This window comes from Lytechinus variegatus, chromosome 15 (genome assembly GCF_018143015.1).
Source record: "Lytechinus variegatus isolate NC3 chromosome 15, Lvar_3.0, whole genome shotgun sequence".
In the NCBI taxonomy this organism is placed as follows: domain Eukaryota; kingdom Metazoa; phylum Echinodermata; class Echinoidea; order Temnopleuroida; family Toxopneustidae; genus Lytechinus; species Lytechinus variegatus.
Genome location: NC_054754.1, coordinates 5,836,920 through 6,070,845, shown reverse-complemented (window position 1 = coordinate 6,070,845; position 233,926 = coordinate 5,836,920). Strand labels below are relative to the sequence as shown.

The 233,926-nt window shown below is 36.3% G+C and overlaps 4 protein-coding genes across 8 annotated transcripts; all 4 read left to right on the top strand.

Annotated features, from left to right (window-relative positions):
• The first annotated feature begins 14,682 nt into the window (after nucleotides 1-14,682).
• On the top strand, nucleotides 14,683-16,975 carry LOC121428839 (UDP-glucuronosyltransferase 2A1-like). The gene has a single exon (XM_041625705.1). It carries the CDS (start codon nucleotides 14,749-14,751, stop codon nucleotides 16,351-16,353), a length of 1,605 nt encoding a protein of 534 aa, XP_041481639.1. The 5' UTR covers nucleotides 14,683-14,748; the 3' UTR covers nucleotides 16,354-16,975.
• A 39,942-nt stretch (nucleotides 16,976-56,917) lies between these two features.
• On the top strand, nucleotides 56,918-81,895 carry LOC121428572. The gene is made up of 14 exons (XM_041625285.1): nucleotides 56,918-57,105; nucleotides 58,907-59,177; nucleotides 66,237-66,338; nucleotides 69,017-69,154; nucleotides 70,463-70,558; nucleotides 70,928-71,161; nucleotides 73,144-73,292; nucleotides 74,334-74,432; nucleotides 75,429-75,498; nucleotides 77,494-77,623; nucleotides 78,809-78,930; nucleotides 80,166-80,213; nucleotides 80,763-80,956; nucleotides 81,388-81,895. Exons 2-14 carry the CDS (start codon nucleotides 59,055-59,057, stop codon nucleotides 81,734-81,736), a joined length of 1,854 nt encoding a protein of 617 aa, XP_041481219.1. The 5' UTR covers nucleotides 56,918-57,105; nucleotides 58,907-59,054; the 3' UTR covers nucleotides 81,737-81,895.
• Nucleotides 81,896-91,127: 9,232 nt separating this feature from the next.
• On the top strand, nucleotides 91,128-205,989 carry LOC121429143 (neogenin-like). Of its 5 annotated transcripts, none has more exons than XM_041626068.1 (32): nucleotides 91,129-91,382; nucleotides 100,417-100,623; nucleotides 114,742-115,203; nucleotides 115,603-115,899; nucleotides 131,721-131,863; nucleotides 132,859-133,042; nucleotides 136,017-136,304; nucleotides 137,491-137,652; nucleotides 154,551-154,673; nucleotides 159,737-159,890; nucleotides 162,510-162,625; nucleotides 164,491-164,766; nucleotides 165,480-165,746; nucleotides 166,968-167,165; nucleotides 176,475-176,543; nucleotides 177,912-178,035; nucleotides 178,733-178,908; nucleotides 179,415-179,549; nucleotides 180,613-180,786; nucleotides 181,548-181,618; nucleotides 182,066-182,294; nucleotides 182,801-182,871; nucleotides 183,919-184,042; nucleotides 184,889-185,002; nucleotides 187,191-187,412; nucleotides 188,232-188,426; nucleotides 188,986-189,100; nucleotides 190,226-190,359; nucleotides 192,955-193,039; nucleotides 193,849-194,123; nucleotides 203,078-203,157; nucleotides 204,258-205,989. In XM_041626068.1, exons 3-32 carry the CDS (start codon nucleotides 115,125-115,127, stop codon nucleotides 204,411-204,413), a joined length of 4,836 nt encoding a protein of 1,611 aa, XP_041482002.1. In that variant the 5' UTR covers nucleotides 91,129-91,382; nucleotides 100,417-100,623; nucleotides 114,742-115,124; the 3' UTR covers nucleotides 204,414-205,989. The 5 variants fall into 5 exon arrangements, with proteins under 5 accessions (XP_041482004.1, XP_041482002.1, XP_041482003.1 ...); XM_041626069.1 differs by having other exon boundaries at nucleotides 91,129-91,387; XM_041626070.1 differs by lacking the exon at nucleotides 100,417-100,623 and having other exon boundaries at nucleotides 91,128-91,382; nucleotides 192,985-193,039.
• Nucleotides 205,990-213,760: 7,771 nt separating this feature from the next.
• On the top strand, nucleotides 213,761-231,100 carry LOC121428837. The gene is made up of 13 exons (XM_041625704.1): nucleotides 213,761-213,896; nucleotides 215,237-215,429; nucleotides 217,490-217,797; nucleotides 218,341-218,484; nucleotides 219,322-219,536; nucleotides 220,511-220,900; nucleotides 221,525-221,696; nucleotides 222,586-222,705; nucleotides 223,002-223,469; nucleotides 224,579-226,303; nucleotides 227,526-227,713; nucleotides 228,160-228,340; nucleotides 229,815-231,100. Exons 1-13 carry the CDS (start codon nucleotides 213,761-213,763, stop codon nucleotides 230,066-230,068), a joined length of 4,494 nt encoding a protein of 1,497 aa, XP_041481638.1. The 3' UTR covers nucleotides 230,069-231,100.
• Nucleotides 231,101-233,926: the final 2,826 nt, after the last annotated feature.

Here is a 233,926-nt window from a genome sequence, read left to right as displayed (position 1 = left end):
GATTGACTTTGTACACAACGAGCGCACACACACTGACACGCACGAGAAGAGAGGTGACTTATTTCAGTATAAGGCCTATAATAATATGCAGCAAAAGAATTCTCATGGATAAGATTTTAGATAAATTTCCCAAACAAGCGACACTTTTTATAAAATAGTTGCAAATATTGTAACGCTGCCATTATGGTAACTACCAGGAAACCTTGATTGCGATTCGCTGCTGGGCCCTGTTACCATAGTAGCCATAATGGCAAACTGCTTTTTTATTTATTTTCAGGGGTGCTGCCTATGGTGGATAACACGGAGCATCTTTGGGGTGCTTCAGCACCCCCTTTCTGAAGGGCCATGGATTAACGGTTTCCATGACATTTGCTCCGGCGACAATTTGCTCCGCTATATATTCAACACAAATAGAATGGCGAACTTCATCCTTGGATTTTATTTAGCTGTAATTGTTTGGTATTCAGACCTATTAATTTTTTTTTAAACTAAACTGACCCCCCGAAAGGGACACTTTTTATAAAGGAATTAGGCCTCAGAAAATTATGAGAAAATTTGGTAAAGTGAACTTGATAGGCCTTCATTTCTAATTAATCAAATATTGCGAGCGCGAAGCGCAAGCCATATTTTTATATCCAGACCCGAAAGGGACATTCTACGGACTTATTGTAGGAATTCATGAAGAACATATGAATTTCACTATTCATTTTTTTTATTAAGATCAGAAAAATTGACATGTATGGACTGTCTTAATGAACTCTGGAAGAGCATACATATTCCACCAGTCCACTAATGCGAAATGCAGACTGAACATGTTATATCGATCGATAGTAAATCTATGTTGTCATTAACTCATTGGGTGGTATTCTGATTATGAAACCTGGGATTATCCTTAGTCTAGACTAGAATTTCAAACCACACTTATATGGAACACTGGGCTTCATAATATTTCTTCCATAATCGTGACGATCATAATGTATCAATTCATTCATTAAAATTCATAACATTTTTGTAGTTTCATATTCGTTCCAATTCCGACTCAATTAATTTTTTATAACTTTTTGCAGCACGCGATAAGAATAGTTTTTAATTGGTGAATGACTTTACAATAAGCACTCCGTAATAGTGTTGTCTAGTTAACACAGGTTAATCTTAACCTTGGATATTAGAATACCACCCATTATTCAACGTGATATATAGGCCTATATTTGGTAGAAAATTATGTCAGTTCCGCCAGGTGTGACTTATAGTCCAGGATAGAAGAGGCGTAACCTTGTTTTTGTTACATATACAATATTTTTTAATGGTTTCTTGTCAATTCGAGGGTGCTGATTACGAATCTGAATGATGCCACTGGTGTAACCTTGAGCATTTTCCGCCAATTGGCAAAATCCAATATGGCCGCCAAAATATGCAAATTACCCATAAAAATCCTAAAATTGTCCGCACATTTGCTACGAAATGCATGAAATTGTGTGGTAGGAGTGAGATACTCTCTGAAAAATTAATTTTTGACAAAATACTTATTTTCCTGATATTCAAAATGGCCGCCAAAGTCCATTGTATACTCTATTATGTGCAATATAAAGAGGGAAAACTAGCTTCCGCAAAACTGAGCACTAAACTGCAAAAAAAATCGCGATGTATGAACGAAGTGATATATGCAAATCATTATTACTAACGAGATACATCATTCATTATGTCATAAATGGGAAGATTTCTGTATTTTGATATCTAAAATGGCCGCCACTGGCCCAAACAGTATTGCGTACAATGGCAATGGGGGCCAAAAAATTCACAAGAGTGATCACTAAAATGCATATTATTAAGATTACACGAGTGGAATACTGACTATTATAAAACATAACTGTTAACGAAATATATCATTAATATGCCATGTATGTGATGAATGTTGTATTTTGATTATCAAAATGGCTGCCAAAGGCCCTAAACTACTATGCACAATGAGAAAGAGGGGCAAAGAAATCACAAGAGTGATCACTAAAATGCATATATATGTGATAAATTAATGGGATACTGTTTAAAAACATATTTTCTAACGAAATATATCATTCAGGTTTAAAGTTTGTGTAAAAAACTGTAGTTTTACTTTCAAAATGGCCGCCATAGACATTAACAGTATCATGCACAATGCAAAGTGGGAAACCAATATGAGCACCATAAATGCAAGTATTAGTGATCTATGAGTAGAATATTGTCCGAAAGCATAATTTATATTAAGAGATATCATTCATTCTGCCAGTTAGGTGATGAATACTGTTATGGAAAGTCAAAATGGCCGGTACAGGCCCTTATGATATTATGCACAATGTGAATGGGAACAAATTATTTTAACAGAATTTGGCTTTGCTTGGCCAAATGGTGATGTATGAGTGAAATATCGTCTGAAAACACGATTTATAACAAAATATATCATCTCTTATGTAATTTAGGTGGTAAATACTTTATTTCAACATTCAAAATGGCTGCCATATGCCCTTTTTGTGAACATTATTTGTCTACACTCAAATTGTATATTATACGATAAGGGCTTATGGTGGCCATTTTCAATTTAAAAATGCAGTGTTTATCACCTTAAATACACGACATTATGATATATATTGTTAGAAACCATGGTTTTAGACAACATTTCACCCTTGCATCAGAATTCACAATTTTAGGCAATATTTAGAGTCAAATGTCCAATGTTACAATGTACATAATACTTTTAGGACCTATGGCAGCCATTTTGGATTTCAAAGTACAGCATTTATTACCTCCACAACCAATATGTGATGTATTTAGTTAGAAATCATGTTTAAGACAATATTTCTACTCGTATTTCACAGTCATTTGCATTTTATGATTCTCACTCTTGTGAAAATTAGTTTCTCCATTCGCATTGTACATAATAAATATAGGGATTATGGCCGCCATTTTGAATGTCAAAATACAGCATTTATCACATAAATGGCATATTAACAATGATGTTTTAAGTCAGTATGCATTTTAGTGCTCACTCTTGTCACCTTTTTTGCCCCGGCCATTGCCCTGGTCGCCATTTTGAATGTTGAAATACAGTATTTATCACCTAAATTTATGTAGATAATATATATTTTGTTATAAATCATGTTTTCAGACGATATTTTACTCATACATCACCATCTGGCCGGCCCGGTGTAAAAATGGCAGAGGTAATAATGGCATAGGTAAAAATGGCAGAGGTAATAATGGCAGAGGTAAAAATGGCAGAGGTAAAAATGGCAGAGGTAAAAATGGCAGAGATAAAAATGGCAGAGGTAATAATGGCAGAGGTAAAATTGGCAGAGGTAAAAATGGCAGAGGTAATAATGGCAGAGGTAAAATGGCAGAGGTCATAATGGGAGAGGTAAAAATGACAGTTATAGGTAAAATATGGCCAGCCTCAAACCCCGATGCAATGAATTGTCGAAAAGCCCCCGCATGTACATAGATTAAATGAAAAGTGCATGTCACGGTTAGGCATTTCATCATATCATTATGTCTTTATCGGCCTAACAATGCTATTTACGAATTCGTTGGAGGTGTACCGTGAAGGCTTTTTAAAAAGAAATCAAACGACAAATATTTTTTTCATTCAAATCTTTAGGAGCAAAATGAAACTGCACTATTCTCATTCATCATTTTATAACATTACTTTTTGTCTAGCTGTTTTTTTATATCTAAAGTTTTGCCAGGTTTACCGTTACAAAAAGGAGGAAGAGTAGACATAAGAGAGGTGGAGAGACAGAGAGGGTTAGAGGTGGGAAAAGAACATAGCAGGAAAAGCTTAGACCTTGAAATTGTCACGAATGATTGTGGTTGAATATTATGTCCTATATAATTTGTAATGTCGTCTGTACTATTCTTGTTAAGTATTTGAATGACAATAAGCATGCATTCCCAGGTTTGGCACTGAATATGTAACTGATTATGAAAATCAATAATAATCTTGACTGGTAAACCAATTTGGGGTCGATCGAGGGGTACCGTCTGGTTCAGATTCTTTGCATAAAAGAAGACCCTGAACCTTCTTTACTATTGCATCCAATATGATATAGACGGCTTGATGGTCATAACCCTTGGAAGCGGAAGTGCTGTTGGGTATTTTGTACACCATAAGCACCCTCTTGGTAATTAGCTACTGCACTGTGTAATCCTACATGCATGCATTTGTATAAACTTACAGAAAATTGGTATTTTGTGCATGTACCGATACAAATTTATTGTAATAAAATTGTTTTCCCCTTTTTAAAAACATATCTGTTCTGTAAAATTGTAGAAAAATTGTGGAAAACCCTCCTGTTATTATAATCTTCAAAATTATTTGTTTTTTTTCTGTAAAACCTGTTTTTTTTATTTTTCTTCTGTAGAATCTACTGTTTTTTCTAATAGTGTACCTCGGCCACTTTTACCTCTGCTATTGTCACGTCTTCCATTTTTACCTCTTGTCATTTATACCTCTGCTCTTTTTATCTGCTGTTCTTACCTCTGCCATTTTTACCTCTGCCATTATTACCTCTGCCATTTTTACCTCTGCCATTTTTACCTCTGCCATTTTTTACCTATGCCATTATTACCTCTGCCATTTTTACTTCTGCCATTTTTACCTCAGTATCTGCCATTTTTACCTCTGCCATTATTACCTCTGCCATTTTTACCTGGCACCATCTGGCCAAGAAAAGCCAAAATCTGCTAAAATAATTTGTTCCCATTCATATTGTGCATAATATTGTAAGGGCCTGTAGCGGCCATTTTGACTTTCCAATAACAGTATTTATAAAACGGGTTCAAGGATGTAGCCAATGGTGAGTGCGTATTCAAGTCACGTGTTCATGCTTTAATTATGCGCAACCTTCCAGTCGTGCATTTTTCGTGCAGCACTGTGCATTATTTTTGCAGCACTATTATATTCAATTTTTAGTAGACCGGCCAAACCTCAAAAAGTGCTCTAGATAAGGATTCGACGGCAAAATTTGTTAATGCTTGGCATCCCAGCTAATAGTCTTGCAAAAATACCCAGGAATAGCGTACGGCCGGATGCCAAGCGCAATTTTGCGTGAAAGTGTCATTTTTAGCGTAAAATCCGAAAGACTGTCGAAAATCACGCATTTTGATATTTTGACGGATTATCGTCATATTTTTGATTATCTTTGATATGAAATTATTTTTATTCAGAGTTTCAAATTATAAGTCTACTAAATATGCATTTCAAATTTGAATATTACACACACACATATGGCACAGGGAAACATAAAACCGCGATTTCCTCAAAATAAAAGTTTGTGAAAACTATCAATAGTTTGAAGTTTTTTTACGCAATATTAATTCTTCGATTTAAATGCGTTTATCCATCGAATGTATAGTCAATGTCCTAGTGCCACAAATATTAAAAGAATTTCAAGTAAGATGGTAGATATCTCATTTTATGTTATCCGAAAGGAGACAAGTGCATTTTACCAGGTGCGCATTTTGAAAGCAAAATTGAAAATACCGTACATTATGTACATAATTACATGTATAAGTACATTCTAAAGCGAGTTTTTATTTATATGTATAAGTCCATAATAAAGCGAGTTTTTAATTGGATAGCACAATTTGTCAATTCCTTGCATCCCAACTAAAAGTCTTGCAGAAATACTGAGGAATAGCGTACGGGCGGATGCCAAGTGCACTTTTGCGTGAAAGTATCATTTTTTAGCGTAAAATCTGAAAGACTGTCGAAAATCACGCATTTTAATATTTTGACGGATTATCATCATGTTTTTTATTATCTTTGATATGGAATTGTTTTTATTCAGAGTTTCAAATTATAAGTCTACTAAATATGCATTTCAAATTGGAATATTACACACACATATATGGCTATATGAAATATAAAATCGTGATTTACTCAAAATAAAGGTTTGTAAAAACTATTAATGGTATAATGTTTGTGTTCCGCATCTCAATTTAGTCAAGATATACTGCTAACCGAATAAATACTTAATAATTATTGTCATGTCACATATAGTGAAAAAAATATTGAAATAAGATGCAAGATATATATCATTTTATGTTATATATGCAAAATATAACAATGCTCATTATTTTATCAGATGCGCATTTCTGATAAAAATAAAATAAACAGCGCACAATATTACATCGATATTGCACATAGCTTATATCAGTGCGATACTCGTCATGATATTACATAGGATTATGTTTGCTTTTGTAGAGTTCGATCTTCTTGCTATTTCTGCGAATGAATTGGTGCTGAACTTAAATCTACCTGTGGCGATATTCATAAATAGGTCTGATATTTAGTTTGCCGTTACCATGATAGCATTAATTTCATAGGAATATCTATATCCAAAATCATAGAAAACATACATGTATGTATAAAGCGATTGAATTAGCATTTTTAAACCACTCTGTCAATCTACATTTTATTTCAGTTATTTGATTATCAAAGTATATTTAAGAAATGGCCGTTGCCACGGCAGTACCTATGTTTTGTCTCGCCGGCATAGCAGAGCAGGACTAAAGGAGCCACTTCTCCTGTGGAGGTGACGGTAGTTTTGATATAACAGCGTCATATCAAACCTTAAAATCTTAACAAAAGTTACATTTTTCGAAATTTCATTATAACTTTGAACGTATAAATAAAAAATTAATGACACTTATATGAGTATTCATTTTGGACATATGGGGGTATTTTTTTAAATGTCATCATAACTTTGAATTTTATTGATCCAGTTAAAGATTAAACTTGAACATAAGGGTATTTAAGTATCATCGATCATTTTGCACCAATTTCAGTTCACATACGTTATTTAGATTCGATGAGCTATGGATGGCGCTTTTGTGAATAATTATTAATTTCAGTTGTTTCCAATGTTCTACTACTATTATTATGTGAAAATATGAATAATAAATGTTATTTGGTCTTTTGCATTGCAAATTATAATTTTCATTCAATTAATTTTACTTCATCACAGTTTTTGCATTTGCTATTTATCACAGGTCTATGTTGTTATATATCGTAGTCTAAGACGGGGGCCGGACAGCCCGACCCTGGGCAGCCCTGGACATACCAATGCCCTTTTGGGAAATGCAGTTGTACGACCATCTATATATTACAGTATCTGCACTGGACGCTGGTCATTAGCCTTTAGATCTGTTTGTCATAATGGTCGTGCGGCTGCATTTCCCAAAATGGCAATACACTGTGATGAAATGAGCTTTTAGAATTAAAATGTGAACTTTAAAAAACAAGTCCACCCCAACAGAAAGTTGATTTGATTGAAAAGAGAAAAATCCAAGAAGCATTACACTGAAAATTTCATCAAAATCGGATGTAAAATAAGAAAGTTATGACATTTTAAAGTTTTGCTTAATTTCACAAAACAGATATATGCACATCCTGGCTGGTAAGCAAATGAGGAGACTATGACGTCATCCATTCACTATTTTTTGTATTATGATATATGAAATATGAATTATTCTAAGTTTCTCCTCATTGTCAAGTGATACAACGATTAATTCCTCCCTGAACTTGTGGAATTAGCATTGTTTTATATTCAGGCGCGCCGGAACACTTTCAATTTTTTTTTGGGGGGGGGGCAAAATCCCGAAGGGGGCACGATATTTTTGACAGCGTGAGATACCGAAGCGATTGAGCGGGAGAGGCTATGGGACCCCCCCCCCCCCCACGGTAGGGATTTTGTGCAAAAATGGAGTATAAAAGTTGCGTTTCTAAATGCATTTAAAAATAAATTTCTTGAGAATTAAACATTCTTGGAGTTCTTTTTTGCTCCTTCTGTTTCCTCCCTTCTGACCCAGCCTGGTGTTTCTTCATGACCAGGGTCGCAGTTCCAGCAAATTACGAGCCTTATTGCAAACGAAATTGTTTCAAACAAATGTAATATAGGCCTTTTAAAGACTTTAAGATGACAAACGTGACCGTACGCAGCCGGGGGCCGCCGATCGAGAGGGCACAATTCACAAAATTCACCAAAAGTGTGCACGAAATCCTTCAATTTTATTCTAGAAAATGCAAAAGCTCCCCCATCACAAATCCCCTCGCTCTTACGTTTCTTCGAAAATTTAGGTCTTGCAGCCCCACCCACTCCCGGGTTGTTGTTTTTTTTTTGCAAACGTCCATGAATAACAAAAGCTGGGATGAACCAGAGAACAAAGCTGCCATCTCGATCTGATTAGTAACAGGTAATGGGAAGAAGTTTTGGAATCTAAAATATATAAGTGCTATATCATATGAGTTGAAATAGTATCAGACAAAACGCCTTCCAATCATGCCAATGAAAAGGAATAGAGGAAAATACGGGGCTGTGAAAATTGAAGATTTTTTTTTTATAGTAGAGCAGTACTGTAACGCTTATTTTTTTCTTTTATATTCTTTACATTTTTATTCATATCTCGGATAATATGAGTCCGGTCAAGAAGACACTTTCACAGATGATTTTATTTTTTTCATGTCTAAACATTATCTCTAAGTTTCTTTCGAGTGGGATTCACTATTTTTACAAATTATAAATTATAATCCTCTACACATGATTATTCTGAGTGTAATTTTCTGATAACATGTCTATATTGAGTTGAAATTACCTTGGTATTTTCTTTAGGGCACTGAATTATTATTATTTGTTTGGCGTCATCTGTGCCTTGGAGGCGAAAAGCGAAATGAATCACTATAGATCCACAGGTCTCTCCTCCCGATATAACTTATTGGGGGGGGGGGGTGCAGGTGGACCTCGACACAGGGGTTTCCCCCTACTCTTACACGAATAGTGCAGCGGGTTCTTAACGTGCAAAGGTGGTGACTTCCCTCTACACGGGGCCTCCATTTAACAGCCTATCCGGGGACGAAGTGTTTTCCATTGTATAGCCTGCATCTATGAAACATGGGAGAGACGTTTACACACAAAGCACTGACTTCAGTCATCCGCCCAGGGTGGACTCGAACCTACGATCTTTGGTTCGACTTCGACGGGCAGACGCATTACCGACTGAGCCAACACCGCTCTCTTCTTATCACTGTATTAACTCAATTTATATTTAGTTGAAAATGAAATAATTGAAACAAGTTTCTCGAGATATCTTGCTCGAGTAACTAATGTTCACGCGCGTTAGTGATATCGGGTCCGGTCTGAGCGTTTCTGGGCGACTGCGCGTTTGTTAGACGACACAGCCAGCATCATAGAATTATAAACCTAATCATTGGTGGACCACTATCAATTTGCCATTTGCTTTTTAGTCTGAAATGTATTCATTAAAAGGTTAAACGTTATCACACTGTAATAAGATGGAAAAGGGGCTTATCAAAGCTATGTGTCACAGAGGAACTGTTCATTAAAAGACGCAAGGCTTACTATGATAATGTATTTGCCCCGTCAGGGGCAAAATTTTTTCATTTATTGACAATGGAAATGACAATTTTCAGGCAGAAAAGTGCCTTCATTTACTTTTGTCCGTAAATAATTTATCATTTTTCATCTTTCAGGGGGGCACGTTGGGGGGGCAAAATCTCGTTTTGCCCCCCAAAAATTTTATTTGGGGGGGGGGGGGGCAAGTGCCCCCCCTGCCCCCCCCCCCCCGCTTCCGGCGCTCTTGTTTATATTGTATGGTTCAGTCAAGTTGATCCTAATTGTCATATAGATAAAAATGTAATATTGTATAATTCGTAACTTTCTTATTATACATCCAATTTTGATGAAATTTTCAGCACTATGCTAGTTCGATTTTTCTCTATTTATTCAAGTCAGCATATCCTGGGGTGGACTTTACTTTCAAGAAACTAATCTTTTGGTATTTCAAACATTCTCCACAGATGAAAACTCTTAGCTCATGCAAATGGTTATTGGCCGATCTATTTTAATTTCTGGTCTTATGAATTGTTTATTTAACTGATTAAACAGACCGCAGTTGCATGAAACAATGCCTTCTACATTCTATAATTGTGGAAATGATCTACGGACACTGACATAAGCCTTTTGATAGAGGATGCATGGAAGTGATGGGAGGGGGAAACTTGCCCCCCCCCCCAAAAAAAAAAAATCATAGAAAAGGCATAAACAACAGAAGCGAAATTATCGAAAGCTTGTTGGGAGGGGGTCATTTACTTATTTATTTATATATCAATATATATTCATTTATTCATTATTGCCTCAATTGAATGTAATTATTGTAATTTCAAACATTTTTTTTCTTAATAAACACAAATTCTTCCCTTGTTTAAAACAATTGGTCAGTCAGCTGCACTCACCAGAAGCGTAGCTAGGATTTTATCAGCAGAGAAGTACGGGGGCGGGGCTAGGTATTTTTCAGGGGGTACCAAAATAGATCTCACAAATTAAATCGTCAAATCATGAAGAGTGATCAGTATTTAATTATAGCATTTGATGCGAGCGCGAAGCGTGAACTGAAAATTTCGAATTGAGTGAATGATTTTGAACATGTTTTTAATGTGGAAAAAGACGAATATCTCACTACACAAAACCGTTAGCGCAAAAGTGGGATACTTTCAGCTCCATGACTGTAATCCTTTCGGACACTATACATGACCTTAAACAGTGGGGGAGGGAGGGGGCAGAGGCAGTTGCGGCCAGAAATTGTGTAAATCGTTTTAAATGTACTTATTCATGTAATTATGTTTATAATTTACAGTATCTTCAATTTAACACTCAAAATGCCCCCCCTCCCCGATAAATTTTGCATGTCCCGTTTCGAAAAATATCTCTTCCACCTTTCTTAAAAATTATTTTAATATTTGTGACATTAGAAACGATCGATATTCCATAGATGAACCAATTTAAATCGAAGATTTAGAGTTGTAAAAAAGCAAGAGCTATTGATAGTGTTCACAAACTTTATTTCGAGTAAATCACGACTTTATATTTCATATTGCCATATATGTGTGTGTAATATTCCAATTTGAAATGCATATTTAGTAGACTTATAATATGAAACTCTGAATAAAAACAATTCCATATCAAAGATAATAAAAAACATGATGATAATCCGTCAAAATATTAAAATGCGTGATTTTCGACAGTCTTTCAGATTTTACGCTAAAAATGATACTTTCACGCAAAAGTGCACTTGGCATCTGCCCGTACGCTATTCCTCAGTATTTCCGCAAGACTTTTAATTGGGATGCAAGGAAATGACAAATTGTGCTATCCAATTAAAAACTCGCTTTATTATGGACTTATACATATAAATAAAAACTCGCTTTAGAATGTACTTATACATGTAATTATGTACATAATGTACGGTATTTTCAATTTTGCTTTCAAAATGCGCACCTGGTAAAATGCACTTGTCTCCTTTCGGATAACATAAAATGAGATATCTACCATCTTACTTGAAATTCTTTTGATATTTGTGGCACTAGGACATTGACTATACATTCGATGGATAAACGCATTTAAATCGAAGAATTAATATTGCGTAAAAAAACTTCAAACTATTGATAGTTTTCACAAACTTTTATTTTGAGGAAATCGCGGTTTTATGTTTCCCTGTGCCATATGTGTGTGTGTAATATTCAAATTTGAAATGCATATTTAGTAGACTTATAATTTGAAACTCTGAATAAAAATAATTTCATATCAAAGATAATCAAAAATATGACGATAATCCGTCAAAATATCAAAATGCGTGATTTTCGACAGTCTTTCGGATTTTACGCTAAAAATGACACTTTCACGCAAAATTGCGCTTGGCATCCGGCCATACGCTATTCCTGGGTATTTTTGCAAGACTTTTAGCTGGGATGCCAAGCATTAGCAAGCATTAACAAATTTTGCCGTCCAAAGTATAAAAAATCGTTTTGGCCGGTCTACTATTATGTGCAGCATTAGTTCCGTTCCAATAGCACGTAAAAACTGATACGCGTTCAGTAAAAGAGGCTGGCTAGGATTTTGATGCGCTTACTTAGGCGCGCATAGTAGATACGCCTGTGATGTCATAATAGTCTTGTGATCTCTTCGTCTGTGCGATCGTACACAAGTTGGAGGGATTTGAACAAGATTTCCATGAAAAATTCTTTTTGCCGACCCGTTTTATAAAACAATTAATGCACATTTTAAGATTCGTGATGTTAGTGACAATGCGAGCAACTCTCGGGCATTCACAATATTATGCAAAAGCACTCGGCGCAAGCGCCTCTTGCTTTCGCATAATTGTAAATACCCTCGAGTGTGCTGCATCGTCATAACACACTCATAAATGTGCATTAATTTTATATTATCACCAAACTGGCAGAATAAATGATATCTCTTAACTGCTTAATAGAAATGATGCTTTCAGACAATATTTTACTCATAGATCACTAATACCTGCATTTATGGTGCTCACTCCTGTGAATATTGGTTTGCCACTTTGCATTGTGCATAATACTGTTAATATCTCTGGCGGCCATTTCGAAAGTAAAACTATAGTATTTAACACACACTTTAAACCCGAATGATATATTTCGTTAGAAAATATGTTTTTAACAGTATCTCATTAATTTATCACATATATATGCATTTTAGTGATTACTCTTGTGATTTCTTTGCCCACTTTCTCATTGTGGATAATACTTTTAGGGCCTTTGGCAGCCATTTTGAATATCAAAATACAACATTCATCACATACATGACATATTAATAATATATTTTGTTAACAATTATGTTTTTAGTCAATATTTCACTCGTTTAATCTTAATAATATGCATTTCTGTGATCACTCTTGTGAAGTTTTTCGGCCCCCATTGCCATTGTACGCAATACTGTTTGGGCCAGTGGCTGCCATTTTAGATATCAAAATACAGAAATGTTCCCATTTATGCCATAATAAATGATATATCTCTTTAGTAATGATGATTTGCATATATTACTTCGTTCATACATCGCAATTTTTTGCGGTTTAGTGCTCATTTTTGTGAAAATTGGTTTTCCCTATTTATATTGTACATAATAGAGTTTACAATGGACTATGGCGGCCATTTTGAATATCAGGAAAATAAATATTTTGTCAACAATTATTTTTTCAGAGTGTATTTTACTCCTGCCACACGCTTTCATGCATTCCATAGCCAATGTTCGGACAATTTTAGGATTTTCATGGGTAATTTGCATATTTTGGCGGCCATATTGGATTTTGCCAATTTGCGGAAATTGCTCAAGGTTACACGAGTGGCATCATCCAGATTCGTAATCAGCACCCTCGAATTGACAAGAAACCATCAAAAAATATTGTATATATAAAAAAAAACAAGGTTTGGTCAAGTTTCTATGGGGCCTATCCTGGACTATTAAGCGCTACCTGGGGCCCGTAACGCAAAGCTTAGCAATGATCTACAATTGATTACAATGTACAGTTTTTCCAATTCGTCTAATGCCAATTCATCCAATTGTCAACTCGTCTACTATCATTTGGTCTACCATCAGTTCATCTGACTATCCACATGATCTACTTGCCAATTCGTCTACTCACCATTTCGCCTAATAACCAGTTGATCTACCAGCCATTTGGTATTTGGTCTAATTGGACTAATTTGACTAATTGTTTATTGTGCGAAATGAATGAAAACGAAATGGATATTAGACATATAATTAGTATACATCTCTGTGATATTAGACCAACTCACTGGTTACGAGACAAATTGGTCATACGAAATGGTGATTAGAAGAAGTGACGATTGTACCATATGTTCAGGGGCGGAAATCTCTCCCAAAAGGTAGGGGGGACAAGGGCCTGGAAAATTTGACAGGCAAAAAAAAGGTTATCACCCTAAATTTAAGTTCATTTCGATAAAATTAAATTTGACAAGCAAAAAAAAAATTTAAGGTCATCCCAAAAGTAAGGTCATCTCGTCCTAAAATATGTTTGATTACGACTTTGAATGATGTATTTCTTACCATTATAAAAGACCACAAATAGTAGGGGGACATTTGATATCGTGTCCCCCTACTATTTTGAGTAGGGGGGACACGTCCCCCTTGGGATTTCCGCCCATGCAAATGTTTATTTCACCAAATGGTTGTCAGACAAAATGTTGATGGACGGAATGGCATATTAGACTGAAAATAGACCATGTGGTGAGTGGACGATCGAGTTGGCAGTAGACGAATTGGCAATTTACCCAATGTACAATCAATCGTGAAAATCAGGTGTACGATTATTGGCTCACCTTTGTGATTCCAGACGAATCTACCGCGTATGACTGCAGTCACACCAACGAGATCAGTAGACTAAAACCGACCGATATAGTGTGATCCTGGGATGTCAGAAACCATGATAACGTAACAGCTTCGTCGGTGTGATCGGAAGCCTAAGCAGTTTTTTTTTAAGGGGTAAAGGTCATATTTTGTCAACGGAAATTTCCCGGCCCTTTGTTGACTCGACTTGTAAATGCGACGTTTACCAGACCAAGGTCCAAATGCAAATGTGGAGAAGGGGAGGGAGACGTATAAAAAAAAAGAAAACAGAGGAAGGAAAGGGAAGAAAACATCGTATGTAAAGATAAATCAGGAACGTACGTGTCACTATATATACCCTATAACTATTCAATTGGGGAAAAAATGACGTCACATTTTGGGGTTGTATCCCCATCCCCATCAAAATACCATGGTGCCGCCATTGTAGATCTATTATCTTCTTCTGGGTACTATTATACATACATCTGAGTCTGGTATTTTCATACTATGTGGAAAGTTGGCCTATATACATGTTGTGTTAGACATGAAAAACATGGCTCCCTTTTCGCCTTGTGGGTCGGTGCTCCAAGCTCTTGCTGTTTTCGGTCTTTTGATACTCTCACCAGAGCTGGCCTCTGGAGGCAAAGTGCTTATGAATGCCCTTCTAGGCGAAGGTAGTCACTTCTACTGCATGGCGGCGATCGGGGAAAGTCTGGTCCGGCGGAACCACAGTGTCACCATGTTGATTAGTAATGCTTTCGAGCACCGGGCCAAGGATGAAAAATATTCACAACTCTTCGCCTTTGAGGTATTCAACCACACCATGCCTGTTGAGGACGTCCATGATCAGTTTAACGCTTTCAACCGGAGAGCCTTCTCTTCGGCCACTTTGCAGATGAGAACATTACTGGAGATCATGAAAGATGGACGAGCGATTGATTGTGACACCATATTGGGGGACCAACGTTTCATGAATCGCCTCAGGGACAGTTCTTATGACATTCTGGTTTATGACTTGGTTTGGTTCTGTGGTCCGTTGATTGCTAAGAGTATTGGGATTCCGTATCTCACCTCGGTTTCTTTTCCCTCACCCTGTACATACAGTGACATATACCTCTGGGATGGATCAATGAACCCATCCTATGTTCCTGAAGTATTCACGGGTTTTACCAACAAAATGACATTTGGACAGCGTATCCTGAATGTTTTACAAACTTTTCTTGTCATGGGAGTAGTCTATGATCTCAAGAAGCCCTATGAAGCGTTGATCGATAAATATAACATCACGAAAGGCAGTATTGCAGACGTAATGGCGCAGAACGAGCTTTTCTTGATAAGTACGGACTTCGCTCACGAATTTCCCTGCCCACTGCATCCAAAATTAAAACCCGTTGGAGGACTTACGACCCGGCCCTCGGCCCCGTTGTCACCAGAGCTCGAGACATTCATGGAAAGTTCTGGGGAACACGGCGTCATAGTCTGCACAACCGGAACCTACTTCACGGATGTCCCCATCAGCATCGTCAAAGCGTTCTCGGAGGCATTTGCGCAACTTCCTCAAAAGGTCATTTGGCAGTTGACAGTAGAACTAGATGACATTCCCAACAACGTCAAGGTCTTACCTTGGATACCTCAGAACGATATTCTAGGTCATCCAAAGACCAAGGTGTTGCTTTACCAGGGTGGTAACAACGGGTTCTTTGAGGCCATCTATCACGCTGTGCCCCTCGTCACCTTCCCTATCCACGCGGACCAATATGATGTCGGTGCTCGCGTGGTGGCTCGAGGCATAGGACGCAACATCGACAAAAGGACGATCACCGCCGATGTCCTCCTGGAAGCCCTCCATGATGTCATCAGCAATATCTCCTACCGACAAGCGATGACTCGAGTCTCGGCCATCTTCCACGATCGACCTCAGCGACCTGCAGATAGGGCTGCCTTTTGGGTCGACCACGCTATGAAACACGGTGGAGGTTATATGGATTCCACATCTTATGGGCTGAATTACTTTCAAAGAAATCTTATTGATGTGTATCTGTTTATTGGTTCATTTTTGTGCGCAGTTTGCTGGCTCTTGTATCGGATACTAAAAGCATTCATCAGTTTTTGTTTCTTCAAGGTTTCGCGACATAGAAAGTCTGAATGAATTATATTTTGTTTCTAACCGTTTTCATAATCTCAGAAAAAAATTCCGATCGATAAGTGCAAGAGGCTTTAGGCTCTATGCTGATTGCAATATTTGGGCCTTGTTAATTTATCCAAACATTTTTGCAAAATAAAAATGGCTATATGTTTGCAATATCAAAATTCAAATAACAATGCAAAGAAACTAAGCTCAAATAATATGCAAATAAAGAACTGATATCAGTTAATAACATGAACCCTCACCCACTTCCTAACTTTGAAAACTTGTAAAAATGGCTAGTATTTCAGCTACAAGTTCACACACAAATTTAAACACAAAATGATAAGCAATCACAGGTTTAAGTTAACCGCCCCTGGCATTTCAGAAGTTGATTTTTGTAATATTGTGTATCGTCAATTTGTTTTCTTATTTGTGATAGACAAGACCAATATTGGGAGAATTTGAATTCAAGGAGCATTTTGGGGTAAAAGTTGGGAACCGGTCTATTTCACCTAATTTGAATGTGCTAAATCTGATAAGACCGGTTCCCAAGCCAATTTTTAATGTCTTGACCACCTAATTTGCATAAACAAAATGGCTGCCAAATTGACCATTTAAAATCTTATTTCTACAATATTCTTTTATAATACTCGCTTTCATCGACATGGATACTGCAAAATCCTGCATACATAACTTGTACCATTCGGGAAAATTTGTTATTTCTGTTTTCGGCTGATTAATTATGCAAATTTATGCATATTTTGCAATATTATGCTATAATTTGATAATTACTCCTAAAAAGTTTATCATTTTGGGTACAAATAGCATTTGTATCATTATGATAATTGTTTGGCCCTGAAATATAATATTTAGGTCAATTTTTCTATATATTTTATCGTTCTTTGATTTTTCTTTATGTTCCTGTATTTTCTGCCATTTGCTTTAGATTTGTTCGATATGAGATCTTTAAAAAAACAATATCAATGGCAGACAAATATTAAGCTTCAATGATTGAATCATTTGATAAACTTCTTTTGCCACAAATGTTAATTGTACTCAGGAACAAATACACACACATGCTCCCACACCCACACCTGTATATAGAAATTATACTTGCAAGGTATATTTGACATGCCCAATATAAAAACACTTTGATGTCTATCCTATAATCATGCCAATTACCAATTCAATGAACCCGTACGAAAAGAACAGTTTAGGAGTTGGAAAACCTGTAATCATGCTGAAATTCAATTTCTTGAAAAAGAAATATAATGTTTTATAACAGATCTGATAATCAAATGAATGTATGACTTAAGCAGTGTAGTTTATCAATCTGATATAAGTATCAGTACATTGTTGACATCCTTGTAGCAAAATTATATCATTTTGATTCAGCTCCATCAGAACTACAATCATAGCAGTTAACCAAAGAACAATTTGTGAAAATGCAAAGGGTCTGTATTTAATACTGGATCACTTACTAATTTTTTGATCATTACCGATTTATCCATTTATTTGGCAACGATACATTTTCCCCAAGTCAACCATCAAAGTGATAACTGAAAACCACAGCTTCTATCCGATCCTTGCCTTGGAAGATTCTTTGACAAACAATACTGAATACAGAAGAGAAAATGATAAAAACATGGGGCTAAACACAGATTAGCTCCATGGTAAAAAAAAATGGGCGAAACGAGGAGGCTTCCAGCCCAGTCACTGTCCAATGTAGAACAAATTTTCACACTGCGTCCTATGGTTAAAAAGTGCTCGGGATGCCTGATGAAGGTAAACCAGCGTGTAGACAGTTGCAGAAGTCCAGTCTAGAGGTTATCCGGTCATGCATGATGTCTTCTGCACCACCTCATGTAAGACAATGTCTGGTCTCAGCAATATTGTGGAGCTGGTAATATGCGGATTGGCAGACATCTGATGTGCATTTCTTCATGCTCATTGTTCTATCAAAGACTACGCCAAGAGATCTAGCCTTGCATACTGGAGATATATAGCTTCCTCAACTATTAAGACTGGAGTTGTAGTCATAATAATTACGCATATATGGAGATGACAGAACAAGATACTTCGCTTTTATCGTAAAGCTCCAGGAAGTAGGCCTTCATCCAAAATCGAATCCTCAATGGCAGCACCGACAACAGCAGCTGCACGAACCTCTGTATCTTTAACTTTTTGATCAAAAGTGAGGTATACAGCTGGATGACATCAGCATAGAAGTGTATACCAAGGCCATGAAGCCACATTATAGAGCCAAGAGGAGTGTACAGTTTGAAGAGTATGGGACCAAGGACAGACTCCCAAGGAACTCCATAGCAAATGGTAGTCACAGGATACTGTGCACGCCATGTACAGCTTCATACAGCACTGTTGGCAAGGTAAGAGGAAAGCCATTGGAGTGCAGAATCATCAATTCCAAAACAGACTGTCAGTCTTCCAAAAAGAATACCATGTTCAGTGTTATCAAAACCAGTTGTCAAATTAAAAATAACTTAGGCAACTGTTTTCCTCATAGAAACAAATATCCTGGCTCTACAATCGAAGAAAATTCTCGACCTAGACTTTGATGGTGAAATATCAGACTCGCATGCCTATCAGAGCTTTGTAAGCTATTGGATTCTGTTGAGTTTAATACCGATCAAAAGAAGTGGATTAATAATAACCTACAGGAACGCCAAACATGTCAGGTACCCACCATCCTCTGAAAGATATCTTCGTTATCAATTAGAAATAGTCTATCTTATGAAGATATGAAGATGTGTGAATATTAGAAGTTTGATAAATGGCCAAAGGGACATTACATGATTCACTGCGGTATTAAAAAGGTGCACTCCGAGCATTTTAACACCTGAAACAATTAATTAAGATCTGTTTAGACAGCAGATTCTCTCTCAAGACAAAAGTTTATGTTTTTCTATGGATCTGTGACATGAGAATCGGACATATCTCAAGAACACAAACACGATGACTTCGATACGAACTGCCTCCGCAGAATACTTGTACTAAATTGGTTTGATTTCAACAATTAGAGATGACTTTTATAATATGAGGCTGCCCTATCAATGAAATATGGAACACCAAATCGAGCTGACATTGATCATTCAACACCACGAAGGTGTATATCAAGCTGGGGGAAGCTGGATGCCTCTATGTTGGATGAAGCGACAAACCGTGAAAGGACAGGTGCAGTACTGCATTGGAAAAGACATATTATGGAGATGCAGAAGTAATCCGTTAATGAAGTCCAATGATCAAAATTTGTTATTGAAAGGATATGCAGTGACTTTTTTGTTGTGGAACTTTAGGAAATACAGTCTGGCTTTTAAAGCATGGAAAACGGTCTAATTGATAGGTAAAATGAGATATTAGATGGTTTATATGCGGGTTCAGTTCTGAGAATTTTTTTTTTCAAAATTGGGACTATTTGACAAGCAGACTGTTTTCACTTCATTTTGCTAAAGAAAAACACACTAAATATATATACATATATGTGTGATCAGATTCTGTTGGTACAGGGGAACATAACTACTCCAAAGGATATTAAATGCAACTGATTGACTATTAGGAGTTGAGAATTACAGTACTGTCATAATTCAAATTTAAAAATTCATCATCTAAAATTGTAAATTTGAATAAATTGATTGATATCATAATTCAAGATACCATTTTATAATAAAAATTTAAGCAATTGATAGTGACAATCGCTTGAATACTAATCGGTTCCTGAAATTCGTTGGATTTCCATCAGTGTGCTTTTAAACGGGAAGGCACTCCCTGCACGAATTTACCTTTGCAGATGTGGGTGCATCTGTTTATGCCGATGGATACATACGAATAAAAAATGTAAAAAAGTGAATACATAATTAAGTCATTGAAGCTGATTATTTTCTTCCAGTGATAATCAATACCTTGACAGATCCCATAACAAACATGTACAAAAAAGGTACAAAATACAAAGAATTACAAGAGAAATTACAAGAGAAAACAATAAAATACATTATTATTCACTGTTATATAATATTCTAAGGGTCGTAGAATTATTTGTAACGATGCAAATGCTATTTGTACCAAAAATATAAAAATTTGAGCTGAAATTATCAAATTATAGCATAATGATAGAAAATATGCATAAATTTGCATAATCAATTAGCCGCAAGCAGAAATAACAAAATTTCCAGAAAGGTACACGTATGTATGCAGGATTTTGCAGTATTTATGTCTGTGAAAGCAAATATAATTAGAGAACATTGTCGAAATAATAGCTGAATTGTCAATTTGGCAGCCATTTTCTTTATGCAAATTAGTTGGTCAAAACATGAGAAATCAGTTTGGGAACCGATCTCATCAGATTCAGAATATTTGAATTGTGTGAAATAGTCCGGCTCCAAACTTTTACCCAAAAATTCTTCTTAAAGTTTATAATAGGCCTCTTTTTCCAGAATGGCTCTAGTCTATGCATAAATTTGCATAATTAATTAGCCGCAAACCGAAATAGCCAATTTTCCCAAATGGTACATGTTATGTATGCAAGATTTTGCAGTATCCATGTCTGTGAAAGCGAATATAATTAGAGAACATTGTAAAAATAATATTCTGAATGGCCAGATTGGTAGCCATTTTGTTTATGCAAATTAGGTGGTCAAAACATGAGAAATCAGCTTGGGAACCGATCTTATCAGATTCAGCATATTTGAATTGTGTTAAAAAGTCCGGTTCCCAACTTTTACCCCAAAATGCTTCTTAAAGTTTATATAGGCCTCTTTTTCCAGAATGTTTCTAGTTTGTGATATTTTATCTTCATTCAACGAATGAAATGAAAATAAAGATAAGACTTTAACCAGTCCTTCTTCTTATAATTATAAAATAAAGCTACCGATATTTACTCAAAAGGTCTTCATCACTTTTTTGCCCGCTTAAAATTCTCAAGTTGTTGGTTTGTTTTGATATTCCTGCAGTTGTCTCTTTTTCGACCAAGATTTTATAATATAATTTGATTCAAATTTCATTCCACCATGTTCTACTTCGAAACATTTTTTTCAGTCAGTTCAGCAACCTCCATATGCATGATTTTTGTTGTTTTTCTTTTGAGTTATAGATGAATCCGACGTGAAAGCTTTATATATTTGACAGCCATAACTTGGGTGTCCAAAGGAGAATAAAAGCACGTTCAATAGGTCCCAATGAGCAAAGTGTGTGGCTATGTCAGTACATACATTGTATTTTGTTTGACAAACGTGAACCCCCCCCCCCCCCTATTAGAAATGTCCATAGAAACAGCATCCAACCAGCCAACGAAATTGATATACAGCACCTGTAAATCTTCGTCGGAAATAGCAATTTATTTTTCTATGCGGAATTAATATCAAACAAGATATCCTTTTTTTTATAAATATTATAAATATTTCCATCTGTCGCCTGAGCGCATAAAAACCATTAAAGATAATAGTTTAAAGCTAATTTGTTTAACCTGTTTACAATTTGGTAAGCGGATGTAAACTATGCAACGATTTTTTGTATACTATTTATGTCCAAATGAATAAAGACCTATTTGAGATTAAATATGAATTTATGTGTAGTTACTTGTTTAGAAATAAAGAAATATTTCATGTGCTTCGGTATCAGGGGACATTCGTTATAGCCTGTAGAGTTATTTCATTTCTGTGACGATGACAATAGCTTTACCCAGGGGCAGATTTAGCTATCGCCAATAATGGGGGAGGGGGTGGCGGAAAAAGTTTTTTCATAAATATACTTTTAAAAGCTGCATACATTGTATGCGGGCATGCAAGGATCCGATGACTGGGGTAATAATATATCTGTAAAGCGCTTAGAGACGTCGTTCCGTTGTGTTAAGCGCTATATAAATGCGGAATATTATTATTATTATTAAAGCTATTTTTGGTTGTTGTTTCAGGGGGAATCCTGACTAAACGTTAACGGGCTTATCTTAATGGGGGTGTATTTTATGCATTTAAATCTGAAGATTTAACATTCAGAGCAGTTTTTGTAAGCATGAGCAGGATGGGTATCTCATTAAACAATAATATTGATGCAAGCTCGAGTTGAACATTTTTTATACTTTGTCATTCTATAGATAAGCACTGTTTGTAATCATTAAATAAATGTGTATCTAAACCAAACAACTTATTTGATATTGCAAGTACAAAGCGGGAGATGGAAACATTTGACATTGACCTAAAAAACGGGATTTTCCAAGAACTTTTTGATAGAATTCAGCTGAAAATCTTTTCCACACACCATGAACTGTATGTACACTGTAAAAAAAATGAAGTGCTAAGTTAGCACTAACAGTGCTTGTATAGTGACTGCACTTAAAGTACTGATTTTCTAGTTCAAATTTATCTAGAAAATCAGCACTCGTAGTGCAGTCAGTATACAAGCACTATCAGTGCTAAATTAGTACTTAATTTTTACAGTGTATCACTCGCTAAAACACAATAATGAAAACTGGAATTCTGAGAAGAAGAAATTGTGTATATTGACTCCAAAACGGAATATTTTGAGCCATTTTTGAGGCCCATGTTTTTGATAGGTTATTATTTCCCTCAACCGGCAATGCTCCGCGCGAGCAAAAATAATTATCTTTATAATTAGGATGACCTGAAAGTTTGTCAATTCTCCATTTTTTCACCTTCCCTCATTTCATTCACTTATCAATATCCCTCCTTTTTGTTCCCCTTCTAGGCTTCTCCCTCCTGTTCCCCCCCCCCCCTTGCGCCGCCAATAAGCCAGTTCGTAGTTCCTTTCTGCGCATGATCGAAAGATTCTACGCATGATCAGAAGGTCATTTGTACTAAAGTGACATGGCGCTTTAAAATCTAATGAGATAAGCACCAACTTTGATGTCTTGATTATTCATATATTCTTTTGAATTGTCGTTTTCATTTACATCCACAAAAAACAACAATACTTCCACGAACGACTGGTATTTCACAGTTTGCAAAGTACATTGTGCAACATGCTAAGATATGCATTCAAAGAAGGGATGCAACAAATGCCTTCATTAAGTGTTCATTTGTGTGCTATTCTAGTCACCAGGAGCCTGTTGCATAAAACTTTTTACCTGAGAAAACTCTGGTAAAAACTGAAAACTAAGGTTAGTCTGATTATGCCATTGACTTTAACACAGGGCAAAAACTTCGGTAAAAACAACCTGAGTTTTCTCAGGTAAAATGTTTGATGCAACGGGCCCCTGGTCTATTCAATTTCTTCATCCTGCTATGTAAGGCAAGCTTACGTAATATTTTGCTTTGAAATCTGCCTATCATGATGAAAGAAATGAAAGGTCATTTGACCAAAATTGTCCATGAAGTAACTACGAACTGGTCTATAGGAGGGGGCTGCCTCTTGGGACCCCATCTGGACCTGGCCACGGAGGAGTATCCGAGTGCTGTGACAATGCTCAGCACCCCAGTAACAATAATCCTCGCGTGGTCAATGCCCTACCTGGATCCGCCTCTGTAAATCCCAGAACAGCCTGCTGCACTGTCCACATAGTTGGACGACGTCTGGATACAGCATCGGAAGATCAGTAAACTAACTTTTTGCTGTTTCTTGTTTAGAATATTGTTATAAAAGACGTTTGTCGCTATGATTTTCATCATCTGCATGTTTTGAAATTTAGATCTAGTCCGCGTATGTATTGGCATTAGAAACGGATAAATTCAGGGACAGAACTTGAACTTTCTAGATAATGCATAGTTGTCATTTCAAATTTATTTTCATTCTTTTAGGATCTTTCTTTTCTCGTGGATATAGGGGCTGTGCACTAGTGTACCCCCCCTGACGAGTCACAACCCATGTAAAGGACGTATCCCTGCCCCCCCTGACGAGCTTGAAAACCTTTTTGCCTCCCCCTGACGAGCTTGAATACCTATTTTGCCCCCCCCTGACGAGCTTGAATACCTATTTTGCCCCCCCCCCCCTGACGAGCTTGAATACCTATTTTGCCCCCTCCCCCTGACGAGCTTGAATACCTATTTTGTCCCCCCCCCCTGACGACCTTGACGACCAGAAATTTGTTTCTGGTACAATTGAAGACCCTTTTTTTTGCTTGTCAATTTTTTCCTGGTACGAAATCCTTTATTTGTGATTGAAGACCTTATTTTTTTTCTTTTCAAATTTTTCGGGGGACGGTTCTCCCCCCCCCCTCCCCCTGTGTAACATCCTAGGTACGCTACTGGGGCTGTGCCAGTGTAGTTTTACACGTAAGAAAGGGGACCAAACGTCATGTTTTTCTCAACTAATTTTATAGGGTATTTTATAATAACCTAGCCTTGATATCTTCTTCTTATTCATTCTTTCCTCCTTCTTTCATTCCCTCTTTTTTCACCTTCTTTTCCTTTTTCTTCATTACTCAAAAAAAAAATCATTGGGGTCATCGCCTCTGCTTCCCCTATGGTGGTGCCACTCCTGGGTCTCCTTCCATAAATTTGTCACAATAACAAATTGAAAATAACAGTTAAAAGCTACTGAAATCCTCCGATCTGATTGGCTGATAGTAAATTTGTTATCCTTCTTCCATTATTTCCTATTATAACAAGTCTTTGTGAAACGGGACCCTGTATGTCTACTATATAATGGCAACAAAATGACGATGGACCATTATTCCCGCAGGCATAACAGAACGAAGACCGCCACCACTTGGTCAATGTGATTATAACTTACCAACTTGATTTAGAATGCGAGAAATAAAAAAGTGAAATCAAACTTCCTTTACTTTTATATAGAGCCTTCCCAGAGACAGACAAGAAGGACAAACAAATGAATATTTTTGTATGCATCCTCAAACCATGATCTAAAATCATTGTTTCAGACTTCATGTCCTTCACTGTGAAGTCATCTGAAAATGCTCTATTTTGCCCAATGCTAAAATATCATGGAGTATCTGAATAAAAAACGGCCCAATTCCAATTTTCGGCGAAATTGAGTTAAAATTATATGGAAAGTTGTTCCTCATACAATGACTCATCTTGTGTATAAATTATAAATCTGGAATCATCTCAGAAATGCCTTAAACAAAGAAGGAAAATCTGGTATGAATGTAAGAAAAGCCCAAGTCAATGACTTGGGCTTTTCTTACATTCATATCATTGCGCCCTCTCTCATTCTACTACTTACTACAGAAGTCTACCATATTATAATAAGAATGTAAGAATGACCCGATGATTCTAAAAACGACCCAAGTCCACCAGACAAAAGGCCAAATATATGGTCTCTCGAATCAAGATAATATTGAAGAACACTGAAAACGTGCAAGTGATGATGAGTTCTGATTGGACGAAAGTTTACCATGGGCAGCGACAGATGGCGCCTCTCCGATGTGATCACAGAATGAATAAATCCGGCTCTGCGACCGTGTCCGCGATGCTGTTCCCCGTAGGAATATATCTAGGACCTCGGTGTAGGACAGTTCGTTGTAACGGTCTTAGATAATTCATCATTTTATCACTAAATATACATCACAGGAAAGAATTAAAGATATTAATATATAAAGAAAGAAAGAAATTTAACTGGGCGTTGTGGCCTGTGGCGTGCGCCCGTAATCCAAGCTATTATAAGTGACGAAGTTAGGCCCTTCTTTTTTTTAAAGCCTGTGTACGTGTATTTGAGTTTTGTCAGACGAGAATCAATCAAATACGATTATTTACGTCTGCCAGGATTGTAAAACTTACAATCTCCACTTTCATCTAAAATTACTTAGATTATTCCCAATTTACGCATGAATGAGCAAAAACAGTATGAAGAAAGGATACCAAAGACTCTTTTGGCAGGGGGTAACTGAATTTCAAAAAGAAAATGACATGCCTATAAAGTTCAATATCTGCTCTTGATACAAAGAAAATGGTCAAGAGGTAAAAAAAAGTTCTGTTTACTCGAGACAATGCTTGGCATGTATTTCCATGATTTCATCAAACGTGTTTTCACTGGTTTCCTACAGAAACTATCGCACGGTTAACAAAGACTTTAAATCGTGCATGGCTTGAACGCTAGCCTGTAAAACCTCTTCATTCTATGAAATTATTGAAATTAAAGCCTTATTTCAAATAAGCAGAACTTTGTTATTTCTCGACCGTTTTCTGTAATTTAGGTATCAAAGAGCAGATGTTAAACTTTAAATGTGGTTTTCTTTTGAAACCCAGAAACAGCCCGCCAAGTAACTTTTTGGTATCATTTCTTCAAATTTGTTTTTGCACACTCATGTGTGAATGAGGAACAATCGAAGTTATTTCAGATGAAAGAGGAGATTCTAAGCTTTACAATGGTAGATCATTAATAGATAATCGTTGAAGGCTCCTGGAAAATATTGAAGAGAGAGACTATACACTGTAAAAATTCTCTTGAACTTGAACTTAAAATTTTAAGCATGTTGTACGTTTAAGCCCATCACTCTAACAACTGTTTAAAGTTTAAAACAAATTGTTTAAAAAGTTTCAACAATTTTTTGTGCGAATGACAGCCTTAAACAATTTGCTATTTTATTATCCTTTTTTTTTTTTTTTACTGTGTACAGACCTTTTCAAACATGGGGAGGTAGTGCGTGTGTGGGGGGTGGGGGGTTGCGCTGCCTGCTCACGTTATCTTCTTCCTCTTCTCCTTCCTCTCCTTTCTCTTTGGTCTCTTCTTCTTCTCCTTTCTGTTGTACTTCTTCCTCCCCTCGAATTCTCCTTCTTCTTCGATCTTCTTTTTCTCCATCTTTCTCCTCCTCCTCGACGCGCCTGGTATAACAAATGACGTCATATTTAAATGATTAAGGTTGTCTCAACTACTCAAGCTGTACCGATCGTCGAAAACCTGTTTGTAGTGTCCAACTTCTGATTTTGAATGTTATTGTTGGAAATTGTAAGTCTCTTAAGTTATAAAGTCTATCACTGGTTTATATATTTTAGAATTACATGACGCATTTCCATTGTATTTCTTCCTCCGCTCAAATTCTAATTCTTTCTGTTGTACTTCGGGCTTCTTCCTCCCCTTTTTCTTCTTCTTCTTCTTCTCCTCTTCCAAGCTTCTTCTTCTTCTTTTTTCTTCTTCTCCTCTTCCAAGCTTCTTCTTCTTCCAAGCTTCTTCTTCTTGTTTTCCTCTTCCAAGCTTCTACTCCTCCTCCAAGCTTCTTCTCTTCTCCATCTTTCTCCCTCTCCATCGATGCGCCCGGTATATAAATGACGTCATAATGATTAAGGTTGTCTCAACTACTCAAGCTGCACTGATCGTCGAAAACCTGTTTGTAGTGTCCAACTTCTGGTTTTGAATGTTATTGTTGGAAAATTGTAAGTCTCTTATACATTCTATCACTGGTTTATATATTTTAAAATTACATGACGCATTTCCATCGATAAAATTGTTGTAATAGGCATGACATTGGTTAATGATGAAGAACATTTTTGCCCGAATGTTATTTCGTGGGCGACAGCGGACTAGGCTCTCATTTTCCCGGGTTCCTGACGGCTTGGGTTTATCATCGACCACCCCTCTCCACAAAAACAAACGGGCCCGGCGTGCAGGAGTCTTAATTTGAGTTATTCTGAAGCCGAAACCTGTTCTATAGATTCACTATAGTATTGGATAACTTGGACAGGCCTAATATAGATGCCGCTACTAGTAGTTCTAGTGTCTTAGACCAAAGTCTCTGAGTCTGAGTCTGATTGGTTGTTCCGCCGAACTCCATTCCGTTTCCCATTTTTGTGTTTATAGGCCTACTGTTAGCTCCACTCAATGGCCTAACGTTATTAAGTTAGGCCTACCAGTTGTGCCATATATATGGCAGTGAGTCCAAGCTTTGCGTGTGTCCATACTTTGTGGACGTTTATTATCTATATCTAGTAAAAAACTATCCAATATCTTTAAATTTGACATCATCAACGTAAAAAGCGACCAAAATGCCTTTGGTGTGGTCAGTTCCCCCACGTTTGTGGTCTCCCAAGTCTGCGCACCCACGTATCTGCGCAATTCTAGTAAAAGAAGATAAGCAATGAGCACGACCTTTACAAATGCAATACATACATGTAGACGGGTATTCATAAAAAATCTGACTCAAAAATGATGGAAAAATATTGAATTCAGGGTTGCGGCCTTTCTCAACAAAATCCCCAAATCGTGTGCAAAATGAATGAGTGCGCGGACATGGGGTACCATTTTTTTTTCAATCTGAAAATGACAGCCTGAGGTTTTTTCAAGAAAATCCTATATTTTCTTTCATTTATTAATGAGAAATTTGGTACACTTACTCATAAAAATATAAAGAACATTATTAACTGAAAGATTTTGTGAAATAAGAAGAAATTCATGTTAAATCTTAACTCAAATTGTTAGGTGCGCAGACTTGGGGCCCACCATCATATTAGTTTCTTTAGGATGAGTGCAGTAGAATTAGATCTATTCATGAAAATATTGACAAAAGATCGGCAAATTAGCGCCTGTTCCAAAGAAATCTGAAAGTACATGTATCAACAAGCATCACGATATCGTCTTGCTAGCAGATATCATAAAACGTGAGTTTAATGTGGTACTGACTGATTCTAGCGCATTTTGCCGTGAATCTTATATAAATATCTCACCTTTTGACTTTGGCCGTTATTCTGAAGTCAGGTTTAACTTAAACTCAAGTTTAAAGTTGTGGTTTAAGTATGAACAGGGACAGGACAGCCAATTGTTACATAAATCACTAACAGTAGAGATATCATACTTCAGCTCATTCGGCTCTCAAATCATTCATAATTGTGTAGGAAGTATGAATAGATGATTGTCTTCACCATCGATGAATCAGGAAAGAGCAAAGTAAACATAAGAAACATACAACCTAATAAAAATTTTGATACTTATGGCTTCCCATACTTAAACAACTTTAAACCTGAGTTTAAGTTAAACTAATGTTGTAACCCGCAAGTGAAAACCCGAACCGTCCCGTATAATCCAAAAATTTCCAAGCGGGACCCGCTGACCCGTCAGGTTTTAACCCGCAAGTCAATTTATCTTTGAAAAATGAAAAATATTTCTGCAATCCCCACACTATACAGGCTCAAATCTGGAAAATATATGTCAACTTCTACCTAGCCTAGAGTGAATTTACCGTAAGTAACGGTGTATTAACCGCACCCGTGTATTAACCGCACCCCCAACTTTGGACTAAAAAAAAAAAAAAAAAAAAAAAAATCTAAGATTTTAAGATTTCAAAGTATCCAAAGAGATTACCGGTATGCGGAAATCTGCTGTTCTTTATCAATTCATCTACAAATGTTAGAAAGAAAGAACAATCCCGACAATATTGGCAACTTACACACTCACCTCACAGTCACAGTGTACACGCACACACACAGCACTGCTATTACATTGCAAACTACGATACAGTACCAGTCATGCCAGTACATCAAATTATGATGTGTCTTTCCCAGCGTAGGAGGAAGAAACATTCACATTTCTTGCATCACAACCTCACTACCATTTTCAGAAATTTAATGTCTTAGCATGAATTTTGGATATGGGAATACAGGAAGGTTCAAGAAACAAAGAAATTGACATTTTTTCCAGTTGTTTTTTACGGCTTCATGCCGTCTCCCTCGTGCGTGGTTTACATGGTATCTTATGAAAAGCAAACAGGAAGGGAAAAAAAAGCTGGCGCGAAACGGGACTTTGAATAGCGCCAGCTTAAGTCGCACTATAACCACATTACAACGCAATCTCTAAGCTCACTCAACTCTCGCTCATCGGTGACAAAATATTACCGAGTATGCTTGGTGTCTCTTTTAAATTAGCCAGGGAACTTCACTACTTTGAATCGAGAATAAAGTCAAAATTAGTGTCATGAAGGTGGGTGCGTTTGTTATGGACAACATTTAATTAAGATCGTAATAATCGCTTCCCATTACCCGCGGCTCATACCCCTCTAAACGACATTGCCTGGGCGGCTACGCCCGGCCACTCGATGTGTTGTGAACTGGCAGACATCGTACATGTACGGGAAGGGTTACGGCGGGCCGGCTCAGACCCGTCACCGTGTATAAACCGCACCCCCGACTTTTGCTTCTATCCCGCCGAGAAAAAGGTGCGGTTAATACACCGTTACTTACGGTACTTACAATTTGCAAATTAGCCTTTTACTCCGGAGAGAAAATGTTTTTTGGGGGGTGACTTAAGTACTTCGTACCACGAAATGGATGCGCTATGATCTCGGAATTGAAAGCATTACGCAATTACCTCCTCAGATCGGAGCTAGCGAGCCGCAGCTCAGCGCGCTAACGTATAACTAGCGATAGCCCAGGCTGCCCAGCAAGGATCGGCAATGTTGTTTTTCAGTCCAGGTCGGTCGACACGGCGACTCACAACAATCATAATTACAATATTCAATTCTATGGGACCTTGTCTATAAAGTAATTAAAATTGCAATGAATACGTGGATAATGATACAGTCATTTTTTTTCTTCTCGTTTACCCCCATATTATTTCCTTCTGTTTTTGTATTTCATTCGATATGGCCGCTAAAACTCGATGTTCAGTTTCCCGTCGCCCGCGTTATGAAATTTGGCCCGCGTTTGAAAATCAAACTCTAAAAATAATTCATTGTTTTACTATTTTGATATAGATCTAGATGCAAAACTGATATAAAACATAGCTTTTCAGTCACATAATTATTTGTATGTCTTGTAAATACCTGTAAATCCTTTCTTTTTCTTGTGAATGGAATGACACTGCATGCTCAACCATACCTCGAGGGATGTTCGTGCAGGGAGCCCGCACGAACATCGCTCGAGTTATGGTTGAGCTACCTCAATAAATCCCAGAGTCTAGTAACCTCGCGTTGGTGAGTTATCATACGGCCTAGTAACATCCAAAATAACTGATCTTATTTGCTAATTATAACTTATACCAGGGGATGAGGTAAATATCAGACAAAAAATCATTAAACAAAGCTTAATCTGTTTTACAGGGCCGACGTGAGGCTCACGCACGTACGCATTGGCGCTTGTGCTAGCTAGCCAGTCTGAGCTCTGTCTCTCTGCCAGAGCTCTGGGGGACAATTCGCTCTGTAAAGGCCTCAATGATGGCGATTTTCTGTTTCAGACAGAGTTTATATTTCGGGTATATTATTCAAAACTGCCAATAAAGTTTGATGATTTCTTCATTGTCATGTATATTTAATTTATTAATGAGTTAATTCTCACCAAATTTAGACTCCCCCAAGACCCCCATAGAGAAATGCAATTTTCGTGGAGATCTGCGTTTTCAAAGAACTTCAGGAAAAGAAAGGGTATGTGGGCCTTCATTACATGGCCAATTAGTACTGGAATTAGATGGAGTAAGAAATTCATTTATATCCAAGTTCAACTCACAGTCTCACCCACACAAACACACCCACACCCAAGATTTTAAGCATGAAAAAAACTTTAAAAATCCTACAATATTAAACAACAAGTAATAATTAATTTAATAAGTGAACAGATATTCTTCAAAATACAAAAAAGTAGTATTTGAAAAGAGCCCCTGAAATATTACCAAAAAAAAATGGAGCCCCCGAAAAAAAAGATTAATTTTTCCCTGGCTTCAAGTTCCACAGAATACAGTGCGTTAAAAGGTTACAAAAGGTCAAACTTTCATCTTCTGAAAAACAATAATGAAATCGGTTCCTCATTATGAGCTGGAAAAAATGGGACGGGAAACTCAACATCGAGTTTCATTGGCCCATGCGGTTGCTTTTGACTGCGCTGCATGCACTGGCGCTGGCATTTGAAAGAGCAACTCGATGTATTTTATTATGTTGAACTGTCTCAGACTCTGTCCTGTTCACTGTTCACAAGACAAAAAAATATGCCGGCATTTTTTAAAAGGAAATATCTACGTCTCTAAAAGAATCTGCCACGTAAGAAGCACATGATCTCAACTCAAATTTCATTGTGAATGTTTTTATTATGCGTCGTTACTTCTCCCTTTTTTTCGCATGACGGTCTGCGGGTTTGAGAATGAACTCGGCCCTGCCCGCAACCCGCGATCGGAGGCATACCGGCAGGTTAACCTGTACCGCAACGGGTGTGGGTTACAACATTAAGTTAAACCCGACTTCAGAATACGGGCCTTTGAGCCTAAGTTTTTGTTTAAATCTCCACAAAAACTTTGGTCTGCTAAGTTAGGTGACACTTTTTAGAACAGATTTCCAGTGCACAGGGCGCATTCGTCGATCGGATTAGAATTTTGAGATCACGATACCGGCGAAACCCCTGACCTATTTCGCACTTTCGTCAATAATTATATATAGTTTACAATCTTCCCGTCAATATTATAACTATTTTGTGAATTGGATTTTGATTGAAATGTGAATATTTTTTTAACAAATTTTAGCATGATCAATATTTTTTTTAATGTCTGCGAAGTTTGGAAACCCTATCATACAGAGACCGAATTTCTAACTTGATCTGTACAGGGACTCATGGCCATATGTTTTATGTATTAAGTTCGGATAAACCAGGGAAGTGGGAGTTGCGTGACAGCCGAAGTAAGTCACTGTTTTTTTATCCTTTTAAGTTTTTTTTCCGTTTTGGTCCATTTCAGGCCAAAGCGGAGTGGTCCGGCTCCGCGGCATCCCCTCCGTCAATAGACCGATGACGGCCATTGGGCTCGTAATGGAGCAAACAACCACCGCTTAACTACAGCATCTATGGAGAAAGGGTGTGCTTTTGCATCCTTGATTACTCCTAAATTAATAAAGATAAATTTACATCAAATAGAATCAGCTTTAACACCATTCCCAAAAATATGCTGGAAAAATGCAAATTTTGATGACAAACAGATCAGGATCAGCCAGGTTCTTCTTCGATTGCTCGAAAGCCATCAGCGCAGCTGCAACTGAGCGTACGAACGTGCCAGTGGCGCAGATTGGCTTATGTTCAGCTGTAGCTGATGGTAATCAAAGAAGCACCTGGCTGATCCCGATCTGTTTGTCATCAAAATTCTCTATTTTCCAGCATATTTTTCAAGGCACACTTGCAAGGCTCATTTATAGCAGAAATGGAAATTATTAAATTTGTGAAGGGCACATTAAAGAACAAATGTCGAACTATCTGTATCGTTTAGTCAGCATAATACGAGGATTGGCACATCATGCAGTTAACTAAAGTTCAATGAGAGGGGAATTCAGGGCCATCAAAAGGACATCAAAAGCCATTAATGCTGTTCTGTCGATATATCAGTAAAAATATCTCTCCGATATTGACAACTATCGAAAAAACATTTGATTATTAGGTGACAATTCGGTTTATAGAACAGGGATGTCATTGGCAAATGGCTCCAGGGCCTGAAATTTTTTTTCCAAGGAAAATTACACGTGCATTGACCATGAGAAGAGCCTGAAACACCAGCTCAAAGTCCCATCGGATTGGGTCCTTTGAAAAGTGTGAGCTCTCAATGCTCTCTGTCACAATCTTGGCATATCTGAGGGGTCTTTCCTCCTCAAATTCAATCATATTTTATTGGTAAATCTGCCATAAAGCAAGTTTCAAGTCCAATTTTGCTAAAAAGTCAGACAAGGTAGAAAATAGTAGTAATATACTACATGTATGATTGTCATTATTGTTAAATATTTTTTTTTTTTCTCATTTTGTCTTATAGTAGACCGGCCAAACCTCAAAAAGTGCTCTAGATAAGAATTCGACGGCAAAATTTGTTAATGCTTGGCATCCCAGCTAATAGTCTTGCAAAAATTCCCAGGAATAGCGTACGGCCGGATGCCAAGCGCAATTTTGCGTGAAAATATCATTTTTAGCGTAAAATCTGAAAGACTGTCGAAAATCACGCATTTTGATATTTTGACGGATTATCATCATATTTTTGATTATCTTTGATATGAAACTATTTTTATTCAGAGTTTCAAATTATAAGTCTACTAAATATGCATTTCAAATTTGAATATTACACACACTCATATGGCACAGGGAAATATAAAACCGCGATTTCCTCGAAATAAAAGTTTGTGAAAACTATCAATAGTTTGAAGTTTTTTTTACGTAACATAAATTCTTCGATTTAAATGCGTTTATCCATCGAATGTATAGTAAATGTTCTAGTGCCACAAATATTAAAAGAATTTTCAAGTAAGATGGTAGATATCTCATTTTATGTTATCTGAAAGGAGACAATGTGCATTTTACCAGGTGCGCATTTTGAAAGAAAAATTGAAAATACCGTACATTATGTACGTAATTACATGTATAAGTACATACTAAAGCGAGTTTTTATTTACATGTATAAGTCCATAATAAAGCGAGTTTTTAATTGGATAGCACAATTTGTCGATTCCTTGCATCCCAGCTAAAAGTCTTGCGAAAATACTGAGGAATAGCGTACGGGCGGATGCCAAGTGCACTTTTGCGTGAAAGTATCATTTTTAGCGTAAAATCTGAAAGACTGTCGAAAATCACGCATTTTGATATTTTGACGGATTATCATCATATTTTTGATTATCTTTGATATGGAATTGTTTTTATTTAGAGTTTCAAATTATAAGTCTACTAAATATGGATTTCAATTTGGAATATTACACACACATATATGGCAATATGACACAAAAAATCGTGATTTACTCGAAATAAAAGTTTGTGAACACTATCAATAGCTCTTAGTTGTTTACAACTCAAATTCTTCGATTTAAATTGGTTCATCTATTGAATATCGATCGTTTCTAATGTCACAAATATCAAAATAATTTTTAAGTAAGGTGGAAGAGATAATTTCCGAAATGGGACATGCAAAATTTATCCGGGAGGGGGGGGGGGATTTGAGTGTAAATTTGAAGATACTGTAAATTATAAACATAATTACATGAATAAGTACTTAAAAACGAATTACAAAATTTCTGGCCGCAACTGCCTCTGCCCCTCCCTCCCCGCTGTCTAAGGTCATGTATAGTGTCCGAAAGGATTACATGGAGCTGAAAGTATCCCGCTTTTGCGCTAACGGTTTTGTTTAGTAAGATATTCATCTTTTTCCACATTGAAAACATGTTCAAAATCATTCATTCAATTCGAAATTTTCAGTTCACGCTTCGCGCTCGCATCAAATGCTATAATTTAATACTGATCACTGTTCATGATTTGACGATTTTTATTTTACCTCATTTGCTAAGAAAGCGTGAATGCTTCTAAGCTAGCAACTAGAGGAGCGATAGCTTAAGGTACTCTCCGAGGGATCTATAATGAGGATTAAAATGCCTTACTACCATTACTAGTATAAGGCATTTAAATGCTTTACTTGGCACTAGCGCACTAAGTGGGAATCGAACCCAGGCCACCGGAATTCGAAACCCCCTCACTACCGATTGAGCTATCGCGCCTTAGAATGTTTCGTTTCTAATAAAAAAAAACGACTCGGCTTGTACTGGATTCTTTTTAAACAGATTATAATATTGTTTATTTCAAAACTTTATCAAAATGTCCAGTTCACGAATTGGAATATAAATATCAGATTGCGTTTCGCGCTCACATCAAAAGCCTATAGATTTTTTTTTAAAGCTTGTGTATAGTTTTGGTAAATCCACCAAAATGCACCTATCACTATTCCAATTCATTGCTAGCTAATATGAATGGATATGCCCTATAACAGTTATGATGTGGAGGATATGAAATGAAAATATGTTTTACAGGATAAATTTTGCGATTTTACATGGAAATTTAACTTGATCGGGTCACCCGATCAAATTAAAATATCTGTGTGATTTTGTCTTTCAATTAAATCCTATTCCAAATCATGAAATGGGCTGAAACTTTCAAGATATGTTCTTTGTCTGTAACTTTTGGATATCTAATCACTAAATTTATAAGATAAGTGCTTGAATGCCCATTTTTTATTTAAAACAAGCATCGCCGAGAGAGGGCGCTATATATCCAAGATTTGAATATTTGAAATTTTCTCAGAGAAGTGCAGTTGGAAAAATATCTAACGGTCTCTACGCTTCAGTAAGACTGTCATATTAGATGATATTCGATTATCAATCACATTATTGACCCTTTACCAAAGCTATACACAGGCTTTAATGTATTAAATGCTCCGTTTTAATGTCAGAATAAAAAAAATAACATTTCAATTGAATGTGAATCATGTTCATGATTACACTTACGAATTGTGTAACTTTCTAACTTTCAGCTATTAATTTCATGGCATGTTAAAAAAATGCTCGCATTATTCAAATAGGACTTGTCAGATACTTAATTGTGCTTGTGAGAATCTATTTTGGTACCCCCTGCAAAATACCAAGCCCCGCCCCCGTACTTCTCTGTTGATAAAATCCTAGCTATGCTGCTGGTAAGTGCAGCTGACTGACCAATCGTTTTAAACAAGGGAAGAATTTGTGTTTATTAAGAAAAAAAATGTTTGAAATTACAATAATTACATTCAATTGAGGCAGTAATGAATAAATAAATATATGTTGATGTATAAATAACAGATAAAAATTAATGAATAAGTAAATGACCCCCTCCCCAACAAGCTTTCGATTATTTTGCTTCAATTGTTTATGCCTTTTCTTGATTTTTTTTGTTTGGGGGAGGGGGGCAAGTTTCTCCCATCACCTCCATGCATCCTCTATCAAAAGGCTTATGTCAGTCCGTAGCTCATTTCCCCAATTTTAGAATGTAGAAGGCATTATTTCATGCAACTGAGGTCTCTTTAATCAGTTAAATGAACAATTCATAAGACCAGAAATCAAAATAGATCGGCCAATAACCATTTGCATGAGCTAAGAGTTTTCATTTGTGGGGAATGATGTTTGAAATACGAAAAGAGTAGTTTCTTAAAGGTCAAGTCCACCCCAGGAAAATGCTGACTTGAATAAATAGAGAAAAATCAAACTAGCATAGTGCTGAAAATTTCATCAAAATCGGATGTATAATATAAGAAAGTTACGACATTTTAAAGTTTTGCTTATATTTTTAACAAAACAGTGATATGCACAACTAGGTGAGTCAGTCGATGATGTCCATCACTCACTATTTCTTTTGTTTTTGTATTGTTTGAATTATACAATATTTCATTTTTTTTATCTATATGGCAATTAGGACCAACCTGACTGAACCATATATTATAAAACTATGCTAATTCCACAAGCTCAGGGAGGAATTAATCGTTGTATCACTTGACAATGAGGAGAAACTTAGAATAATTCATATATTAAAATACAAAAAATAGTGAGTGGATGACGTCATAGTCCCCTCATTTGCTTACCAGCCAGGATGTGTATATATCTGTTTTGTGAAATTAAGCAAAACTTAAAAATGTCATAACTTTCTTATTTTACATCCGATTTTGATGAAATTGTCAGTGTAATGCTTATTGGATTTTTTTTTCTCTTTTCAATCAAATCAATTTATGTTGGGGTGGACTTGTCCTTTAAAGTTCACATTTCAATTCTTAAAATCATTTCATCACAGTGTATTGCCATTTTGGGAAATGCCATCGCAAGACCATTATGACAAACAAATCTAAAGGCTAATGACCAGCGTCCAGCGCATATATTGTATGGTCGTACAATTGCATTTCCCAATGTCAAGGGCTGCATGGTCGGGCTGTCCGGCCCCCGATGTATAACAACATGGACCTGATAATAGCAAATGCAAAAACTTTGATGAAGTAAAATTAATTGAACGATGTATAACAACATGGACCTGATAATAGCAAATGCAAAAACTTTGATGAAGTAAAATTAATTGAATGAAAATTATAATTTGCAATGCAAAAGACCAAATAACATTTATTATTCATATTTTAACGTAATAATTATAGCAGCAGGACATTGGAAACAACTGAAATTAATAATTATTCACAAAAACGCCATCCATAGCTCATCGAACCTAAATAACGTATGACCTTGATCATGTGAACTAAATTTGTACAAAATAATCGATGATACTTAATACCCTTATGTTCAAGTGTAATCTTTAACTGGATCAATAAAAATAATAAGTAATGATGACATTAAAAAAAATACCCCAGGGCCCATATGGCCTAAGTTCAGTGATGTCATTAATTTTTTTTCTATACGTTCAAAGTTATAATGAAATTTTGACAAATGTAACTTTGCTTAAGATTTCAAGGTTGATATGACGCTGTTATATCAAAACTACCGTCACCTCCACCGGAGAAGTGGCTCCTTTAGTCCTGCTCTGCTAGCATGCCGGCGAGACAAAAAATAGGTACTGCCGTGCAACGGCCATTTTTTAATATACTTTGATAATCAAATAACTGAAGTAAAATGTAGATTGACAGAGTGGTTTAAAAATGCTAATTCTATCGCTTTATTCATACATGTATGTTTTCTATGATTTTGGATATAGATATTTCTGTAAAATTAATGCTACCATGGTAACGGCAAATTAAATATCAGACCTATTTCTGAATATCGCCACAGGTAGATTTAAGTTCAGCACCAATTCATTCGCGGAAATAGCAAGAAGATCAAACTCTACAAAAGCAAACATAATCCTATATAATATCATGACGAGTATCGCACTGATATAAGCTATGTGCAATATCGATATAATATTGTGCGCTGTTTATTTTTATCAGAAATGTGCATCTGATAAAATAATGTGCATTGTTGTATTTCGCATATATAACATAAAATGATATATATCTTGCATCTTATTTCAATATTTGTTTTCACTATATGTGTCATGACAACAATTATTAGGTATTTATTCGGTTAGCACTAAATCTTGACGAAATTGAGATGCGGAACACAAACATTATACCATTAATAGTTTTTACAAACCTTTATTTTGAGTAAATCACGATTTTATATTTCATATTGCCATATATGTGTGTGTAATATTCAAATTTGAAATGCATATTTAGTAGACTTATAATTTGAAACTCTGAATAAAAACAATTTCATATCAAAGATAATCAAAAATATGATGATAATCCGTCAAAATATCAAAATGCGTGATTTTCGACAGTCTTTCAGATTTTACGCTAAAAATGATACTTTCACGCAAAAGTGCACTTGGCATCCGCCCGTACGCTATTCCTCAGTATTTCCGCAAGACTTTTAGCTGGGATGCAAGAAATTGACAAATTGTGCTATCCAATTAAAAACTCGCTTTATTATGGACTTATACATTTAAATAAAAACTCGCTTTGGTATGTACTTATAGATGTAATCATGTACATAATGTACGGTATTTTCAATTTTTCTTTCAAAATGCGCACCTGGTAAACTGCACATTGTCTCCTTTCGGATAAAATAAAATGAGATATCTTCCATCTTACTTGAAAATTCTTTTAATATTTGTGGCACTAGAACATTTACTATACATTCGATGGATAAACGCATTTAAATCGAAGAATTTATGTTGCGTAAAAAACTTCAAACTATTGATAGTTTTCACAAACTTTTATTTCGAGGAAATCGCGGTTTTATGTTTCCCTGTGCCATATGTGTGTGTGTAATATTCAAATTTGAAATGCATATTTAGTAGACTTATAATTTGAAACTCTGAATAAAAATAGTTTCATATCAAAGATAATCAAAAATATGATGATAATCCGTCAAAATATCAAAATGCGTGATTTTCGACAGTCTTTCAGATTTTACGCTAAAAATGACATTTTCACGCAAAATTGCGCTTGGCATCCGGCCATACGCTATTCCTGGGTATTTTTGCAAAACTTTTAGCTGGGATGCCAAGCATTAGCAAGCATTAACAAATTTTGCCGTCCAAAGTATAAAAAATCGTTTTGGCCGGTCTACTATTACGTGCATAACAGAAGCGAGACATTGGTGCTGGTGGCGGCGTAAATTTCAGGTTATTGGTTCAAGGTCAAAGGTTATATTAGATTATAAACACAGATGGGAATGGATGTTTTGTTTATTATTTTAAAAATACTTGATCAAATTATTGTGAAACTGATATATGAGATTGTTATTTGATCACAAAAGATATGTAATGAATAACAAGTTTCTCAGTATCTTGGGGGGGGGCAGTCACGAGACATGACATTATTCATGGCATCCGAGCGCAACAAGGCACTTGTCGCAAATTGTGCCAAATGACAGAGTTTGAGAAATGTTAAGTACAGTCACAAAGCAATGTTACACCAAATATGATTGGTCCAACAGGGCTTCATTAGTCTCTTTATAGTGTTCTATCAACAGCTTAAGATGGAAGGAAGGTACATGTTAATAGGCGAGCGGCAAGATGCCAAAATTTGGGACGTTAATCCCCCCGACTGGATCAAAGCAAAAACATGCTTCATTTTGAAGGAAATTTTCTGAATTTTTCAGAACTGAGAGTTAAAAGTGTCCCAGAGTGTAGCTTCACCATGGAAACCAGCCTTGAATAGGCCATGCCCATTTTTGTGATAAATGCAAAGCAGCAACTTATTATTTAGATTTGTTAATTAGTTATACTAATTTATATATAAATATAGAATTTACAAGGATAAAATCACTACAGATTGAATGATATGATAATGCCTAGCAACCAAATACATATTTCATACATATTTGATTTCAAAATCGTTGCCTAGCAACATTATTTTCCCTGGTAACCATATTCACTTTTCAATATTCTTTAATTATTTTACCAGATTAATTCATTTTATAATTTTTGTCTCACCTGCGAAGCAAAGTGAGACTATAGGCGCCGCTTTTCCGACGGCGACGGCGGCGGCGTCAACATCAAATCTTAACCTGAGGTTAAGTTTTTGAAATGACGTCATAACTTAGAAAGTATATGGACCTAGTTAATAAAACTTGGCCATAAGGTTAATCAAGTATTACTGAACATCCTATTAGAGTTTCATGTCACATGACCAAGGTCAAAGGTCATTTAGGGTCAATGAACTTAGACCATGTTGGAGGAATCAACATCAAAATCTTAACCTGAGGTTAAGTTTTTGAAATGTCATCATAACTTAGAAAATATATGGACCTAGTTCATGAAACTTGGACATAAGGTTAATCAAGTATCACTGAACATCCTGCATGAGTTTCACGTCACACGACCAAGGTCAAAGGTCATTTAGGGTCAATGAACTTTGGCCGAATTGGGGATATCTGTTGAATTCCCATCATAACTTTGAAAGTTTATGGATCTGATTCATGAAACTTAGATATAATAGTAATCAAGCATCACTGAAAATGTTGTGCAAGTTTCAGGTCTCATGATTAAGGTCAAAGGTCATTTAGGGTCAATGAACTTTGGCCGAATCGGGGGTATCTGTTGAATTACCATCATAACTTTGAAAGTTTATTGGTCTAGTTCATTAAACTTGGACATTAGAGTAATCAAGTATCACTGAACATCCTGTGCGCATTTCAGGTCACATGACCAAGGTCAAAGGTCAATGAACTTTGGCCGAATTGGGTGTATCTGTTGAATTACCATTATAACTTTGAAAGTTTATGGATCTGATTCATGAAACTTGTACATAAGAGTAATCAAGTATCACTGAACATCCTGTTCGAGTTTCAGGTCACATGATCAAGGTCAAAGGTCATGTAAGGTCAATGAACTTTGGCCATGTTGGGGTTTTTTGTTGAATAACCATCATATCTCTGTAAGTTTATTGGTCTAGTTCATAAAAAGTGGACATAAGAGTAACCATGTATCACTGAACATCTTGTGCGAGTTAGAGTAGTATTCAAAGTCAGCACTGCTGCTGTCTTGAACCGCGTGATGCAGGTGAGACGGCCAGAGGCATTCCACTTGTTTAAAGATTTTAAATTGTAAAAGCTAATAAAAAAGGTAAATTTTGATGAAAAAGTGATAAAAGATGAAGACTAGGAAGTATAATGCATTATGATCATGAAAAGTTACATTATTGCTGTGTTTGATTAACCCCTGTATGTGACGGATATCACTAAATATATATATTTTTTTTTTCAATTTGTTTCCCCTCCACAGGGATTTTATTATTATTCAAACATAACAAGATATCTTTTCAATGACAAATCAAATTAATAACAACAAAATACAGTACAACAGTAATTGCAACAAATATATAAATTGAACTGTCAGGTTCACATAATAGTAAACAATTTAAGAAACAAGCGAGGAGTAAATGAACAATAATATTCATATGTATAATTGTACATGGAAAGGGAACTGAACAGATCACCTCATGTAAACATGGCACGTAATTGAAACCATTTCTTTGTAAACTTTACCATTTTACAATTTGACTCTGCGATATATTTTTCATTCTTGAAATAGTTCTGAAGTGCAAATTTGATATTATCAAAAACAGGTAATTGATGTTTTACTCTGGAAGTGTAAATCATTTGCCGTATCACTATCAATAAACAATTTAATGCATGATTACTTGAACCTCTTAAGCCAAATAATTTTTCTGTATTAGAGAAAAATATTCTATTTCCAGTTTTAAGAAATATCCATTGTTCAAAATTGTCCCATATATGTTTAATACATGTACATTCACAAAGTAGATGAGTGACTGTTTCACGGTGTACATTACAAAAAGTACATTCTTTTTGTTGAGCTAAATTAATTTTAAACAATATTTCATTTGTATATAAAATGCGTTGCATTATTTTGAACTGAAACCAACGTAAATTCACATCGGTAGTACAACTGAATCCAATAGAGCAATACGACTGCCATTGCTTATCATTCATATCGAATATACACTTCCACTTAAGAAAACTTTTACACTCCACTTTTCTTTTCTTTTTAAGAATCTTATAGATGTGTGAACAACCTTTATCATATTTCATAACAAGTGCTATTGTATCAGGGATAATAGGTTCTTGGAACTTGCTAAAGTGTGTGCCATTGCTAAAACCGTCTCTTATACCATCACATAATCCACGGTAAAAAAGAAAATTTATTTGAACATTGTATTTTTCCTGAAGGTCATTCAAAGAGAGGAAATTGCCATGTACATCTAAAATATCATTAACAAAACGAACACCCCTATTATTTAGAGATCTACTGTGAATTGAGCTAGTACCTATTTTGATAAAATCATTGTTCTATAAGGGTTGGCAAGGTATATCATTACAGTGCATAGATAACAGTGTGCTATACGCTAAGAACATTTCTTTCCAAAAAGTATTTTTAATTTCGTGTGCCAGTCTAAAAAAATAGCTATTTCCCATATAAAGATCCAAGTTTTTAGTTTTATGCAAAAAAGAGTGGAGAAGACAAATAATATTACCGTCAATGGAACCGTTTATCATTTTTTTCATCCAAGAAATTTTCAATGACTGGCAATGCAGATTTATGTCTATCATTTTTACTCCACCTATATATATATATATGTTTGTGTGTATTTACGACTATATGCATCATTGAATGGATATTGTAATATTGTTATAAATCAAATAGATACCCTACTGTGTCATGTTATCTGCTCTAATCTAAATATTTGAGTATTCACAGATTTTTCTTTTACCTATGGAAACCATTTTTTGTTGCCTAGCAACAGTATTTTCCCTAGCAACCATCACTTTTTTGGCGATATTTCAAGCCTGTAACCTCCCCTAAATTCCTCATTTTGGTCCTCAAAATGCATCTTATACTATTCTAAGCATTTATTGTGGCGATGACAATTAATTTCAGCCATCTGGCCAGGCAGTCAGCATATTGAGAGAGGGCATGGCTGTATACAGAAAACTTTTCCTTGGGGGTGGCAAGAAAGTCTCCAAGAAAAGCGAGGAAGCAAAGCGACTGAGTTTGGCAAGGGATGCTTTTTCATAGTAAATGGAAGGATATCATGCATACTTTTGGTGAAGTTTGTGAAAATTTTCAGTTAGATACCCTGTGTCAAGTTATCTGTTCTAATCTAAATAATTCAGTATTCATAGAATTTTCTGTTACCTATGGAAACCATTACGTTGCCTAGCAACAGCATTTTAACTAGCAACCATCACTTTTTGGCGATATTTCAAGCCTGCAACCTCCCCAAATTCCTTTTTTGGTCCTCAAAATGCATCTTATACTATTCTGAGCATTTATTGTGGTGATGACAATTAATTTCAGCCATCTGGCCAGGCAGTCGGCATATTGAGAGAGGGCATGGGTGTCATTACAGAAAACTTTTCTTTGGAGTGGCAAGCCGACTAAAAGTCTCTAATAAACTAGCAACCATCACTTTTTGGCGATATTTCAAGCCTGTAACCTCCCAAAATTCCTGATTTTGGTCCTCAAAATGCATCTTATATACTATTCTAAGCATTTATTGTGGCGATGACAATTAATTTCAGCCATCTGGCCAGGCAGTCAGCATATTGAGAGAGGGCATGGCTGTATACAGAAAACTTTTCCTTGGGGGTGGCAAGAAAGTCTCCAAGAAAAGCGAGGAAGCAAAGCGACCGAGTTTGGCAATGGACGCTTATTCATAGTAAATGGAAGGATATAATGCACACTTTGGTGAATTTTGTGAAAATTTTGAGTTTAAAAATGTATCTTTTCGCTTTTCACGGCCATGGTAGAGTAATGGGTATTATTATCAATATCATTTAGTTTGTTATTTGGAACATTTTATTATACATTTTAGGAAAAGTAATATATATCCAACACCAACCAATAAATCTTAAAGTGTATCCAAGACCAGCCAATAAGTCTTAGAGTGCCTGCCATGGGAAAACGGAATTATTTATTTTATGGAAAATATAATTCCTATACTGTAGTGATTGTGAACTCTAGAGCTACATGTAAGTACTTTATGAGGTTCCTACTAAAACATTTAAATCACAATGATCTATCAAAGTTTCTATCTGCAATTCTGGCAACTCTGACATTGTGAAATCAAAACTAATTACTTTATGAGGTTCCAATTAAAATATGTAAATCACAATGAACTATCAAACTTTCTATCTGCAATTCTGGCAATTTTCCAGTGTTGTTGGAAGGTTTTTTTTTCTTTGTTGTTGCTGTTATTATACCAATGGATGGGCATTGGGCAATAGGGCAGTTAACGCAGTAGTATACTTGCAGACCTTCAAACAGGATTGCTGGTTTATCTGCACAACTCGATGAAAAAACCTTTTCAATGATCACCTGCCATGATTTAAACACAGATCAAGAGATCCTCAGTATGTCGTATATACCAACCAGACAACAAAAATTACTCTAATCTGTGCCTGTTGCTCACTAGAACCGATTAGTCTCTGTACATTAGTGTGCATTACATTACTGATTCCAGCAGTTAATTAGCAGGTCAAATATCTGTTTAAGTGGAATTAATTAGGAGTGGGCCCTGTTGTCTCATCAAGATAAATGGCAAAGTCCTAACCATTGAAGTTATGAGCATTCCCATTTAAGATCTTTCTATAAACCTCATCACCAATCTCTCCCTTCCTCGAGAAGCCACCTACGATCGAGAAAATGTAATTATTGGGGATTTCAACAGTCACAGCATTATCTGGGGGTATGGAGAAACCAACGAGATAGAGAACTTGTGGAGAACTGGTCAGATGCAAATCAGATTGCATCACCCAACAAATTGTGACAAGGTTGTGCTTGACCCTCTCCCGCACACTCAACATCAACCTATTGGGCTGAAGGTGAATGCAGCCATCACTCAACGCACAGTTCCCTTTCACAGATGTTTCACCTGAAGAAAGCAATCTGGGAGCAGTTTGTCATAGATCCGGATAACTATCCACAGGATCTTCCAGCTCTCCCTACTCATTACGACACATTTGGAAAGCTGTTGAAGAAATCATCTCAGAAGAATATTCCACGAGGATGCTGTACAAACTATTCTCCGGGCTTGACGAATGATGAAGCTGCTGTACAGTAAATATTTCAGGAGCTTTGAGAATGACCCCTTTGGTGCCCATACACTTGAATGTGGGGGAAAATGACAACTGCCATTATGGATAATAAAAAAGAAAGTGACAGTGATTTAATAAATCAATGGACATGACTCACAACAGCAGAAAAGCCGGGGAAAACGATTTGGATCCTTGAAAAACTATTCAAACTATACCCCTAGTGACCACCGACCAAGTGGCCCACTATCTTCTTGTGTACAATCAAGGTAACCCTATTTATTGCCCACGAAGGGCCAACCTCCTTAAATAAAAGTGCAGTGACAGTCTCCCAACTAAGAGTCATTTAAATACACAAGAGAATTCAGCCTGAACGTCTTGTCTGCTTGTGCTAGGCTATCAAAGGGAATAATAAAGACCAACAAGGCACCTGGATTAGATGATGTCCTCTGTGAGCAGATCACCCTTCTTGGACCACTGGCTGCTGACATGTTAAACCGCTGTTTGCATGAAGAAAAAAAAATGGGAAGAGGAAATTAAGGGTAGTTGCCAAAGTCGAGCCAGGCAAAGACCCAATCAGAGTTACAGCAAAATCTCTCTACTCTGTCACACATACAAGCCCTTTGAAAAGCTTCTGCTTAACCGCATTGTTCCCTTTGTGACTGAGTTCTTCATTCCAGTAGGCAAGATTCAGGCCAGGGAAGTCCTTTACTTATCAAGTACTGAATCTGACTCGGTACATCAGATGGTTTGAGGAAGGTCTGAAAGCTAGAGCAGCATTTGTTAACTTAACTGCAGCTTATGAAACAGTTAATCATGGGGTAGGCCTACTTGCGAGGAAAGTCATGGTGATGACAAAGGAAGTCAAGTTGACAAGGCTAATTAAAAAAATGCTGAAACCGGTTGTGAATCTCAGTGGTTCCAGCAGCAAATGGTGGAGGCAGAAAAATGGTCTCCCACAAAGAAGCGTCCTTGCCCAACTCCTCTTTAACATCTACACAGACGACCAAGTAATCCGTCTGTCTGCTACCATAAAGAGTAGATGATCTTTACCTTTTGTGTGGCACAATTCCCCAGATATAGAGGTATCAGCACGGGTTGAAAAAAGAGCAAAAAAGATGTCCTTCTTCCACTCTTTAACTATGAACCTGACACAAAGAGACTGGAATCAAGACAATTTCCTTCACTTGACTGAATCCCTTGATAGCTATGCACACAGTCAAAGGATCGCCATATGGACAAACCACCTCCAGTCTGTGACGCAAACGCTTTCCATGTGACCTAGCGAATCATGCCCCAGGTTCAAATGACGATTGGCCATCCTGGCTATGTCTTACATGTAATCACCTATGGTCTGGAACAAAAAGGTGCAAAGTCCTTAATATGCAGTTCGGGGCTACAGCAGGGATGTAGACACTATCTACGACTGAGGAGAGGATCAGACAGTGCATCATCTTTTGGTCTGCCCTCCCCCCCCCTCCTACCAGAGCCGTGCGCTGCCAAAGATCTGGAGTCACTCAACCCAAAAGCCAGATCTTGCTTGAACCCTCTACTACAAAGGACTTGTGTAGTTACCCGAGAAGATGGGCACAGAGCAAATATTGCCCTTTAAAATCATTCAGTATACTATGACCAAATGAGAGCTTAGGTGTGCAGGAGTTTGTCTCTCCAAAAGGTGGCTTTTTAAGGGGGTATGTAGATATTGGGTAAGATTGTTAGCATCGAATATCGTTGCTCTTTCACTGACAAATTGTAAATTTCACCTTAAAACACTAACAATCAGAATATAGGCACCGTTTTCAGCAAAGTTTTAGCCTCACAATGGACCTAGGTCCATGGCCTAACCGACAACCCCATCAGGAACCAATTAAGTCCCTGTCCCCTCCCCCATCCAACAACCCATGACCAAATAATCATTTTTTCCCCAAATGTCAGATTACCATAAATTGGTGTCTTCTACCAGTCAGATAATTAATGACACACTTCTTCTTAGCTCATTATAGATGTCATGTCCTGATAATGGTACAAGATCTACATGTAGCTTTCCTGTGAAAAGAATCGAGTGCAGTGGCAAAGGCAGTGGCAGTTCAAAGCTCTGGTAGGGGGTATGCCAAAAAGTGTTGTATCCTATGATCATCCTTACAGTTGCAGGAAGTTTCTTCATTCCTATTGTAGCCCCATACATAGGCGGTTCAAACAAGATCAGGTAGGCCATTCTTCCCTCGGACCTGGAGAGTGATGTATTGTGCATCACAGACTGGAGATTGTGAGACCAGTGGGTGACGGTTTTTTGCGAGCAGAGTCATCAAGGGATTCTATTGAGCAGAGAAAACTGTGTCTAGATTTGAATCTCGTTGCAGGCTCATGATTGACGAGTGGAATACTATGTTCTTAATAGTTTTTTTCTTTCATTTGTGCTGATGACTTCTCTTCTGACGTACGGTGGGGTAATAATACATAGTAGGTAAAGATTACCCACTTCTTTTAGTCACAGTCAGTCAGTGAAGGCTCTGCAAGCTCCATTCAAGATTTGGGGTCAATATTTAGAGCTGTGGTACAGAGAGATTTGGCATCTATCGATTCCCCATATGTTTCCCAGCTTGTTCAGAATGATATGCCTTTGCTCCAAATTTTGCATTTGTTTTGGCAGCATGTTCTTTGTATGAAAAAAGAACGGTCTACAATGACACCAAGGTAGGTTGGCTTGTTACCACCTGACCCTCAGTTTTTGATCTGCTCTCTGTTCTTAAGGTGAAATACACTAAGTTTGAGTCTTTCTGGATCAGAACAGAGATGATTTATAGCACAGTAAGGAGTTAAACTTGCAAGATCATCACTGAGTTTTGGCACACTGAGGAGTGATTATTACTTTAGAGATTATTGTTCAATTCAATGTTTTTCTACTCCATTCAAGTAGTGATACAAAATTATGGCTGTGATTTAAATGTTCCAGCCTTATTATTTGAACAAATCATCATTACAAATGCAGATGCATTTGTATTATTATTATCAGCATGTTTTTACTAATACTGTAGGGGTATCATCCCAATTACATCAGTTTCAGATACTTTCTCAGAAATATTTCTTATACCATGGATGTGTTTGAAGATTTACATTGACCTAAATATCCATGGAACGAACAGTAGCGTTAGTTTAAGCCCAACAATCATGACAATAGAGGCATGTGTACCTGTTTTCTGAAGCTTTACCCATGTCAACGTCCTTTACATATGTATGCATGTTGAGAGGAATCCTTTTCTTTTCTTTCAGACATCTTTTTTAAACTGAGTAGTAAAGGCATCAGTTTTAACCATCAGAGTCACTGACACTATCGCTGTAGCAGAAAATACCCGAAGGACAACATCAAAGACTACATAAGCTGATATGCCTCCTCTCTATATTCTGGGACTTTTGTTGTATGCCCCACCCTGGTTGTCTCTATTCAGCAGATGTGTGCAAACCTCATGACATATTACATAATGACACTTAGACATAGAAAACATCTCCCACTTTAGTAAGCCTTTCTATCCTTAATGGTTTTCTTGTCCTTTTCTTGGCTTGATCAGGAATGATAGCTCAGTCAATAGAGCGGGGGTTTCGGATTCCGGTGACCTGGATTTGATTCCCACTTGGTGCATTAGTGCTCTTTTTTAAGGCGCATCCTCATTATATCCACATTACCAGGTCTTGGAGAGGACATTAAGCCGTCGGTCCTCTGGTTGTTTGCTTACAAGCATTCATGCTTTCTTAGCAATCGGGTAAAAAACACCATATTAAGGCTTCAGATCCAAAGTTTCCATACTTTCATCCTTCTGATTTCTTGACAATTATCAGATTGAAAGTGACATAATAAATTCCCTGTGATTAAACTTCTGGCACCTATTAATAGTATTAAAGTTTCAACAGAAACTATTAATAGTATTAAAGTTTCAACAGAAACTTTATCATTCTATTTTTATCTGCAAAAACATTTAAATTTCTCTTTGAAGCTGCTCTTTTTTAAATTATAAAGTTTAAATACCATGCTCATGTTTAGAATAGTTAGACAAGCAATATACATACAAGGATATATATATTTTTTTTTAGAAATAACAGAAATGAAGCGGTGTCCTTCAATTTAACATTGCCAGTATGCACGTAGGTATATTATTGTACAATTGGTACTGTACACTAAAAAGTGGATTATTTTCCCCCAAATTGGTTAGGGGGAAACATAGTGTTGCTAGGCAATGAAATTGTGTCAGTACATAATGGTAAACTCTGGAATATTGTTTGCCTATCGATAACAAACTATGATATGTTAATTCTCTCAATATTTTTACTCTAATGCACAACTTTGTCAACACATTTAGCTGAGATGAAGAGTGGTAACATAGCCGTTGCTAGGGAATATTGTTTCAGGGCAACACATTTGACTCCATGGAAGCTATAAAATAGTCAGGTTGTTGAATGATTACTGAAAACGAGTTTGTAGACATCTATAATGATAATTGTGTCAGTATTATTGCTCATAATGGACTATTTTCCACAGATTTGTCCAGGGAAAAGTGTTAACATAGTCGTTGCTATGGAAAAAAGTCGTTGCTAGGCAACATATTGGTATCCATGGATAATGTGAAATGGTCATTTTGTTGTTGTTCTATTGAAGACAAGATAATTGATCAGGAATTATTCACTCAATCAACTTTTTCACCACAAAATAGTATAAAGTATGTGACTTGTACGTACATGTATGTGTATCAATGTAGTCAAAATGAACAATAAAATGGCGATTTGTACGATGTGAAGGGGTGTGTCAGGTATAGCATAGCAAATTAATTTGAGGTTTTCAATAGCTTAAATGGGGGTTTTCAGTTCTTTTTATTATTTTTGAATAATAATTTATATAATTTCATTGGTGTAACTTATTTGGTTTAATTCAACCTAGTTAAAAAGTTAAAAGTTAGGTTTGAAATGGAAAAATAAGTGGTTAACTGAAGGAGCTAAATGGTTGCTATGAAAAGTTATGTTGCTAGGCAACAATTTCTGAGAAAATGTTCATAAAATTCATGCTAAGTTGTTTTTCAGTAATTCTTCTTACAATATATAGAAGATCTATCCTTTGAAAATAAGAAAAAATATCTGATAATCTAAATTAATAAGTAAAAATCAATATTCGTGATAAATATTCAATAAGTATCTAAAATGGGCGTGGCTTGTTCAAGGCTGGTTTCCATAGTGATGCTACACATTACGGCATTTTTAATGCCCAATTCCGAAAAATTCAGGAAATTTCCTTTAATTTGATGTATGATTTTGCTTTGATCCAGCCGGGGGGATTAAAGTCAAGAAATAAGGCACTTTTTGGCTTCTGGCCGCTCATCTATAAAGGTCAAGTCCACACAAGAAAAATATTGATTTGAATCGATGTTAGAAAATCAAACGAGCAGCATACATTGTAACCCTGAAATTTAATTAAAATCGGATGTTGAATAAGAAAGTTACACTGTATGACATTTTAAAGTTTCGCTTTAATATATTTCATAACACACTTTAAGTGTATGCACATCTCAATGATACACAAATGAGAAAGTGAGTGATGTCCTTCACTATGTCCTTTGTATTTCATTGTTTGAATTATGAAATATTTCAATTTTTACAGATATGACAATAAGGACCAACTTGACTGTTAACCTTTATTTTGTATATATCTCCAGGGAGGATTAGAACATTTCTCACATGACAATGACAATGACGAAAAAATACATTCATTTTTATAATAAAATACAAAAAAAATAGTGAGGGGGTGATGTCTTCAGTCTCCTCATTTGCATACAGAGCAGGAAGTGCATATAACTGTTTTGTAAAATTAGAGTGAAACTTTGAAATGTCATAACTTTTTTCATTTTACATCCGATTTTGATGAAAATTTCAGTGTAAATATACAATGTACATATATGCAGAACTATGCTTGTTAGATTTTTCTCATTTTATTCAAATCAAGTTTATATTTTTTTTCTTTAAGCTCTCAACATTCACAGAAAGTTCATGTTGGATATAATAAGCTTCATTACATGTTGGATATAAGAAGATGTACATTATGTTCTTATATAATACATACACTGTGAAAAAAAAGAGTAAATTTACGTTGGTCATTTTTTTGTTGGGTAATATATACGTTGGTTATTGTTTTGTTGGGCATTATGTGCCCAATACTTAGGCAAATTTTTACTCTGCCGCTGCCAAAATACAGATGTCCAATTGTTGGGCTAGTAATTGCCCTGCTGAGTGGTAAATGTTGCGAAACTTTACGATCACGAGTTGCGCTTGCAGCATGCTACACACGGTCGATAAGATATGGAGGAGCTTCTAGATGACTGGGGGCTGGGGAGCCTCGCTGAATCTTTCATAGATGAGTTGCTTAAACGTTTTTTTAATTTTTTTATTTTGGACTTTACGTTAAGCATAATTTGTAAGGAATTTGTCAGAATAGGCCTACATACATGACATATATCTGACGCTGTTTTGTTTTTGCTTCACTCACTTGAGATATGCACTTGCACTTGTATGCAGCGTTATTGTGCATGCAAAGCACTTTCGGATAAGGTCTCCGGATCGACATCAAAACCCCAGTCAAGTAATGACCATTTGTTGTGTAAAGCAAATGAAAAATGCCCAACAAATAGTATTATTGATTGCAGGGAGGGATCATAATAACTCAACAACTTAGTAAAATTATGCCATTTTTCTTGGTGATTATTAAAGGCCTTGCCCAGATGTTGGGTTAATAACTTTATTAAAAAGTTGGGCAAATTAATGTCCCCCAAAATGTAGTTCAAAATATTACCCAACAGTTGGGCACATTAATGCCCCAACAACGTTGGGTAAAATATTGCCCAGTAGTTGGTAGGGTTGACTATCGGCCCAACGTTGGGCAAAATATTGGGTAAAATATTGCCCAATTTTTTCACAGTGTACACTTGTAAAGTATACTGGATGTACTTATTTATAGTACAGATTGTGAGTTTGATGAATATCATGTACCCTAAGCATTCAAATATTGAAAAAAATAAAATGATATTTGAGGATACTAATAATGACTTCATAATTAAAAATATAATTGACCAGATTGTGTGAAAAAAGAAAATACCTAAAAATTTCCCAAATTTCTGGCAGTTGGAAGTTCCCCAAAATCTCCAAGGACATTTTCCAAAATTTCTTGGGAGTTTTCAGCCCTTTTCAACACATAAAACAAATTTAGCATACAGTATATTGAAGGTTGCATCGCCTAATCACAACTGGCAGGCAAAAGATTTCATTCAAGCCAACCCATTGCTCAATTTTTAAATTTGATATTGCTGATTGACAAAAATGAATGAATATGACTGACAATCTAACACTGATTCTAGGGAGGGTACCTACTGAACTTCCTTTTTTCCAAATTGGAAAGATATATCACCAGTATTATGGAACTCTACTTTTACTGGCGGAAGAATTAGGGCCATTTTACTGTCTTACTGTAAGTGATAAATTTGATCTTGTCAGGTGTAGTCTTCATGAATGCTGATTTATTTTTAAAATGAGCCGGTTGACGTACCCTTTTCTGGTAAGATATGGAATGTCAGACATTTTATCCTATCCACTGGTAGTAAACATTCAACCCTCAAATTTCCTTATTTTTTATGAATTCTTTTTAAGTGCAACTTTAACACACAAGTCTATGGGAAATGAATTAGGCCTGTGATCCCTGAAGCAATGATATCCCATACTACATGTACATGTAGTATTTAACTAAATTTAGTTGAGACATCGGCTTGGGTTGTTCTCTAATATTCAGTTACTGAATCGTGAATTACATATCTATGTTCAGAATATTTCTCTGTTGTAATAGGGTCAGAGTCCAGCCTCCTTGATATCTTATCTAGTTTAATGATTAATGGTCCATATAAACTGATAAAGTCTCTGGCAGATGTACACAAAACTCTATGCCAGGTAATTTGAAAGTTTGTTAACCTCATACATCAGTGTAGTTGCAAAAGTTTGTTCACCTTTTATCTAACTGCGTTACACCTGTGCATTTTACAACCTGACATTAGAAAAAGAAAGAAAAGTTTGGTGACCTTTGTTATTTTCTCTGAGATGACTAATGTTTTCAAATTTTAAAGTATTTTTTTTTACTCTGAAAGCATTATTATTAAAATCTTGGTGTCATTTGTATCGATGCCAGGAGTAGAGTCTCAAACAAGTTTTGAATTAAAAACTATTCGGGGGAAGAAACTTAAGCTTGAGATAGAGCTCAAATACTTTGTATACAATTTCTCAGTTCTCTGTATAAGAACTGATTGTACCTGTGTAGTTCATTCACATTTTCAAATATGATTAGTAAAATTAAAAATATAAAAAAGCAAATTTGTACATGTACATGTAAGTGCTACTCAACCTTTTTTTTACAACTGAAGAAAAGGAACTCTGTTTTTTTTTATTCATCTTAAAAATGAATGATAATGTGTCTCACTGTTTGATATCAATTACAGTAGTCATTCATAAAAAAATAGATATGGAGGGAGAATATATTTTTTTAATTGCCAAAATATTACACTAATACATATTATGCAAACTGAACATTTCACCCCTTTTTGTGTTTTAATCTTGAGTGGAATTTTTCTCCTTACTTATGAATGACCAAGCGATCATAGTGAACTTCTTGTCTGTCAGCCTTGTTCATGAAACTTTCTGCAAAGCCCTTGGAAAATTTAATTAATTCCAAAAAAAATTTGTAAAAAAGGGGAAAAGGCTGATTTATGCCCATTCTATTCCATTTGAAATTTATTCAATAATTTAGGCTTGATTTTCGATTGTAATATTGCTATCAAAAACATTTTGCAATTCGACTCTGGTATGCAAAACATTCTAGATATTGTTCTGAAATTTAGTAAATCTGGTACAAATAACTGACACTTAACTTTAGAAGTGTATGTGTAGTAAATATGCATATCCGTGTATTCTTAATTTCTTTTATAATTTCCTAAAAAGCGCCTTGAGCACTCTACAGAGTGGATTTGGTGCGATATAAGTTTAATTATTATTATTATTACTTGACTTGTTAATTATATTTAGTGCCCAATCTCATGTTCATACCCTGTACGTTTCTTTGTTTGAATGGCAATATGCCATATTGATATCATGTGCTAGTCATAAAAGTGTTTATATTGACTGCTAGAGATTGGCAATAAATCACGGAGCCAAATTACTGATTAGTATCTCATCAAAATGCTCTGATAAAAGATAGAGTATTCTATGTTGATTTTGAGAGGGCATTTGTCATTTTAGAGAAATAAACTGTTTTACATTTGTTGAAAGAGACAATTATCCTCATATTTTACCACAGTATTTTGAAAGTTATGAGAGTAGAAAAAGTTATTGTGGCTCGGTGGATAGGTCTCCAGACTTTGAACCACAAGGTCCGGGGTTCGAATCCCACTGCGGCCTTTGGCAAGTCATTACATGCATTTAAATATGCCACTCTCAACCCAGGTGTAGTAAATGGGTACCCGGTAGGAAGGGATTCCTTGAATGATCGAGAGTCTGATCAGGGTAGCCATGCTAAAGTCAGGATAATAATATGCAGCATTTAAACATATGTTGCATATTTTATTAGAAGTACTAAAAGAAAATTTACATAGGTATTTTTCTTTGTACATAGATTTATTTCAGAGGTGATTACGCCTTTTTTTATGGAGATTTTGCAGATTCAAGTTTACTGTTTAAAAGATCCCCCCAAGATGAACCCAACCATAGGTTAAAGGGGAAGTTCACCCTGAAGAAAACTTTCTTGTAAAAATAGCAGAAAAAATAGTAAAAAATATTGGTGAAGGTTTGAGGAAAATCCGTTAAAGAGTAAGAAAGTTATTAGAGTTCAAAGTTTTGAATTTGTGACGTCATAAACGAGCAGCTGTCCCATGTGTTATGTAATATAAAATGCATGAATTTCAAATTTTGTATGGTTCCTGATGACTTAATTTTGTTTTCTTTTCATGATCGGGTATGAAACGATTTGTCTATTGATATACAAAAGGTACAGTGAAAACCATTTTCAATTTTCTGAGAAAATGACATTTCATTGATTTTTTACCATTCGCTATGTAGGAATGCTGCTCGCATATGACGTCACAAATCAAATAATTGAAATTCTAATAACTTTTTAATTATTTGATGAATTTTTCTCAAACCTTCGGCAATATTTTTCATAAATTTTTCTGCTATTTTTACAATAAACTTTTTGTCAGGGTGAACTTCCCCTTTAAATGAAACAGCTTTGAGAACCTTGCAGATAGCTAAATGTAGAATCCCAGGCTCCCCCCCCCTCACAAAATAAGTAGATGAAAACCTGTAAAGTGCTGAAAATGAAAATTTAATGGGATAAAAGTAAAATTGCAGCCTCTAGCTGTTTGAGCTACATTAATCTTTACACTTCCAACGAAATCTCTCCTTGAACTTTTTAGTAAATGTACTATTGTACATACATCCTTCCTGTGAACTTGATTTCACATTTCATTGATCATGAGCTTACTGACAATATACCATTGTGGAGGAAGCAACTTATTCTCTTGTGTCTGACATTTTGAAGAAAAAAAAGAAAAATACACGTAGCCAACAAAAAAACTGACCACGAGTTCAAGGAAAATTGGATGAGCTCCAATTGAGAGCAGAGCCAACATTTTATTACCCATGATGCAAGTGTGTAAATATAGCACAAACGTGAGATGGTGATTGGGTACACAATTCAGGCATGTGATCATCACTGAAAATACATTTATTGTGGTTATTAGAGAAAAGAAATGCAACAGGAATTGGTTTTAGGGCAGTACATTTTGATCAGTGTGTGTGAAGTTTTGATCCACTTTGTATAATTTTAAGATGAATTAGATTTTTTGGAGAATCTTATGCCTGTTTTTAAGAGGTACATTTTGATCAGTGTGTATGAAGTTCTACAAATAATTTTAAGATGAATTAGATTCTCTGGAGCATCCAACGCCTGGTTTTAAGAGGTACATTTTGATCAGTGTGTGTGAAGTTTTGATCCACTTATATAATTTTAAGATGAGTTACATCCTTGGAGCATCTTATGCCTGTTTTTAAGAGGTACATTTTGATCAGTGTGTGTGAAATTCCACCTAATTTTATTAGATGAATTAGATTCTTTGGAGCATCTAACGCCTGTTTTTTAGAGGTACATTTTGGTCAGTGTAAATTTGTGAACTACATGTAATTGTGCATTTCTTCTCCTGCATGATTGATAATTTGAATTTGGACTCTTGGAGCATTAAACCAATTTTTAAGTGTTGAGAGAAAAAGAAATGCAGCAGGAGTTTGTTTTATGCATGTTTATAACGTATATTTTTGCATACATGTGCATTCCTTCTCTTTTTGATAATTTGTATAATTTTAGGATGAATTTGGAATTGTTTGGACTGGAGCATCATGCCAGTGTTTTTTTATGAGTTGGCTGAGATTTTACACCGGGAACTACAATTTCCCACCCCACATTTGTTCTTCTCATTCATTCTTTGAGCAGTTTAGATTGATTTTGTTACAGTTTCCATTTTACAAATCTGTGTCTAATAGTTGTCATTATAATTACTGGGTGTTGTTTCTTCCTCTATGTACAGTACATCTTTCTCATCTTAATATTTTTTCTTCTCATTTTCTTCAATGTATCTTCTCTGACTTTTTTTCACCAAATACTCTTTTCATTCATCTTTCTTTCTTCTTTTTCCTCATCTTCTCCTTCATATCTTCATCATCATCACCACCACCATTTATCAGTGCCTTTACAGAGTACTTGTATGTATCTTCCTCCTCCTCCTCCTCTTCTTCTTCATCATCTTTTTCCTTCACGATCCTCCTCACCTCATGCATGCATGCAGCGCCGTGTGCCCGATAATGACAAGTGACATTATAATTATTAAGGTTGTCTCAAGCTGTACCAATCATCAAAATACTGTTTGTACTTGTAGTGTCCAACTTCTGATTTTCTTCTTTCTTCTTCTTGATCATCTCTTCTTGGTATTCTTAAACTTTTTTTATTCTCAATATCGTCCTTTTTGTCTTCATGCTTTTTTTTTCCTATGATTTTTTGTTCTTCATGTAGACCTATAAAATAATCACTTCCCCTTTCTAATTTTGAAGTGGAATTTTTTCACTCCATTTTGTTAGTTTTTACTATATTTTTTCTTTAAAAATTGCATGTCTTTATTACATTTTTCTTTTACCCACTACATTTATTTTAAGTGCTCAACTTTCTAGATATATTCTGCCCCCCCTTAAAAATGTATAACAGTTTATGTAAAAATAGCGAATAGGCATAAGACAGTGCGATGGTACAAGAATACATGAAAAGGAATGTTCATTAAAAATTTGTATTGTACAATGGCCTAAAATTGAAGAATATCAGAATTTTCTTTCATGCAGTAATCCATGAAATTGAGGAATGAATTCTATAAAAGTAAACGTATTGCTAGTTGCAGCATAACTAGCGAGTGGTGATTCAAGCTAGCATTCATCATATGCAGCAGCAATACAACAAGCTTATAGTGTACTATTGAAACCTGGTGAGTGTTTCATAAAGCTGTTCGTGAGATACAAATGACTTTACGAACAACTGGTGATCCTTTCTTGTGCTCTGCGTTATCCCTATGTAATTGAGTTATGACCTAAGAACATGTTCCAGTCGTGCGTAAAGTCGTCCGTAACTTTGTGGACAGCTTTATGAAACACCCATCTGCACTCCCATTTCAATCTATTGCCAATTTGTAGTTTCATTTACCTTATTTTCTTTCCTGTACACAGGCAGAATGAAGAGTTTTTACCTGTATTAACAATCACATCATCCACAACCACTCCTCAGCATGTATAGGAATACCATCGTCGCAGAGAAATCCCGCAAGAAACTCCTGGGGCATCGAATCAACGACCAATCCCCGAGGTCCGTTGCACCATGTGGAACGTTACCGTAGCAAGCATCATGGCCACACTGAATATCATCAACCCCAAAGACTATACCTGCCCTGCAAACTGTTCCGGTCACGGAGCATGCCTAAATGGATCATGCATATGTGTGGTAAAGTGCTCCCGATACATACTTGTCGTCATTTCACCTAACATACAATTGCTATTCTGAAGCCATTTTTCAGATAAAGCTTTATTTCGTAGTTTAAATGTAATATATATTTGTCATTTCACGCAATGGACAAATGCTATTCTGGAGCAATTTTTTAGATAAAGCCAATTTTGGTACTTAAGGACGTTCCACAGTTAAAGTGAAATCCATGTCATTTTCACCAAACTTTGCATATACTTTAGAACCTTAATATTCGAAATATGCAAAAATTAACATAGGTCCATGTGCTTGATTTTTTGCTATAGAGCTTCAAAGTTCATCAAAATTGATGTTCTTAAGAATTGCCCATTCAAAGAATTTGGCATTTTTAGACCTCCTAAGATTACTACAATGAGTTTAAACCTCTAACACTCAGTCAAAATACATGAAAAAGGTCATCAAATTTCGCGAGGGAGTTAATAATTGTATCGTTAGAATGGAGAATCTATTTATAGTGCTAATTGTTTGCAATTTTAAGTTAAACAGCCCTGTTAGTTCTTAAAAATGGCATTAAAGATAACACAATCCCAATCTAAAAAATGTTAAATTTCAGTAACAAACTACAAACGTACAATAAATGCTGCACTTTATTCAAAATCCATGTCATTTTCACCAAAATTTGCAGAGTTGTAGAGGAAGGTATACCTAAGAGGTACAAACATTAGGGGTTCATGTGCTTGCTTTTAAACTATCAACATTTTTAATTAGAGCAAATCTGCTTTTTAAAACACCCAAAATGCGCCGAATGCTTTGTATCTATGTGAAGAAAAAATCAAAACCACTGTACCATATATAGTCAGGGGCCTTAGGCCTTAAATTTGAAGTTTTGGGGACAGAGTTTACAAAAGCACCAAACTTTCCCTATGTCACTATTAGGTCAATAGCTTCATTTTTTCCCACAGAACATGGTGTTGAAAATTGCATCTTCATGCAAAAATATGCTAATTTATGCAAATTAGCCATAATTTATGCATGAAGCCATATGCCATTAGGAATTAATTAATAAAAGTTTTTTAAAAAAGATACCAAACTTTAGGAAAGTCTCTATCAGGTCAATAGTTTTAATTTTTCCCACAGAACATGGTGTTGAAAATTGCATCTTCATGCAAAAATATGCTAATTTATGTAAATTAGCAGTAATTTATGCATGAAGCCATATGCCAATGGGAATTAATTAATAAAGGTTAATAAAAAAGATACCAAACTTTAGGAAAGTCTCTATCAGGTCAATAGCTTTAATTTTTCCCACAGAACATGGTGTTGAAAATTGCAACTTTATGCAAAAATATGCTAATTTATGTAAATTAGCAGTAATTATGCATGAATCCATATGCCAAAAGGAATTAATTAATAAAAGTAAATAAAGAGATACCAAACTTTAAGAAAGTCTCTTTAAGGTCAATAGCTTTAAATTTCCTTATCAAACATGATATTGAAAATCATGTCTTTATGCAAAAATATATTAATTTATGTAAATTAGCAGTTAATTTATGCATGAATAGTAAAACTTAGTAAAAAGAAATAAAAAGAAACCAAACTTAAAGAAAATCTCTATCAGATCGTTAGATTGAAAAATCCCGTCTTCATGCAAAATATGCTAATTTATTAGCAATTATTTTATATGTATAAATTAGTCCCATTCCAGTAAGTATTAACAGTGGAAAAGGGGCCAAACTTTTGAAGTACCTCTATCACTCAGTTTTAAAGCTTCAATTGTACCAGCAAAAGATGCTATTGAAAATCCTGTTTCCATGCAAAAGTGTGTTATATTATGTAAATTAACAATAATTTATGTATGAAGCTGTATTCCATTGACTAATCATATATTACATAAGGCATAAAGCCGTATGCCAACCAGAACAGTGGCAAAAATCGAGCCAGAGCGGCCAGAATCGAGTCGAATTTAGCCCGAATCCTCCGATTATTGCCAAATGACGACCTGAATAATGACCCGAATCGAACGATTATGCCCGAATTTGCAGAGTACGCCACAGAATTTCCCGAAAATGTGCCAGATTCTTTCGAAATGGGCTATAATTTACCGATTCGGCAGCTTTTTGGATGCCATTTTGTCTCACTCGTCTATATTCTTCTTTGTATTCGAGTAATGATTCGTACGATATGGGGGGGGGGGGCCTGGGGCAAGAGTCGGACCTTTAATTACTCTACGACTGATACGAATAGGTTTTAATCTTCCCAAAATGCCTCCCAAAATCCAACCGAATTCCATCGGAATAATTCCCGAATGTGGCCCGAATGGAATTTTTTGTGGTCACATTCGGGAATCGGCTGGTTTGAACATTTTAAAATGGGTTGAATTTTTCAGCGAATGTTCCCAAATTTTCTTGCATTTACAAAGGCAAAACAAAATATTCCTGAAACCACCAGAATATGTGTATATGGATGGATTCGCAGCTGATTCGGTTCCGTTCTAACCCTAGCTTTAAGCAAATGGTTACACCAAAACCAAATTCTCCCGAACAAATTCGGATCAATTCTGCCCAAAATGGCCTGGATTCGATACTTATTCATCTCGGATTCGGGAAGCTCCCAGAATCGATTCGGAATGATGCGGAACTATTCTGTTCTCCCTCCCCAACGGAAACATTCGTGGAGAGATTCTGCTTGTCTTGAAAATTTTAAAAACAGCCGAATATCCTCCAAAATACTCCAGAATGTGGCCAAGACACATTTTTTCGAGCCACATTTGGGATGTATTCGGATGGAATTCAGTTGAATTAATTTTGGGGAGGCATTTGGACAATTATTTTGGGAAGTTGATAGCTCTGATTCGGGACCTATTCCAGACAGATTCGACTCTGATTCGGCCTAAAATTGATTGGGAGAATTTGGTCTTGGTGTTACCTTAGTTTTAGAGATAGAGATCAATTCATAAGCCAATAAAGAAAAATCACTGAAATTATTCAGGTCACCTTCAATTAAGGTCTCTTTGCTCAAATCTTATGTGTCCCTGTCACTGGCGTAAATCCCGGGGGGAGGGGGGGATGGCCTGTACAAACATCCCCCCACTTTTTACGAAAGAAATGAAAAAAAAATCACAAGAGATAGTTGCTTTATTGGTAAAAATTCTTCCTAAAATACCGCTTAACAAATAAAACAATATTATTGAATCATATAAAATGCAAATAAAGAGCCAGTTCACCATTTCCAAACGAAATACGTATGTCCTTATTATAACATTGAAGAGAAACCCTCGTTTCTTCCAATTCATCAATGTTGGGGTCTGTGGGAAGGGATTAAGATGGAAAGTCATTTTTTTTTAATGTAATCTCTAATAAAACCATTGAACCATCATGGGGTAAGAAAAATAATAATATTGGAGGGGTATCTGCCATATGGACATACAGTGGCGTAACTACGGGGGCACATACCCCCCCCCCCCCCCCTCTCCATCGGCTCACCCCCAAAAAAGGGGAAAGGAGAAAAGAGGGAGAAAGGAAGAAAAACGTAGTGGGAAAGAAGAAAATATTATTCATTATAATGTTATATACATGTATTATAACTATGTTATGTTATATTACATAAGAAACATTTTTATCATAACTTTATGAAACATAATTTGCCCAGGGCCTACGTCTTCATTGTTCCTGGTGCTCGCATTGTCTGTTTAACGAGATATATAATCCTGAAGTACTAAAACATCCCGTTTTCAAGTCAATATAAACCAAATATATTTCCTAGCACTTGAGTTATCATTGTTTTATGTAGTGACATATGCTTCTTTTACATGACTCAAAAAGTGATTGCCCCATGTTAAGGTCTTCGTATATATGAAACATTTCCTGTCCGTGATTACGTTCGCATTAGTGGATTGGTGAGATATGTCTGCTCTTCATGAATTCCTAAAATCAGTCCTTAAAATGTCCCTTCTTCTGATCTGAATATCAAAAATTTTCAGCTCGCGCTTCGCGCTCGCATCATTTGACTAATGAAATACGTATGGTCCCAGTTACTTCCTACAAAGAAACCTTAGAATGCCCCACTTCAGGTCTAAATTTTCAGCTCGCGCTTCGCGCTCGCAATATTTGATTAGTGAGATGCGTATGATAATCATGATTGCAATGACTACAAAAAGTGTTTCATGTGTTCAGATGTAATTCTAATAAAATCAGCAAGCGCTTGGCACTCGCATTAGATGACTATGGTGAGATATGCATACTCTTAATGGATTCCTAAAATATATTCCTTAAAATCTCGCTGTTTGGGGTCAAAATATGCGAAAATTTCAGCTCGCGCTTCGCGCTCGCTTTATTTAGCAAGACAGGTACCTATCGTGATTACACAAATTTGATTATAATGTCCCTTTTTAGGTGTGAATATAAAAAATTCAGCTCGCGCTTCGCGCTCGCATTATTTGATCAGTGAGATACATATCCGTTTAATGACATTGTCCTTAAAATTTCTCAATTAGGTCAGTATAACTGTCAAATGAGCGCCCTTCGCGCGCTCACTCAGTGATTCAAAAATTTTGCTGGTGCCCCCACAATGCCGTGACCCACGGTACACCACTGTGGACATATCAATGACAATTCCTTGCATATCTAAATACATGATTGCAAAAAAAATGCCAAAATATTTCAGTCATCCCCCCCACCCATCAACACGGATTTACGCCAGTGGTCCCCGTTCTAAATAAAATGTACATAGTTGTCAGAGGGGCAGACATGGACAGCTTTTTCTGACATGAGAACCATTCATGTACCCTCCTCTTTCTGACAGGGGAAAACTCTACTTGGGAAAGAAATCTGACCTCTTGAATTGCTTTGAAAAGAAAGATGAATACTGTTTATCTTTTCCATATGATTTCGTTTTTTTTTTAAATTGTGAAAGGGGTATGCACAGGATTTATAATTTGCATAAATTTGAATTTTTAAACATGATGCTCTCCTCTGGTCGCATGGAAAGTCACCATAATGAATGAATTGTTAACAGTGTCTCATATGCATAGTGTTGTGCTTGTCCCTCGGTTTTAAACCTCAAAATAGAATAGTTGATGAGTTTTACACATATTTGCATAAATTTTGCATAAATTTGCATTAATTAACATTGAAAGTTGATTCTTATTCAGGAACTGTACAGAAATTAATCTAGATTTGATGCCCCGTCAAAATAAATCCCAAATACCCCCTCCCCCCAAAAAAAAAAGAAATAGGCTTCTATAGAAAAGTCTAGGTCTGTGTCTATACATATACAGTAATTTACGGTGAATAGTGTGATTTTGCATAATTTTGCATAAATTAGCACTATGAAAAAGAATTCCAGTCATTGATATCGAGGCATCCTATCAAGAATTAATGCTTTTGCTACCAGTGACACCTGTAGAAAAAAATTGTGATTTTGACAATTCTATATGTCGATATATGATAATACATGTCTTTTTACATGTGATTTGCATATAATTTGCATAAATTAACCTTAAAAATTGATTCATACTCACCAATTTTATAAAAATCGACCTGCAGTTAAATGTTTAGCAAAATAAGACCCAAATACACAAAAAATTGGGCATTTGAAAATTATTTTTAGTGAGATATGGTATATTATGAGTTTTTTTGCATAAAATTTGCATAAATTAGCATTTTAAAATAGGGTGCCCTTCACCGATTTCGGGGCACCCTATCTAGAATTAATGCTTTTGATACCAGGGACCCACATGCAAAAAATGGCGCTTTTGTAAATCCTGTCCCCAAAATTTTGCTAAGGCCCCTGACTGATATTCAAAGTCGGGGTAATATTCGTAATTCTTGGCAGCACTGCAGAGTAAATTATTTTGAAATTGTAGAGATTTTTTTTTTAATGGTCCATGGAATAATTCAATGTTTTAGTTTCATGAAATAACGCATCGGATCTGCAGTTAAAGTGCAGAAGATGAGGAAAATTAGCCCATACTCGCAGCTAATTAATCACCTGTTCATCTACCGTGACGTCAGCGCGCAGAGTGTAAACTATGCGCAGATCATAATGCGCACAAACATAACTGTGGAACGTCCTTAAAAGTCATATGATCCTGGAGCTTAAAAATATCAATCTGAAAGACTTATTGTATATGTACAGCACCCATTCACCTCACCTGGGTCGAGTGTAAAACATACATGTAGTGGGTAAATTTCTTGCTGAAGGAAAGCACGCGATTCCTGGGATTCGAACCCATGTCCCTCTGATTGAAAGAAAAGAGTTTTAACCACTAGACCAAGATACCCCACAATATGCAGTAACTGCACAATATTGATAGAATGTAGTAGTAGTAGTAGTAGTAGTGGTAGTAGTGGTAGTAGTACTAGTGATAGTGGTAGTACATGTAGTGGTAGTGGTAGTAGTAGTAGTAGTAGTACATTGTAGTAGTAGTAGTAGTAGTAGTAGTAGTAGTAGTAGTAGTAGTAGTAGTGGCAGTGGTAGTAGTAGTAGTAGTAGTAGTAGTAGTAGTAGTAGTAGTAGTAGTAGTAGTAGTAGTAGTAGTAGTAGTAGTAGTAGTAGTAGTAACGGTAGTGGTAGTAGTATTGGTAGTAGTAGTAGCAGTAGTCAGTTCTTGTATAGCGCATAACACATACATGTACGTCTCTATGCGCGTCCAAGGGACTTGGATATTATTACCCTGACTGTAGCTCAAGCAGCTTTTACGCGCTCGGCATTTCAAGGAATAAATTCCTGACAGGTACCCATTCACCTCACCTGGGTTGAGTGCAGGACAATGTGGATTAATTTCTTGCTGAAGGAAACTACGCCATGGCTGGGATTCGAACCCATGACCCTCTTTTTCAAAGTCTGGAGACTAATTCACTGGGCCACAGTGCTCCAGAGTAGTAGTAGTAGTAGTGAGAACGACATGGCTCTGACCATAATTGATACAATATCTTATTTGTGATTTTTACCTTTCATTATGATCACTTCAAAAATATGGACATACATTTGTGTGATAAAAGTCAATGCAGAATAAACAGTAAATATTGTATTCACTACAAATTTGATGAAAATTTCAATTTCCTTCAAAATATCATCCAGGTCCAGTTTCAAGGAGGAGATTGTGACGAGTACAACAACACTTACTTCATTGCATTTGGATCAGTCTTTTATCTCCTAGGCTGTGTTGCTATTATCCAATTGGTGAGTAATGTCTATTAATTGCTTTATTTTTCTTTAATATAATGAGGTTTTTATTTTTGTAGGTACACTATAGGTGGTTTTAAAGCGCCTCGGTCACGAGAATCCATGTTCAATTACAAGAACTTTTTCAGGCAAGTAAACACCTGTTAATCCCACGTTCATACCGACCCGAAACATACTCTTCGGGATAAGTTCCTGAAGTTACGAGCATGCGCAGTAACGGTCTGATAAGCAAGAAAGGCGCGAGATTCAAAATTGCCAGCTCAGCAGCCACCCACGGCGACCACGCCTTATACTACACGCAGTGCTAAAAGTTCCCGTAATTTGCTTTCACAAACCCTGCGAAAGTTCTCGTGATTTTGACAAGTAAAGTTATTTTAGAGCGGGTATTTTCTTTTGGGGACATAACGCATAATTTGCTTTCACATTTACAAAATACCTGGAACTGACGAACTTAGAGGCAGTCTGAAACCACCTTATTAGATTTTACCTTGAGAACTATTAAAGGAGAATGAAACCATTGGAACAAGATAGCTTGTGTGAAAACAGATAAATCAAAGAAACAGATCAACGAAAGTTTGAGAAAAATCAGACAAATACCGGTAGTGAGAAAGTTATGAGCATTTGAATATTGCGATCACTAATGCTATGGAGATAGCAAATTGGCAATGCGACAAAGATGTGTGATGTCACTTGTGAACAACTCTCCCCATTACTTTAGTATATATTTCACTAGAATTGCCTCTTTTATCACATCTATCCATAAATCATGTGTTCTGTCTACATGAGGGCATGTAATACATATTTTTTAAGAATACATCACGGATAAAGAGTTTGTTTCATCACAAGAAAAAGCAAAAAGAGACATTTTGAGGGTATTTTACAGTCCACCAAAGGGAAAGTTGTTCATCAGTGACATCACACATCCTTGTCGCATTGCCAATGTGAGGATCTCCATAGCATTAGTGATTGCAATATTCAAATGCTCATAACTTTCTCACTATCTGTACGATTTTTCTGTTTCTACACAAGCCTATTTGTTCCAAAGGTTTCATTCCCCTTAGATTGTTGTAAACATCAAACAATTATCACTTCTGTGCTCCTTCTGTTTCGGCTTTTGAATGATAGAGAATTTATATATTTTTGTTTGTTTGAAAGGAAAATTTAAAGTAAAATAAAAAAGGTGGATCTGAACATGTATGCAGGCCACAATATAGGGAATGCAAGCCTAGGATAATATTAATTTCATTGAAAAGATGGGGTAATGAGATTGATAAAAATCCAAAATGTTCCATCAAAGTCCACTGCAATTGGATGTGTTTCACAAAAAAATTACGTCTGACAAAAAGTCTGGATACTTGAATTCCTTGCGGTATGTAGTGGCTCATTTCATTGTCCTGATCACGCTGATGGGACGTGCAACTGCCCCTGATTAATCAATGAGATAACGTGTCAGATACATGTACATGTATATGTGCAGGACCACTTTACATGTACATGTTAGAATGACTTTTAGTCAGACACGTAACTATTTGTGAAACACCCCCCAGATCAGCCACTTTGTGCAAATGTTGACTTTGTATTCCTCTTATCTTTTGAATCCATTAATCACAGTATGAAGTAGGCTATATATTCTAGATCTGTGTACACATGTACATGAATAGACTTACATGTACGGGTACAAGATATATTGGGAAATTCATATTAATTATGATTATAATTTCCATGTTTGTTCTGCCATCTAGACTTAACATCACATCACTCGTGATTATTTACGTTAGATTGTAATTCAGATGCGGAGTGCACAGACTGAGTGATCTGTGTATTAGGTCCATCTTTCCAGTTGCTGACTTTTTGTGATGCTCTATACATGTACATATTTTAGCCTGTGTTTAATTTTAATCAGCAGGGAAAAATTACGGGGGGGGGGGCACTCAGGGCAAGTAAGCCACCAAAATGATTGAAAGAGCCCTGGGAAATCTTTGAAAAAAAGGAACCCTTGAAGTCTACACTCATTGCAATGTATCTAATGTTGATGATGTAGACAGAACTTGTGAAAAGTAGCCACCCCTCCCCCCAAAAAAATCGAAAAAGGCATTTAAAAAATGCCTGAACATCAGCTAGGTGAGGTTCACCAAGGTTCTACACAGATTTCTAAAAGAAATTTTGACCAAAAAATTTATTTTCTCATTTATGCGAAATTTATTCAAAAATCACAAAAAATGCTTCCTCTAAATGTGTATATCATCATGATCATTTACATCAATTTCAATTCTATATCCTCAATTTATGTCACCAATATAATCCACTACAGTGTCAACTGGGCTGAAATAAAACAATTTTGTTAAATTTTGTTGCAAGATGACGGATGAGCTCCATCATAGAAGTCATCATAGAAGTGCTAGTTTATTATTCCAATGACCTGCTTTTATGTGAGCACTGCTAACTATTGATCAATCGATAGAACTATCTTCATATTGCATTTTTGATTTTAGCACAGTCAAACCTAAAAATTTGATTTCCTTAAATTGATGATAATAATAACGTTTTTATTTACCCAGGGTAGCCACTTCAGTTAGGAAACTGCTCTACCAGCGGGCCCTGCATAACATTATATGTTTGCTTCTGTCATGTACATTTAATTTAGAATTTTGTATTATTTTGTCATGTACATGTAGATTTTGTGCATGAGATCAGAATTCCAGCGGGCCAAGACGCATTCCCTATCCGCAGCATGTCGTATCTCAACTCAAAAGACTCTTTATATCATGGTAATTCTGGCTACCTTCAGCAGAGGACTCTACTTTACACTATTGGTAAGAGTAATAATACTACTTATTACTCTCTTGTACAGTGTATATACATGTAGCGCTTTTCCTATTTAAGGACCAAAGCGCTTACAATGAAAATAATTGAAAATTACATAATGCTCAAACTATAAAACTATGTAACAGACAGGGTTTTAATACCTTTCTGAAAATATATAAATATGTATATAGGATTCCTCAGGGAACGATTTGAAAAATCTAAGGCCAGTGAAGCAGGCATTGAGGGCAATCAATAGGCCCTATAAACCATCCTCATTGTTGTAAATGAGCAATGTGTGTTTGTCATTTACATAGGCATATAATGCAAAGCATATTTTCTTCAATATCTTTCCATGGAACGATTATATCTTCCCCAAATTTTGCCTGAACGTGCAACATACAAAGGGTGTTTCAGAAGCAACTACATCTCAGATTTGACCAATGTTTCACTTTTTTCCTTTTGCCAAAGTTGGGCCGCCTAGGCCATCCTAGACTATGTCTTTGGACTGACTTGGATTAAGTCAAACCCTGTTTGCACTAATTGTTATAAAAAGTTTTTTAAAAATCCATTGCATGCAAAGAATCTCCCATAAAATGATTTGTGTGTACTGTAGTCCCAGATCATGGGCCCTTCTTACAAAGAGTTGCAAGGATCCGATCAATCGCAACTATGGAAAGCAAGCAAAGTCCACATATAAAATGCATGTTTGTTAAAAAATTTTTTAGATATGAATGTATATCCATAAATTCATTGATTTCTTGACAATTTGGTGTGTTCTCCTTTGTTTCCAAAAGACATTTGCAAATTTCCTTATTATGACACTGATCAATTTTCATAGAGTTACGACTGATTGGATCAATCGTATCTCTTTTTAAGACGGGGCCCATGTATTTGTTTGCCTAGTCAGGTGACTCTCAGCAAAACTTGACATCGTTGTCGATTCCAGTATCCTTGCAAAAAACACTAGTTGTTAGAAACAATATTTCCCATTCAAGGGATGTTGCAAGAAAATATATGTATATGCAATCAAATGATTCAAATCCAAATTTCAGTTGCAAATAACAAGTTATACACCACTTTTAGCTGAAATAAATCAATTTATTGAAACAAAAAGCAGGCACGTAAGCAATTGCAATACTTGTGAATCATTTTGGGACCTGCAATTGACCTGCAATCAATTGCAAGTGTCCTGCAACAATCCATTTATTGGAGACAATCTTTCTACTATTCAAGGGTACATGTGTTACACAAATAAAGTTTTGAATAAAAGACTGCAGTAATACCAATTTTCAATATTTCTTATTTTTTTCTACCAGAAATACATTCCCAATCACTGGGCGGCAAATATCTTGAGTATGTACTATCCATTCCTCCTGTCAAGCTGTTCGCTCTGTGTCTGCTTCTGGGCTGAGGTACGTGGCCATGTTTCATAAAACATGAAAATGTTATAAGCTACTGAAATCATTCAATTTGATTGGCTGAGAGCTATTTTTTCATATTATCCTAGCAGTTATTGTTACCAATATCAATAAAACAGATTTTCTATTTTACAAGGATAGATTGAAAATATAGTAGTAAAACCATGCTTTACATTTGGTTTGAAATATTTTCATTTGAAATTTAACTCCTTTAGAGTCCTAAAACATAATATGATAATTAATGATAAATTTCTCATGGTGATGATGATGATGATTATTCTTATAGTAATCACAACAATATTAACAAACCAATTATAGCTCTAAAAGTAAAATATAATTCACCTAAACCGTCTCCAAACCCAGGCATTTCACATCTCCGACAAAAGCTACGAACGTCCGGGGTCTCTGTCCAAATCCCTGGTCTACTTCCTTGTCTTCAACGTGTTCCTGTATGCTGCCCTCATTGCCCAGTTTGTTGCGTCGGAGATGGTACCGGAGCCGACCTACCTGCTCAAGGTGGTCCAGGGCTTCTTTGGGAGTCTAATCTTCATCGAAGTCATCCTGTTCCTAGCCTATGGAGTGGAAGTATATTTCAAGGTAAGTGCTAGATCATCATTAAAGGGGAAGTTCACCCTGACCCTGAAAAAAAGTTTAGTGTAAGAATAGCAGAAAATAATAATGAAAAATTTTGGTGAAGGTTTGAGGAAAATCCATCCATCCAAAAAAATTATTATATACAAATGTGTTATATGCGAATGTTGTGATTGCAGAAGAAAACAATAAATCAAATCAAATATAAAAGAAGGGTACTATTGGTCACAGATTTGAGCATATGATGATTTTAACTTTGCAGACTAATGGCACAGTGTGCAATTCCCTTTAAGATCACCTTGTTCTAGAATCAGGCATGATATTCTCCCGACTAAAATCGGTTAATAATTTTTTTTCACGTGAAATTCTTTGCTCATAAACATTCTCATGCTGTTTTTTACTGTTTTTTAAAGTCAAATGATAAAACTATCATGCAGACTCACCTTGAAAAAGTACTTTCGATTTCTTTACTATGTAATACGATGCAAGAGCTTGTAACCCCAACCGGGGCGCCTCCGACTTTGTCAGTGACTTAGCGACCCTTGGCTTTTTTTCAGATTTTTTTTCAGAGGGGAATATCATGCCTGTAATATTAAGTTATACAGAAGCATGATGGTTCCGAGCACTGCAGTGGGGTTTCGATATTTGCTTCGTTATCAGAGGTTTGGGTGTTCTAATCCCGGCCAGTGCTGCATAGCATCCTTTGACAGGGTGTCTTCCATACTTTGCCACTCTCCACCCAGGTGTTAAATGGGTGCCCAGTAGGATGCGAAAGCCTATGTAGTATGCCTAGCATGTGGGTTGGAAAAGCCTTGTTGGAATGCTCCCCAGGAAGTGGAAAAAGTATGTATACATGTATGTATTGTACACGGGCAGACCAGCATCTAATGGCTGGGGTAATATGATAATGTACAGTTGTGCTCAAAAGTTAGTGAACCCCTCCACAAAATGCACCTCATCATGCTAAAAGTGTTGAATGTTGACAACAATCCTATTGGCCCAAAGTCACAAAGGTGGTTTTGAAAATCCATGTTTGAATCCAAGCAGATTTCCTGTAAAAATTACGCTTAATTTAGCGTGCATTGGGCGCGTTTATAAAAAAATGTCCAATGCTGATGCGCGCTTAGTCACAGTGCGCCAAATTGATGCCTGTTGCCGTGGTTATCCACGCTATTTTATTCATGAGTCCACGCTTCAAACAATGGACTCATGAATAAAATAGCGTATCTAACCATGGAAATAGGCGTCAATTTGGCGCACTGTGACAAAAGCACGCATCAGCATTGGACATGTTTTAATATACGTGGTAAAATAAGCGTAATTTACATGTATACAGCAAATCTGCATAAACCATGGACTCAACCGTGGGTTTTCAAAACCACTTTTGTAAATTTCGGCCATAATGTTTGGCAAGCCCAGAGAAACAAACTTTTATTGAATTTAATTACCACCTGACTTCACAATGAAATATCTAAAACATGTCAGAACTTGAACACTTAAAATATATTCATTTTCTGTTGTGGTTCACTAAACTATTGAGCACCACGTAATTTGTAAGACTAATTATTTTTATGTTTTGAGCACTACATCAAAGCAGACTGTTATTATTACACAACATTTAAACTTGTACTTATTTGTGAATACATTTTTTTCACTAGGTAAAAGGGGCCTTTGCAAATGCCAGCACCTCTTTAGACCCGCGAACCTTACACCTCTCCCGATTTGGTTCCACAATATGTGAACTTTATTTTGTAATGCATTTTTTTCCACTAGGTAAAAGGGGCCTTTGCAAATGCCAGCACCCCTTTAGACTTGCAAACCTTACACCTCTCCCGGTTTGGTTCCACAATATGTGAACTTTATTTTGTAATGCATTTTTGGGGCCTTTGCAAATGCCAGCACCCCTTTAGACTTGCGAACCTTACACCTCTCACGATTTGGTTGCACAATATGTGAACTTTATTTTGTAATGCATTTTTTTCCACTAGGTAAAAGGGGCCTTTGCAAATGCCAGCACCTCTTTAGACCCGCGAACCTTACACCTCTCCCGATTTGGACTCCTCTTCCAAGGAATACTTCAGATCATCACAGCGTTCTTCCTGATGATGAGTGTAACAGAAGCCAAGTGGAACGAGAGGTAAGTGACTGGTGTGAAGTCTACCCTTGCTATTTGCTATGCTAGTTCTTTCACACCATGAATGTCTTTACCTCATATAATATGCTGTGTTCATCTTTACACTTGTGCTCAATGTTCATCTATTCATTTCAACCTGATAATTGGATAATTTGACAGTAGTATGAACTTGGCCACCAACCACTTCCAAGTGATTCTGTTTCCATGTGTCATTCCCAATCTGATTTCATGACATAAAATACATATAAAATGCAGATAGTGTTTCTAATTATCATTATTATTGAACAGTGAATAAAAGAAAGCAATATTCCAGGGGATCGATACTACAATAATATACTGTATACTGCTGAAATAGTTGAAGTAATATTTAGTGGGATCTTTCACAGCGCCCTCAATGCCTGATTTTCCTGGAGATCCACAATTATTGACCTGGGTTTAGTGTATTAGCTGCCAAAAGCAGACCTGCCAACCAGTACGTTTTTTGGCGTATTTAGTACGTTTTTTGTAACCAAAATATGGCAGTAGGTTTTTTTCTTTAAAAGGTTTTTTTGTTAAAAAAAAAAAATTTAATTATTTTTTTTTTTACAAAATTGTAATTTATTGAGAAAAATCAACTCTATATGTCTTTATTTCATAAAACTTACACAAATATGGTTATTAGATCAATGTAATTTCAGGTATTTTTTTTCATCTGCAAGAGCAGTGCGCAGTTTAGCTTACATGCAGCTTAGCTTACATGCAGCTTGAGCACCGCGATGAGCAAGTGCGCCACACATTTTATTATGAAATACACTTTTGGGGGGAAAATACACTTTTCTTTTATCACAGAATACAATTTATCATTCCCAGAGGTTGGCAGGTCTGTTAAAGGGCATGTTAGCATTGACTATTCAAAGTGTAATCTGTTTATTTTTCTCATTGAACCTCTAGGTTTCCTGGTGATAAACAATTATTAACCTGCCTTGAGCTTTCTTCCAATAAGGCGCTCGAGCATTGATTTTAAAAAATAATCAGTTTATCTTTCTTTTTTTGAAAAACCTCCAGCATTCCTCTCCTGCAACGTAACTCCTATGTGATTGTCTTCCGTATTGTGGAACTAGCCATGGTGATGTGGTTCCCGTGCGTCCTCTGGAACTGTAGAAGGTATTACAGCTTTCTTCAGGTCGAGATATCTACTGCTGCTCATCAAATTGGCAACAATCATTAAATTTCTTTTCATGAAAAAAAGAATATGGATGCAACATATATAAATGTACAATGTACATGTATTAAGCAGCATTTTCTTTAAAGAGTTGCCAATTTTCATTTTTTTTTCAAGTGATTTTTTATTGCATTGCCAAGTTAGACCTAATTGGGTCAGCTTGAAATTAGAAAAAAAGAAATGGTTGTGACAATTAGACCAGATGGTTTCTAGACAAGTTGGGTGAAGATAAATTTGGATTAGACCAAGGCCCTGTTTTTTAAAAAGTTTGTTTTTTGCATTGCCAATTTGGAGCATGTGATGATTGTCTGATAGGGTAGGCTGGGAATTAGAAAACAAATAAAATGGTTTTGACAATTAGACCAGACGGTTTCTAGACAGGTTGGTTGAAGACAAATTATGATTAGATCAAGGTCTGATCCGATCAACCTCAACTGTATGGAAATCCATCCAAGTCAACACATTTTTTTTTTGCAGGAAATTTACACAATGTACTTTGCAAACAAAGAGAAGCACACTGAATTTAAAAAAAAGATGAACATATGAATATACAGCAGATCTAGAAATATTATGAACATATTTACATTTTAGATGTTGACTTTGCTGGCTTTCCATAGGTGTGCTTGATTGGATCAACTGCAACTCTTTGTAAGACGAGGCCCTTGTGGGAGACCATCTGGGATTGGACCAAACAGATAGTAGGCAAAGTGGGTGTAGACCAAGTGGCAATTTACCAATTATAAGACAAAATTCCGATGACCTGGGGCCCATTGCAGAAAGAGTTGCGATCAAACGCAACGCAAAAAATCTTGCGCAACTTGATTTTCAGCCAAGGAAACACCGGTATTCGGGACTTGCGCTTGATGTTTCGACTTGCGTTTAAACGGTTAATTTTCAGTCTTTATCTTGATTTTCTTTTCTCCATTATTTTCCTATAGTCCTGAAAAGCTGTGGATTCTAAACCCGAAAACAATCTTGAGAGAAAACAACGATGAAGAACGAGTGGCGGTAAGCATTATATTACTTCTACTTGTATTAATCTCCATACGTGTGACCTGCTGCCACCCCAAAACCACCAAAAAGTCGCCCAAAATGAATTTTGAGACCTTTAGCTATAAAAAAGGACTTATACTTAGCTTTGAAATTATATACATGTATAACTTGTCAAAATAAACCCACATAAAACCTTTGATTGAATGTAGAAGAAATACAGTGAGCTTAAAAAAAAGGGGGCGTTGGAAAGCATAGTTTGAAGTTAGGCGTTCACCCAAGCATGAGATGTGCACACTATGCAATCTCAGTGAAACTTCCAATCAGTCTGGACATGATTGGGTGGAAGAAGCTACACTAGCTCCTGTATCTTCTCTTTAATTTTCAAATTTCTTAACCTTGCAACTTCAATTTTGGGCAGTACAAAATTAGAAGAATTATTCTTCAGATGAGTTGAATTTTTTTATTTTTTGCTTTTTGAAGACTAAATTGCTATTTTGGCTATACATGGAGAACTTTCCTTGTGACTTATTGTTGTTTATGGGGTGGCTGGTCACTTATACATGTAGTTCAGTATTAAGGTTTTGGAATCCTTCATATTGCATTTGTGTTTAATATACATGTAGGTACATGTATTGGGGGACCTGGTTGGTTTCCACAAAGCTGTTTCTAAAAAGTATGTTCATATTCTAGACTCAACTGTTGACTTGTCATAGATTCTCAATTATTTTGAATGCCATGAACTGGTAGGTGTTTCTTTAAAGGATAAGTCCACCCCAACAAAAACTTGATTTGAATAAAAAGAGAAAAATTCAACAAGCGTAACACTGAAAATTTCATCAAAATCAGATGTAAAATAAGAACGTTATGGCATTTTAAAGTTTCGCTTATTTTCAACAAAATAGTTATATGAACGAGCCAGTTACATCCAAATGAGAGAGTTGATGACATCACTAACTCCCTATTTCTTTTGTATTTTATTATATGAAATATGAAATATTTTTATTTTCTCGTCATTGTCATGTGAAATGAAGTTTCATTCCTCCCTGAACATGTGGAATTCCATTATTTTAATATTTTGTGCTTCAGGCAAGGAGGTCCTTATCGTCAAATTCGTAAAAATTGAAATATTGTATAATTCAAACAATAAAAAACAAAAGAAAAAGTGAGTGAGTTACATCATCGACTCTCTGATTTCGATGTAACTGGCTCGTTCATATAACTATTTTGTTGAAAATAAGCGAAACTTTGAAATGTCATAACTTTCTTATTTTACATCCGATTTGGATGAAATTTTCAGCTTTATGCTTGTCTGATTTTTCTCTATTGATTCAAATCAACATTTTTCTGAGGTGGACTTGACCTTTAATAAAGCTGCTAGTAATTTATGAGCAACTATGAATGACTGGACCCCATGGAAGAACAGTACTGTCTATGGGCAGAGCTGAACTGGGTGTCCTTCCGATTTCACTTTTTCTCATGTCTCTTTGATATTGTTGTTTCTTTGTATATGTCTGTTCTAACTTGTTATTTTTTATATCTTGCTTTTATACATGTATGTTCATTTGTTCACTTATGTTTTTATTGTGACTTTCTAGTTTCAGAGAATAAATAGATATAAATACAAAATACTGGAGATGATTTCTTATGACTGGTGATCATTTCTTAGGTGCCAAATCAACACCAGTGAATATTTAGTGTATATGATTTACCACAAGAAATGATCACCAGTAGTTTGTGAATTCATTTGTGGCCTATGAACAGCTTTGTGAAACTCCCACAAGCTTCATGAGACACCCCCTGTATAAAAGCCTTTTCCTTTTTAGTGATGTTTTCTGTGAATTGAAGTATAAGGATACAAAGTTGTGCAAAATACTGTTTTTCATGAGGTATTATTCTTTTACTTTGATTATTGTCATCTATTCTTACTTTTTGAATTATGGAAATCTTGAAAAGGAATGAGAACCATAGTTTACCAATTATGTTACCTTGCAATATTTGTTACTTCATCAGCCACCGGCACAACCGATTCAGACAGAACGACGTGAGGAAACCAATCTTTTGAGCTGTAGAAGGAAGCAAGAGCCGTCAACGAGTACAAACACCTACCAAAGTACAGATACTCGAAACAGAAGTAGCACAGGTAGGAAACAACTTTATTGCATGAATTTGAATTGATTTAAATTTTGTGATGTTGGTGGTTACTTTTTAATTGATAATGTACTTTTTGGAGGGGGTAAGATTATTGAATGTTACAATATTGAATTACTCAGAAATCAGACATTTGAAATGAGGTTTTATAGCTTAAAGGTACTGTAATTATTTCACTTTAATATGTGAATTTCAACCTTTTTAGTAGAAAACTCACTTCTGTCAATTTTTTGAGGGAGGTTATTATTTTTAAGAAACAATCCCTTATCAGGGGCCATATTCCGAATATTGTCTTAAGAGAAATATTCTTGTATCTTTAGAGTTACAATAAAATCCGTATTCCGAAAATTGTCTTAACTTTTCTTGTAACTTTCACCGAGCGCGTATGATGTCAGAGATATGATAATGCGTAAATGTATAATTGGCGCATATTATGTCTGTGCGCAAGATAAAATATCGAGTTACAAGGTATTCCGAAAATTCTCTTATCTTTACGTTCTCTTAACTTCCTTGGAAAATACAATAAAATTTACAAGAGGTGGGGGGCTATTGTAACTTATTGTTGCATGCGATATTTGCCCGTCTGCAATAATTATTTCTTGCTGAATCCCGCAAGAACATCATGTTTTACAAAAGGAGACATTCAAAAGACATTATAATGACGGATTGGTAGACTTTTCAGCCATTACAAATTGGTGTTTGAGATGATGAATCTTTTCAGAGAAAATATATCTTTGAGAAGAGCCACGTGTATTTTTACCACAGAAGCGCACAAGCATAAGCGTCGGGGGCGCAAGGAAATTACGCCTCGTATCAACAATGCGCTTCATTATTTTTAAGAAGAGATGCTTCTATTGGTTGGCCTAAGCATATAACAAGCTTAATAATTGGTTGATGACAGAATATTGGGCGTGTCAGAGATAAAATAGGGGACGTCCTTACAGAATACCAATTTAAGAGAATTTTAGCGCACTGTTATCTTGCTGACTTACAAGAAAAGTTAAGAGAAAAATTTAAGACAATTTTCAGAATACCACCCCAGGAATCCAATCTGTGTATTTTGAGCATTGGTTTTAAGTAGTGTATTTTCATTTCAATTCATTCTTTCTCTCTCTCCCCCATCCCAATCTCCTTTTCTCCCCCATCCTCCTTTTCTCTCACTCTATCTCTCTGTTAGACCCCGATTGTTGGATCTGTTATGACCGAGACCCAAGCCTTGGCCCTCTCATCACACCTTGTACTTGTAAAGGAGACGTAGCATTCGTCCATCATGAATGCCTCAGAAAATGGATGTTGGAGGTCAGAAATTACACATTTGAATTGTATTGTGTTAATGTTCAATTCTATGGAATGTTTCAAAAAGGGTTGAATGTGACATAGAATTGCACTTGATTTTAAAGCGGTGTGGGTTATTTTAAAACGCTCAGAGGACATTCAGTGATCAATGAGGTCACACGTTAGATACTGTGTGCATATTGTCACACTAAACTCTTTTTGAAACACCCCCAGGTATTCAGTACAGCTAAAAACTGATTTTACAGTTACGCCATAAGAAGCAACCTGGCTTTGCCTAGAAAGAGTTTTCGACAGGAATTACATGTAGGAGACTGCATTCAGACAATATGACAGTATGACCTTGTCACCATTGCAGTATTTCTAAAAGGCAGCCTTTTTGGTCCTGCACTCCAACTTGTGTACAGTTCGAGATACAATGTTTTGATGGCCAAGTGATAATTTTATACATTGTATTCACCATTACCTGGACCTGTCTGATGTCGCTTTTGTCAATCATGAAGGCATTTAAACACTGGATATTAGAAGTAATTAGATGAAAATCATAGAATGCATCCTCTATAAAAGGAAAAGGGTTGTGTTGTCCAGTGGTTAGAGCATTGGACTCATAATCGCAAGGTTGTGAGTTCGAATCCCAACTCTGCCATTGTCTCCACTTTGAAAAAAAGGCCCGAGAGTGATATCTGTCGTCTATAACATCAGCCACTATGACTGATTAACCTAGACGTAAAATGTTTCATAGGTAATTGGATATATACCAGCTCGGCGTTTACCAGCAAAATGCTGTCCTGCCGAGTTTCTACGGGAGTTACCACAAACAGAAACCGGAAAATGAGTCGTGATTGATCCAATTAACATCAGCTATGTGGAAATCCATCATTATCATAATTTTTCTTACCGAAAATTTTCACAAAATCCTTTGTATATAATGAATGTACGAGTGTACATCATACCTGTATGTAGAAAACATTTTGAACAAACATGCATTCGGGATAGTGGTGTTTCTGGCTTTTCACAGGTATTGAAAACAGGTTTCCTTTTGCATTGCCAATATGAGATTGCCTTTTTTCCATTTCAATTTTTTACTTTAAGTAAATCTGTTATGCAAATACAGGAATATATCATAAATTGGTATAAAACGTGGGATTTGGTACTGTAAAATAATTGAGAAGAGTGAAGGTGGGGCACCACCATGACATAATCGCAAACTTATCTTGCTATCTTTTTTTTTTTCGTTGCAGCTTGATGATAGTCCAGAACTCATCAAATGTAAAGTCTGCAAGAATACTGTAAGTATTTATACTTTCTATTTTTTTTATCACAAAAACCCAAGAATGATGGGGAATTGCAGGAATCTTTCATTGCAATTGAATGCAAATCATCTACATGTTTAGATTTAATGAACGGGCCAGTGCTTGATTTGGAATTGAGCTTAAGTTTCTTGCAACTCCTGATTAAATTTGAATACATTTTTTTAAAGGCCCAGACGATAATATGGAGTGTTGTGGCCCAGTGGATTAGTCTCCGGGCTTTGAAAGCGAGGGTCGTGGGTTCGAATCCCAGCCATGGCGTAATTTCCTTCAGGACCAAATTGAGCCACGTGGTGCTGCACTCAACCCATGTGAGTGAAATGGGTACCTGGCAGGATTAATTTTTTGGAATGCTCCAAGCAGCTTAAGCAGCTAGAGCTACAGCCAGGGTGATATATAGTGCGCCATTGAATAGGCAACAAGATGATCGGCACCCCGTAAATGCTGTACATTATTACATGGACCCCTGATACAGTGTGCATGCGTGATATATCTTTTTATTATTTTCTTGTTACCCTTGACAATTAGTATGATGTGAAGCAAGGCAAAGTGCGGTTATACCAGGGCCTGAGTTCCAGGGATGCGACCCTCTGCTTCTTTGCGTTCTTTGCCATGGGAAGCGGACCAGGGGCCGTCTACGCCATACTCCAGGCCTACCCCTCCAGCACTATCAACATTGTCACCATCGGAATGTGCGTTTTACTGGAGATGACATGTCTCAGGTGAGTAAATCCTTAGAGCTTCATTAAATTGGCAACTTCATATGATTTATAAATATGATATATTGTACATTCTGCATTCTTGATGAGGACAATTTTTTTCTAAAATAAAGCCTGTGTAAATTGTTTCCACCCTTTCTTGCTTTAACTTCATTCAACTCTTCAATCTACATTTTCTGTGTATCTGGCACTTACAATCTGTAGTTAGTGCTTGATAAGTATTTACTAAATGGGAAACTTGGTAACATTTGTACATTGTTTATACAACTTTGGTATAAGGTTTAATATTGTGAATCATGGAGTTTCATCTATCATTTCGATCTTGCTAAATTTATTGATGTATGTATTTCAGAATTAAATTTATTTTTATACAGACTCATTTTAAAATGGGTTAGCTTCAAGATTTTCTTTTCTGCCTCATCCCTTTTTTCTAGGTATCTCGGATATACCATAGCAAACGCCTACAAGAGAGCCAAAATATTCTCCCTGAAAATAATGGGCAAGACGTCCACATCCATCATCATGGAGAACGAAGCGTCGACTTCAGGCGTGCTTGAACAGTCAAATGAATACACTAGCAGTGCTGAAGCTAGCAGCTCAAAATGTGAAGGTGCTACGTATGGTGGTGTTGAAGTAACGAGCAGTAATGAAGTTGTGGAAGCAGAAGTTATTGAAGCTGCGAGAACATTGGAGCAGTGTGAAGTTCATGAAACAAGCAGCACGTTCACGGAACAGGTTGTGTCGCCTGGGCAACCGACACTTACAAAGGACATCAGAATATGACGCTTTCATCTCAAAAGGAATATTTTTCCCATTTTTGTAGCCATATCAATTTGCCATTCCATCATATTATCTCGTTATAAAGTAAAGCAACTCGTTGACTTTGTCACATGTTAATTATCCTATAGCACCAAGTGCAAGTTGTTTATATTTAATGTTATGTACATGTATATTGTATCATTGTATCATTATTATCGTCCAAATCTGTTGACTTATTATACTTGTATTAACTTGTACTGCACATGAATGTATAAATGTTAAAACACTTGCAATCATTGAACAATGGATAGTGGTGCTCTAACACAACAAATGTATGGTAATATCAGGCTATGATGTTAAGTTTTTAGTTGATTAAAATTTCATTGATGCAGATATTTTCTATATATCCAGTCCAAATGTATAGAAGTATATGCAATTTATAGGATTATCACGCCTTTATTGAGGCAATGTTGCATCCAAATGGATGTTGAATGCTACAGGTGAATGACAAGATCATATTATATATTTTTATTTATATTGCCCCAAAACATATAATTCCATCCAGACTGCTCTCACAAGCCAAATATAAAAATTAAAAGATGACAATTTATTTCAAATTGCTGTATACATTTATGTGTGTCACCTTATATACACCTAAGAAAATCACAGATTAGCAGGAACATGTTTTAGAAATTAATTATTCTTTGAAGGCATAAGACTAGTCTGTAGCCACAGACCCTGATTTGAACTCTGATCAAGAAGTGGGTCTTCGCATGAGACTAGGATGTATGAAACTTGCTGTAAGCAAGAGGACCTTGATCCGTACGCATGACATTGTAGATTGCCCATTTAGACCACTTGATACTCGAGTGAAGGATTTGCGCAGTAGACTAGGCACAGACCGGGATCGAATCATAAATCAACGAGTAGGTCTTGAGGCAAGCCTAACACAATTAGAACTTGTTTCAATCTTGTGTTTGAAATGCCACATGATGTACAGTTCAATTCAGCCCATTATATGATTGGAAATCGGACCTCTTTGATGTGTCTTGACAAACGGGCTTGTGTCTGTACGCTGTCTTATATGTATAAAGTCTCCATTTTGTATTGTATCCTTGTCGTGTATTCATATGCTTACCCACTCCATGGTTCATTACATTTAGGTCACCATTAGGAGGATTCTCAGAAACGGTCTTCTAACATTATTCATGGAAGTCTTTACTTCAATAACATGTAGGAATGGAGACACTTTAACTAAACAGTTTTGAAAGCATTTAGTTCACAAGGATTTGAATTCGGTGTGCCACTTCTTTATAGTATCGGAAAAAAACATTAATTACATGTGTGGGGGCGTCGTGGTCTAGTGGTTATGACTCTCGTCTTTCAATCTGGGGGACGTGGGTTCGATTCCCAGCCATGGTATGTTTTCCTTCAAGAAATTTATCCACATTGTGCTGCACTCGACCCATGTCAGGTAAATGGGTACCGGCAGGAAGTAATTCCTCAAAAAGCCATGAGCACCAGAATTGGTAGACTAGCTTAGCAGGGGCAATAGGAACGCCTTGAGCACCTAAAAAGGTGGATAAGTCATTACTTTAATTTACTTTTTATAAATCCTTTATTATCATTGTAAAACTGCATTTTTTTTATTCTAAACCGGATGTATTCATGCAAATTCATAACCTTATAGAGCAAAGGAAAAATGCAATGTTTCATAGAGCCTTTTGAAACATCTTTATAGCAGAGCTTCAGACGTAGGGCAACGTTTAGCTTTGCAACAGTTTTTTGTATCAGATCCTGGCTAAAAACCATCTTTTTATTTTGGGAGGCTACGTTTCACTACTAAATATGCAACAATAGATAAGCTTTAACATTAAGTGAATAGGGTTTTTTTTTGGGGGGGTGGGGCTCTTTTCCAAAATCACTTCAGACATGAGGCTACTTTAAGCTCAGCAACCATTTTTTTTTATTAATCAGATCCAGGCTAAAATCAATTAAGATCATTTTTATTGCGGGGGGGGGGGGAGCTATGTTTCACTACTACTAAATCCGCAACATTTATAAGATTTAACATTGCAATAAATGGGGTTTTCGGGGGCTCTTTCTCAGGCTCTTTTAAGCATTTCAAGGACAAAAGTGCCCCGAGCCCCTATTAAATTTTCTCCTGATCAGGTCAAAGGGATAAGAAATAAAAAACATGTTGCAAGGCAAGCAACTTGCATTTTGATTTCGGTGAAAAAAATAATCTGTGATCCAATAACAAGCATTTCTACATGTATAGAGTTATCTATCTAGAAATAACCTATTTGAAGGTGCACTATTATTACTACCTAAGCCAGTTTCCATCCAGTGCTCAGTGCATTCAAAGAATCTTGCCAGGTACCCAGTCATGTTCTTTTTTAAAAGTTAGCACAAAATAATCTGTCACTCGACTGGGAGCGTTTCATCAATATTATCATCCGACAAGTTGTCAGATCTGACATCTTTCCATGATTTTGATTGGCTGAGAGTCACTGTTCCTATGGTAACTGTCGGATAAAATGGGACTTGTCGGATAAGACGTCCGACAAGTCCTTTCATGAAACACCCCCCTGACGTGATAAAGAAATCTTTTACGACATCAAGTAACAAAGTTGTGACATGATGTTCATTTTGATGTCATTAATTTATCTTCCCAATATTGGACCATGTTTTAGAATATGTCTACCATGCACGTTTATTGATATTATCAATTGTGCAGTTTGACAAAGAAGTAGATGAGAGATAAAGAGAGATAGAGAGAGAGAGATTGGGTGAGTATTGAGAAGGCCAATTAAATTGGCATAAAACCCTAAAATTGTGCTATAATGTAACTGAGAATCAATGTATATTGCTGCTGTGCCTTTATTTGCAATCAAGTATTAGAGTACTTAATTTATGCAACTCCTTTTTTTTTCCTCAAAATTTATGCTTAATACCAGTAAATGCAAAATCAGTGCTAGATTTTATATTTTATATACAGATTATATAGAAATGATATGGAAATTGTATTTTGTTGTTTGAGAATGAGCTTAAAAATGTATTTGATGTATTTTTCTAATCTCACTGAAATTGAATTATAGGTTGTTACAAATATTCAATTTCAAATTTGGAAATTGAAGTTCCTTTTCTTCATGATTCAAAATCAGATGTGCTTTTGATACAAATGCGATATCTGGTGGGCGTTTCATAAAGCTGTTCATAAGTTGCAAGTGACTGGTGATCCTTTATTAGAAACTGGATCAACACCTACGCAAATTTGTTGTATATCATGTACCACAAGAAAGGGTCACAAGTCATTCGTTTATAAAGTTGCTTGTATCTTATGAACAACTTTATGAAACACCCTTTAGATATGATGGAAAGTCTTCTGAAAATATTAGTAGTCATCAAAGGAAATCTGAGATATTTCAATGATGTGATAGCAGATATATATTTCTATTGAACTTATTTCAATTGATGCATTTATGACACAATTACATTTATTTGTAATTTTGAAGTTCTGCTCATTTTCAATATCATCAATTGCAATATACTAGTTGCAATAATTGTTTTCTTTATAATGAGGTTTAAGACAGTACTGAGAATTAGGAAAGAATAATTTGTTTCTTATCAAATTGCATTTGATTTATATGTGCTGTATGTTGCTTGCCATTGTGCATGCTTAACAGTCAATAGTAAAACATTTTTTGATAATTTAATTGTAATAGAGTCAGATAAGATTATATTTTTTGTTTTATTGAAAAGATGGTATAGGATTCAGGGGAGTCTGTCTCTTGTAAAATCTATTGGGCCTGTAGAAATCTGTTCAATTTGGGTGAAATTGTTGTAGAAAAGTTGAATTCTATGTACTGCAACAATAAGAAAAGGGAAAGTAGGGGCTTGATAAAACCACCTCACTTATTGCATAGTGATGATGGCACGGGCGTAAAGATAAGGGGGGCTCTTCCCCCCCCCCCCAATTTTTCACGACCAAGAATAAGGAGAGGAATGAGGGTGACATTATTTTCTGAATATTATGTCAAAATCTATCAAAAACTTGGATTTTTGAAATAAAAACATTGAAATTTTTGCTCACTTGCTTCATTCACTCGCAACTTATTAACTTAACGCGAAACACCATATCGTGCCCCCTCAACATTTTTTTTGCTCATTACGCCACTGGATGATGGCATGCACATAACTGCTTTGACAAAATATTTTTTTTATCAGATTTTGATGACTTTTCAGCATTTTGCTCATTGAAATTTACCCTCTCTATATATCTACAGGTTGGAGTACCCATTGTGAAGTATTTTGTGTTATATAAGCATCTAAGGTCCTTCATTATGAAACCCTTGCCTATAGGGATTGATCAAAGATAAAAATTAATAGGACATTCATATTGGTTGAGCGCGTGGGCGGAGTTGGGGCACTCGGTATTCCTGAACCGTGGATAGTAATACTCAAGTATGTTTGGTACTGAAGCGACTTAAAATGTTTTCATTTGTATTGTTTTGTAGTGTTTTGTTTGTTCTTTTGTCACCTTTGCTTAAACCAAGGATTTTGTTGCCAAAGAAATGTAGTTCCAGTGATATATGTATTACAAGAAGGATTTGAAAAAAACCCAGGGTCTGTTTCATAAAGTCTTATGCAAAATTTCTAAAAGTTTATTATCAGCCAATCAAATGGAATGATTTCAGTAGCTTTAAATTGTTTCCGCAGGTTTGTGATTTTGACAAGTTTTATGAAACAGGGTCCCTGGCCTCAACTCCATCCAGTCTCAGAGAGCATTTCATGAAGCAAGTACATGTGGTTTGTGATTTTTTTAGCTATTGGTTATAAGCTACTGATATCCATGCATCTGATTGGCTCAGTGATCGTCAGTGAAAACTGCAGACTGTTTCATGAAATGCTCCTATGTTGCTGGCTTTATAAAGCATTTCATTTATTTTTACATTCCAAGAAACTCAATAAATGTGACATGAAGTTTCAGATAGAAGAACATGCTTTGCTCCAATTATTTACGTGTCTATCTTGTAAAAGACATCCTTTCTACATGTTTTTTGGTCGCGCATGATCCACTCGACAATGTAAGTGGCCCCCAGGAGGAGGAGGAGCAGTAGAGGTAGTAGTAGTAGTAGTAGTAGTAGTAGTAGTAGTAGTAGGTAGTAGTAGTAGTAGTAGTAGTAGTAGTAGTAGTAGTAGTAGTAGTAGTAGTAGTAGTAGTAGTAGTAGTAGTAGTAGTAGTAGTAGTAGTAGTAGTAGTAGTAGTAGTAGCAGTAGTAGTAGTAGTAGTAGTAGTAGTAGTAGGAGTAGCAGTAGCAGAAGCAGTAGTAGTAGTAGAAGTAGTAGTAGTAGTAGTAGTAGTAGTGTAGTAGTAGTAGTAGTGTAGTAGTAGTAGTAGTAGTAGTAGTTGTAGTAGTAGTAGTAGTAAAATAAGAAGTATGATTAATTTTCATATGTAAAAAAAATGTTTGAAAAAAGTAACTCATGAATTATGCCATTTTGGCCTTCTGTTATAATTGAAAATGAATATGAGCGGTGTTTGAATAATTTGTTGTTGTTGAAACACGTCAAAGATCTTACCCCATTATGTTGTTTAAAAGAAAGAATTACACAACTTAATGTGTGATTTCTTGAATGTGGGCGGGGTATCATAGTTCAGTCCCTTGCGCTCCTTGTCAATCGTCAATAAAGTGGGCGGGTCCAATGGAAACTTTCTTGAACTCGGAGCGCTCAGTCGATTTGGGTGGGTCCGATTGATGTCCATGTAAACAATAGCCTATGAATGAATGAGTCATTACGCAAGACATCGTTGGGAAAACAGCTGCTGTGGCGCAAAGTCAATAAAGGGCGCCAAGCACCTCGTCCTAAGCACAACTCGGTAAATATAAAAATATTTCTCGTCCAAGAAAAAATATCCTGTATGATAATCTGGGTATATAGGCCTACCGGGCTTGGGTACAAAAACTAAGCAATGTTTCTGCTGCATATAGGAACCCATTCTTTCTTTTACGCATGTCAGCTGAACTTTATAGGCCGACTTGAGCAAAGTATTAAATTTTAGTGAGGCAAATCGGGGCTATTAAAGAACTTGTTCTGACACTAAAATCCGAATGTCCGATCTTGCATGCTCAGTGAGAACTGTTTCACCGCCTTTGCAAAAAGTTCAGGTTGGTTAATTGGTTGGTGACTCGAACAACACACCGACGTACACAAAAGCTCTGTCAATGTTGCATGCACGTCGAGTGTAGCCTTGCTTTTCGGACATCGGCCTCCTCTGATTTGATGATAAAAGTGCCCTATTTTTTATTAACCAATCTCCATGGTTCTTTCATGAGTATTTGCCTTACAATGTGCCCTTATTATAATCTGGGCGAAAATTTTTGATACCATCACCCACCGATTTGACGACGGATGTAATCCACCCGGGTACTATAAAAATGTCCCCCTAACCCATATACATATTCCTGCACTAGTGGATGGTTTTGAGTGATTTAAAGTGCCATATTTCCTACCAATTGTATGTAAAAAAATATTATTGTCATCTGATATAGAAGAAGTTGTTAACATTCATTTCAGGGGGGGGGGCGGAAATTCTATCTGAATCAACGCTTGTCCTTGATACATTGTGAAAAAAGCCTGATGCCCGGGGTATATGCAAGGGGATTCTGCGTGTGCGTGCCGCGAGGACCTTCTGTCGGCCGCGAGGACCTTCTGTCGGCCGCTAGTTTTCCATATAAGAATTAAGACTCGAAAGAACGGGAGAAGAGGGGAAAATAACGGTGAATACATGAGGAGGAGACTAAAAGGAGGAAAAAGAACAAGGAGAAGAACTACATAAAAAACAGCAACAACCGTGCATAACAACACGAAGGGGAGAATCCCGGGGGGGCCACTTCCATTCACGAGTGGATACCATGCGCGACCATATGGGGTCTCGAAAAGCACCCTAAACACGTAATTTCCATATTCTGAAAATGCACCCCTTAACAAGTACTGGCGTGTGAAACCCTACCCTTAACAAATATTGGAAACAAAACGATACTCTTGGCAAATATTTCCTGAAATGAACCCCTAAACAAGTAAAGGAATGTTTTATTGTTACGGGTCCTTTCACGGTTGTCGTCTTTACCTTATTTGGTTTAGTACGACCCCACCTTCTACACCTCGCGCAAATAGGACTCTAAACAAGTAGTGTTGGGGCAAGAGGACATCCTTTATAAAATATTTTAATTTTGTTTTATCATCCCCGCAAATTCGACCCTAAACACGTAATTTTACTAGCGAAATGGATACCCTTTTTTCATAATTTTTGCATTATGAAAAATACGAGACATTTGGCTTCCTCCTGCTCGTACGCACGGGCGTCCGTCGATATAACACATGATATTTTTATGAAAATATGCACCCTTTTTCTTAAAAGTTGATGGAGAGGGGGAAAAATTAATCGTATCAAGTCGGGGTATTCAGTAATGAGTACAGGAGAAACTATATTTCACTGATTTTCATGATTCATTCCATTTGATTAACTCATCTATTCGTGTTTTGGGGCTAATCTTTCCCTTACGCATTGCTTTTTGGCAGAAGTTCTATGGAAAATGCACCTTTTTTTTCACACAAACTTTGAGACACTCTGTATTCATTCCCCCATTGCTCGAGAATGAATGGGCAGTTAACGACGGGGTTAAAGATTTATTGAGGAACGGAATGTATATTTCATGAAAATGAAAGCCATTTTCCCATTGGATATCTTCAATACGTGTTTTTTACTAGATGAAGTTAGTTGTCGAATAGGCTGTCCTGGCATTTGAGGTCTCTATCGGTGACGTCACTCAGGATCGTCATGCCTGAACCATCGGCCGGGCAGGGGTCGCAATGGTAGTATGATTTATGGATAATGCACTCGATATATACAATAATCTTGTCCTCCCGTTCAAATGCATGTGAAACTCATATAATTTTCATCAGAGCATTCAACAGGAGTACTGTAGTACACATTTCTTTGTTATAAGTGAATTAAAGTCCCTCCAGTGAGTTTGATCACACCTATTGCGAAAATGTATCACCCCTACGTTGTAACACAGTCAGCTGTTTGCACTCAGGGTCACTCCGTGACCTGTGTGTGCGTTCAAGAGTTGTACACGATTTTCTGTCTCATTTAGGCAGAAATCTTTCATAATGGTTTTTGACACCCTTTTCACGTTACGTACGTAACGTGCCCTATCGCCCGGGGGGGCCACTTCCATTCACGAGTGGATACCATGCGCGACCATGGGGTCTCGAAAAACACCCTAAACACGTAATTTCCATATTCTGAAAAGTATTGGCGTGTGAAACCCTACCCTTAACAAGTATAGGAAACAAATCGATACTCTCATTGGCGGCGGAAGCCAATAAATTTAGGGGGTGTCCAACTGAAATTTTGGGATGGACACATGTAAAAAATAGGACAAGCGCCCCAAAAATTTTTGAGAAGCAAAAAAAAAAAAAAAAAAAAAAAAAAAAAAAAAGGTAATCAACCTAAATTTTAGGGGGGGACAACACACGTGTCAAGGGGGTCCACGTGAATTTAGTGGGGGACGCAGGAAAAAAAATTGACAAGCAAAAAAAAAAAAAAAAAAAAGGTTATCAAAACAAAATTTAGGGGGGGAACGTCCCCCCCACCTAAAATTTAGGGGGGGACACGTCCCCCCGCTTCCGCCGCCTATGGATACTCTTGGCAAATATTCCTGAAATGAACCCCTAAACAAGTACATGAATGTTTTATTGTTACGGTCCTTCGGTCGTCGGCTTTACCTTATTTGGTTTAGTACGACCCCACCTTCTACACCTCGCGCAAATCGGACTCTAAACACGAAGTGTTGGGGCAAAAAGGACACCCTTTATAAAACATTTTAATTTTGTTTAATCATCCCCCAAATTCGACCCTAAACACGTAATTTTCCTAGCGAAATAGATACCCTTTTTTCATAATTTTCGTGTTTTTGACACCCTTATCACGTTACGTACGTAACGTGCCCTATCGTGAAAAAGACATCCTTTTTACGTGTTTTTTTGGTCGCGCATGGTATCCACTCGTCAATGTAAGTGGCCCCCCGGGCTCTATCGTGAAAAGGACATCCTTTTTACGTGTTTTTTTGGTCGCGCATGGTATCCACTCGTCAATGTAAGTGGCCCCCCCGGGGGGAGAGTAGAAGGAAGAGAGCCTAGGAACAGAAGAAAGGACATATCGATAAGTTCTCTTTGGCAAAAGAGCCCCAAAAGAGTTAAACCGATAGGCCTAATTTTGTTCCGACTCATTTTTCAATGTTTGAGAGTTGTCTCAATTTTATTTATCTGTTCAAACTATGGTTTTCAGCCCGTTGAGGACGTCTAACTTTATTTCTAAATTCTGTTTTGCACCTTTCCCATCCCAGCCATTCGAACGCCCGCGTTTTTAATAGCCCTTCAACAGCAGCAAGCACGGCACTAAACCACTATCGGGCGAATTTGTTTATGGGCGACTGTCATGGTATTGTAAATGCCGTTTATGCAAATTAGTGACGCCATCGCTAAGAAACTGTGGATGAATGGGAATCTTGCGTTTGAAAGTGAAGCCGTACCATTCGAGGAAATTAGCAGTTTACAGACGGGAAAACAGTTTTCTCGATAAAAAAGATCAAGTCAGGTAAGGTATGCATAAATCTACAACAAATTTTACTAATGGCGTATTGCCTCTAATCATGCTAATTTAGTACCATGTTAATATTAAAACATTTCAGAAAAATGATTTCCTGAAATTTTGCCCAGTCCCACGCCCGCAATTTGGTGTGATGAATACGGCTTACTCGTCCGTGTATTACTAGTCAAACATATACTCTCTAAAATGGGGTGGAATTTGGTTGCAATAGCACTCCAAATAAAAGGGGGCTGCCAAAAGGGAAAAAAATAAGCTTACCTCGATTATATGGATGAAGGTCTATATCGTTTGGACGCCGAATTCCTGACATCATCGAGGTACAAACTGGACTCTCAAATTAAAGGAAAAGTTCTTGTCTCGTTCGTTCTCCTCCTGTCAAAATTGTAAACAAAATAGCCGATCGATACCAAAACGAACGCGACATAGACTTCTAACTTTTCCTGTTTTTGATGGTCCAGTTTGTGCCCGTGCCTGTCACGATAGACTTTCATCCATAATTGAGGTAAGTGCATATTCCCCTTTAATTTGGAGTGCTACATGTATTTATAATTCACAATTTAGCCAGGATCGATCACAGGAGGCTTCTAGAGTAAAAATCATTTACTAACGTATGCTACTCTCAACGAAGCCAGGGATTCGAATGCATTCATCTACACGCACCGCCAAAAAACCCTCAAACTTTCGCCCCCGAGATATGTACTTTTTTTTTAAAGATCTAGCCCTAATTGCCTAAATCATGTATATATATGGGATACAACTTCATTTCCGACATTTCTACGATATTGATTTCATTTTTAAACAATTCATTAAAAAAAAGAGATAAATCTTTGAAAAGACATGAAAAATAGCCGCGTTGTTTAAGTCGCCATCTTGATTTCATTGTCTTTCGTTTGGCGACAGACACAAATCGCGCGATTTGATTAGGGATGGGTTTATTTTGTTGTGTGTGCATGTGAAGGATAGAAGTTTCTTGCGGCTCTTAATTAACCGACTCTTTCCTACCTTAAAATTCAATCAAGTGCCGGAGCTCACAGTGGAAGTAGTGAGACAATAACTTGGCATTGTGACATCATACATTGTAGAAGTGATTTGAAGTGTTGAAATATTTTGCCACCACGACAAGAATCGACCATCAAGTGGGGTATATAGCAAGTGGTCAGTTTAAAAAAAGGGTGCAAATGAGCAAATGTGAAATCGTTGCATTCATATTTCGTTTTCGCTGATATACATGTATATATGCAAATAGAATCAGAGTTGTCTATCTAAACATGGGATTCTGATTTGCTCAATATTCCATACGAATGAGACGAAAATTAGGTTAAAACTGATAAATATTTTCGCAGTCTATACGATGCTTAGGAAATTATGTGATTGATGAGGGGTAGTTCTAACCATAGGCCTACATTTGGTAATAGTGCTCAGGTATTTGCTCAGGTAAACAGGCACTGATCACTTGAGTTTTTAAATTGGTCAAACTGATCTCTCAACTTCTCAAGTGGTCAGTGTCATCATGGTTTTTCACTTCTTTGTTTTCTTTAATAGCACATGGAAATGGTTTAGGCACTTGCAAATGTCCAATGGGTGATTTCAAGTTCAGTGTTGACCTTTTGGTGTTGGTGTTAGGTCAATTTTTACACGATTATATCACCAAACACGAAATGAAAGATGTTCCCGAATAGTCACTCACTAGTGATCTGGAACAGTTTTACAAATTCTGAGTAAGTTTTTTCACAACATGTGTATTTTTATTTTTTTGCAATGGATACAAATATTTATGTTTCTATATATGGTATACAATTTGTTTTTTTTTTATGGAAGTGAAATAAATAAATTTGAATTTGAAATCAAAATTTCAACACCAAGGCCAACACCGGACTTGAAATCACCCATTGTGTCTGCTGACTGCTTGTACAATTGAATTTAGTTTGTGAAGAGAACTTCCTGCATGTACATGCTAGATGTTCTCTTTACTGCAGCTGAAATGTGCCTTCAGCAAGGAGATACAGGGCATCACATTATCCTTGCCATGTGTTGACACTCGCTTAGTATTTGCTTACCTGAGTATTTGTGTGTATCATTTTTTTAAGGGATGGTTCAGGCTTAAAGGTAAATGCTAGTTTTGGTAACGATATAAAAATGAGTTCGTACAGAATCCAATGAAATGACCACTAAAGTGTCTGTTTGTATAAATAAAATGCATGTGCCAAAGGATTCTGGAAGAAATTGTGTAATTGCTGAGAAATCAGTAAATAAGCACGGGATTCGGGTAGGGCGTCGGGCCCGACGCCCTAAGCAATAATTATACATTGTCCCACGTGCGCTTATCTGTGTTGGGGATTTTCGGTGTGAACATTTTTCAGCGTAGATTTCAAGATTTCACAAAGTCCAGTTAATGTAACTGTACCAGATCAAGATCCTCGATGATATACTGGCAATTGAGCCTTGTTTTACAGACTTTCTCATGAAATCAGTGTTAACTGAAGCAACTACTGGAATTTCTCTTTAAAATATTTATATCTTAAAGAGAAATGCCTGTAGTTGAAGTAAACACTGATTTCATGAGAAAGTCTGTAAAACCAGGCTTAATTGTCAGCATATCATCGAGGATCTAGATCTGCTACAGTTACATAAAACTGAACCTTGTGAAATCTTGAAATCTACTCTGAAAAATGTTCACACTGAAGATCACCAACACAGATAGGCACACGTGGGACAGTGTATTAATATTGCTGGAATAAAGACCCGACGGAAGTGACCAAATCTGTGCTTATTTCTCAGCAATTACACAATTTCTTCCAGAATCCTTTGGCACATATTTTTTATTCATACAAACAGACACTTGGGTGGTCATTATATTAGATTCTGTCAAAAGTCATTTTGAGATCATTACCAAAACTGTAATTTAATACATTCATGTAGAGTAGAATTCACTGAGCAAAATGTTGAAAATTTCATCAAAAGCGGATAACAAATAATAAAGTTATTGAAGTTTAATTAAAGTTTAGCAATATTTTGTTTTCCTGCTGATGATACCACATCTCCACTTTCTGTTTTCTTATGTTATTACATAAAATCATATTTTTTTCATTATTTCATACTTGTGTGAATAATATGTCTCCCTTATAATGAGATAAGTTGCAGCAATAAATGATGCACCACGCCGTACACCGGGGTACCGTAGTACCCCGGGGTACGGCGTTGTGCAGCGCCATCTCGTGTTGTAATAGTGTACAGTTACATTGTTGTCATGGTGATCCTGTCGTGCGATCGGTGCGACAATCATGACAATGATGGAGACAATGATCACAACGCCTATTTCCTTTCTTTGATACAATCTTATGCCAATAATAGTAAACAAATAGAATAAAGTTATCATTTGCATGCATTAATTGTTACATAAGATCACTAAAAAGAAAAAAAAAATCTCTACATAACATTAAAATATACTTGTACACATTTTTGGTAACCCAGGGTACAGCGCAAAAAATAAAATAAATAATTCAACAAAATGGCGGTTTATTATTTGGTACCCCAGGGTACCAAATACTGCATCAAATATAGAATGCAAATTTTCAGTTGTCAATCCAATTTTTCTAGTTCTTGGAGGAAAAAAATTAAATAAACCTAATTTCATATAATAAAAAACAAAAGAACAAGTGGGGATGTGACATCATCTGCCCACCTAATGAATATTCATGATGACTATTTTCACAAAATGTTGCTAAAATTTTAAAATTCAATAAGTTTGTTACTTGTTATCAGATTTCGATGAATTTTGGGACATTTTACTCAGTGAATTCTACTCTATTTATTAAGCTATAAATACTCTCAGCCCGGACCATCCTTTTAAGTGTGTGAATTTGTTAATGGTGGCACAGATATTTTGCTCCTTATCTGGGGACATTCTTTTCAATGTAAAACTTCTTTTAAGAGCAATGTATTCCTCTTAACTTTTTTTTTGTTGCAGTCTTTACATTTTTACACATGAATCATGAAATAAATTTAGGATACAAAAAGTTTTATTGAATTTTTTCTGTTGATATTGTGGATTAACAAATTAATTGTATATTTAGTCTACTTATACTGATTTTCCCTCAAGTGACTGAATACTGGGCGTTTACCAAAAGCTTTTTTTTTTGCTCCAAATATCGGAAGCCTTTATAATTGATTTTGGCTTTTGAAATTGCTCTCTGAAAGTATTTTCATGGTAGCTGATGTTACACGGCACAATTTTACTCACCTTTCATTGTATCTCTCAAACAACAAATGACGGGAGTTTGGTTTTGACAGAGTAAATAAAGTGAACCGTGGTGTATAAACTATAAACCGATACCAAGTTTTTCAATGCAAACACATTTTTTACGATTCAACGAGCAAACGGTATTAAACTTTACGCAAAAACGACATAATTTGAGGATGTTCGGTAAAATTGAAATATCTCATCCCCAGATAAAATGATGAGTTAAATATTATGTACCTTCATTACTACATGTAGGTTATGCTGTGTCAAAATATTGAATAATTTGTTATAATTGTCCATGCCCGTGCTGGTAAACTGACATATTTACACTGAACTTTGCCATAGAGATAACACATGAAAGTCAAGTGTGTGGAATCAAGTGCATTGTATTTTCTGTCCAGGGTTTCTTTCAGAGTGTTTGATGTGGCAGTATCCCGGGGGGCCACTTACATTGACAAGTGGATACCATGCGCGACCCCAAAAACATGTAAAAAGGATGTCTTTTTCAAGATAGAGCACGTTATGTACGTAACATGATAAGGGTGTCAAAAACACAAAAATAATGAAAAAAGGGTATCTATTTCGCTAGGAATGCTACGTGTTTAGGGTCAAATTTGCGGGGATGATGAAATAAAATTGAAATGTTTTATAAAGGATGTCCTTTTTGCCCCATTACTGCGTGTTTAGACTCTGATTTACGCGAGGTGTGGAAGGTGGGCCATACTAAACCAAATGGTGTGTAAAGGTAAAACCGACGACCGATGGACCCGTGACATAACTCGCTGTACTTGTTTAGGGGTTCATTTCAGGGAATACTTGCCAAGGGTATCGCAGAGCTGCCAAGTAGTACGGATTTTCCGTATTTAGTACTGAAAAATGAGAAGAATACTGACGGTTTCATGCAAAATACTGATTTCTTAAGTTTCAGTTTTATGTGTTGTCCTATGGTATTTCTTTGAAAATACTGCTTTCCTCGCCAAAATACTGAAATGTTCTTGTTCATGTTGGCAGCTCTGGTATCGTTTTGTTTCCAATACTTGTTAAGGATAGGGTTTCAAATGCCAATACTTGTAGAAGTGCATTTTCAGAATATGGAAAATACGTGTTTAGGGTGCTTTTCGAGACCCCATGGTCATACATGGTATCCACTTGTCAATGGAAGTGCCCCCCCCCCCGGGGGCAGTATGCAATGTACAGTGTGTACATTTCCATGAAAATAACTTTTTTCTTTTTCTAAATTCCTTTTCTTTGATTTGAACTTTCAATACATGTCAGTAACTGACATTACATAAAACTGATATTACACATGGGCTATTCCACGGTTACTCACGTTACATTTGGAGACACCTTAACTCATACTTGGAGCTGTAACTCCATTATTATTGATAGGAACTAAACATCTCCTTATCACAACAAAGTACACAGTCTGACTATCCTTAGTATAAAAACAAAACTTGGGAAATTTTATTATGCTCCCGGCAAATCTTTGGAATGTGTCGGTTACTCACGTTACATTGTTTGGACATGCATAAAATGAAAAGTCGATATAAGTGAAAAGTCTCCTCATACAAGGCTTTTATGAAAGTTGATTATATCTATTTCAAAGAAGTATATTAGGGAGACAAACTTTGTATATAATTAAAAAAATAAAGAACACATGGTTTTTACTTGGGGTGCAGATAATATGGTTACTCACGTTACGGTTACGTTACATTTTGTCCATGTATGGTTAACAACACACATGTCATTAAAAATTCAATAATGTGTGTAAAATTCATTGTTAGGAACATCAAAAGGAGATTTTATGCCAAAAATTGGAACAATTGGAGCTTTATTAGGGATTAGGAGGGAAAAGTATGATTTCGCTTACTAATTATGCATAAATTAGTATAATCGCTTAATACCAATTTGCATGAAATAAATTACTGTATAGTATTGTAGAGTATGTCCAAGACAACCTGCATGCAAATTTTTGGCGTGATTGTGCGGCCAATGGCCGAGATCTCAAGGGGGGCCTGGAAGGCCCCCCTCCCACCCCCCCAGGCCATATCAACTCCCAAAATACCCCGGCCTAGATAGGGTTACAGGTATAAAGGGCATTTAATGTGTTGTTCGAACACTCTTTAAAGTTTGGTTAATCGAAACCAAGTCTTACTATTGCACTCTCGCATTGTGAATACTTCTACTAATATTCATTTTTTTTGTGTGTTATTGTATGACCACTGATATTTTGATGATCAAAGAGTCACATCAAAGAGGTGTACCCTCATTTTGCTTTTAATTAATCAAAAATAACTTCACAATTCACCATGAGACTTAAAACTTGACTTCCCACAGAAAATGTTACCTAACTGAATAATTTTTACTGGTTACTCACATTACATGATGGTTACTCACGTAACAAAGTTACTCACATTACAGTTTTTCTTCATCATTTTTATTAAAAAATTGTACTTTTTAATGATTTTGATAGTCATCACTGTGTCAAAGATTGTTTGAAGGAAGAGAATTTAAAATGCCAACAATTAACTGTGCAGAATTTTTCTCTCAGAAAACAAAGTCAGTTTTTTTGGTTACTCACGTTACATCACCTAAGCAGGTTGCAATATTCATTTTTGAATGAGTACTACAAATTTACTTGAAAAACTGTTGTGTATTTTAAGTAATTTGACTCTTCTAAACTTCAGAAATATATAAAGTGGTATGTTGTTTCAATTACAAAATGGAAATAAGGCATATTTCATTTTTCACTATTTTTCTTGTATTTTGGTACAGAATGGAAGACACAACTTTGACCATTTTTTTCCAAAGTATACATATGAAAATAAACTTTTTATTTCTTGTTCCTGAAACTATCATGTAAGGAGGACTAAAAAATTAAAGAAAATATTGAATTTGAATTTTTAAGCTCATGTCCACCAACCTGTGGCATTGCCCACATGTATACATTTGCTATATATGGTTTACTCAGAAATTATTTTCTTGGTAGAGTAATTTAAGTTAAAATCACTTAAGTGTCAAAGTGTCATAATACTTCACATCAAGTCATCAAAAGATAAGAAATTTATGTTTTATATACTCAGGGGGGGGGCATAGCAATACTCAGATAGTAATTTGATATTGCATGGTACCTGTAGTTACACATCATACACATGAATTCCTCTGACTATACACCCATTTAAATATATTTACCAGTGATTTATATTGACTTTTTTTTAAACCTTTCCTTTTACCAAAAATATGGCAGAAATGGATTAGGGTCTCCCCCCTCCCCCAAATCAAAACCCATGCAGTAAATCTAGTCAGTGCAAGCAATCATACTTCTTCATATTTGTCAGATGTATTTTCTTCATAATTTATTTAATCATTCTCTTTTCTTCTTCTTTTTTAAGCTGTCAACAAAAAATAAACCCTAGCTTCCTAACTGAAACCATGAACTATACATTTATGTACAAAGTAGTCAATTGCAATCTCTTACTGGTGGGATTCAACTAGAAAAGTGAATAGTGAACTTTTTTTCACTGTAAAATTGACCACATTTGCATTTAACTATTGGTAACCAACAATATTTTGCAAAAATACATTTCCTTGGCCTGGGAGCATTAGTCAGTCGTCACTACACCATCACAAATTAAGTGTTGGAGTGACTCGTGCCATCAGCTTGAGTTTAATAGTGCGTGCTTGTGAAGTAGCGGTCCTGTCTGTTCACTGTGAGTCAGTCCATGAATAACAGAGAGAGAGGCAAGGAAAGAAAAGAGAGTGACGGATGGAGAGAGAGGAAGAGGTAGAGAGAAAGGGAAGAAGATAAGAGAGGAAGAATTAGAGAGAGATAGCGATAGAGGGGTAAAGAGAAGAGTCAATATACATGTAATGAGAGAGAAAGTAGGGAAAGGTGGAATGAGAGAAAGAGGTAGAGTGTACATGTATACAGAGAAATAGTAGAGAGAAAAGGAGAGAGGGTAGAGAGAACATAATTAAAGAGTAAATAGAGGAAATTGATAATGGTGAGAGGAAGAGGAGGGCAGGGGTAAAATTTAGAGTGAGTTTCATACAGAGAGAACCAGAGAAGGGTGAAAAATGCATATTTACATGTACATCGATGATCAGAGAGAATTAAAAACGGAGGAAAGAAAGGGAAAACACTGAGAGAGCTAAGAGAGGTGGTCAAGTGTATTGGAGGAAAGTTAAGACAGATCCAGAGAGTTAGAGAGGGAGAGGGGAGGAACAAATTGCTCAAGTCTGGGAGGACTGTCCGCATTTAGCGCATTACCCTATTAAAACTGCTGTTGTACTTGCGGTGAGTCGTAATCTTCGACAGTCACACGTGCCGCAGACCGCCGTCTCGTGCAGAACTCCCGTTGAACCCTCTACTCTTTTCAGAGCAACACTTTGTCCACTGCACATGCATGTACTCTGCATAGTGAAGTTCAGTGAACGAAACGTGTTTTGCACATTCTTCTAAACAAATCTTCCAACACAGTTTGTGACTGTAATTCACTACCTCTGCGTTATGCATATCCCCACTGTGTAAGCATAGTTTGCTGAAGAGGTAATTAAGTGTTTTTTTTTACAACACTGAAGGTGTCTTCGTAACCTCATTAGTCAACAGAGACATCTTTATTTATTATGTTTTTGATTTTGGCGGATTGCCCACCCCTGTATACTGGCAACTGCTCTGTTTAAAAGTTTACAGGAGAATCGGCATTTCATCCTCAAGTGTCTTTCGTAGACTCTTGACTCCAACTGAACGAGTTACAATATTTTTTTTTGTATGGATTCCAGCACCATCCATCGCAGTGGAGTTGTATTTGGTCTTTGAACTTTGAGGGAAAGTACTCAGGAAACGATTGGTGTTTTGTGAGGCAGACGGTGAGGAAGTGGAAGACTATAATCAATATATCTATATTCGATTGTTGAAATCAAAACTATCTGAATGATCACATGAGTTGTCACGTCTCAATCATTGCACAATATCGGAAACATTAACGGGTAAGTTTTGTATCCTATCTCCTATGTTACAGTAATTTGTGGTAAAATCAAATATTCTTCTATCACTGTTAAAAAGTGAAGTTACATTTTAATATTGTGTATTACATGTACATGTACTATGATTTTTTCCATTTCTGATCATTTATTATAAATTTCATCAAGTACAAAGCAGTAAAATGTGACCTAGGAATTACAATAAAAGCCTATGACCGGCAGAACAGTGATTCCCCTCACAAAAAATATGCAACATGGTGAATTGAAGAAATTCAAACAAAATAATCTAAACAAGAAAAAGAAAATCATTTTACAAAAGAAATCAAGACTGTGCTTAAGTCCAGAGCACAGTTATGCATTATAAAGTTATTGCACAAAGGGGTTTAACAGGAAAAGGCAACTAGAGAATGGAATGAGAAAATTGTAGTCATTACATGTACAGTGTACTTAATAATATGTACTGTATCATTTTTTTTAATATCCAAGTGTTTTGCAAGCAAAAGAAAATTTGTATTCGATACATGACATGTAGGACAAAATTGGAAAAGAATTTATAATTGGAAAAAGTTTTCAAAATCAAATTTTCAGAGTTAAATAAAGTTGAAATTACTGTCCATGGCTAAATCATTCAATTGGATATCATTAAAAGCTTTATTTCTCTGGCAAAAAGAAAGTGTACGAAGTAAATCCATAATCATTTTTTTTCAATTTTGTGTCAACTCCTCTCAGTAGAATTTACAGTTGTGTGATAATTTCCCGGGCCTGTTTTCTGAAAAAAGTCAATTTGAGTATGTGATAGCTGGATTTATAAAGCGCTTTTTGCCTGAGGATACAAAGCGCTGCTATCATTACCCGGGCTTTAGCTCGAGCTACCATCACCGGCGCTCAGTGCATTCAAGGAAATAATCCTGCCAGGTACCCATTTACCTCACCTGGGTCGAGTGCAGCACAGTGTGGATAAATTTCTTGCTGAAGGAAAACACGCCTTGGCTAGGATTCAAACCCACAACCCTCTGTTTAAAAGGCGAGAGTCAGAACCGCTAGACCACGACGCGCCCATGTACAATGAACATGTTGATCACATTATCTTTTACCAGTATCATGCTCAAATTGCTCAAGTACTTGTGGTAGAAGTACATGTATGTGTCTATTCAAATGCTAAGAATGCTAATACACCATGTACATGTATATCAGAAGATGATTCAAGAAGTGGCGTATCTAGGATTTTCCACAGGGGGGGGTGGGGCAAAACCGTCCGCCAAAAAAATTTGCCAACCCCAAAAAAGTCTTCAAGCTCGTCAGGGGGGGGGGCAAAAAAGGTCCTTTAAGCTCGTCAGGGTGGGGTAGGGGCAGACTGCCCCCCATAGGTCCGCTAGTGGATTCAAGTAAAAATTTTTTTTTTTGCAACAGATGTTTCTCTGCGACTCAAGAACTTTGAAAGTGAGGATTAATTCACCCATTTATCCATGATCTATTTTGCAATCCAAACCTTATTTTTGCATCTAAAAATGAATAAAAAAGAGATTTGCTTAAAAACAAATCTTCATAATATTTCATAATTCCAATCTAAATACAGTAAAGTTGATGAGTACTATTTACTTGTAAATCTCTGTGTTAAAAAAAAATCCCTCAAATATTAAAGTAAAATGATGCAGCACAAAATAGATTTATCAAGGGAACAGTTGTCTATTGAGGACAGATCATGTTAAATGGTTTATGCAGCTGTACACTCACTGAACAAATGGCCAGAAATATGTATAAACACTATCAAACCAGGGAAAATCATATTTCATGTGTCAGAAGTGTACTGATCGAAGCGTACATGTAGGTATGCAAAGTACAATAGAAGCACGGACAACAGATTTGGGACAGTGTTTTGTTTATAGAAAAGGAAGCGTGGAGGTTTATTTAATTAACAAAGGAAGGCATTTATTGGATCGTCCCCCAAAGTATTGTTTATATATTACATGAAAAGAGATGCTAAATTCATACACCTGTACCTGTAAACATACTGTGTACTGTACTATAGTTTTGCTGTATTTTTTCGATAAATTTATGTATGATAATGAATGGTGGTTATTTGCCCATTCACCCGAATCAAGTCAACATCATAATGAGGTACTTTGAGTATCTTGTTTAAAAGAATGCTGGTAATTTGTTGTATGCCTGAATAAGTGCTTGGTGCATTTGTCAAGTATGAAACCTATTATCAACATGTTCCCCAGGGGGGGGGGCACTTCCATTGATGAGTGTATACCATGCGCGACCATGGGGTCTCGAAAAGCACCCTAAACTCGTATTTTCCATATTCTGAAAATGCACCCCTTAACAAGTATTGGCGTCTTAAACCCTACCCTTGACAAGTATTCAAAACATAACGATACTCTTGGCAAGTATTCCCTGACATGAACCCCTAGACAAGTACAGCGATATATTGTCACGTACGGGTCCGTTGGTCATCGGTTAACCTTTTTCACACCATTTGGTTTCGTACGGGCCCACCTTCCACAACTGGCCCAAATCGGACTCTTAACACGTAATGTTGGGGCATCCTTTATCAAACATTTTAAATTTGTTTTATCATTCCCGAAAATTTGACCCTAAACCCATAGCTTTCCTACATGTAGCGAAATAGACACCCTTTTTTCATTATTTTGGTGTTTTTGATATCCATATCACGTTACGTACGTAACGTGCCCTATCGTTAAAAAGACATCCTTTTTTCGCGCATGGTATCCACTCGTCAATGTAAAGTAATCAAACGAAACCAAGCATCATTCATGTTATAGACGTACAAATCAAATTTTCTTTTATTTACCCAATACAAAACTTAATCAAGGGATTCATTATTATAATTGGTCACTTTTTATTTAAATTAGAATGTGATACTCCAGACCAGTGCCAGGATAAAGTCTCTTCAAAAATGGTCCCTTAAAGGGGAAGTTCATCCTGAAGAAAAGTTTGCTGTGAAAATAGGAGAAAAAATGATCCAAAATAGTGTTGAAGTTTTGAGGAAAATCTGTTAAAGATTCATTAGAATTTGAAGTTTGGTATTTGTGACGTCATAAATGAGCAGCTGCCCCTACATGTATGTTACATGTATGTAATATAAAATGCATGAATTTCATTTTTTAATGGTTCCTGATGACTTTTTTTTCTATTCATGATCGGATGTGAAATGATTTGTCTATTGACATACTGAAGGTACAATATAAACCATTTTCAATAATTTTCTCAGAAAATGACATTTAATTGATTTTTTACCATTTCTTATGTAGGAATCCTGCTCACATAATAAAGACATCACAAATTGAATAATCAAAATTCTAATAACTTTTTAGTTCTTTCATGGATTTTTCTCAAGCTTTTGGCAATATTTTTTTTTCTGCTATTTTACAATATACTTTTTGTCAGGATGAACTTCCCCTTTAATGCATATAACTTGAGATATCCCAGCTGTTACATTTACTCAAGAAAATGAATAATTGTAGATTGTTTTGGAGGTTTTTTTTATGAATTCGTACAAGTTTCTCTATTGCTTTAAACAGGAAAAGATTACATAGGAAATGAACATATTTATTGAGCTTCATGTACGGTGTAGACATGTTTGGTCCTACATGTACAAGTAGCTGGTTTGATTGTCAAGTCATTGTGAAAATATCTTATTTTAGTTCTTGGTGCTTTGGGGTATGAAAAGTGCTTTCAGAGGTCATACTTTTATTCAATTATCTTCTTTTCTTCTTTTTTTTTGAGGGGGAGGGGCAACCGCTGATACAGTACTTTCCTACATGTATTTTGAACTGAATGTCTAACTTTAGTTCTAGGATAAGAAAAAATGATTAGTTGCACCTTCTCTCAAGTTGGTAATATTACATTTCGAAGGCATTCATTTTCAAAAGAGATTGAACTTCATTTTTCTATTTTGGGGGGTCAACTGGAGTAATATCACTTTGATTCCATTAATTAATGTCATTTCAATAACTTTTCTATTGTAGGCCTACTTCTAGGTTTGAAAAGGGGTTTGAACCGACTCAAATTGGTTTGCACAATGTAATGTGATATTTGTATATAATGTACGTATGTATCAATTTCCAAGGCACTTCTGTTATTTCAGCCTGACTATTAGGTGTTTCTTAAGATCTAGAAAACATATACCTCGAAATAAGTGCCTTGGAAAGGAAGGAGATGGGAGGGGGAAAGTCCAAAGTAAGTTGGGAGTGCCACAAAAGAAAAAGAAAACTTTTGCAACTTAAGAAATTCTTATCAGTTTTCTGATCAGAAAAAAGGAGAATAAACTTTGAAGCTTCTATGTTTAGCTTGCAGTCATGAACTGTGATTTATATTTTTACAATTGAAGGAGCTGAAGTAGCTCTTTCAAAAGAAAACCAAAATAGAAATTGTATACACAAACTCGTCTTGGGTGGGAGTAGATATTTGATGCGCAAAAGAGGAAATGGATTATTTTAGTGGATCGTAATTCGTTTTCCTTTTGGAACAGGTTTTTTTTTCCAAGTCTCATATTTTCAAGTTTGGCAACTTTTGCAGTTGGAGTTGTAGAGGAGGAAGTGTTGATTTTTTATAAAGAAACATGACCTGGTTATGTTTTATTGCACCTGCCTAGGTGCAGGCCGGTCTAGTTGGTCCAAGTTTGATATATTTAAGTCCTTGTTTCTCATGCATAGTACGTTGGCCAATGACATCACATGTAGAAATATAGAATTGTCATGTTATGTACTCTGTATGTAGTTTGCAGGCACATGCAGACCCTTAGTTTTGAACTTTTCGCAATTCGCATTGTGCATAATGCAGAGTCTGAAAGAGTGAGACTAGATTTACTATGTACTGTGGCTTGCTTTAGGTAGACAGAACATTTAGTCTTCACTCTAGACCCACATGATATATGAGTCTGTTTGCAGACAACACACTGTATAGTGAGGTTTTTTTACACTCTTTATAAGGATTGGTCATGCGTCAACTGATGAATACATGTATGTGTCCGACTGACAAAAATCTGTCAAAATCAAGTAGTAGAATCTATGATTTCAGTTGTTATCTGACCATTTTTATTAGTTGAACATGTACATGTACTATATTCACCACCAGAAGGATTATTAGTAGGTCCATGCATTTGCCAATTCGTTTGAAGAGTGTACATTATTTAAAATTGAGGACATTTATTTATCAAACCATGATTAAAACCAACAAGTGCCTCAATATGGCATTTAACTTCAAGGAATAATTGTATGATTCCCCAAGCCTACGTGCATACATCCATTGAATCTAAACAATATTTCATGCGTCTACATTGTATTCTCTCCATTCTTTTTCTTGTTGATAAGAAAAGTGAAATAATCATAACTTAGTCATGATATTTGAAAGTCTGTCCACTGCGGAATTGCGTGAGTAGGATAGAAATTGGTTGATGACATAATGACAAATATTTGTAATTCAGTTCCAAGGATAACAATCTAACCAATTATAGCTGATGAAAGCTTTGTCCAGCATGATCAGCACTCTGATCTGTCATCCTTCATTGTTTGTTAAATCGCCATTAAGTTTTCCCTCCCCTCCCCATCTCTCTCATTCTCCTTGTCTCTTCCCTCTTCCCCTTCCCTCTTCCCATCCCCTGTCTCCTCTCCTCCCTCCCCCATCTCCTCTCCTCTTCTCCCTATCATTTCTCCTCTCACCATACCTTCCCTCCCTCCCTATGTATCCCCCTCTCCCCATGCCTTCCCTCCTCTCCCTCCCCTCCTATCCATCCCTCTCTCCCCATACACTCACTCCTTCACCCCTCCTCCCCTCTCTATCTATCCCCCTCTCCCCATACCTTCCCTCCTCCCCCTCCGTATATCTTCCCCCTTCCCCATACCTTCCCTCTTCTCCCTCCCTCCCCCTCCTCACCTCCCTATCTTTCCTCCTCCCTTCCCTCCTTCTCCCCTTCAGGACTACATGTATCTCTCCCCTACCTCCCCTCCTCTCCCTCCCCTTCCCTATCTTTCCTCATCCCCTCCCTCTCTTTCCCTTCCTATCCCTCCCCTGCATGGACCTTCTTAAGTCTTAACAACTTGCTGTAGTGTGATGGGCCATGCAACATGCTTTATTAAAACTTTAAAACCTTTTTTCAAGTGTTCGCTCTTCTCTGTGTTATAATTTTTGCTTCTCTTTTCACTTGATACCTTTCCTGTCTTCCATTGTCTTTCCTCTAATCTTCATCATCTCCCCCACACTCCCCTCTCTCTCTGCTTCTCCATATTTCCTCTTTCATCTGCCCTGATAATTTGACGAAGGTCTTGATACATTGTTGTCTGTTGCCAAAAAGGAATTTGAACAAAGTGGACAGCTATGACGATGTCAGGGAGTGGATCGTAGTTATGATATTGGTAATTAACGGAGAAAGATTGAGTTTGTAGAAATGACATTGACATCCCGATCTCTTTCTGTGCAAGTAGGGCTGGGAGGGTACCTGGGCCTGGGTGGGGCAGTCATACATGTATTATGTACATGGTATACACAAATCATGCAATTCAATATGCTGTGGTTATTTCCACATGACCTCTTTATAAATACAGTCATGTTAATCATTCTAGTCAAGTGCATAATTAATAACCAAAGCTGCTTCTGTACGTACATGTACAATATTTTCTAAAACGTTTTTATTTAGTATAACCATCTCATACACATATACAATAACAAAGTTAATAACAATATAAAATAACAGTGTACAGTATGGATAAGTAACATTTTGATAAAAAAATACAATACTGTACATACAATATGCAATTTTACAAGAATCCTTCTATTTCAACCACATTATACCCATATATAGTTTTTCATTATCTGAAATCTAAAATTCTTTTTTAAGAACTCATTTCAACCCCAGTAAAAGGGAGAACTCTATATAACGAAGTTGTAAAAGTTGTGAGTTTCATATTCCTAAAAGAACAGAGTTTTAATATGAATTTTGAAAATGATATACATGTATAATTAAAAAATTAGCAGTCCTGCATACATTGCTTCACCCACTCATTCAATGAACAAGGTTATGATATAACCTTGTTCTCAGTTACATCTCCATGTGTGGCAAAATAAGGGTGGCAATGTTTGGCTTATTTTCTCCTTTTCTATGTGACAAATGCTTGATTTTCTTACACTGTTAGTTTCCAATACAGCTATTCATCATATAACTTGGCCCTTATGTAAATTTGATTCTTTGAATTATTTTTTTCTTAATTAAAAATTATAGAGTTTGAAAAATTAAAAATTTCTTGCCATATTACTTTCCACCAATAGAGGGTGTACACAAAAATATGCCCAAAATTCAATTTTTTGAGCACTCTGGTGAATACAAAAATTATTCCCAAGTTACTAATGAAAAATAAATTGCAACTGTATGGAAATTAATAATTTTGGTCACAAAAGTGATATTTTAATGATTTTGTAAAGTGTGTGCTCTGTACAGCATTGGCATACCATAGTCCTACCTGTAGATTCCCCACAGGCATGATGGTAGCAGTGAACAAGTGGCTTCACCTATCTATTAAAACTTTCTTAACTCTCAATTTCATTCATACATGTATCATTTCACTTGAATTATTTTAATGGAATGAACATACATGTATGTTTATTTTTCAAAGCAAAGGAAATTTTACACAAAAATTAATAATATTCAGAGGTATGTGTACACTCTAGGAATGTACATGTAGTCAGCTCAATTTCCAGGTAATTTTGATTTAGTTTGAAGAAAAAAAAGATATTTTATAGAATGACGTAAAAAGTATATTGAGGGGAGGCAACATGTCTGGCTTTGACAGGGTTAAACCTAGCCAAGCGGGCTCCGTTCGGATTTGTAGGTTGATCTATTTTCGGGAAGAAATAATTAATCCCTCTGACTTCTAATGGAGAATCGCTCCTAAAAATTCTTACCCACTCTTGCTCCATTGCGGTGAATTGCTGAGAGACATGGAAATAAGTAATTTTTTTCAAAAGCTTGAAGCAAAATGGAAATTGATGAATTATATCAAGATCTCATATTTCATTCCTTGATAATGGATGATTAGCTTTGAGTAAACTTTCCATGGCTTTTGAAAAAAAGTTAAACAGGCATAAACATGTTTATCTTATTTTCACCATTTTACCCATCTGAATATTATCTTCTCTGGAGGATAATTCTGGCTGGTCTCTCAACAAATATGGGGCCGAGTTGTAGGTTTGAATAAAAAGTCTGCAATACTTTCACCTCACACAATAACTTGATATATTGATTTTTAAATACCTGTATTACATATTTTGAAGAATTTAATTCATACATGGAATTCTTGATATTTTCCTTATACTGATGTAAGAGTCGTCATTTTTTCCCGTTTGAACTTGTTTGTGGAATTGAGTGATATTGTGTATGTGTTAATATGTACATGTACAATTGCATTAAAGCTTTACGTGCATACTATTATGGATTTTTTTTTAAAGCATGTTCAACAATGGCAAGGTTTTTTTTATATTTTTACTACAGTATGTGGCCATGATAAATCGAAAAAATTACAATTTTAATCTTGTGTTTTCCTGCTAACCCTGAAATAATAGCATGGAACCATTCATGGTTATCTTTTAATTGTTTCCCTAATTAGGGTAATGAACCATTACATGACCTGATCTGAGTCACCCATGGAGGTCACAGCATCTATCAATATTGAGAGCGGTGTTGGCTCAGTCGGTAACGCGTCTGCCTGTCGAACCAAAGATCGTGAGTTCGAGTCCACCTCGGGCGGATGACCGAAGCCAGTGCGATGTGTGTAATTGTGTATACATGCACGTCTCTCCCATGTTTCATAGATGCAGACTATGTTACAATGGAAAACACTCCATCCCTCGGATAGGACGTTAAATGGAGGCCCCGTGTAGAGGAGAGTCACCACCTTTGCACGTTAAGAACCCACTGCACTATTCTTATAAGAGTAGGGGGAAACCCCGGTGTAGTGGTCCACCTGCCTTCCCCCCAATCAGTTATATTGGGAGGAGAGACCTGCGGGTCATAGTGATTCAGTTCGTTTTTCGCCTCCCATGCACAGGTGACGCCAAAAAAAAAATAATAATAATCATATCAGTAGGCCGACACTGCTGGCTGGCATCCCGTCGTCTGCTGTGCAAACCAATCACTTGAGTAAATAAGGGTCTGAATGTGCAGCCTATAATGTCTTTTGTGCCGAAGGCCCTCTGAAACAGCATAATTGTGCTATTTGCTTGGGGACCCACTTGTTGATCAGAGTTTCACAGGGTCTGTGCCTGCAGACTTTTAAAATGTTAGCCGGCATCCTGAGCTGTTATGTCATCTATAGGCTAAAATGATTTTACTTTAAAAATCTTAGTTCCAATTAGGTCCCATCTAGAAACTCAGGGGCTTTGATATTTTATGAAAATGAAGAGCAGGAAAAAAAACATGCTCCAAAGTTATTATTAAGTGCTTCAAAAAAGCGAAATATAAAATGACCGGAAATACTGTCTGAAATTTCCTCCCAATCTCAGGAATATTCCTGTCATAGATATCTTGAAGTGTCGATCTGCATGGATTTGTTTTTTTTTTATTCTTCCAGGTGGTAATTTTGTCATCCAAATGAACATTACTGAATGCAATATGAAATCAAAGTTCAGTATTCAGGTGTAATGTTAGCCTGTGCTTTTAACTCCTCTTAAAAAAGTAGATAATTTTTCCATTTGATTGTAGCATACATGTATTGAATGTCCTTGTATTTCTTTCCTGAGCTGATCTTTTGTCAATCATGGTTTTGTTACTTGTAACTCCAGGCTTAAAACCTCTTATCAAAAGTAGGTTAGGCTGTGATCTGGATTTAAAAAAATACAGAAATGATGGAACATTACAAAAATTGTACAACAAATTTTCATAAGTAACCAGTTACAGATATTGGTCATGAATTAGCCCTAAAATTGACATACTGAAGCTTTTCGACGTGCACTCATTGGAGTTCAATCCCATGAATGATCAGAATGCTAGAGCGAATCAAAAACCAAAAGAGAAAATGGATGTGAAGTGACAAGCTCTGATTGGCTGTCACTAAATCAAAAGAGACATGTCAAGTTAAACAATTTAGGCTTTATATTAACAGCTGTAAATTGAAGCAAAGCATCTGAAATAACCGCAAGGGTTCTTGTAAACTCCTTCTGGTGGTACAGATTGGTCATTTGTATTAAAACAGTATTCAGTCTGTAAAATTTCATGGACTTGAATATTTTTGAATTGACATGAATGGAAATGACTCCATCAACCCACCTGTGTGATGCTTAAAATACTTTCCGGTCTGTCTCATTTCTAGATTTATGCCAATTCCAAAATATTAATTTCTCTCCTACACCTACATGTATTTAAAAATGGAAGGGTGAGGGCAGTTTTTTCTTTTATTTTAATACTACACTGTATAAAGCTAGAATTAATCTCTTGTTTCAACTTGAAATACCTCCCCATTGTTTGGTTCTTTCGAATCTGTCTCCTAATCTAGAAGATTTACATTGAGATACAAAGGAATGCCATTGTCAAAAATGGTTTAGTCTTTCCTTTTGTTTCGGTAACTGATTCAAGAGTCAAATTTCAAAGAGTCACCATGATACAAAGACCGGAAAGTTGCCTTTTTCGTTTTGGTCCTATTCTGGACACCGAACCTATTGTTTGACTGCCATCCTCAATTTTCTCTAGACGGGCTCCCTATTGTGTAAAGGACAATAGCTGTCACCTGAAAATTTGCTGTGTGACATGTCTATCTCTGAATTCTTGTGATATAATCAGACAACAGAAACTCAAGTTTACTTTTCCTTTAGAGAAAGAACCATGGGAGCATGTCATGAAACAATGTACATGGAGCCGGGGGGGGGGGGGGGGGGGGCACTTCCATTCACGAGTGGATACCATGCGCGACCATGGGGTCTCGAAAAGCACCCTAAACACATAATTTCCATATTCTGAAAAAGCACCCCTTAACAAGTATTAGCGTCTTAAACCCTACCCTTGACAAGTATTCAAAACATAACGATACTCTTGGCAAATGTTCCCTGAAATGAACCCCTAAACAAGTACAGGCATGTTTTATTGTTACGGGTCCTTCGGTATTTACCTTATTTGGTTTGGCACGACCCCACCTTCTACACCTCGCGCAAATCGGACTCTAAACACGAAGTGTTGGGACAAAAAGGACATCCTTTATAAAACATTTTAATTTTGTATTATCATCCCCGCAAATTCGACCCTAAACACATAATTTTCCTAGCGAAATGGATACCCTTTTTTTCATTATTTTTGTGTTTTTGACACCCTTATCACGTTACGTACATAACGTGCCCCAATGTGAAAAAGACATCCTTTTTACGTGTTTTTTTTTGGTCGCGCATGGTATCCACTCGTCAATGTAAGTGGCCCCCCAGGATATGGAGCAATATTCACAAACTCCAGTATTTGTTATAAGATACTGAAATCCTTTTGTCTGATTGCTTCAGAACAAGGTAATCGGTGAAAATCGTAGAGAAGATCTGTGCTTCTTAAAGGGATGCTTTGGGCTGAGAATATTTATATCTAAATAAATAGAGTAAAATTCACAGAGCAAAATGCTGAAAATTTCATCAAAATCGGATAACAAATAACAAAGTTATTGAAATTTAAAGTTTAGCAATATTTTGTTAAAACAGTTATGCACGTCATCATGAATATTCATTAGGAGGGCTAATGATGTCACATCTCCACATTCTTTTTTCTTAAGTTATTTCATGAAATCATAATTGCTTCCTTTTTTCATACATGTGTATTAAATGATATGTTTCCATTATGATGAAATAAATTTCATCATCAAACTCATCTGTTTCTGAAAATTAACCTTTGAACTGGTTATTTTGTGTGCAATGAAAAAAAAATTTGATTCAATGTTCTCACATGTTTTTTATGACTGATTTCATCCTACACTCCCATGTTTTACTCATAGTATTGAATGCTCTGATGTTTTTTTCAAAAGTTTTTTCTCATGCTGCAAAATTGAGATCCTGAGATATATCCCCACTGAGTAATCGCAACGGAGGCTCTTTTAACTGTATGTTTGCGAGGCAGTCTGCAAGGGTAATTAACTGCTGGAACCACCAGTATGCGGTAGCCCACAGGCATGTCAGGGGCAGAACTAAATTTCTACAGTTCATCGAGTCAAAGGGGAAAAAAATAATCGGTGCCCAATTGATTAACTTATCTGGAACGCAGGACACTAGATGGTGACCATTTCATGAGGGAAATTGTCAATTTGAAGAAGACAATATAACATTACTTTTTTAATGAAAGGGGAAGTCCCATAGCATGTCTTTAACATGAATGCGCAGAACGTGGAACGATGTAGACTCCTGACCTAATTTCCCGAAGCCAGTCACCGAAAAACCGAAGGACAACAAAACACATGAATGTTCAGGATTGGCACTTCTGAAAGTACAGTCAAAGTTTATCGGCTTTTATCACAAAAGTGCTGCTCGAGATATGATCACGAAGAAAAAAATGGAAGAAATTTGAGGAGAGCATTTCATGAAAGGGGTGACGATGCTTGAATATGAATTGGGAGTTGTTTAAAGTGCCTAGTAAAGAACTAAACCTACAGTGTACATTTTTATTTTGATAATCATGTTCTAATATTACAGCTGCTCTGCACATGTAACATTAAAACCTTACTGTTCTTTTGAAATGACTTTCAGTGACGATTACTGAAGAAGATATAGAAATAAACTAAATAGCATACAGTAGTTAGAATACCTGGTTAATATATATATTTTTTTATTTAATCAGAAGGTTTATATATACAATATGCTCCATGTATGTTTATTTGGTGTAATGCTTAAAAGGAATAGGATAAGTGGATTCAAATGGATGCCAGGAAAGTGAAAAGATTTTTTTTTCAGGATTTTCTGCATTTATTGGAAAAACATATACAAAACAAATTTACAATGCTTGAGACATAATCATGATATGGCATAAAGTACATACAACTAGATTAGTACAGTACAGATTTAAATACATGTAAATGTAACCTGAAGATCTTCCTTTCCAATCCATGTATTTTTTTTTAATGTACAAAAAAGGACTTTGCCTTGAGCAGCACTTTTTGTTAGCTTTTCAGCTTATATTTGAACAAAAAAATGTTATTTTGACTGCCAGACGATTGTATGACTCCAAATCCAGTGGTGGTTTAATTTTATTTGTTGCTATCTTCATATGATGTGGAGTTGGTCATATTTATTTTTACATTCATTTTTTTTTTCATTGTTTTTAAATACTTATTTATGTATTCATTTATTTTAGTTATTCTTCTTTGGGGGGGGGCAGAGGATGATTGTCAACACACAATTCATTGAGACCTTCCTGAATATTGTTATGCACCAATGGATTCTCTACACATGATGAAAGAAAAGCAAATATGCCCCCCCCCCCCCCCCCCCCGGTTGCTATTCATTCAAGATTTTTGCTATAACGATAGCTGGCCTCTGAATTGAAATTATTTTTTTCTTGTATATGAAATATGTCTAATCTATTGTTATGTAAATGTAACGTTTTGTAAAATTTTGTATGTCTTTTTTTATCATTATTTTGAACTTCTTATTTATAATATATCAAAAGTGTAGAAACACCTGCTAAATGAATATGGATACCATTTAGGATATTTGTGCATTATTTTGGAAAATGGTAATATATGCATATTGTTGTTTTGATTTTCTTCAAAGAAATTCACAAAAGTGAGATGATATGCAGGTAGCATAAAAAGAATAAATGTAAAAGTATACCATTTTACAAACAAAATTAAAGAAACAATTTGTTTTCCACTTATTGCCAGTTTTCCTATTACAGTGATGACTACTGGATATTGACATTTTTCTGTAGATCAAAGTCATATTGACTGGAAAAAGCAAAATCATAGAAGAAAATTCCTTTCTTTGGCCCCCAAACGACTTGTTCAACTATCAAGGAGGCAGTCTAAGTATCTTGTCCTTTTGTTACGTTGGCTCATCAAGCTTAATGTAAGCCGACCTGTTCGCATCATCCTTCCAAATAGACTAATTTCACTCACAAATTTCACGTTTCCCTTCATTTCCTCCAATTCCCAGGCTGAACAGCGGGTCGGAATGAAACAACTGCATGAGTAACACAGCCGAGTGAAGAACAACACTATAGCCGGGTGAACGACACAGAATTTGGTGCATGGGACTCTACAGCAAGACTGTTGGACCAGCCAGTAGCAACAGAAGAACTGCATGAGTGGTATAGCCGATTGTCGAATATCAAGGACAACCGACACAAAACTCAAAGTGCTGGACTTTCAAAAGACTGAGTGAACAAGGTGTTTTTAATCGGAGGAAATGTTCACCAACAACTTTTGCTGTATGCCTGCAATATAAGCAGTCTCGAGAGGATTTATTCTTTGGAAGAAGATATTTTGGACGCAGATATCATCAGAGATTATATAGATGTTAAGAATATAAAAATCATCATGGATACTCGTCTTTTTAGCTCTGTCTTCAGACTACTTTTGACCACCATACTGATTTCAAGATGTAGTGCAGAAATAGGTAAGAATATTTTCTTATAATAAATAAACTATTTTTCAACAAAGCTAACTTTATTTGATAACTTTGCCCAATATATTTAATCATTATTCCAATGTACACAATTTTATTTGGATCTTGTGTCTGTTTGCTCAAAGTTTAGTGTTTATATTTTGCATCCAAATACAATTTAGTTTTGGTTTTAAAGTTTAGGAAGTGACAAGTACACGTATGTATGAAATGGGTATGTGGGTAAAATAAAACAAATATGTGTGAAATAAAAAAAAATATGGATATAAAAATACAGGGAAAATTTATGTTTGAATTTAAGTTAGTATGATGGGATACTAAAGTTTTATTGTATCATTTTCATTGTTAAATTTTAATTGTTCTTTTTTATCTGCTTCCTTTTAAAATATGCAGTAGTCACAGAATCCCCTTCGGACACAATCGTTGCTCTGGGTTTTCCCGCCGTGTTTCATTGCTTGGGGCAAAACAATCCACACATGGAGTCACTCTATACGATAGTGGAATGGAAGCACAACAATGTGGTTATCACTCCGGGTGGGCGCTTTCACGTCTTCTCGAACGGAACGCTCGACATCAAATGGACAGAGATCGGGGATGCGGGAAACTATAGCTGTAAGCTGACAATCGAAGATGCGTACGGCGTTGTAAAGGATACACAAATTTTGCCGGCTGCATGGCTCTACTTTGCCTGTAAGTATACATAGAGCTCAAATGTTTTCTCCATGCACCATTTATGATTATGCTAGTATTATAACGTTTCTTCGCTTTTCCTTTGGTCTTTCTGACGATTCTCTTATTCTATTCCCTTTACCCTAATTCTCCTGGGGAGCATAATGGCCCCCCCCCTCGACAATTTTCGCGATATACCTGCTGCGCAAAGTTTTTTGACCTCGCCACTCACAGTCTTTTTACTTTCAAGTCTGGCGCAAATTTTGAGACCAAATTCGTGATGCCCGGGTATGCGGTTACGACATTATGCAACATTATGTAAGTGCATGTCAGACCCAAAATTGCTCATAAACGTGATTTCATCTACAAATCCAATGCAAATTGTGTATTTAGCCAAAATTCATAAATGTATCATTATTTCTACTTTTACTGATTAAACTTAATTAATATTGCCTTGTTTATGATCAGAATTAAGTCTGGAACGATTTCCATTGAAAAAACAATAAAAAAACAAAAGAGTAAAAAAATTAAGAAATGCATTTATAAGAAATTAACAAAACAATAAAATACATAAGAAATCGGTCTTGATACCAGAATTTTTTCATTCACAATTGTTAGGAATGCTATAAAGAATATTTTCACCCCAAAATAGCATTCTAGGAGCTTTATATAGTGAATCAGAGCAAAAAGTATGATTTCATGAATAAATTAGCATAATTCATATAAAATAAAAATATATGAATTCAGTTAAATTTACCAATGCAACTGCGTAGATTACATCATTCTCTACCATCATGCAAATTTTCTTTGTGATCGCGCAATCCGCGGCTGAGATCTTAAGGGGGGCCCATAATGGCCCCCTCCCCCTGGAATGACAAGAATCAAAATACCCCGGGAGATTTAGGGTTAAGCCACTTTTAGTTTAGTGGAAACCAGTTTTAACGTGTAAAGGGAATGCGCGAAGTGGTCTTGAAAGTGATCTGAAATGGCCTTCCATAGCAGTTTGTAAATCCACTTTTCGATGTGATTTTAAGACTGCTCTGCCTCATTTAACAGGATTAAGTGTTGGTTAGTGCAAGTACGCCCTTAAATCCACACTTTCACGCATTAGATGTGCCCAAAAACGCCCTTTAAAGTGCATTGCATAAGGGCTTCTCTGCTCTGAAGTGGTGCACGAAACTATTGTGCTTTAATACGGGCGTTCTTGAATTGACACGACACATTTTTCTTTTTCTCACTGCAATACTGTAATATGAAATGTCAGCTAAAGTAGCCGATGCCCTAAAATTAAAGAAATTTAAGGTTTGTCTTTCCTTCCTATCCTTTCTCTTTTAAATCCCTCCCTTTCTCCTCACTCTTTTCCCTTCTTTTTATCTTCTACTCCCTTTTTCGTGGCTTTTCGATATATCCCGTAACCTCTTCATGCCACACATTCCTGCATATGGGACCTACATGAAGGAGGAAATAATAAATGATTACCCCTGGCGCTGAGAACCGACTAAACAACAAGTAAAAAAAATCCAATACCTGGACATTTTAACTGGAGCAAGAAAATGTCTAGATCTGATAAAGAATTGTATCATATTGAACCATTCCACCCGAAACGGTGCTAAACAACAATTAGTCTGAGATGTGCCAACTGTTTTAAACACTCCCTTGCCTTTTTGGATTGATTAACTTCATCCAGGTGCCTGATAGCTGTTAGTAACATTTCAAATCACTTCATGACCAACTGCTAAATAGAATATCCCTATAACTATATTGGTGCTATTGAAATGGGTGAACCCTACCACAAAATGCTTTCTTTCATGCAGAGTGTCGAATGTAGACAATGTCGGGAGAGCCCAGACCAACAAAGTTTATTGAACTTAATATTTTATTGCATGTCTTCACAATTAAATACTGTACGGCAGAAGTTTAAAGGGGAAGTTCACCCTGAAGAAAACTTTGTTGTAAAAATAGCAGAAAAAATAGTAAAAAATATTGGTGAAGGTTTGAGGAAAATCTGTTAAAGAGAAAGTTATTAGGGTTCAAAATTTGGGATTTGTGACGTCATAAACGAGCAGCTGCCCCATGTGTTATGTAATATAAAATGTATGAATTTCAAATTTGGTTTGGTTCCTGATGACTTAATTTTGTTTTCTTTTCATGATCGGGTGTGAAACGATTTGTCTATTGATATACAAAAGTTACAGTGAAAACCATTTTCAATTTTCTGAGAAAATGACATTTCATTGATTTTTTACCATACGCTATGTAGGAATGCTGCTCGCATATGACGTCACAAATCAAATAATTGAAATTCTAATAACTTTTTAATTATTTGATGAATTTTTCTCAAACCTTCGGCAATATTTTTTATTATTTTTTCTGCTATTTTTACAATAAACTTTTTGTCAGGGTGAACTTCCCCTTTAACATATTTAGATATGTTCATTTTCTGGTGGGGTTCATTTAATTTTGACACCACTGTATATGTACTTGTATGTAACACTTAACTCTTAAAGTTAAAGCATATAGCTATTGGTAAAATACTCCCTGGCCATGAGGGGTGGGGTATTAGGCCCGGGGGGGGGGGCACTCGACAAAAAAAATTAGTAGGTATGTGCCGCGGGCGAGACAAAAAAAACGGGGGCCTTGGAGTGGGCTTATTGTAAAAAGGAGGGTCCTTGGAACGGGCTTCGGAACTACAAATGTTTGTGAAAACGGGGATCCTGGGAACGGGTCGCCTGCGTGCAAGTGCGTATGCATTTCTATGGAACGTGCATGCAGCTAGCCCGGCGGCACGACTGCTACCAGAACGGCGTAACAGAAAATATGCAAAGCCCTGGAGTGAATGTTTTTCTTCTTTTTCATCCCTATCAATGTTTCAACATATGTTTCTAATTATTGACCTGATCAGGAACTTGCACTACATCTACCTCATTTAAAAAAAAAAACCGTTCCAAAGAAAACAAGACTTGTTGACTCGTTACTTCAAGACAGTTGATATACGGTACCTTCCCCATAAAGAGAGAGGCAGGCTGGCCTTGCTGCTTGAGGGGCATGAAAATACTTTTGATATATGGGTGTATTCAGACCGACTCCAACTTACAAGAATACCAGGTATTTTCTGATCTGGAAATCTACCCTGATTGGTAATTTTGGCAGAGTAAAAGCAAATTACTTTTAAAGTGTAACATTCCCGAAAGAAAATACCCACTATTAGTAGTCACTTTTCAAAAAGTATGAGGACTTTTACGGGGATCTTTCCAAGGTTGCAGGTGTTCTTGCAGTGTGAAAGCAAATTGCAAGATTTTGGTCAACCCAGTGAGTAGTTGGGACCTTGTTTGCTGCCGAACTAGTGATTTGTCCTGCTAATCGGGCCATACTAAGCATGCTCATAACATCAAGAACTTACCCCGAAAATGTCTGCTGTGGATCGACTTGAATGCGGAAAATAATTATGTGGTATTTTTTAGCCTGAACAATATCTTGTAATTTAACGGGTATTCTAGTGGTTGAGTCGGTCTGAATATGCCTAGAATCATAAACGGAGGCCGTTTCATAAAGCTGTTCGTAAGCTAAGAGCGACTTTAAGAACGACTGGTGATTCTTACGCGCTAAACCATCGCCTATGGTGTATACCATTTACCAAAAGAAAGGATCACCAGTCGTTCTTAAAGTCGCTCTTAACTTACGAACAGCTTTATGAAACACCCACCAGGTGTAAATATCTAGGAAATTACAGGAAATTCCCCTTGCGTTCCCTAGCCATGGGTGCACACTACCTGTTTTGAGAATCTAGGTAATTTTGCGTATCCCCTCCAAAAATGGAACTGGTCATGGTTTTTTTTCCTTTTTTTTTTCATTTGGCCAAGACTTGTTATTTGTAAGGATTCCATTAGGGGTTGGTTGAGATGTATCGAATTTTGATGGTGATGCCAATGCTTTTTAAGGTGAGATTTTGAAGTATTAACAGATGGTGCCCAGGGTCCCTGGCCCCGTCTTAAAAAGACTTGTGATTGATCCAATCATTCTCAGCTATGGAATGCCAGCCAGGCAGCCATGTCACAATTTTTAATATGGGAAATTTGCACAATAGTCAATATCCCTTGAAAACAAAGAGGAGCGTGTTGAATTTTCAAAGCAATGATACAGTACGTCCATGCATATACATCGTATTTAGAAAACATGTTGAATAGATATACAGTGAATGATTTAGATGTTTGGGTTGCTTGCTTTCCATAGTTGTGATTGATCAGTATTTTCTTTGTAAGACGGGGCCCAGATGGGTGTTACATAAAACCTGTTCAGAGCGACTTTAAGAATGACAGGTGTCCCTTTCTTGCAGTGTGGTAAATGGTATACACCAACATGTTAAGCGCATAAGAAAGGTTCACCAGTCGCTCTAAACAGCTTTGTGAAAGGACCCCGGGCCTCACAAATATGTCCATTCACCAATCAACACATTACTCCAAATGAGTAAAGATAAATTTTTAACCGGTAGAATGACATGACAGCCCGGGGGGAGTCAAATATATTGTGGTACACACGCATGACAAAAAAAACATGTTTGAAGGGGTGTTTTTTTCAGTTTTAGACGCGGTCCGCGCTTGGACTCGTTAGGGTATCAAAAACGATTTTCAAGAAAACGGGTGGTTTTGAAAGACTGGTCAATGGTCAATCGTGGGGTCAAACGTATTTAGGGTATGTTTTTTCCCCAAAAGCTTTTTTTACAAAACTAGCCAAACGTGTTTAGGGTATGTTTTTTTCCAAGCTTTTTCCCCGAGGTCATATTTTAGCGAAACTTGCTTAGGGGCCAGAACGTGTACAGTAAATAAAGCCCGCAAGAAACTTGTTTAGGGGGTTATTTTGCACACAGAGAAAAAGTTGTTTAGGGGCTGTTTGGAAATTCCTTGGCCACGTGTGTGTACAGCATTGACTGCCCCCCCCCCTCGGATGACAACTTGGAAGTCTCACAGCATGGTACAAGGTTTTGTGCATTAATTGTACTACAGATATTTGCTTAAAAATTTACACTATATGTAAATTGTATGTAAAATATATGAGTATACAAATAGCAAATAGGCATGAGTGCGATGGAGTGAATAAGAATATTTGCTATTCGTGTTGTACAACGCCTCAAAAGTTAGCAAAATTAAACAAACAATAATCATTTTTTCGTAGATGTTAATCTATGAAAATCGGAAAGAATGATTGAAAGCAAACAGCAAAATCACTCAAACGTGCATCTGGCGCAGCCGCAATGCACATTTAGTGCAGTGCATTGAATCCTAATTTTTATGTCGACATCACCGTGTTCCTGACCTTGTAATGGTACATTATGGACGACACGTGTGCTACGGTTCAAATGTTTCACAATCAGCCTACCATTTATTCGCGTACAACAAACTAAATGTTCATTATCCACTCCTTGGGGAGTGGTCAAGTTATTCCATGGGAATCCAGTACATGTATACATGTACGGTCTTGCTTGTCGTTCATTAGTCACGGTAATCAATATGTTGCAGGTTGAATTTGCATATAGCGGTAAATGAAAAACATGTTTTTGTCTCAGGTGCAAGATTGTAAATTGACCTTTCCAGCCAAGCCTGCTAATGAAGTGTTAAACGATATCTCTTAAAACACACCAATCCCATAATTGATAGCCTCATTACTAGTGTCCCTGCGATATGAAAGTTTGTTGTTGTTTTTCAGTACTGAAATTGAGGCCCGAAGTTGAACTTCTTTGATGGCAACCAAATGGAATACTTCCTTTTTGAAATTGAGATCTACTGCACATACTACATGTAGTTCATGATCAGATTTTTGAGAAGGGATTAAGAAATGCAAACTGATGTCATATCATATTGCTCTTTAATAAAAAAGTACTATGGAAGGTCAATCGGACTAGAATTAATCATTCAAACTATTCTAACAATAAAGTACTTGTAAGCAGTACATGTACATAGTAAATAACCAAACACAGTCGCTGATATTTCTACATTTACAGGTATATGACGTAGTAGAATAAATGATTCATTCAAAGCTTTTCGGCATTACAGAAAAAAAAACACTATGACAAAGAGGACCCATTATTTACCAGATCCATTCGCCCTTGAAAATTCATTTCCATCAAACTATTAGCAGGCAAAATTAAGTATTTCCATTTGTCTTCCAGCACAAAATAAAAGCCTAATTCCGTTGACTTTCAAGAGCGGGTACGTAACTTCCTCTCTGAGTGACCCTTCCTAGACGCGTCTGTCACCGCAGTCACGATTCCTCGCCGTAATAAAGAACCGGACAGGATCTGACAGGATATTGTCCAATACAGGCTGTCCAGGCAGGGGGAATGGATCAAACCCGTTTACAATGGAAGAGCAGTGGGTGGACAGATTGGTGTCAGGATAGGGTTCATTCACACCGCAAGCAAAATTTGTGGATTGGGACTTGGTCTCATTTTATTTGGTCTAAAATTCTCACCTGTGTGCCTGACATTCTACTACTACTACTATTACTACAACTACTACAGTAATAATAATGATTATGATATAAATGATACTTGCTTTATACCACTGAAAACTTTAATTTCAAAAGTGTCTATTAAAGCGCTCACTCTACAGTAAATGCATATTACCCTAGCTTTAGCAGAGCAGCAGGTACATGTAGTGCATTTTTTCCAAGGAATATATTTCTACCTGGTCCCCACTTTAATACATGCAGTGTATACCTCAGCTGTATTGGGTGAAACACGATATGGATCAATTTCTTGCTGAAAGAGATTGATGTGTGTAGTTGGATTTGAATCAGCGACCCGAGACGGGGAAACAGAACCACTATACCCTGACGCCGTAGTCTAGTAGGATATATGCACTGTAAAAATGTGTCTCAAGTTTTAGGCATGTCCTTAAAGCGTATCACTCTAACAACAAGTTGCTACTTTTTTAAATCGTTTAGAATTTTTGTAACAACTTGAAGGCCACTCCATCTTGTCTGGTGCTTGAATCGAAAGAAATCAACTACTGTACTTGAACTGCCTTGCACATGTGCCCATATGAAATGATAACGTTGAATAATTTCTGGTGAGAATGGGTCTTGTCACTCCAAGTTGATTCACCGACTAGAACAAGAATTTCAAACTTCATTGACGGGTCAGGAGGGGGAATAATAGACCAGGGGCCTGATGGGGACAAAGAAAAGATTTGACAAGTGATTCAGACATCATTCTTTGTCAGAATAATGACGGTACAATATCAAGGTAATATAGTGTCCTTCAAACTTCCTATGATGTCATTTTGAAAAAGAATACTATCTTATTTTGAAATAAATTTGTGAATTTGTAAGTAATTTCTTGCTTTGACGTGACATTATTATAACATTCGAACAAAGGCAGTAATTTCTTGTTCAAAATGGAAGCCTTGCATATGTTTTGAACCAAAATGATTTTTAAAAATGGATTACATTTTATCAATTCTTTCACAAACAATGTTAGCTTTCACTTTACTTTTTCTAATAGGAAAGTAACTATAGTTCATAAAGAAAGTACAGTATGGAATGTTGTCCATGTGGCTTCTTTAGACATGGTGAACAATGAAATCAAAATAATAAAGTTGACCAACTTTATTTCACTTTGTTGAGTGCACACAGATGTATCAATTAAAATGAAATATGTATGTATTCATTGGCCAAAGAGACCCTTGACAAAAATGTTACTTCCTTGAGAATTCTAAAATATTTACAACTTCTCATTGCACATTTCATACTGTATAGAATGTTTACAGGCGAGATAAAAGTGACTGACCTGAATAAAAAAAGAAGAAAAAAAACCCAGTGCCTTTATGATTTGGTATTCCTCAAAATTAATAAAAATCTCTTCTGACTTTATTGTCAAGAAAAAGTAGTGCAAACCTTATTGCATCTTCCAGTGTAGATTCACTATTACATCCATGCCTACAGTAATCATGGCCCTGTATCACAAAACTTAGCGATTGATCTTGGGGCTTACTTTTATGATTGATCATACACAATAATCAATGCAATCAATCTTAGAAATCAGTCCCATGATCAATCGCTAATTTTTATGTTACAGACCCCTGATGTAAGTTTCTCCATTAAGACAGGGTCACGTATCTTCAACCCTGGACCCTGTAACATAAAGCTTTGTAATTGATTGTAAGGCTGATATATATGATGGATCCTACACAATAACCAATGTAATCAGTCGTAGAAATCAGTCCCATGATCAATCACTAAGCTATATGTTACAGGGCCCTGATATAAGTTTCTCCATTAAGACAGGGTCATGTATCTTCAATCCTGGACCCTGTAACATAAAGCTTTGTAATTGATCGTAAGGCTGATATGTATGATTGATCATATACAATAACCAATGCAATCAGTCGTAGAAATCAACAGTGTAATCAAAGGGAAAGCTTTATGTTACAGGCCGGGCCCTGATGATTATTTGTAAACAAACAGAGCCAAGAGAAGATATTTCAAGATACCAATTTAATTTTCCCTTTTGCCACCAAAAAAAAAGAATTACTATTTACTGGGTACATCTTTCATCCTGATCTCGTCCATCATGATGAGTCTTTGATGGAAAGTGTCACATTTTGTACTGCTCTGTTTATTCATCATTCAAATGACCTTTGATATCAAAAGATGATCATTTCTTATTACTTCCTTCATTACTCTCATTTCCTCCTGCAATCTTGTCTCTCACATTTGTAAAAAAATGAATTCTACAACTTCCTGATTTCCTTAATCCCTTCAGGTCAGGTTTTCTTTCTTCTAGGGTTAATTTGATCTGTATTTAATCTTCAAATTGGCAGCTGTGGTACTTCTGACTTCTTCAATTCTTCATTTTATAAACTATTATAGGGATATGTATAATCATCAAATTGGTTACTTTGGTATTTGTAATTTCATTGCTCCCTTTTAATCCTTAATTTTTTGTTCAATGGTGTTAAATTGATCTTCATTGATACTCTTTGTATTGGCAACTGGTATATGCATTGCTTCTTTAATTCTTCTATCCTTTCTTTTCTATCTTTGAGGGTAAAATTGATTTGCATTTGATTGGCAACTGTGGTATTTCTTAAGTGATTGCTTCTTTAATTCTTCAATACATTTTTCTTTTAATGTTGGGATGTGGGGTACTGTACATGTAGATGAATTTGGCATAGAAACACTGATTACTTGTTAGATGACGCTGTAGAATTATCTTGATGGTTAATCAATATCAACTTCCTATTAGCTCGATGCTGCACTTTTTCCCTCACGTTTTCATTTTTTGTTCGATGTATGATGTCATCATTAAAGTAGCTCTATTACATAGACAGTGAATATCAGCTCTTCTTGTTTTCCCATTGTTATGATCAGTAACAGTGATCATGATTGCCCAATATACATGTAATTATGAGGTAAATATGGCATAAAATTGGTATATTACAATGGACATGTACCTTGTAAACTTGATTTCATTGTGAGGGCGGTATGGTTTAGTGGTTATGACTCTTGCCTTTTGATCTTAGGGCCATGAATTCAGTTTACAGCCAAAGGGTATTTTCCTTATCAAAGCAAGAAATTTACCCAGGTGAGATGAATGGGAGAAAATCCTCGAATGCTGGGAGAACAGTTATCAGAACTTAAGTGGCTACCCTGGGTAAATACATATATACCATTGTTATTATTATTATTATCATCATCATCATGGTAAAGTTATATAGCTTGAAATTATATACTCTAATTGAAACATAGCTACATATGAACTTCCATTCAATTATATTTTAGGAATAAAAACAAACGTCTGCATCCCCCTCCTCCACTCAAAAGAAGAAACAGAGGAAATATAAAGATCACAATTTTAAGAATCACAATATGAAGGTAATATGTGTTACTCATGTTAGAACCAGTGCAAGCAGCACTCAACAGCTATTTCGATAATTCTGCATACCTTATCTTATTCAATTTGGAGGAAGGTCTTTAACTTTGTGTAGATATATATTTGGAATATGAAAACTGTGCCTTCTCCAGGTCAATCTTGGTCTTAGGCAAGACAATCTAAATTTAGACCATTAATAACACGGAGAGCGATTTCATATTGATGGTGCATCTCTCTGCAACTATAAAAGCACTCCATTGAAGTGTCTTCCTTTCTGGCATCTCACCAATGATCGTAGAGCATTTTTTAATGATCAATTGCATTAACCACAATGCACGAGCAATTGCAACAATCGGGCATGCGATCAATCTCTACACTTTGTGTTAATGGGGACTCAGGACTGCTGTAGGTAAATAAACCAAACATCTAAAAGGCCTTTAATATGGTGTTGTTCGAACGTCTGCGTAGGTACGTGGCTGAGCCGCACAGGCCCGACAACTTGCTGATGTTGCCACTTTGCAGAATAAACAGATTCGTTAGAAGGAAAAACCTCCTGGGGCATGATGGGAAGTTGTTCGTTTTCCCCATCACCCTCGGTGCGAACCCTTTGCTAGGCAATGAACTCATCCACATTCCATGCCCTTTTATTTGGGCAATTTGTTAAAGGGGAATGAAACCTTTGGAACGAGTATGCTTGTGTTGAAACAGAAAAATCAAAGAATAAGAACAAAGAAAGTTTGAGAAAAATCAGACAATGAGAAACTTATGAGCATTGGAATATTGCAATTATTAATGCTATGGAGATCCTCCCTTTGGCAATGCGACAAGGATGTGTGATGTCACATGTGAACAACTTTCCCTTTGATGGACTATAAAATACCCTCAAAATTTCTCTTTCTGCTTTTTCTTATTGTGATACAAACTCTTTATCCATGGTGTATTCTTTAGAAATCTGTATTACATGCCCTCCTCTAGAAAGAACACATGATCTACTGATAGATGTGATAAAAGAGGTAATTTAAGTGAAATATATACTTGAGTAATGGGAAGAGTTGTTCACAAGTGTCAGCACACATCTTTGTTGCATTGCCAATTTGAGGATCTCCATGGCATTAGTGATCTCCTTATTCAAATGCTCATAAATTTCTCACTATTTGTCACATTTTTCTCAAACTTTCGTTGATCTGTTTCTTTGATTTTTCTGTTTTCACACAAGCTATCTTGTTCTAAAGGTTTCTTTCTCCTTTAAAGATGGATATTCCCTTTGCAGTAGCTGTGTACATTATGTTCCTGAGGATTACAAGGTGCACAGTGGGTTTGAGATGCAAGGTTTGGAATTTATTTCAAATTTTCATTTTCTTATAAGGCTCTTCATTAAGGTGGCATAAAATATTTTCAGTTCTTGGGTCTTGTAGCAGGTTCCCCACTTGGTGCAAAATACATACAGTACCCTCTTTTAGGTTCGTGATTTACGAGACTTTTTTCTATTTTTTGTTTTGTTTTGACACTCTTTTTGCGTTTCACACCAATCCGTAAAAAATTCCCCTTTTTCTCACGGATGCTGTCCAGTGTCGCAGTGACCCCCCATCTGAGTGACCAATGACTTGATTATTTTAACCTGTAGATCTCAAATTGGCTATCCAGAATTGAACCACCACATCAGACCATAGTTTGAATTAAACCTGGTGGGTGTTTAATTAAGCTGTTCGTAAGTTAAGAGCGACTTTAGACATGTAAGAACCACTGTTGATCCTTTCTTGTGCTAAATATTATAAGAAAGGTTCACCAGGGCCTCCTACAAAAAGTTACGATTGATCCAATCAATCGTAACTCTATGGAAATCCATCAGTGTCATAATTTTTTCTACAGGAAATTTGCAAAATGTCCTCTGTAAACAAAGGAGAACACACCAAATTTTCAAGAAATCATTGAATTTATGGATATACATTATATCTAGAATTTTGTTTGAACAAGCATGAATTTTATATGTTGACTTTGCTGGCTTTCCATAGTTATGATTGATCGGATCAATTGCAACTCTTTGTAAGACAGGCCCCAGTTAGTCTTAAAGTTACTTATGAACAGCTTCATGAAAATCCCTCAAGAGTTCAGAGTATGGGCCCTTGGCTTTAAATAAAATATTTTTTAAGTGAGAGTTGGGATTTAGAGAGTGCATCTCATGACTGATTAGATCCTCTCCTTAAAACAAAAAAAGATGATTTCCCTACAAATAAAGGGGGGAAATACGGTTGTACCACCCCAGGGATAATGTAACTAATATTCAACCACGTTGCATCCGCACACCTGAAAATAATATTGCGTAATTGTAAAAGGTTAAGGCCCCAGGTGGAAATTAATAAAACCACTTCACCTTATTGAATGTGAATCAACCAAATCCTGTTTTTAACCTCCAGAAATTATTGGCAGCTCCTTGAAAACAGACATAAGTACACCTGCAAGTATGATTCTACCTGTTGTAGGCCTCTTGCTTTATATGCAAGTGAAATGTGATTTCCCAAATTATATTTGTAAGTTCTGTATTGATATTCATGACCTCATAAATAGTTTCCCATTTTCTCTAAAAACTTCTTTTTTTTTCTTAGGTTTTTATGTGGAGTGTATGTTGGAATCTGCTTTCTACAAATACTTTCTATTATCTATCTGAAATTTGTTCTCTTTACATTTCATGACCATAGTCATACATTCAGTATTATAAAGAAGTTCTAACTAAATTTATTAAAATATAAAATAAAAATTAGGAAAAAAACGAAGTTAATCCATCTGTAGCCAATGAATAGAGTGTAAACTCTCCTTTGCTAATCATGATTTTATGATTTAAACTCCACAAGCTAATAGCAATCTTTAGCAGCTGGCTTTCCCCATCAAAGCATAAATGCCTAGATAATATTACATGTAGGCCGTGTTTATGCTTCCACTTTTCAGGCCAGAATCAGCATTTCCAAACGTGGTTAGTCCAAAACACGGTTGCGTCCATGCTTACTTTCATTTAAACGCTGTTTCAAAACGCCGATCGTAAACTCACAAAAAGGTGCGTTTGTAAACGTTGTTTGACCAGAATCAGGCTTTCTGGGGAAGTATAAACAGAACCACGATCGTAAACGTGTTTAAATGACGTCATTTGGTACACGCTTCCGGTGAGATGAAAATCCGCAGGCAATACAGTCGTAGTGCTCCATGCTTATCTCCACGTAATAACAACAATCAGGAAAAAAAAACTTTCGAAAAAAGGCGCGCCCAATTTGACCTCGCTTTACGATGCGAAGCCAGCTGGAGATCATGATTTGCTCTGAAAAATTAAGCATAAACAGCACTCCCAGAACCATGTTTACGATCGGCGTTTTGAATCGACGTTTGAAATCGCTGATTCTGTCCTCGCAATGGAAGCATCTCATAGGAAGGAATGGATTTCCTGTTTGATTCTCTAAATGCTGACAGATTTATTGAAACATATCTTGAGAACAATGGAAAAATCAATGTGAAAAAGGAAGCTAATTATTTTGCAAGGGGTGCACTCAGGCACCTGTACTGTTGTGATTTTGAGAAACTTAGCAGGGGGTGAGGTGAAAATTATAATTATTTTATTTTGTGTATTGATTTTTTTAAGGGATGGTCTGGCTGAAAATATTTATATCTAAATAAATAGAGTAAATTTCACAGAGCAAAATGCTGAAAATTCCATCAAAATCCCATAACAAATAACAAAGTTATTGAATTTTTAAAAGTTTATCAATATTTTGTGAAAACAGTTACAATGTTTCATCATAAATGTTTCATTTAAATTGTTAAATACATGTGTAAATTATGATTCTCCATTATGGTGAAATAAGTTGCAGCGATAAATAACTAATGCACTTGTTCAGTTTTCAATCCAATTGATTTAGTTCTTGGTATAAATATTTTGAATAAACCAAATGCCTCGGACTGTTTCACTGGAATAATGCACATCTTTAAAATTCAATAACTTAATTATTTGTTATCCAATTTTGATCAATTTTCAGCATTTTGCTCTGTGAATTTTACTCTTTTTATTGAGATAGAAATATCTTCAGCCTGGACCATCCCTTTAAGAACTATTTTAACATTTAAGCAATTTCTATAAAAGATATCGGTATATCTCAAACTGATATTGAAAACGTCATGTGTATATGTTTTCATTCAATATTTTCATTTTTTAAGGAATTTGTTTTAAATTACTGGCATATATGTATTTTAATTTTTCAATAAATTTTGTTGATTCATTCATTATTGATATCATCTACTCACTTAAAAGTATTCATTTATATCTCTATGTATGCCAATTTTTCATGTATGGTGAAAGTAAACATACATGTACCATGCACTTTTTGTTAGTAAAGTAATTTACATTGGTTATCTGTTTAATGCCCTCTATAATTATTAATCGTCGGCCTTATGCCAAAAGGGCCTTAACCCGATTTTTGGGGTTCTGAATATTTTATAATAAATTTAACACATTTCATGTAAAACTTAATAACTTAACATGTTTATCGAAATTGGCTTCAAAAGCAAAAAAACGACCACAAACTTTTGATTATTAGAGAGGCCAAAACCTTTAAACGCCATTATCTCGGAATGGCCAAAAGCAGTTAAGGCCCTTTTGGCATAAGGCCGACGATTTAAAGTCTTTGCTATATAAGTAAATTCACATCAGTCTGACGTACCTTTTATGTCCTTGTTGCCTCACAAGTCAGTCTTGATTAAAGACAAAAAATTCCCCCAAAAGAAAAAAAAAGGCTTTATGAAAACATTTCTCTTTATGAAAAAACACTGCATTGATAAAAGGTCCTTTATATCTCTTCCATGCAACTTACACAGTCTCTTAGCAGCCCTAGAGGTAACGCAAGCATTCTATATCAATTTCTTTGAAAGCAATATAATTTTCTCATGTATATTCTGATAATGGGAGTGCCCGCCAGACAAGGGTGTAATAGACCGTACCAAGTTTAGAACTGTTTTATAAGATGACAGTTAAAAACATGTATTTCTGTGTGAACTTGTGTTGAAATCGATAGTGGAGGGTAAATACTTTGTGTATCAGGTGCACCGTGTCCAACTGCCCCTCGAAGAATTGACAGATCATGTTCTGCTATGTCAGATTACTCAAGAAAAGGGTGTTGAAGTGTGATCAAGTTGTCCGTGACAGTCGGCGGTGAGGGACGGTGTTGTGTGACAAGCAAAGTCTGAAATCGGAGTGGAGTGTTAATTTTAGCCAGAAGCACTCATTGGTTGTGTATGCATGAGTCTGATGGAGAGAATGAGAAGTGAACATTAAAGAGGGTGAGGGTGGAAAAGCGAGAGAAAGAGGGAGAGACAGACAGAGAGAAAGGGAAGAAAAGCCAAGTATGGAGAGACAGAGCGAGAGAGAAAACATATTTTGTAGATATAGAGAGACAGACAGAATTGAATAAATGTAAAAAATAAAGTGCAAACACCTCGTCCATATTTTAAGTTATAGGCTTAATATACTCATTGTACATCAGTGTCCTGGCTAGAGTCTTTTTAGTGGTGGTCGCAATTTCACAGCAATACAAAGTTTTTTTAGACCGATAGTGGTTAGAAGCCGAAAGCGAATGAACATTGTAATGACAACCTGAATAACAAATCCTTGAAAATTAACATATGGAACAAAATAAGAATGTTTATTTGAATTATGCAAATGAAATAAGATTAAAGATGGAAATTAGCGCTAGTGAAAGTTTTCTTTACAAGTTGTGATCGGCTGTGAAACACTTTTTTTACTGTCGCAATGGCGACTCTTGGATAAAACAGACTTTGTCTTATGAAGCATCTATCAAGTCCTTTCATGAAAGACTTTCCAGGTGTGAAGTAAATCAATGACTACCAATTTCCAGCATATCACTTTACTAATCACGATCAAGAATCATAATTATATCTTTGTTACCTTTGTTTTGTTCCTTTCTCCTTTTTCATGCAGTTCTTGATGATATCTTTTACCAGCCAACCAACATGACGGTGGTTGACCTGCAGTCCGCACCTGCTTACTTTCAGTGTATCACCGGTGATAGTTTGCCACTAGCCACTATCAGCTGGGAAAAAGATGGAGTGCCATTGGTCGATGTAAGTCGCTTTTGTAGAGGTTTATTTCATTATTATCACCATCATTATCGTCCTGGGCATGTGATGTGTGATGTTATGTTAATGAATTGGGGAGTTGAACAATACGTCATTGTCCCTCCCATAAATGATATGTACGCTGCTCAATGTCTTATTCATCTCCATCCTCTATCTCCTATTGATTATTTTTTATGAATTAGACTTTTCCACTCTCCGTTGGCTACTCCATTTTTATTTTCATTGGTTGAGTTTGTGTAATTTGAATAAATTTTGTAATGCAATGCTGAGTTTTACTGAGGCAAGTAAGCCCAGCAAATTAAGCAGTGCACAACCAGACTTCATCTAGTTAAAGTTCAATTTTGTTCATGTGTCTTCAGAGTTAAGTTCCATCTTATCTCTGTTTGATGTGTGATTGAGCTTCTGTTCCTTCTTCAGATGAACATTTATTTTCCCCTTAAGACTTGTATTATTTTCAACCCCATGGGAACGATGATCAAGAGCCAATCGAAATCGAGGATTCCATGCAAGTTACCATTGCATGGCAAAGTTATCATAATGGTAACCTTTATGCAACGGGGCCATGGTATAGTAATCTGATCTTAATAAGAAATGATTGGAAGTAATCCTAAAGTACTTTTATGCCAGATATGCCAGAATCCTGAATTAAAACAAAAAAGTGTCATTAAAATGATTCAGTCTTGCCAGTATTTGTTACCACATTCTTTTCTTGATGATGTACAATGTAGCTAACAAGGTAACAATATGTGGGACCACACATTAAATAAATGGATGGGCATTTTCAGTAATTTCTCTGATTCATTTTCTCTTTACTATGTAATAAGACATTATCCAGAAAAATTGTTTGGCAGATACCATTTATTTTTTTGTTTTTAGAATTCTGTGTAAGTTTTGTTCAATTATGTGAACATTTTCTTTTCTGTTACCAGTAACCAGAGTTTATCTTTAATATTTGTCATTCCTTTCTTTCATCCCTACAGGACCAAAACAACGTGGTCATCTACTCTTCCCAATTTGGTGACCAAAATTCTCTCAAGGTGTCTGGAACCCTCCAAATTAACAATGTCCGTTCGGTCCATGCCGGTCAATACCGATGCGTGGTCACCAATCCCTACCTGCCTGACCACCCAGCAAGAAGTTGGCCGGCCACTCTGACCGTTGGACGTAAGTTTTGACCATTGGCATGATGTCCAGTTTGGTTTACACGTATTTGACTTCCATCCTACAGCTGATGCCTTTTTTCTAAGAAAATGAAGCAAAAAATTAAGAAGCTGCAAAAGCATTTTGAAAGAAAAAAGTCTTAAGAAATTCTTATAAAAATTTTGATAAAATTCAGAAAATAGTCTTTATGATAAATGTTAAGCCCACCAGTGAATATGTAGGAATTGTTGATGTAAGTAAATAATACAATGGTCACAGATACCTTGATGAACATCGTACGAGCATTTCATGCCATTTATTGCTTTGTATAAAAATTGTTTGTACAGTGATCGTAAAGGTATTTGTAACCATAGCATGTGAAATAATATAGGTAGTCTGAAAAGTGTTTTTCCCTCTTGATCATTCTCTCTTAAATGAAATTTATTTTGTGATTTTTCACAACTTGAAATATTTGAATAAGGCATATTCCTGTGCTTTTGAAGACTATTTTATTTTTCATATATATTTTTTTTAATTGATTATGTTTTTATGTACTGTATTTACATGTATTTAATTATTTAGTTAGTTATTTTTTTGTATTATTTTTTTTGGGGGGGGGTGAGCTGATGCTGACACATTTAATAAAATTAATGTATATATTTTTCCTTTTGAATTGGTTAATGTGGTGTATCAACAATTGCTTTTAGACTGGCTAGAATAAAGCATGACTCATTATGAGTCAAATTTTGTGGTTTATGATCATGAAAACATTTGGTAGCTCTCAGACTTTATTTAGCAATTCACACTGCATGAATGAGTTATCACGAGTGGATTACACCCATTTAGCAAAGATTACCTCTGTCAAAATATGATTGAGAGATAATGCCAATGGCATAAAAAACATTCACTATAAATGCAATTCCCAGAATATTAGATATTATCATTAAAACTTCCGCCCAGTGGTTTACATGTAGCTTAAGTTCATTAAAAATAGAAACATTATTGAAATGGTATCAGTTTCAGGAACAAGTGATTTAAGGTGGCTTTTTTGGTTGTCTTTTTATAGTGCTTAAAGAAAATAATACATATTTATTTTGTCTGAATATCATTTTAATGAAACCGTACATGTACCTCTAATAAAAACAAAAATATGCTAGGTCTTCTGAATATTTAGCTTGGGACTAGTGCTTACAAGTATTGTGCTTTTAATATTGGTACATGTCATTTCATGTCATACATGTATGTTACACTTTCTGCATCAGTATGATTTTAAACAAGGAAAAAAATCAGGAAGAGCCTTTATCGGTTTGAGTTCAGATATAAAGTCGTCTTTGGGAAATTATCAGAGAGTCAAAAATAGTGCAGCCCACAGTGTTGATAAAGAATATTATTTAATTTAGGTATGAAATAAACAAATCTATTCTATTTATTAAAAGTACATGAAAATATCCTGAAATAATAAACTTCAGTTAGATATTTTACTACAGGGCTATTAACATGGATATCTTTATAAGAAAATCTTTGCGCAGCCAAAATTAGTGTAGCCAAAAGTGATAGAGTATATCACACCTCATTTATGTTACTTGATAAAAAATAATAATCACTCTGGTATTATGAGTAATATAAAAAAATCTTGAAAGTTTTTTTTTAACTTGAATATATTATAAAGCCATTCTATCATAAAACTGTTCACATTGACACCATGAAGCTCACCCGTGGGAATGCATCACTAAGAGTGAACGATCTTATTAAGTCAGCCATTAAGGAAACTAAGGATTAGCGCATCAGTCTAGCACAACAGACACGATAGAGGGGCGGAAAATGGGGGAACCAAATTTGTTTTGGCTCGCCTTTCTTGGTTTTAAGAATGCAATCAAGTTCTTCCCCAATTTCCATCTTTGATTTGTCTCACCGGTTTGGGGGTATTTTGAGTATTCTCCAGAGATGGCCCTGTCTAGGCCAGCCTTGGTCGGAAACAGGGTGATCACTATAAACGTTGTGTCAGAGAGAAATGGTCAAATTGGCAATTATAATGTAATCTTTGATATTGGGTTTTAATGTTGCTCCAGGGAATATATGGAGACTGCAGATCCTCTTTTTTGAGTTTTCATCTTTTCAAAGAATTCATGAATTGGAAATTAAGGAGAAAAATTCTGTCCCTTAATGTTAATTCTCTTTATTTTTGTTAATGATCCTTTCACATCTAGACAATTATCCCAAGAGTGTTTTAATGCTGAACACAGGCTTACTATTAGATTTTCTTTTGAAAACAGCCCAATTATTTTTTGTGTAAAGATGCATGTATGAGACAGAAAGTGAATGCACAGTTGCTTACAGCCCAACCCCCCCCCCCAAAAAAAAAAAATAATTATAAAAGCAAAAATTGGAACATTCTTTATCATAGATATTCTGATAATACATGGAGATACAATTTTATAATTCTTCTTAATTCATAAGGCCTCATAATTTTTTTCCGTATTCAGGGCAAATATAATTAATTAGAATTCAGAATATGTTTGTATTTTCCTATTTTATGACTCAATTAATTTTTTGACAAGCCAGATAAGAATGAGTTTTAATTGGTTAATGAGTTGACAACTGGCACTCCATAATTTAGAGTGGTCTAGATGTTAACCCAGGTTTAAATAAACCATGGCTATCAGAATACCATTCATTGTCCCATATTCTGAAGTCAGGTTTAATTTAAACTCTGGTTAACTATAGATAGTGGCATAATTCTCTAACAGTATATAAAATTCAATGTATCAGCTTATTTTTGTCTCAAATAATTCTTAACTGTTTCGGAAGGATAAAAAGATAGCTTTCTTCACCATTCATGATTAAGGAAAGAGCACAGTAAACATACATGTAAGAAACATACAAAGTAAGGACATTTTTGGCTTTCCATAATTTTAGCATGGATTTAGACCATGGTCTATAAAGTTAAACCCGTCTTCAGAATATGGTTCATTGAGTTTAATGTCTTTGTTCTCCACAGCCAATCCTGGTGCTCCATATGTCAGCCTCGCCCCGACCAGTCAGATAGTTGCGATGGGGCAAGCGGCCATCTTTCCTTGTGTCATCCTCGGTGACCCTGCCCCAGCCATCACCTGGCGCCAGGAAGGAGCAGCTGCAAACATTGCGAACTCCACCGAGGTCCAGGTCCTCTTAAACGGTTCCCTGCGGTTCTCGTCGGTCACCCAAGCCCAGGAGGGTAGCTATGTGTGCACCGGGACCAGCATGCTTGGGACTGTGTCTGCCCCCAGCGTCACACTTTTCTCAGCAAGTAAGTGATAGTATGTCATTTCAGAGGTATATTGTATGGAATGAATATATTCCTAGGAATAACCATATAAAATACGGAGACATTATTTAGTTTTGTAGTCTTAAAAGCTATCATTAATACTTAACGATGTGTAAACTTTCAATAGGCTAATTGACTTTCAGTATTCTTTTCAAGAAAGAACCTTGGCATGCCATTTGTGCTATTGGACTCTTTGCCCATCCAATCAAACAATAGTATATCGATTGGTTTTCAACATAGGACATTTGTACTTAACTGCTCTACTGTTCATCCATTCAGACCTTATATACATCTGCCACTCTCCTTTCTGGTGTACATGTAGGAAATAGGTAATAATAATAATAATAATAATAATAGGCATTTATATAGCGCCATCTATCTAGAAATATTCTATTCCGAGGCGCGTTGCTAGTATTATTATTACCCCGGCTTTAGCTCGAGCTGCCTCTCAGCGCTCATGCATTCAAGGAATTAATCCTGCCGGGTACCCATTCACCTCACCTGGGTCGAGTGCAGCACAATGTGGATAAATTTCTTGCTGAAGGAAATTACGCCATGGCTGGGATTCGAACCCACGACCCTCTGTTTCAAAGTCAGAAGACTTATCCACTGGGCCACAACGCTCCAGGTATCCGTTAGGAAGAACTTCCTTGAATGCTTGAGCACTTAGACAAAATATCTTCCGCCTTATATAATAATAATACCCCTAAAACTGTTTATTATGTAGTTGTATTTCTTGTCTTCTTACCTTTAATTGTTTTTAATAATTGTCTTGTTTTTATACTCATGTTTTTAAATTGAATGAAATAAATGAACTTGAACATGCTTAAGTAGCACATATCACTGTCAAATACATCCCTATCTGTTCAGTTGGATATTATTACCCTGGCTTTTTAGCTACACATCCTTTATACAGTTTGGTGGCATTTCAAGGAATATATTCCTGCTGGGTACCCATTTCCCTCACTTGGGTAGAGTGCAGCACAATGTGGATGAATTTCTTGCCGAAGGAAATTACGTCATGGCTGGGATTCGAACCCACAACCCTCTGTCCCATAGCCAGAAGACTTAACCACCGGGCCACAGTGCTCCTACATACACGTATGTGAATGTTGCATGTAGACATTCTTGCTGTTATCACTATGTCTTCTGCTATTCTGACTCTCAGGTATGGACTGGAGCTTTGTGATAGAACCCACTGATCTTGATGTCCTAGAAGGGTCACCTTCGACCTTCTTCTGCCGGCCACCATTCAGCCGACCTACAGCTAATGTCACATGGTACAAGGACTCTCTCCTCTACACCCCACGAACAGGAGCGCAGATATTGAGTAAGTCAGAATGAAACCGGGGGGAATCGAAAGCATGTGCAGAACCATAAACCTGGAATATGTCACTATTTTCCTGTCAATCATTTGGTCTTAATTGGTCCAGGTTATATCATAGCCATCTGGGTCCCATCTTACAAAGAGTTACGATTAATCTGATCATCTTATAAACTTAATGGAAATCCAACATTGTCGCAATTTTTTCTCCAGGAAATTTTGCATGGTGTCCTTTGTAAACAAAGAGAAGCACACTGAATGTGCAAGAAAACAATCTACGATTATACATTACATCTAGAGTATATTTTGAACAAACGTGCATTTTAGATGTTGATGTAGTTGGCTTTCCATAGTTGTGGTTGATCAGATCAATCTTAACTCTTTGCGAGACGAGGCCTTGGCCCCATTTCCACACAGTCAAGGTCACATCTCAGTCCATAAAGACAAACTGGTCTGTCTGCACAGAAATATTGTTAGCTCTAAAGGACCCAGAAACATCTTTCGGATTGTGATGTTATACGTTGATCCAAGATGTAATTAACATTGTTGTTGTGACCTTAGGCATCACTGCGACATTGACAGTTGTATCAGGCCCTCTGTTAGTGCTTTTTTAGCACTTAACAGCGTTTCTGTGCAGCAGGTTCTGGTTATAAGTACAGTCATTTTCCAGAAATCAGGCATGGAAATTAGACAAATGGCAACAGAAATTACTTCAGGGGCTTAGCTGTATAACATACAAATTGACATTACAATATTCAAGTCTAACTATTAAATCTAACTGGTGGAAAGTATATAAAAATAAACAGCTCTGCCCCATCACATTCATATAATATTTTGACTTAATCCATTGACTAGTCTGTATGTTATCCCCTTTAATATGAGAAATGGCAAGCACATTTCTACTTAGTTTAGTCTAGATTAACAGGCTCTAATTAAACACAAACAAGGGCAGCATAATCACAATAAGTTATCTAATTGGGGCATGTGCATGTTCAGTGTGTGGGAATGTTTAGATTTCACTGTATATTCCCATTTCAGTTATTTCATGTGACCTTCCACTTGACCTTTGAGATTAGTAGATTAATCTTCATTTATGTTCGGGGATCATCAAGGCACACACATCCAGGCATTGTATTGTAATGTTTGTGCATGGCATTTCAGATCAAAATTCAGGCTTGATTTGAAGGATTTAGCTTTCAAAGGATTAAAGATGTGACTTTCATAATGTTCTCATGTTCAAATTGGTTATGACTGCTACATGTACATCTATATTGTGCTTAAACATATTAAAGATAAATTGCATAATAATAATGATAATGATAAAAATAATGATGAGGAGGATAATGATGGTGATGATAGTGATAACAATGATGATGATAAACGTGCGCAACTTTGCAATTAAAATGTTATATTGTATTTATGTTGTTTTCATCAGCCTATTTTGATTGGCTTGTGAAATAAAGATGAAATGAAATATAAATAACAAAAATAATAATGATAGTAATGATAACAGAATAACTGGCAATTAGACCAAATTATTAGTAAATGAAATGTTTGTAGACGAACAACAATTAGACAATATTGGATAAGACCAAAGGGAAGGTACACAAAGCGGTTGGGGACCTCATGGCAATTTACTATATGTAGAGGTAGTTCCACAAAAAAACAGTCCAAGGTAATTTAAGTTATCAATCTTTAGTTTCCTGCGTTCTACTTGATGAGAGCTTGACCTCAAAGTCACTTCCAGAGACTGTCCCCTGAGGGACACACCAAAGGACGTTTGTTGTTGACAGTATCAAAGCCTGGAAGATTGGCTGAATGCATCTTCCGTAACTGGACAATCTCAGCTTCGATTAGGGCATTTCTAATCGGCATATAGAATCGGGTCCCATTTCATACATGTATAAAGTGTTCGCAAGTATTTTATCATCATATGAGTGTTTTCAAGGGATTACTTCATACCTGTTGCAATTCGCGCACAAGTTTACACACAATTGGTTAGCAGTTCTTGGTTGTTAAAATGAGGAGGGGGGAAGGGGGGTTGTTGCAGGAAGAGATAAGTGTGACTTCGATTCTCGCTTTAAATTTCCAGTTTCGGGAAGCATAAGGCATCACCGCATTGGTCAAATCAAGCTAAGAAGACGACTGCATGACTGTCAAAAAGAGTGTGTGTTACATATCATGTGCGTGTCAGCATTTATACATGACTCTTGAGTCAATTCTTTGTGAAACACTCCCAAAATACCCCAAATATTTCTCTTCTTTGTCATTAAACAGTAATCATAGTTTGACATAAACCTGCGTGACGATGCTTGATAACAACAGACTTTAATGTACATGTAAGAATAATGTATGTCAACTTTTATAGCCGATGGATTTCCAAGTGATTAAGAATCCAACAGTGCATAACATACAAGAGCTTTACAAAACATCACTTTGGTTCGTGGATGAGACAATGACATTCTGGCTAATTAGAACCAGAGACACAGATTTATAGGAAAATACTATGAAAGAAAATAAAAATTAAAAAAACAGGGAGGACGTGCCTAGCAATAGTGTTATTTGATGGATATCTATGATAATGCATTGAGTAAATTTTCTTTAGACAGATATACTTTAGAACCCGACACCAAACAAGGTGAATGGCCAGAATATTATGATGTCTTTTTTTACAAAATTGAGGATTCACCTATATATATCTACAGTACACACTTGGGATTTTAATATAGATATGGGTCAATATTTCTCTATTTAATTTTTTCCATATGGATGAGCATAGGCTATTTGAATTATTTCTGATCTAGAGCGGGAATAACTGAATGACCGGCAGAAAAATAGGGAGGAAAAGAGGAAAGGAAGGACCACGTCTAGGTCCTGATTGGCTTACGTCTGTCACATGGTTGAATTTCATCTGTCACCTGATTTAATCCTGTCATTGACAGTCACTCAACTCTGCCCCTATTTTCAACCTCTAAATCAGTTGACTTTAGCATCTGAAAATCGTAATGGTTGGGTGCATTTGTAACTTTTAATTCATTTTTTTTCAGTCATATGTATTTTTCCCCCTTTCAAAATATCATTACAATAATCACTGTTTTCATCATGATACAACTAGGTAGGCAGATTGCTGTATGTATGTTTATTATCAACATTGCCAGCTGTTGCTGTGTGCAGTGTTATAATTTTTCCTGTTTCTTCAACCTTATCAAAGATGATATTCAGTCTGAGATTGACAGAGAACATGGATTTGAATTATTACACATACATGTACATACAGTGTACATGTACTGTTTTTGCTTTAAGAAGTTATACCCTAAAATAACTTAAAAAGGAAAGAATAAAAAAGATTGTTGATTAAAAAATTAAAATCATTGATTGCGTGATTCATCCTTACTATGACTTGCATAGTCAGTTGCCTTACTTTAATGGATGAATAACCTCTGTTTACCTAACAACATTTTCAACGCCAATTAAAGAAACCCAACTTGATGTCTTATCAACTCCACAACGCAAACATGTTTACTTGTCTCTGCCCCGAGCTAATGAAAATGACTCCGCAATCATGATTTTCCGCCATTACTCCAAAGACCCATGTCATGTTGTTAGCCACCTCTGGGGGCAATGGTTAATTAAGACCAGGAGCCAATTGCAGCAATATTTGTGTCGTGCTTGGATTGCATGTTTCCTTGGTCCCAGGATGGTTTGGCGCTGCTGCGACGTCATGCATTGGTGTCCCTGTCAGCGATCGACCGCTATTTTGGAGTAGTGGTGCAGAAATTGTGGAATGGCACTTCAGTAATCTGGGGTTGGCCTTTCTTGAACTGTCTTCAGTATCAGTCTGCATTGATTGACAATAGTCTACATTCAACAAGTAAGAACAATAGAATTGTTCCAGTAACTCATCGTCCTGGGTAAATTATCTAAATTTCCTGGAGGGAATTAATGAAAGATTTAGCTAGTTCCAATTGCAAAGTTAAAAAAGAAACATAATCCAAGCTAAGAAAGCTATAGCAAAGTGTAATGCTGCCTAATTTCTTGCATTACTACTCAAGAAAAATCAGGCAGAAAAATGACTTGAAAGAAATCCTTGTGAATTCAAAGACCCTGCCTGCATTCAGGAGGACAACGAGTAAATTGCCAATTCGCCTACTGCCAACTCGTCCACTCACCACATGGTCTACTTTCATTTACATGTAGTCTAATGCCATTCCCTCCATTAACATTACATCTAACAACCATTTGGTCAAATCATCACTTCGTCTAATCACCATTTCATCTATGACCATTTCCTCTCATAACCAGCTTGTCTGCTAATATCCATTTCATTTTCCATCATTTTGCAGCACAATTAAATCTTAATAGTCCAATTAGACAAAATGGTATATGGACCAAATGGCTATTGGACCAACTGCTGAGTTGACGAATGGGCAATTAGACAATGCTGATGGTGAACAACTTGATGGCAGACCAAATGATAGTAGACAAGTTTGCAATTGGACGAAATTGGCATTATACAAATTGGAAATAAACTGGACAAGGCAGCATAGAAATTCTGATGCACTTTCCAAGAGCAAACCTACTTCTCTTGTTTATAGCCGTGGTTGTTCATGACAGAGTAATTGGAGTTAACATTGCCCAACAGATAAATCCTGGGGATCCCATTTCATAAAGGACTTGCAACTGTTGTAACTTTGCCATTATGACAACTACCATGGCAACCTTGATTCTGATTGGCTGCTGAGCTCTGTTACCATGGTACTTGCCATAATGGCAACTATTGCAAGTCCTTTATGAAACGGCCCCTGATTGAGTTGTGTTGTCAGATTAACCTAATCCTCTTGAGAATCTTGGCATTACGTCGCGTTGTGAAGCACATTCGACGCACTCTCCCCATGGCACAAGCAGAGAGACAGACGAAAGATTGGATTAGCAATGACTCTATGAGAACAGTTCCCTTGCTAATTGAGCAGGCCTCTTATCTTTTTCTACATGTTCTACTCTTAAATTCCTTGGTGACCAATCTAGAAACCAGTTTTTCAAGTCTATGGAATAAGAGCTGTATTAGATATGAGTTTCAGTGAGACTACACCTGTAATTGGGCAATACCATCTTGGTATTATTGTTTCATGGTTTTTGTGACAAAACCTACCGGTTTGATAGTTTATTGCTGAAATCAAGTTTGAGGTTTTTCCTTTCTGGGTTATGTTTCATAAAGACTTGTTACAATAATATGAGCAGAATATCTATCACAAATATACAATCAGCCAATCAGCTTTAAGGATTTCAGTAGCTTTTAAATGTTATCACAAATTTATTATAAATAACATTGTGCACAATTTTTATTTAAAAAAAATACTATCAGCCAATGAGATTGAAGGATTTCTGTAGCTTTCAACTGTTATCACAACTTTGTTATTATAACAGGTTTTATGAAACAGGCCCCTGGTTTACCTGTTACATGTACCTCTCTCAGTGACAGATTGAAGTCATACTATAGAGAGATGAAATGCAAATGGTTTTTATTGTACTTTCAGTATGCAACAACTATTTTTAGACCCACTCCTGAAGGAATATTTTATTAAACATCTTGAACCTTTAAAAACTTGAAATTTATGCATTTTATTCTACATAGCATACTTGGGGCAGCTGCTGGTACATGACGCCACAAGTCAAAAACTTAAACTTTTAATGATAACTTTTTTATTATATTTCATTGATTATCCTCAAGTTTTCACCAATATTTGTTTATTTTTTCTGTTTTTACACCAAACTTTTCTTCAGGGTCAACTTCCCCTTTAAGGGGGTATTAAAACCAAGTGATGATGATGAGACCAAATAAATGGCCATAATACTAGATTCGTAGTAGATTAAATAGATCAAATGGGTATATCCATGGATCTTATTAGACAGTATAACAATTTGACCAACTGTTATTAGACCAGGTGGCTAAAAAAATATAAACCCTTATTTTGGGAATTGTCTTATTTCCAAGTAAAAAGGTTTTATGAGTGTTTTTCCATGTGTCTTTATCCCACCCTGCATCTTATCGGAACAATCACTCATGAATTGCCGGGAAGTTTGTCGGGCCAGTACCTGGGGGTGTGGTTTCAGCGACTTCCTTCGGGAAGGAGAAACCCGGTAACGTGGTTTAGGATCCCACATCGATCCTCCATGTACACAGATTGAGATGGGCTTTGGGAGTATCACCACTAGGCTACAAATTAAAGTTCTTGGCTCACTTTGAAATTTGATTTGTAAAAATTTTCAAAGTAAAAAAATGCAGAAATTCTTGTACATACTACTTCTTGCCCAAACTCTGCTTACATGTGCATGTAGAAATCAGAACTTTATCTATTGTGGTGCCTGGCCCTTATTTTCATATTTTTGGGGCACCAATACCATTTTGTATCATTATAAGGAATTGCTTTGGAATAAAATTTTGCCATTATGCTTCCATACTAGAGCCCACATAAAGACAAGGATCTAATACTACCAATATATGTACATTTATCACTGAATATCATAAAGAGTTCAGAAAGCAGAATTTATACATTGTAGGTCTTGATAACAATTTCATGGCCTATCCTCCCAAATGACTTACCTAAGAAATACAACATTGCCAATTTGCCTTCTTATTGGAGCCTCCATGAAGACAAGGATCTGATCATATGACCAATGCTTTTGTACACTACTTGTACATGTATTAGAGAAGCTCATTGAGAATTTCATAGAGTATGTAGATTAATTGGTCTAATTCAGTCTCTATGCCCTGTCCTAGCTCTCAAATTAATCACTTATGGAATAAAAAAAAATTGCCACTTTGCCTCCATACTAGAGCCTCTATGAAGACAGGGATGTAGTACTATTGAACATATGCATGTACAATGCATTTACCACTCAATCTAATGAAAGATTCTGAGAGTATAAGTTTACTGTTCTGATTTAAAAAAAAAAATTATCCATTGATGCCCTGTCCACTCAAACAATTAAGCTTTATGGAATAAACTGTTGCCAATTTGCCTCCATAATTGAGCCTCCATGAAGACAGGGATCTGATCACACAACCAATGAACATGATGTTGATCAAGGAATCTCATTAAGGGATTCATTGAGCATGTACTGGACTAATGCAATCCCTTTTGCCCTTTCTCCTCAAATTAATCACCTATGGAGTTAAGTGTTATCAATTTCCCTCCTTACTGGAGCCTCCATGAAGGCAGGGATCTTATCATACGACCAATGTAATGTACATATATGTGCATGTATCAATCTATCTCATGAAAGAGTCAATGAGTGTATATTATCTGATTCAATCCTTAATATTATATTCTCTGTTCACTTAAATTATTCACCTAAGGAATAAAATGTTGCCAAATTACTTATATAATAGAGCCTTCATGGAGACAGGGATACTTCTGTACCAATAAACATGTATAGTGTACATTTTGTGTAGTATTGTACATCTGAAACCCACTGAAGACTCAGAGAGTGTAAATCAACAGGTCTTATTCAATCCCTGAATGCCCTGTCCACTCAAATTCACCTACATGTATGTATGGAATAAAATGTTGCCAATTTGCCTCCTTATTAGAGCCTTCATTGATACAGGGATACGATGCTACTGTACCAATAAACATGTACAGTGTTCATTCACATGTATCACTGTAACTCATAGAGAGCTCAGAGTGTAAATAAACTGATCTGATTTAATTCCTTGATGCCCTGTGAATTCAAATTGTTCACCTATGGAATAAAATGTTACCAATTTGCCTCCTTATTAGAGCCTGCATGGAGACAGTGCTCTGATGCTACTGTAATGATAAACATGTACAGTGCACAATATGTATCAATGTAACTCATGGAAAGTTCAGAGTGTAAATTAATTGATCTGATTCAATCCTTGATGCCCTGTCCATTCAAATTATTCACCTATGTAATAAAATGTTGCTAATTTGCCTCCTTATTAGAGCCTTCTTGGAGACAGGGATCCAATGCTACTGTAACAATAAACATGTACAGTGCACATTCGTATCACTGTAACTCATAGAAAGCTCAGAGTGTAAATTAACTGGATCTGATTAAATCCCTTGATGCCCTGTCCATTCAAATTGTTCACCTATGGAATAAAATGTTGCCAATTTGCCTACTTACTAGAGCCTTCTTGGAGACAGAGATCTGATACCCACAGCATATCTCTGAATCTCATGACAAAGTCAAAGGACCTGTAAATTTGAAGATGAAATATTACATATCCTTCCAATTTCCTGGGACGATTTGGCACTATTTAGGCTCACTCTGCCTAGTCAGTGTTAGGTACAGGAGTATTTTTAGATGTGACTGGTCATTGATCTTATTTTTTTACTTTTGCCAAGAAACTTTGATGACTGAAAAATAAGTGAAACTGATCTGCATCATTCTCAAGGGAAAAATCAATCTATTTTATGCAGTATAATTCTTCCCATTGGTTCTCTTTGATGTTTTTTATTCAGTACATGTACATGTAGGCCTGCTATGTGTTACAAATTAAAAATAGTATGCAGAAAATAAATTTAGAAGATAGAAATAACATGACTAGAAGGATGAGAAGAATCTACATCAAAGCAAAAGAGTGAAAGAAGAATGAAATGAATAATGGTATTCTAACATAAAAGATGATTAATATTTTCTTCAAGTGTTTTTTGAAGTTGTGATTTTCATCGCTTACACTTTACACTTTATCATAAATGCAGAAAGGTCTCATTTCTGTATTGTGCTTTATTCCCCATTATAACAATGGGATGGAAACTTGAGATGTTGATTGATTATGGAATAATACCACTTATTCTTTGACATTTGAAATATGAGAGAAAAGTAATTAATTTTGGATTTTCTCTTTATCACTGCTGACTTAACATTTGACACCAAGGATTTGGCAGTGATCTTTGCATGAAAAATTGCATTAAGCCCATAATGTTGGTTTTTACTTTGAAGAGAGATTTGTACCAGTTTGCAGCAGAAGGTATGTTCATACAATTAGATGTAGATAGATGGCATTTACAGGGTGATGAAGGTGTTGATGGAACTGTTCTTTTGTAGAAATATGCTTTTTTTGCTCGGTAAATTTTCTAGAAAGTCTCCTTGGGGTGGTCCATCTGATTAAAAAGTTATTCTCTACATTTTCTTATCTTCATTCAGAATTTTCTGACACTTTTGGGTGTCTTGGTCTTTTTTTTTCTACCGATGTATTGGTTTCTTTATAAATGGGCTTAATGCTTCTAGCATTAAATAGATTATTTTCCATTTGTGGCTAGAAACAAATAGATATTATTTTCAATACATGCAAATTCCCTCTTTATACAAATATTTTAAAGATATTTCAGATGTGGTAATAAAACAGTCACTAGTACTGGTCAAAAATCGGCTGTATGGTGTGGCGGGGCAAGTATCAAGTGAAATGTGGTTTCATTTGTTGCAAATTCGGAAAGCTCCACCTAGCCCCTTAGTTAGCTTGTTATTCGGTAAATGTAACCATTAACTTTTGTCTTTTATAATGAGAACCATGCCCTGAGATATGACTGTACCAATTAGCACAATCCAATATTTTTATTACTTCATTTCATGGATGTGATTCAGAAAATGAATTTGTCAAATGATGGGTAATTAAGGTGGGGTTAGATGTGTGAATGGGTGGGTAACTGATGATAGCTTTTTGCAGCTCATCTGCTATTGTCATGTCAATGTTAATTTTGCTGATAACTCTAGTGATTGAGAGTATGAGTTTGAGAGGCACTTTTACAAAACTGTGTAACATGCCTTTTAACCAGGAGTCCTACTGTGAAGGTGCCATGTTTTTTTCTGTTCCTTCCAGCATATTCCCACCCCCCAAAAAGAAAAATAATAATAAAATGATAATAATAATGAAATTAAATGAAATAGATAAAATGAATGAATGATTAAGTAAATAATAACAATAAATAACTTAATGAATAATCAAAAATAACATTGAATGAAAGAATGAATAAATTAATAAATGAATTGATTGGTTGGTTGGTTGGTTGGTCGGTCAATCAGTCGATTGATCGATCAATCAATTGATCAATTGATTGATTGATTGATTGAATGAATTAAAAAAATAGGTAACCAATTAAATATTTCAAAAATGTAATGATGTGAGGTATATTGATTAAAATATGCTTTAGTGATTCCTGTTTGGAAGAAATGGGGCTAACATTTCTGAGGTTCATTGACTTTCTTCCTTCTCTACTTTGCTGCTCATTCAATACTGTCTATTCACCAACTGGTTAAAGGATTTTGATATGCTTCCTCAAGCAGCGAGAGCTAGGAAAAAGTACAAGGGATGATAGAAGGAATAGAGTGATGGAGGGAACGTGTAGAAAGTAAAAAGAGACACACAGAGAAAGAGAGATGGGTAGTGGGAGAAAGGAAGAAGAAAGGAAAGACCTGATTACAATGATCACATTGACATGATCACTGACAACCTGTAAACCAGTTCACTGTAACCTGAGTTTTGATATACCGGTATTTTGATCTAAGGAAAAGGGATGGGTATGGGTTTGTGATAGGGGAAACCCATCATAATCTGCCATCTTATCTCTTCTTTGCTCTTCCTAGTATTAATTTGTACCAGAACCTCTGATATCAGAAACCCTAGATACATGTATCACTTGCATTCATATCATCCGTTTTGAATGCCAAATTGAGGCCAGTAGTTATGTCTTTGAACATGTGGTTAAGTTTCCTGCTGGAAAGTTTTTGTATACACTGCGTAAAGTGGGCTAGTTGAGTGGTATTTGATCTGCGAGTAGTCTCGTAATTCTCTTTTTGATAATTATTTGCAAAATTATTAATGTGTAGTTTATGCATGTGCCAATTTTCAACAGATATATAAATATCGGACAATGTTGGCAAAGATATTAATTCTGTATCTTCTCAATCTTTGGTTAAATCTCTGATTTGATTTGATTCATTTATTGATTCCACTTTTAAAACAAATATCATAATATACGTAACAAATGTGGTCATAAACATTGTGTATTAATGATAAAATTAAGTATCTAACATAAGTTTTTTTTTTTAAGCATAAGGTACACTACAAATGTAAAAAAAGTGAGGAAACCTAAATAAAAAGCAGAACTTGTAAAAAATTAGGCTCCCAATGGGGGAAAAATATAAGTTGTTACTTTGAGCGAACAAATGTGGAAACGGAATACATATTTATTACGTAGATTGTTTTACACAAATGGTATCGAATGGCATCAGGTTACCAGAAAAAGATGAAATAGAAAAAAACCGAATAGAAATAAAAATAGCAAAATAAAAAGAAATTGGAAAACGACCAAAAAGAGGGGGGGGGGGGGGTCAAGGGATATAAAGAGAAAGAATAGACAAAATTAATTAATTAATTGCAGTCATCAGTACGATCCAGCATTGTACCTCTCCAAGAGGTATAACTTGAGCTTGCGTTTGAAACAATTGAGAGATGGGCTTTCAACCAGTTCCTTATTAAGGCTGTTCCAGAATTTGGGTCCTGTTGTAGTAAAGGTGCTATTAGCAAAAACAGTTCGGGCTTGTGGGAGATGGTAATGATTAGCTTGTCTAGTTGAATGGGAATGTACAATGAAATTGCGTTGAAATAATGGCGCAAAGGCATCTGGTAAATTGTCATTCTTGAGTTCGAACATAAATATGCCAAGGTTGTACAAATATAAATCAGATATTTTTAAGATTTTGCAATTATAAAAAAGGTTGTTTGTATGGGCCCGAAATCCAGCGTTATTATCTGTGTTAAAAAGTCCAGTTGAAATCTTTTTCCACTGCTACAGTAGATTATTGAAGTTAAGTGAAATTTGCCAAGCTGTATTAAATGTTCTTGCAATTAGCACATTTGACATTTCCTGTGAAGTATACACTGATTGGATCTATCTTACACTTTGCAGTGTAGGAAGAAAGGAAATATTCTTGGATCAGATAACTCACTGAGTCAGATCTGCATGAAATGTTCTTATCTAGATTGGAATGTTATAGCCGGGGAGGGGTAGGGTTGGGGTGGGGGCAGAGAGAGGGGTAGACTGGAAATGAAACAGAGCAAGAGAGCACTTGAGTGAGGACTGTTTATATATTCACTGACATTATATACTCATAGATGGAGAACGAAATGTATTAGGGTGATAAAATAATTTTTGTTGGGGAATATGATTGAGCAGTTGGGAGGAGTGGATAGGAGTTTCAATGAAATGGGGGGGGGTCAGAAAACTGAGAAGGGATGCTGCTCAATGCAAATGACAAGTATGGGGAAAGTGAATTAGGGAGAGGGTAGGGCATGGCAGGCATATGGCAGGCCAGCCAAAGACATTGAGAGGGCCACTGTGGCAAATGAGTGTCATGTTTCAAGGTTCAAATGTATTGATTGATATATCCACACATATTGGATCATTCTCAATATTAAAAAATAAACACTTATGGACAATCAATTTGTAAGTTATCAAATAAATATAAAGAATAAAGAAGGCATCCATTCCAGTGGCCCTTTGTTGCCTTGTATTAGTTTAAGCCATAGTGCAGGGGGGGTCAAATAAACATGTAAGGATAAAAACTGAACATTCCACATCTTATGGAAAAAACAGGACTTCCTCCTTTAATGATTTTCCTATTTCCGTACATTTTCCTGTAGATATATTTCACCAGGGTAATCTGATGTTAATCTCCATGAAAGATGTGGTGAGGAAAAAAATTAGTAAATTATATCAACTCTTGAGGTTAAGCAGAGGTTGCATATTTGATTTGAAAATGAATAAATACTTTGTTATTAATATAAAAGTTCTTTAAAAGAGGATTCATTTTTTCACATAATTTTTTAATAAACTTTAAAAGAGAAGACAATTCAGAATTTCCATGACATTTGTTTCTGCTGTAAATTCCACACACTAATGGAATGACCTACTTCAACCCTTGTCACTATACCGTATCCTAACCCTAAACCTATTAAACATAAAACCCTATTGCAACCCTAACCCTATATCTTTGAAGGAATAAAACCTGGAGCAAATGTTGTGCTGCCAATTGAGGACCACCTTCAACTGAGGTGATTGCAAGTTTGACCGAGGCACAGTTGACAACATATGGAATTTTCTAACTATTTTCATCTGCTTTTGAAGGTGGATTTAAAATGCTTTAGTTTGAGAGGATCCGAGCTCACGTAATATTTTACATCAACCAAATGACTGATATATTTTTCCTCAAAAGAGATTGAGAATCGAAAGAATTACTTCAGAATATATTTTGTTTCTACTGAATAAGTAGTGACATTCTGATTTTGTTTAAAAACTTATTTCTTCTAAAAGATAGCAATCAATTCCTGTGATGAAGCTCTTTCGCTTCACAAAAGTCATGGTTCACCCAAGTTACATGGACCTTCTGAAAACTTGTTTCGATATTCCCATGTGGAGTTTACCCCCATAAAAATGGCATGTGCTCATGGACTTTGATTTTTGTATCATTACTCATTACCTTTCTAGCTTTGTGAAGGAAGCTGGTAATCCCTGCCCTAGATTCCATGCACAAATATAGCTCCATTCACACTGCAAAAATGAAAATGTAAAATCGGTAATGTTGACATGAAAATGGATGGCAAATATTATACAAATAATAAATGTTCATGAGTGCAATGGAGTGCGAGTTCGGTCTGCTGATTGTTACATCATCACAACATGCGCACTGCTGGTGCCTGCAGCTGTAGCAAGAGCTGCAGTCTCGGTGTACGCTTGCAATGGACAAAATCGTATGGATCTAAAATTGCACAATGAATGGATCCAAAAGTGCACGGTTGATGACGTCATTGCAAAATGGGCTGAATGAACGATACCAAACAACCAATCAAATCACAAGGATCTATCTAGGTGTCATATAAAAGTTAACATACATGTATGGATAGTGTCCAGTGTAATGTCCAGGGGCCTGTTACATAAAGTGCAGCAATTGATCATTTTACAATATTCAATGGAATCAATCATAGAAATCAGCCAATTGATCAGTTTCTAAGCTTTATGTTAAGGTGTCCCAGATGGTAGTCCCGGTATGCAATATAGAGCTTCTAATTTGATTTCATATTTTAAGAAAAAAATTATGAACTATTACAGCATTTATTTTGGGGGGGCTCTTTTTTGCAACCTACTGCCTAAATCTGCCACGTTGGATAAGCTTATCATTACAATGAGTGTGGATTTTCTGGGGCCATTTTTTTTTATTTCCTAGTCCCTTTTGAACATTTTGGGGCAAAATAGCCTCCACAATTCCCCCATCCCTGTGTATTTATTTTACCTGCATAAATATTCAGAATGAAGTATTTATATAACTTTAGATTTATTCAGTCAACACTCTTTTACCTTGAAAATTGACATCAAACTTTTTGGTTTGTTCTAGAATAGTTGCTGAACATCTTCTTTTAATTATGATACATAAAGCTAGCAATGTATATTGTTAGGTTTTCTTCTTTGTTGTAAAAAAAATCTATTCCATTGTTAATGAATCTGAATTATAAAACTTCAATATTCCATCCTCGTCTGACACTTTTGATTTTAATTAATCCCCAAACTTTTTAATTGATTAATCCCAAAGATATTTTGTTCAGTGTGAATGACCCCTCAGAGACTGAGGAACATGAGATGAGGATGACATTCTTTCGTCTTACATGTAAATATCTAAGATGTAAGCAAGGAAATGAGTTAGGGTCTACCAAAGATCTGTTTTGACTAAACGGTTGATGGAGAAGGAAGCCGAAAAAGCTAGTTCTGGAAAAAGTGATGAAAGTGAGAATTGGGTTGGGATGATGAAGGAGAAGAGAAATCTGGGAGGGGAGGGGCAGTGGGTCTGAATCTTCTCTATTCAGATTTACCCCCCCCCCCTTGTTCTGTGAAAATTGTGGAAAGCTAACATTTGAGGAATTTGAGTTTGTGATGAATGAGAAGGGGATGAGGCCGGGAGTCAAATATATTACTGTACACCGGCGTGACCAAGGAATTTCCAAACGCCCCCTAAACAATTTGTTCTCTGTGTGCAAAATAACCCCCTAGACAAGTTTTTGCAGGCTTTATTTACACATTTTGGCGCCTAAAAAAGTTGTCTCAGAAATATGACCTCGGGGGAAAAAGTTTTTGGGATAAACATACCCTAAACACGTTTGGCTAGTCTTTAAAAGAAAGCTTTGGGAGAAAAAACAAACTTTGTACCCAAAATACATTTGACCCTGTGTTTTACCATTGACCAGTCTTTTAAAACCACCCTTTTTCTTGAAAATCAGCATTTTTTATACCCTTAACGAGTCCACGCGCAGACCACATCCAAAAGTGAAAAAAACACCCCTTTAAACACGTTTTTTTGGTCACGCGTGTGTACAGAAATATATTAGACTGCCCTCCCCCCAACTGGGGATGAGGTAATGATCTCAAAATGAGTCTGAACAGAATATAATAAAATTACCACCCAAGCACATTTATGTGTACCTGTACAGGTATGAATTAAAATAATGTTCCGAATAACCCTGGAAGCAATTTAGTGTGTAATTTCTTAGAACTGAGCAAAATATACAGGGCATTCCATAAAATGTTTACGGTGTTTTTCCAAGCAATATCACAATCCCACATATGCTTTCCTGTGTTAGTGATTATAAGAGTTGTCGGTTTAGAGCTAAGATTTCGTGATTTGCCACATAGTTGGGTTTTTAATGTACCAGATCTAGATCTATGGGGACAATTAACCTTGATTTTAAAGACTTTCTCACCGAATAATTGTTTGATGCAACTACATGTACATGTACAGTACATTCTTAATCCTTTGAATTCATACCTCTGTCACCTTCTGACCTTGCCAGAGTCATTGAAGATTCTTCCAAAGTAATTTTTCAAGTCAACGCAAATAAAAAGGACAGACGCACTGGACCGGCTCTAGTCCAAGAAAATGATGTTCGAGAGTGATATGGACTAGTCTAATTCTGGCATATGTGAATGATAGATTCTGTCAGTGGCAATCTGTGAGAGCTTGGACAGAATGCAGTATTCACGTCTTTATGGGCTGTGGCGTGTGTTTGCTAACAGGACGTTCCGCAAAGTCATTGCTGAAGTGGCACGGGGTCAAAATTGCAAATTCATATCATTCCATTTCATAACTTAAGATCTTCAAGAACTACAATGTATATGTATATGTATCCTTAAAAATTATTTGTATGTTTTTTTCTTCTTTTTATGTGTATGTTTTAAAAAGTATCTTCATTTTTCCTTCTTTTTTTCATCCTTGTATTAAAGTCTGTAATGGGAGGTTCACCCCGATGTCAAGTCTACAAATACATGTATTTCAAAAAGCATAAAAATAAGTCAGTGATGTCCCATCAGTCTTCCACCACTTACATGTAGCCTATGCATCTTGATAAATGTTAATGAATTAAAGTACAAAGTAATAATTATGCAAAGTGAAAATTATACCATCTGGGCCCCATTGCATAAAAGTTATCATTATGGTAACTTGCAAAGGAATCCTTGCTTTTGATTGGCTATTAATCCTCGGTACCATGGTACTTCGATACCATTGGATGGCCAAGTTACCATAGTAACTTTTATTCAACAGGGCCCTGGGCATATTCAAGACTAAAGATAACAGCGAGGTTATAGCTAAGACTAGTTTGAAATGCTGGGTGATATATGAAGAGGCTACGCTGGGAAGCAGAGTTTTACAAGAAAATAATTTTGCTTGAGATTAATGGTGAGTGTTTTGAGCAAATTAATGCATTCAAAATTTGCATTATGCAAAAAATATGACTTTGCGAGCCTGAAATACAATAGAATTGGTACATATACAGCAAATTTTAGTATTGATTGAAAGAGTAAAATTTAAATTTGTTCATACATTTTTTTCAGGTGAAGGAGACCTCTATTTCTCTGCTGCTATGAAATCAGATGAGGGGGTTTATTTCTGCGTGGCCAGCAATGACTTCATCCCTCGGCAGGTGACATCACAGTCTGCAACATTTACAGTGTCAGGTACGTCCGTCAGATGCATTCTGGGATAGATTTTTCCTTTTAACCGCTATTTATTGGGAGAAAAATTAAAAATAGAAAAGAAAACAATTATTTAATCTGAGAATTTGAAACAAAAGATGTTTGTTTCCATCAAACATGGTTCCCACCGGATACTGTATTTTTAAGAAGTCCGAAGTTTCTTTTTGTCAGAAGTTCATGGAAAATGATTAATTGAATCTGTGATTTAGGTGGGCTTGATTTTATTAAGTTCAGTACTTAATGATTAAGTTTCCAATTGGGCCTAATGCACTCACATTATAATATGAGAATTTTAATTTTGGAAGGCCCAGGAAAGTTGGTATTTTTTAAATGTGCTCACATCATTTTATTCTTTATAATATTTGTGTGATTGTAGTTTAATTTTGAAAATGGGGAGGGGATAGGGTCATTTTGCAACCTTTCTTAGCACCTTACTTTAAATGAATCCTGTTTCCATACATATGTATGCAGGGGTTGGGATAGAATATTTGGGGAGGGGGGGGGGGGGGTAGGCAAGCTCTTTTTCTTATATTTAATGTGATAGTACAAATCATGTATGCAGGGGTTGGGATAGAAAATTAGGGGGGCTAGATGACCTAAAGTGGTAGTAAAAATCATGTTTCCATACACATGTATGCAGGGGTTGGGATAGAATATTTGGGGGAGGGGGGTAGATGACCTAAAGGCAAGCTCTTTTTCTTATATTTAATGTGAAAGTACAAATCATGTATGCAGGGGTTGGGATAGAATATTAGGGGGGAGGGCTAGATGACCTTAAGTGGTAGTACAAATCATGTTTCCATACACATGTATGCAGGGGTTGGGATAGAATATTTGGGGGAGGGGGGGTAGATGACCTAAAGGCAAGCTCTTTTTCTTATATTTAATGTGATAGTACAAATCATGTATGCAGGGGTTGGGATAGAATATTGGGGGGGGGGGGGCTAGATGACCTAAAGTCATGGTGCAAATCATGTTTCCATACACATGTATGCAGGGGTTGGGATAGAATATTAGGGGGGGGGCTACATGACCTAAAGTGGTAGTACAAATCATGTTTCCGTACATATGTATGCAGGGGTTGGGATAGAATATTTGGGGGAGGGGGGTAGATGACCTAAAGGCAAGCTCTTTTTCTTATATTTAATGTGATAGTACAAATCATGTATGCAGGGGTTGGGATAGAATATTGGGGGGGGGGGGGGGCTAGATGACCTAAAGTCATGGTGCAAATCATGTTTCCATACACATGTATGCAGGGGTTGGGATAGAATATTAGGGGGGGGGCTACATGACCTAAAGTGGTAGTACAAATCATGTTTCCGTACATATGTATGCAGGGGTTGGGATAGAATATTTGGGGGGTGCAAGATAACCTAAAGGCAAGCTCTTTTTCGTCTATTTAATGTGATAGTACAAATTTACATTACCTAGTGTTCTCTTCTTATTTTCTTATTTCTTCTACTTCTTTCTGGCTTAATTTCTGCATTTTTTTTTTTCACTACTTGGTTAAAGCATAAGGCTGCCCCTTTGTGGGTGTGTGTGTTTGTGTGTGTGGATGAGGTAAGGGAGGGGAGTGGTGTCAAGGGAGAAATTCTGCAAAATATGGCGGCTCAGACTCATGAGTTATTATTTTCTTTATTTGGCATGTGGAAAGAGAAGACGGATGGTTGAAGAAGCAGAAGAAATATAAAGTCCTACCTGCCGTGAAATTATTGTTGGCACTGGAACAACCGCAAAAGATTAATCTCACTTCCATCAAAGATTGATTGATCCTTCCACACACTTCCAATTCCTGAAGATCCTTTCACATTTGCCCTTAACTTCAGGAATCTTCTTTTAACTTCCTAATGAATCTGTGAGACTCTTCAACTTTTGAATTCATATATATCTATTTTAAACAATAAAAGTATTTGTCCCGACTCGAACTTGAAAAGTATGTGAATCCTAAAAAGCAAATCTGTCGAAAAAGCCTAAAATATAAGTTGTATTGAATAAATAGAATTAGATAACAGCAATTGTAATCAGATGATTTCTATTGTCTCATGCAGTAGTACGCCTGCTACTTACGCATAATGATTTTTTTCTATAAATTGCTAAAAAAAATTGTATCTTAATAAAGTATATTCATTGGATAATTGGTTTAACTAATTTATTTGCCAACTTTTTAATAGCTCAGTGATTGGGGAAAAATCTTGATTTTAATCAATTATTGGCTAATATTTGACCATCTATTGGAGTTTTGATCAACACTTGTCAATTGATGATATTTTTACCAGTATTTTTGTGTTTTGTATTACAACCACCTAATAATCTTACCCATTCTGCTAGGGTTTTTTTTTATTCTTTATGCCAAATTGAACATTAAGTTGTTCTTAGTCTTAAAATCTCCCTTGAACACTACTTTACACTCAGTCACACCAAGCAAATCTGAACCCTGACCAAGCAAATTTATTACACTGTTTTGAATGGCATACAGACAGTCGGTTTGGAGTCTGTTTTGTTGTTGTGACTGCAGCATCGATCTCTGTTTTGGATTGACTTCCGAGGTGGAGAAGCATCAATCAAATTCAAGAAGTGTTTGAAAGGATTCTTTTGACATTTATGTCCAATACAAAAAGTGAATGGCTTCCCCATAGACATGGATGTAATTAGTTACTTTAAAATTAAGCTATGCTGCAACATCATGACCTATTTTTTAAGTTATTTTTTTTTTATTATTTTGATGCCACTCGGGACGAAACACCCTATCAACAAAATGTTGCATATTTTTGTACCAAATTCGAATGACTTCCTCCATAGGCATGGGTATGATTAGAGTTTGTGTTTGAAGCAAGCTGCAACAATACTTTTTCATTTATATATTTTTTCATAATATAGATTTTTTTATTCAATTATTTACCACTCTTTGGACAAAAATCTGTATCAGCAAAATGTTGTACTTAAAAAGAACAATATACATGTAATGTGTGAAAAGAGCAAATATGATAATTACGTAAGCATAACATACTGTAATCATCAAATATTTGTGAAACTACATAAGATATATTTGAAAATAAGTATATTGAAAACATCACCCAAATTATAGTGAAAAATAAAAATATATGAAAATATTCATACAGTGTACCTGACATGTATAAAGAAACCTAATGCAAAAAGGGGGACAAATCTGACACTAAATTTCATAATTTACTTACACGTGGATGTACATTTGCAAATGCTTTTTTTCATGTATATGGTTTCTGAAAACGAATAGTAATTTCGGGATAATCAGTGACTCTCCTTTAAGTCAACTATTCTTTAGTATCCTTGTGTATTTGAGAAGAAAACTAAAGCCCTACCCCCCCCCCCGGTATATGCTGTATATATGTACATGTATGGTTGTGCAGTCATATGTTCATTTACTACAGTATATAACTTAACAAAAAATGAAATCAGATGATATTGTGAGTTTAAGAAGGGAAAATGGGAAAATTATTAACCCCTAAATATGAATTTGGTAGCAGAAGAGGTTGACTGACTTTTCAAGCAAGAATCCATGTGTTCCTTCCATCATCAATTAAAAACAGACTTCCTGTTTTTAAGATCAATCGCGTCTCACTTTCTAGCTCCTTTTATGACAAAACTGATCCGAGGCCGGATGTCTTGATAACGATACAGGAAACAATAGAGTTCTATATCGGTGGGTTTTGTTGTTGATAAGTTGACAATAAGGTGGCAATAGCAAGTTTTTATATAATATTGACTGGCCTTGAGGGGAACATCAAATATATTGCCAGCAAAAGAATCATATTGGCCCGAGTCTTTAGACGAGGGCAATATGTGTCTTTTAAGGGCAATATATTTGATGTTCCCCGAAAGAAGAGCCAGTCAATATTTTTATTATCATCCAAATCAGATATCTAGAGCAAAAATCGTGATAATGGTGATATTTCTTTTTAAAATAGTTATATTGTGTATTGTTAATATAAGGGTCTAGGCTCTGCACTTTACCATTATGACGTACTTGCAAGCGCTTGGATCCAGTGATGTCTTTATTATGACGTATATTGTTGGCGCGCAGATCATATCTCTTTATACGCATCCTCAAATGCCCGGATGTGAGACCAGGGAAAATACAAAGGTATATTTTGCGTCGTCTCTGCATGCAAAGTAAATATGCGCATTGAGGACGAGGAAAATACAAATAATATACCTATCCCTTCCCGATATTTATGAATCTAGGGCAATACGGTTTTGTAAATGACCAGCTCAGATGTCTGATACGGGTGATAATCACAATTACTACAGGGACAGATTCTACAACATAGTAAATTCTATTGAAAATGCCCATCAATTCACAATGGACAGATTTGAGGTCATTGTCAAAACTTCTTAGGTTGAGATCTGATGAAAAATGGCAGAAGTGTTGTTTGTCCAGGATGACACTGCTGTTCTTATTCACAGACTGTTGACCAAGGCTGCTTTGTGATAAAGGGCTTTTGATGATAGATTCACTATGTTCCAGAAAGCGTCTGTGTAGTGGTTGTGAACACTCCCTATTATGTGTATAGCCTGGGATGGGTATCGTCTTTGGGAATAGGACAACTTGTTTTCATGTTGTGAGGGTGCTGCCACACCTAGACATTTAACAGCAAGCGTATGCTAATGGCAAATCATTTCTAATTTCATCCCTTGTAAATAATGAACTCCATTCTTAATATCAAGGATTGCATTTTGTTAACTATGCAAATAGTTGAGAAATAAAATTATTTGCTGTAGAAATATGATTTCTTGTTAACATAAGGCAATTCTTTATATAAAAAAGGGCATTTAAATGAGAAATCTGCTTGACGTATGTTCCTTGGCACACGCTGGATAAAATAGATGTTTTTATATTTTAAGCCTCCATTCAGTGTAGGTGATTGCTTGAGACATTATTTTTGCATGCTGTTTGTCTACCTGTATGTCTTTCTCTCTGTAAAAAGCTTTGTATAATTTACTTTTCCCATTTTGGGGGGGCACTTTTTCTATTGATTTGTCTTCTTTTTCTAATTTTGGAGCAGTTGGAACAAGCATCGTCAGTCCTCCCAACAGCACTGAAGTGGTTCTAGGTAATGAGTTGAGTTTGACATGTGTGGCGGAGGGTGACCCCGCACCAATTATCACATGGTCCAAAGATGGCCGACAGCTGACAGCAGATGAACGGACTACCATTGGGTAAATAAGATGCTTTTTTTGGTGTATAGGCATGTAATAAGTATTCTCTTAATGTTTTCCATGCTTCATCTCGCTCTTGTGCTTTCCCACTTGCTTTTTCTCGATCATCTTTACATCTGTCTTTCTGCTCTTCTTTTCTTTCCCTCTTCCTCTTTCCCTTTTTCTCTCTCTTTTGATATCAAACTTCCTTTATCTTTGTCTTTCTATTTTTGTTCACCCCTCCGTCTCTCCTTCCCTTTCCTTATATCCTCTTTTTAACCCCCCATCTTGATAGCTGTTCTCTCCCACATCCCCCTTTCAATTTCTTTGTTAAAATCCCTTCTATCTTCTTCCCTCTGTCACCTCCTCTCTCTCCTCTTTTTATTTATCTATTTCTTATCCCCTCATCCTCCCACTTTCACATTCCTTTTGATAACTCTTCTCTCTCTCTCCCTCTCCTATCTCATCTTTCTCTCTTGTCCTTTATCTCTCCTTTTTCTCTCTTTCATCTTCTTCCTCCTCTCACCTCCTCTCCCTCTCTCTTTCTCCTTCCCTCTTTCTCTTTATTTCTCTCTCCCTCGCCTTTCTCTTTATGTCGCTCTCTCCCCTCATCCTCCACTTTCACACTCTTTTTTTAACCTCTTCTCTCTCTCATCTTTCTCTATTGTTCTTTCTTTGTCTCTCCCTTTTTCTCTCTTTCTCTCTCTGTTACTCTCTCTCTCTCTATTCATCTCTGTCTCCACCAATTCTTCATCTCAGTATCCCTCGCACAGTTTCTCTCGAATGTTGCTTAGAAATAATACACGAAAGCAACGTACATGTGGCCTTAATAATCTGGCATGGGCAGAGCTCGCCCTCTCAGAAGCTTGACCAACAAAAACAACAGAAATGGACAATGCAGAGATAGTGATCTTGACAGAGAGGTGTCATCACCAGCCGTTGAGCATTCCCAGCTGATTGGTCGCACTGAGTCACATGACCCTCTTGTCCAAACTTATGTTCATCAATTACCCCCTGCTTTTCCGCACCAGACACGTTCAGTCCTTTTTCGAGGCAGGATATCGACCCACCGTCCCCAAGACAATAGTCGCTTGTAAACCCGATTGTTTGGGTGTTCTCAAATCGAGACGGAGAGAGTGATGAGAAACAGATTGTTCTCGTCACTACTTTGATTTGCCCTGATTTTCTCATTTTTAATTTGTGAAGAGAAACAGATTTTTCTGACAGAAACTTAGATTTGCCCTGAGTTTTTTTTTTTACTTTTGATAGATTAGTGATGAGACATAGATAATCATACCCTTATAAACCTAGTATTTTTTTTTAAGATGCACATTTACTTTTTATTAAAAGTGGAACATTTAGAACTAATTTTTTTATAAATGGGTGAGGAAGGTAGGTACCATATTATTTCAGTGTGAAATAAGGAGGGATTTGATATTTCAGTAAAGAATAAGTAGAGATTTGAGAACAGAATGATAAGAGATTTAATATTTATGTAAAGATTAAGGATAGATTTTATAGTTTGATAAATAATGATACATTTTTTCAAGTATAGAGTAAAGAGAGTGATTTATTTTTGTGCCCCGTTGTTGTAATTAATTGAATTCAAAACCTGTTAACAAAGGCCGGCTGTTTCTTTTTTGTCTTTATTTAATATATCCAGGGCAGTTCCTCTCAAAAAACAATTTTAAACTTACGTTTAATCTTTAAATATGATGAGTAGTAGTGGTATATACCATTATTCAACAGATTTTGTTTTTATGGTTTGAGTCACTTTGAAATTTCATGTAAAAGCATGATTGATAGCATGAAAATTTTTCACAGTTTTCTTATTTCATTGATAGTGAATTTAGTGTTGTAGTCGAGGCCATCCTCAAGGCCACTCTTTGCCGGCTGTGGCATCCTGATTCACATGTACAAAGTCTATGAGACAAGGTTTCCTCCGAGGTCCTTGTGACTTGGAACTACAGGCTTCGACTACATGTACATCCCTGAATAAAATGAAATAAAATAATGAATTGTATACTTATGATTTAGAATCATAAATGCTCAATGCTTGGTTATATGACTAATAAAAACACAACTGTAGTAATGATGAACAAATTAAAAAAATATTTTAGACTTATACAGGTATCACAGCTTTTGACCTGTTCATACCAATTTGTTCTAAACTTTTTTTCCAGCTGGTTGTAATTGCACCTGTCTGGCAATACAGTGGTATCGGCTGGATGTCTGCAAATCGTCCCTTGACGCTCGAGTTGCTATACTTTTGTTTGATTGGCTGCCAAAGATCAGTTTTGTTAGCATGGTGTTAATATAGAGTTTGTTTAGTTTGTGTTTTTGACAGGCTAATCTTTTTGGTGTTTTTTTTGTCCTGTTATCATCATTTCAGTCATCATCGCCATCACTATCATTTTCATCATCACTGTCATCATCATCGTCATCATCATCCTCATCATCATCACCAACACCCTCATCATGCACCATCGCCATCATCATCACCCTCCTCCTCCTTATCATCATAAGCATGTAGCTGTGGGGCCTCGGGTAGTTTTTTTTTTTTTGAGAGGAGAAGTACATATATTGTTCCATTTTTACAATCTGAAAGTCCCTTCCTTTTTCCATTTTACTTCCACACAGGTCCAGTGGGCTACTTCACATCCGAAACATAGTCGCTATTGATGAGGGAACATACCGGTGTGAATCTACTAACCTATACAACACAGCCACAGCATCAGCATTTGTTAATGTACTTAGTATGTATTGATTTCTTTATCTTAATTCTTTGAAAATGTGCCAAATGGTTGGCTTAGTTTATTATGTATAAATGCAATATTAAGTTTCAGTCCCTAGACTTCCGTTAGGACTTCTTTCACCCATTCACTCAATTTTTTTTTGGGAGGGGGTTAATATTTTAATTGTGTTTGGAACTTTAAAAATGTGGGATTTTAAAAAGTGCAATTCACATATTTATCAAAGATATAAGGATTTTCCGTCATATATGAACCTTCTTTGAATAATTATTTTAAGATTATGAAGATATGTATTCATTGAATTATTTTTAAAATGGTCATTGTATCATTAATCTTTGTGCTAATAAAAAGATTGATAATCTGTTGATATGTACATTGTATTATTGTAAAAAAAAATAAAAAATATGGGAAAACTGATCAATGGAACTATCTAAATTTAGGTTTTTCTCTTTTTCAAGGATGTGTATTACTCATTTGTGCTGATAAAAAGCTTAATTCGCTGTTACATTATTTAATTGCAAAAATGAAAAATTCACGAAAATTGGTGGATGGAAATCTGAATACAGGTTTTTCACTTCTTCAAGGGGATGTTTAACAAACTCTCTGTTACTATGTATAATGTATTATTGCAAAAAAAATGAAAAATATGTGAAAACTTGTTGAAAAAAATGAAAGTTTTTCATGTCTCAAGGGAGTTCAAGTTTTATTTAAACCAATCAAACAAGAGATATATTTAATAGTTTAACAAAAAAATAAGAAGACATGATAGGTTTGAAACCCCATAGAAGCAGGCTTGTGAGAGGGGTTCCTTACATAGAACATTACAACAATAGTATGATGAAAATATATACAATGATATTCTAGAGAGTAAATAAGAAAAATACATACAAAAATACACTCACACACAGTGTGGTATTTAAATGGAATATTGCCAAGTTATACCATATTACTTCGAGGCATGTTCGCTGAAAGAAGGCATGACTCTTTGCTAATAGTATAAGCTGGCTCACAAATTAGCCTAATTTGTGTTAATCACTCAGTTTTGTGCAGATTAGGGTAGCATGGATTGGTGAAATCCAGTGTGGCTATTTGAGGATTGGTATCATATTTCAGTAGAGATCAGTCATCAGCTGCTTTGTGGTGTTTACCCAGAAGACATGGTACCACTCTCCCTCAATTCATGCTCTGTTTGTAGCTTGGCACATTAAATTCTATATATAGAGAAAGTGAGAGCACATTGTTTTAAAGGTGCCAAATTGGCAATGGTGTATTTAAAAAAACCATGAAGTTGCATGAAGCTGTATTTTTTTTTACACAAAGAAAGATCTGTGGGGTACTATTTGATAACATATCTTTTTTAATAAATTGAAATTGTGATTGTAGCGTTTTCATTTTATTTCAGTTCTGAGTAAATACATGATATGATTTTTAAAAATATTGTATTGTACATGTATATTGTTTCAAAATAGAACTTATTCAAATGATGTTTAACACTGCCCTGTAAGAATTATAAGCTTTTTCAAGTAAGAATGATTATGATAATGCAATTCATTAAGTGCTCATGTCTATTGTGCAAAGTTCTGACATTGCAATGATTAATATATTTTTGGGGTTGATTATTACTTTGGTTGTATATTCATTACATATTGTAATCATAGTTAGTAACTGGCTGTCCGTTGCACATTGTAGATAGATGTATAGATTTATATGTCTTCCAAACATTCCAATAATTGATTTGACTTCTAATAATATCCTTTAAATATCATTTAATTTTTTTTTAATGATGTAACGTCAGGTGGGGCAAATGCTCTTATCGTCTACCAATCCTGGAATATAATTCAGATTGAACATGTTCTCTCTCTCCGCAGTTCCACCTCAGATCACAGCCAGTCCAGGCGAGGTCACCGTAGGTCAGGGGTCACAGACCACCATTACCTGCACCGTCATAGGTGACCCAATCCCGACGGTCTCATGGTTCAAAGACGACATGCTTCTGCAGATTGACCCCTCCGACCCGTCCAACGTCCAGACCAACGCCGGTCTGGTGATCTCCGATGCCCAGCCCTACCATGCAGGGAGTTACCGTTGTCAGGCCGAGAGCAGCGTTGGGACGGCAGAGTCCACGGGAACGCTCGTTGTATGGAGTGAGTTGATCATTTGTGGGAAGCCACCCCAAAACCAACAATAAGTCACCCAAATTGTTTTTTTAGATTTGCTGTGAGCTTGAAAGAGCACATCCTAAGCTTTAAAATGATATATAACTTGTCAAAGTCAATCAAGATTAACCCACACCATATTTGATTGAATAAGGAAATAACGTTTTATGTTCTACGTTTACTCAAGCATACTACAGTATGTGCACACTGTGCTATCTCTGGAACTTCTTGAGAAACTTGTGTCAAAGAGACTCTTCCTTCATCTTTACAACTTTTTACAATATAAAGAACAGAATTTTTTTTTTTTCAGGTGACTATTTTGACAAGAACCTTCCCTGGCAACTTTTTGGTTTTGGGGTAGCTGGTCGCATTTGTCCTTTGAAGTTAGATTGTGAAAACTAAAGAACTTTTTAAGGATCACCTGCAAACTTGGTCCAAGTCTGCATATTTAGTTTTGGGGTGTATTGAGGTAAATGGTCAAAGGTCAAAAAGGTCATTGTATACCTAAATGTTTCTGACTCATTATAACTAAAGGACTGTTTGTGCACTCAACTTCAAACTTGGCTCATGCATGTTTGCATATGGGATTAACAAAGATCAGATTAATTTAGGTCATGAGGTGAAAGGTCACAGTATATATATATATTGAAATACTTTTTTCTTGTAATAACTGAATAACCTTTTTCCCCCTATATTTTCAGCCGTCCCTGAGTTCATTGTCGAACCAGAAAACCAGACTGCCCTGGAGTACATGGTCGTCACCTTCCAGTGCAACGCAACGGGCACGCCAGCTCCGTCTCTGTCCTGGTTGTTCAACGAGGGTGCCCTGCCATCCTGGGCCAGCGTCGATGAGGAAGGAAGAAGACTCAACGTCCCGAATGCTCTCTCTGAGAATACGGGGAAGTACACATGTGTGGCCACCAACGCTCAGGGATCAGCGAGGGTAGAGGCGTATCTGGATGTTTTGGGTAAGTAAGGGATTTTTCTTTAGATTTATTCTAAAATCAACGTGTCTGGGATGTTTTACATTCTTCAGGCAAATCAAAATAAATGATTATATCAGGGGTGTGAGATTTCTTATTTTAAAGCTTATTTTAGCTATTTTGGGTTTGATTATTAGCTTAATTTCAGCTTACACTTCAGCTTTCCTCTCTTTAAGTATGGTAGCAATTCCAATTTCATCTTTTTTAAAAACACTACAGCTTTTTCTCGGCTCTTTTTATTAGTAATCACTTAACTCCTGTTATATGAACATTAGGGATGGAGACAAATCAGAATATCGTCCCTGTGATTTATCCCTTATCCAACAGGAGAGAATTCATCAAGAGTTTTGGCTGTCATTTTCATTGACAATGGTTATAAGCTACTGAAATCCTTGCATCTGATTTGCTGAGAGCGAATTCTTTATTGAAAATGATTGACAGACTCTTCAAGAAATGCTCCCCTGATTATTGGAAGCTGTTTTACTTTTACTGTTTTATCTATTATTTATTTATTCAATTTATTTGTTATTATTTTTGTTTCATATTGGGGGGTTTGTTTCTAAAATGTTTTATCAATAAGTGAATACACAAATCATCTCCCATGGGTTCTAGTGGAAACTTCAATAAACTGAGGGGTTTTCTCCTGTTTTATGTAAGTATAAGAGGGAATATCAAATTGTTATCCTTATATTTTAGACATGCCTATATCATGTCCTAAAGCCATTGCTATACCTAATATTCTGAGCTCTGTGCAATACCAGGCTTCACAGAGTTAAGTTATCTGAATGAGCAGCCAATAGTGGCTTGTGTACAGAAGGCCAGCAAGGTTTACATGTATGTCTGCTGGTCTTGTGTGAAGACCTGTTTGTTGAACCAATTTTCAATCAGGGTCTGTGCCTACAGACTATCTATACCTCTTGCTATCAAAGAAAATACTTAACTTAACCCTTATAACTACATGTAACTTATAACTAACACTTATAACACTTAGCTAACACTTAACTAACAGTTAACTCACTCTTGACTTAACATAGAAACACTGAACTTAACACTTATCTGATAAACACTTTACCCAACACTTAACTTGGTTTTGTTCGAATTTATTTCCACATGTATTGTATAGTCATTGATAAAATCACCCCAAACTCTTGCATATACATGTAATTCTTAATTTTGGAATCACATGATTCCTATTTTTCCCAACAGTTGAGCCCTCCGTGACGCCACTCCCCAACCTTACCCTGGAAGCTGGTCAGCAACTGATCGTCACCTGCCAGGCCAGTGGTCATCCAGACCCTACCTACACCTGGTTGAATGATCAAGACCCCCTTCAGTCAAGGGGTAGGGTGTCGCTGACCAACACAGGGGTTCTGACCATCGCAGAGCTCAGCAAAAGTGACCAGGGTGAGTGACCATTTTATTTTTAGTTTGAAGATGATTTTTAGAAGTGGTAATAATGACAAAATGAACTCCAACAGAACCAGGGGGATGCTTCACAAAGAATCAATTATGAGTCTTTGAGTCGCACTTAAATGCTGACTTATCTTAGTGATAAATACACAGTAGTACGTATCCTCTTTTTATATTGTATGCAACTAGGCATTTAAGCTCAACTCTAAGTCATACTTAAATTTTTGTGAAACACCCCCTTATTGAGTGTTGCATAAAGCTGTTCGTAAGTTACCAGTCTTTCATAAAATCACTTGCAACTTATGAACTACTTTGTGAAACATCGGCCTGACATGCATAGCCATTTCGACCCGAATTCACAAAGGTGGTTTTGAAAACCATTGGTTAAATCAATGGTTTATGCAGATTTCCTGTAAAAATTACTCCTATTTACCGCGTACATGTATATTAACAAATTCCAATGCTGATGCGCGCTTTTGTCACAGTGCGCCAAACTGATGCCTGTTGCTGTGGTTATCCACACTATTTTATTCATGAGTCCACTGTTTGAAGAACGGACTCAAAACAGTGGACTCATTGAATAAAATAGCATGGATAACCACAGCATCAGGCATCAATTTGGCCCAGGGTTGGCGATTTTTTTGATTTTTTTAAAAAAATCAAAAAAATCGGATTTATTTGATTTAAATCAGATTTTTTTTATTTAAATCAGATTTTTTTGATTTTTTTGATTTTTTTAAAGTTCCTTCGAAAAAAAAGGGTAATTATCCCCCCCTTACTCTTACAATGACATCAATATTGATGTTATACATTTCACCCCTAATATTGTTCTTAACCACATATTTTGTAATTAAAATCCAGTAAAAAAGGACAATTCAAAATAAATTTGAGGAATCATGTATCTGAACTTAATTCTATCATACATAGGCCTATGAAGGAATATTCCATAGGGAATTCCCAGTGAGTAGAGAAAATTCCCCTCTGGGATTTTTCATTCAAATATTTAAAAAAATCCAAGAGAAAAAAATCCCTTATCAAAACTGCCAACAAACCCTTTGCCAATTACTAGTATTCATGTATATTGTAAGAGAAATATTTCTCATCAATGATTTTTTTCAATTAGTCACAGCTTTACAATAGTCAAAGAGAGACTACAACTGTATATGTTAAGGATCTTTTTGATAAAAAGCTCTTCTCTTGCTACAGATATAGATGCAAAACTCTCAGTTTTGGAGAACAATATAGGAGATAGCTTAGTCAAAGGGTGACATTACTACATTCTGTTACTGTGATTTTTTTACATTAATCTACAATTTTTATTCCCATATTCTCTACAAAAAAATCTGTTTGATCCATGAAGTATGAAAAAAAAATCTACTTACTTTAAACTTAAAGGATAAAAACTGCAAAACTGCTTAAATTACAACATATGTATTACAAAAAGAAGTATTTTATTTTAAATGAGACACAGCTTACAACTGCCAATGATTGTAACTGAAGTACCTGCATCTTAACATTAAAATACAGTGTTAAATGTTTATTCTGAGTTTTGCAAATTGTTGTTATAGAACTCTTTCCATTATTACATGCAGATACAAAACTTCCATTATTTGTAGCACTGAACATAAAATGGGCTGCAGTGACTTAAAAGGTTTATAAGAGAAAGCTTTTCTCAACAGTCAAATTATGACTGTACTACATTATGTTAATGTGATTTTTATAATTATGTTATTCAAAACATCAAATGTATGATAAATGTAACAATACGAAATAAGAGGCATGTTAAATATGTTGATTACATGCAGGTATCATTTTTTATTTTACATGACAGAAGTAGTTATGTGTAGGCGAAGGATCAAAACTGGAAAACTGCCAACAAACCTTTTCTCATCGACTTTTATGTATTATATTTTTTTTTACAAACTGCTCTCTGAAAAGTCTTTGGATTATGTGAAAACTTTACGTTAAGAAAGAAATTGACTAATAATAACTGACAAAGAATGTAAAATTTCAGAAGAAAAACTCGACATAATTTACAAAAAATGAGTACCTATTGACAACATACATCTGTAGTTTTTAAGGAATTACCTGATTTTAAGTAGATATGAAGACTTTGTTGATCTTTTATTGATATAAAGTTAATTCAAAGTTTTTCAGTTGACTTGAAGAATTAAAACTGCATTGAACAAATACTTTGTCCATGATTTGTACATGTTTCAATGGAAGTGATTTAAATCAATGATTTTTTTTAAAAAATCATGGTGATTTAAATCGCGATTTAAATCACGATTTAAATCAACGTGATTTAAATCCGCCAACCCTGATTTGGCCCCATTGGGACAAAAGCGGCATTAATTTATGAAGTGAAGACCGAAAAAAACTTGCCTTGGCAGGGAAGGAGGCAGAGGGGAAGGACAGGCCTGCCAACTGCTCCTTTTTTCCAGGAGTTACCCCCATTTTGAAGATTTTTTTATTAACCAAAAAGAGGAGTACTTAATTTTTCCATTTATTGAAGATAAAAAAGAAATCGGCCCATATACATGTACATGTATGATGAGATATTGGTGCGTGTAAGGAGTGATATAGTTTTTCAACGCTTGTAATTTTTCAGTGTTTACAGAATGCTAAACATGTCTTGGTTAAAAAAAGTGAGGGAGACACACCTGACATCGAGGAGAAAAATTCGCGCCGTGCGATTAGGACTCCCTTTTTTTTTACATTTTTAAATGTTGGCAGGCCTGGAAGGTGGAGGATACTTTGGATGGACTGTTTATAGAAGCTGTTAGAAGAAAGAAAGAAATAATTAGGGGATTTAGCAAGAGAATATTTGCAATCAATCGTAAATTTCTGATGTAGATTTACAAGTGATGGATTTAATTTTTCCTGCAGGAAATCGGTTTACGATCCTTAGAAGTAGACAAGCAATCAGTTGCAAATTGGCAATGAATTGCAAGAGATACAATTGACTTGCAGACCCCGAATAGATTTGCAATTAATGATAAGGTTCCGTGCAAGGCCCCTTTAGAGAATACATACATGTAGGAGCAGTGTTGTGGAAGAGCACGATATGATATACATGTAAGTCAAGCAATATGGAACTTCAGGGAGATCTAAGAAGATGTTAGTTAGTAGCATGCTCTGCATGTAAATTTGTGATAATTTGTGATTACAATCAAATCCTTGCCAACCACACTCCTTATCAAAAGTTTCTGGAGCTGATCAAGTAATCTAATAGGTGCAAATCAATTTACAACACACCCAACCCTGGTGTGTGTAGTCCCACCATATCTGCTTTCGTGTAGGGGGAGTTGGTTGAGATACCGATCTGCGACACTCCGACGCCTGCAAAGGCAGAGGATCGATATCCAACGTTCTGTGCCATGTTTGACATAACTCTTTGTTATTGATCGCAGTTGATAGGAATCAATCACAAAGACGCTCTCGGCCAATCATGGTGCTTTAATTCACCAGCTTATGATATCAACCTGTAACTTACCAGTAATTACATCTATCATGGAACGGGGGCTTTGATGCTAGATCATTTGACAGGAAGCCATGGGAATGAGTACTCATGGCAATGTGAGGGAGAGTTATCACAACGTCTTGGTTTGTCGGAAGAGAGGATGAGTTCAGGGCCCTGTCTTTCAAAGAGTTGGGATTGATCCAATCAATCGCAACTATGGAAAGCCAACAAAGTTAAGATACAAAATGCATGTCTGTTTAAAAAAATTTGTCGATATGAATGCATATCCGTAAATTCATTGGTTTCTTGTCAATTTGGTGTGTTCTCGTTCGTTTGCAAAGGACATTTTGCAAATTTCCTGTAGACAAAAATTATGACCCTAATGGATTTCCACAGAGTTGTGATTGATTGGATTAATCGTAACTCTTTATAAGACGGGGCCTGGATCACATTGGTTTTAAGTGTTGTATTGCCAAGGTACTGAAAAAAAATGGATTTCAGTAGTGAGTCCAAGGTTTCAAAATAGAGAGGATCATGTATTCAAAGAGCAAACTCTTCCTGCAGGATTCCTGCAAAGTTTCTTTTCATGTTTAGTAGAACTATAGAGAAAATAAGGAGAAGGTTAAACAATCAACCTACAGGCCCATACATCTAAGACACCCCCCCACCAAAAAAAGATAAATGTACAGGTAGAGGTAGCTACATAAATAGTATACATGTGTAGGAAGGAAAGAGGGAGACAAATCTTGAGAAATGTTTAATGATCTAACCAGGGGCGCGTCTATGATCTAACGGAGGTTGGGTAGGAAAAACAGGTGATATGTGTAAAGGACATTTCAAAACCACATCAATACAATAACTAAGGGGACACCTCATGCGATGCGAATCGGTCAAGAGATATCTGTCTTCGGGAGTACCAAACACTGAAAGTTTTTGGCAAGAGACTAGAGTTGAAATCAAGTTCATGGAATTACTCATTCATGTAAACTTCCTACATGCTTATGACCAACTCAAATGTTGCAAGATCTATTCTGAGATAATGCAGGCTCGAATTTCCTCCATGCACAGCTTTCCTTCGAATATTTTATTTCAAATTTCCCCCTGCTTTAAAAACATGTTAATCATGGCAGGTTTATTTTTAGTTTTGTAGTTCGAGCAGGAGAAAGAAGTAGGCATTAATTTAAATTACTTATTTCTTTACTTTAATGCCACTTTGATGTGGTATTGAAGAGTTTGACGTGGTACTCAATAGTTTGATGGACTGTTTCTGGAATGCTTTCAAACTGGTTTCTTTTCTTAATTGGCTTGACTGTAACTTCTACACTTCGTAGAATGTTGACAAGAATTTTAACTTTACTTTGGCAATCAGGGAATGCCTTGATGGTGAAGTATTAGACAGTTCTTTTACTGACATTATCCTATTAACTTTCTCCATTAGCTGTTATGCGCACTGCGTTTCAAGGAATAAATTCCTGCCAGGTACCCATTTACCTCACCTAGGTTAAGTGCAGCACATTGTGGATCAATATCTTGCTGATGGAAATTACACCATGGTTGGGATTCGAACCCACGACCCTCTGTTTCAGAGTCCGGAGACTAATCCACTGGACCAAACGCTCCATGATAGGCTGATAGATTTTTAATTAGCGAAAAAGCTAGCGGATTAACATTTGATGTAAATTGTCAACTCTCTGATTAACAGTGATCTACACAGTTCACCGCAATTGGTTGCGCAAAGCTCCCACAATCTGTCTCATAATTCTTTTCCTTCAGCATGAAACCTGTCAGCAATGTGCCGCGCTAAACCCAAGAGAGGTAAATGGGTATCCAGTAGACTTTATTTCTTGAAGATGAAAACTAGAGTCATAATAAGGCAACTCGGCTGCATTAGGGGGTAATGATATGAATAAATGATACATTGTGCATTATAGTACATCATGTTTATCTACATGAAATAATAATAAGATTGATAAAAAGCTCCGTCCCTAGGATAGGGCGATAAATGGAGGCCCCATGTAGAGGAGAGTCACCACCTTTGCATGTTGCACTATTCGTATAAGAGTAGGAGGAGACCCTGGTGTAGTGGTCCACCTGCATTCCCTCCAATCAGTTATATCGGGAGGAGAGACCTGCGGGTCACAGTGATTCAGTCCGCCTTTCTCCTCCCAGGCACAGGTGACGCCAAAACAAATAATAAAAGTTAGCATTGCCTACCTACATGTAGAATTACTTTTTGAGACACACACAAGAAACATAGAAAAAATAAGAGAGTTTGGATGAGTGCCAAGAATTGATAAATGTGAGAAAAGATTTGGACCAGACTTCATTTTAGATGTGACAGAAGTTTCACCGTCATATTTCTCAAATTTAATAGCAAATTACATGTATGTACATACACCATTACCGATTGGTGTGTGGACATTCACCAATATCGATATTTCAATGTAAGCGGACAATATCATCATTATCGTTCATTGCCTTGAAATTGGTGATCCTTGCCAGAGACAAAAGGAGCACCATCATCAGATTTCTGCAGGGAGCGTAACACTAGATTTCCCTCTTGGTGGTGACTAACTTCTAAGAATAGGTGATGAATCTTGGCAGCTTTAGTGCTTTATACATGATACACCATTGACTGCCAGGTCAGTAACTTGCGAGTTCAGTTGTTTGTTTGTTTTTTGTATGTCAGAGTCAATGATCTCTCTGTGTGTACCTGCATTGTTTTGTGTTTGCTTTTTTTGTAGTATTTTAGGAAACATTGGAAATTCTATGAATTTATAGGAAGAGCCGAGTTTAGCCAACTTAGGAATATGTAATTTTTTTCTGGGAATGAAAATGTACATGTACCTGTCATTTGTACTTACACACTGTATGGCATGAAATGCAATAAGACATTTTCTTGTTTGTTTATGTGCTGAAGTCAATGTCTACAGTATCTCTGTATGCATAATTTCAGAAACTTAATTATGTACAATATTTCGTTAATTTATGAAAAGAGATGAGTTTGGACCAGGAAGTATTAAGAATGTCAGAAATAACTTCTTTATCCTGTATCTGTCTAGTTTAGTTTAGTTTATAGTTACATTTACCCCCAAAACAAATTCTTGCCAGTACTTCAAAGATCAGAAAGTGGCCCTTGCTGTGAAGTTGTGAAAGAGTAATCTCGACTTCAACGGTTTCTCCTTCAAGATTTTTCCTTCACTGGTTCAAAGATCATCTACAGAATGTAGTTCTTAGAGCTGTAATGAGAAATAATCAAAAGTTCAAACGGTTAACCTTTTGGGAAAATCCAGTCTTTACTCCGAAGATTAGGCAAAGTTTTTAGCAGTGAAACCACAAAGAAATCATTGAAAGTTCAAATGGATATCCCCTCAAGAAAATGAAGTCAGTCATCAGCGTGCCCTGAGCCATTAGGTGTAGTCCTGCGTTGAGGAGCTACACCAATACGACAAGGAAAATCCTGATTACGTCTTAATTTGTTTTCATCGATGGAGGTTTAATTACCCGTGGAGAGCGAGCCGAGGGTTTTCCTCATCCAGCCGGGAATCGGATCGCCATATCTCCGTCTCGCACGAGAAGTGAGATGAGCGTGGGATTGCGGCACTCGCGAACAAACTTTGACTAAACCAACAAACATGGGTTTGATGGCTGAGCTTGTGTTTCTGAGGTTTTGAATGATTTTTATTTTTGATAACCTTAGGTGACTCAAGAGGCGTTGGGATGTTGGCGAGCATGACTTGCGTCAGTTGGTCCACTCGAGTTCTTCCAGGACATTGCACTTTGTAATGCTGTCTAAATTGCCTTGAACTTTAAGAAATAGTTCTTACTTATCTTGAATTAGCACTGGCTTTAAACTGAACTGGAGACTGGAGTTCTACTAATGATAGAGAATCAACAGAAATTGAATTCTCTTTTGCTCCCCTCCCCTCCCTCTTCTCTTTCTGTGTCCATCATCCTTTTTTAACTTGTTTTGTTGCTCTCTCTTTCTCTTCCTCCAGCCCTGGGGTGTTGCAAGAAAATATCTGTGATCAATTGCAAATATTCTGTTGCAATGTTACATCTGATAGAACAACGTTAGCTGTAGCAAATCAAATTAAACTTCTTGTTTCAAGGAGCAAATTAGCAATCAATCACTAATTTGAAATTAAATGCAAGAGATATGATGATTTAGGGACCTACATATTGACTTGCAATGGATCGAAAGTTTCTTACAACACCCCATTAGAGTGAATATGAGTCTTTCTTCCATTTTTTACTTATCCCAATCAATATTCTGCTTTTTTCATAAGGTTCTTAATCCATTAAAACAACCTCCATTAAAAATAAAGCACCTTAGACTAGTTAGAGATATATTTTTACCCAAGGTATCTGATAATCAATCTTTTTTTTAACCACTAAGACCTTTTGAGGGAAATATGATAATTTGGATAACATGTTCTCCTCTTGTAGCTGCTGAGGCAATATTCTGCTAATTGACCTATCTCCTGTATTCCTAGTTAACACCATCAGAGCATGAGAGGGAAATTGGTGCTAAATTAAGAATAGTCTAAAATTTTGGCACACTTTGAGTTAATAGGAAATGTTGAAGTTAGCGTTGATTGCCTCTTTTTTAAATATTTTTCCCCTGCCTCTAATTTTCTTTTAACAACATTCTCTGCAATGTTTTCCCCTTTTTAGCAAGTAACCTTCATTTCTCTCTCCAACCTACTCTGGTCTTTCCTATTAGCTTTCTTTCTATCATCCTCTCTATGTTCAGAACATTTTTCCTTTTATTGTAAATCTAATATTATTAGAGTTTTTCTATACATACAAAGGTATCACTTCCTTTTTTCTTTCACCCCGCACACACATCTCTCTCTCTCTCTCTCTCTGTCTCTCTCTCTATCTATCTATCTATCTAATCTATCTAATCTATCCATCCATCCATCTATCTATCTATCTACATGTTCATGTACTGTATCTGTCTCTTTCTCTGCGAGTTTTTGTTTTTGTAAATTCATATATTTTTTTATTCTATCTAGATTTAAGACATCTTATCTTCATTTCTACACATTTTTCTTCTTGTATATCTGTAAAATGTGTTTTGACACCTGTATGTGAATAAAGCAGAAACATAATTTGCCTTGACTTGCAGGTTGCTAGAGAAAAATTAATGTTTCTTAAAAACATCAGCATCAAGGCTGTTCATTGACAGCTCCAGGGAAACTGTTAATTACCGGCAAAGTCTGTCGAATGTGGTATTAGAGGTTACATTTTACTTCCGACTTCTCCAACGACTCAGGATGGGGACAGTGTTTTCCTTGTGAATTAGATGCATAATTTAATTAAGCAGTTATTGAAACATTACTGGAACAGTCACATCGTCAAGACCACCTGCATACAAACAAGAAGATATTGCGTTATAACTAATGACAGACCTTTGATCGGTTTGGAGTCAGAATCGTTGGTGTGGCTGTTGCATTATGGGCTGTTCTGCAAAAGACCAAATGTGTTCAATCTTTGCCAGCAGGTAATTAGAATTTGGAAAGGCATAGATCTACATGACTTGTATTTCTCCTGCCAGAGTAATGTTTTTTAAAGCTGGCTGCTGCCTAAGTGTGATTTTTGCCGGTGAATCTTGGATGAATCAATAATGTGTAAATGTAAATAATTTCATGTGTTCTGTTCCTAGTAAATGATGTTTGGTATTTTTTATTAATTATAATACAGTGTATTTTGTTTTCTGTGATCTAGTTTTTAGATGCACTTTTGTTCAGTAAAGTTCAGTCATGTTGAAAGCAAGAACATTTTTGTCTGGAAATTTATAAATTTGTCATGTGTTTTCTTCATTTTATATACAGGCTGGTACAGCTGTGTGGCATCCAATAGTGTCGGCAATGGGAGAGAGACCTTCTACCTCACTATTGTGGGTAAGTCAATACATACGCATTAATATGTGGAATTTACAACAGAGAGATGTCATGGAAGTGTCCTATACAGGCAGTTGCGAAATCAGACGAGGTGGTTTCAGACCGCCTTGAAGTTGGTCAGTTCGAGGTATTTTCTGATCAGGAAATTTACCCCGACCCCGATGAGAAAATACCAGGTAATAGTGGCAATGTGAAAGCAAATGAGGAGTAATCTCCCTGAAAGAAAATACCCACTAAATAGTAGGTACTTGTCAAAATTACGAGAACTTTCGCGGGGATTTTTCCAAGGTTGCAGGTATTTTGGCAATGTGAAAGCAATTTACGGGAACTTTTAGCCCAGCGTGAAGTTGGGCGCGGGCGCCGTGGGTGGCTGCTGAGCTAATGGTTTTGAATCTCGCGCCTTGCCTGCTTATCAAACCATAATGCACATGCTCGTAACTTCAGGAATTTATCACGAAGGGTACATGTTTCGGGGAGGTGTGAAAGCCTAAAAATGTTCTAGTAATTTAACGGGAATTCTTATGATCGAGGCGGTTAGAAACCACCTTCTGACTGTATTATTAAGGTATTGGTTATTAAACTCCATTGTTATATCCACAAAGAGGATGTTAAGTCATCGGTCCCCTTTGTTGCACACAGACCTAGGACCCCCCTATAGGCCTACTTATGATATAATATGTACATGTAATATATACAAATAATCTGAACATATCTTAGAACATTAGCTTGATTTGCATACACTAACACAATAAGGAAAGAACCATCCTTATTCTGAGGGCTATCCCATACATAATTATGTGTGACTTGTTATTGCACTTAAATTCCTGGTTGGTCATGGTAACGCACCAATACATTAGTCTGATACTGCACTCCTGCTACTTGGAAATCATCAATGCGTTTCCGCATTAAGTACCACATGTATCTATTGTTGTTCGATGTAAGTTAAGGCACACTGATCTCTTCAGGAAATATCACTTTGAAGAACTTGGAAAATCACAGTCATTGTTCAGACCTTTCAAAAAAATTTGATTGAAGCTTTTCAATAGCACTATTTACGCTAGTATAATATGAGTATTCGGCACTGAACATGCTCCAACAGGTTTTACTGTGTGTAACATTATTTCATGTGCACCAAATCAGGAGAAAAAATGTATTATTTTTCCAAGGGTTACTTTTTGGCAGCTCACTTGCCCAATTGTGCTACATTGTATTACAGTTTACATTAGACCCTATGTGAATTTCAGGGGCTCTTTATTTCGTTTTTTACTTTCCGAGGGTTCTCGAGGGCATGGCGGGGCGAATTTGCCTAAGGCCCCTGCTTAAATTTTGAGTGGTTACCTAACAATAATATACCAACCTCTCCACTAGATGTTCCCGGTCAGCCTACACTCTTGGAAGCATACCCCCTCTCTGCCACCTCAGTGCACCTTGCATGGATTGCTGGGGGAGATGTTGTCGACACAGCCTACTACCAGGTCCAATACAGACTCAGGTATGCTGAATCAACTCACTGGTAGTGGTGTACAGTGTGGCCAGCCACTCCAAAATCAACAATTAGTCACCAGGGAAGGTTCTCTGTAAAAAGCCAAAATATTAATTTGGTCTTCAAAAAGCAAAAATTTAAAAAAATCATCCCATAAGTTGTAAAGTAGAATAGATGCCATGATACAGGAGTTTCTTTGACACAAGTTTTTGCGGGACTGCTTGCATACATGTATTTCACTGAGGTCTCACAGCATGCATATTTCATGCTTGAGTGAACTACAAACTCCAAATGTTGTTTTTTCCTTATTTTTTTAAGCTCTCGCTTTGTTTTTTCTGCATTTCAATCAAGGGCTTGTGTGGGTTATCGTGGATTAATTTTGGCTAGCTATATATTCAAGTTCATTAGAACTCTCAAAATATATTTGGATGAATTATTGTTGGTTTGGGGTGGCTGATCACATGGACCTGTATTCTGAAGTCAGGTTTAACTTTATAGACCATGGTCTAACTCTGTGTTGAAATTATGGAAAGCCAAAAATATCGAAATATTCCTTACAATGTATGTTTCTTATGTTTACTGTGCCCTTTCCTAACTCGTGAATGGTATAGAGATCTATCTTATCTATCCCTTAGAAATATTGAAATTTAAGGCCCGCTATTGTAGACTCAACACAGATGTTTTATCCCTCCTCCTCCTCACGCAGTACCTCGCAAACTTGGTTGACCTATGTGGATAATTTGGAAGCAATGGCTGGTAACCAAACCTACATGCTTCACAGCTTGGAGGAGAACCAGGAGTATCAAGTGAGGGTTGTTGCAAAGAATGCCGTTGGACAGACTCCGAGCACGATGGTGGTAGTGATGACACCATCAGTAACAGGTACTAGAAATTCTTTTCTTTGTATTTAACCTATCTTTACCCAAGGTAGCCACTTCAGTCATGAAACTGCTAACGCTCTGCATAACATAATTATCATTACCCTTCTCCAATCTAAACGCTGAGCGCCTAACAAGAAGGCAAAAGGTCCCGTTTTTGTAAGTCTTTGGTATGACTCGGCAGGGGATTGAACCTACAACCTTCCGTTCATGAGGCGCCATTCCCGTGCACTCGCTGAAATTACGTCTTGATAAATCAGGTATCTAGTTTATTGCAAATGATTAGACTTTTAACCAAGAAAGCAGATCAATTAGTACAGTACCTCAGCTACAACGCCATTTTGCCAATATGACTTGAAGTTTTGTCATCATAATTATTGTATGCCTTGTACTTTTATTTTCCTTAATCTCCTTTTTATCTCCTTCCTTTCTTCATTTTTTCCTTTCTCCTTTTTCCTCTCTCCTTCTCTTTTCACTCGCTTTTTTTTCTCTCTTTTTGTAATCCCTCAGGTCCATCTGCACCCAGGAACGTCCGTGTCACGTCATATAACGGAACATCGATCAGTCTCGTATGGGAGGTCCCTGCCGATCGGAATGGACCCATTGAAATCTACATGGTGGAGTACCATATCACTGGTACAATGGGTCAGTATTCAACGTATTCCTACGGCTTTTCAGCCTTTTTGTACCACAGATAGGACGTTATGGAGTCTCTGAACGATGCTACAATACTTTGACTTGTAATTGGTTCAAAGTTTTGCCTTAATTTTTATTATTTTAAAAAAGGGATTTTTGTCTTGCCTTGCATGGAAATAATTATAGCTTCATAGTATTAACAGCATTCTTAGTGTTATCTCATTTTCTAAGGATAAAGTAGGCCTATACCTTTAATGCATATGCTAACTGTCAGAACCACAATTCACCCCCTAAACTGCTGACAGCCTCAGAAGTCATATAGCAATGTTTTGACATGCAGTCTCTTCATGACTGCAATATGCAGGCGAGACCACGCATGGCGTTTGCCTTGTTTTTATATCATGCTTCTGCCTATATCGAAATTCGATTCCGCAGTCTTGCCATTGTAAGCGCAAGAATTATCCCATTGCGCCACACCGACGAGTTGCTCGAGTCGCTGCCAATTACTTTGTAGCTTTATGATTTGCGATAATGAATGTAATCTGTGATTAAATAAACCCTATTCTGACACCTGGAAGAAAATGTAGAAAAACAATTTAGCTGCCTGGAAGTCGTCACAACATAAATCTTACAATTAATTGTTAGGATTGTCTTTCGATTTGATTATACACAATAATCGATGCGATCAAACATAGTAAAATCAACCGCATGATGAATTTGTAAGCATGATATTATGGTTCTTTTTTATGTTGCGTGTGAGCTCCATTTGGGTCATCTGTCCTGCATTTAATTTCAAAAAGAGACAAAAAACAGTCTCTAAATGCTCTACTTAAAGGTAGGATTTCTTATGAGTATCTGCACAAATGTAACTATTCACGAAGTATGACAATAAATGAGAATTCTCGCACTTTCAGTACATTGTGGAAATTTTAGCGAATAAGTACAGAGTTATTTACATGCATGTGTAGTGGAACGCGCAATTATTAATCCGGCATGAAGATTTTCAACCAATAAAAACCTGAACAATTTTTAAGGAATGAATTTGGTTTCCATTTTCTTTTTTTTTCTTCAGATTTCATGATCAAGGAGATTCCAGGTGGTGGTCAAGCTACCATTACGGCCATGGTAAGTGACCTTCGACCCTTGACCAGCTACCAGCTAAGGGTCAGTGGAGCCACGCTACACAAGGGGCTAAGACAGCCAGGGAATTACAGTGATTACCTGGAGCAGACCACTGGCACAGCAGGTAGGAGAAATGGTTTTTCATTTAGTATGGTTAAAGAAAAATCATATCAGTTGTAATTCATATTATGTCTTATTTTATCATTTGAATCATTTCATTTGGATATGAAAGAAAAACTAACCAGTGAAACCTATTTATAATGACCACCCATCCAAGAACAAGAGAAAACATGGCCTTTCTTTATGACAAGACTACAAAGCCACAAAATGTAGCCTTTAAAGACAGGTTCTTATTCACACAATCTGCACCCATGGGAATCATTTTTAGTGGTTGCTACAGTGGCGTCCTGGGGCCCGTTTCATAAAGGCTTGCAACTGTTGTCACTTTGCCATCATGGCAACTACCATGGTAACTTTAATTGTGATTGGCTGCAGAGCCAAGTTACCATGATAGTTGCCATAATGGCAAAGTTACAACAGTTGCAAGTCCTTTATGAAACGGGCCCCTGGTCTAGTGGTCATGACTCTGGTCTTTCAATCTGAGGGACAAGGATTCGATTCCCAGCCATGGCATATTTTTCCTTCATCAAGAAATTTACCCACATTGTGCTGCATTCAACCCAGGAGAGGTGAATGGATACCCGATATGCAGAAATTCCTTGAATGCCTGAGCGCCTGTAGGCAGCACGGCTAAGGCCAGGATAATAATAACAACATTATTGTATGCACAATTAAGTTTGCGCATATATGAATTGTGCAAATATAATATGTACAATCATTATTTTTATAATTATTCTATTTCTCTTTTTTTCTCTTGTTTAACAGCACCGGATGGAGCTCCTTCAAATTTGACTTTAGAGGTTTCATCCTCAACCTCAATCACAGCATCATGGGAGGTAAGTACCAGTCAATATAATAAAATATAAACCCGTTCCATTCTTGGATTTAAAGGATTGTATACACTAGTATTAAATAGATGGAGATAAAGTATTATAAAAATGACAAGGCTTATAGTTTACAATTTTGTTAGTCCTGAATAAGTCTGTTTTGATAGTTTTATGAAGAGAAGTAGGTGAGAAATGAAAATGGGAAAGAGGATATTTAAAGGCGAACAAGAGATATATGAAATTAGAGTTTTCTTTTCTTGAGATAAGATGCGGTCCTTTAAACGACCGCAAACTAGAAGAGGCAAATTTGAACAGAAGGGTAGATGAGATGTGGAGTCTTGCCATTCTGAGCAGCTTGAATTTTTGCACTATCGATGAAAAGAGATCATTTAAGTAATCTTGACCATTTAAAAATAGTATTTTACTGATTCTATCAACTTTCTCATCAATTTTTAGCCAATTCCCGCTTTAAACCAGAACGGAGCCATCACAGGCTACATGGTCCTGTACCGCCTGTCTGAAAGTTTGGAAGACTTCGTTATGAGTGAGGCCATTGGTGCTGCGACCTCTTACCTATTGACTGGTCTATCACCCTGGACAACATATGAGGTCAAAGTTCAAGGGGTCAACGGAGACGGTGTAGGTCCTTCCAGCGACAGTGTGGTGGCTAAGACCTTAGCCGATGGTGAGTTGCGGATCAGGTTTTGCTTTTCAGTCGTTGCGTATACCATCCCACCGCTGCCACCAGAAATGTTTCACAAAGTGCCTTTCAGGGATTTTCACTGACAAATTGCTATCAGCCAATCAGATGCAAGGATTTCAGTGGCTTGTAACAGTTTCCAATGAAAGTCACTGGTAAATTGTTCCGTGACATGCTCCCATAATTATGAAAGGTGTCTTTCCTGCAAAGGAATGCTCAATGAGCAAACAGGTTTGTTATGGTATCTATGATGTGTTGTGCTTTATTCAACTAGGGCATATACATGTATATATATTTGGCTGTCACTAACATGTAATTGTATTGTAACATCACTCAACTAAATGGGGACCTCACCTTCATAAAATCTGAATGTTTATTGCATTTCTGTTTGATGCTAAAAACATTGGAGATTAAAATTAAGTTATCTTCAGTTTTTTGCTTCCTTTTGGATTAACATGTCATTTGTCGTTCATTTTTTTCTTATTTTTCAGCCCCAACTGATGTCCCACAGAATGTATCATTATCAACAGTCAATAAAACATCAATCAGTGTCACATGGGAGGTAAGTAAAACAAATTACCTAATGTCTTGATTAATTGCTACATTTGTTTTATATTTTAAGATTTTTATTTAGTTTGAAAAGGCATATCCTTGGCTTTAAAATGATGTATAATTTGTCAAAATTGATCAACATTAACCCACTCAAGTACTGGATTGAATGCAGAAGAAATTCAGCAAGAGCTTCAGAAAATAAGGAGAAACAACAATTGAGGTCCGGGTTTTTTCAAGCGTGAGATGTGCACACTGCAATTTCAATGAAACATCCAAGCAGTCCACAAAAACTTGTGTAAAAGAAAATCTTGTGAGTTGCTTTCAAACGTGAGATGTGCACACTGTGCAATTTCAATGAAACATCCAAGCAGTCCACAACAACTTGTTTCAAAGAAAATCTTGTGTCTTACTTTCTAATCAATGTTCCAACTTAAAATTTGTACAGTTATGAAGAAGAAGAAATACTCCTTGTGATAAGTTAATTTTTAGATTTTGGCTTTTTGAAGACCAACTTACTATTTTGGCTAATACAGAGAGCCTTATTGGGGCGATTCCATACGTGTCGTACGGGACATTTTGACAACAATATCTAGTCTCTTAACTGATTCTTGAGCAATAACAATTTATTTTTTTGTCAATAATAAAGTTATAGTGGGTAGTCATGTGAAAAACTTATTACCAACCAAAAATGTTTGATTATGGGTGAATTAGAGGTGAAAATGTTGTGTGTCTTACGGGACTCCGAAATGTCCCATACGACACGCAACATTTTCACCTCTAATTCACCCATGGACAACATATTTTTGTTGGTTGTCATTTGATTACATGACTACCCGGTAGTACGTGATTATTACCACAAAATACATTGAAGTTCCTCGTCTGTTTGCACAGTATGTTGAAGAATGTTGTGAAAATGTCTGATTTTTCTAGCATGGAATCGCCCATTGGTGGTTTGGGGGTGACTAGTCACATATGTGTACTACACCACGTATGATTGGACCAAATGGCAATTTCACCTCGTTATTAGATTATGTTTTCTTGGTATCCCATGATGTAGCCTGTCCCAGAATCCGGTAGAAACGGTCTCATCGATGGCTACACTGTATTCTATAGAGCAGCCGGTGTTTCTGGATTCAGCGAAAGCCACCTAGCTCCAACAGAGACATCGCTTATTATCACGGGTAAGAAATCCAATAGAACAAGAATAAAATGGAAATAATGAAAAGGAATAGATAAGATTGAGTACATATACAGAGATGCCAACTGTTCTTTCTTTTTTTTTTTGGCAGTAGACCTCGGGTCTGTTGCATAAAGCTTTTTACCTGACAAAACTCTGGTAAAAACTGAAAACTAAGGTTAGTCTGATTTCTGCCATTGACTTTAACACAGGGCAAAAACTCTGTTAAAAACAACCCGAGTTTTCTCAGGTAAAAAGTTTCATGCAATGGGCCCCTTGGGAGCGTTCATGAAAGGACTTACCAGATGTTTTATCTGACAGTTACCATAGTAATAGTGCTTCTCGGCCAATCAAAATCAGGAAAACTTGCCATATAAACATGTTGATGAAACGCTCCCCTGTAGACTTATCACATTATGATACAGGCTTTCATTGGATAAGGCTTTTATAATTATATACCACTCTGCTGAGGAGTCCTAGGTTTTGGGGACTGATCCATGAAAATTGTCAGCACTAACAAGTTGTCTTTCTCCGACAGTTACCATAGTAACAGTCAGAGGCCAGTGCTTCTCAGCCAAATTGTCAGCACTGACAAATTAGTCAGCGCTGACAACTTTCATGAAACACCCCCCCCCCCCAGGTCTTAGCCTTCAACATGGTGAATAGAATGAAGTGGAATGTCGATATTTGTAAACTGATGTGTGCTTTTATTCATCCAGGAAGAAATACAAATTACGAAGAGAAAATTAATCTGTTCATCTGGAAAACAAATTTGTGAATAACTATAATTCTTTTACAAATTGATTGTATCATTCTTCTATTTGGTCCCACTTACCTATTTCCATGTCAGATCTGGACGTTGCCCAGGAATACCAGGTGCAGGTCCTGGCCTTCAACTTGGTGAATGGAGTGATGAAGATCGGGCCTAGGTCTGCCATTCAATCTATACCAACGGCTGATGGGCGTAAGTAGTCATTAAAAGAGACTAAGAAGAGCTACATTATTCATACTCTCCAAGGGTTATGTGGAGTTTTTAAGTACTGATATGTTTTAAAATATATTCCTCGATAATTTCTATTTTTGAGGAATTTCAAATGAGTTATAAGGATCTGATGGTTCACTGTGTGGGGAGGCGCGATAGCTCAGTCGGTAGAGCGGGGGTTTTGGATACCGGTGACCAAGCCTTGAAATAAGCACCTGTGAGCCGGGGGCAATTTTTTTTTTAAATTGCCCCCGGCTCACAGGCTTTTTACAGGAACCGGGGGCAATTTTAAAAAATATATATATAACGGTGAACCACACCGCAAATTTGTTTATAGTAAGCGCAGCTCCTGCAATTTTTTAATTAGTAAATGAATAGCATATGCTAAGTATTAGGCTTATTCAAACATTTAAGAAATCAGATTTAAATGTTTAAGTGTTTTGACACCCTCACTCCACATCCCCTGTACAACCACACACACATGGGCTTATTTATTTTTCATCTTTAATGAACCCCCCAAAAAAAAAATTCTAAATAAATGAATAAAATAAAAATAAAGAGAGAGAGATAGAGAAAGAGAGAATTCAGATCAAATAATAAATTTAGAAAAAAAAAATAATTTTTAAGTTTTTTTTTATGGTTTGAATCATGGGAGTGGGTGAGTGTTTGTGTGTGATTGTGGCTGTGAGGTGCACTTGGATTGCATATAAATTATGTTAAAGAAATTAAGAAACAAAATCAATAAATAACACAGTCTATTCAAATTCCAGCACATAGCCACAGGCTATGTACATGTATTGTAGGTTCACGTACCTTAAGTTTTTCACAAGTTATTTGAAAACGCAGATCTCCACAGAAAATGCCTTTCATTCTGGGAGAGTCTGAATTCGGTGAAAATGTATTCATTAATAACTTAAATATTCATCACAATGAAGAAATCATAAAGTTTTTTGACAGTTTTCAAAAATTAACATGAAATCTAAACTCTATCTCAAACGGAAAATCACCATCACTTAGGCCATTACTGATAGAATTCTCACCCAGAGCTCTGGCAGACATGAGCTCAAAACTGGCTTGCTAACACCACACTCAAGTGCACGCGGCATCCTCCTATTTTTTTTTTAGATGGAGCCTTGTTAGATTATTTATTGTCTGATATTTACCCCTCTCCAGGAAAGAAATTAAAAAGCTACAATTCACAACTATAAGCTAAGTTATTTTGGATTATTAAGGCTCCGTTTTGACAAGCAAGGTCGGCGACTGTGAAGATAAAAGACTTGCACATCGTATGTGCTGTGAACAGGGATTTATCTCCTGTGCAATTCGAATTACTATATCACAGAATTGTGATATCCCGACTAGAAATGTGTGCATTAGAAATTGCACATGGTGAAGTATGGAAAAACCGCTACCGGAAGAACGCGTGCACATGTATTACAGGAAAAAAAAGACGGACGTAGCTCACTTTTTATGGTACAGAAAAAAAGACGCACTTGGCAATTTTAAACTGTGTTTATCGTAAATTGAAAGTCATTTGATTTGGCTTTACAGATATTTAAATTACATGTATGATATGGCTTCACTGCTCACTCACGGCTGGCGCAATTACCTAGAAAATATTTGCGCCCGGTCGTCAAAATTTTGATGATTTTGGGGCTTCATGGGCGCAAATGATGGCGTTATGAGCGCGAATTTGCTCTCAGCGCCCACTTATTTCAAGGCTTGCCGGTGACCCGGGTTCGATTCCCAGTTGGTGCGCTATTGCCCTTTTTGTAAGGCACTAGTCCTCATTACCAGGTTCCTTGGAGAGGACCTTAAGTCGTCGGTCCTCTGGTTGGTTGCTTGCTTACGAGCATTCATGCTTTCTTAGCAATCGGGCAAAAACTCACCATTGCCATTACTTTGAAGTAGTTGGCCATATGAGTAAGGGGGTACCTGTACATAATATGAATCGGTTGATTCAGATATTCATTGTACTTGCATCTGCTTAGATGGATTTGTAGGTTGCTTTTTACAAAGTACAAAATATTTCAAAGTGTTTAGGCGGGTTGACTAATAAAAAAAAAAAATCTGTTCACAGTGAAGCAACAGGAGAAAAGTGTGCGCCTCCATCAAACCTATGATTTAAGAGGTGGGTTTTAATTTGGCCTCTGCTTATTTTTCCTTACAGTTCCTGGACCTGTTGTTGGTCTAACGGCATACCCACATGAGACTTCCATTAGACTGAGATGGAACCCTCCTGTCATCACGAACGGCCTGATCCAGGGCTATGCCATCAAGTATGTGTCTATGCAACGAAACAACCCTACAACAACAACAGCAACAACACAGGCCACTCCCACTGAAACAACAAGCCCCTCCCCCTTCACTACACCATATGAAGAGGCAACAGGTAAATGCAATTCAGTTATGTAGTGTTTTGCTGTGTTTTCTATTTTTTTTTTTTTACTGAAACATTTGAAGGGGATGTCTCTATCCATGAGCAAAATGTGTGTAATTTAAATCGTACTGTTTTTGGAATGAGCTGCAGACAATTCCTGCAACTTGAATGAATTTACTTTTAACAATCTTGTAACTCTCCAGTCCCTATTTTGAATTGATGATTTCGTACTTCTATTAACTTACGCGTCATATGGCATTTTGTGCAACTCCTTTTTCTTTTTCAAGCATGATTTGTACAAATTACATTGTGAAATTTTAAACTATCTTATAACGCTCCAATAAAAGTACAACCTACAAATTGTAACCGTGCAAATGTCTGTTTTCCTCATTTAATTTCGTTGATTAATTCCTTGATATACATGTTCTGTGGGAGAAATGTCGATCAGGCATAAATATCCTGTAAGTGAATTGTTATTTCAATGATTACATAAATACATAAATAAATCGTAAAATAGCCTTAAAAATTGACATACTGAAGCTTTTTGACATGCACTCATTGGAGTTTGATCACATGAATGACCAGAATGCTAGAGCAAAATGATATATAATAGAACCGAAAGAGACAATGGAGGCTAAACAACGAGTTGAGATTGGCTGTCAAGGTACATGTATACAATTTAGGCTTAATAACAGCCATAAATTGAAGCAAAGCATCTAAAATGACACAAGGGTTTACTATGTCAGTTTTGGGGCTATTTTACGATTTTGCGGTACCAAACACTTATTTAAATGAATAAGTTTCTCTCTAAGCCCAATATTTTTATCACAGCTGCAGGTGCAGTAAACAGGACCAGACGACAGACTGTCAATACCTTTACAAACGAGACCCATGGGATTATTGAGACTGCGGAGACCAGTCACACCCTGACAGACCTGCTAGCGGAGAGTAGGTACTGGGTTGGTGTCATCTCCAAGACCAGTGCCGGCTTCTCGCCTGATGTTGTCAGTATCTACGTTATCACGGGTAAGGCTATATGAGTGTGTTTTCATTTTCAGAGAAATTGTCATGATGAATATATGGGGTGATGTGTAAAGTTAGATGGTGGTAGTGATTTCGATAGTGATGGTGGTGGTGATGGTAGTTATGTGGTGGCAGTTGTAATTGTGATGATGATATTGGTGGTGGTTATAGTTGGCAAGATGGTATGATAATTGATGGTTATGGTGGTGGTGGTGGTGGTGGTGATGATGACGACGATGATGATGACGATGATGATGATGATGATGATGATGAAGATGATGATGATGGTGATGGTGAAGAGGATGGAGATGATGATGGTGATGTTGATGATGATGATGATGATGATGATGATGATGATGAGGATGATGATGATGATGATGAGCATGATGATGATGAGGAGGAGAAGGAGGAGGAGGATAATGATGACAGAGATGACAATGATATTGAGAAATATCATGATCAATTTCGCACAGAGCATCTGAATGTTTTAAGATAAACACTAATTCTCGAGCCATGAAATGCTGTAAATCATCATCTTCTAGAAACTCTCCTTCTTTCTTAGGTAAACTACCTCCAACTCTTGGTGCTACTACTCCTGCTCCTACCATAACAACAACCAATGCAACGATTGTAACATCCAGCTTTGATACTTTCTTTGATCTTTTCAATCTACCAAAGTAAGTTGGGTAACTTTTCCTGTCGAGTTACTTTTCCTTACGTTTGCAACAGATGCTTTTTTTTTTAAATGAACCCCATGATTCCAAACGTTTATTCTCATATTACAGACCTGCCAACCAGTATGTTTTTGGCGTATTTAGTATGTTTTTGCAACCAAAACACGGCAAAAAAATGTTATTGGTTTTTTTTTTACAAAATCGTAATTTATTGCACAAAAATCATCTCTATACATGTATGTCTCTATTTCATACAACTTACACAAATATGGTTATGAGATCAATGCAATATCAGGTAACTTTTTTTTTTCGATCATTCTGTTAAAACCAGGGTGAGATGTTTCAATGTTGCTTTTTTTCATCTGCAAGAGCAGTGCGCATTTTAGCTTGCATGATGCTTGAGCGCCGCGATGAGCGAGTGCGCCACTCATTTTATTATGAAATATACTTTTTTGGGGGAAATTACAGTTTTTTTATCACAAAATACTATTTTTCGTTCTCAGAGGTTGGCATTAGTTGGCAGGTCTGATATTATTGTCAGTCTTTGCCACACAATGCCAATTCCAATTATTCTTCAATCATAACAGTAATTTGGTTTACCCACAATTTCAATCATTATTTCCTCACAATGCAAAACCACTTCCCGCACATTCCAATTGGGTAAACCCATAGTTACATGTTATACCTAGGTTTTTTACCTGACTGCTAAGAAAACACGAATGATTGTAAGCAAGCAACCAGGGGACCAACGGCTTAAGGTCCTCTCTGAGGGACCTGGTAATGAAGATAAATGCCTTGCCAAAGGGCACTAGTGCACCACTTGGGAATCCAACCCGGGTCACCGGAGTCCGAAACCCCCGCTCTACCGACTGAGCTATCGCCCCTATATATGTATGTACATGTGTACATAGTACTTGTTTACGTGCTGGCAACCCCATTTCTCTTTATCTGCAAGGCCCCACTATGTGCTCTTACCCACAATTCCACTAATGTTTACCTACAATTGCGACCATTTTTACCCATAATTCCAATCTTGATTACTTGATTACCCGTAATTTAAAAAAAAATTATCGTGAATTCCCTACAATTTCTTACCTATGAATCCAATCATATTACCCACAATTCCAGGACATCTTTGATCCTCTTCCTGTCTATCATTGGTGTTGGATTCCTGGCCATCATCCTGGCCATCGCGGTCTTCTCAGCCTGGTGCAGTGGACGTCGAAGTCATCCTCGCCACATCAAGAGGAAAGCAACGCTTTGTAAGTATCCATGACTACCAAGGATTATATGATTGAAAACAAGAGAGGGCGCTATAGCATCGTCACAGTGAAAGTCTTTTGATAGGGGAATGTCCTGTTTGATATTTAAAGAGAAAGGGAAAGTTCATCAAATGTTGAAGATCAATTATTATGTCATTGTTAGTAGAGGTGTTGTTTGTTGTAGATTTTGAACGAGGTCAGGAGATTGAATCGGCAGGACCAGTTTCCTTTAACAAGGTATCTGTTGGAATATTATGGTAACCAGGGCTGTAGTCAAGGCTCAAACCCTCAAGGCCCAGGCTTAGGCTCTGAAACCCAAGGCCAAGGCCGATGCCCGAAAATCTCAAGGCCAGAGCCGAGGCATTTTAAACTTACAACGTACAGCACACGGGATAACGAGCCAAAGAAAAGCATGTACGAAATATAGATAGATTTAAGGTGAAACCTTGAATGAACTCATTGGGATGTTCATGTTGAATTCACTGAAGGGCCTCACTTTCAATATGACGATTTATTGACCTTTTCCTTTTCCCTACTTATTACAACTGCTCTGTTGGGTGTTCTTTGCATTGATACCCAATGTATATGTGCCTGACTGGTAAGTTGACTTAGAGTTAAACCTAGCTTACTTTCATTTTACTTGTATGGGTGTCCATTGGTAATTATGGTTGCGAGGAGGACTGACGTAAATATTATTTTCTACGATGGAGTTCTTTTTGGGGGGATTATTAAGAGGGGGCTCGGTGAAATAGTGAGCCAACAATGTTGAGGGGCAAGATAGCCCCCCCCCTCCTCTCTAGTCCTCTCATACACACACACTCTTTCTTGCGGGTTAAGAGAGGCCCCCCCCAAAAAAAAAAAACACCCTCCACCAAGATAAAATGAGAAAAAGAAAGAAATCAGACAAAAAAAGATAATTTTCTCAATATATTGTCAAAATCTATCACAAAATTAGCTTTCCTTATAAGAGGGTCAAAATTTTGCTTGCTCACTTCTCTCACTTGCAACATTTTTAATTGAAATTTGGCTCCATATGCTATGTTTGGTACCTCATTTTTTTTTTTTTTTTTGGCTTAACACACCAATGATATAGCCCATTTGAATAATTTGATCCATCAGTAGTATCATTCTTTCTATCATCATCATCATGTTCAAAATCATTATTATCATCATCATTGCTATCATCTTTATCATCTTTTTTTTTTAACTGATAACATGCGTTTTTGTATTACCTTTATTTATGTGGCTTATATGATTGATCAATTAAGAGGTGATTTATAAAACAAAACAAAAATTATTACTAAACTATTATTGTTATTACTACTACTTCTACTACTGCTGCTACTACTATTACTACTACTACCTATACTACTACTACTGCTGCTGCTGCAGCTGCTACTACTGTTACTACTACTACTACTACTACTACTACTACTACTTCTACCAGTACTACTAATACTACTTCTACCAGTACTTCTACTATTACTGCCACTACTACTACTAATACTACTTCTACCAGTACTTCTACTATTACTGCCACTACTACTACTAATACTACTTCTACCAGTACTTCTACTATTACTGCCACTACTACTACTAATACTACTTCTACCAGTACTTCTACTATTACTACTACTACTACTACTCCTACTACTACTACTCCTACTCTACCAGTACTTCTGCTATTACTGCCACTACTACTTTGTAAGATATAACAATTATTGTCGAAATCTCAATCAGCTCTATGAATATTATCATCATCATTCACACTGCCATCATATCCAAAATCATTATTATTCTCTTTATTTCTATAATCATTATTATTATTATAATAATCATATTGTTGTTTTATTTTTACATGTATCATTACAATTATTATCATTGAAAAAGTAGGCCTTAAGGCCAAGGTCATGCATCAAGGCACAGATGGTAACCATGCTCAAACCTTGGTGGAAAATATGCAGGGCTTTACATTGACCACTACTAATGTTGCATATTACTTGTATGTTTATAGTAGTAAATCAGTAATATCATTATTTAAAATTAATAGTACTATTGAAGTATGAATGGGAAACTATCATAACTTTTTTTTCTGCAAAATTGACAAATACCTGTCAGCTATGACTATTGTTACATGTTTTTAATGCAGAATTGGCAAATACCTGTCAGCAGTATGTACATGTATATTGTACAAAGTAATAAATATGGAAAGATTAAATCCCAGTCATAATAGTATGTGATCATGATAATTTCATGATTACATATTTCTTTTCTAAATATCTTATTTTTAACTCGTTATGCTAAGCATCCCACAGGATTTTTTTTGGGGGGGGGTACTTTTCACAACTTAGGGCCTAAATCTGCAACATTAGATATGCTCTAACATTGCGATGATGATGATTTTCAGGGCTCTGTTATTCAGTTTCAAAGGCTTTTTTTTATCATTTCGGGTGCTAAATTGCCCTCAGCCCCCTTGTAATTTTTTTCCATGCATTCCCAGTAAGAAGAGTTTCAACCAAATTCATTGTAAATTACTCGCATGTATGATTTTAATCAATGCATTTTATGTTTTTCCTCTGCAAACCTAATTTCCAGTGATACCAAACGATGGCCGCTCTTCTCCAGGGGGTAGCATGCCAAGTGATGATGTCATAATGGCCGACCATTCACATTCCGCCAGGTAAATACCACTCCCACCCCATGCACCCTTAAAAAAAAAGAGAGAATGCTATCAAGTTTGTGTTCTACATGTACATGTACGTGGTGTGTACTTTCTGTAAAACCTTCTAAATGTAAAATTCTGTCATATAAATCAATCTTTTTCATTTGAAGTTACAATGTTGCACGAAATACATATCTGTATTATCGTTTCTTAGCAGATAGTTACATGTAAAAGATGCTGCATTTATAATTTTGTGATTGTATCTGAGATTATAATCCTATTTTTAATTTTAGAATGAAATACACAATATGTTATCATTTAATTTGTTTTCATATCGTTATTCACCGACTTTCGGTTTCTCTGTATAATTATATACATGTAGTAAGGAAGGCACAATTTAATAGTCACTAATGCCCTGCACTCATTGACTTTATTATTGACATGTGTAATTCTTTGTGTAATTCTTGCATGTGGCAATGCTTTAAATATCCATGATACTTTTAAAGAGGTGTATCAAATGAAATTCGATGTTGACTGTAATTCAGTCTTTTCATCTCTTTCAAGCCAAGTACAGAGATTAATCTCAAGTTGATTAGTTGATATTGCAACTCTTTATGAAATCCTTTATCTCCTTCAAAACCTCGACATTCCTCTGCTTTTCAGTGAGCTACATGTACTTGCTAGAAATTACCTGAATGTGGTCCCACACGTGCAAATGTGTGTCATGTTGTTCATAGCTAATTTCATACAACCAGTAGGTAGTATGCACACCCCCTCTAGTTTCATTTACAGCACTCTTGCCACTTTCTTCCTCCATGCTCTGCTAGCAATTCTGTCTGCCGATCACACTCCCCCAGCGCAAGCAGCGGCCTGGCCGCATCCACGGAGCTCCCCTCGACGGCGGGGACGACGCCCATGATAGACTCTCAGCCTCTGATCCACGACAGCGGGAGCGACAACCCCGACTACAGCGACCACTCGGACCCCAGCCGACCCCGGGCTAGCTCGTCCCCTGCGAGTGCCCAGCATTCGGTGAGGGCCATCCCCCCGCCACTGACCCTCCCCGCAACTGCTTCGGTTAACCTATACCCCACCGCTCCGAGTAAGTCACATTTCATTTCGCCGTTGTCTTGTCACGAAGCTGCATTTGTAAATATGTTGGCAAAGATCGCATAGACCCATCCTAAAAGAGTTGAAATTGGTGATTTATTTAAATCATCAAATTATTATCTTGAATTTAATTCTACAATTTCATCCCTTTCCAACATTTGGTCAAGTATGATTTTCTTGTTAAAATTTCATGTGCTCCCAATATTTGATGCCTTTTCTTAGGATCTGATTTGAAATCATCTGTTATCTTGCATGCTATTTGTGTTCCAATTTGCCATGTAAAGCTTGATCCAAATCGACCATTCTGTTACAATTGATTTTATTGACAACCAATTGATTAAATGGAGAGCTAAACTTGAAATTATTCTTGTGTTCTTTATGTTATATGTGTACAATTGTTCAGAAGACGAAATCGATGACAAGACATACAATTGATTTCACAAAGATGCAATTAATTTCAACTCTCTTCTCAATACATGGCGATTATGATATTTGATATGGCAAATGGATCATTGATTCATCTTATGTCTATAGTTGCTTGTTTTATCTGGAGGGATATTGATACTGCCAAAACATTTGCAAATGGCTAAGTGACAAGTTTCCATTCACAATAATAAGATAATCTCATGTCATATTTCTTACTCATGTATAACTCCCATACATTATTGTTTGTAAGCTGTTGATAGTTAAAGTGAACTTTACTTTGATCCTGTGCTCAACATGTTTTACCCCCTTTTTTAATGCTCGGGGCTTAACCCCCCCCCCCCCCTCCCTCTGACATTCCCAACATGGCAACACCAGTAGATCATTGGATGACATCTGTGTTTCAATCCTGAACTCTTCCTCCGAAATAGCGTTCACATTTAAACAAAACACCCTTTCATACTTGAGAAAAAAAAGTAATGTACCTGTACATGTTGAAGGCTTTGGACTAATTACCCTTTCATACTTAAAAAATAAGACTTATGTACATGATCAAGGCTTTGGACTGATTACCCTTTCATACTTGAAAATATAAACACCTGTACATGTTCAAGGCTTAGGGCTTCCAATTCCAGTACATAGAGTGTAGGTTTTACTAGTTCATTTCAGCCCAGACCACCAATTCACACCTGAAAGTTAACCCCCCCCCCCCTCCGCATAGCCTTTTCAATTCCTCTTAAAACAAATTTCCCATTATTGCAATGTTTCTCGCAAGTTTCATCAACCAGCAACCTCGTCATGCTACCTGAATTTCATCGATTTTATGAAATCTGTGAATCGTATAAATCAATATTTGCCTACTTTTGGCAGTGAAATTAATGGACCAACTGTTCTTTTTTTGGCATACAGTAGATTCCCAATTTGCCAGTGAATTAGAAGTGTTGTCATCTTTGTGGATGAAAATCAAATCAAACCATTTGATTCAAATGAACCTCATATAATCATACAACGACCTGTACATATATATTCTTCTGCATTGCTCCTGAAATGCTTGGAAAACCAAAATTCAGAAGGAAAAAAAATGGTACAAGTTGTGCATCCATTCCTAATTTTGTTTCAGAAAACTTTTGTGCATGTTTTGAAATTCATGAAAGTGCATACTTTCAGTTTAGTGCAACATCTTTTGTTAAGTTTGTATAACTTTACCTACATTAGTTTTTGGTATGAGGATTTGAAATGAAAAAGCTGTTATAATATACAATATTTGTCTTTCATGGGGTTAAGCATAGTTTAATTTTGAGTCCCTCTGATTTATGCAATTTTTTGCTCATGCTATAGTGAGAGTACTTTCCCCAGTTATTTTCAGTTGCTTTTAATCCGTACAGATCAAAGCATTCTTTGAAGTAACTAATGGATACAAATACACTCAAGTTGTTCAAATATGCAGAGCACCTTTATTTGATTTTTTTTATTTAAAAGTATTTCACAATAATTTTGAAGTATTATTTGAGTAAAACAACATGTGTAAATAATACGGCACGCGTTCTTGTTTGTATAGCACTCAAGTGTCTTTGTAAGTGCTACCGTTCCAATGTAATATTAAATGGATTTAATTTCTGAACCACAGATGAAAGCACACATTCTTCGCTCCCTGGGGAATGTGCAGGCTATATTGACAAATACTGCCAATGGGCTCCATATGTGTTCCACTCTTGAGGAACATTAAATCGAGAACAAAAATGAAATTAATTGATAGATATTAAGTGTAATTGATTAGGATTAGATGAAAAATAGTAGGAAATTAAATCACCACAGGAATTTCCACTGACTTGGAGCTGAAGTCATCTGTAATATTCATACAATTATTGGAATAAAATGTATTTGTAAAGCCAACTTTTGATAAAAATTATCCTTATTAACTTGATGAAATCCCTGATCAGGAATCTCAAGACACCTCTGAATGGAATTTCCAGTAGACGGGTTGTTAATCATTGAATTCACCGTCAATGGTGGTGACTACAAATACACAATTTACTCTTTGATATAAATTTTTGGTCTAAAGAGGGCAGCCTTTATTCCCAACACATGTAGAGATATGATACAAGGATCATTTAGTCTTCTAGCTTTGTATAAATAAATAAAATAAGGAGGATGCGCGATAGCTCAGTCGGTGGAGCGGGGGATTCGTATTCCGGTGACCCGGGTTCGATTCCCACTAGGTGCGCTAGTGCCCTTTGGTATTAAAGGCATTAATCCTCAGTACCAGGTCCTTCGGAGGGGACCTTAAGCCGTCGGTCCTCTGGTTGCTTGCTTACAAGCATTCATGCTTTCTTAGCAATCGGGTAAAAACAATCACCACATTCACCACATTCAAATCCAAAGCAAAGGACAAACATTCTTGCCTTGCTCATTTAACCCCAACCCCGCCCCCATTTCCCTCTGTGATTTGCCTTGCAAAAGCATCAGTGGCAGCATTTTTAGCAGAACTGTCATTTGATAGAGTTTTCAGGTCTGAAAAATACATGTAATTGTTAAACCATAGAATGAATAAATAGCTAATGTAACTAAAGGGTGAATTGGTGGAATGCACAGTCGACTCTACTCTAAATTCTACCTTCCATAGTCAAATAATGGCCGAAGTTATTCATTAAAGCAGGGTTGTTGTTTTTTATCAAACCAGAATATGCAAATCTTGTTTTATTTATCCTCTATTAAAGTTCAACAGACTTCTGTGGTCTCATAAGATTTTTCAAATTCAGTGGATTCCTCTATATTTATGAAGTGATAAAAGTGCAAGAGAACGGAAAATTGCAATCTAATGTCAGGTTTTATGAATTTTGGCTTGTGAATATACACATTGTGTAACTTCTTGTGGTCACGCATGGCTGGGAGTCAATAGACCAACATGAATCAGCATTTTCTCAAATTCACCTTGCTTGTTTAATTTTGCCGTCCAAGATCTATTGATTCTTCTTAACCAAATCCCCTGACGTATGGAGGCTGTGGGAATGATTATTTTTGACGAAAAATAATAACAATAAAAGTGGAAGATGACATTTTATTTTTCTGTTTGTTCTACAAGTAATGGCAAAATAAAATACAAATTATGTTGTTTTTTATAGAAATATAAAGGATTGTGATATTATATGGATGTTCATTGCTTTGCAAAGATGATCTTCTAGCCAGGCACTTTCTTTGAAAGAACCAGGGTGGGGAGGGGTATTTTTTGTTTTCTCCTCCTTATAAGGGAAAATGCCATTTGTGAATAGCTGTTTCATGCGACATGTACGTAGGTGCAATCCTATTATCTTCATAACCAAAGCAAATTAGAAGAACTGATATTGAAAAATATAATCTTTCTAATTAAAAAATATCAAAATAACTGATAATGAAAAAAAAATAGCAGGCCTGTGTTTTTCAAGATTGCAATTTATTCTGCTTGTTTTTTCTTTACCATCTCTCTTGTATTTCTCTCTTGTAAAGCGCAGTTGAGTATATGCACATAGTAACTGCGCTATATAAATGGACATATTATTATTATTTCTTCTTTATTTTATTAGCTTTGTCTCGGTTAGAGCTTTAAGTTAAACCTAAATTGGCAATCTTTTATTGAGTCTGAACAACAACACATGAAACATTTTTGTTATGTATTGCATTCACAGAAGGACTAATGGAGAGAGTAAGAATATGAGTGAAATATTTTGTTTGTTTGAGTTGTTAAATCCACTATCCTTTCTATTTTAATGATCAAGAATTAATGGTTTTTTGGGGTAGTAGAGAATTTGATTGTTTGTTGTTCCTGAAGTGCAAGGGATTGTGGGAATGCACTCGTTATCACAGCGGGAAGTGCTTGGAGACCCAGGACATTGCCATTTACAAGGGCAATGTACTATTAACTATTAAACCCTCTTTTGCCTCTTTTTTTTAAATCAAGATCCTCTTTTGATGGTAAAACTCGTGAAGGGGGAAAGTATTTTTGGGCTCAAAATTTGGACCAATAAGAAAGATATTTCTGCTCCACCCTAGCTAGACCACCTAACTTTGGTGAAAAAAGGATAGACCTAAAGAATGTAACTTTTATGTAGATTTTTGTTGTTGTAATGATTACGCTGATAGAAATGATGATGTTGATAGTGATGGTGTTTGTGATGCAGATAATGATAACAATGACCATGACCATGATAATGATGATGATGATGATGATAATGATGATAGTGGTGGGGGTGGTGGTGGTGGTGATGGTGAAGGTTATGCTGATAATGATAACGATGACCACGATGATGATGATGATGTTGATTACGATGATGATGGTGGTGAAGGTGGTGCTGATGCTGATACAATGACAACGACGACGATGATGATGATGATGATATTGATATCGATGATGATGTTAATGATGATGGTGATGGTGATTGTGATGGTGATGATATAATTGATGGCGACATGATGATGATGATGGTGGTGAAGGTGATGCTGATACGAAGACGACAATGATGATGATGATGATGTTGATATCGATGATGATGATGATGGCCACAATGATGATGATGATGAAAGTGATGGTGATGATTATGTTAGTAGTGGTAAACTAACAGATTGCTACATTGCATGTTGACAATTCATGATTTCGACTACATTTTAATTGATAATAATGATCACAACTACCAATCTGCTTTACCACAATTTTGACATCCTCAATAAAAGTTATATCATTAAGAATTGTCCTCACTGGATTACTTTCAAATATTTAATTGGACTTTGGATCATACAATATTGGTCAAGAAAAAAAAATGAAAGGAAATTTAAGTCAACAGACACGTTTTTGTCTGTTTCGAGTACCATTTTGTACCAGGCTCAGACGCTCGTAGACCTAGCATTGTATGTGTTCATCAATCAAAACGGACCTTACAATGGACTCACTGATGCAAGCAAATCATTGCTGGGACGCTGAAACCTCGCATCTCAAAATTTAAACAATTTGCGGGCTGCACCGAGATAGATGTATCCTAGAAGTATGGAATGATTGCAATATCTTATTGTCTAAGAACAGTTTCCCAATTTTCTATAAAGAACTCCTTCAAAGCTAAAGCAATTTTGTTGTCGATTTCTTTTTCTTTGAAATACGTAATCCTTCAATTTTTTTCTTTGCTCAAAACTTGATCTTCTATATTTTGTTATGATTGTTTTTTTTTTATTTAATTTATTAGTTCATGACCTGGGCTTTTTTCCTTTGTTTGATTTCGAATAAAGTGATGAAGAAAACAAAAATTATGCCATATCTCTCAAACTGAGGTTTTCTGAGCTGTCCTCAAATTCTTCAAATTTGGAGATACGAGGTTTTGACATCCCAGCAATAGAATGTAGGTTGAAGGGTGCGTGATCTTGAATGGTTTCCTCAGATTCTTTATTCAATATTTGATTGTATTTCTAGTTTTGTTGATATCACCATCATGATAAAAGGACCTTGGGGCACTTTCATTTGGGTTATTATTCTTGAGGCTCCTCGCTGTTTAATTGGTCTCAATTGTTGTTTAGGTGACTCAGTTCAATAATGATACGCTGCAAAAACACTGTTTAAATTGTAAGCATGTTGTTAAAGGTGATCATTCTATAAACAGCAAGTAATTTTAATGTACTGTTAAAAATTGTTTTGACGTTTTTAAACATCTTGCTTAACTTGATTAAAACTTAATCAACTTGTTTAAAACCTTAAACAATGGTTGTTTAGAGTGATAGGCTTAAAACAACGTGCTTCAAATTTTAAACAGCATTTTGATTTTCTTGTTAATGCATGTCATGGTGAAATGCACTCCGAATTGAAAAATGACTGAACAGATAATATTCACACAGACACACTGTACACATGAATGAATGAATGAATGGATGGATGGATGGATGGATGGATGGATGGATGGATGGATGGATGGATGGACGGACGGACGGTTGAGTTTAACATAGTAATTATTGGGGCATTGTGGTCTTGTGGTCTTTCAATCTGAGGGACGTGGGTTCAATTCCCAGCCATGGCATGTTTTCCTTCAGCAAGAAATTTACCATATTGTGCTGCACTCAACCCTGTTGAGGTAAATGGGTACTGGCAGGAAGAAATTCCTCAAATAGTTGTGAGCACTGGAATAGGTTGACCAGCTTGGCCGGGGTAATATTCTGTACATGTAGGAGCACCTTAAGCACCTAACAAGGTGGATATGTGCGTTATATAAATCAATTATTATTATTATCATTTTCGTTTTTTTAAAGCTGTTTTAATCCTCAATGAATATGAATGAGGTAATTAATATTTGTAGGAGAAATAAATAATAAAATTGTAATACAAATCAGTCATAAAGTTGTAAGTAATGAAATCAAACAGAATTTGCATTAAATTCAAGTTTATTTCTTTACTAACCATCATTTCTCTTTTAATATTCTAAAGATATAAAAAAAATTATTCTTAATGATCACTATTCAATAGAAAATTGTATATAAAAATCATTACTTCTACATCTTTTGACAGCTAATAACAAGCCCTATTTAATGATTTAATTAAACTTTGATAATATAGGGTATTTATATTGCGCACATATCCACCTTGATGGGTGCTCAAGGCGCTCCTGTATTACCTGGCTAAGCTAGGCATTCATAGCGCACACAGCTTTTTAAGGAATTACTTCCTATCGGTGCACATTGTGGATCAGTTTCTTGCTGAAGGAAATTACGCCATGGTTGGGATTTGAACCCACGACCCTCTGTCTCAAAGCCGGAAGACTATTCCACTGGGCCACAACGCTCCACATAAAAAATGATTGACAATGATGATAAATGTATTTTTTTCCATTTTCATTTATAATTTTTTTTTTCATTTCCTGTCTTGATGGATTTTAACAGTTTGAGTCTTTTGTAAAATTCAATTATTTTGTGGGCATATAATCACTCTCAAGTAAAAGCACTAAGTTATTACAACTCTGTGCACAATCCCTTTTGTGATTGTTGTCTCTGTAGATTTGCAGTTGATACGATTGTTGCTTGTCACCATTTTCACATGGCCATAAATTTTATTTTTTATTTTCTTATTGTGTGATGTACAGCTGTGCCAATTCGTACCAGGTACTTGTCGATCATCTCCATATACAGTATGTACTTGTGTTATTGTATGCAGTTGTAGTATGGCTACAAAGACTCCTGTTTGTTCAGTATTTTTTTGGTGGTCTTGGTCTTGAAAATTGCAGTTTCCCATCTTTGCTTTTCATTTGAAATTGAATTCAGGTTATTGACATTGCTGTGCTCGAGGAAAAGTAAGAAGAGAGAGAGAAAGAGAGGGACCCAGCGGGGGGAGGGGGGTATGAGAGAACGTCAGAAAGAGAGAGAGGAAAAGATCAATTCTGCATATTCACTTTTTTTTCTCAATATATTTCATACTGTTTTGGTCGAGGATAATTTTGAAATTACCAATGGCCCTATGCAGAGGAAATTTTCGAATGTTAGTGGGCTTTTAAAAAAAAACTTGTAAAGATAAAAATCACTGCAAAAAGACAGATATCGGAATGACATCAAAAGTAAACCTCATAAAGACTTAATAATCTTGTCATTACTGTCGTAACTCACTTTGAAAGGGGAATTTAAGTGAGTTTGAACTGATGAATAGAAAATTACAGGTATCTTTATATTTTTTCATGGAAGGTCAATTTGAATATCCCACTACTACTTTTTCCTTTGCTTTCCCCCATCTCCACTTTAATGAAATGAAGATTAAATACTTACTTTTAAAGGGAAATTTAAGTTAGTTTGAACTGATGAATAGAATATTACGGGTTTCTTTCTAAAAAAAACTCATGGAAGGTCAATTTGAATATCCCACTACTACTTTTTCCTTTGCTTTCCCCCATCTCCACTTTAATGAAATGAAGATTAAATACTTACTTTTAAAGGGAAATTTAAGTTAGTTTGAACTGATGAATAGAATATTACGGGTTTCTTTCTAAAAAAAAACTCATGAAAGGTCAATTTGAATATCCCACTACTACTTTTTCCTTTACTTTCCCCCATCTCCAGATTAATGAAATGAAGATTAAATACTTACTTTTAAAGGGGAATTTAAGTGAGTTCGAACTGATGAATAGAATATTACAGGTATCTTTCTAATTTTTTTTCATGGGAGGTCAATTTGAATATCCCACTTCTACTTTTTCTCATGCTTTCCCCCATCTCCAGATCAATGAAATGAAGATTAAATACTTATACTACTTGAAGAGCTCTTACTAATGAATAGGAAATTATATTCTCCACCTTTTTTCATGGAATGATAGTTTGGATATATATATATACCAATACGTTTTCCTAGCCTCTGCTCCCGGCCCTTCATTCATGTATCCACAAAATGTTTGATTGAATATCCATAATGAATAACTGTACATGTATGATATCAGACTAATGATTCAAAAACTGCAAATACTTTTACACATATATTCACATGTTAATTTGAATATCCCACAATTTTTTTCTATGTATTTTTCCTCTCTCCTCCAGACCCACGAAACGGAAGATTAAATACCGGTAATGATTTGTTAGACACGTCACCAGCAGGCTTAGAGGCACTATATTCAAGGGTAAGTTCATTTACTTCCTAAAATCTTTATAAAAACAATTTTGTAATTATCTTGTTGACAAACCCTTGATAAGTACCCAAATGCCAGATGCACCATGACATAGTTTCGATAATATCATTTTAACCAATCAGGAATTGCTTTTTGAAGTTATGAAATTGATCAACTGAAAATTAAGCCCCAAATCTTCAAATTGGAGAATTATACTTAGATTCATAAAAACAGGTCATCATTTTTGTTTTGTTTTTTGAATTTGATATTTCAACTTGATGCATTTCTGAGACTTTTCAGTGAATTGAATAATTTATAGCAGTGATAACATCTTTTTTGTTTGCCATTTGGAAGAAGATGTGGTTACTTTTATTCCTTGATATTATTCTGTGTCCCTTGTGTCATTGACACGTTTTGCTGTCTCTGTCAAATATGGCTTTAATATGGGTAATTCCATAAATTATGTACAACAGTATGAATTATGTCCGCCACTACATTTTGGATCGTCCTGAAATAATTTTTTTTCTAGATAATATATGAAGGTTGTAGTGCCTTCAATTAAAGGTATTGTTTAACTTTGTGAGCAGCCGATTTAAAAATTCTCAAACCAAGATGAAACATGTGTACAAGTGCATGTATTAGAACTAATAAACCCTGAAAACAACCATTATTGAGCTAAAACTACAAGGTAAATCCCGATTTTGTAAATAGGCGTCTTATAGACGCCTAAATAGTACACATAAGTGTGTGGGACAAAATTAAGATGGTGTTTCCGGTCACTTTATATTTCAATTTTTGAAGCACTAAATAATTATTTTCGAACACAATTTTTTCCGGGCTTCATTTTTGTAACATATCACAGACACAGGTGACAAGTGTGACCTTCTAGCTCAGATTTTTTAAAGTCAAACCAATGTTAACCAATCACTTTAATACTGGCTTGAGCTGTTTCATGCAGTGAAGTACTAGCAGTGGAGAATAATGTGGGCCAGGCTTACAAAAAGGCTTATTATAATGGAATTATATTTCCATTCTAACTACAAGTTTGTAAACACCCCTCTGCGGAGTAATTAGCTGGGTAAAATATTTCCCTCTTTATTCCTTGTCGACAGGTAAACCGAAGCAATCTACAAGCACCTTCACGATTAAAGAAAGACAGCCTGGCTGCCATAGCAGTCTTGCTCGATCAAGAAGAGAACGAGTCCGACCTCCGACCCCTGGACAGTCCGCCCTCAGTAGTCATATCCAATCAAAGGACAACATTATAGCCCATTCTGACCAATGGGAAATCAGGAAATATTTTTTTATAAACATTTGAAAACTTATGACCAAAGAACCCGTTTGCCAACTCAAAGTGAGGGTTGGTGATTGAAATTATTTTTTATTCTTGTTGTAAAGGACGCCATCTCTTGTTGGTTGGTCATGTGAATACGTTGTGAGATATTTCAGAACAAATGAAATGGGCACCCAACTGAGACAGATACCAGTCTTCATCAGTCGTCATCATCTTCATTATTGTCATCATAATTTTCATCATCGTCATCATCATTGTCATCGTCATCACCAATGTCATCATCATTGTCGTCATCATGACTATTGTCATCATCATGGCCCTCTGGAAGACCACTACATGTATTGGTGAATGGAATTCCCCGAATAAATAAAAAATCAATAAATAAATAAATCTTCATTATTGTCATCATCATCGTTGTCATCATAATTGATTTGGAACTCAAGTGACAGAGGTTGTGAGAATAGGAGCAAATATGAGTCTGGATTCCCGAGTATGTTGGGAGAAACTGTCAGACAGCATCTTCGAAGCAATGTCTAATGCTTGCCTTCCATAATGAAAGACCTCCCTACTCCCAGTCATCCAGGATGCCCTACTCTCTGATGCAGGAATCACCTTAAACGTGACACTTGGTCATTCTTAAAGGTTTCCAAGAGATCAACCATTAACACAGTGAAATGGAAGAGGCCGACTCATCAAAGAGCAAGTGGATACTATCACCTGTACCCTTGGAGGGTAATCCAACCCAAATAAAACATTGTTTTAAGAGGAAAAAGAAAGAAGAACTCAGAATTTCATGGAACATTTAATGGGGTGGAGGGGAGGTCCAAAAAAAATTATGCATATGTCAAGAATCTCTAGTTTTGACTCAACCTGATGCAATTTTTAGTTAACCAGTGGCTACATAAGATTTTGATATATATATATATATATATTTTTTGGCCAAGAATTCATATGGGGTCGGATGGCATTTTTGTCGTAGTGACAGATAATGTATTGCTAAGTTGCACAGCTACCTGCTGCATTGAGTTAGCTTTTTCATCTTATAAATGAAAATAAATGAATAATAAATTCAATTCATCTTATGATTTTTAATTATATATTTGTATTCTTTTCCATTTTATTTTTGCTCTATGTTCAGTCTATGTCCTTGGTCAAGTAATTGCCAAGATGCCATCATGTGCATAATGAACCAAGCTTTAGAAGTCTGATAATGTTTTCTTGAAGTTGTTATGTTTACCATTCTTATAACAGCAACGCATTGTGTGATTGCTACTCCTTTGTAAGCTTTGTAATAGTTAGTTTTAAAGTGTCTATTGTAAAATCATGGTATGAAAAGAAATGTAGAATTGCTTGTAATATGTACATGTACAATGTTTTCTTGAAATCATTACGTTCTCCATTCTCATAATAACAACATACTGTGCTAATTTTGCCCCTTTGTAATTTTTATTTAGTTTTGCAGTGTCTATTGTAAAATCATGGTATGCAAGGAAGTAGTATGTAGAATCGTTTGTACTATGGTAAACATTTTATAGAATGTGGTGCTGTATTAGTGAAGAATTTTTATATAGAGTATGTCAAAGATATACTGTTTCTGTTTGTGGTAACTCCCGTAGGAACTCGGCAGGACAGCATTTTGCTGGTAAACGCCAAGCTGGTATAAAACCAATTACCTATGAAACATTTCACGTCTAGGTTAATCAGTCATAGTGGCTGACGTTATAGACGACAGATATCACTCTCGGGCCTTTTTATCAAAGTGGAGACAATGGCAGAGTTGGGATTCGAACTCACAACCTCATGACGAAAATCTCGCGTTTGAGAGCTGTATACCCCATTTTTCCTTATCATCAAATCTCTTCTCCCAGTAATACAAATCCTATTGCCCTCAAGCATGAAATTTAAGTATAGAAACACCTGTTTCTTGACCTCGGTCCGAAGATAATTCACCCCAGCATCTACGGTCACAGCAGGGGGCCACACACGATGGATTGCAATGTGTTCCGGCGAGCGCATGGAGTTCCATGTATACACGCGTTGATAGAAAGTTTTTCTTCCTTTCTTTCTTTCTTTCTTTCTTTCCTTCCTTCCTTCCTTCCTTCCTTCCTTCCTTCCTTCCTTCCTTCCTTCCTTCCTTCCTTCCTTCCTTCCTTCTTTCTTTCTCTCTCTCTCTTCCTTCCTTCCTTTCTTTCTTTCTTTCTTTCTTTCTCTCTCTCTCTTCCTTCCTTTCTTTCTTTCTTTCTTTCTTTCTTCCTTCCTTTCTTTCTTTCCTTCTTTCTCTCTGTCTGGCTGTCTAATTTTTTTCTTTCTAGACTTATTTTTCTTCATCCACCCCCTTTCTACACCTCTAAAGAACGTGCATTTGCCAATCATATCTGTAGTGAGGCCTATAAATGTCCTTTTCTCAAAGTTGAGGTGTAGGCCTATACATAGATAATACGTTTGCGATTAAAAAAATAGTTACAGGCATAGTTTGTATTTAAATTATGAATAAGACTTTGGGGTAAAAAAAAATAATGATTTCATATTTTTGTGCATATCAGCAGCATGATTATTATACTTTGTATGTTGGTATGCCATTACTTCTATTTTTCGAACGTTAAGACTGTATCATTGCGCGAGTGAACCCATTTTCTTGCTGGACGGACAGAAACTATGCATGCATCGCGGTCCGACTTGCATGCTAAGCATACCGTAATTTTTATTCGCTTACTTTCCTTATTTCAAGGTCGATTTTCTTCGTTCGAAATTGAAAATGGACTAGTATTGGATGTCTGAATGTAATATGCCTTTGAAAACGTGATTAATATCGAATACAATAATTTCATTCCGAAGATCCTTCTACAGGCAGACAAGTCTTACGTAATAGCACAGCTGTTGTTTATCATTTCGTCCTTGGCTCAACGCTCATTTAGCTGGCCCGTGGTGGTGAAATCAAGACAAGGGGATTACCTGGCCAAGATGGGTTTATCGGGGTTGGAAAAGTTGTTTGAGATATTCCAAACACAAATCGGGGTATGAAACCGCAGTTTGCAGTCCGAAGTGAGGTCGAGAATCAAACGGGAAATTTTCGTAATGTTACAATTATGAGTCCAATGGTCTAACCACTGGACCACACGTCCCGTGAAATACTGATATACTGCTTTTAACTGCCTCTTCTGTAAGACTAAATGTGATTGCCTAACTGGTGCACGTACACAATGTAATAGGCTGAATTATTGGTTGGAAGTTATATGACACCATACAAAGGATATAAAAAAAAATCTAGTTTTTATAGATGTGTGTATTCGCATCTAGCATTATGACTACACACATGGCTGAAAGTAGTTTTGACATGAAAATTAATTTGTCTTCCTCGCGTTTCCTTTTCTAAAGGTCTGTCTCTGGGGATATCTGTCATTCTTTCGAATCCTCTCTTGCCCTCACTCCTTCCTCCCCGATCTTTCTCATTTTCTTTCTTCCTTCCTCTCTCTCCTTGCTTTCTAATCAATCTACCCCCTCCCCCTTATCCTCTCTCATCCCCCTTTCTTAAAAATCTAAAAACAAACCAGTATTTCTCTTCATAAAAATTTTAAAGCAATATGCATCCCGTCTTCTATACTTCAATCAGAGGCGGTGGAATGTCGGGCTCATACAATGAAAGTGGAGGGGCACCCATTTTTTGGCAGACAAAAGGTGCCCCTCCACTTTCCTTGCCCGAGTCTGATGTTCTGCCGCCTCTGACTTCCATCACCAAGCTAAGCTAAGCCTACTATGCAATGTAACAATTCCAGGGTATATTAGGAGATCAGCCTTGTCGTAAAGAGAGTTCAAGTAACTAAAGTCCATCTCAATTAGAAAAAGCCAACAAAACCTTAATTTGCCATGTATAAAAGACATTTTTTCATAGTTTTCTGCGTAGAGAACATGCAGACTTCCATGCGATATTTTTTTATCAGCAATGCAATTGATGTACTTTCTGCATCTTGAATGTTTTTTTAAACATCCTAGCAGAGTTAACTGAAATCATACATGTAGATGTGTCCAGTCCAGGGCTCGGTTACATAAAGCTTAGCAATTGATTGTGGGGCTTATTCATACGATTGATCATACACAATACTCATTGCAATCAATCATAAAAATCATTCATAAAATAGCGCGCCATTTTGCAAAATAATCCCAAGTTGACTTGGGATTGCAATCTCGTGATTAATCCTGCGAAATGGCGCGATAATTGCGTCTCCATTACAAGTAATCTTGAGATTTTTCAGATCAGGATAATTTGCCGGGTCAGAAATACTGCGCTAATTTGAAAACTCGGGCTGGTGCAGACGGCCCAATGTTTTTTTTAGTCAGCACGCTGTAAACATCTTTTAAAAAGTGGCAGTTATGAATATGTCATTAACCATTTTTTCCAATCAGTGAAATCTTGTGGTATCAATTTATTTCAACTGTTACTGAAATGTAAAGTGTGTGATTCGAAACACATTCTTTATATGATGAAATGTCTTGAATTATTTTTTTAACAAACAGCTGGTATTCATGTTGCAAATATTGTGCATATTTCGGATGTAATGTAGCTGAAAAGATTTTGAGGCTGAAATTGAATATAATTGCATTATTGATTCTTATTACCACAGATATGATATGTACATGCAATGCATTTTCAAAGTTGTATTCAAATCACAAATCAAGTAAAAAAAAGTATATATACAATATTTTTATATTTAATTGATATGAATTTAAGAACTAAATATATTAGAATTCAGAAAATTTAAATTTTAAATTCCAGAAGTTTGTCTTTCAGTGAAATTGATTCATTCCACAGTATCTGAACTGAGGCTTATATTTTTGACAGGTTTGCTTGCATACGTGTATCTGTGCCTTTCTTGTAACATGTAGATAATTGTACATTGAGAGTGGCCATACATTTCTAAATTTATAATACTTAAAGTTGTTTTCATAACGTAGCTTGTTTGTTGATGTAATTGACTTTTGTAACATTATACTTGTAGTGAAATGAATAAGAACCAAAATAGATAAATGTCAAAAATAGATAATATTAATGTTTTAGATTAGCTCTTGAAAATGCCTGTTTTTTTATCTTGTAATATGTATGTACTTAGCATCACATATATTTGATATGGTGTACATGTTTGCTTTAAATAAATGTAGTACAGTCTTGAAAGTTAACTTGCCATTTGTATATAAGGTACTTTTGAAACAAAACACATATGCAAAGGTGTGCTTTATACAAATAAAAAAATAAATTCTGATTTTGTATCATAATGTCTGTGTGGATTTATACAGGTGTAATTAGTTGTGACTTTTTCTACATCATGTATTTGTATGTATCAGCAATTTTACCCTGCCTCCTTAAAGGGGAAGTTCACCCTGACAAAAAGTTTATTGTAAAAATAGCAGAAAAATTAATGAAAAATATTGCCGAAGGTTTGAGAAAAAATCATCAAATAATTGAAAAGTTATTAGAATTTCAATTATTTGATTTGTGACGTCATATGCGAGCAGCATTCCTACATAGCGAATGGTAAAAAATCAATGAAATGTCATTTTCTCAGAAAAGTGAAAATGGTTTTCACTGTAACTTTTGTATATCAATAGGCAAATCGTTTCACACCCGATCATGAAAAGAAAACAAAATTAAGTCATCAGAAACCATACAAAATTTGAAATTTATGCATTTTATATTGCATAACACATGGGACAGCTGCTCGTTTATGACGTCACAAATCCAAAACTTTGAACTCTAATAACTTTCTTACTCTTTAACGGATTTTCCTCAAACCTTCACCAATATTTTTACTATTTTTTCTGCTATTTTTACAAGAAAGTTTTCTTCAGGGTAAACTTCCCCTTTAAGTAAAAAAAATCAATAATTTGTTTCATAATATTTGTTTTAATCACAAATATATTTCTGATTTATTTTTCTTCAATTTAAAATTGTATTTTTAGCATGTAATACCAACTAAAGAAGATGATATAATGAGAATTCCTGTATTTGGAATTACATAGATATATTTATTCATACAGCTCTAGGATGAAACGAACCATAATAAGCATAATTACATGATTTATAGCAACATGTAATATATTATGTATAGATTAGCATAATTGATATGAAATTCGATTATTTCACAAAACAGTGATTTGTATTTGTGCTGTGCAGATCACATCTTAAGTGACACTTGTACAGATTTTCAGCGCAATCATATGATCTTTGGCTGGGATCTCAAAGGAGAGATATCCACCCCCTCTCCCCTTCCCGGTGTAGCATAGCTCCAACAGCCCTGCACTGCAAAAACTCTGGTGTTGATTTAACACCAGCCCGGAATCTATAGACGTCCACACCAGAGAAATATTGAAACAACACCAATTTGGAATCAAACAGATGCTGTTTGAATACTAATTGTGTTAGACCAAAACTAAACTGGTGTTCAACATTTCTCTGGTGTGGACATATGTAGATTCTGGGCTGGTGTTAAATCAACACCGGAGTTTTTGCAGTGTGCCTGATTTGGGTTACGGTTATTAGAATGGTTCCATGACATTTGCTCCACTATTTCACTATTTATAAATTCCACACACATATTAAAATTAATTACCAATTCAAACACTGGATCGAACGCCATACCCTATGCTAAACCTAACATAAAACCATATTGCAACCCGAACCTAGTCTGCAGGCACAGACCCTGATTGGAACTTTGATCAACAAGTGTGCCTCCACACAAAGACTAGCACATACAAAACTTGCCTGAGCGAGAGAGCCTTCAGTACACATGGCATGAGTTGGCTGCATATTCAGACCCTTAACCCCAAGTGAAGGGTTTGCCCAGCAGACTAACCCGAACCCTACAACTTAGACGAAATTAAGCCCAGAGTAATTGTCGCAGGAGCAAGTTTCATGTCACCACTAAAATACCCCTTCAATTTTTTTTTTCAGAAAAGAAACGTACGTTCATGTAACCATTTTTTTTTTCATTGTAATCATCGTATCGCCGCGGCCGCGCCAAGGTACCCAGGAGCCCGTTTCATAACGCTGTTCGTAAGTTAAGAGCGACTTCAAGAACGACTGGTGAACCGTTCTTATGCGCTTAACCCTCGCCAATGAATATATCATTTACCACAAGAAAGGATCACCAGTCGTTCTTAAAGTCGCTCTTAACTTACGAAAAATTTTATGAAACAGTCACCTGTTATTCGTACCTAGGAATTAGTTTGTATGAAATCACTGGGTTGTAAAAAGAACAGAATTAGCCGCTGCACAATTTGACATGTCAAGACTGACATTTATTCTGTGGCTCGAGGCTAAGAAAATTACATGATGGAAAAGGGTTTTATATCTTCGCGACATTTTCGTATTTGGTGTGGTTATTTTTCCCCCTCCTTTGGATTGAAGACGGGATGACATATTTGACTGAAATTAAAACTATTTATATATGAAGTCCTCTGCTCAATCAGATTGCTTCGCTTTTTTAAGGTCCATTTGCGGTTTTAAAGCAGGAATTGCTCTAGATCTATCTAAAAAAAATATCCAAACTCACTTTTCTTTATTGAATGTCAAACAGGGTCTGTAGGTACAGACTAACCTGCCGCGACAGTACAGCGAGTCTGACTGTTCACACTACGCCTGCGCAGTGTATTGATACAAACTTTCAACCAATCATGGGGCGAGGAGTCGCGCTTCATCGTATCTCTTCCTCAAACACGGCACTTACGCTTTATAAACCATTTTTTTTTTCAATTTAATCATTACAATCTATTGTTGCTCGTTCAAATGAGATTTGATTTAGTAGTCACGTTGGAAACAACATGCCATAATGATCGCCAAGGGATTAGCGAAATGTTTAAAAAGCCCCCTGGTGGTTTTATGGCTTAAATCGAATTTGAAGTATAGTCGAAATCTTTTATGTTTGGCAACCAGGAATAATGGCAAAAGTGTAAAATCACAACACTCTCAATCTCGGAAGCATAAATTAAGAAATGTTCTTGTTTAGAAAACAAGTACTCTATTGAATAGAGTACTAACGTACCATTCGGTTCCATGGTACACGCTTTTCGTGAAAGGGGAATTAAAACAAGTTTAGCTCGTTAAAGAAATTGCATGAAAAGATTTTCACGGCGAGATGCAAAATCACCAAGGGGCAACCGTGGGAAACAACCGCGAGAAGAATGGGTGTATGACGAGACTGCATCCCCGGGAAGGTCGGGTGGACCTTCTTCAATAGCCTTCGGATTTGTACCTACTGCTTTCCGAGGACTATTTAAATACGCCTGGGCAGCATTGAGTCCCAGAATCCGTCTGGATTTTGGATTCGATTGATTGGAGGATATTGTGAGGATTTTTGTGCTTTTCAAAATAAAAAAGGAAGCTCGGTTGTGGCTCAAGATTTCGTCTCAACCATTAAGAGTCTGTTAAGCTCCCACGAAGGGAGTCGCCTCACCAAGCTTCCCCCGGAGTCTTGTGTAAGTACAATTGCATCAACGATCCTTTAATTCTTCCTTATAGTAGTTAATTTCTTTTTTAATACTCAGGAAATACCTACTTTACGTGCAAAAAATGATATCGAAGACTGATCAAAGGTATGAAAAATAATTTAAAAGAAAAGGTGAAAAAGATTTATGTAGTTCGGTGTTCGTTGATATTTTTTTTAATTCTAGAATGTTACAAAACATTAAATGCAACATAATATTGATTTAAGTGATAACAATAAAAATTGTCTGTCCTTTAAATATTGGAAGTTTAAATCATTATCTAGAGAAATAAAACTGCTATTTCTGTAATCGTAGGAAGGTTTTTTTTTTCTTTGACTTTCATTTAAAAAAGCAGAAAAACGTACATTTATTTGATTCTTTATGCATCATTCATTAAATTATTTTTCTAGCTCCTCATGTCTGTATCATGTATCATGAGTTGCATCGAGAAAAGAAAGAGTTAAAGCTTAAACAGTAAATATTATACATCGCTGTCTATTGTTAACCTGTTCACTATATGAAACCTACAGTATTTTTAACAGTTTAAACAAGTGTTTAAAACCTTAAACAACAAAGCTTAATTTTCCATTCTAACTAAATTAAGCATGATTGTTAAACAACAATTTTTTTACTGTTTTTACAATGATGCCATACCTAATCATTGATTATATTTCTTGTTTATATCTTTGGTTAAAAGGTTTAGTTGATAAAAGAGTGGTATTTCTCTGGTGGTTTAATGTGACACGCTGTGTAACGACATCTCTTTATGCATATTTTTTTTCATTTACCTTGCTTACCTCATAACGTCTTCAGTAGACGTAAGAGGATAACCCTTCGACGGTTCATATGGCCTGTTGTCCCCGGGTGGCCGTGTTCGTCGGCGTATTGGTACTCGTGTCCGACTTCTCGGCAGTCCACGCAATGGATTTCTTCTCCCAATTCGATGGCATGTTCGATGACCCTTTCTTGCTCAACTTTCAAAGTAAGTAACACATCCATCGACGTCAATGATTACGAATACATTAAGAAATCTGGCCAGTTACTATAAATGAATCGTCATTCTTATTTTCATCACAGTGTATTACTGTCTTTATATAGTTAATTGCACTTAATATTCTCTAATATCATATCTGTTTTTCGTGTTTAATAATACCATTAATAAACATAAATAACATTTTAACATTATAACATTTTAAAGATCTAAATCCGTGGTTGTTGAAAGGTGAAAGTTAATTGAATTTGCATGGTTATTGTGTTGGCGACACTGTTGAGTTGATCATCATCAACTTGTCCATCACCATCTTTACCATCATTATCACCATCATCATCACCACCACCTTTATCGATATCATCATCATTATAGTCATCATTTCGTCATCATCATCACACCATCATCATCATTATCGTCATCACTCTAACATTTGTTAGTCACCATAGCAAAAATTATAATCATCAACATAAACACCAACGTCATAATCATCATCACCACCACCACCACCTTCACCAATATCATGATCATCATCATCACCATCGTCATCATCATCATCATCACCACCACCACCACCACATCGTCATAATTATCATCATCACTTTACCATTTTGTTGATCATCATAGTATTCATAATCATCATTGACATAATCTCCGGCGTCATAATCACCCTCATCATCATCATCATCAACACCATCACTAATATCATTATCATCACAACTATCACCACCATCAACACCACCATCTTCGTAATCATCATCATCAGTTTAACATAATGTTGATCACCATAGTATTCATAATCATCATTAACATAATCACCAGCGTCATAATCATCGTCAACATCATCATCATCGTCATCATCATCACCAATATCATAATTTTTACCATCAGCATAATCATCATCATCATCTTAACATTTTGTTGATCACCATAGTATTCATAATCGTCATTAACATAATCACCAACGCCTTAATCATCGTTATCATCATCATCAACAATATCATCCTCATCGTTACCTTCAGCATGATCATCATCGCTTTAACATATTTTTGATCACCATAGTATTCATTATCATCATTAACATAATCACCAACGTCATCATCACCATCACCAATATCATCATCATTACATCATCACCATTGCTGCCCCCGGTATTCACGACCACTGTTAAAGATTTGGGACTATCTACCGACGTAAATTCTCAGTTACAGGTGTATTATACATACACGAAAACACAAATCATATCTAATCAAGACCTTTAACATGTTATTTGTTTCGCATTTGTCAGAGAAAAAATGAAAAGCAAAATGTTTCCGATCATATCAATCCCTCAGATCGTTCGACTTGCGGGCGTCGTTCCATTGCGTCAACGATGTCACGTCCGACCGGGTCGTCGAGTGAAGGGGAGGGGTACGAGGTTGTAGCCGGCGAGTATCCATGGCATGTAGCCATCTACCAAGGCAAAATGAAGAAATGCAGTGCCGTGCTCATACACGAGCAGTGGTTACTGACCGCTGCAAGTTGTGTGTAAGTTTGTTTATTTGTTTATTATTAATTGTTTGGTATTTTGCTTGTTTGGTTGTTTAATTGACTTGGAATGCTACCCCCTTTTCCAGTAAGAAATGCTTCTAGTATTCTAAGCTTCAAATCTTTCCTTAATAACTTTCTTTTCCTCAATTATTTATTTCTCTATTTCCTTGATTATTATTATCATTATTATTGTCATTATTATTATTACATTTATTTATTTATTTACTTATTTATTCATTCATTCATTCATTTATTCACTTATTCAATTGTTTATATATTTATTTATGCATTTATCTATTTATTTATCTATCTATTTACTTACCCAGGGCAGCCTCTTCGGTTATAGCTGACTTGTACATCTGCATATCTTTTTCATTATTTTTTATCATATCTGGATATATTTATTTCCTTTTGTTTACCCTATTCGATCATGTACAATTCGACGGATACATCAGTTGTATTCAAGCTACACAAAGAATGACTTGCATGTAACGAATCATATTTACATAATTTATTCTACGACCAAATACAGAATTCTCTATCACTGTCGTACAGACGGGTGGCCTTGGGGCCAAGGACCTCCTAACATATTGAACGACAAGAAATAAAAGGAGAAAATGAAGGAAAATGGTTAAATATGATATTAGTTTCTGAATATAAAGTCCAAACTCTATCACAAAATTAAATTTTTCTTATAAAGAAAGGTCAAATTCTCTATTTTTTAGCTTAGCTCTCAGGGTTTTTTTTAGCAATTTTTTCCCATAGGTCATGTCTGCCCCCCATCCCCTCGAAAAATTGAATTGTGTTCATTATGCTGAAGTTTTCTCTCCAGTTTGGATCATGTCGAAAGCTTGGATATAGCCACCATGATTATTATTCCAAACAATATCATCTCGCTTACCGCTTATTGCTTGTCATTTTCACTGACCAAACAAGGTACTTGAACTTTGCAATTATCTTCATAGTGACTTTCTTATTTTAGAATGCGCCCCTTGATCGATATATTTTCTCAGTTTCTTTTGTTTTGAAGTGGCGTAAGTCATTTCTCATTATGTTTTATTTTGGACCTTTTGCACTTAGATCATGACGAAAATGTGATTTTCAAGCGCAAAACAGTTTAAAGACTATTTCAATCATGATAATCAATGCACTGCAGGAACATAACCGTTCGCATTCGTCCGCAAGAATAATGGCAATGACATTTGTAGTTACCTTGAGAAATTTGAGATTTCATATGAAACATGTTCCCTTGTCATCATTGGTCCTCACTGACTTTCATTTTTCTTCCGAATTCAAAGCATTTAATTAAAGATCAGCCTAATAAGTGCCGGCTTCAATGCGTGTGAAATATTGATTACAATTAATAGTATTGGTGGAAGTACTTGTCCCTGGGGAAATACATAAATTTTTGCATGATTACAATATGTTACATAATTTTTCTTCTTTATTCCAGCTCAAAACTGCCTTACAATATTCAAATCTAAAATCATTTATAACAGAGGAATATGTTTTCAAGGGCAGAAATATCTTCCCAAAGGTAGGGGGACCAGGGGCTGGAAAATTTGACAAGCAAAAAAAAGGATTATCACGCCAAATCTAAGGTCATTTCGACAAAAATAAATTTGACTAGCCAAAAAAGGGGGACGGGGTTATCACCCCAAAAATAAGGTCATCTCGTCCAAAATACATGTTTTATTTCGATTTTAAATGATGTATTTCTTTCCTTAAAAAATCGTAGGGGGACATTTGATATTGTGTCCCCCTACTATTTTGGGTAGGGGGGACGCGTTCCCCTGGGATTTCCGCCCATGTATATTTTGATGAAAAAAAATTATATTATTGCTTAGATTGGGGCATCAGTTTCCTGTACAGAGTATAAAAATGACTTCCGTCAATGGGGAAGGTAAAGTAAAGCAAGACGTATAGTCCAGCGGAACAACTGACGAAATACACACTAATAAACTGTATAGCATTAGGTGATTCCGTATAATGTACCCACATTTAGTCCGCAAATAAAAAGTATTCAATCCTTTTTATCATTTCATCGTCGATCTCAGATCATACTTGAAGGAATCTTACATGGTGATTGCAGGAGCTACTTCACTGCTCATCGACGTTGACGATGCGGACGACGATGACGGCAGTCGACACATGCAGATGAGAATGACGTCGGAAATCTACATACATCCCGAATACGACGCTCGGCGAATGGAGGCCGACATCGCACTCGTCAAAGTCAATATCCCGTTCGAGCTCAATGACCACGTCAATGTAATTTGTTTGCCAAGTCCCAAGATGCATCGCGACTTCCGTCCGGGTTCAAAAGCTGGGATTGCAGGGTGGGGTCCTTTGCCTCCTGACACTGGTAAATTGAATACAATGCAGATTACTCTATATGTCTATACTTCTTAGTAAACTTTTCTGCAGTTGTATACAAAAAAAATGGTAAATGATTTAACTTCCTTTTAAATGATGGAATGTTAATATCCATTGTTCGATATGCCTGTAAAGTCTATTAAATATAATGTTCGTTGATTTGCTGAAAATATGCATTGTATTTTAAATTGATGTTTGAAATTTTAGTTACAGTATCATCAATATTGGCCTATACCTTTTATATAATTATACCGGTAGGCTGTTATTTAAAAATAATTCAATAGAAACGAATTAAACATATTAAGTGTCATCACATTGGCTGTTATTGACCACGATAATTCTAAAAAGACGATATGCCGGACATGTAATATAAGCTCATATAGGCCTAGATCATCAATGCAATTCATTGATTTATCGTTACCTGGAAAGAATACCACATGATTTTGAAAAAAAAATAGCTGGTCTGACGATGCTTGAATATCAATTAACGTCCCTTAAAACCAATTCAAGAAACTTTTTTTCTGTTTCAAAGAGCGGCCAGGAATGTGCCCTAAACCCACAGATGACATCCTCGACGAATGCGACGTTGAGGTGTGCGAAACGGACGTCGACTGCTCAGAAGGAGAGAAATGCTGCCGTAACGGCTGTGACGTCATGACATGTACCCAGGCTTTACGTAAGATGATCAATTTCTAATATATTATTTTCTTCTTTATCCTTAATTTTTGAACCTATATTAATTGAAATCATGCGATACTTACAAATAATTCGTATTTTTCATTTTATTCAGATAATAATCGCCGTCTCCTACTTTCATTAATTACATACTTTTCTTCTAAAAACAGTTTATCATTGATAAAAGCAAACAAACAGTAAATCATCCTTATTATGAAATATATATATTTCGTTTATTTACTTGTAGATAAGTCTAAGTATGTCATTCAAATGCTATAAAAATTTATATTTTATAAATCATTTAAGTTGGGATATGAATACAAAATGTGAGCCTATGTTGGATTTCATCTTAATTACTCTCCATTTATTTCCACCAGTTAATCCATATTTTCATGTATCTATATACATTCTAAAACCCCTAAAGGAATGTTGGGGAATACTTTAGTTCAGTACGGTTATTGTGCTATATTTCAATTATTAATTCCGTTGTAATATATATTGAAAATTGAAAGAAAAAAAAATTTCAATGCCCCTCGTTTCGCCCAATTTCTCCAACAGCTCCCAGACCGGTACCACGCCCATCACTGGTCCGATGATTCACCCCCCGTCATTAACCACACCTTTATGCAGTCCCAGACCATGACAACACTCCAAAGTGGTGCACTTCGCTGTGTTTAAACCCCCCGAATGCTAAATAATATTATTTGGCAATTATTCAAATTTGGTTAATTCATTATGAAGGTACATTTCAAATATGTGTTTTATTATACTAATTGTTAACAATTTAAGAAAAGGGACGATTTTCAGTCACCCTCGTTTCATTCCATTTCTCCCAAAGCTCCCAGACCGGGACCACGCCCTGGAGTCCTCATGGGTGCGATGATACCCCTCATCAACCACACCCTATGCACCCAAGCCATGATGGGTTCGCTCCCTAAGGGGGTGCTTTGTGCTGGGCCTACCCCCATGGACCATGACGATGGGGGCAATGGGATGGCGGAAGAAGGGGGCTTATTGACTCTGATTAAACGGAAGAGAGAAATGAAGAACAGGGTGAGATTTCGACATAATTATGTATGACCATGAAAATGAAATCTATATTTTATTGTTAGAAATAAACTTCTGAATAAGAAATACTCCAAAAAATATCAAAGTATTTTCATATAAGAAATTCAACAAGGTGACGGCGTTGTAGATTAAGTGTTGGTTGTTTTTTTCTATTTAGTGCTTCGAATAACACAACCGTCATGACCACATACTGGATAGGTAAACTAATTTTGACCAGTAAAATGTTTTAAATTCACTTTGCGAAGGTACCGTTTGTAAATCAATTATTAGGGTGTCTAAATCTGGCAAATACACATTTATGATAAGACAAACGGACCCACAATACATTTACAGGGAAACGCCGACATAATTTGCCGTCCATCACTTTGCTTTCGTTTGTTGCTTTTACTTAACTTCATTTTTTTAATGCTAGGGGTGTAACAAAATATCATTGTTTGTTTTTTATTTGCACAAGGTTTGCCATAGACACACCAATTGGAATAGCCGTACATTTTATTATACGACTATCGTTTATGATATTTTGTGACTTATACTACATCAAATGAAAAAAAAATGTCCAGTGGCATTTCATAGACATAAAATAAAATTCCCTTTTATCTTTCTGTGTTTTTTTCTTAACATACATTCAATTATTCATACTTGTAAGAATGTTTAATTTTTTATTTTAGGAAATGATGATATGAGTTTAGTGCATTTTGTTTGTATTGAAAATACCCAATTGCTACCGTTACCTCATTATTGTTGTTGATTTTTTTATAATTGATTTGTATTTCTGTATTTTTCATTTGTATGTTGAAAAAATGGATTTAGAAACGAAATAAACTAATAAATAAAAAAAAAATCATATCAAAAATAATTTTTGAAAGCAAACTATTCAAATTTCAAATTAAAAAAAATCAAGTGCACACCAAATATGTAATTCACTTCATGTATCAATTATGTTGATATTTTACGTAAAGGGGCGAGTGAATGACGACAACGACGATGACGGCCGACAGGGTCCTTTTCACAATATCGACTGGGTGGAAAAGATGTATGATGTCATGGAGCGCGTCGACGGATCCGATGGCGGTGTCGATGACTACGGGAGGCGACGAGCCGGGGCGTGGTCGATCGGGATGATGGGTGACGTCATGCGAGCACGGATGATGAGGGATGGCGACAACGACGACGATGGCGGGATGGAGGATGATGTGATGATGGAAGGGATAGATGGCGAGATCGACATCGATGTCGAAAGAGCTATGATGGATGATGGAATGGAAGTGGAAATGGAAGATAGGATGAAGGAACCTACGATGAAGAAGAAAGAAGATATGATGATGGCGATGATGAAGAAGAATTGTAAGGTGGGATTTGAGTGACTATTCTAGCTTTTTATTTTGCTATTTTATATCTTCTCTTGATTTATGATTTTCTCTTGTTATATTTTTTTCTTTTTATGTCTGCGCTTGTTTAAGACATTATCTTGTTTTATGTCTCATCTTGTTTAATACCTTCTTTTATTTTATGCTTCCACTTGTTTAATGGCTTTTCTTGTTTTATGTCTTCCTTTGTTTGATACTTTCTCTTGTTTTATATCTTCTCTTATTCAATACCTTTCCTTGTTTTATGTATTCTCTTGTTTAACATATTTTCTTGTTTTATGTATTCTCTTGTTTAATGCCTTTTCTTGTTTTATGTCTTCTCTTATTTAATATATTTTCTTGTTTTACATCTCCTTTTGTTTAATACCTTCTTGTTTTACGTCTTGTCTTGTTTTATACCTTCGGTTGTTTAATACTTTATCCGTTTTTTATTATCTTGTTTGATAACATATCTTGTTTTACGTCTTCATAAGCAGTTCTTACAGTTCAATTTATAACCATGGGTATACATTTCTAATTTCTCCATTGAGCTAATAGCTCCATGATTTCTCAGACGCTGCTTATTTCCTGTAACACCTCTTCTCTTGTTTTCAATTATATTGTCAGGGTGATATGGGCAGTCCACTGGTGGGCGAGTTGGAGGGTCAGTGGTACCTATTAGGGGTGACCAGCCTCCCCTGTGGATGTCTCTTCGGGTCTTCCCCGGGTCTGTTCACACACGTCTTCAATCTTCGGGATTGGATCCGACCAATCTTCAACGAGAAAGAACCAAGACGAAGTAAGGGGAATTCCACCATTCCCTCTCATCTGAAACTTTCATGAATTAATATTTTTCCTTTGAAACATGGGATAGATTTCCATTCTTTTCAGAGTCGATGTAACGTATCAGTGTCAAAACAATAAAGCGTTTATATAAGAACGACTGGCGATCCTTTTTGTGATAAATGATATTCACCATTCAATATTCTTTGGTTATTATTTAGCGCTCAAGAAAGGATCACCAGTGGTTCTTAAAGTCGCTTTTAACTTACGAACAGATTTATGACCCCCCCCCCGCCATGTATCCTTTTAATAAAAAATACAATAATGATAACTGTGCTATCATAGTAGGTACAATGGTAACTTGATTGTGATTGGTTGGTGAGCCCTGTTACCATGGTAGCCGTCAAGATGGCAAAGATATCATAGTTGTAACTCTTTATAAAACGGATCACAAGTATTAGTTTACGATGACTTAGGATATTACGATGCAATATTTCACAACGACACCGAAAACCGCTCGAAGTCACATAACCTGACGCCCGTAACACAAAGCTCAGCAATGACCGAAGAACATATTCTTACGATTGATTGCATTGACTACAATGTACAATGGATCGTAAAAATCAATCAATCAATCGCTAACCTTTGTGTTACGAGACTCTGATCGAAAAAAAACATATCTAATGATGAAATAACATTACATGTATACAGGATTTTATTCAAATAATAACATTTGCAATGTGCAGTATATGCATTTCTATATCAGACACATTGTGATAAACAGACCACACGATATCGCTCCACAATTACTTACTGAATTTACATTCAATGTTTGTTCTATTGTGATTTTTTTCATATTATACTTTAAGCATTACATATATTTATTTCTTCTTTTTTTAAAATAGAGAGTATGATGTGTACTGTGGGTGAATATTCGTGCGGGGATGGCTGGTGTATACCCGAACAGTACAGGTGTGATGGAAAGAGAGATTGCAAACTAGGAACAGATGAAGGGCAGTTCTGTGGTGAGTAACCCTTTGCCCCCCTCTATGCACCCTTCCTTTCTCCCCCTCCCCCATTCCTCCCTCTCTTTCTCTCCCTTTTCTCTCTATTTCCCCTCCTCTTTCTGTCTGTCTCTTTTTCTCTCAATTTTTTTTAAATTGACTATTGATAGTACAAGGTGCAAGTTCAAGCTCTTGTGGCAATATCATCTTGCGATGGTTAATATCTAGCTTCTTGAAACAAAACCATTGATAGTTAAAGTATGTTATTATGATGTCAAATTGCAATAAGAATGCAAACATTTCTGTCTTTTTTTCAGAGGGAGCTACGAAAGGCTTCAACGTCTATCTCGACCACCATCTCAACAGATCCTCGGTCGCCAAGGCGTTCCCGGTGACGTCATTCGCCCAATGTGCTCACGCTTGCTTGACGTCACCATTCATGTGCCCCGGGTTCGACGCCGTCCTCATGCCCATTCAGGCCGACTTCCCACCTATCGTTCCTAAAGGTTCAGCCGACGGCGATGATGACGATGACGACGACGACGATGGTGGAACCTGGCGGAAAGATGTAACCTACGATGCGGAGGATGAAAGCGGGGATGAGTTACCGATGATGACGGGGGTGAAGATTATGTGCTTGCTTGCGAATTCGTCGTCGACCGTCGTCAGCAACGAGAACGACACCGCGATCGTCAGACGTCTAAAGATGGCCATGATGGAAGATGATCCCCTTGTTAAACCTGTCCCGTTGCACTTCAAGCTTCCAAGACATGTCCCTTTAGCAGGTAGAATCCTACGATACAGTCACACAAACGAGTCCAACTCAATCCGATCAAACTTATAATGCTATTTGGAATTGCATATCGTCGTTCGATTTGCAGTTTTTCGTTGGTGCAGCTGAGCCATTAAAGAGTTTTTGCAACGCGATGCAGAACGCTTTCAAGAACATTGAGATTGTATTGTCGAATTACCTTTGTGGCAATTGAGCAACCAAGAAGTCTTTGTCAAAAATTGGTGAATCGATACAGCAGTTTCGTCCTGGACGCCGGACAAACGATATATTTGCCATTTTTCGTCAGCTCCGAAACTTGGGACGAAACTGCTTCCTGGTTCATCAATTTTCGACAAAGACCTCCCAGCTGTTTATTGTCATTTGACTGGCAGTTTCAGTACATTTACTGTGTTCTTTAACTCGTTTTGGGTTGCGGCGCGAAAAAAAATCTATTATCCCGGGGGAAACGCCTCATCAAATTGTTATTAAAAAACAAATGTCTACGCCGAACTTATTACCGTTTAGAGGTAATGGACATGGATCTTGTTCCATTAAGACTAAGAACTATTATAATTTTGCCATTGACTATTGTAACTACCTAGGCTAGTGAGAGCCTAGTCTAGATCTGAACCTTCGTAGTTACTTATTTGGATAGAACCCAAACTCATTCATCCCTCACAGTATACCCCACACGGTCTTTTCACTTCCTTTCACTTACTAATAAATAACTACCAACGTCTAGATCTAGACTAGTGAGAGCATTGTTACTATGGTAACTATAAAAAAAAGACGAAGTTACCATAGTTATGAGTCCTTTTTAATTATGATTATCTTGCATTCTGATTGTTTCTATCTATCAACCATATTTGTTTATACCGTTAACCCTCCAAATTCAAGTCAAAGTACAAATTAGAAATTATAATATTCCATTTGACATTTGGTAGTAAATTATTTTGAAACAAAGATATATTAGTTTCCAGGAAGTGTATCTATTTCTAGCCTTATGTTTCTAAATTCTCACAAACAGGAAAATAAGAGTATTATATGATTTAGGTGGATTCAATTACTGATGATGGTATATCACGCTAGGTGATCTCTATTGTTTGATTTTGTTCTTTGTAGCACTCTTCTCTCCGACCACGAATCTGTACCTCAACAGTGGACTCATCGTCTCCCCATCCTACATCCTTGGTAAAGACATCGCCCCGGTTCTGGAAGACAATTCGTTCGTCATCCGCTTCCTCAAGAAGCTTCTCATGGAGGACCTTGTCCGAGGAGGTAGCTTCTTATGCTTCGTGGGTCATCCCCATCGGGCTGTCCTCAAGGAGATGAAGGAGACGGTGAAGATGATGCGCAAAGAGGCGAAGATGATGATGATGAGGAGGATGGAGTATGAGGAACGAGGTGGGGGCGAAGATGGAGTGATGCAAGGATTCTTAATGAATGTGAGGGGGATGAGGATGCATCTGGAAGAGATGGCGAGGAATTTCACCCTGGTGATGACCGGCATGAAGGCGGACTGTGACACGATGGACATTAAAAAGGGTCTGGTGATGAAGATCCAAAAGATGATTGGGAACGCATCTTGTGAGGTGCAGGGTGAAGACAGGGGAAGGGGACCGATGGAGGGTGAAGACAAGAAGGTGAAGCCGGTGGTGATGGTTGTTTCGGAGATGATGAATGAACTGCAGGAGCTGATGCCGGATCTACTAATGAAGAATATTTATCCCGATGGAGATGGGATGGAAATGATGAAGATGATTGCAAAGGCGCAGATTGTGGATGGTGATAAGATGATGATGGGGAGGGGGAGCATGATCGGGGATCCCTGGGGTATGCTGGGTCACGATGACGTCATATCCGCCTTCCTGACGGACAGGATGGAGGTGATGAAGCTGGACCCAGAGATCCTTGTCAAGAATTACAATTCCAGTGGACTAATGATGATGATGAAGAAGAAGATGATGATGGTCACACACGCACTGGCATCGGGTAGGTGCAAGGAAGGAAACGTGACGTCGGGTGACCTGCAGGAGTCTGAAGAACTCTTGATGCCTGCTATGGATCCTGAAATGGGTGTGGACGACGTGACCTCGACAGACGCTCCAGGTGCGATGAAACTGGACACTCTCGGGAAGAGACCCAAGTTACGGCATCTGAAATGGTCCATCGCACAGTCTCCTCTTCAAGTCAACACCGTCAGCTTCAGGGTCCTGGACGCGAGAGGACCGATGCCCGGAGACAACAACATGGGCAGGGACTTCGGAATGATTTCCTCGAGAGGACTCGGAGGACTTGGAATAGAGAAAGACGTGATTGTGAGTAGCATGATGAGGAGGATGGCCATGAAGTCCATGGGTAAAGATTGGAGCATGGATGAAGACATGGAAGGAATGCCGGACGAAATGGCTTCTCCAAGACCCGAGATACGGCGAGATGCAACTGACTCGGACCTGTCAACCGTAGATGCCGAAGAGGCTGCGATTGACGAAGTTCTTCCAGGAAACATCGAAGACAGTATCTTCTGGAGGATCGTCGAAGCTCTAGTTGATATGACCTCCAAACTGGAAACAGGCCCCGATTCCAACCTCATTCACCTCATCGAGGCCATGCGGATGGGTGAAATCGACAAAGAAGCTTTCATCGTCGGCGTTGGACCTGCTGTCTTCCGTCGCGTCTACGCTCGCGTGATGATGAAGTTGAAAATGCTTGATGCCCCTGGTCGGGTTTACCCCTTGGCCGCTCTCCATCGGGGAAAAACCTTCAGCATTCCTGGATCATTGACCGAGGTCGAGCAGTTTGCGACCAACGAGACCAACCATGGCATCGTCATGGAATATAAATCAGGTATTGATTAGCCTCTTACCCCACTGGGGCCGTTTTAAGCTGTTCGCAAGTAAACACGACTGGTGATCCTTTATTTGTGGTAAATTACATTCACCATTAAATGTTCATTGATGATTATTTAGCACCAGTCTTCTTTAAGTCCCTCTTAAATTACGAACAGCTTTATGAACACCCACCAGATAGCTTACCATTCATAGAAGCCCGGTGAATTCACCTCGTGGTTCGGGCTGCTACCGCATTAACATTTATGGTAGCTCTGCTATCAATGACAACTATCGATTGTAACGTCGCTTACTAGCCAATCAAAATAAAGTTTTCAATAAAACTTTATTATGGTAGGGTTACGATCAATGCAATATTTTTGCAGAATTTGGCCGAGTACAACTGAAACTATCACCGAATTATAGAGGACTTATGAAGATCTTATATACTTGATTCAAAAGATGTTCAAAGCGGACTAAAAACGATTGATGGGGTAAAACTCTTGATTAGAAACCAGGGGCGCGTTTCATGAAAGGGCTTGTCGGACATTTTATTAAAAGTTACTATAGTATAAGTGCTTCTCAGCCAATCAGAATCAAGGAATGTTGTCAGTTTTGGGCAACTTGTCAGGGAGCAAATGATGATGAAATGCTCCCACGGGAAGAGTTGAATGAAAGGTTGTCAGTGACAGGTGCTATAAGCTACGACAAATCATTGCATCTTCTAGGGCCCGTTGCATAAATGTTACCATTATGGTAACTTTGCCATTCAATGGTAACTTCCCTGAAATCCGATTGGCTACTGTGCTTTGTTGCTATAATCATTGGGTGGCAAACTTACCATAATGGGAACTTTAATGCAACGGCGCGGCATCCTGAGGGCAACTTAGTGAAAATCACTGACAAAGCTTCTCACGAATCGCTCCTGAAATGTAAAAAAAAAAATCATGAAGTACAACAATATTGAAAATTATGTCAAGCTAAGAATAGTGATGTGCATAGCATTTTTAATTTTGTTCATAAATGACGTTGATGTGTCAGCATTTGTCGATATTTCTCCCAATTCGTGGTTTGATATCGTCAATTAAACAAGGCAAATTAGCACGACAAAAACGGGGTTTTTTTAGTCCATGCAACTGAAAATGTGATTTATTTGTGAGTTATAATCATTGTGCGTGTTGTATGTGTGAAATGCGCACTGATTCCGTAATTATGACTCTCATCTTTTCTCTTTTTTTAAGGATGGTCGTGCAATAAGAGGATCATCAATACTATGGGGGTTCTGACGTCACCAAACTTTCCCATGGCGTACCCTAGCAACGTACGGTGTGACTCGTTAATCTCGGCACCACCCGGTTACGTGGTCATTCTCTTTGTTGTGCGTTTCAAACTCCCTTGGAGCCCTTCCTGTCTCCAAGATAGTCTAACGGTGATTGATTTTTATTGGATTTATTTTCCTTTCAAACCTTACATCTACGAAATGATCAAACAGAAAGTAGTTTAGTTCAACTCGTATTTGAGAAAAGTCATAACGAATGTAGCCGTAGGTTTATTCAATATAGTTCATTGAGTTTCATAAAGAAGATGCTAAAAGAGACCCCAAAATTTTTATTAATTCAAACAGAAAAAACAAAGATTTCGAAGGGACTGATCATTTGCATAAAATGAACTACCCCTAAGATTAAAGGAGAGAGCGAAGCTAACGAACATTAAGTTAAGTTAAATCATAATGGTCAGACATTCAAGGAATTTTATGAAAAGCATTACGTTGAAAAGTTCTTCAATTGTATTTGGGTACTCCAGTCCTCGCCCACCGTTACCCCAGTCGAGTTTTATATCATAACTAACTGATGTTGTTATATCTAATTTATACAGGTATTCGACGAGATGTCCCCGCAGAAGTGGGTAAAGCTGGGTCAAGGGTCATTCTGCGGGACCAGGATACCTCACGTCTTCCGGTCAACAGGCCTAAATCTCCTGGTGAAATTCATGTCCGACGTCAACCCTGTTGAACACAGTGGCATGGGATTCAAGATTATGTACGCGTTTCAACCAGGTACATGACCACATCAAAAACTGTGGTGTTAACCGGTGTACATAGAAGACCACATCAGTTATTTTACACCGGTGTTAAATTGGTGGTGTTAGTTTTACACCTATAGGTGTTATTACAACACCTTTGGTTGTTACATTTACACTCTTTGGTGTTATGTTCAATCTTTAGGGTGTAATTTAAACACCTCAGGTTGTGGTCCTCTATTAACACCAATTGGTGTCAGTTTTAACACCACAGTTTTTGCAGTGACTGTTTAGGTTATATTTTAGGCCCTATTAATATAGCGATAAACATAAAATCATGTTATAATTGGATTAGGGGGACTACTTCCAGAAGATAGGAAATATACCAGAGCCCGGTCTTACAAGAAGTTGTGATTGATCCGATTAATCTCAACTATATGGAAATCCGTCGATGTCATATCTTTTTCTCCAGGAAGTTTGCTGGTGTCCTTTGTAAACAAAGAGAAGCACGCTGAAACTCCAAGAAAACGATGACTGTATAGGAATACACACATTGTATCTAGAGTATATTTTGAACAAACATGCATTTTAGATGTTGATGTTGCTGGCTTTCCATAGTTGTGGTTGATCAGATCAATTGCAACTCTTTGTAAGACGGGTCACTGATATTTCATATGCGACCGTCAAAGGGTATATGCGGAGCGCTTCATGTTGGAGATAGAACAACATATATGGAAAGATCTCTTGACAAGATCTCATTCAGGCATCTGAAGTGTTAAAAAGTGCCTCTTCCGTCAGACAATTAGTTTTTTTGTTTGTTTTAACTTAGGTGATAGTTCTTCCACATGTGGCAAAAAGAATTCATTTCCTACATTCAATGGTAGAGGGCCGCATATGCATACATTTTAATCAGTTATATCAAATTACAAAATCTTGTGAATTGGTTTGGTTGAAAGAACCGTCTTTGTCTTATTGTTGCTATTGGGTGTGTGACACCTAGGTGGAATAATTGTATTAATTCTTGAAATGGCGCCAAGCGCTGCGAGGGAGACATTGCCGAGGGCTATATCTGAGACTAATAAAATTAAATGAAAAACGAATTGTCACAATTAAGAGAGGGAAATCAATAATTATGAAATGTTTTCTTTCTTCCAAATCGCTTAATCAAGTCTTTACCTGCCCATGTTCATTTCGTCCCCGAAGATATACACAAGACATGTAAAATGTTACTGCTCTAAGTTGATTGTAAAAATAATTTAATGATGTAAACATGTAAAATGTCACTGCTCTAAGTTGATTGTTAAAATAATTCTATAATAATAATCTAGGGGAAATGCATCCAAAAAGGACCGCAGCCCCCCACCCTTGATTATTTTGAGGGGGAATACCGGGGGATGTCTAAAACTACCGGCTTTCCTTCAATCTCATGAAACCCACTTCATTGGTGTTGACTCTAAAACTTCTCTCCTTTAAAATTTCAATCGGGACACTTCTTCTCTAACCCCATGCAGTGACCTACCAAGGGGGTCTCATTGGTTCTGCTTCCGGGTTAGACGGGGCGGGAGCCTACCCCTACGGCGACGACGAGACCAAGATCGACGTCATGAAAACCAAACTGAAAGGCATGAAGATCTCTCTGGGCGTGATCAGCGGCGTCTTCCTCCTCCTCCTCCTCGTCGGATTCATCACTATCAACTACCACACAAAACAATCGAAGACGGAAAAACAGAAAGATTCCTACGACATGTACGATACCAAATTGTAGGTGTTTTGTTTGATGACTTCGTGGTAGTATGAAGAAAGAACCGCCACTGAATAGAAAAGTGTGTCAAAATCATAGAGCGTTATAGCCATTCAAATGATTGGTTTTGTGTTTTTTTTTATATATATAAATGACGGTATAAATGTTGTACACATTTTTAAATTAGAGTAATTGTGAACATTTTGCGCTAATTGAAAATTACGTTGAAATTACCTTTTGCATTACATGTAATGCACTTAAAATATATAGAGAATAATGCTGAATGCGTATCATAATTTTTATAAATAAGTATTTATTGGAAATATAACAACATAATCAAAACTCAAAAGCTCAAAAATTACAAATGAAATCAAGAGAATTACTTCCATACGCAGTAATGAACGTGTTTACAGGACATAAGGAGTGCAGTCAGATAATGAAAAAAAAACATAGACAACAAATGAGCAGGAAATTTGCCCTTTTCTGTAGCGATGTTTTTCTTTGTTTTGTGTTGCAATCAATCATAATTTACTATTGTGCCACAAATTATAGAGATCAATATGATGAAACATATTCTCAATTTCAAGTGATATACATCACTGGTGAATAAATACTCCCAAGCTCAGTGCTGTTATTTTTATCTTTACAGAGTATGTGTAGCATAGATTTTGTATACCTGTAATATGTAGACATTGTTGCGCTGTATGAATTATGTTCATTTCCGTTTGTATATTAACGATTTTCTATCATTTTCAAATCAACTGCAAAATGTTTATCGGATGTTTATGAAATAATATTTGACACAAGAAGTTGCTTTCCATATTAAATTACATTAAGAACACTACGCTCAAAAGGAAATCTAACCCTATTAATTAACCCTTCATCATACATGTTTATACATTCGCTTACGTAGAGCTGTCTATTTTTTTTTAGAAGTTCAGAAGTTCGATTTCTTTTGATATCTTCGTCAAAGTATAATCGCTGTATTTTACACAAATATCACAACAATAACATTCTGTATATATTTTCTGAATATGCCCGAGTAAAATACGTTGCAACATAGTTGCGCCTAGGTCTTAACTGTATTATGTATTCACATTGTGTATTTTTATCATTAATAAATCAAGCAATCAACCAACTAATTAATATGGTAGTTGTAAGGGAAAGACGCAAATATGAATGATAATTTGTTTGCTAGAGGTTCATTCTGTTTCATTGATCAAATCGCAAGGTGACAGAACAAGGGCCTGTTGCAGAAAGAGTTGCGTTTAAACGCAAGTCAAAAAAATCAATCGCAAGTCAAAAATGCGCGCTGTTAATTGGTTGAAAATCAAGTTACGCATGATTTTTAGAGTTGCGTTTGATTGCAACTCTTTCTGCAACGGGCTCCAGAGCAGATGAAAAGCTAAAAAAAAGAGGAAAAGATGACAATATTGGAGATAAGTTGATTAGAGAGAGGGAGAAGGCGGGAGGGAGAGAGACAGAGAAGATGGAGTGTGTGTGCGGGTGGGTGTGGGGTGTGTGCGGTTGTGTATGTTTGTGTGAGAGAGGTAGAGAGTGAGGAAGAGAAGAGAGAAAAAGATTGAGCTAAAGAAAAGAGACGGATGGCGCAAGGGCGTTACAACATAATCATGTAATCATTAAATCTATACTGTTACAGTTGATAAATAGATTATATGATGTGCATGTCCTAATACTTCTATGCTGTGGATAGTATGAAATAAAAACGCGTTGGATCCTGATTTATACCTTCTAACCCCCCCCCCCCAAAAAAAAAAGGGGGGGGGAAGACGAAGCTAAAATAGAAGTAGTAATAATAATAACAACTGTAATTTCTTCATTTTCTTTTTTTGGGGGGTGTTAACCCATTTCTAAAGCAAGAAATTGGCTGAAAATGTAAGTTATAAAGCAGACATGTTTGTTTTTAAGACCCCTTTTTGTCACAATTTATGTATATGAGAGTAGATAAGAGAGTGGAGATAAGATAAGATTTTAAAAATCGGTAAAACGAAAACATGGCAGAGAGAGTATGTGTGTGGGCGTGTGTGTGTGTGTGTGTGTGTGTGAGTGATGGTTACATTTATCCCCCATTATTCATATCCATATCACTGAAAAAAAATGGCGATGCTTTACAAAACTTAGGGAGGTGTTTTCATTTGTTTAACTTGTAATTTCAACCAAGCGAAATGTAGATTAAAGTGCATCGATAGATGTGCATATCACTAGATATTTGAGATGCTTGATCTCATATTGTGGGCAGTAACAAAAAATAATGAGGACGAAGCAAAAAGAGAACAACCCAGTAATGCATATTGACATAGTTTGTTGTCACAATGATATACTGAACAATAGATCAAGGTGAGAAAGTGTTTTTTTTTCCTCTCTTTTTTTTTTTTTTGGGGGGGGGTGGATTCGTTATCTATTTCTGTTTAAAAATCCTCTGTCTGTCTATCTATATATCTGTCTGCCTGTCTGTCTGTCTTTTTAAGGCCTATTTCTTTCTCCTCTATCTCTCTCTTTCATTCTCTATCTCTCTCTCTCTCTTTCTCCCCGCTCTGTCTTAATCTCTTCTTTCCTCTGTCTCTCTATCTTCCCCTCTCTTTCCATTCTCTCTCTCCCTTTCTCCCTTTATTTCTGTAATCTATTTCTATTAATGACCCGGTTACATTCAGTCATTTCCAGGGATTGGTACAGCATTGGCATGTTTGGTAGCTTGATGGTCATTGTTTAATTGGGGGCACTGATGAAGACAACATTTTGCTAATCTTTTTGCGAGATATTAATAAAGTAAAATAAGTAATTAAGATTTATAGTATGCCACTTAAATGCACAGTTTAGTCGCGCTAGATAACAGTTCTCGATTTGATTTCTAGCCAAGGCACAGTTTCCATTTTCGAGTGTAATATTAGATTTCTTGATTATCAAAAATGTATTTTTGATAATCAAGAAATAAATGAAAAAATCAGGGAATAAATAGTGGGCTTGTCATACGCCCACGTTGCTGACCAAATACTTGCTATCGGTTTGCTGTGGGGGATCTCAAATAATGATACAATATTTAATCTTAAACAATAATACATGCGTCCTGACTCTATGAATGAACTTTTGAGTTAAATGAACTCGGTTATGTAACAAGCAGCTTGACCATTCTCAAGAAATTGAATGACAATTCTTTGACGAAAAAGCAACCAACTGAGATCTTTAGAGCTACAGTTGAAGTGAACTTAAATTGACAAAAGAAATGTCTTCATTTATCAGACGTTCGGAATAGCAACCATCATAACTATTCAATCGGGTTTACTTGTTAAAGAACATCATTGCAATCATGTACAGTGAGTTTTATACTTGAGTCTTATTGAAGTATTCGCAAAAGGCGTCTGGGATCGTAGAGTAGCGTGCATATCTATGCAATTTTATTTTTAAGATTGTGTTTCATACCCACGATCTGTCCTAGGCCTATAGGTTTTCATCTTCATTACCCTAATCCAAGTTAACATCGAGAATGTATGTATGTAGACCTAGTAAGGAATTTATCCGACATGAATGAAATAACATTAATGATGTATGCGTATTTCGTAAACTATTTGAAATCTAATATGAGTCACGAATGGAAACCCGGCCACTTTTGAACACCTTACGTTATTTCTTTGTTTTCATTTAAACTATAGATTTTCGTCGAAAATAACGTTGAAAAAATTATGCGAATAATTCTGAACGTTTCAGAAACAATAAGAGAGGTATACCTTATGTTGTCCTACTTGCAATTCTCCCGATCATTTTGGACCTAACTTCGTATTTCAAATTTATTTTTAGCACATGAGTTTATCTTGCCCCACTAGGCACTAGCCCTACACTTTTCATTCCTGGCACCAACTGGTTCCC

Excerpts from the sequence above, each read along its gene's own strand:
- LOC121428839 (XM_041625705.1), top strand. The coding sequence starts at position 14,749 with ATGAAAAACATGGCTCCCTTTTCGCCTTGTGGGTCGGTGCTCCAAGCT.
- LOC121428572 (XM_041625285.1), top strand. The coding sequence starts at position 59,055 with ATGTGGAACGTTACCGTAGCAAGCATCATGGCCACACTGAATATCATC. Across the intron at positions 74,433-75,428 it reads GTCCTCTGGAACTGTAGAAG|TCCTGAAAAGCTGTGGATTC; the intron begins GTATTACAGCTT and ends ATTTTCCTATAG. Across the intron at positions 77,624-78,808 it reads TCGAAACAGAAGTAGCACAG|ACCCCGATTGTTGGATCTGT; the intron begins GTAGGAAACAAC and ends TCTCTCTGTTAG.
- LOC121428837 (XM_041625704.1), top strand. The coding sequence starts at position 213,761 with ATGGCCTGTTGTCCCCGGGTGGCCGTGTTCGTCGGCGTATTGGTACTC. Across the intron at positions 220,901-221,524 it reads TGATGAAGAAGAATTGTAAG|GGTGATATGGGCAGTCCACT; the intron begins GTGGGATTTGAG and ends TTATATTGTCAG. Across the intron at positions 222,706-223,001 it reads AGATGAAGGGCAGTTCTGTG|AGGGAGCTACGAAAGGCTTC; the intron begins GTGAGTAACCCT and ends TCTTTTTTTCAG.
- LOC121429143 (XM_041626065.1), top strand. The coding sequence starts at position 115,125 with ATGGATACTCGTCTTTTTAGCTCTGTCTTCAGACTACTTTTGACCACC. Across the intron at positions 176,544-177,911 it reads CTTCTACCTCACTATTGTGG|ATGTTCCCGGTCAGCCTACA; the intron begins GTAAGTCAATAC and ends CCTCTCCACTAG. Across the intron at positions 194,124-203,077 it reads CCTATACCCCACCGCTCCGA|ACCCACGAAACGGAAGATTA; the intron begins GTAAGTCACATT and ends TCTCTCCTCCAG.